This window comes from Cygnus olor, chromosome 1, assembly GCF_009769625.2.
Source record: "Cygnus olor isolate bCygOlo1 chromosome 1, bCygOlo1.pri.v2, whole genome shotgun sequence".
Taxonomy (NCBI): Eukaryota; Metazoa; Chordata; class Aves; order Anseriformes; family Anatidae; genus Cygnus; species Cygnus olor.
In genome coordinates, this window is record NC_049169.1 from 194,176,206 (window position 1) to 194,464,563 (window position 288,358).

The 288,358-nt window shown below is 37.0% G+C and overlaps 4 protein-coding genes across 12 annotated transcripts; 3 read left to right on the top strand and 1 right to left on the bottom strand.

Annotated features, from left to right (window-relative positions):
* Window positions 1–13,005: 13,005 nt before the first annotated feature.
* DYNC2H1 (dynein cytoplasmic 2 heavy chain 1) lies at window positions 13,006–179,002 on the bottom strand. Of its 9 annotated transcripts, none has more exons than XM_040544151.1 (89): window positions 178,683–179,002; window positions 175,681–175,851; window positions 174,510–174,645; window positions 173,968–174,086; window positions 173,253–173,397; window positions 172,218–172,450; window positions 171,764–171,898; window positions 171,550–171,663; window positions 171,246–171,357; window positions 170,949–171,073; window positions 169,293–169,468; window positions 167,776–167,971; window positions 166,969–167,064; window positions 166,011–166,163; window positions 165,802–165,900; window positions 163,610–163,749; window positions 163,293–163,521; window positions 162,705–162,832; window positions 161,318–161,433; window positions 160,015–160,142; window positions 157,539–157,688; window positions 156,598–156,803; window positions 155,669–155,824; window positions 155,465–155,579; window positions 154,960–155,130; window positions 154,360–154,742; window positions 153,476–153,608; window positions 153,270–153,387; window positions 152,988–153,100; window positions 152,781–152,900; window positions 151,647–151,797; window positions 150,736–150,938; window positions 150,041–150,223; window positions 149,677–149,859; window positions 149,291–149,514; window positions 148,347–148,462; window positions 145,207–145,406; window positions 144,284–144,548; window positions 143,726–143,933; window positions 143,212–143,341; window positions 141,658–141,813; window positions 140,349–140,608; window positions 139,438–139,684; window positions 138,390–138,541; window positions 137,386–137,530; window positions 136,024–136,126; window positions 134,354–134,500; window positions 134,093–134,217; window positions 132,686–132,934; window positions 131,371–131,479; window positions 130,493–130,606; window positions 129,552–129,694; window positions 129,059–129,140; window positions 126,701–126,855; window positions 124,725–124,862; window positions 122,994–123,107; window positions 120,744–120,904; window positions 120,456–120,579; window positions 119,807–119,928; window positions 119,080–119,166; window positions 117,412–117,538; window positions 115,954–116,095; window positions 115,312–115,421; window positions 113,932–114,030; window positions 112,553–112,676; window positions 109,948–110,111; window positions 109,428–109,547; window positions 107,824–107,958; window positions 106,850–106,993; window positions 105,500–105,589; window positions 101,444–101,509; window positions 99,258–99,308; window positions 97,624–97,701; window positions 96,341–96,472; window positions 94,205–94,277; window positions 92,631–92,791; window positions 89,315–89,440; window positions 85,944–86,054; window positions 85,148–85,303; window positions 83,117–83,192; window positions 81,345–81,553; window positions 80,359–80,463; window positions 62,289–62,405; window positions 50,759–50,968; window positions 46,845–46,934; window positions 28,649–28,758; window positions 28,225–28,306; window positions 17,968–18,084; window positions 13,006–13,669 (listed from the first exon to the last, which is right to left on the bottom strand). In XM_040544151.1, exons 1-89 carry the CDS (start codon window positions 178,869–178,871, stop codon window positions 13,511–13,513), a joined length of 12,885 nt encoding a protein of 4,294 aa, XP_040400085.1. In that variant the 5' UTR covers window positions 178,872–179,002; the 3' UTR covers window positions 13,006–13,510. The 9 variants fall into 9 exon arrangements, 6 of the variants coding, with proteins under 6 accessions (XP_040400085.1, XP_040400084.1, XP_040400087.1 ...); XM_040544150.1 differs by having other exon boundaries at window positions 134,354–134,521; XR_005816072.1 differs by lacking the exons at window positions 13,006–13,669; window positions 17,968–18,084; window positions 28,225–28,306 and adding an exon at window positions 40,202–40,296 and having other exon boundaries at window positions 134,354–134,521.
* A 154-nt stretch (window positions 179,003–179,156) lies between these two features.
* On the top strand, window positions 179,157–192,702 carry DCUN1D5 (defective in cullin neddylation 1 domain containing 5). The gene is made up of 8 exons (XM_040544156.1): window positions 179,157–179,459; window positions 181,938–182,029; window positions 184,382–184,452; window positions 184,841–184,932; window positions 190,368–190,476; window positions 190,570–190,674; window positions 191,502–191,604; window positions 192,388–192,702. The coding sequence occupies exons 1-8, from the start codon at window positions 179,368–179,370 to the stop codon at window positions 192,441–192,443; spliced, it is 720 nt and encodes a 239-aa protein (XP_040400090.1). The 5' UTR covers window positions 179,157–179,367; the 3' UTR covers window positions 192,444–192,702.
* A 47,455-nt stretch (window positions 192,703–240,157) lies between these two features.
* LOC121063585 (collagenase 3-like) lies at window positions 240,158–248,997 on the top strand. The gene is made up of 10 exons (XM_040544157.1): window positions 240,158–240,416; window positions 240,513–240,754; window positions 241,808–241,956; window positions 242,055–242,180; window positions 243,056–243,217; window positions 243,850–243,967; window positions 244,513–244,646; window positions 245,005–245,164; window positions 245,937–246,040; window positions 246,715–248,997. Exons 1-10 carry the CDS (start codon window positions 240,294–240,296, stop codon window positions 246,813–246,815), a joined length of 1,419 nt encoding a protein of 472 aa, XP_040400091.1. The 5' UTR covers window positions 240,158–240,293; the 3' UTR covers window positions 246,816–248,997.
* Window positions 248,998–280,340: 31,343 nt separating this feature from the next.
* LOC121063586 (stromelysin-1-like) lies at window positions 280,341–287,005 on the top strand. Its single transcript, XM_040544158.1, has 10 exons — window positions 280,341–280,495; window positions 280,633–280,877; window positions 281,346–281,494; window positions 281,598–281,729; window positions 282,607–282,768; window positions 283,314–283,524; window positions 284,673–284,806; window positions 285,354–285,513; window positions 286,382–286,485; window positions 286,673–287,005. Exons 1-10 carry the CDS (start codon window positions 280,391–280,393, stop codon window positions 286,780–286,782), a joined length of 1,512 nt encoding a protein of 503 aa, XP_040400092.1. The 5' UTR covers window positions 280,341–280,390; the 3' UTR covers window positions 286,783–287,005.
* The last annotated feature ends 1,353 nt before the right edge of the window (window positions 287,006–288,358 follow it).

Sequence of the window (288,358 nt, forward strand, 5' to 3'; positions counted from 1 at the left end):
TTTTTTTGAAGGGTGCAACCATCTTGTACTTTACATGGGTTTCCAGTTTCACCATTTTGGACCTTTCAATTTCCATCCAATGTATCAGAATGCATTCAATGACTAGTAGAATAAAATAAATTTAAGCTTCTAGTTTAAGCTATTTAAAAATGAGCTTTACTGGGATTAATTACATTAGCATCACAGACACATGGCAGGGTAATTCTGCCTTGCCTGTGGCAATACAAATTTCACATCTCATCAGTTCACTCCCAAAAGCAGCTTTGTGCTAGGAAGTGACCAGCTTGAAACCTTCAGGTCTGTTTCTTGTTACTTCAGGAGTCCATCAGGAAGATCAGCCAGGGTACTTTTGTTCATATTAATTCCAATAATTACTTTGTTTCTGCTGCTCCAAGCAATCCCTAGAAGTGGGTGTGATCCAGCCTATTGTTTTTATACAAGCTGAATCACAGCTGCCATGATAAAAGATCCTTCATTCTCTCCTAATACTTATTTTGGGTAACTTTTCCCTCATTTTCACTTACCTTACTGGACAACCAATAATGGACAGCTTAGTGGAATGAATGAATGAACAAACACATGAATCTCCCTTCATACTGTTAACATGTCTTTGCACCAATTATTTGACAAAGCAGCAGCATCTGCAACACAGAAATTGGTTGTTTACCTCTTTGCCACCTTTCAGGATGATTAATTATACAATGTTTGAGGGAGAGGCACAGAGGGTACTTGGGTTAAAAGATAACCTACCCTTGGGGATGGTGTGGCTGAACATAGCAAAAGCAGTAAAATTAATGCAGACTTCTCCTTGAGAAGTATGCTGTTGTACTGAGGAGGGACATTAAATATTGTGGCCTGGGATTCCTGCTTTGGCAAAGAACAAGTAAGAAATTGAGATCCGCAGCTGGTGGAAAATGTCACACCACCACTTTCTCCCTCCCCACCCCACCTCTGCCCCCTTCTTCTTGTTATGCAGCTTAGTTATTTTTTTCCAACATCTCCTACATTTCACAATTCCCTGTACACGCTATAAAATTATTTTCCTGGTTCCATCAAAGAAGCTTAAAGCTTTTTTTTTCAAAACTTAGCAAACAGTTCATCTAAGTATGGCCTTAAAATCCACGTTGACCTTTCTTCATTTTAAAATCATTGAGTATGCAGTTTAATTGTTATACAGCTTCAATACATTTTGCAAACATAGAAATATGTTTTTATAGAGGACCACTAAAGAAAGTGAATCTTTCATTCCTCTAGATCCATAGCCCACATAAATGATGGGTAAGATGCCATGTTGAGTAGTGAGGTAACAGTATGCGTAAGTTCCTTGAGTTCCTTCAGGACTCTTGGATGAGGAGCATCTGGTGCTAACAAATTGTTACTTACTAATCATTTTCTCAGTTTCATTTAGAATTTCTTCTAAATTGACAGGTCAATTTCACAGAATCACAGAACTGTTGAGGTAGGAAGGGACCTCTGGGTCCATCTGGTCCCACCCCTGCCCAAGCAGGGACACCCGGAGCAGGCTGCCCAGGACCACGTCCAGGAGGCTTTTGGAGATCCCCAAGGAGGAGACCCCACAGCCTCTCTGGGCAGCCTGTGCCAGGGCTCCGTCACCCGCCCAGCACAGAAGTGCTGCCTGGTGCTCAGAGGGAGCCTCCTGGGTGCCCGGCTGTGCCCATGGCCTCCTGTCCTGGCACTGGGCACCACTGAGCAGAGCCTGGCTCTGTCCTCTCTGCACCCTCCCTTCAGGTATTTGCAGACACTGATGAGATCCCCCTGAGCCTCTTCTTCTCAAGGCAGAACAGCCCCAGCTCTCTCAGCCTCTCCTCATAGGAGAGGTGCTCCAGTCCCTTCATCAGCTTGGTGGCCCTCCACTGGACTTTTCCCAGTATGTCCATGTCTCTCGAACATTTGAGTTGTATGTAATCCCCTGTAAGAAAATAAAATAAAAAATCAGTGTGAGAGCCTCCCTCGTCTTTTCTGGAATAAATACTGATTTAAAGAATTTCGTTTTGTATTGTGGTATCCTCTCCAGTACCACTTTTACACCTCAGTACTCTAATAACCCAATACTCTTCTTGGCAGACATCCTGCTTCTGAAGTGTTCAGAACATTTATTTTTTTATTACTTTTTATTATTATTATTATTTTTATGCCTTAAGTGAGTAGTTCCTCTAAATTGCTTTTGGCCTGCCCTGTTATGGTTTTACATTTCATTCATCCATTTATTCTGTGAACTGCTCTGTTTTCCATTGACTTACCCCTGAACTTTTTGATAGCTTATGAAGCAGCAGTAAAACTGAAGGACTTGTAGGTCATTTCTATATGGAGCACAAGGTGGAAAGAACAGAGTGGCGTTACGTTCTGTGATTTATATACTTTGCTTGGAATGATGAACATGTAACTAACCCACCACTCTTTTATTCAGAGATAGGAGCACACTATAATTTAGGTCGGAGGGCACCTTGGGAGATCAGCTCTGAGCTCAAACCAGGTTGCTCAGCTTTTTATCCAGTCAGGTTTTCAAAATCTTTAAAGGAGGTGACTGCGCAGCTTCTCTAGACAACCTGTGCCACTGCCTGCCTGTCCTCATGGTGAAAATATTTTTCCCTATATAGTCGTAACAACCCCTGTCCTCCTGCCATGGATCAGTGAGAAGACCCTGGCTGCATTGTCTTAATAACATCCTTGTAAACAATGACAAGCTGCTAAAAAATCCTTCACCACAAACCTCTCTCTTCTCAGGGCTGAACAAGACAGGTTCCTTAAGTGTCCTGGTGGCCTCCACTGAACTGCCTCAAGTATTTCATTGTCTACCTTGTATTGGAGGACTCAGAACAGTCCAGTCTTTCTTGGGCTAAGCATTCCTGTGTTGCCCCTGCAAACTGCTGGATTCCACCACTCTCTCTCAACAGTAAGCCATAATTTTTAGTGTCTGAATGCAGTTCTGTTTCTCCCATTGCAGCTTCTAGGTATCCCACAGTCTTAGCCAAAATTGGCCATGGGATCTGTGCCTAGGTCAGGGGAGCTAGGAGTGGGCCCTCATTACTGTGTCTATATTCCCATTCCCTAGCAGTGAGACTGGCCCTCTTGCATGCTGATTTCTAGCAAGGAACTTGGGTGTTGGGTTGCCATATGGTGTAGGGTGCAACCCATATGATGTGAAGGGAGAGGGGAATGTAATTCCCAATCCCTGTTTGCAGATGCTGAAAGTACAACTCCAAAAGGTCTAATAAATCAGTCAAAACAGGATGTTAGCTACTTATTAATATCCTTGTACTGCTTTGAGAGGCAGCCATGTCATTGTTTCCTGCTTTTATTTTAAAAAATTTAATCATGGGTACCTAATGTGTGACTACCAGAAATGAAGTACCTTCCCTTGACAATCCTACTGATGTGTTTGTGTTTCCCTTTTATTATCAAAGGCACGAAAACAATTATCACATTTACTTAGGGTCTCACTTGTTCCTGCTGATCATTCTTCATGGAACTCCGACAACAAAGGGAATTATCTGTGTGAGATGTTTCTTTAGCGCAAATGTCTTTTTCAACAACAAAGAACAAATTATGTCATTTAACCTCTGATGCCAAAAGGAAAAGTGTAATCTCTCTTCCTCAGGCAGAACCTGGGGAGGATGGTGCTTCAGGAAGCCCAGTGAAGTAAATCCTAGAGAAAGTCCTTGACGGAAAAGCTCCTTCATCCTCTACAAAGAGAAGAAAGAAAAAACAAGAAGCAAAAAGCTGGAAGAGAAGAGATGGTCTCATAAAGGTGACACTGGAACACAATTTGCCAGCATCTGTTTGCATTTAAACTCCACCGAGAAAGTAACAGATCACACACATCTTTATGATACGTGTGACTTTGACTCCTTCGTATCCCTCTGTGTCCCATCCTCTCTTTGTCTCTTCAGAAGAATATCTCCCAACATTGGTGTAACCATGGATGAAACTCTTCTTTCCGAGGACGTAGGCTAGATGTCCCAATGTGTTACACTGTGTTCAAGGTGATGAACAAAAAGTATTTCTGAATGGAGGAAAACCAGGTATGCTCTTACAAGGGACATTTCATGTTTTCCCAAGGTCTGACACAGTTGCCTCCAATGGAGAAAGTTCACAGTGAAAGACCTTCAACTACAAACATCTACTTTTGAGTACACCTTGAAGATGCTGAAATTGGAGTACATATAAGGTGGCTTTTGACTTCCAGTTTTCTGACATCTTCTTTTCATAGTCTTCTCATGATTTGCAGAAATTATTTTTATAAATGCTAATTATTAGTGAGTTATGCAAATTGTATATCTAATTAAAGTGCTGTCTTCACAGTATAAGTGAGGTATTTGCTATTTTGTTGGAAATGTACTGGATTCCAAGCATGCTTTTAATTTCCAGTTTACTAAGTTCTCTTATTTTTGATATGGAATTTTATGAGCAAAATCACAAAGAAAATCACAAAGAAAATATTTCAAAACCAACTGAGAAAGAAAAACATGGAGTGGGCAGGGTGGTAACAGTAGATGATATTGGGATTTTCATTCATTTCAAACTTAGTACCCAAAAGACAGAAGCATCACTTCAGAAACCTGCATACAAAAACTGGAGGGCTCAGTATTTCTGCACACTTGTGTCACTAAAATGGGTTTCCTGTTCTCAAGTCACAGTGTTCCTGATACCGGTAGCTTACATGCCTCCTCCCTGTTTCCAGCTATTGCACTAGAATTACAGAATCACAGAAGAGCTGAGGTTGGAAAGCACCTCACGACTCAAAGCAGGGACAGCCAGAGCAGGTTGCCAAGGACCAGCTCTAGGTGGCTTTTGAAGGTCTCCAAGGAGGGAGACTCTAGAACCCCATAACCTCTCTGGAAAACCTGTGCCAGTGGCTGTTCACCCTTAAGTGTAAAAAAATATATATAAATAAATAAAAGTTTTTTATTATGTTAAATTAATTTTCATGCATTTCATTTTGTGTCCATTGCCTCTTTTTCTTTCCCTGAGCACCAATGAGAAAAGCCTAGTTCCACCTGTCCCTCATCAGAAGCTGCTCAAGCCTTCTTTTCTCCAGCCTGAACAGTCCCAGCTCCTGAAGCCTTTCCTCATATGTCTAGTTCCTTAGTGACCTTTACAGCCCTTCTCTGGACTCACTTCAGTGTGTGTCCATGTCTCTTTCTTGTACTGGGGGGCCCAGCACTGGACTCAGCACTCCAGGTGTGTCTCACCAGGGCTGAGCAGAGGAGAAGGATCACCTCCCTTGACCTGCTGGCAACGCTCTGCCTCATGCAGATAAGGAGGCTGTTGGTCTTCCATGCTGCAAGGGCAAACATCTCCTCACTGTTCCTTCTTTCCATGTGGATGCTGAAGACCTGCAGAAGTAGCTGCAAACAGGCCAGAGTGGACAGTCAGTGCCTTATCCACTCCCACAACCAAGGTGTCTTTCAGTACTGAGAAATTCACTTAGTGAACCACTTCTTTTTTATTTCTACAAAGAACTACATCACAACTAACTATAAGTATTTTCTAAGACACAGCTGCTTATTCAGCAGTGCTGATAAGAAAATTTCCTTTGGAACAGGCTGTTGATGCAATGTTATGTATCCTATAAATTGTCTTTACCTTCCAAACCCCAACTTTTTTTGACTCTGTCTCTTACGAGGGTCTATGCCACAGTACCATCTAGTGGCAGGCGTTGATATGACCTTAACCATCACAAAAAAAATAAAAATAAAAATAAAAAAACCCTTAACTATTGACAATTCTTGGCAATCTCAGTAGAGAGATAATAGGAAACATCTTCTGCCTGAAAATAGCACCATGTGGGATAGTGAGAAAAGAACTCACCTTGTCAGTGAGTGAGATGAGTTAGAGAGCCATGACGATCAAATTACCTATCCGGTAGACTTCATAAGCACAATTACTAATAACTTTTCCTCAGGGTGACCTGTTAAGATTCTTCTTTGCTGATCTGAAAGATACCCCAAAATAAGTGAATCTAACACTAGACAAAGATATGAGGAACATCTCTGAGATCTCTTGTCACAGGACAACTTGGGGGTCTTGCTTTCTCCTGAGATGCAAAGCCAGTAATACTTCTGACATACTCATATTTAGAAACAGCTCTGTTAGAGAACTCATATATCTGATACCCATCTTAGGCATCTGGCTATTGCTGTTTAGGTAACTTCCTTTATAGGATTATCAACTTAGAATAAATGCTAGACAGTATGTTTACACAGTGCTCAAATTATATGTGCTTTCAGTTAACTTATGTATTGAATGAGAACACAGATGGTTTTGATAACCAAAAGTATAATAGCAATGTAATGTAACACCACTTGAGTACAAATTTCTTGTATTGACTAGACTCTTAAAATAGCATCTTCATACCTAGAGTGCCATTCTAGGATCAGACTGCAAAGCTTTCATGAAATTCTGCAGCAATTCCTTACATGTTATTAAGTGTTCAAATAAAATAATTTTAAAAGAAAAGAAAACAAAACAAGCAATTAATTGGTATTTAAATCTGTAACCTAAGAACTATTCCTCAGGGAAACTGCTGTCCATGCAAACAATAGTTATTGTAAGGCATTATTTGAGGAGTCTCCCTCCTTGGAGATCTTCAAAATCTGCCTGGACATGGTCCTGGGCAGCCTGCTCTGGGTGTCCCTGCTCGAGCAGGGGTGGGACCAGATGGACTCAGAGATCCCTTCCAGCTTCACCCATTCTGTGACTCAGTGATTGTCATGAAGCTGTTCAAATAAGTAACACAGATTTTATTCCTCCATTTTCTAAAACACATTAGTGAAAAGGCTTTCTGTATCAAACCTACTGAAAGTGAAAAATAAAAAGTTCTGTTGCTTTTTAAGCATCTTACATAAAGGTCATGAGAATTAGAAACAAAAAATTCAGACTTTCAAGAGAGGCATTCCGTGAAGTACATTTTGAGTTCTGCAATTGAGTTCTGCTATAAGCAATTTCAGTGGCTAAAATGAAACGGGGACACAGGAAGCAGCACTGAGCTATGAGGCCTCACACACAGTAGTCCATGAGCTGAGGTGAAGGAGGATAAAACTGGCTGAGTTTCCAAGAAAGTTATTTACACATGACGAAGTCAAGCACAGTCATGATGTTTTACACCTCAGAGGAGAATGTAGCTTAAGGACTCATAGAGGGTGAGCTTATTTTGTCAGCTGTGACTCAGACTTTGTTTTCAGACTCTTCTACACACCTGGTTTCTCATTCACAGCTTTTGTTTTCAAAGGATTAAAAAATGTAAAAATGAAAAGGATTTAAATATAGATGTAAAACTTCACATAAGGATTTCTAGCCCTAATTAAGCCTGCATATTTTTAGTATGGTAACCAGTATTATGTATATTTTATGTAAACCCACTTTTGTTGCTGAAAGATGCTACGTCAGTTTAAGAGGTTGTATAAAGATTCATAAGTGATCCTTTTGAGCATAGTTCATTTTTTTCCCTCCAGCTCTAACAATTATATAGCTGTTTTGGGAGAAATTGCTGCTCTTCTGAACACTGTTCTCTGAAAGCTGAAATAAAGAAATAGGAGGGAACGGCTGCTTTGCATGATCGGTTCTATTTGTACTTGGCATAACTTGCATAACTTCCCTTCCACAGCAGTTTTTAGATTTCAATGAAAATCTAAAAATATTCTGGAAAAAAATCTTAAATCAACCTTAGCACTACAGCAATTTGAGGTATTCTATCATAACCATAGGTCATTCACTTGATAAAATTAGCATGCACGCCATTAACCAAGAAATCCACTCATTTACTTTTCTGTTTCTGAAACCTTTGACTGGGAATTCAGTATCCAATGTTAAGACTTACAGGCTATGAAAAGAATGACAAGAAGTATTTTTCATCTTTTGTAAACTACAGAGAATCTGAGAACAACTAAAATGTGCTTCTTGTTTCTGAGAAGTAGTTTATCTCAAGTAACAACAACAAAAAAAGACTAGAGTTTGACTCTTCAACAAATGTGTCTTCTGTTTGGGAACATAGCGTGCCCTGTGACAGTAGACTTGTTGTTAACTTGCTAAGTGCACCAAACAGCTTGTCTTCTGACAGATGACAGCACCAATACTTGACAAACACTTGACTGCTATGAAGTGTAAAAGGAGGAAACTGTTTCCTTTTAAATACAAGAGAAATAAATTTGTAATATATATGTGTATTTTTTAAGCAATATTACAGCAGAATCTTCATTATTTTCAAAGATTTTGTATTTACTCGATGAAGGCTTCTTCACTTTGCATTTTGTAACTTTGATTCCTAATGGTAACAATTTGCATTTACTTAAGATATGCCTCTATTTCAAGTCTTCAAAAGAGGGTGTTTGCAGAGCGGTAATTTGTGTTTTCTGAGATCTCTCTATTTTAGGCTTACAAGTTCCTTTACTCTTGAAACTGAAAAGTAGAGGGCTAGTGGGAACACTAGTGAGACCATTAAGGCTTTTCTGATGTTTTTATTTCTTATGTTTCCTGACTCATATTTCTGACTGGCCTGTGTTTCTGATACAGGTGCACTTTGGCGCTCATAAATATTCCACAGTTCTGTCTTTTACTACCAAAAATATTATCCCTCTTACTTAGTAGCTGTAGCTACCTAAAGTATCTTTCATTTAGATTACAACATTGTGTAGAAAGAAAGCACATCATACAATGTTTACAGAAAATAAATATCAAAGAACACTTGATAAATAATCTCATTTTCCTCCTTAGGTCACCTGGGAGACTTCCCAAACATCAGGATTATGTCTAGAGTCCTGAGAATGAAATCAGTGAATCAGTCAAAATAGATATAAAACCTACTGCTCAATAAACTGTAACCATATGATCTGGAAAACACACAGGTCTAATTTTTTTCTGTGATGATAATATCATTAAAAATTTACTAGATTTCAAGCTGCCAGACTATCTTGAAATTTACTTCACTCAGCTTTTTGTCCTGTGCTAAAAAATGACAAATCTAAGAACGAAATTAAAAAGCATCTAAGAAGAGACAGATTTTTCTATTTGTAACATGAACCAGTCAAGATGAGGTCCCAAAGGACTTCTGTCCAGATAAAATTGTAATTCAGGGGTTTAGCCATAGCTAAGCATTAGAATCATAGAATGGTTTGGGTTGGAAGGGTTGGAAGGGGACTAACAAACTAGAGCAGTAAGAAACAAAAAACAAACAAACAAACAAAACTAGACACCTTCCTCCTCATCCACCCTCTTCCACCTCCTCCCCCTGAGCAGTGCAGGGGAACGGGGAATGGGGGCTGCGGTCAGTCCCTGACGCTTCGTCTCCGCCGCTCCTTCATGGTCCCTCTCTGCCTCTGCTCCCTGTGGGGTCCCTCCCACGGGATGCCGTCCTTCCTGAACTGAGCCTGTGGGGGCTGCCCACAGGCTGCAGCTCTTCCAGAACTGCTCCCACACGGCTCCGTACCACGGGGTCCATCCCCCAGGAGCAAACTGCTCCAGCACGGGTCCCCCACGGGCGGCAGCTCCCCCCAGACCCCCTGCTCCTTCGTGGGCTCCTCTCCACGGGCTGCAGCTCCGGCCCGGGGCCTGCTCCTGCGGGGGCTCTCCGTGGGCCGCAGCCTCCTCCAGGCCACATCCACCTGCTCCACCGGGGGCTCCTCCACGGGCTGCAGCGTGGAGATCTGCTCCATGTGGGACTCGTGGGCTGCAGGGGGACAGCCTGCTCCACCAGGGGCCTCTCCACGGGCCGCAGGGGAACTTGTGCTGCGTGCCTGGAGCACCTCCTGCCCTCCTGCTGCACTCACCTTGAGGGCTGCAGGGATGGTTCTCACTCCTCACTCTCCCAGCTGCATTCTTTTTTTCCCTTCCTTCAATCTGCTCTCCCAGAGGCACAAACAACATCACTTACTGGCTCGGCTCAGGCCAGCAGTGAGTCCCTTTGGGGCCGTCTGAAACTGGCCCTTATCTAACATTGGGCAGCTTTTGGATTCTTCTCACAGAGGCCACTCCTGCTGCCCTCCACTACCAAAACCTTGCCACATGACCCAATGCAACATCCACCAGCTTTTTTATGTTCTCTTCCCCTATCCACCAATGCTGTAACTGCATTGTAGAAGGCCACCAGATTTGTCAGGCACAATCTGCCTTTAGTGAAGCCATGTTGGCTGTCACCAGTCACTTATTTTCTATGTGCCTTAGCGTGGTTTCCAGGAGGATCTGCTCCATGGTTTTGCCAGGCACCGAGGTGAGACTGACTGGCCTGTAATTCCACGGGTTTTCCTTCTTTTCACCTTTTAAACCGTGGGGGTTATGTTTACACTTTTTTCCAGTCTGTTCAGAACTTCACCGGAGTGCCCCAACTTCTCGAATATGATGGACAATGGCTTAGCAGCAGGCAGCCCAGCACCACACAGCCACATTTCATCCCCCACCAGTGGGATGGGGGAGAGAATTGGGGGGGGGGGGGGGAAGAAAAAAAAAGTAAAACCTCATGGGCTGAGATAAAGACAGTTTAATAGGACAGAAAAAGAATTGGATGATGATGATGATGATGACAGTAGGATGTACAAAGCAAGGGATACACAATGCAAATGCTCACCACCTGCTGGCCGATGCCCATCCCATCCCGGAGCAGTGTTCCCCCCCACCCCTGCCAGCCACGCCATATTAATTGTTTAGCATGACACCACATGGTATGGGACATCCCTTTGGCCAGTTCAGATCAGCTCCTGGCTGTGTCCCCTCCCAGCTACCTGTTGCACCCCCAGGTACCTCGCTGGCAGGGCAGCACCAGGAGCTGAACAGTCCTTGGTCTGTGTGAGCCCTGCTCTGCAACAACTAAAATATCAGTGTCTTATCAATATTATTTTCATCCTAAATCCAAAACACAACACCATGGCAGCTACTAGGAGGAAAATTGACTCTATCCTAGCCAAAACCAAGTCACAACTTAATCCGCCAGTTCCCTCATGACCCTCGAACGCATCTCATCAGGTCCTGTGAACTTGTGCAACTTTAGGTGCCTTAGATAGTCTTGAACCTGATCTTCTCCTACACCATGCAGTTCTTCATTCTCCCAGTCCCTGCCTTTGCCTTCTGTGACTTGGGCAGTGTGGCTACATTAAGAATTTATCTCCTGTCACTCATGGAAAGACTCAGAATGAGCATAAGCAAGTTAACAGTTTAGGTAATATCAAAGAGCTCTAAGACAAGATGTGAAGCAATCAAAAGGAGATTTAATCAAGGTGACTAACAGTATTTCCTGTTCACAGAGAGAAGTCTCTGACAGAAGGGCATTGATGATTGTCTCTGAAAAGTCTTGGTGCGAGCTGAGAAACATTCTGTAGTTCTAAATCTTGGTGCTCATAGATACAACAGGTAACAAGCAGGCCAGTTCTAAGGAGCTAGGATACAGGTCAGTTATTGGCAAGAAAATCAATTAGTTTGTCATCACAAAATATAGGGTGGTATCTGTAGAAGAGCTTCTTTTCTATCTGCTTTATGTGACAGGATCAGTATCTGTATACTAATAGAAGTTTTCCTGACTAAATATATAAAACAAGGAGACTTGAAACAGGAGCGTCTAAATAACACTTATAGCTGCAAATAGGAATAAAATAATAATAGTAATAGTAATAGTAATATAACCTAAATCCCCAGAATATCCCACTGATGTCTTTCTTTCAGGGTTTCTACATCCCATCACAATATATTTTCTTTCCTATAACAAGCAAGAGCGGTTATCAAAATCACCTACTACATTTCTGATCTCCACTTCCTGTGCAAGGTAGGTTAAAACATTGACTTTTATTTTCCAGACATCTTTGCCCTATGTTAGGTAGTTATCTGAATAGCTGTATTTCTCCATCTGTCCAAAAAAAAAATAGAAACTAGAACTAGCAAGAGCCAATAGATCCTCAGCTTATGGAAATAAGAAACCTAAAATCCAGTCTGCTTTATGGAGACACGGTGGATCCAGAACAGAAGGTCACAACATGATCTTTACATGTATTTAAGGGAATTGAAAGCACGGTCTCCCTCACTAAAACTTATTTCCTCTCCCAGTGATGTTTTACCAAGAAAGTTTAGTATGACAGTATTTTTTTGGCAGGTACACGCATTGATAGAGTGATTTCTGATCTGTTGGAAACATCATCATTTTCTTCCAAAATTTTCTTAACAGACAAGTATTTTCTAAATTTGCCACATTTTATTCTTCATATTCAAATGTATAAAGGAAGAAATTATCTGAAAAGTTGCAAGGAAATCTATTCTGTTGTTAGATTGGATTAAATTTTAGAAATGTATGTGCACTTGTAACAAATTATTTTAGAACATCTTTTTATTTGGAGGAGAATTAAATGGGCAACAAATTAATTGATCTTCAATTAGGAGACAAAAGACGAAATTTAAGGGAAAAACAATAGAACAGACAGAGACTTTCTTTGGGAAGCTAACCTGGAGATGCAGCCAACTCTTTCACTGCCTTCCTTCTCCCTCCCTCAAACCACTAGTGAAAAATAGCATGCGAGTGAAATACAGTTTTAATTTAAATGCTACATAAAAAAAAAAAAAAGAATCAGAAGTGTCAGAGCCAAGACATATATTTTGTTTTCCAAGCAAAATAAAAAAGTGTTTTCATGTTATTGCCTTCCAAAAATATCTTCATGAGATCATTCGGTAGCTGCAGTTAAAAATTAGACACCTTCTATTCTTATGTTGAGACTTTCTTCAGGGGTCTTTCACATCACACACCAAGAGCATGATTATATCCCTCTGTTAATCACCTAACAACAGAGTGAAAACCTCTTTTGATCATCGAAGGAATTGTTTGTCTAAATTGCGCATTTATGTGCACATTCTTACTGGAACTTAGTATGGTTTCAAAAAATGCTTTTTTCAGTAACTCCTAGATAACACCCATGATGATAGTCTAACTGAGTCTGTAACTTCACACAAAGTTTATGAAGCTTCTATTATTTACTACCAACACAAAAAATAGGATTAGAAGTAAAACACCATTAAAACAGAATGAAATATTTATTCTCATTTTTATATTCAAGTAAAACATTCAATTTCAAGTAAGTTTTATCATATGCTTTTATTAAATGAGGTTTAAGAATTATTACAGGTAGGTAAGAATAATAACAGTTCAAAAAGTATTATGAAAAAATGATCAAAAAATACACTGGCTTCGCATTTACATACAATATTTATGGGACTGCACTGGGCAAAACAGTGCAGATTACAACAAATCTGAGAAAGAAATACATTGCATTACAGTCTAAAGAAATAACCCAAATTAACAGTTTGCTTACTAGTGCTGTTTTAACATTTACAATATCTCACAAAGGTACAATGAAGTTCCATTCAAGTAGAGTTAATTTTAGATAGTGTTTAAAAAAAAAATATTATAAACCATTGCTTTAAAAATCTATAAGCAATGAAACTGAAGGATTTTTTTAAACATGAATAACTGAAATGTTTAAACGATTCTTAACTTCAAGAGCTAATTTAATGCAGTCTCAGATTACTGATTTTTTAAGAATAGAGCAGCTCCACATTGAATCCACTGGTCTTGGTTTCCTCCACAAGGTACATCAATATTTGTCACCACACGGTCTCTCTCCATGCTAGTGTAGACTGGTAAAGTTATACATTCCTCTGGAGAATATGGACCGTATGCATCCTGTCAATAAACCAGTACTTAGTTATCACTTAGAGAACAAAATATGAGAAAAGAGTAATTTTCAGTGATGTGGTATCCAAAGCTGGATCCTAAGATAAAGTCTAGACAGCAGCCTTTGATACACAACTCTTGGTCCAGGCTACAAAGGAGAAGGATTACTAACAAAGCGGAGACTTTAGAAAATTCACTAGACTACTCCATATCTAAGCCCCTTAAGTTTTCTCTCCAGTTCATTAAACTGAAAACAGAATAATGTATCTAATAGGAGTGATCTTTTAAACTGCATATCAAAATCTTCATTCAGAAAACAAAACAAAACAAAACAAAACAAAACAAACAAACAAACAAACAAACAAAACACATGTCATTAGCTTCTGCAAACCAGGGACAAGGGAACAGTTTCCAGAGGGTAGAAGCCCCTCGGGAGCACCAGTGCTGTACTGCTCGGGCAGGCTGGAGTCCTGGGGCACCAGTGGTCTTGGCAAGCCCTGCTGCTCCTCCTGCAATGCAGCCCCAGGTGTGATCTGCACCTCAGCTACTTGCAAGTGGGATACTTCAGGAGCTGCACCAAAAAAATCTTAACCCAGTCTTCCCAAACTACCTTCTGTGTTTAACAATGATGTTTAAAAACAATTAATCCAAATAAATTATCGTCTGATACAGAGCTACTGTACCTTACCTCAGAGCCTCAGAGGGAAACTAAAAGTATTAACCACGATTCAGTCAGACAAGGACTTTAAATAAAAATAAAAAGCTCAAATTCCCCAATCCTTTCCATATACTTTTTGCTCTTCAAGACACAGATGCGTGTGTAAAAATTTCTCTCTTTTTTTTTTTTAATTCCTTTCATACCAACACTGATCACAGTTGCAGCTGGGGTTCTTTGGCACTTCTGGGAAACAGGTTGTTTCCATTAAGTGCCTAAGCAGGAAATTTTCAAGTTAAATTTAAGCATTCAGATTTGAACATTTTGGCTGAGTTCATTTATAATTTTGTATTCTCCTGTGCATGTACTTTACTACTGCACAGTATTAATAGTACTGCTGCTACAGAGACTACAACTATGCTGTAAACACTACGTTGGGAAGGACATCAGTTGGAGCCACAGCGTTACCTCTCAGCCTGTACCCTGATGCTGCACTCTTGAGAACAATTACAGTTCCTCTCCACTTTCTGTACTACAAAGTGTGTGCACTTTGGACGTAATTTCCTCCTCGGGCTTTGCATAGGTCATTGTACCTTTGCACGATTATAGAACGGAATTCAAAGACTGACTAGACTTCCTACAGCATGTAACTCAGGTTTCAACCCATCATGTACTTATTTTATATAAGTAATTGAGGGTTTCATTCAATTCATATATATTAAGCATGTTTTCCTCCACACGCAAGATTTCCCTTCTTGTCAACAGGAAAATGTCAAAATGTTTTCAAGAATCGAGCAATAAAGCAGCACATGTGTCAGAAAGGACTTTGAAATAAAAAAAGAGTTGCTTTTTTAATGCAAATTACATCAAATGCAAGTTAGTTAAGCACCATTATTAGAAAATAAGTAGAAACAGAAAAAAGAGACATGCAAACAACTGTTTCAAGCACTTTGCCCTGCATGTTAAGTGTTAAGCCATTTCTGAGGAGTTTTGTTGTTCCTTTTGAAAATCAAGTTCCCTTGTCTTTTGAACACTAGTGTTTAAAACCTTACCACATTTATCCCTTGGTTAACACTACAGAGGAAGAGAAAATACTGGGAAATTTGAGAGGAAAATGTCAGCCAGAGAATGGTCTTTAAGTACAGCCAAAGCTGGGAAGCCCAAAGTTGGCAAGTTTGCTTTCCAAGACTTCTTTTTAACACCCTTTTTGTGTTGAAATAGCTGTTCACATACTTTTCTCAATTCCACTGATGTTTTACAGAATCACATTATTTGAGGGTTAAAGCCATTCTGTGAAAGGCTTTATGAACCACAAATCCATATGTCCTTCCTTACATGCACTCCAAAAATTTTCTTTGTCTAGCCTGCTTCACACACAGTTTTATCCTACTTAGTCCATTACAACTTGGGATCTATCCATGAATTAAAACCAGAAAAGGCCTTCACAATTTAATAAGTACTATGTTATTGCTTAAAATACTCCATTTTTAACATTTTAGCATTTTGAGCCTTTTTATGGGGAGGTATCTCAGACAAATTCTGCAGACTGCTTTTTTTTTTCTTTTTTTTTTTCTTTTTTTTTTTTTTTTTTTCTGGACAGTTCACTTTATATTAGTTTGATGGAAAATGACCTGAAAGCATTGCTTTACAAATACATAGATTTTTGCTCACCAGATTTCATAAGAGATATTTCTGGGGAAAAACTCATAAGATAGCATGTTCTACTTCATACACTCTTCTCCTGTGGAGAGGATAATGAGATCAGGGGAAGTGCAGAATGACGTCCCAGTTCTACCTTTCTGTTTGAAAGCATGATGTTTGATCATGGTCAATTCCTACAGCGAAGCCTATAGCAAAACAACTAAAGGGCATAGAAAATCAGAAATACTTTCCTTAGAGATACATTATATTTAAAATCTGGGCAGTTGGCAAGTATTGGCTTGTGTTGTAAAACAAATACATTTTTTTTCCAACACAAAAACTTCAGCTGCTATTCTTTCAAGTATGAAGAACATTGGAAGCAGCTTCATTATCTGATTACTGATCTCACTTGTATGTCTTTACAGGCAGATCTCTGCTAATGTCACATAATACCTTTGAAGTCTAAAGAATATTGACTTTTATTCAGAAAAACACTTTAGGAATCTGTTTTATCTCTAACAGAAGCTAAACACTTTTCAAAAAAAAAAAGATAGGGTTACTTATAATCCTCATCTTCAGTAAGCATAAGATAAACATTTGCTGTTACCACTTAAAACAAAGTATATTGCCATCTTCTCCCTCCCATCACTGAGTCAGGTGGTTGGTTTTTGTGTGTATGTCTTTTTGTTTCTGTTTTTTTAAACATCCAGTATCTTCTTTGCCATCAAAGCTGGAAGCAGTAATGCAGACATTTGCTAGTATCTAGTTGTGTGTTCTCAGTCTAAATCTTGAGTGTTATACTTCTAATGTTGTGCTATAATGGAATGCCATGTTTACAGTGCTGGAAATAACAGTGAGAACAAAAAAAATTGTTGGGATAAAGCGGTGTGATAGCAATGGAGCTCCCTGCATATCTATCACAAGATACTATATATCTCATAATCACCATCATTTTTTTACAATTACTAAGCTAATTCTAACTGAAAAGTCAACTACTGGAGTCCAGTGAGCTTTTTTGTTTAACATTCTCCTAACCAAACCGAACCTTCTCATCCAATGAGATTCATACTTTATGATGGAATGAGCTTCCTGAGATGCCCATCTTTTTCTGAGACCAAACAAGGGCCTAAGGTAACTAAACCGTATGGGCAAGTAACTTTTAGATAGCTGTGTGGGTGAGGGAGCCGTGGCACAGGTTGCCCAGAGAGGCTGTGGGGTTTGGAAATCCTTGGAGATCTCCAAAAGCCACCTGGACGTGGTCCTGGGCAGCCTGCTCTGGGTGTCCCTGCTTGAGCAGGGGTGGGACCAGATGACCTCCAGAGGTCCCTTCCTACCTTAACCATTCTGTGATTCTGTAAATATAGATGCGACGAATTCTACAAGTTTTCTTTTAAGAATGTGAGTATATGAATTTGCAATGCTACATATCCTTGAAGAAGTTCTACATAACTTTTTCCTTTTTTTATTGAAGACTGCTATTTTAATTAGCGAGTAGAAGCAGTAACAATTTTTACTGTTTGGATTGCTTAATTTTCATCTTACATAGCCCTGCAAGTGTTTGCATTTTTTAAATCAGTGTAAATAGGGGAAAGGCTTTATTTGGTTACAGATCACATTATGTTCTCTGACTCTTTATTGCTGTTATGTTTTAGTACAATGTTTAAAATTTAAAGAAAATATACTCTACCAAGAAATACTCTCCCAAACTCATGTATACATTTAGTAAATACACTTTTGAAAATTGTAAAAAAATTTTAAAACGACAAGAAAAAATTATGACTGAAATAAAGCCTTTGTTTTAATCTGCACAATAAAAACTAAAAAATATTTACAAAGTGGTAATAAGTTCTTGTTTTATATAAAAGAAGTAACTTTTACTATTAAATATACAGATCTTTATTCTAAGATGAGGGAAAAAAAAACAGGTCAGCAATGTCATACTAAAAAGCTACTACACAGAGAAAAGCAAATTATGGGTCTTGAAAGTTTAGGGCTTTTAATAATTTAGTACCTGTGGAATCCAGGCCATGTAACAAGGGAGAACAGATGACACACTGGGAGAATCATGCAGATTTTCTGAAAGTCGATTTCCATCAAAACTGCAGCCTTCCATTTGTAAGCCACTGATCTGCCACGGAAATATGAAATATTGAAACATATATAAAAGACTTGAAACGTTAGTAATGATTACACCGTGCTTCAATAAACAACAATCCTTTTTACTGTGACCAAATTTTTAAATAACAGGAAGGCAATTATTGTAATGTCATGTGTGAGAATAGGAAACATGATTTAAAGGTTCAATCTGCATCATGCTTCGGCGTGAACTTCCTCTGATTTGGATTCACATTCTTTGAAATGCTAGAGAAAAATACCTGTAAATGTCATCACTTATGAAACTGCAGTTGCCTGGCAGTAGATTAATGGAAATATGATAGCAACAGCCAAGTCCACAATTATTACCATGTTAAGAATAAGAAAAGAACAATCACTGAAATAAGCATGACTTCCTGCTTGGAAGTCTGAGCATAGCTTTCAGAGAATGCAATGAACTATTACACAGTTTTGCAGAGGGAAATAAATAATTTTCAAATAATATGAGAGAAAATGTTATTTAATACAATTCAAGAGTTCTTACTTAAAGTATTAATTGGAAAAAAAGAAATAATTAAGAACCACATATTTATATAAGTAACTGTGCAATGCTTTAAATGTAACATGTTTTAAAGTGTTTACTTTTAATAAATGAGTACTTTCAGACTGAACTAATTCTCCTTTTTTTTTTTTTAACAAGTCTTGAATAAATTAATGACAATGATATCTATTTTGGATATCTTAAAAATAAAAAAATAAAAATAAATCATTATCTGTTCATCATTTTATTTTGCTAGTACAAATAATAATAGTTTGCCAGTATAAATAATAGTAATAATCGGTTTGGCCTGCTAAAGTGGTAACTTCAATTTTAGTAATAATAAAATTTAACTCAGTAATAACTTTTATGCAGCTTTTCAAAAGGCTAAATCTAAAACTGGAGCAGATGTCTAATGGAACCTACAATGTTGTTGTAATATCATATTAAGGTCCTGTATTAAATAAAAAAAAAAAAAGAAGCAGGCTTTCACGAAATACAAGGATCATGAAGTGGTGCTGGAACTAGGACATACAGTGCTGTTGGAAACTGGATGAGTCACTGTATAACCAAAACAACAGACAAGAAATGGAGAAAACTATCATTTTCTAATCCATTTTCCCCTGCTAGAAATTTTTAGAAGTGTACATGGCACAGATGTGTGATGTTACAATGAAAGTCAGTAGTAGACAAGATGCAATGGAAATACTTTACTTAGGTAACTACAGTATTCTAAAATTATTTATTAGACAAAAAAGTTGCAGTTAAACAGTAATACAATGAGGGTTAACTGTCATGCTTCAAAGGCACTGTCTTCCTCCCAAGTGATGGATGTTGTTTTTTGGTTTTATGTTAATACTCTACTAACTGTACAGTAACTAAGCATACATTCTGCATTTTTAATAAATAATTTCTCTCTTGATTGTAGATAGACTAATGCAGTCTTTACTTCAGAAACTTGCTTCTTTAAACTTGTGTTCTAGCTCTGGGCTGAGGGCTCTTCCTTACAATGTACAGGATATATATATATATACACATATTCTAACATTTGCAATTGCATTTAAAAAAGCAATAGGAAAAAAAGCTTTGTTTGGTCCTTGGACAAGATAGTGACTGCAGTAACGTCCTTTGAAATAACCTGTGCTACATACAGAATAAGACTCACAGTAAGCTTTCAAAACTGTGGCAAACCTGACTCATAAGAATCACAAGAGGTAAGCCCACAGCAGTATGACTTTTTCTCTATTTTCATTAACTTCTATGATTGTTATAACAAGGCCTCACTGAAATGAATTCAATTTTTCAGACATTCAGTTTGGAACTGCAAAAACATTTTTTCCTCCCTTCAACCTCTTGTCGAAAGCTTAAGATCTTTTCTTCGTCGTGAAAGCGTGACTCTCCTCTCCCTTCTCCTGCCAAGTTTCTTGTGACCTTTCCTTTGAATCTTCCCTAAGATTTTCAGGTCTGTCACTTTCAAGGTACAGTGTTAACATTTGGTATTTTGTACCATTTCCTTTCAAACTCAAAACCTCTCCACACAGAGAGGCTGGAAAAAGCTGCCTTTATCTAGTAAGAAAAAGCAGTTTGGGTGTCAATAGTCTTTAATGATAGCCTATGTACATTCCAGTACAACCTCTTCTGTGTTGCAAGGACAAAGAACATGAAGAAAAACATTATAAAGGCAGAAAAGGAACAATATTGTACTAACGATTATACTGAGATTTGCCACAGACTTCTTCCTACTGCTCCCTGTTGTTAACCTCGATACCTAAGGCCTCACTTTATCATATGCACAAGTCCTAGACTACACTTTATCTCACTACACTTCTGATTGACTGCTTTCAAAGCACTTATTTATCCCTATCATAAAAGTATGAGAAAGATTCATCTCTCATGTTTTTCTTTCTGCCCTTCACGCATTCTGCAGGAAGTTTGGCTATGGAGGTTAGTTTGATAAATATGTGTGTTTGGCAAACTTATTGAGGGAAGAATGGTCTGATGAAGAGGTTTTACAATTTATTGTTAGCGTGTTCAAAGGTCTGGCCATCCTGAACATCTCTAAAAGACATTTCTATAGAATTGGGTCGCCTATTGAAAAATCTCTTTCTACAGCACACGTTTCTTCTCTTGATATTGGCAGTTCCTTTGACATTGCAGTTATATAAAATAACATCGCTTGATCCCTGGAAAGTTTCAACCAATCATAGAAACTCCTTTGAAGTTGAAGACCAAAACTTTGACTTTGATTCAATATTAAAAGCTATCGGAAAGAAAAAATACTGGAACAATGCATTTTCAAATACTGGTTGGCTGAATACACCCACAGCCACGTTCCCTTTTCTACGATAAATGGTATAGAGAAACTACAACTACTAGTACATGGATTTCACAGTATCTACAATTAGCATGTGTAGTATTTTTGCAGTCCACTTTGGAGTAATGGCTAGAGTTGACCATGATTTTAAAAGTTTTAATTCTCAAAAAGATAACGTAATTGGCATTTTGCAACTATTAGTGCTAGTTTAGTTTTGAATCAAGCTGTTACACGATACAGATAATTCTTTAAAATACATTTGTAGAAAGTGTGCTGATATAAAGTTTCAAAAACTTCAAATTCCACACAATTATTTTTTTCCTTACTATTTAATGCCACAATTTCCCATGAAATTATACAGACTACTGCAGAGTTCAGGAAGTCATATTTTTACTCCATTACCTCTACAGGCTTCTATCATGAATTTCCTGATATTCCAGATGGAGGTATACTGTAAAAAAAGACCTCTCAGGATGCCCTTTAATAGTATTTCTGACAATTGCTAAGAGCACAGCTTTGATATTAATGCTGATGTTATGTATTTGAATATGATATTCTCAGAACACATTTTTGTTTTTCATTATTTATATTAATCCATATCCGAGCTCATAGCATTTACTACCCAGAAAGTCTCTTACCATGTTTCTTCTTTTCTTTCATTTTTTTTTCACAATGACATAAAATGAGATTCTAGTATCAAAAGGAATGAATACCTGCTTTTGTACGATAGAGCAATCAGTGCACACAGAAAATAAAAGAGGTATTTGCACATCAATTATACTGGAACAGATATACATTCTCAGTACCTTTTGTTAAAGTAACCCTAAGTGATGTTAAAGAAGGTGTAATTTTATGCAGATGATTCTAAATCAAATATTCAGCACATCCTACAAGGAGGGATCTACTTTGCATCATACCACTAAACTATCATCTGAATTAACACTGATACATTAAGATCATGTTTGATATGACAGTCTAGCAGACTACTAGAGCAGTTAGAAACTAAAAGCAACCTAAAAACACCTTCTCCCCATCTACCCTCAGGGAATGGGGAATGGGGGCTGTGGTCAGTCCCTGACGCTTCGTCTCCGCCGCTCCTTCATGGTCACTCTCTGCCCCTGCTCCACGGGATGCCATCCTTCCTGAACTGAGCCTGTGGGGGCTGCCCACAGGCTGCAGCTCTTCCAGAACTGCTCCCACACGGCTCCGTACCACGGGGTCCATCCCCCAGGAGCAAACTGCTCCAGCACGGGTCCCCCACGGGCGGCAGCTCCCCCCAGACCCCCTGCTCCTGCGTGGGCTCCTCTCCACGGGCTGCAGCTCCGGCCCGGGGCCTGCTCCTGTGGGGGCCCTCCATGGGCCGCAGCCTCCTCCAGGCCACATCCACCTGCTCCACCGGGGGCTCCTCCACGGGCTGCAGCGTGGAGATTTGCTCCATGTGGGACCTGTGGGCTGCAGGGGGACAGCCTGCTCCACCAGGGGCCTCTCCACGGGCCGCAGGGGAACTTGTGCTGCGTGCCTGGAGCACCTCCTGCCCTCCTGCTGCGCTCACCTTGGGGGCTGCAGGGCTGCTTCTCTCTCAGCTCTCACCCCTCTCTCCCAGCTGCTGTAGCACAGCAGATTTCCCCTTTCTTCAATCTGCTCTCCCAGAGGCCCAACCAGCGTCGCTCATGGCTCGGCTCTGGCCAGCAGTGGGTCCCTTTTGGAGCTGTCTGGAGCTGGCTCTGATCTGACCTGGGGCAGCTGCTGGGCTCTGCACACAGGCCACCCTTGAAGCCTCCCTGCTACCAAAACCTTGTCATGTAAGCCCAATACAACAGATCATTGTGAGATTTCCACCTTCTTTTCCTTATTAAGGCAAATTTCAGGCCACAAAAAAACTTTTATAATTGAAGACAAGAAAAGCCTGTAGTTCCCTGTGTCTTCCTTTTTTCTCTTTTTAAAAAGGGGGGGTTCCCCTCTTCCAGTCAGCAGGAATTTCACCAAACTGCCATGACTTCTCATATATCATGGATAGTGGCTTGGCAACTACACCCACCAGTTCCTTAAGGACCCACAGATGTATCTAATCAGGTCCCGTGGACTTGTGCACCTTCAGGTTCCTTAGCATGTTTTGAGCCCGACCTTCTCCCACTCTGGGCAGTTCATCATTCTTCCAGTCCCTGCCTTTGCCTTCCGGGGTCCAGGCCATGTGGCTGGAGCTCTAGCCAGTGAAGACTGAAGCAAAATAGTCATTAATTACCTCAGCCTTCTCTATGTCTCAGGTGACCAGGTCTCCTATTTCCTTCCAGACAGGGCCCACAATTTCCCCAGTTTTCCTTTTATCACCAATGTACCTATAGAGCCCTTTCTTATTGTCCTTGATGTTCCTGGCCAAATTTAACTCTAAACAGGCTTTGGCTTTCCTAACCTGATTCCTGGCTACTCGGGCATTGTCTCTGTATCCATCCCAGGCTATCTGTCCATGCTTCCACTGTTTATAGGCCTTCTTTTTCAGTCTAAGCTTGGACAGGAGCTCCTTGTTCATCCATGCAGGTCTCCTGGTATTTTTGCCCAACTTCCTCTTTGCTGGGACGCATCGCTCCTGAGTTTGGAGGAGGGGATCCCTGAATATTAACCAGCCTTCCTGGTTTATATTTTCATATAAGAGAATGGCTTAAGAAAGAGAAACAAATTCAAGTTCATGCTACTTCAATAGTATCGTCTGAACATCTGACAGGTACCAAGAGGAAGAAAAACAGCAGGATTGGGTATATCTGTGTTTATCTTACAGACAGGCAGCTATATAATCAGGCAGGTTCTGAACTGAAACGGTAAATCAGAATGAGAGGAAAATTTCCAAAGAGAACAAAAACCATTTTTTATGCAGACATGAAAGTATGTCTATGCCCATATACTATTAACTATTTACATTTGTAGACGCATACACTATAGGATGCCAGGAAACATTTTGCATTTATTTTTTTATATTCTGCACACAGCTGAAATGGAAACATCTTCTTTTGCTTATTAACTGAATTTTCTAAATGGGATAAAATTCTTAACAGTCTTGTCTGTGGTAAGCAGGCTATCAAATGAGGAAATAGCAGTAAAGTACATGGCTGAGATACACAATGTCAAATTTGTGGCCCACTTCACTGAGAATCACATGTATTTAACTAGACCATATGTAGCCTAAGCTAGCAAAAGTACATGTTATTTTTTGATAACAGTTTCCGCCTTGCTTTCACAGGACAAAACATCCTGTTGTGATTGCACCATGTTTTATTCTATTTGAGTCCTATGTAAATGTTTGCATTAGTGAATTATACTCTGTAAAAAGCTGTACATTTATTCTAGTTGGAATTTCCTGAAAAAGCATTCCTGCTATTTTGTTACACATTTTCTTTCTACATTAAAGACCAGTGTACTAGAAGAGATCATCTTAATCAGCACTGTTGCTTTTATACAGTGATATAATCTTTACTAAAGTAGCTAAATTGTGCTCCTAATAACAACAGTATATAAGATTATGTCTGGAAAATCTTAAAATACCTCTTTCCTAAACCCTATGTCTCCTTGATACATGTTTACTTAAACTTCCAAAATGTGGCAGGGATTTAAAAAAAAAGAAAAAAAATTTAACTTCAGGCAATTGGCCGAAATTACTATAGCAGGACCACTGCAATTGCATTCTTTCTCCTGTCAGAGGAGAAAGACGGTTATTTCCTGAAAGTGGTTTAGCTACTCTAAGACCTGAATTGGTAAACGTACTTTCCTTGACAAAATAGAGCTGATAAATTAAAATTTCTGATTTAAGCATCAAAATGGATGGGATATAATAGGGCCCCAGCTACCACACCACAGCATGTGTTCAAGGACTGATGTATTCTGCTTTCTGAATTGTATTTTTTGAGTCCATGTTCCAAAATACACTCCACAGAATGGGAAGCTCCCATTCTGTAAGATTAGCCTGAATTCTCGAAACTGTATAAACAACACTAATTTTAGAAGGATTAAAATTCATATTGCTTATGTGAACCAAGCTTAATGTGTAATTCAAAGGATCCTTATCAAAGGAGACACGTTTCAGAGGATGATTTTTCTGTATCACTGACATTCTTCTGCCTTCATTACAGCACATTTTAAATAAATAAGATGCTTAGAATTTAGCTTTACTAATGCAAAAGTTTGCTCCCAGTTTTTCATGTCCATGTGAGAAAAGATTCATGGAAAGGAATGTAAATGTTCAGCATGGCAAAGGGTTCCAACACCCTTTTGTACATCAAAGATTCAATGTAGCAGTGAAGATACTGGTGAATACATAATAATACAGATTCAATGAACATAGCTCTTACTGGGGAAAGGAAAATACTCAGAACAAGCGAGAAACACTGACAGGATTCTTACTTCACTAATATTTCTAAAAAATTGCCATATAAATTTACACATTAAAAAATGATAACCTTCAATACACCTAGATATGAGTGTTGTTATAAACATCTTTCCTCAAATTAACTTTTAATTCTTTAGTTTCCAAGCAGCCACTTCAATCTAGCAACTGTAAAATACTGTAATATTATTTAGTATACGGAAATTCTTTATCCATGCACTTGAGACATTTGACATTGACTTCTGACATTTGTCAAAGGTGGAAGGATGATTTTGAAAAACTCCAAGCTTCTGGGATCTGCAGTTGTAAGTTAACCTAGAATAAGTGGTCTGAAAAACAAAATTCAATTTTTGCTCACTTCTATCGACTTAGAAGTCTTGGGTGAATATGGAACCGCAAAACACGCGATTAGCAGGCTGTCAGACTTATAGGGAGATAGAGTACCCTAAAAGTCCCTTGGCTTATTTATCTACAGGTTGTAGGTGCCTGTTTGATTCTCATTAAATGAGGTAGACAACCATTACTCTTACTAAAAGATTGATTAATTTTCTAAGTGATATTTTCCAGTGCCACCAGGAAATAATTTGAAAATGTTCAAAAGACTGTACTGGATAAAGAACAGATTAGATAATTACAGTTATCTTTTCTGGACGTACGATCCCTTAATATTTTAGAAACATGAAATTCTCATGCATTTTGTATTAATAATTCTGTATAGTGTCAGAAGCTGACTGAGAACTCTGATATCTCCCACAGTCTTGCATCTGCCTGCATTATCAGACTAGACAAGAAGTCCTGCCACTTGCTTTCTCTCTCCTAATCCTACAGAACTCTGCTGTAGCAGTACATCAGTACATAGTCACAAGGTGAGAGTCCTGCATTATTCACTCATGTTTCTGAAAAGAACGCAGCTGTAGCTTTTGTGTTTTGTTTTGTTTTGTTTTTATTTTTGTTGTGCAGATTGTGTGGGGCAAATCTGGAGGACTTCTACAATGGGGTTACTGCATTCGTGGATAGGGGAAGAGCAATGGACATCATTTACCTGGACTTGTGCAAAGCATTGGACAGTGTCCCTCATTGTGGTCAATAGCTCAGTGTCCAAGTGAAGATCAGTGACAAGTGGTGTTTCTCACGGGTCAGTATTGTGACTGGTGCTGTTTAACATTTTTGTTGGTGACATGGACAGTGGGATCGAGTGCATCCTCAGCAAGTTTCCCGGTGACACCAATCTGTGTGGTGCTGTCGACATGCTGGAGAGAAGGGATGTCATCCAGATGGACCTGGACAGGCTTGAGAGGATTGAGTTCAACAAGGCCAAGTGCAAGATCCTGCATCTGGGCCAGGGCAATCCCAAGCACAAATACAGGCTGGGTGGAGAATGGATTGAGAGCATTTCTGAGGAGGAGGACCTGGGGGGGGGGTGGTTCATGAGAAGCACAATGTGAGCTGGCAATGTATAATAGCAGCCCAGAAAGCCAACTGTATCCTGGGCTGCATCAAAGGAAGCATGGCCAGCAGGTCAAGGGAGTTGATTCTCCCCCTCTACTCTGCTCTCGTGAGGCCCCACCTGGAGTACTGCATTCAGCTCCGGGACCCCCAGCAGAAGAAGGACATGGATGTATTAAAACAAATCCAGAGGAGGATCACGAAGATGGTCACGGGGCTAGAGAACGTCTCCTACGAAGACAGACTGAGGGAGTTGGGGTTGTTCAGTCTGGAGAAGAGAAGGCTCCGGGGAGACCTTACAGCGGCCTGCCAGTAGCTAAAGGGGGCTACAGGAAAGCTGGGGAGGGACTCTTTGTCAGGAAGCATAGTGATAGGACAAGGAGTGACGGTTTTAAACTAAAAGAGGGTAAATTTATATTAGATATAAGGAAGAAATTCTTGACTCGGAGGGTGTTGAGGCCCCGGCACAGGTTGCCCAGAGAAGCTGTGGATGCCCCACCCCTGGAGGTGTTCAAGGCCAGGCTGGATGGGGCTTTGGGCAACCTGGTCTGGTGGGAGGTGTCCCTGCCCACAGCAGGGGGGTGGAACTAGATGATCTTTAAGGTCTCTTCCAACCCAAATCATTCTGTGATTCTATGATTCTGTGCTGAACACATCTCTTTGAGCAGTATTATCATGGGCCCAACATATCCACTGGAATCAATACTCAAAATTCCCTACAAATTTAAGCATAAAACAGGTGCAAAGAGATTTGGATTTAGCCAAAATAACAGTGCCATCTGAAATGCTAAGAACCTAAACTAATCATTTGAGGATTCATCTGTACCTTGCTGTCTAAGCAATCAGTAGTGACTTTATAGCTGCTGGCTGTAGCCTTAAATGTCCATTAACAAATTGTTGGATCTTTGTCATATTTAAAGCTAGTCATATTATAACTCACTTTGTTCTGTTTACTTCCTGAAAAGTCTCATTTCAATGATTCAACAGTTACTAAGACATGGCCTTTCACTTACACTTCTATATGTATTTCCTCTTGCTATGTGTCACAAGTCTTTTAGCTACTTCCTGGACAACGGATATTAGCTAATGTAATATCAGCTTCAATTTTATATAAGAGGACGATGAAGATAATGGAGCAAGAATAATTTTAATTCTGAAATTTTAAATAAGCAATCTGACTAGGGAGGGATAAAAATATAACCCCCTTTCTTCCATGCAGAATTTACTACAGAATTTTTGCACTACCGTTATTGTAGCTGTCTACAATTAACAAGCCTTTGTATTCCTGATACACCAATATATTTATAGTTCACTCTTCCAAAAAGTTTGTAGACAGATGACTTGGACTACAACTACAACTACAACTTGGACTACTAATAAAACGTCTTATGAAAATACTACAATACCTCTAATAATCTTTTTTTTTTTTTTTTTTTTTTTTTTTATTTTGGGAAACATTTAGGAGCAAAAGAAAAACGAAGAGAAATACTGCTAAGCACAATACCTTAACTTGGAGTTTGCCTTCCTGTATTCGCCCTTTCCATGATGCTGTAAATTTCAGACTGTCCACTGAACAGCTCATTACTCTGCAAGGGAAACACATATACAGTAAATCTTAGAGACATATAACCACAGAAAATAAAATACAAAACAAAACCGATGTAATTTCAATGTGCACCATATCACAGTAAGTCTTACTCTGGAGAAAAATACATTATGAATTTTATTTATTTAAAAAAAAATAATCAGCATTTAAACAAGAAACTCTTAACTATTGTACTTCAGTGCAAGTGATAAAAATGAGATGACTAATGACAGTAATTGACATGATTTGTTGGGTCTGTGTCCTGAAAATAAGGTAACCATCCTCACGATGTGGAGTAATGGCACATTTGCACACATATGTAGGTAGATTATTTTTCCCTCACCTTGCAGTCTCCTGGCGTAAGGCATTGAGAAATGTGTCTGGATGAAATAGCTCTGAAAGGTCGAGGGTATCTGACAGTAGTTTCTGTTTCTCTGATTTTTCTACCCAGTTCTAAAAGAGAAAAAAAAATGAGGAAAAATGAATCCTGAAGTTATTGCCTGATTTTTCATCATTTTGAGTTGATGTGGATTTGTCAAATGGTATGATTAATGACAAATTATTATGTAAATATACTGTAATGTCAAAGATGAATATTGATTTCCATTACTTCAAACTGGCAAACAGAAAACTAACACCATTTAAAAGAAAGCTAGCAGTTGTGTAATGTGCAATGTGACTCACCTATTCGAAATAAATAAGCTTCTGTTCCATTCTTTGTACGCTGCAGCTTACTTTGTGTGATGAAACTTTTACCAAGTTCTTAATAATCTGTTGAAATCCTATTTCACCTTTACTAAAAAGCAAGTTCATGTTTTCCACAAAAATGGTTATCATTATCATCTTTGCTTTAATGAGTTCAGACAAATAATTGAATTCCTTTCAAGCATGCTTTAAGATTGTCCTTCTCTTTTGTGTAAACCGCATATTAAATTCAAGAAGCACTTAGTTTTCAGTCTGTAGCAAGAGTTTTTGTGAGTAATAGCCACCAATTTTTTTGGAAATCTCTCAGTATTGAGCTGACACTGTCGTTTTTAGTGGGTGAAGTTTCAAAGGATGTTTCAGATGTACTAGTTTAAGACATGAATTCACAGAATTTCTGATAAGATAAAAACTGACCTCTTTTACAACTGGTTGTAAATGAAAATAACAGGAGTGGAGGGAATAACTAGTCTCATTTATCCTTACCAAACATGTTGCCCCAACCTACTTTTTTACGCAGCTATGAAGCCTGTCACTATGAGCAGCAAGCCTGAAACTTCCCATCAACGCGATGCCTTTTGTGCCATTGAGAGAAAAATACACACGTTGTACTTTACTTTGCAATCCTGATAAACCATGTGTATTAATAAATGAAACCTCAAATGCTAACTCCCACATTTTCTATCGCTTTATCAAGGATGTACTCTGTTCCTGAAAGCCTTATTGCAATCCACTGTCTTCAAAACTGAAGAATCAAATGTTGCTAAACCCTATTTCGCAGCCTTCTTGTAGACTAGGTGAGACGTGGAAGATCTACTCCCATTTTAAACAGACTATATGAAATCCTTTCCCAAATCCAGAAAGCTAGGAGGAAGGGAAGGAACCTCAACAAAAAACCTCAAACAGCTCACTATACATAAACAGATAACTTTTCATCAGGGTGGACTATGTGCTTTATTGTCTTGTGAAGAAAATTCCAATGGTTGTCTGTGTTTGCATTAAGGACATGTTATTTTTCCACTCCTGTAAGTATGCAAACAGTAAGTGTCTCTAAAAAATTACCAATGCATGTAGTCAAATTATTACATTTCGTTTATTAATTTTCATTTATTTTAAAATATCTAGGTTTGGTCTTCAACTTGCAAAAAATTAGCACTACCTACCATTTTCTCATATTTGGCACTCCTATTCCCTCTCCCTCTCTCTCTCTCTCTTTTTTTTTTTTAACAGTTTAATCCTCTAAACACTAACGATCTCAGACTAAAGAATTTGTTCATACCAGTTATTTATGTACCCAAGCGGTTACATAACAGTATGCACTCAAAATCTGACGTTTTGAAAGTTTTGAGTCATATATTGCATATGCTCCGTAAATTTCTTTTCAGAGTATACAGCGGTACACTGTATACTCTGTATACTCTATACAGTATATAACTGTGGTACTGTAGTATAAACATTAAGTTACCTCCTTGAGTACCAGCAAGTCATATGCTTCTGCACAGGTTAATGCTTAATACTAAGACAAAAAAATACTCAGATACTAAGTTTCTACATGCTATCACTAAGCAGAGGAAGATAAAACACGCTCCTCTCTAAATTATCAGCTACTAGAAGATTATGAAACTACTCTAGTTACTGAATATTAGTGAGGCATATGTAAGAGGCTCTCTTACACAAAGCACCTACCAGGCATCCATGTCTCATTTGAAAATTACTTTACTGTATTCTTTGAACTGCTGATAACCTGCTAATTTCATAGAAGCATCTCAGACTGAAAAAATCATCCAAAATACAAGTGAATATCACGCAGGCATTGCATTGTAGGCTTTGTTGTTTTTGGAGGTGGTGGTGTTTTTCATTATTTTTTTCTGTCAGTATGTCAAACACATCTCCATAATTTTTCCACCATGCACAAAAACTTAATTGGTGACCTTTTTATCTATCACATCACAGCTTATGAGCCTTCAACCCAAACGATTATGAATCAGTTAGGAGATTCTTGCTTTCCATTTTCATTAGCTAAATGTACACAGTTAATGGTTCATCTGCCTGATTTTTCAATGACTTTTTATAATAACAGTCCCTTTTATTGTATAGCAGTAAATCTGCAATCAGGTTAGTGCAGATTTTGTAAATTGTTTTGTATAGTACAAGTAGACACAACTATTTCAACTTGTATTTAATATAATTATTCTACTGCTGTCATCAAATAAACTTTTAATGTAATTGCTAAAGAGAAACACCATCAGGAACATACGTGCCTATGTTCCATCCAATTAAAAGACCAGTATGGGATATATTAATTCTGAACTCATATAATTAAGTAGCACTAGGAAACTCACAATAGCAAAAACTCTCATTAGATCACAAAAGCAAAGTTTGTAATTGCTACTTGAACTGGTCTACATAAAGCAGAAGACATAACTCATTCATATTGTTTAATAAATATTTAAGATTTAAATGTGTTGTGGGCTAACCCCCATAGGCATCTCAGCACCACAAAGCCACTTTCTCCCTCCCCCCCAGTGGGATGAGGAAGAGAATGAGGATGGTATACGGGAAAAAAGTCATGAGTTGAGATAAAGGCACTTTTAATAAGTAGAGCAAAAGCTGCATGTGCAGACAGAGCAAGGTAACGAATTCATCCACTACTTCCCATCGGCAGGCAGTTGTTCAGCCATTTCCACGAAAGCAGGGCTCATCACACTTAATAGTTACTTGAGAATACAAACACGATAAATCTGAATGTCCCACCTTCCTCCTTCTTTCCTCCAGCTGTTACTGCTGAGCACAATGCCATATGGTATGGGACATCCATTTGGTCAGTATGGGTCTGCTATCCTGGCTGTGTCTCCTCCCATCTACTCACTTGCAGAGCAGCACAAGAAGCAAAAAAGTTCTTGACTCATGTAAGCACTGCTCAGCAATAACTAAACCATTGTTGTGTTGTCACCACTATTTTAATAGGAAATCTAAAACATAGCACCAAACTAGCTAATAGGAAGAATATAACTCTATACCAGTCAAAAAGAGTGTTAAATGCAATAAAAAAATGATAATTAAATGTATTTTACAACAAAAGTTTAAAAAATATTCTTATGCTTATTCTTCTTTCCATCTTATATCATTACATGGCATCATGTTAGAGAAGTGCCGTGGTCTCAACAGGTAACGACTCCCTACTAAATGGACCACGAATACATCCACCACCACTGCCTTGAAGAGGTCAGGTCTTGAAGGGGAGGAACCTTAGGCTGAGCTGTGGGAAGACTGAAGTAATGTTTCTTGAAAAGGAGAACTCCTTAACAGATTAGCTATGGTATCTTCATTTCCCTCTCCTACCCCCACTGCAACAAAAATACACATTGCCTTCATTTGTCAGAATGACTTCTTATTGATCTTGGATGGCCATGTACCATTTCAGTCTGAGGTGCCTTCTTCCATCACCACTTCAGTAGACAACTTTGCGTTTCCTGCCAGGTAGGCCAAAATAATGCATTTGTCACTTGCCAGCTGGATTACAATGAGAAGACTATCATCAGCACCAAGGTGGTGTAAAATCCAGCTAATCATCCCTTTGTGGTTCAGGCCATGCCCTCCCAACTGCCTCCTCCCTCCCACTGCCCATAATATGGTGTTTAGTGGGTTTGCTGCAACTCAGGATTTAGTTTTCATGTTCAGACCAGCTAATAGTCAAGATCTAAATTCATTGAACACGGTACTCAGAATATAACAATACAGCTTTTGTTCACTGCGTTATATCTGTCAGTTAATAAAGTCTGGGAAAATGCATATGAAAGCTGAAATCAAAGCACTTTTGATAAATAGCATTTAGCTATGAAACAAAATTAAATGAATCCTGACTCTGTCTTGGGAATGGCATATAAGTTATTTTTAAAAATAAATTCCCATTATATCAATAATTGGGTCTAGAAGTCTGAAGATCCTAACACCAAAAACATTTACATCACACACATATACAAAAAAATCTATAATATACTCTTCTTTTTAACTGTTAAATTAACACTATTTTAATATTTCCCAAATGTTTCTCAAAATGTTACTGTTACATTAAGCTAGAATTTAAGTTTGAGCTGTCCACGACAGATTAATATAGGATATGATGATTAGAAATATTGTATGAAAACTTAGCAGCAGTACCCAAAAAGCTTTGCAAAGCAATTCATATCAGAATGTTTCAATACTTCAGTTAAGGTGAGTTTCTGTTTTGTATAATAAAAGGAATTTATTTATTTATTTATTTAGCCACAATAAATCTGTATGCACAGTCTCAAGTGGTTCAAATACTATTTTTTTCACGTATCTTGACATCCAAGAAACATCTATTCCATTTTCAGGAAGAAGTCTTCCTTATCTTCTACAATCCCAAAGCAAACTGAGCACTTCTTACTGAACAGTCAGTGGAAGGAATAAAGAGGCTGCCGGATTTTCACACTATCATTTATGCAATTTTAGGCTCATCACAGTACTCCTCAACAATGAATCAAGTACTTCTCCTTCACCTGTTTTAATTCATTATGATTATATTCTCTTCTACAGTATTTTTCTCTTGCTGTGATCCCAGAAGAGATCTTTTTTTTGAAAGAGAAAATAATATAAATCACTACAGAAGTGATTTCATTTTTGTGCCTATGCAGAAAATTGTATTCAGTATTGGTCAGGAACTGTATGTAGTACAATTTTGTTTTTCCACGAGTTTTAGAGGGAAAAGTTTTAGATTCAAAGTTAATAGGGAAAAAATGCAAGACCATGGATTAGTCTGAGAGCAAACGATGTTGAGTAACTCTTGAGTAAATGGCATACAATTTGTTTCCTTGAGGTAATTTTTTCGTATGTGAAATCCCTGAGCTGTTGTAATTATTCTTTATTAATTGAGCACAGGAATACTGCAGCATTTCAGGTATAGGTTAAGGTGTTGGCACACACTACATTTTGAATGGTAAATCACAAAGGAATTTAGTTTGGTGTCTTAATTTATTTTTGGTTTTGGATTTCAATATGCTATTTTGGAGCATGCAGACCAAAAGTGCTGTTTTGCTTTAAATACTATTTCTTTATTTCAGTTCGACATGCCTCAGAAACTCCATGTTTGTTCAGGGAATCTGAATGCTAACACAACAGCACAGTGTAGAGCATAAAAATTCTGAGTCCATTACCATCAACATGCTAGCTAACAATGTGCCAGAAGCAGATGTGCACCAAGGCATGGCTGAGGGAAGCATTAGCAAAGGTGACTTCATTCTGGTTACTGTATTAATTAATTTTTATCAAAACTTTCCAGTGAGTTGCGGATTCCTACATTTAACAAGAATAACAAAACAATCACCCTGCATAAGGGCTGGGACATCATTCTAACAATTTGATGATCAACATATGCCCAAAATACCTACTGTCAGCTATGTCCTACGTGATCACTATACACAGACTATGGTCCTACTTCTTATCTCCACCGATAAGAAGTTGCAGGGCACAGGAGATGGTCACACATAACATTTATTTACAGATAACGGTCAAGACTGCATACCACAAGGTGAGTTTTAATTCCTTTGCAGAGCTCTGGAGTAGGGATGCTGAAGTGTATGCAGTTGTGATGATAACAGTATGGCTGAACAGGGGTACAGAATATTCTGTGTACTCGGCACTGTCAGTGATGGGATGCACAGCAGTAACTTGTTTTATAATACCACCTTGGAGGCTATGTTATGATAAAGAGTGCCAACAGAGAGCTGCTTCCTTTGCTCTAGTTCATTTCCTCTGGTGAATACCTCATGAGATACAGATTCTCCATTAAGCATGTCCCTTAGAGTCCTTGTTCCTCTTCAGAAATAATGACCCTGCAGTAATCATTTTCTTGGATTATTTTTTTTTCTGTGTGTTTACCAGAGTCATTTGTTTTCTGTTAACACCCTCTCTGGAGGCTGCCAAAATTCAAAGAAAATCTCTCAGCCATGCCTGTGTAACAGAACTCTTCTATATTAGTAGCTATCAAGCCTGACCATACTCTCATGTATGTACACAAGGATTATCAGACATACTAAAGCACTAATCAGAATACTAATCAGAAATTGTTTAACTGTGCGGGGTGCATATCCCAAAACACACAACAGTGTAAAAGCAAAGAAAGAAATCTATTTTTCTACAAGGAAAAGGAGATCACGGAACAGAAGCTGTGTCAGATGCAGCCCCAGTGTTAAGAAAGGAACTACATGGTAGCACATGGTTTCCATGTTGTGACACAGCCTCCTGCGATGCACCATGTCGGCTCGTGCTAATGCTGCTCACACTCCACTGAGCAGAACGCTGCAACCTGGGATTCCTGCTCAGACTATTAAGATGTTTGTTCAACCAAGAATAACTTCGTGTAAACACAGTGATTCAGATTTTAATATTTTTTTACAGTATCACAGAATCATGGAATCGTTAGAGTTGGAAGACCTCTGAAGATTTTCTGGTCCAACTGCCCACCCTCAAAGAAGGACTGGGCTGCTCACAGGCTTCTTCAGTGATATTTTAAATATCTCCAATGACAGAGACTCTGCAATCTTCTCTGGCTCACCTGTTCCAGTGTCTGACCACCCTCACCACAACTTCTTTCTTTCAAATGCCTAACCAGAGTTTCCCTTTTTTCAAATTATGTCTGTTTTATCTTGGCTGATCTTACTAAGTGCCACTATGTATGTCTAAGCAATACGTGAGAAATTTAAAATTTTCAGGGCATATAACTAGCTATACCACCGTTGAATATTTAACATTTATGAGACATACAATATTGAAGTGGTACAAATCAAGTGTATATTCCTTAGAACAGATTTGACGTTTGAAAAAAAAATATATACTTTTTTTTTTTAATTAAGAACTTAGCTGATTCATTAGAGAATCTTCTTTGAGGTTACCCTTTCAAAAACAGGTCATATCACAGTACTGCAAAAAAATAAGCAGCAACCTGTGCCAAAACAAACAAACAAACAAAAACAACAGCCAACCAACCAAAAAAAAAAAAAACAAATACCAGACAGTACCTTGTGCAAGAATTGTTGGTGTTGCAGTTAAAAATAAGTTTTTAAATTAAATGTGTAAAAAATCTCAGAAGACATAGTGGAGAGGTTCTAAATTTTAAAATTGCAAAGGAATTTAAGTTGGAAGGGGCCCCTGAAAGTCATCTGATCCAACCCCTGCTCAAAGTAGGGCCAACTTCAATGTCAGAGTAGGTTGCTCAGGGCAATGTCTACTCTAGTTCCATATATCTACAAGGATGAAAATTCTACAACCTCTCTGGGCAACCCAAGCAACATTTTTTTTTTTATACTGAACAGCCCAAAACTGGTCAAGCTCTTCAGATGTGGTTTTGAAAGTGTAGAATAGGAAAAAATAATAACTGTCCTTGACCTTTAACAGGTTCCTTAAGAATTTTGCATTTCTATGATACCATGATATCAAGGATGGTGCATATTTTTAATGAATGTATGGCTAATAAGCAACACATAATTCTATTTTTGTTATTCTAATATTTCTTACTTGGTAGATTCTTCTGTTAAATATATTCAAACCATCCATTTTTACTTTCTCAGCCTGATGAGAATGAAATACACAAATACACGTAACTGAATAAATCTTTTTTTTCTAGCTTGATAAGCTACATATCTAAATAATGAACAGTATTTGTTTTAATTCTGAATTATTTACTGCATTTTACCAATTATGTAGATAATTTCAGTTGATTAAATTTATCATACAGGATCATGAAATATTAGACATGCTGTTGAAAATGGTAATTACAGAGAGCTTGCAAGAAAATACATTATCCCTATAAGGAAAATCATATACAACACTACGACAGTACAGACCTGATGGGAATTTTGAAACTCAAGCCTAGATGTAGAAAACAGATTCCTCAGTGGATCATAACTCCTAGTTCAGAGGTGACTATGTGGAATTAAAAATACAAAAATATCACTGCCTGCAAATGTGCTCTTACTCATTCTCCTCCAGGAAGGGCAAACATTGTAAAATATTTGCTAATTATATTTTTCTGTTGAATAGACTGAATACTACACTCCCTACTAAAGACCATCAAGGGTCTTACCCTTCCTGCCTTGAAGCATCTCTTAATGACTAACATGGGGTTCTAACCTTCCCATCACACTTAAGAGCTCTTTTCCTTTGACTCAATGTTTTGTCTTTGTTTTTTTTCCTCAATTATGTACCTTGCTGAACATTCAGTAACATAGACCACACAAAGAAGAACACTACTAAGACCAAAAAAAAAATAAAAGACAGGAAAAAAAATGCAAAGGTACAAAGGAATGCCTCTGTGTTTATCCGTGTTTTAAAACATAAAGATGATAACGGTGTGGCTAAATGCACCTACAACTTGCACCGGTTGCTTCATTTGAAAATGAATTCTCGAGAGTAAAACTACTGCACGCACAACAGATAAACAATGATTTAGACAAGAATGACTCCCATGAAATTCTGCTTTTCTTTCAGCAACTGAATTCCAAATGGCAGCTCTGAAACTTTAAATCATTTTTTATATTTGTATAAGAGTACAGTATGAAACTCTGCTATCATTTCAAATTCACTTATATGGAAAATCCTTCAAAAAGAGAGAGATAGGTTAACATATAGATACACTTCTGCCTTCCTCCAAAGAAATGTCAAAAGACTGCTATTTAAGCATGATGTTTGCTTGTGGAATGGCAATGTTTGCATTAGAAAACTGGCTTACTTTAGATAAATATATATATACATATATAAATATATATCTGCAAATGCTATTTGAATAGTAGTTATATCATGTTACCAACGATCCTGACTGATCAAAATCTCAAATTAAGAAATGAAATCTTCTGTTTATTTCACCAAACCAGTTCCCACCAAAACATCTACTGTTTGTAAACAAACAAACAAACAAAACAAAAAACCCACCATGAACAAATCTAGCTACTTTTTAGTTTCAAAGCTGTCTTATTACTGTAAGAAAAATATTTCTGTGTATGTATGACTATGAAATCAAAATTATAAATTAAGCAACATAGGATTTTGAATAGATTGCTAATTACTAGTAGACCCGATATGTGTGGCAATAGGGTAGTAACCAGAAGAACAAGTTACTGCAACTGAATTGCCTAGAAGAAAGAAAAGCAGATTGAGGAAATGTACCTGCAAATTGATGTATTAGCATGTGTTGCAGGTTTCTCATTTACTAATGGCCAGAATTTAATATTATCAACGTTTTGACAGCATTGGAGAGAGAATCATTTTCACATGCAAATGATAATAACATCTTCTTCCACTTGTATTATGATTAACTTTTTTTTTTTGCTTGATCTTTTGTTAGACTAGTCTATCCATTTTATTCTCTTCTTTATATTTTGCAGCTCAGCTTTGTCCACGATGAAGGAAGCAGATATAATGAAAAACAAGTTATTCAAAATTGAACAATCTACGCTTTAATTTCTATCAATTTAAATGCATACAGTTTATTTATATTTATCGTTTTATATTTATCGTTGCATCTTAAAGAGAAAAATCAGCAAATGCTGTTTATTTTATTAGATTTAATAAAGTATACAAACTACATCTTTAAATCATATACATATATATGATCCAGTTTCTTGTAAATTATGGAGTATGTAAAGAGTAACTTGCACCCACAGGGTGGAAAAAAAAAAACAAACCACTAAATCTAGGGGGTTATTTAAACTGAGACATTTAAATAAAGAAAAAAAAATGTATTTTATTTAATTTCTTAGAATGTGCATAGAAACAATAACTTGCTTTCTTCTTTTTTATGCAACGCAGAAGTCTTTTTATGAGTGATCACCTCTTGCAATCGATTTTCTACAGTCAGAGAGCTGAACTACTGTTTAGAGGTATGATAAAGGATGCTGTTCAAACTTCTGCTTACAAGGTAGTATTTAATAATGAAAAAAGAATAGCCATTCTCATAAAGCGTGCTTAGAATTGAGAACTTAATCAACACGAGTTGAATTCTATTGAAACAGATTACATTTCAAAACATTTAAGGCTGAAGTTTAGAGAAAAGCTCATAACTTGTGAAAGTCTCACTTAACAGAGGGTCTACATTTCATTACAATTGAGCTTCAGTGACTCACAATGAAAGCAAACAGCATGCAAGTTGAGATATCTTTTACTTTCCAATGCTGCTTTTTAAAAACTGTTTTCTCCTGAATAAAACCAATATTTTTCCCTAACTTGGGATAATCCTTGCTCATTGACAAACAAACAAAAAATATTTCCATTTAAAACTGCATTGTTTGTAGATTTAGTGTCTACAGGAGCCTGCAGGAAAAGAATCATTTAATTACAAGAATCAGTGATTTCAGTACCTCTGGAAAGTAAAGCCTTCAACTGGTGCACAAAGCAAAATAAAAAACAAAACTTAAGGAACCCTTCCACCTCAGGCACCCATACATGATCCGTGAGTACATGAACTCTCTGAACATAAAAAATGCTTCAGCTTCCTTGGAAGCTGGACCTTATTCCAGTGGACAACTTCCTTTGACATATAATAGTTTGATACTTTCATCTTACATTATGTGGGGCAATTCACTGCAGCCTTCAGACCTCCCATTTGGACAAATCACTACTTCTCTATACAGGCCACTACTTAATTTATGCAATCTAACTGAACCAGTGATTGAAAAGGGATAGGACGACACAACAGTGGGATCTATCAGAGCTTCAAATTTGCCTACTCCATGAGAGAGAAAGAAAACATCTACATTTTTATCGTGGTGCTATTTCCAATCTTTACCAAGCAGATATAATTCAGAAAAAAAAGTTCTTTAAAGCTGAATCCTGTCTGATAAATTCTGAACAAAGTGAAATATACACAATACTGAAACATGATGAGAGCTGTGGGAACCAATTAAGGCTCAGTTTCTTAGCAGATAATGTTAGCCTGTGGTTGTGTTTTTGTTTTGATATTTGTGACAATTCAAAAGTCAAGAAAAAGAACAGGAAAATGTTAATTCTTCAGAATAAAGTGGACTCTTCGTAGCATTTTGAACTTTGATTTAAATAATGGAATGAGTACATTTAAAACAACATTTCTATGAGTTTTTGCATTTGAATACTAAATACTTGAATAGTTTGAATACTAAATAATTGAATACTAAATCTGAAGTATTCTGCACTGTACAGATACCTGGAAAACAGCTGTTCAAATAGTGAGAGTGTGACGAGAGGAACAATGATGAGGTGGGAAATACAGCCAACATAACCCATCTGAATCAGCTACTCCTAAGATCATAAAAGACAAACTATTAAGACATTAAGCTACTGTCCCTGCTGCAAAATCCACTAAAGCAATTTATCAGAAGAAACTCTGAAATGCTATGCAAACTAAGCAGGATACTTAAAGGGATATAAGACTTCTGGAGTGCCAGGGTAGGTGAATTTGGGGAACACAACAATTCTGATACTGTACAGGATTTATTACAAGATATTTAGGGGTAGGAGCAAAGATGGGGAAAGTGAGAGATCAGAGTGGATAAGGAATGAAAAGGAATGGGATCACCAGAGTCTGTCCTACCCTATCCTGTCTTAAGCTCTAAATAATTATTTTTTGTGCAAGTGTATTCTCCATTTGCAGAGAGGGAACCCACTAACAAACTTCAAGCCATAACAACCAGTAAATAGGATGAGAGGTCTGGGAGCACCTCCTGCCCTCCTGCTGCACTCACCTTGGGGGCTGCAGGGCTGCTTCTCTCTCAGCTCTCACCCCTCTCTCCCAGCTGCTGTAGCACAGCAGATTTTCCCTTCCTTCAATCTGCTCTCCCAGAGGCCCAACCAGTGTCGCTCATGGCTCAGCTGTGACCAGCAGTGGGTCCCTTTTGGAGCTGTCTGGAGCTGGCTCTGATCTGACCTGGGGCAGCTGCTGGGCTCTGCACACAGGCCACCCTTGAAGCCCCTGTGCTACAAAACCCTTGCCATGTAAACCCAACAGAACAGATGTTTAAAGGATTCTGCTCTTCCTTCAAATGTCCTGGACCACACACCAGGGCACCAGCTCAGCATCCTTTTCAAAGATACAGTCTCTCATAATGTAAAGTATTAACAGAGATGTTATTCATGTGCAGTGAGTTACTGTTCAGCCATAGAGTGTTTTTTGCTTTGAAGCGGCATTCCCTTGCTTTCCCTTCTCTTACATTTGCTTTGCTGTTATGGCAACAGCTGTTCAAACAGACCCAGATATATTTTTTCCTCCCTCATATCTTTTAGTAGGTCACAACACAGAAAACCAGGGCCTCTTGAACTAAAATGGAAGACTAGTATATAATGAACAAAAATATTAGCAGACCATCCCATGTATCACCATTGTGAACAGTGCAAAACTGTGCTATAGAAATTTCTAAGATGGCAAGTCACCACAAGAAAGACAGATAAGTGAAGTGTTGCAATAAAAAAAAAAGTTGTAAACCAAATAAATTCATTGCATAAATTGTAGCTTACAGCTGTAATATCTATTCAAACTGATAATTTGTAAGATACAGAATAATATATGTTTTAATCCTGATTTAGCTGTTTAGTAAGTACTAGATTCCTAGAATTTTTGTAAGATTGGAGAAAAATTTATGGATCCAACAGTAACAAATGCAGTGAATAATGATTTCAAAACACCTTCCCCTGGGAATTCCCATGTCAGTTTAGATTTACCTTGTGTCTCAAAAAAGCCTCTTTGATGCTCACTTTTATCTCACTTTTTTCTAACAAATTAAGCTTTTCCAGGAAGCTATCACTAGCAGCCTCTCCAAATACTGTCCCAAATTTTAAAACATCTCAAAGAAACCAAGAAATTTAACTAGATATAAAAGAAATCTATTTTTTCTCCCCATTCTATTCCTCAGAGTTTATGTGCATATCATCTACTACTGCATTAAGCCTGATTTATAGGCCGGTCCTGAGTTCTTTAACTCAGTGAAAATGGAAAGGACTTGACTTCTTCACCCTTCTAAGAACAGATTTTCTGCCTGTTATTGGTGAATGAAAATTGAACCTCTTTGCCTAGATGCCTTAGGTGTGAAAGAAGAATCCTGTGTCTCTTACCCCCAAAATGTTTTCTAGTAGCTTTACCATGTGATTTCCAAGGGTTCAAACCTCATATGCCTTGGGTATCCAACTTACCTTTGATTGTTCAAAACCTCAAAAGTATATTAAGAGTTTCAAAACACAATGCCATTCTACCTCAAATAGTAAAAGAGTAGCAAAATAGTAAAAATCTTACACTAAGGAGTCAAACTGGCATTGCAATTAAATATTAATACCATAGATTTCACTTGGAATGGGGGGGGCAATATTATATTATTACTATACAGATATATACTAGTACTAGATAGATACACACACATTTCCATCAAAACCTTTCATAACTTCAGAATTCATAAAAATTTCCTGGATTAAAACTCTACAAGTAATATTTATGATTCTTATGTGAAACAGTCTTGATTCTCTGTGTATGCTATAAGCCTTTTAGCAGGAATCCAACCAACCAGCCATCCAAAGTAGGAACTGTTTTACAGATGACTTAAAAAAAGCAGAGTCCAAAAGAATGAAATAGAATATTTCATTTTAAAAATAAAGCCTTGTTCAAAAAAGAGTTGTGGTGGCTTTTTTTTTTGGTTTTGTTTTTGTTTTGCTTTGTTTTGTTTTCAGAAGAAGTGAAATTAAGCTCTATATTTAGCTGTTTAAGAAACAAAAAGTATGTTTCAATTTGTTGACCTGAAACATTTTTTTAATGTTGACGTTCTTCTCCCATTTGCCTGGGACTGTGTTTTGCCTCACAGTATCTGTAGTTCTGAGTGTCTTCTCTCTTCTCTTCTGCTGATATCTATAGCCATGAGAAGATACTATCTGAAGACTGGGATAGACTTCATTTCCATTGTACCCTGATATATATTATTGCTGAGCTACAACCACGTACCATGAGAGAGGCAAACCACAGAACATATTAAAGATGCCACCATGAGGAAACTAGAACTATAGGGACCACAAATAAATCACTGTAGACAGACAAGCTGAAACAGAATTTTGTTCAATGTCAGCTTTGCTAGTTTTAATTATTCAGAACGCTTCATTTTACAAGAATATTCAATACACAGAATTTCCACTCTAATTTAGAGGAAAAGCTAACATCCAAATATCAGAACTTCCAAATGCTAAAAATCATCTATTTCCATCAGCTCTGTCACCAAAGCATAATACAATGCAAAGATGCCTATGTAGCATTTTTATATACCTATTTGTTCATTTGTTTATATAGGAAAATTTCCTTTTTTAAAAAAATAATAAAAAATTTGCTTTTACTGAGTGAATTCAGATCTGAGAAAATGAAACACCTGCTATTTTTCTGCCTGATGTTATATAATGCTCTCAGAACATCTCTACACTTCTATAAATTCTGCCATAACTATTCTACCATCTGCTCTATATTTTGGGTTCCTCCCCATCCCCGTTCAATTTCTGTAACAAAGCAGATGCTTTTATTTTCCACACTGGCAGCAAACGTCTTGACAAGGCAGCTTTTAACTAATGCCCTAAGTATAGACTTACTGCATCCTTAGTAGATGCAAATGTTCAGTACCGCTTTCATGTTTCCATGTCTCCTTTTACCTCTTGAAGTACTAAATCAAACTTTATCAAATGATGAAGGTAGAAGTCATTATCTTATAGTGAATAAAACAGAGCAAGGTATGAGTAACTATGAATAAACATGTAATGATGGAGTCGGTCATATAAAACTAAACCAATCCAAAAAATGGGGCCTTCATTGTAATATAAATCTGAAGATAATTTTCAGAATGATGAGAACATCTATTTCCCTTTATTAAATTCCTGAAAAACTAAAGTTATAGTTAAAAAATGATTAATTACATTTATGAAATTAATAATGAAAAGTCAGAAAAAAAAGGAAAGCTAATTAAAAAATGATTAAGGCTAATCAAAATCTTGGTGTAATACGCATAAAAATGAATTGGAATAACATTTAAGGAAAAAGATGATTCAACTTAAATGCTTAATTAGAAATAATCTACATTCTCTGGTAAAATTCAGCAAAAATAAAAACAGAAATTCAGATGAGATCTGACTAGAAGCTTGAGAAGCAGAAGCTTCAAATAAAACAGTAATATATTTGACATCATAAAATCGTATCAAAAAGATAATAGCCAGTATCCATTCATCTGCCACTATTTTCCGTTGTTGCTAAGAAAAAAATTAACATAATTTACTGCTTATGAATACAATTAAATATCTACTGTAAAAGTCTGCCTTAATAATCTGTCCCTCCCTTAACAGTAAATAGGTGTTTAAAAATTGTAAACAATTTAATCATAACAGCTTTACAGAAAAACAAGTAATTCAAATGCCCAATATTGTCAGCAGTTTGAACGATAAGAAAGAAATATTACTATCACAGTAATAAAATGCAGTACATTTGTTAATAGTTGGCCGGAGTAATATAGGGAAACTTTTTGAATATGCTTGCTTAAAAACCATCTATTGCTGTTGCTTAACAGCAATTTCATCCTGTTACACTCTGCTACATTATCTGCACTTTGTATGGAGAGGTGTACTCCACACAAAAGCTTGTGCTCTGATCTTAGGTTTCTATTTAAAGAAAACTCACAGAGGTAAAGAAAATCGCATGCTATTTGGTCACAACCAAATAGAGCTAGAAGTCATTAACTGCGAGGTTCTCTTGGAAGATTATGAGCATCAGTGACACAGAGTCAGAACCAGCAGCAAGTGATGCTTTTTTTTCTTTATAATAATGAATATAATAGTCAATCAAAAGACCTAGGGGACTAAACCCCAGTCTGAATATATGACCAAGTAACATCTGAACATGCATTATCACTTATTGCTATAAATTTTTACACTTTATTGTTTATAATTTGAGCTTTTTTGAGCCTGAGGAAAAGATTAAGAAAAAGTAAAGTATTAGCCAAATGAAATGGTTTGCATAACAAGAATCTTATGAATACTTTGGAAACTTCCAAATCAATAGTTTCTTTAGAAAAAAGTAAGGCCTAGAAAACATGTTCCCCTCTAATCTTCCTTCTAAATATGACAGTCAACATTAATGTTCACAGAAATATGTTTCACAGACAAGGCTGTATTACTAAAGGTCAAACAACTGCTTTCTATTTTTCACCTGGAGCTAATAGAAGACTTTTCACTCCTGAAGAAACTTTCCTCTATCTATATATCCACAATACTGAAATATGTTTCCTTTGACACCACCCCTCATGGCTTTCTTCTGGATAACTTGCCCAAGGTTCACCTTACAAATCTGGCTGGTAGACGATCACTATCGGTGCTCCCCAGGACTCAATTCTAGGCCCAGTCCTGTTCAACACTTTTATCAGTGATCTGGATGCAGGAGTGGAATTCATCCTCAGCAAGTCTGCTGATGATACTAAGCTGGGAGGTGCTGCTGACTCTGTGGCCTCACAGAGGCCTCACAGAAGGATCTAGATAGACTGGAGAATTGGACTATCTTCAATGGCATGAAGTGCAACAACAAAGGTAAATGCCGCGTTCTGCAGCTGGAACAGAGTGGTGCCAGACACAGATACGGACTGGGAGATGAGGATGGAGAGCAGCTCAGAAGAAAGGGATTGTAGTATGCCCTAGCAGCCAAGAGGACAAACTGCATTGTGGGATGCATTGAACACAGCATGGCCAGCCAGTCAGAAGAGGTGATTCTCACACCATATCTAGCATTGGTGCAGCCTCACCTTGAATATTGTGCACAGTTCTGGGCTCCACAATATAAAAAGGATGTTAAGGTGTTTGAAATCATCCAGAGGGCCACAAAGCTGGTCAAAGGGCAGGAAGACATGCCCTGCGAGGACAGGCCGAGGACCCTTGGGGTATCCAGTCTGGAGAAGAGGAGGCTGAGAGGCGGCCTCACTGCTCCTCAGAGCTCCCTGAGGAGGGGAAGCGCAGAGAGAGGTGCCGGTCTCTGCTCCCTGGGAACCGCTGACAGGACATGTGGGAATGGCACAAAGCTGTGCCAGGGGAGGTTCAGACTGGACATGAGGAAAAATTTCTTTACTGTGAGGTTGGTCAAACACTGGAACAGGCTTCCTAGTAAGGTGGTTGATTCAGTCAGTGCTCAAGAGGCATTCGGATAATACCCTCTTTATTATGCTTTAACTTTTGGTTAGCCCTGATGGAGTGGTCAGCCAGTTGGACTTGATGATCTCTGAAGACCTCTTCCATCTGAACTATTCTAAACTCTAAATTCTCAAAATCGTCTTCTTCATTGTCAGATTCTTGACTGATAAAGTTGTTGTCAGACTCTGCATTGTCTATTATATCCCCTTATAAAACTGGGGGATGCAGATGTTGTCTTTATTTGCTTTGAAAACTAGTTTTCTCTTAATTTCTACATTACCTCTGTTGGAATTGCTTCTTTTTATCTATACATGTTTCACCAGCAGACTGAAGAGTGTGTCTTTACTTAGATACACCCAAGTATCTTTTTGTCCCACAGTTCATCAGAAAGACTAATGACTAAAATCTGAAGTGCAAGCCTATTGTGAAGTAAACAACACCATTACTCTATCTGGTAAACTCTGTGTGTGTAAAGTTAATGACTTCAAATTGCTTTGTCTGGTGTCTTTACGTATCTCATCCATCTTCACATTTCGACATGCCTTTTCACACAACTTCTAAAACTCTTTTGGACTCAAGTTTGGAAAGGCCTACTGTAATGCAATGTCCATTATATACTGTGTCACTGAACAGCAGCATACAGAGGTAAAATGACTCTTTAAAATTACCTGTATAGCAAGTGCTCGAGCTACAAGACTTCTGAGATATTGTAAAGGATCTTCTGGACCTTCCCACTTGCTTTGCCATGCGAGGGGACACTGAAATAAAAAATATACTTACTGAAAGTACTTCCAAAATTATTTAATTTTAATCTAGCAATCTGAATGAAACCATATAATCTGGAAGCAAAAGATTTCTACAAAGAAAAAAAGCAATACAAGTAATATGATCAAAGCATATAACCAGTAAGAGGAAGGTCTTATTTTTGCAAATTCTTTATGTGGCCCACAAAGACACAGTGCTGATGGAGAACTTACAAGACACTCTACTATTCAAACAAGAAACATCAGTAGATTGTGCAAACACTTCAAAAAGGCCTAAGTTTATCATTTCTCTGAAGCCATAATATGATTTTTTCAACTGCAGCCACACATTCCCATTCTTTTGCTGCTGCCTCCTCATACAAGAACATGCAGGTGTGTGGCTCTGGTAAAGTGAATCATGGTACAATTCCTCTACATGATCACTTATTTATGATCTTAAAGAGCTTGTAGAAAATGACCCAAGAACAAAATCCTGGAAGATTTCAACACACAAATTTCTAATTTACTTAAAAAGAAAACCTTACAGGATTGTTCAGTTAGAATAAGAACAAAAACATTAATTATACCAACTCCACAGGAATCTGTAAAGCACACTGAAATTAACGCTGCAAGATTCTTCTACTTAAAAGAGAATTGGTGTAAATCATTACCTGGTGAATACTGCACAATACTCAAGATGTTGAACATCTCAGTTTATACTGATTAACATTTGCAGCTGCATTTTCAAGGAGGTTCCCAATCTAACTGCATATGTGCTGAACAGATTTTCAAAATCTGATCACAGAAGTTCATAAAAAATATATCTTCCAAACTATCTTTCACATCTATGAAAATGTCTATGAACAATAATATCTATGAACAATAATAATGAATTGAATAAACTAGAATACGTACAAAAAAGTAGATAAAGCAAAGTTAGCTGCAAGTTTTTTTGCAAAATTATGATTTTTCAGAATAGTAAGCACTATCTTTCCATTTTTGCAGACTCTTGCTAGATATTTACAGACAGCTCCTCTATCTGTCATTTAGAAGGCATTCAACTTATATTGCTAATATACCGCTCCAAGTCACTCTAAGTTTAAAAGAGCTTAGCTAATTATTAGTATGGAAGCATATTTGAGATATACACTAACATATCTGTCTTGCATAAATAAAGAACATTGTTGAAACCATTAGAAATCATACATTTATTGAGTTTCAAACTTCCATTCGTATTCTAGCAGCTTCTTCTGGTGCTATAATCTTAAAAGAACTGCAATCTTGGTTCTTTTAAATTTTTTTTTTTGTAAATAGTCCTTTATTAACCAATGCATGACCACATTAAATAAAACAAGAACGATGTATAAAAAATACATTAAACGAATCACTTCAAGATGATAAATATACTGACGTCTATGTGCCATGGTTATATGAAACTAAAATTAGTCTCTTTGGAGGGCTGCTGAAAAGGTCGCTTTACAGTCACAATCCAACAAAGTGATCTGTGTCAAGGTAAATGGGTAAGTATGCAGGTGAAACACTTTGTTCAATATATCAGGAAGCACTGAATTGATATTTGGGAGGGATAAAAACACACAGAATTTTAAAGTACATTTTTGTGATAGTGATTGGCTTCATGGTTCCTGCTGCTTCCAATTTAAGTGTGTAACTTAAGCACACAAGGAAGACATATTCTTGCTCTGTAACAAGAAATGTAACTGTAGATACTAAAAAACAGCCATTACATGTATCATTTGCATTCACTGTGACTTGAACTGTAGCACCAATTTCTACTACACAGTCAAAACGTGTTTAAAAAGGCAATGAGATTGCTAACATGAAAATGTTAATTTATTCAAATTGTACTGCAATTTTGCTCACAAATGCTATCTTGTTGATCTAAAAAGACAGAGAATTTAATTATTGTTTTAATTAGAAATTTGACAGATCAACAAATACATAACAATATTTGAAACAGTACTTGTTCCACACATGAAGATAAACAAAATATGTTAGTAGGGATTACTTTTCATTGTAGGGGCAGTCTCAATATCTATGCATTAGCATCAACACAACTGACAAACTGCTGCAGGTGAAAAAAAAAAAACAAAGTTTTACATCAATGTTTGTCTATCTTTGGATTCCAATTATTTTTCTATTAATGAAAGTGTGTGTAAATCTGCATTCACTAATTGTACTTGTTTATAAACGTAACCAGTTTGATACCAGAAAACATGGAGAAAACATGCAAATTTTGGCTACTTTTCTCATATATGAAGAATATAGGGTGATATGACATTTTGATATGATAGCTGCATCTTGTCTGGTGCGATATGGTAATAATCCATACTGAATAAATGCAGAGTGCAAATAGTGATTATGACTGCAGTACAACTTACATTTTAAGAAACTTTAAAAATGGAGAAAAGGGACAGATTGTTGTGGTTTAGCCCGGCTGGCAGTCAAACACCACACAGCCGTTCGCTCACCCTCCCCCCTCCCTCTCCGGGATGGGGGAGAGAAATGGGAAAGTGAAGCCTGTGAGTTGAGATAAAGACAGTTTATTAAGACAGGGAAAAGAATAACAACAATAATAATAATAATAGTATTAATAGTAATAATGTGTACGAAATAAGTGATGCACAATGCAATTGCTCACCACCCGTTGACCGATGCCCAGCCTATCCCCGAGCAGCCGGCCACCCCTCCACCCCGGCTAGCCACCCCTATATATTGTTCAGCATGACGTCAGATGGTATGGAATACCCCTTTGGCCAGTTTGGGTCAGCTGTCCTGGGTCTGTCCCCTCCCAGCTTCTGCTGCATCCCTAGCCTGCTCGCTAGCAGGACAGAGAGAGGCTGAAAAGTCCTTGGCTTGGTGTAAGCACTGCTCTACAACAATTAAAACATCAGCATGTTATCAGTGCTGTTCTCATCCTAATCCAAAACATAGCACCCTGCCAGCTACTAGGAGGCAAATTAACTCTGTCCTAACTGAAACCAGGACACAGATTTACATGTTTTACTGGATAATATTATTTGACTTATCTAGCACGATTTGGTATTTGAAATGGAAATACTATTTAGCAACTTCTTATCGGATTTGTTCTTAAGAGAAAGCTTGATGAAAGTATAATAGACTCAGAAGCTTCTGCAAATACTTGAAGCAACATTCTTCTGTGTTTAATTCAAAAAAATACGGTTCTGTTAGTAAGTACATTAAATATACTTATGTATAACTCTCACATACACACATATATAAGCAACCTTTATACATACAGTTAACTGAGGGCTTGTTTAATGGATAATCCTTTTTTTTAATATCAAAAAAGCATCCTGAAAACCCAATGTCATCCAGAAGGTTTCCAGATAATGAATTTACTTAGCTCCAAACAACATGTAGCTTATCTAGCAGCAACTTGTCAACCATAAAAGCTGCACAGCACATATGCCTAAACTCCAAATCTGTAAAACAGCTTTGTTTAAATATTCGAAGTTGCTTATGACTGCTTAATAATAGCTGTTTGTAATGTAGACAGCTCTTTGTTAAAGAAGACAGAAATAACCTGCTCTGTACAAAAACAGTTGAATATCTTCAGACTGTAATGATCCCTCAGGGTACATCTGAGAATGAGTTTTGAACTCTGAAGTATAATCACCACCTAAAAGATCCATAAAAGAATAGGAACCTCTGGAACTCACTAATTCATTTTACAGTGACTATCAATAAAATAATTTAGAGCAAATGGTGACATGAAAATATGTACCAGAATTTTGTTAAGTTTTCTTGTTTGTTATTTTTTCATTGCTTATAATATAACTTCATTAAAAATTACTTACCTTCTGATTTAGTAGAGCATTTGCTAGTGTTTGTACTTCAGGACTCAGTAATGAGGTACCTCTAATAACTTTACTTAAAGAAGCAAGTGACTGATGGACACTTTGCACAAGGCGAATGGCACTGAATTGTTCAAGAGTAATGAATGATAAGATTGGAGATCCTTGCTGCTCCACGGGAAGAGAAACCTTCTGATGAATCAGGTTAGAATTCTAAAAAAAAACACGTGATAGCCAGTTAATGAACTCAGAGAAACTATTATGTTATATGCCACATATTCTTTGTTAATTCATAATACTTCAAATGACCTTATGTTGTCTTCAAAGTAGTTCAGACATTCCTCTTTTTTTTGGATCAAAACTATAATAATGCTTTCAATACCGTCCCTGAGATGTTCAGTAAAGGAACCATGCTTCTCAGACAACTCTGTCTACCCTATTACTTTAAAAGTACTGGGATTCCTGAAAATTCTTCATTTAGCTGAATCACTGCTTTTAGTATGTGTGGTAATATGTCAATATAATTATCAGTAGTGTACTCAGCATAACATGACTGCACGGGTCCTATAAACCATGTTGCCAGATACAGCTCTCCCTTTGATAAGACTACACACTGATTGTATAAATTGTGACACATAAAGCAAAGAACTCACACACTTCCTTCCAAAACTGGTTAACTGGGTCATTGTATCTCTTAAACACAAGATATATACACAGCCATATAGTACTTTATTTTAGGTATATGCAGTCCTATATATTTCTTTTTCTTTTCGTGTTCATTTATTCTCGACATCTGACATTTGTTATCTAGATATAGAAGAAAATGTTTTACTTAGAAAATTACATACGGTAACAGGAAAATGGAAGCAATCTTTTTTATAATTAACATGTCTACATGAGAGAAATGGAAACTTCAGTTACGCTTCAAGACAAATCCCATCCCATGTGACAAAAACAGAACCACTGATAGCAACTGATCAGCAATTTTAACAAGTGCCGTCTAACAAGTTATTCATCAAACATTAACAGATAAGGAAAAAACAAAAACAAACCCACACACAAAACAACTGACGGACGGAAGCTATGCAGAGAGAGCTCAGTTCAATACAGCTTTTCCATGACTTGCAAAGTTGAACCTGTGCGGCTGATGGCTCTCCAGGGACTGCCTGGAGAGGGTGCCCCTTCTTCTCAGTCTTTAACCTGGGTTCCCACCTGCCACTGATCCCCTGTACTCCTCTGGACTTGTGACGTGCCTTTGACGGGCTGCTGTGTTGGGCCTGGGAATAGAAGGGTAGTACTAACAATACCGCTAATATGGCAGGGTAAAATTAGGGCTCCCCTACTTGCCACTGTCTCTCTGTGCTCCATTGTGGGCGAGTGGATGGGTTTTATCCTATAATTTAAGAATTATTTCTCCTTAATACTAAATTTTCTTAAACTTATAATTTAGCAAATTATTGTTAAGCAAACGTAGTGGCAGAAATTACTCTGCTACAGTTTTCTAAATGTCTTGTTGATGTTTTTTCTTTAATTGCGCAGTGAAAGCACAGCAAAAACAATACTAAAAAATAAGAATAGCAGTGTAGAAAGTGTATCAGTTGGAATGTATTGTCTTATCTGTAGTTACAGAGTAACAGCAGATATTTTAACGAGCTAATATAGTACGTAACAGATTTAGAACACACATCTATTTCACTAAAAAGAGAATATAGCAAGTTTTACTGATTCACCAAAATCAAATACCCACTATCTGAAAAAAGCACTTAAAAAAATAAAAACTGTACTGAGTGACTAAAGAACTTAATCAGCCTTGAAACAGTTAAACTTCCCTCAAGCACAACCAAACACAGCAGTAATAAGGACTTCAGTGGATAGAGTTTCATGGTTTACACTATGAAACAATGTACATAATCAGTCCATTGCATTATATTGAAATATTTTAAGTAAGTGTTTTATGGAACAAAACTTATGTAGTCAAATTTATTTAGCTTTTGTTTAGAAGACAAACATTTTATTTTCAAACCTAGCTTCCATATTACATACAAACCACAAATACTTCTGATATAGTATTATGTATAAAACCTGAGTAACCAAGTAACTAAGACTCTGAGAGGTACTGCTGCTCTCATTTTCACACTGCCATTTGTTATTACTTACTAATATTCCATTAGAGCCATTGAAAATCTAAATTTACTCATTAATTCAAAAGGATGATACCATTTTGCAAATGTTAATTCAAATGCAGATTACAAAAATATATTTTAGTATGTGTTCTGAAACTGCCAACTAGATGTGACAAGAGGCTGTGCTGAATTCCATAGAATTTAAATCTTTATTGAAATAGTCTACAAGTCACAAATGGAAAAAAAAATCTTAGCCTTGGGGAAAAGGTGTTTTGCCATTTCAATTTTTAGTAATAGTAATTTATATTATAGCAATATAATAGTAATTTATTAAAGATAAAATCAGACTTTACTTTCTGTGAAGTATCTCTCAAAAAAAATAGTGTTTTTCACTTTTATTCAGGTTAAATGAACTTCTGAATTGTAACTGAGCTTCTTGCTTTCCAGACCACACAGGATGTTTGCCTGCAACATCCCAGGCACTCTAAGTTTATCAGAACTTTCACGTGCTTTTCATTTCCAGCTCACACTCAACTACCAAGCAAAAAATGGAGAAAAGCTAAATGAAAGATTAATAAAGATACTTTCTGTTGTGACTGACAGAAAAGTGAAAAATAAAGTCTTCCTTCCTGCACTATGAAAAAGGTATACAACAAACTTACTTACTGTTCAAAGTGTAAAATACATACACCGTATTTATAAAAGTCATGTTTTGAATTTTATCTTTGTATGCATCCTGAAATCACAGTACCAATTTCACTTCAGTATTTTCTGAGACCACAGTTTGAGTATATAAAAATGTAATTAACTCATCTGGGATCCAGATCATATTTGATATCAATTGCTTCTTGGTTCTGTGGCACAATCTACTTGATCACTTCTTGTTGGAGTATTTAATTGCATAAAAAAGACAGAAAAAAAGACATTGCAACTTGCATGCTTTGCTCAGTCTTTCACATACACTGTCTTCATTCATGAAAAGCTTACTAAAGGAGGAGTCCTATAAGTTCCTCAACACTGCCCTTCACATAAGTCTCCTATGAACTGCATATTCATTTCATAACTCTTTTTAATGATTTCTCCTGGGAATTTGTTAAAACAACCAATCTGTCATTTTTATAGCAAAATTAAACATGAATACCAATATCAGCTTACACATTTAATATTCTATTACATTCCCTTAAAATCCATTATGTATATAACTCACATCAGCTTTAAAAATATTCTCATGACCTGCCTGAAAATTAAGATGAAGAACTTCTGAAGTAGACTGTTCTTCCTAATCATAAGAAACTTGAAGATAGGTTCTAATCTTTAACATTAAAAACTGTATTATGTTACCAATATTAAATTAGATGCATTTTGAGACTTTGATCATTTTCCCTTTTTGACTTCTGTACTAGTTACTATGTCTGTACAATTTTAGTTTTCATACAGTCTCACCTAAGCTGCTCTAAGCTTTTCTTCATTACCTTCATAAACTCAGTTGTTTCAAACTCCAGTATGTTCTGAAAACTGCCCCTCAGAAATGCAACAAATATAATGAAAATATATTTTCTGCATTTGATTAGTTCTGTGTTTGATTCTAAAATTCAGTTTTGTTGTTGTTTGTTTTTCGAATATGCCACTGGTCTTTTGATACACCTATTCTGCCTCTTCCTTCCTTTGCTGAAAATACCAAAAGAAAATGACCCTATATTCCCATTTTACTGATTTTCTTTGGTGAAAATTTTTTTTTTTGTTAAAGCTGAGGTTCTAATCTTTTAGGTAAAACAGCAGCAAGCCGTTGATCTTGCAAACTTCTTTTGCAATTGTCTTGCAGCATTATGCAACTTTATGAAAATAATTGATCAACCTTCAATTTACAAACACAACAAATGATAAGGCAGAACAGATGATGATTTTGGCAATCATGACTGCTTATGATCTTCTACTCAGCAAATATCATTTTGAAGCAGTTTCAAAATTTTTAGCATGAGTGGGCCTTTTAACTTTCATGAAGGCACAAAAAAATTTCCCTGAAACAAGGCAGAAAATGCATCCACCTTGCAAACAAATTACAGCCCTTTCTCCTGTCTCTCTCTGGTCGTGACAGACAGCCATTTGGACATGACGGAACACTTACACAGCCCCAGTTGCAGCCCAGAATGTTTGTGCTTCCCTGAAAACTAAAATATGATGCCTGCATTATGTTGGACAGTGATGCACATCCAGTTACGTGACAATTAAGTGCTTATACGGGGCCTGGTCTACACTGTCATGGCAGAAGGCTGTGTGGGAAGAGAACAGACACCAGAACACAGGGTGGTTGAACTACTCTGATGGCCGTGGGCTGGCCAACAGGCTGTAGTGGGGCATCGCCCTACCAGTTTTGGGACCAGTACTGTTCAATGTCTTTATCAGTGACATAGACAATGGGATCGAGGGCACCCTCAGCAAGTTTGCAGATGACACCAAGCAGTCTGCACTGAGTGGTGCAGTTGATACAACACAAGGCATCCAAAAGGGCCTGAACAAACTAGAAAAGTGGGCCCATATGAACCCAATGAGGGATGTTCAGCCTGGAAAAGAGAAGGCTCCGGGGAGAACTCACTACAGCTTTTCAGTACTTAAAGGGGGCTTATAATAAGGATGGAGAGTGACTTTTTGGTCAGTCAGGTAATGATAGGACAAGGGTGAATGTTTTTAAACTAAAAGAGGGGAGATTTAGATTAGATGTTAGGAGGAAGTTCTTCACTTGGAGGATGGTGAGGCCCTGGCACAGGTTGCCCAGAGAAGCTGTGGATGCCCCATCCCTGGAGGTGTTCAAGGCCAGGCTGGATGGGGTTTCGGGCAACTTGATCTCTGGGACATGTCCTGTCCATGGCAGGGGGATTGGAACTGGATGATCTGTAAGGTGTCTTCCAACCCAAACCATTCTATGATTCTATGATCCTTCAACATCAAGGAAGATTTGTTTTAAATTTTGTGTAACAACTGTTTGACAAGTTATTTAGTGATGCCTTCATTTTCTTAAGTAAATAATCTTGAATGCAAGCTTATACTGAGCATCTGAGTATTTTGTGGGTTTTTCTTGTTTGTTTTTGTTTGTTTGTTTGTTTTTAACTTAATGGCAGGTTCATGAAAATATAATTAATTTGATTAGTGTTAAACTGTTATTAAATCATGCTGAAAGGCACCGCAGAAGCAGTTTTAGGACTGTATTTATTACCAGGGTATTCTCCAAAAGCAAGAATAAAAAAGTGTATTTTCAAATGAAGCTAACATAAATGAAAATGTCAAGAGATTCTGCATTAGTCCCAAACAGCTAAACAGAAAGGGAAAGTTAACTTGTGTAACTTTGAACACATCAATGTATTGATTTGAACACAATTAGAAGAATCTATTTAATTTGAAGTAAAAATCAATGAAAAATTAATTCCAGAGTCTTCATCCTGGATAGATTAATAAACCATTATGAAAGAGAGGCAACTTCAATGATTCTGTTGCTATGGATGGACTAAAAATAATAAACTCCCCATCTCAGCAGTTGCAGACTGTCTGAATAATTGGCAGCTACATTTAACAGGTCTTTGTGAAATGCATGGCACTAACAGGAAAAACAGCCTTTCAAATTTCCAGAAATATTTTTGAAAAAGTTAAAGCATTTAAGATCTCATTGCTGTATTAATATATAAAAATGATTTCCTATTCCAAAATATCTAAAATTTTCAAAGCATATTTGCCATTTTTGCTCAGTTTGTGTGAGATAGCTCTGAAAACTGAGCAGGAAGGATTGCTATTCACAGAATCACAAAATATTTGAGGTTGAAGAAACCTCTGGAGATTATCTAGTCCAACCCCCTGCTCAAAGCAGGGTCAGCTACAGCAGGCTGCCCAAAACCATGTCCAGTCAGGTTTTGAGTATCTCCAAGAATGGAGACTCCACAGCCTCTCTGGGAAGCTTGTTCCAGTGTTTGATCATCCTCACAGTACGAAAGTTTTGTCTTGTTTAAATGGCACTTCCTCCATTTCAGTTTGTTCCTATTGCCTCTTGCTGTCAGTGGGCATCACTCAGAAGAGTCTGGCTCTGTCCTCTTTGCTCCCTCCCAATAGCAGATACACAAACTGATAAGATCTCCCTAAACCTTTTCATCCCCAAGGCTGAACAGTCCAGGTTCTCATCTGCTCCTCCTATCACAGATCCTTAATCACCTTCATGGCCCCAGGAAACCCTTGGAAATGGTTTCCAGGGTTATTTGCTCAAACACCTTCCTAGGATCAAGGTAAGACTAACTGGCCTATTGTTCTCCAGATTCTCCTTTCTGCCCATTCCTTCACAGGAGTAAAATTTGCTTTCTTTCAGTCTTCAGAAACCTCAGATAATCAGCCTGATCTTTCAAAGAAAACCAAGAGTGGTCTCACAGTGGAGGCAGCCAGCTCCCTCAGCACTCACGGGTGCATCTCATCAGGGTCTGTGGACTTGTTTAAATGCAGTTGGTCTGAACATTCTCTAACCCAACCCTCCTCCACAAAGGGTAAGGCCTCCTTGCTCTGTACTTTCCCGTCACTTTTGGGCACCTGGGATTGCTGAAGGCTGAACTTACCAGTAAACAGAGGCAAAGAAGACACACAGTACTTCAGCCTTTTCCTTGTCCTTTGTGGCCAGACCCTCATTCCCACTCAAGTAGTGGGCCGATACTTTCCCTAATCTTCATTTTATTGCTAATATACCTGTAAAACTTTTCTTGTTGGTCTTGTGGTGGGTTGACAGCACCATAACTGCTGCTAAGTTACAGGCTGTAAAGTTAACTTAAAGTTAAGCCATACCTAGTACAGCTCTTTATATCCCTCAACAGATTCAACTCAGGATATGCTTTGGTTTCCCTAGCCTCATCCCTGCATGTTCAGACAGCATCTCTATGTCAGCTATTCCTCTCATGCCAATTGTACCACCACACCCTGCTTCCACCTCTTCTACACTTTTATTAATGCTTGAGTTTTGCCAAGAATTCCTTGCTCATCCATGGAAGCCTCCTGCTGCCACTGCTTGATTTTCTGCTTGTTGAGATTGACCACTGAGCTTGGAGGAGGTGAACCTTGAAAAGCAATCAGCTTTGCAGGACTACTCTCCAGAACAGTGTCCCATGGGATTCTTCCAAGTAGATCACTGAACTGGCCAAAGTCTACTTTCCTGAAGCAGGGTTGTAATCCTGGGGGGAGCTGCTGCCCGTGGGGGACCCGTGCTGGAGCAGTTTGCTCCTGGGGGATGGACCCCGTGGTACGGAGCCATGTGGGAGCAGTTCTTGAAGAGCTGCAGGCTGTGGGCAGTCCCCACAGGCCCAGTTTGGGAAGGACGGCATCCCGTGGGAGGGACCCCACGGGGAGCAGGGGCAGAGAGTGACCATGAAGGAGCGGTGGAGACGAAGCGTCATGGACTGACCGCAGCCCCCATTCCCCGTTCCCCTATGCTTCTCAGGGGAAGCAGGTGGAAGAAGGTGGGTGAACGGGGGGGAAGATATTTTTAGTTTGCTTTTAGTTCTCGCTGCTATAGTCTGTTAGCAGTAAGCAATAAATTACACTAATCTCCCTTACATTGAGTCTGTTTTGTCCATGACAGCACTTGCTGAGTGATTTCCCTGTCCTTATCTCAACCCATGAGGGTTTATTTTTCAGTCATATTTTCTTCCCCTGGACTGTTCAGGAGGGGGAGTGAGAAAGCAGCATGGTGGAGCTTAGCTAGCCATCAGTGTAAAACCACTGCATTAGCCAGTATCAGGTATAATGCGTGTTTTATGATTGATTTCTCAAATTCACTGACTGCATAAATTCTATCATTCTGTCACAGGCATTCTTTCAATATGTCTTTCTTATATATTCTATGTCAATTTTTATAGGATGAAGCACTGATGTTCAGGTTAGAGAAATATGCAGTCAACTGCTGTTCATGGTACCACCTAAACTTGGCCATTGTGTCACAAAATACAGAAGTGATCACTATACGGTATTAAGAGTGGACAGACAAACATATGTCCACACTTGAAGACTATGATAAATTATTTCAGTATAAATTCTATAGGTCAAACCTATGTGATGGGGACATTTTTGTTATGCTTCAGAATCATCAGCACTTAAGTGCTGCATAACTATTTTCAAGGCATTTGTAAGAAAATCCTTTTTGAATTAATCCTTGATTTATATTCTCAGCTCTGGAATAAAAATGTTTAAAACATACTTAATCTTTGTCTACATATTAATTTTAACAAGCTTCTGTGGCTCTTTTGCCCTTTGGAATAAAAAGTGGCTGATTTTAAAAACAGCTTTGAATTTATAAATACATTAGCTAGAATCAATTCAGATCTATACTGGACACTTCCTGTGTTTCAAACAGTTTGAAACAGATAGTTAATCATTATTCCCAACTACCGCTGGTAATAATTACATTTGACAGGTAGAAGACTAACATTTGCTTTTTGTAAATGGAATAGAAGGTCTTTTCAGCATCTATCCCATCTGCTTCTACTTTAATATTATCTGTATCCAAGAGATAAAAGAAAAAGGATAATAGTCTGCAGCTACACATAAATGATATGCTTCCAGAATTGAGAATAAAAAAAATAAATTTATAGGTTTCAGGAATAAAAAGTTATTTGTGATTTTACTTCTTTGTAATTGGGAGATCATTTTAGCTCATATTCTGTACCTATTCATGCATAAATAAAGTAATGTGTGGATGTTAACTTGAGTAGCAATTCAACTATTTTATTTTAATTTCTAGGTCTTCATTTAAAAGTTCTGAAAAAAAAACCCATGATGCCTTCATTGAGCAATGAATAAAGAATTAGAATATAAATCTGTATGGAATATATGTAGAATTTTTATACATGTCCAGCCTTTTCAAAGCTTAAAGTAAACAGCCTATGAAAGCAACTTTTGATGAAGAGCATATTTATTTATATTTTTGAAATTTTGTCAGATGTTCTCTCCAGAAATCCTTCATCAGGTCAGAGGCCATCCTATTCTAAATGAGATCTACAAATGATAAAAAAAAAGAGAAACTGCTAACAGCATAAAAATGTTATAAAAAGAAAAAAGTTCCAGATAATACAGGAGTCTTTTTTTTTCCCCAAAATATTATGAACAGTAAAAATGTAGGTCAAATACAGATTCCTTTCCAGATGCATATGGTGATACTTCTTCTTCTATTTAAAATGACACAGAAGGACAGATAGGCACTACAGGCTTGATTCAGGCAGGCATCTAGTGACATCTGAGATGTCTCACTCTGCCTCTAGATGCTACTCCAGCAGATCACAGGTCTCCTGCAGCTTCTGTTTTATACCTGCCAGGCCATGAATATTTGATGGTTTCTGAAATAGTACTGGAAGCCTCATTTTTAGGTAGCTAAACTGAACCCTTATTACAGCACAGATCACAGAGAGCATTTTGCATCTCTTAAAAGTTCTCAGGTGCAGTGTGGCAAGAACAGAACATCAATAAACCCAAACGTCAGAAAGAAACTAGCTGCTCAGTTCTGTGAACTAGACAATCTATACGGTAACTCATATGGGAAAACTGAAGAATGGCAGGATGGTCAGTGATAAGAGATCATCCAGACTGTATAAATCAGTAAGGCTGAAGCTAATCTTTAGTGAACAGAATGGTTCTCTAGCTAAAGCAAAGGTTTCCTGCATCCATAGAGGTACTGCACACTAGGCACAAGGTTTAATCAATATTTAGCTTTTTTTCTGAACTCAGAATATAGTAAGATTGCAAACAATATATAACATTTTGTACCCTGTAGTCCTGCACAAATAAACTTGCTGTTGCTAGGAACAGGCCACACTAACTAGGCCTTATGTTAACTCTGTGAGGCCCCAGTACTGGCCTTCTAGGCTTGGTATCAACCTGTTAAGAGAGCTTGCTGTTTGACGTGGAATTCACTACCAGGTCTCCTGATATGATGTGAAGTTGAAGCATGGGATAACAGTAAAGGCTATGAAAGTATTGCACACAGGTTAAGAAGAGTGGTCTGAGACGTATGAACAAGTAGCTGATGGTTACCTACTAGTCACTGGGGAAGGGCAATGTTAAGATCTGACAAGACTGCTTTTGCTTTAAGACAAGAAGATGCAGTTAAGCAAGAAAGTTAAACATCTAAGTGATAAAGTAAGGTACCACCTACAGCTCATCACAGCACTGTGCAGTCTGTACTGTAGTCCAGGAACAAGGGTAAAAAGGCTAAGAGCTGTCCTGAGACTGAAAACTCTTACAAAAGGAGATTGCAGATTTGAGGCCAATGGGCAAGACGTGGTTCAAGTCCAGCTTCCCTTGTCAAGGAACACTAAGGCTCGATTACCCCCATGTGGGTGACTAAGACCATCAAGGACCATAGCAATCAGCACCAAATATGTGGCTTCAGCTTCCTGGTACTGTATGGTCACAGCTAATTTATGACACAAGTTTTAAAGTATAAGTGCTTTGAATATGTAGTGCTAATGGCTAGTAACACCAAGGAACTAATTGTTAGCAACGGATGCTGTTAATGAGTATTTATGTTGTACAGTTTAAAACTAGTCTCATTTATCAATCTTCCAAACACTACAATCAAAAATCTCTAATTTTCTGATTGTTTGTGTATACATATATGAAACTGTTTCATCAGAGCTCTTGTACAGAAGGATTGCAGAATTAAATGTGTAGTTACTAAGGTATAATGGAAAGTGTCACATTGAAATATATTCCTTTTCCTTATAGGATGACAGACCTGGTTAACAACAGCCCATTTCAGAGGCGGCAGATTCATCACGAAGGTATTTAGTAGCAAGAGATTATTTTAACAAAAAGTTGATTTATCATACACTTAGCATGTACTAAGGAAGGATGTAATGAGCAATTTCAAAATGTAATTGTGAATTTTAATGTGTAACTTTTTTGTGTCACTTTTTTGTATTCAGTTATTTAAGGAAGGGAAATGTTTTTTCTCATTCTAATGCTTTAGGTAAAAGATGTTTTTAGGTCATGATGTCTCTGGTCACAATGAATCATCGATCTAAAGCTAATGTACATATTTCAAAATCATAGAAGAAATACTTTAATGTTTAAAATCATTAAACATTGCTTTGTGAATATCAGAGAAATGAAAAGACTAAGTTCAAAGCTAATATATTACTGTTCTTTTTGTAAACACATACAAGATGCTAGTTATGTCTTGTGCATGTGGGTTCACTTCCATATGAAGGAGAAAGTGATAGGCCACATGTAGACTTTATAATTACACACACGTAACATTATACTTCCCATCTCAAATGCATTTCATTTACCTTTTAACTCCCTATGTTTCAATATTCGAGATAATTTCTTAAACCTTACTTTTAATGTAGTTGCTGGGGGAAAAAATAGTTGTCTTTTCAAATAAGCTACTTTCCTACCTGATTCAGTTTCTTCCATAGGTTGAGAACAGGGGAAAGTTCAGCTGACCATATTTCTCTGTCAAATTTGCAGCCAGCACTTACTGACCTGCTCAGGATCCGAAGCTGTGAAATGACCTGAGGGATGGGAATACAAAAGCAAATCTTGAAGAAGGATAAACAAAAATGTACACGAATGCAAACAGCAAATACTCTTAATTTATCTATGGACCACGCTTTTCTGCATACTTAATTACTAATCATGATTTATTTGAAACACAAGCAATACCCATATTCAAATACTTACTTGAGCCTCACTCATAGTAAGTCAAAAATCCAAAAGCCTTCCATACTTTTCTTACCATTTTCATTGTCTGTGTTCAACTATAATTTAAAAACTAATGAGGTGTATAATTCATTAAAACCGTCTTTTCCACAAAATCTAAATAAAAAATATTTTTTTAAAAAGTCAATAAAACAACAGCGTGTGTTACTAAACACACAGTACTTATCAGGCATCAAAACACCAAGAGAATTCTCCCATGGATCTCTTTTTTACTTAGCCCAAATTACTTATATGTATATTTATTCACTTAAAGAAAGAAGAAAGAAAGCAATTAAAAGAATAATTGCAAAACTCTCAGGAAGAAGAGAAGCACCCAGCTCATCAGATTCAACTGCCTTTTCTTGTTAGCAACCCTGGTAACTCCACACAAACTGATCATATACATATATATATATATATATATATATATATTATTTATTATATTTATAATATTTATAAAATTTATATTTATAAAATATATTTATTTTTATATTTAATATATTAAATTATATATTATATATTATATATGTTATCTATATTATATATATTATATATTTAATAATTTATATTTATATTTATAAAATTTATATTTATATAATATTTATAAAATTATATATATAATATTTATTATATATATTATATATATATATTTATGTAGAAATAATACTGCAGTAAAAATTCTACAATGATAATGCCCCTTAAGCAACATATAAAAATGGTATCTTAGCTATTTTAGATAAAATTTTAGTTAATTTTCACAGAACATTATTTGCAAGAAATTTTAGAGAAAGATTTATTAATTCAATTCTTTTTTGCTTTTTTGCTTTTTTCGCTTTTTTGCTTTTTTTTTGCTTCTTTTTTGCTTTTTTCTTTTTTGCTTAGCTTATAAAACTTGATAACAAAAAAATCATTAATCTTTCAGAAGAACTGTTAACCAGAATGAGGCATTTGACGTAAAGTTGTTTCTGCTAAGTTTGGACTTATTTTCTATCCTTGAAAGATATGCAAATGTTTGCTTTTGTTTTTTTCTGATAAATTGTTTTCATTTTCGTTAGCTGAAGCAAACAGCAGCTTTTTGTTTATCAGCCTTGATAGGGAGTATGAAGCACTACAAGATGACAGTAAACTGAACTGTTATTCTTTTATAACATTTACTATAATTGATTCTTATGTTAAATGTCTTACAAGACATAAAACAAAAGATATATATATATAAACTACAAATATACACAAATCTACCTGTAAAATATACAAACCAATTTTTACAATAAGTTTGAAAAAAAAAAAAAAAAGCTTTTAATTAAGCTACAAAACTCTAACTAATTTTTTTCCATTCCTTCCTATTTCTTCTCTCAAGTGTAACAGGTATGATGGTACCATAACTTACTGTTAAAGTTGCCATGATAGCTTACTGTTTTCAGTTGACTGTCATTTTTAAAAAATAATGGGCTGGGCTGCAACTTTGTGTGGGTGGCTCTTTCAGCCTGAATAATTTCTGAAAAATGTAGCTTAGAACAGTCTTTCACCTTCAAGAGGTAAAGGAAAATGTTTTATGGATGTCAAACTACTCAGGTTGACCTCATCATTGAAATGCTCCAACACTCCAAACTTTTGGTAAGGGACTAAATATGATGGACATTGTTTAGTGTGCCACTTTTTTGCATCCATGAAACCAAAGCCTCTGAAAAGGTTTCCTCAGTGCTTTCAAATCAGTCTCTTTCTGAATGTTATGCAAATGAAAAGAGAAATTGAGTTTTTATAGTGTCATAGAATAAATCAGTTTTTATAGTGTCATAGAATAAATCAGTTTGGAAAGGACTTCGAAAGGTCTATAGTCTAACCTCCTGCTTGAAGCAGGGTGAGCTCTGGGATCGGACCAGGATGCTCACTGCTTTATCCAGTCTGATATTGAAAAATACCCACTACAGAGACTGCACAATCTCTCTAGAAGACCTGTTCCACTGCTTTACTGTTCTAATGATAAAAAAAGTTTCCTCTAATATCCAAACTGGATCTTTCTCTTTTCAGTTTAGGTCCTATACAAACAAGAGGGTCAAATACTCAGATTGGTACAAACAACGTGTTAAGATTGGGAATGAACTGACAAAAACTAGGAGTGAAATCTAGTTCTGTATTAGTATTACAAGGTATACCACAAAAGCCTTCCAGGTTACATGGTATGTGTGCAGTCCCTCCACAGGAACTGTTTCCATCTCAAGGCAAAACAAGTAAGTTTTGTCTTTCATGTGGGAGTCATATGAAAAACAAAAATGGGTCTATGACGTGGCAGAATAGGAATGAGTGCACAAACTGGATGAGTATCTAGTGTGAGACCTTGACTCAGTTGAAAAAGGGAATGTGATTAGGAATCTGTACTTAAAGATAAGAAATAACTTTTAGGTTGTGAGAGGTCACTATGTATAGACATTTAAATTGAACTTAGAGCAGACAAGTGCAAATTCAAATTCACGCCGCCTACCTTTAGGAACTTACTAAAAGCATCTAAATTACAAAGATTACCACCTTTGTCTCCCTACATAATGAACAGAGAGATCTTAAGTGGGCTAAACTGTCCTTCAAAAGTCCTTCCTAGTGCATAGGAAGACTAAGTTCCTTACATAAGCACCTCAGATAGATGGGACTATGTGGTAGAAATTAGAATGAAGGTTTTTATTTCCTGGAAACCTAGCTTCAAACCTCAAGCAGAACTCAGCTCCTCTAACTGTATTATAATAAGTGAGGCAGTTATCTCAGCTCACTTTATAATCAACTTCAGATACCTACTCTACAACAAGATTAATCATACCTTAAAAATGATACTTCCATGACCACAAAGTGACCAGACCCAGATATAGACATCTAGGTCTGTTGATTCATATCCTTTGCACTCTATTTTGTAAAGGTACCAAGCAGTTACACGTGTACTTACAATACTAAGCAATCTGAAAATCTAATCATATTTGTATAAAACAGGGTACTCAAAATCACAATACTTTTACAACACCTTTCAATGCTTACCTTTGTTATCTCAACATATTCTTTTAATATATTGTGCATTAAAAGCTCTTGCATGTTGTTCTAGTGCAGTCCAAATACAATCTAAATGTTTTGAATAAATGATTAAGGGGGGAAAAAATCTACCATAAAGCAGGAGAGCAATACCATGACTGAAAATATGAGAGGGATGGAAATAAATACAACCAAAAAATAAATGCAATCACAAATAATGGTCTGCTTAAAGAAAGGTGAGAAGATTATTCAGAAAAATTAATCTTTGCAGAAACTGCCTGTTTTAAGTAAGGTAAACTAATCATAAAACAATTTATATTTAAAAATTCAATACAGTAATTTATTTGTGAACAGAGTATCTAATAACTATGGACAGTGCACAGAAACTATTACCTAATACTTTTGGCCTTCTTAGTGGAAAATTCATACACTGTATGCTTCCTTGCATTGTCAGCATGGGAAAATGTAAATTGCATATATTAGTAAAGGTGGGGTACTCAAGATTAAAATGTCAATATTTATTGACCCAGTTATTAAAACTAATTGACCAGCTCAGCTTTTACATCTATTTCACACTTTATGGGTTTCTCTGGATATAGGCTGTTCTAATATTGACCACTGCATTATAGTAAAAGAAAACACATTTAGAGAAATTAAGAGAGAGAATGAACAAAATGGAAAACAATAAAGATAATGAATGATCCCCATGTAGCTTCATATGAAATGACTAGAAAGTCATGTCAGAGTTGAAAACAAATAATAAAAATGTGACTGAAAAATAAAAATGAGGTGATGTCAAGATTTTAACATTTCCTTCTTTGAAGCTTGATAAAAATAGAATTCCAGGAAAACAGAATTCCTACAACACTAAATCTGTTTCGGTTCTATACTCATGCACGACATGAAGAAAAAGTCTTGGCTTCAGTAATTCACAGCTACTGCAAAAACTGCTACCACAAATTCAATAAATAATAAAAAACAGGCTTATATCTAAGTCTTGTATTTATTTCATAAGCAATTCACTCAAAAAATATACAACAAAGTCAAATTTTACATGTGGTTTTATAATTTGCAAAAGACAAATGAGTTAAAGCCTAAAACATATTAGAATGGAATCATAAAATGGCTCAAGTCAGAAGAGATCTTGAAGATCATCTAGTTCCAACCCCCCTGCCATGGGCAGGGAGTGTGAAATTCCATGTCAATAAATTAGAAAAAAAAAAAATTCTAGGATACATCATTTCTGAACTTAATACGTTAACAGCTCTAGCAGTACAAAGCAGAAAGGATTTGCCAGTCAGATATCTACTTGTTCTGTTTTTTTATTTTATTTTTTTCCAAGACTACGGAACAGATAAAAACAGTTTTATTCTTGAACAAAAAGCTAACAAACTCTCCGTAAATCTATAGAAAATATCAAAATAGATACTCTACTGCCATCTACCAGTTTTAAAAGGATGTAGTCTTAGCAAAGAAACCACTTCTACATTTAATTTATCTGAATAAAACCTGTTCAAACCTGAATAAGACCTGTTCACTGACATATTTAGATTTTTATAAGACTTTACGGCTTAAATTAAAATAGGAAGTTATAACAGTCACCTTGATAAATACTGGCAAAGTAATAACTCAGGACAATGTGACTATTTCTTCACTGACCATAGTGTATCAAGGCAGGAACAGACTCCAGTTTGATATGCCTTCTGATAAAACTATATGCTTCCATATTGTTCCTTGTAATCTGACTGGGGTTTGAAGTTGTAGAGGCCCCCAGGATACGTTATTACCTGGAGAATATAAATAACTAAAAGGAAGGCTAGAAGAGGTGAATGACCTCAGCTCATTACATATCCTGAAAAAAAATAAGAAATCTGGAAAACTGCAGCCTGTTCTTAGAAAAGAACAAACTTTTCATATACAGAGTACAAATATATTCTCATATACACAGTGCCAATGCTATGGGAATTAATAAGGTTAACTGAAGTACTGCACTATTACACTGCAATGACAAAGGGCTGTGTTTTCCACTGGAGCACAGCACTGTGGGTTCCATTCCATTATTTGGCACAGCACATCTTTTATGCAGCACCATTGGTATATGTAAAATACTTCCCATATTTTAAAAATTCTAGTTAAGTACTCAAATTGCTCAATTACAGGGTAATAATAAATACAGTTTGGAATTACTCATCAATTTCTGCTAGAGCCTATTAGTCATATATTTGTGATGTGGGATGCATTTAATAAATGTCAATAATTATATGCTCTGCACAGTTGATACAAAAATTATATAACGCAAAATTATTTTAAGAAAACAGCTTTATGTTCATCCTGACATCAACAGCAATAACATAATAAGTTCAGAATAATTTCAATTACATGCTTTGCAGTAATTACACCCATACTACTCTATGTACCATGATTAGAATTATGGGGATGAAGTAGATAAAAAGTTAAGTACTAATGCTCTCAATCCCTTTAAAGATCTAGAGTTTGAAAAGGAAAATGTAGTCTGCTGATGAACGGACAAGAAGCTACAGCTATCGTTATATTACAGCTGCACCTTGAAAAATAACCACAACCCACAGCCCCACTATTCTATATACAGTAAAAACACTGCAGTTGTATGTATAACTTAGTACTGGGTAGGTGTATTCACCTTACCAGGTGTATAAGCTCGAGCATGACCTAGCAGTCTCAGAGTTCCAGGTGGCCTTGTACGCCCTCCACTAACCATGTCGTCTCTGCTGCTGTCATTCGTAAGGTAAAAACGAGCACTGAATCTGTGCTACCATCATGAAACTGACTGCAATATTAGGAAGATATCAAGAAGTTACAATGTAAGCCACAAGGTTTATAAGCAATGGTGGGACGAGGTATAGGTTCAGCCAGTGACTTGCTGAAAATATGAGCAGGTCAGAAACAAAGCTGAAAAAAAACAAGAACTAAAGGATAAAATGCTGTTTTCCTGAAGTCAGTGAGATTACTGCAATTACATTTAATGAGACAAGATACACTTCATGTTTCCTGACCCTGGTTCATACTTGCTTGTCTTACTAGATTGCTTTTGCACTGTTTTCCGTTATTAGTTTACCATTAATTTTAACTCCACAAGTATTCTCCATAAAATAAAAAAAAGCTATAACAAAAGGTTATAGAGTTTTTCAACAAAACTTCTAATTTTCAAGCACAGGCGGAATAGCAACAGTAATTATTTTAAATGAGTATTATATTTTGCAGTTATCCTAAGCTGCTATTTGTTTTGGGTTTACATGGTAAGATTTTGGCAAGGGGCTGCAAGGGTGGCCTCTGTGAGTAGAGCCCAGCAGCTGCCCCAGGTCAGATCAGAGCCAGCTCCAGACAGCTCCAAAATGGACCCACTGCTGGCCAGAGCCGAGCCACGAGCGACGTTGGTTGGGCCTCTGGGAGAGCAGATTGAAGAAAGGGGAAATCTGCTGTGCTACAGCAGCTGGGAGAGAGGGGTGAGAGCTGAGAGAGAAGCAGCCCTGCAGCCCCCAAGGTGAGTGCAGCAGGAGGGCAGGAGGTGCTCCAGGCACGCAGCACAAGTTCCCCTGCGGCCCGTGGAGAGGCCCCTGGTGGAGCAGGCTGTCCCCCTGCAGCTCACGGGTCCCACATGGAGCAGATCTCCACGCTGCAGCCCGTGGAGGAGCCCCCGGTGGAGCAGGTGGATGTGGCCTAGAGGAGGCTGCGGCCCATGGAGAGCCCCCGCAGGAGCAGGCCCCGGGCCGGAGCTGCAGCCCGTGAAGAGGAGCCAACGCAGGAGCAGGGGGTCTGGGGGAAGCTGCCGCCCGTGGGGGACCCATGCTGGAGCAGTTTGCTCCTGGGGGATGGACCCCGTGGTACGGAGCCGTGTGGGAGCAGTTCTGGAAGAGCTGCAGCCTGTGGGCAGCCCCCACAGGCTCAGTTCGGGAAGGACGGCATCCCGTGGGAGGGACCCCACAGGGAGCAGGGGCAGAGAGTGACCGTGAAGGAGCGGCGGAGACGAAGCGTCAGGGACTGACCGCAGCCCCCATTCCCCGTTCCCCTGCACTGCTCAGGGGGAGGAGGCAAGGGACAGTGGATGGGGGGAAGGTGTTTTTAGTTTGTTTTCAGTTCTCACTGGTCTGGTCTGATAGCAGTAAGCAGTAAATTACATTAATCTCCCTTACACTGAGTCTGTGTTGTCTGTGACAGTATTTGGTGAGTGAGCAGTCTCTTCTCCCAAGCACCAAGTGATAAGACAAGGGGAAATGGCCTCAATTTGCACCAGTGGAGGTTTCGGTTGGATACTGGGAGAAGTTTCTTTACTGAAAGGGTTGTGTGGCATTGGAATAGGCTGCCAGGGAAGTAAGTGGTTGTGTCACTATCCCTGGACTTGTCTGTACTAGGTTAAAGGTTGGGCTAGATGATCTTAGAGGTCTTTTCAAACCTGAATGATTCTGTGAATCTGTGAAGATGTCCCTGTCCTTATCTCAGTCTACAACTTTTTTTGGTCATATTTTTTCCCCTTGTTCTTTCAAGAAACGGGAGTGAAAGAGTGGTGCTGAGCTACCTACCCCTGGTAAACCACCTGAGTACTCCTTTAGACTTCTAATGGATCTTGTTAAATTGTTTCTTTTTAAGCAATCTCTTCTACAATGCATTCAGTGTGAGGTCTCTATGATTGTATAAATTCTCTGGAGTATACAGTTAGGCAAGAGGCTTTTTCGCCAGAATTTGTGAATCTGACTTTGTTCAGATACCATAATTTACTTATCTCATTCTGATATAATACATGAATGCTATTTCAGTATGTTGAGTTTCTTCTAGAACAAGCTCTGAAGTTTTCAAGTGATTCAGCTACCACTCATGGTAAGCATGAAATGTCATGGTATGAATATATGAAAATAAGTGTGAAACAGAGGTAGGTCATTTCTACACACTTTTAAATACTCCTTATAACAATGTGCGTTCTACTACAGTACAAATCTAAATTGATATTTATGGCAGTGATCTGCAAGATGAGATTTTTACTGAGTATGAGAAATAAAACACAAGCTTTATATTATGTCAAAGAACCGCATCAACAGTTCTTTTATGGGAAACATATCTTAAAAGCTTGAATAAAATTCACAGGAGACCTGCTATCATATTCAATTTTAATTTGAATTAAGAGTTACCTTTCAGTCAGAGAAGCCCTTTTAATACCATCATTTGTAAATGTGTATCTTTACATTTCAAAGTGAAAAAGCTGCTTTTTGTACTATATTCATTATGACACCATTAAAGGAAATTTCTAAAGCCCTAGTTAACAGACAACTTTGCAAATGCGGACATGAATTATTTACTTTTTTATATATGTTAACGATAGGCATAAGGTAAACTGCAGAGTTAAGATTTTGGACTTTAAGAAAGCTGACACCAGTCTATTCAAGAAACTGCTACCAAGATCACCTGGGAAGTAAACATAAGGGAGAAGTAAAATCAGAGACAGTCTAGTGGACAACACATGACTTTCAGCTGATTAAAAAGGAGGAAAATGCAGGTTTTTCTGAGCAAGCCTCAGAACAAACCATCTCAATGTGCAGAAAGACCTGGATTTTTAGAAGTCTTAATGGATTCTTGGGAGCATCTCACTGGAATAAAATACTAAAAAGGGAATAGACAAGAACCAAAATCAAGGACAGACAAAGCAGGAAGATAAAAGTACTGCTAGGGCACTTTAGGATGAAATAAGAAAAAAAACAAAGCCTGTCTGTGACTAGCAAGTAACTTTAATGGTAAGGTGTGTTTCAACACATATGCAAAAATTCAAAGAAAACATTGTTTTTTTCTTGAACGGAAGAGACCATAAGTGAGGGAGAGTACATAAAAGCCTAAAGTATTCAATGGCCTCCTTGCATGGAAAGAAATGGGTAGCAAATACTGGAAGAGAAACAATACTTAGGAATCATGAATACATTCAAATGGATGGAATTTAGATGAGATTTGTCTATGGCTGCTAGCCAAAGTGATGGAAAGGCTGCTCTGTACTGCACATGAAAAATCATGGCGATCAGGGAAAATCCTTACTCATGGTAAGATGGGTAACATGCCCAACTCAAGAAATTAGAAGGAGGATTCATGGAACAACAGCTTATTTCACCTCATCTCTGCCCCTTGGGAGATCAAGGAGCACATCAATGTGGAATCCACTTTTGTGATGAAGTGACTGACTACGTGAATGAGGGAAGAGTGAGAGATAACACTAATAAAGCTGCTGACATCCTCTCCTACCTCATTACTATTTGGAAGCTGAGGAAGCACAGGCTTGAAGCATGATCTCAAACAATGGACTGGGTTGAAAACTGGCTGGAATGCTGGAATCAAGGGTTGGCATCTGGCTTGCAGCTTGTGAGAAGGAAATGTGCAGGCTGATATTTGAGACCACATTGTTCAATTTCTCCATGAACAACCTGGATGATGGCATACAGTGCATATTCAACAAGTCAGTGGATTACACTAAATTAGCAGGAGTGCATAATACAATAAACGGAGAGTTTTCAAATCCGGGGGTGCCAATCTTTTGATGCTATCCTTCATAAAATGGAAGGCTGGATAAGCAAAAACCTTGTCTAGTTCAACAGGCAGTATTTTGTACCTACAGTGTAACAATGCTATCCACCAGTACAGACGGTGAAGTGATTGGCAAAGTAGGAACCCTCCTGAAAAAGACTTGGTAGTTGTGCTGACACAAGGTAGAGCGTATTCTCTTCATACAGGTAACACAAACTGCATATTGGGTTGCAATAGGAGGTGTGTGATCAAGGGAGGATATTATCCATTTCTACTTATACAGGCAACATCAGAAAACCATTGTTCACTTTTGGGATCCCTCATTCAAGGGGTATGTTAAAAATCTGGAAATAGCCTATAGCAGAACTACCAAAATAGTCAAGATCCTACTACATGTGAACCTGGAGAAGATGAGGGGCCTGTTTATTCTGGCAAAGAGGATGCTAATTTATAACACGATAGTTGCCTAAAACTATTTGCAGGGAAACTGCAAAGCCTGTGGAGAAAATCTCTTCTTACTAGTTTCAGACTACATAAAAAAGGACAACGGCTATAAGCTGCGGCTTGGGAGGTTCGAACAGGACATGAAGAAGTGTTCACAATCTGTGAAGTATAGCACTGGCACAGGCTGCCCAGAAAGGTCGTGGAAGCTCCTTCCTCAGAGGTCCTCCGAGATGTGGCTAGATAAAGCCATGGTCAGTGTTGGCAACAGGTCCACCAAGAGAAGGAGATTGGACTACATAAACTCCAGAGGTCCCTTCTAACCAAATTTCTATGATTACATGATCTAAAAAACTTTCTATCCCAGACTCCAACCTTTCATGCCATCTGATATTGGCATGCATGGCTTTCCCTGTTTCTCATGCATTAATTTCAAATTAAAGTGCCATTTACATTTTGAAATAAAGTTTTGGAAAAAATGTGTCAATCTCAAACTTCATTCTAGAAAAGTTCCTGACAGTGGACAAGTATTAGGTCAGTCTTAGAGGCACGTTCTCTTTCAACAATGCGAATGATGGCCTTGCCTAAGGATGCCACAATTAGTTGGGTGAACCAGTCACTTGCTTTGTCCTGGTCTCGGCTGGGATAGAGTTAGTTTTCCTCCTAGTTGCTGGTACGGTGCTGTATGGTGCTGGATTTAGGACAAAAATAATGCTTACAACACACCAATGTTTTATTTGTCACAGAGCAGTGCTCACACAGAGTGTGACTTTTCTGCTTCTTGTGCTGCCCTGCCAGCAAGGAGGCTGGAAGTGCACAAGATGCTGGGAGGGGACACAGCTAGGACAGCTGACCCAACCTGGCCAAAGGGATATTAATATCAGGAGTGGATGCATCCCATGGGTCACAATACCTGGTTGCACAGCTGGGATGTTGTCAGCAGGCTTGCTAACCTAGCAATTAACTAGTTTGTCAGGCAGCAACAACCAAAGTCCAAAGAGAAGTGGATGTGCAGAAAGTCAGAAGAAAGCACTTAGAGAATAACATGATGGGAGAAGCATTCCTGTAGATACGTCAAATGTAAATTTGTCTCTTTTGTTAACAATACACAAAAGCACATTAAAATCACAGGAATTGGTCAACTCAACTCTTTTTAATGGTGTCTTCATGAATACCAAACAGATTCATGAGGACATTCTGAGGTTATTTAGATGGGACATTAAGGCAGAGTCAATAATTACCAAAGGAGCTGAGTTAAGTATCTCTGATTAAAAGAAAAAGGAGTATCTCAAGGAACCATCCTTCTGCAAACACTTTCAGATAATAAAAATAATGGAGTAGCTAACTGGGAGCAGTGAGAGTGATTCCCATCACTCACTCTGGAACAAAATGGGTAAGACAAATATACAGCTGGGCTTGAGAGAAATGCATCTGGGGAAATTAAATTATCTTATATTCTCTACCTTACCACAGAAAATACTAGTCAGATTTGGACGCTATGTAACACTACAATATTTTTCTGAAACTGGTTGTTGAAGCAAGTAGCTATTGCAAAATCATTGGCTAGGTTCAAAGCCCATAAAATGAAGAAGGACAAAAATAGCAGGTGAAAGACTTCCAGCAATGTCAGTTTAAGTAAATCAGAACCCAATTATTTGAAGTTTTAAGTATTCACAGCTCAACATTTTTAATTGGTATATAAAGTATCAAATTAAATAATTTTATAGTATTTCATTGCAAGGTTGGCAAGAAACTACAGTCTCTGGACTCTTCAACAATTTGAAGCTCAAAAGATTGTTTAATTTTCTAAAGACCTTAAGCACTTTGAAGAACTTTAAGAAGTCAATTATGCATGTACAGCCCTCCCACCCCCGCCCAACAAAGATCCTAAAAATTGAACTGCAAAGCCACTGACTTGTCCTCCACTTGCCATTTCTGAGATGGTGAACACAGAAGATTCAAGATGCTGGACTAGTATATGGAGAGACTGTAATTATTCTTTTTCCTTGTATGACATATGTAAGAAAAGTGTACTCATTTGTCCATGAAAGTATGTTCTTCAACCTCACTGAGACCTATCTCATGAAATATGGTGGATATGAAATATTGGTGGATGAAAAAACAAACATGAGCCAGAAGGCTGCAGCTGCAGCCCAGAAAGCCAACCATGTCTTGGGCTACACCAAAAGAAGCGTGGCCAGCAGGTCGAGGGAGGGGATTCTCCCCCTCTACTCCACTACCATGAGACATCACCTAGAGTACTGCGTCCAGCTCCGGGGCCCCCAACATACGAACAGCATGGTCCTGTTGGCGAGAGTCCGGAGGAGGGCCACAAGGACAATCAGAGGGCTAGAACACCTCCTCCTATGAAGAAAGGCTGAGAGAGTTGGAGTTATTTAACCTAGAGAAGACTCTGAGGAGACCTTATAGCAGTCTTCCAGTACTTAAAAGGAGGGACTCTTTATCAGGGTTTGTAGTGACGGGACAAGGGGTAGCGGCTTTAAAGTAAAAGAGGGTAGGTTTAGATTAGACATGAGGAAGAAATTCTTCACTATGAGGGTGTTGAGGCACTGGCACAGGTTGCCCAGAGAAGCTGTGGATGCCCCATCCCTGGAGGTGTTCAAGGCCAGGTTGGATGGGGCTTTGAGCAACCTGGTCTGTCTGGTGGGAGGTGTTCCTGCCCATGGCAGGGGGCTGGAATTAGATCATCTGTAAGGTCCCTTCATATCCAAAGCATTCTACGGTTCTATGATAAAGCCTAACTTCTTTCTGTGAAGCATTATGAATCTACACACGTAAAAGAATGGTGAACTCCTGATACAGAAATATTATTATAATTATTATATGCAGTATTCTATGAAAAAATTAATAGTAAGTAAACTAAATGCTAGCTGTGTTGATTATTATTGGCAGCCATATCTGAGGAGTCTTGGATAACCTGTTGGCTACTGAACGTGCCTTTTTGGCAAAATGATTTACTATATTATTGAAGAGTATTTCGATTAACCGTTCAGTTGACCATATATAGCTACTATATAGGCTATATTCATTTGCAGCCATTTGACAGGATTTGATGGACTCATGCAACACTAACAGAAGACTTTCTCCTAAGAGTGCCTGTAATGAGTAAAGTCTGCTGTGCAAAGAACGGAAGGAGACAGAACAACGTTTTTGCATTTTCATTTCATCCGCCTACAGTGTTTAGTGGCGATAATTCACACTACTTTGCCAGTTATGCTAAGTCCTGCACTGAACAAGGTAGCTCTTAATTGCTTTTCCAAGGTGTAAAAATACACACAGAGGCCTGTACATTTCAGTCTGGAGAAATTCTATTTATCTCATACAGTAAGTGGTGTTTTGTTGAATGCACTTCATTATTATTCTATTACAATTACAATCAAGGATGAAATAGGTTGATAGGGATTCATAAAAAGGAGAAATGTAGTCCCAAAATAAGAGACTACAATGGAGTCAAGAGTCAGCTATGTAAGAAGGTGACTAAAGAAAGATCCAAATTATAAGCCCTTCTCATCCACAGGAAACTAAGCAAACCTTCACATAGTCTAATAGACTGCTGTAATCATTAGTTACAGGTTAGACTGGGAGATTAAACCATCTGAATACAGGCCAATACAAAGGCAAAAATACAGTGTTTATCAGATCACAAGAAAGGAGCGTGACAGTAACCTAGTGGTAACTACTCTTTGTGAGCGTGAGGGAACTGGAGTTGCAGCTGTGCCTAAAGTCTCTGCCTAGTACAAAACAGACAGGATGAGCTACGATGACTCTTGTAGCTGCATTGTCAGTTGAGCTGTTTTCTATTTTGACTGCACTGTTCTGCAGGGAAAACATCGCAAGAGACGTGAGATTACTCACGGTCATATCCAACCTATGGGATGCTGGGTCTTGTAACAGTATGTAAGGCAGAACCAAAGAGACACAGTGAACTCTAGAAATCCAGCCACTAAAAATTAACCTAGCTCTACCTACAGAAAGCAATTAAGCACAAAATCTAGTAAAACATTTTAAGTCATGTTGCTGAAAAGATCATATATATACTTAAGTCAAATATTTTCTAAAAAGAAAATGGCTCTTACCAGAATGCATGCAGTATTAATATGCTCTGAATTGCACTACAGAACATTGTAAGACATAATTTATAATAATTCAATTAGTAATGAGTAATATTAAAATAATACAGCTAGTGTTATTCTGGTCTTAAGTTAGAATTGAAGTTTCTTGTTGGAAAAAAAAGAAACAAAAGCTATGAATATATTCAATAATTGCGTTAATAATTGTGTTTTACATTGCTGAAAAAAGTTCATTTCTTTTTAGTGCTATGCTTTAGGCTTACCCAAACTCTAGCAGTGCAGTAGAAGGATATGGAAGATCTCTGCATAACTGCAAAATGCTGCACTGTGCTGCAGCAAATTTTTGCTACAGCAGAAAAATGCGATGCTGTAGCAATACAAGCTATCATTCATATGCACGAAAAATAAATAATATTCATAGAAAGTCTATGGCAAATGTACATTTCTATTATCTAAGTTCTCTGTCTTGTGTAGTGAAAAAATGATAAAAAGAAATTAGATTTCTTATCAAAGAATTGCATTAATACAACTTCACAGTTAGTAACATATATCAATATTACGTATTTTACTACTTCTTTTGAAAGATTTTGAAACAATAAAAGACTGCTAAATGCAATTGACTTTAAATCAGTGTATATCTGAATAGTCTCAGAGGTTTAAAGTAATCACTCAGATGAGGGAAGTCACAATTGCTGTCAGTTGGTTTAAACAAATGAGTTCAAAGTATGTATGTTTAAAGAAAACTACTTTCTACAATCCCCAGCTCAGTGGGATAGACAGTACAACTCCGTGCATCTCCACATAAGGAAGAAGATGTTAGTAAAAATATAGACTGAGATAGGATAATGTCTTGTAGATGAGAACCTATATGGGACAGTAGATATAAATTATAAGAGAATACACCACATATTTAGCACGGATTCCGTGAAGCACTGGACACAGAAGGTATTAAATTCGGTCCTTCTGGTGTTAGTGACATGGTGACTGAGCTGATGCCAATTTATTTCTCACTTCTGTATTCATTCAGCTCTTCTCTGCTTTGGCTTGCTGACCAAAAAGAAACCAACCACCAACCAACCAGCTTTTAGAAGGCAATCATCCAATTTTAGATTGTGTGCCGTGGAATCATCTATGGACTCAGGACTACCAAACTGCCAGAAATGGAATGGGGGTACAATGATAGTTTTATAGAAACTCAGTTTATTAAAAATATCTCCCAGTTTTGTTATTTAAATTGCATAAGGCTTAAAGAAATACAACAAACTATTATTGGAAGGATGAGAAAATCTCTCATTTTATCTACATCACTTAACTACATCAACAGTCTCATATTTTCAAGATTACAATCCAGATTTTATAAATTATAATCCATGCTACAACAGAATAGTTCAGTAGAGTGCAAATTTGGATGTAAGGGAGAACTTTGCCTTCTATTTCGCTTCACACAGTAACTCTGAATCTATTCTGATTTTGTGGAGGTTTACTAAGGATTTATTTTCAAATAGTAGCATTTTTAACAACTGAGAATTTTAACAAGTTATGTAAGCATAGCTGCAATGTATAAAAAAATCAACAGTCTATAGCGTATCTGACAGTATTCAAAGTTGATGTTTATGTAAATGATTTTAAGAAGCTTTTAAAACAAAATCTATTCACTGTTAAATATAAAAGAAGAAATATTTAGAACATTTAGTCAGTTTTTCAATTTGACAATATTTTTGCTACCACATTGTCTTCTGTAGTGAAGATTACCAACTACCCCATTTTCAAGACATTGCATTAGAATCTAGGAGAGCAGCTACATCAAGAAACTTTCTTGATGCTCTGAGTAAATATTTAATATTTGACCACTTTGTACTGATGTAGCAAAAAAAATAGATACTGTAACTGGTTTTGTGTGTGAAAGAGCCTTTCAACTCACTCTTGTCAAGGGCTTGTCAATAGCATCAGTTCTTGGATTCAGTGTGTTTAGAAGGAAGGGGTAAAAAAAACTGTTCTTAATTTAATAAGCAATTGAATAACCCGTACATTTTCTCACTTTTTTTTTTTTTTAAGAGAGGCAAATGTTTTAAATTCCATAAATTCAGTGCTTCCACTACATAGCATAGGCACCCTGAAATTGCATCTAAAGGCTTAGGATGCAAAGGTATCAAGAGAAATACTCAAAGGCTTTGTTATTATAAAAGTGATATTGAATAAGCCTCTCAGAATCGACACAACGCTAGCATAGGTATAGAATAATCCAGGATATAAAGAAAATATTTTCACGTGTTTTCAAATCGCATTAAAAACCACTGTGTTTTGTGGTCTGTGTTCCATCTGGTACGAATGCATTTTTCTAACTGAGCAAATGTTAAATATGGTTTGAAAGAACACAGATATTTGAAATGGGTATTATACAAGATAGTATTTTGAAGTCATAGCCTTTTCTATCAGATAAAGACAAAGCACAGAGGTACATTGAGACTCTGTGCAAGTTTTGGCTTTGTTAACAGAGGAGGAGTCCTTGAGCTCAACGTATTATCCTACGCACCCTGATTGTACTGATATATCTTTGTGCAGCTTTATAGTATCATGTCCTAATAATAAAACAAAACATTTGAAAACACAGCTTTCCATGAACACATTTAAACAAATTTACCAGTGATATATTTGGTATTCCAGAAATGCAATACTCAAAAGCAAGATTTATTTACTTATTTTACAGTTCAAAGGTCTCATACCAATTTTAAGCAAATGCGAGCAAACATTTTTTTATATATAACAAAGTAACTTTAAATCTTTAAATAATAGGGGATGCATTGTACTTCCAATTAATTTAATCTTTTTTATTTCCCTATAACTTTTCCCTATAAAAGACAACATGCTAGGGCTATGCAGAAAATTAAAATGAGTCTTGATATACAGATTAGGTCACTTCACAGCTCTGATAATAAGATTCACAATTCAATCAATTTTCAGTGTTACCTGACATAATTAATTTACCAGTCAAATAAAACACTCTAATCACTACAGATTTGTACTGTTTAACTGCACTTATGCAATAATTGTGTGCTCTCATCCAGATTTTCTTTAACAGAAAAGCAATGAAAACAAAAATTATAGAATAAAAAAATAAAGCTTTGTCTCAAAGTACAAAACTTTTTCCATATTGGAGCTGAATATTACTGGAATTTCCAGCATACCTGAATAAGCAAAGGATGGACAACATTAATTTGATCTGCCTATAAGTATTGCCTAACTTCAACTCAGACTGAGGTACAGCCACTTCTTAGTCAAACTCCTCCCAAGACTAAAGGCCTTAGTGGCTCAATCCAGCTGTTACACATACTACCATTTCAGTCTCTGTATGTTGTCCAAAAAAATGGTATGGATAGGCAGATAAAACATAGGACCTGCAAAAGATCCATGCTCTGCTGCATTATGGTACCCTAGTAGTGGGAATCAGATGCTTGAACACTAGCTATTACTGCCGTTTTGGCCTTGACTTCCCACTGCTGGTACAAGAAAATGTATTCCCTTGGGTCCTGTGTCATATCTGGGAGTTCCTAGCGGATGTCTTGAATACATAATCCCTCCATTTAGTCTTTCTTATGGAAATCCACGTTTATGAACAGGTGATTGGATTCTCTAGCTTACATTAGAGGCAGAAAAAAAAAAAATCAGAGGTAGATGAAAAACGTAATTTTACCTGGGAACTGATCATACGCTGTGATGAACGTGCAATATTAGCAGGCAGGCCAAAAAAATCTGGTTTATCGTCTTCTGGAAGGCTTTCAATAATATTACGATAATCCTACATTTGAAAAAACAGAATAAACATAACTGAGGGTACTGTTTTTTTCATTTAATGAAATTAACAGTGTATGCTAACAAGGATTTTGTTAAGTGCTGCATGACACAAAGATTAAAATGTATGTAACACAGGTATCTTGGATTTTTTTTTCATTTATTAAAAAACGCAGTTTTTTAACAGTGTTTCTTTTTCTAAAAGAGCAACAAGAATTTAAGCAATTAAAAAGCAATTAAGAGCAAGATTAATGACAATATAAAACAGAAAAAAAAAGATTTCAGCATTTGGAATTTGAATAGCCTATAAAAATATTTATATAATGAAGAACACACTTCTATTTAAATCTATGTGAAGATATTATCATTCATATAAAGTGAAATAATTTGACCTCCAGAATACTGCACAAGAATTTATTTTTATCTCCAAATAAAATGTCATACATTCTCCACGGCATGCCAACAAATTATGTCAGAATGTTGATATATTTTGTAAATAAGGAGATATATTAATATATTTCCTGTTTCACCCATAAGTTGTAAGAATGTCTAGCAGTCTGTACAAGTTATATAAAAAGTTATATAGATTTATATAATAAATTTACTGAGGTCCTTCTTTGTCATAAGATGACCCCGTTTCTTTTATTTAGTTCTTCATAGCTATGCTGCTTTGCACCATAGTCCAATCAGGTATCATAAAAAAAGTCTGATTGAGCAGACTAGCAGAATAGTTCTGACAACTTAGGAACTACTGCTCTGCGCAAAAGAATTCTCAAATAAGTGGAGATATTCTTTATATCATATCTCTGGCGTTCTTTGCGAATACAATGGTTCTTGAAAACAACTTACTTCAATGTATATATAAGATAACAGAAGATGTATACATACCAAAATACTGCAGGAATTTGGTAAAGAGATTGAATGTGGGAAACTAATCTTCTTGCCTCTAGCATTTAAACTGCCAATGACTCTTGAATTGAAAAGCTGCTCCAAGTAGGACCGAAGAACCCTCATATCGAAGTAATTGTCTACACGGCCTCCATAAATTGCATTTTCAAACAAACCGTGCACAAATTCCCACTGAAAATCTTTGGAACCTATAAATATATCAATAATAGTTTTGTATCAATTAGCATTGCCTTATAAACACTTCTTCCTGTCATTGTAGTTATTCAGTGAAAAAAAAAGTACATAAACATGTAACAATTCATTTCTAATTGTTCTTCATCTCTATTGCCAAATAATAAAAGTTGTAGAAGCTTCAATGAGTTCGTAAATATTTGTCATTGACAGAACACTTGCTATGTTTCAAAACATATTAGAAATATTACATAAGTCTTGCACTGTTTTTTTCTTATAATGCGCAACACAAATGATAAACAATACTCAATAAAGAAATTGGATATATTCATTTGAGATGATGCTATTAATAGTTTTAATTATGTGCACCTTTGTTGTAAATAAGAATAATATATTTTCTTCAAAATTTTCTACGTTATCTTGTATCATAGTCCTATTTGATCTCATAAAATAAACTCATTGAACCAAACCCAGATCATGTGCTAAATAGATAGCATTGCTGGAGATGTCATCTTTCAAACAAAAAAGGTTCAGATTAGGTACTTTTTATATCATTATAAATCATACCACATAGTACATAAAACTAACCAGGTTCTAATTAATTTGCTGGTCAAACTTCTGTTGCAATTACATTTTTCAGGCATAGCCAATTTCAGAATAACTTATTTTGGACAACTGTGATAGAAAGGAGGAAAAATAACTACATCTATACCCTAAAGCTTTCTAATGTGAAAGCTTGATCAGAAAGGTACTTCTTAAAGTCTCCAGAAAAAAAGGAAATATTAATTATTTTAAGTGTTTTTTGGTGTCGTGTTTTTGTTGTTCTTGTTGTGGTGGTGACTGGTGTACTACTACAAGCACTTTGATCATTCCTTCATAGGAAACAATATCTTCTCAGCAGTAGCTAATTATTAGATTAATGATCATCATTGATAGTTAATGATTCAAGCTCTTTATATCATTGTATGTTTCAAGCCTGTGTAACAAAGGTCCAATTCCAGAAGTACTAATCATCCATAAATCTCATTTAAGTCAAAGATCGTAAACTGTCTCTAAATATCAGTTCCTAACTTTTTTATTGAAATTATATAAAAATTAAATATTAATCATTAACTATAATGAAGAATTACTAAGCTACTTAACAGATCAATGACTTGGGTTCCATTAAACAATGAATTTCAGTACGAAGGAGCTCATACTCACTCAATTCACACTCATTCAATGTATGGAGGAGCTCATACTGGGAAGGGATGGAGACAGATGACTTAATCTAGGCATTTCAGTATTTTCTACTTATTCCTCTATACTTGGAAAATTAAGTGAATAGTTCTGGGTGTCACGTGTTTATATTTTTGAAATGGTCCACACGTGTTCCAGTGAAGATTCAAATGCAAAATTTAGATACTTTCAAAGTAGCCTTTAAGCAGAACACCACCACTCCAAACAAAACAATCACGCGAAGAAGCCTATTTATAAAAATTACTGTGAAAATTTTTCTATTACAAAAAAATTCTAAATGAGAGACATTCCGAAAGGTTAGGCTAGAAAGGTGAGAAAACTTTCCTTAGTAAGTGACTCACCCTCAAAGAGTCCATCAATAATGTCAAAACCAGCACGGAGATCAGATAAAGAAAATTCATAAAACTTGGTCCAACCCTGCCATTTAAAAAGAAATATTAAGAATTCAGTTAGTCACACAATGATGATCATAAAGTAAAATGCAAATATTATGTGGTTTCTTAATATTTTATAATGCTTAGTGCTAAGTGAAAAAAGAGAGAGCCTAAGTCTTATAAAGTGCATCTTTAGAAACATTAAGATATTAAAAAAAAAAAAAAAAAAAGAGTAAGATAATGCTACCAGTTCATTTAATTTTACATAGTTACCCAAACTAGAATCCATGGAGAATAAGGAAGGTAAACTTAGGATTCTTTTCTTTCCTAACAGTACTTAATGCAGTTCAAACCTGCTGACAGCTTTATCTAGATCACTCACTGAATTATGGCTTTGTTTTATTTCTGAAGAGTTCTTTTTATTTCAGTTTCATTTAGATTTTAATGAAGAGGTCTAATTCCTCAAATGCAGTCTACATTATACTTTAATCATCTTACTCCATATTTCACATCACTTCTCTACTGACAGAAAAAATCGTAAGGAGAAAAACAATTACTGCGACTATTACAGCCAGAATGCTGACCGCTGAATGCACATTTTGTTCACTGTCAGTTCATACTTCTCTCGGTTCTTGGTGGCATTATTCTTTATATAGCATTAACGTGTACAAAGTAATTCTCATTGGTATATAACAAAGAACTTAGGAAGTCCAGATCTCAAAGGCATCTCCTGTTGCTGTACCTTCTTATGGCTGTACTTCTGCATATAGATAATATCTTAGGAATGGGTGTGTATGACTTACGATGAGAAAGGTTCTAATGCATCAGGTAACACGCACATATGCAGTGAGATGAATACAGTCTCAGGTCAAGACTGCAGCTGCACCACACATCACAATTTAGCTATCAGCCAGTCACCCTGAAGGTCATAAACTGGCAAGATACTGCAGTCTCTCAATATTTTTAATGTATTTGATTTGACAGATCTGTATATGGACCCAAAACAACCTGGAAGTCATTAGAAAATAGAAGAGCATCTTGGCTGGGATTAATTGCAGTCCTGCTATGTTAAAAACTGGTAATCTTAAGAAAAAAAATGAATGATAAAATCATCACCAAGTCTGAATGAAGCAAACATAGTTATACATTACGGAAAAAGAACTAACCCTATCTTGTGTCAGTTGGAAAGCTCGTGGTAAATTAACATTAATTTGAACAAAGCAAACAAGATATCATATAACAGATCACTACTTTAAGTATTTTCATCTATTCTTCTTGAAACACTATGTTCAAAGCCTGTTCCTGCAAGAGGCAGACAACTCTATAATTCATAAAGTTAAAACTAACCAAAAAAACCCCAAACTCTTACACATTCCAGGCTCTGTCAGATTGAATCTTTTGGATGACAGGTTACTTTCATCACTAGTCTCAATAAAATAAACAAGACATAGAATAGTTTGGTAGGTTTATTTATTTTTTCTTTTTTTTTTTTTTCCTGTTTAGCTTGTGTCCAGAACCAGCAAAAAAATGTTTGCTTTAAAAAAAAGTATCTAAGCAAATTCCCTTGTTCTTCCTTTGCTCTGAATAGGATTTGTGTGCATAAAGAGTACAAAATATTGCATCCTCCTTTCCACTGAAGTGTCTCTTTTCTTACGACTTTCATTCATTTGTTTATGTTTCCAAATATTTTTTCTATTCAAAACAAAAAAAAAATTCACAGGATATTTCCCACGGGACCTCACTCCTCAGCATCCATTAGAACACAAATCACACAATAGTTCCATGCAGGCAGTGGCAATTTTCAGAGGGACAGGAATTTAGGCTACTAAGATGTTATTCTGAAATTAATTCAAAGATAATAATAAAAGCAGGCACCAGAAATATCCAAGTTTTTCTCATCTCTGAGCATGATCCAACATAAACAAGATGAAAAACACTTCTCGATATAAAAGGTAGTAAATGGGGTAAATTTTTAAAAAGCCATCAAAAAAGTATTACCTGAGGAATATAATTTCTTCTTTCTTGGCACACAGCATGAAACCATGCTAAACAAAAGAGAGAATGGGCTCGAGACAAATTTCCCTTTCTATTAATTTGCTCTGGTGTCCAAGATTCATATGTTCGCAAGAGGTTCTTTTTAAGGCCTGGAGGTGCCTGCCAAGGAGATAAAAATACTGTGTTCTAGTAAAAAAATTTATGCTTTTATGTTTTATTTTCTTAAATTCCAAGTTATAAATTATAACTTAATGATATGACAAGTAGTACTTAATCAAACAAAATTTAAGAAAAACAACTGCCTATAATAAATCACCTAACAACAGAATCTTATATTGAAAATAATGTAAGCATACTCAACTAAATTATAACCAGAACCAATTGTTAGGAGGACTGAACTACAGTAAAACAACTTAGTGAAAAGAATAGTAATGTATCAAAATATGTAAATTTAAAAATTAATTGTTTTTTTTCCATGAACAGGAATCCTTCTGTTTTACAGACTCAACTACCAATTACTATTTTTGTGACCAGAGCCAACTGGCCTTATGCCAGCATAGCTCTCTGCTCGCTAGCATATGGTAGATAAATATGATAAAATGTTGGTCTTCTGATTTAATATTAGGTAGTGTTTTTAGAGATTTAAATCACATTTTCTTGTTTATACGGATGTTTTTTCTTATTGGTTTGTAAATAGACCACATTATCCAAACTTCAGTCTATCTGAATATATAGCTTACTATGCATTAAAATTTATTCTTTTTAAACATTCAATACAAGCTTTCCAAACAGATCTTACTTCATAAGTTATTTTCAGACTTGATTGAAGCAAAACTGGAGTAAATTCTGGATGAACTTCAGTAGTAAGCCAAAGGCGAAAGTTTGGTTGAGGCTGTAACGTATTCAGTTCCTGTCAAAGATATGTTATATATTGAGGTAGGTTTTGTACTTTGTTTTTCTTTTAATACACAGAACAGTATTTACAAAATGATATTTTGAATTAAAAAGTTATGCTTGTCTAAAAATTACTTATTTGTTTTTTATAAGTAAGGTTACTTAAAAGACTACAGTTCAAGGTGTGTTGTCTCCACGCATTTTGTGTGCTTGCTATGCTCGAGTTCAAAGTTCATCCTAGCTGTGTCAAAATATTTGCAACTCCTTCCCAGATTCTAAATTCAGAGCCTAAAAATATATAGCAGTTCTTTACTTCTCTTAAGTAAAGAACACCAAAAGCCTAGGTCTCAAAAGAAGGCTTGGACTGTGGGTTGCATATCAACCACAGATCTCAATGTATTTCAATAACTGTGCATCTATATTATTTTATTTTTTTTTAAGTGTTTATGTTATATGCATACTTCATGTATTACGATTCACAGAAAACTACAGATAGGAAAATGAGTTCTAAGAAAAATATTGTTAAACTCCATTTCAAATACAAAGGTTTCACAAAACATCATGTAATTACTGATGTACAAAAGCATATATTTTCACAGATGCTTTATGTATAAAGCCAGCAAAGTTGCTTGACAAGTGCCTTGAGAACAAAGGCAACAGTTTTGTGCGTGTGCCTATTCATACCTCAATAAACCCTAGCAGATTTGCTTAAAATCCCTCCATTTTGGTAACCTCTAAGACATAACTGTTTTGTTTTCAGTAGTTTTAGCAAAAAATATTCTCTTAACCCATGAATCATTCTTCTCTTTAGGCAAAACAACAACTCTATCTGGTACACTGAATGTTGAAAGGAACCTCTGGAGATTGTCTAGCCCAAACCCTGCTCAAAGCAGGGTCACTTACAACAGGTTGCCCAGAACTGTGTCCAGTCATGTTTCCAATATCTCCAAAGACACCTCTACAACTCTGGGTGACCTGTTTCAGTGTTTGACTATCCTCACAGTAAAAAAAATAAAAATAAAATAAAAATTAAAAAAATGGTTTATCTCATGTCTCTCTGTATTTCAGTTTGTGCCCATTGCCTCTTGTCCTGTCATGGAACACCTGTAAGAAGTCTGTCTGTCTCCTTCAATGCCTCTCATCAGCTGATACACACACTGATAAGATTCCCCCGAACCTTTCTTCTCCTGCCTAAACGGTCCCATGTCTTGTAACCTCTCCTCAGATGACACGTTTATAACACAATGAATCATAGAATCATCTAGGTTGGAGAAGACCTTCAAGATCATCAAAGGCCAACCATCAACCTGAACTACTTAGTCCCATCACTAAATCATGTCCTCTTAGTGCTGCATCCACATAGCTCTTAAAATACCTCCAGGTACACTCTCATCCCTTCATTGCCTTCAGGACCCTTTGCAAGACTCACTCCGTATGTCCATTGTTTCTGTTGTGCTAGGCAGCACAGGAGGCTGTTGGCCTTCTTTGCTACAATTGCAACTGTTGGCTTATAGTCAGCTTCCTACCTGCCAGGACTCCCCCTTCCAGCTGTCCAGGTGGTTTAGGATTATTATGCCCCAGTAGAAGTACTTGACTCACTTCTCTTTGCTAAACTTCATGAGGTTCCTGTCAGCCTACTTCTCCAAGGACCTTATCAAGGTCCTTCTCAATCCCTCCTCCCAGTTTTGTATTATCTGTGCTTGCTGAGGATGCTTTCTGTCCCATTATTCATGTCATTAATGAAGATGTTAAACAATGTTAGCCACACTATCAACCTCAGTAGGGCACCAGTGGTGACTGGCCTCCAGCTGAACTTTGTGCTGCTGACAGAAAGCCCTTTGAGCCTCATAGTTCAGCTAATTTTCAATCTACCTTGCTGTGGTACAACTGAGCCTGTATTTTCATCATCTTGACTATGAGGATGTTATGGGAGACAAACTAAGATGTGAAAATGATCCATAGCCTTGGAAGCAGGAGATTTAAGAAAAAGAAAAGAAAAAAAAAAAGCAGATTTATATGCTGGTTTAAGCGAAATTGTCAGCTGCATGTATCCTCTGGTATACTGTGTTTAGGTAGAAGACAGCTGAGGGCAGTCAGTTGTAAGCAGTGAGGCTTTAACCTTCATATTGATAAAGCTCACATTGACCAGTGTGTTAGAAGATGTATTTCATCTGCCCAAAGGGAAAGGCTGTGAGAACTAAATTTAAGTATTTGGATGGAACTGAACTACAAATAGGCAGATCTCTCTTACGATGTTCAAACATATGAACATGATAGCCTCACTTGTTAACGGTACACAGAACAGACAAGAGGGTGTGCTGAGTCAAACCTCAATGAATCTCAGTCTATATTAAGTTCAGCAGGAAGTTTAACACCTTCAGAATTATGTTCTTGCAGAAGGAATAAGAAAATTTTGATATATATATCCATATGTACTTACCAGATTTAAAATTTTACTCTTATAATTAGTAAGAGGCTTACAAACACTTCCATGCAATTCATTACCATATTCAAATTAGATTAACACACATCAGTATTATCTTGCTTTGCCTGTCCATTTTTTCATAATAGATTAAAGGTACTTGCACACTACATGGCTCTTGTTAGACACAAATACACTCCTAGCTCATGTGTATGGAGTACACTTTATGAACAACTGTTAGAAATAGGACAACTAAGATTGTAGTAATTGTTGATAAGAAACCTCTTTCTTTTTTCTAGTTAGTTTGCTTTTTGGATTTTACAGTGACATATAGGTAAAGCTAGCAAGTCAATGCACTTTAGATGCAATAAGTGTGTTTCTATAAAAAATTACACATTTTAATTTCAAATTACCAAACACCGCTTAGTGACTGAGAAACAAGCTATATTTAAAAATAGCAAGAAAAGAACTAATAAGATAGCTCTAGAACTGAAGTGTAAAAATATGTATAAACATAAATTTTACTATATAAAGAAAAAAAAATCAAGTATACTTGGATTCATTGTTCAGCGAACAGAGGCAGTATCTCATAAAGTATCAGAAAGCCTAACAGAAGCATTTGTACACTCCCTGTGGAAGAAATACTCTATTTAGTCTGAAGATTAAAGCAATCATACAAAAAAAGCAGTTGCTTAGATCTGAAGCATTTCACCTTATTCATGACTGAGAAACCTGCAAAGGTTTATTTTTCAGTTGTTGGAATTCTAAACATCACTATGGAAATGCATGATTGTTTCAAAATTGCCTCCTAATTTTGTCTAGTTTCCAAAACATTCTTGTCTAGCCACAATTACCTTTTCCAATACAGGAAGCCAAGGTATAACAAGATGCAGGTTCTTTAAACACAGCCATTCTCCATTGCGTGCACATTCTTTTAAAGTTTGAATAGCTAGATCAGCTTGACCTTGGCCCATTGCAATCTGAAATGGGGAAAGAAAAAAAAATATTGTATCAGGAATTTATCATGCCTCATTTAACAGCTAAATACAAAACAGTTTTTCCAAGTATGTGTATGTATACATATTGTATATGTAAAAAAAAAAACAAGATGACTTAACCATAACCAACATTTTCTCTAATGTGATAGGGTACTAAAGTAGAGAAAAAAATTGATGAAAGTATAGTTTTTTCTTTGCAGCATATCTAACCAGAGCTTCTTAAGAAACAAAATTACCTAATCGTTTTACGGAAAAATACATACATCACTCGGTGACAGTGATGGCGTTCCCTGGGAACTCAGAAGTAATTTAAATATCAGTGACTGAACTATATTACTGTAGAACTGCTGATATGATAAAAATGAAAGATAAATGGGAACAAATTTCCTTTTGACTTTAAGTTAGGAGTACTTCCTTTGAAGAGAAACTATCAATTTCATATTGACATGAGTGAAAAACTAAGGTTTTTCTCTTTCCAGCTGGGAGATATGAATAACTTAGCAAGAAGTCTTTTCATATTTTTTTATAGTACCATATTGCTGGTAAAACACATTTGGAAATCAAATGTAAAGACAAAGATTCAAAACTGAATTTTCAGAGAAATCAGTGAAAACTGAAAATAATATAAAGATTTGTTTTGCAGCACAATTACTGCAACAATTAATGTTGGACTAACAGTATGTTCACCTTAGTTCTCCCCTAGAATCTAATTGGAAGCTGTACATAACAAAAAACCCTGCATGAAACAGGCTGAAAAGAAAGTGGCTTTAAATGATATGAAAAGTCTTGAATTGGCATTACTGCTGTAACAAAATAGAACCATTATGATTAATATAACTTTCCCAAATATCCCTTAACAGGAAATCCATCACATCTTTTTACCCAAAAACTCCACTGAATGAAAGAAGTTTGTGGCCTTAGCTTTATATGTTGATACAGGGTGTACTCTGCCTACACAAAACTGAGTATAGTATCTTGAAGTAACTTTAAATAGACAAAAGAAGATAACTGAAAGAGAATAAAGTCAGCAGACAATATGGTAGTGTACCACACAAATTTAGGTGTCTGTTCTTTATGCCATAAGAGGAATGATTTCAGAGAGAAGAAAAGTCCGATCTTCTACATTCTATTCAAAATGCATGAGAAAGTACTGGAAAAAAAATACCACCACCAAAATATTCTCATTAATAGGAAAACTTTCAGATGAATTACTTTTGAGTACCCCTCCTTAATCAAATACTGTGCCATGTTACATTTTACATGTCGAATATGTAAAGGACATTTAGAGATAAACACAAAAAGCTGTGTGGCAGAGTAAGAAACATGCATTCTTAAACACTCACACAGCTAGACATGATGGCAGTAAGATCTAAATCTTTACTATTTGATGGGAAAAATGTATTTTTCATTAGTGCATGTTCCAGGAAAAGAACAATTGCAAGTATCTAAAAGCAACATTAAACTTTCTATTTCTATACTAACCAGTGATCAGCTAGGTAACTCCCCTCCCCCGAGTATTTCAAATGAAAGAAAGAAAGAATGTTTTACTGAAAGGTATAAAGTGCAACAGTAGAGTGTATTAGGAGTATTAGGAAATCACTTGTACGGTAGAGTAATTCAAGTTGGAATGGATCTTGGAAGGTCCAACCTCCTGCTCAAAGAAGGATCAGCAATGAGTGATAAAACCTGAGGGCTTTGTCCAATGGACTCTTGGAAACTTCCAAGGGCTGCACAAGACAATCTGACCATTCTTTTTTCCTGACTGAAAAAATTTCTCCTTATATGCAGAACCTGTAGTTACAATTTATGCTCATTGCTTCTTGCCTGACCATCATGCCTTACTGCAGAAACTCTGAATCCATTTTCTCAGTGACCTCCTTTGCAAGTACTGAAAGACAGTAATTAGGTCACCACAAAGATTTTTCTGCTGCCAGGGCACAGTGCTGGCTCATGTCCAGCCCCCTGCCTACAAAAACCCTCCAGATCTTTTTAGTAGAGCTGCTCTCCAACCATTCAGGTCACTGCCAATATCACTGCAAGGGGTTCTTCCTGTCCAGGCCAGGACTTTGCTCGTCCTTCTTGTTGAGTTTTGTACATTTCCTTTTAGCCAAGGAAAGCTAAGGAGCACTGTGAGCCCATCACTCAGCAGGGCAGGGCACTTAGTGACAAGGCACACGGAAAAGGCTGAGATACTCAATGATTTTTTTAGCCTGAGTTTTCACAGGTAAGGCCTGTTCTCAGGCCTCTTGGGTTTCCCAAGCCTACTAGCAGGAGTGAAGCACTGCCCACGGTAGAGACAGAGATTTAGGAATCACTCAACACGCTTAAAAATATGTAAGTCCATAGGAAAAGATGAGATGCATCAAAAAGTGCTGGGGGGGCAGCTAACGTCATTGCAAGACTACTTGGTATCAACTTCTAAAGGTCATGTTGATTTGGGGTGTTTCCTGATGAAAAAGGCAAATGTCACATCTGTCTTCATGAAGAATAAGGTCGAGGAAGATCTATTAAATGCAGGCCAGTCAGCCTCAACTCAGTCTGTAGGAAAATTATTGTGCAAGTCCTCTTAGAAACTGTTTCCTGGATGGTCAACCTTAAACATTTTTTTCAACAGACATGAAATGTAAGAGTTCTATTCAGAACTCCCATCAACAATTTAACTGGTTAACATTTACTTCTAAAGTTCCTCAAAATATTTTTCAGAATTTCACAAAAATACCAAAGTATTTACAAATACTGGATGTCTGATTTATGTTTCCTGTTGGAGAAAAATACATAGGTTCTATAAGGAGAGGAGAGTCTAGTTTTCAGTGGGTTTTGTTTCATGGTTCGATTATTCCACACTAAAAATGGTACATGCCTAAATATATATAATTCTTAGTCTCTTTTGTTCTCTTCCATCTATCTTCTCACGTTTCCCTTCTCCAAGCCAGAGAAATGCCTCTAATGTGGATCCTATTTCTGTGAGTATCACTGATGGCATTTTTCTCCACCCCATTTGGCCAATGGATTCAGAAGGCAGAAATAACAAACACACAGACACCAAACTATGATTTTACATAATAAATTCCAGGGGGAAAAAAAAGTAAAACAGATATTGCTACTGTAAAATTTTACATTACACATCGTGTTTTTTAATCATTACTCTCATTTACTCTCATCGAAGACTGACCTGATGGTAGCATTCAGTCTCTCTTTCAACACTGGCAAGTTCTTGCAGCTCTTGAGAAGGATCAGCACCAGGAGAAATAATTATCAATATGGGCTCAATTTCTAGAGTCTCTTTATACAGACGTTTCAGATTCAGAGGTGATGGAGATAATTCTTTTATTCCTGTAATCAGAAATATTATGAAAATAAAGTGACTACACAGGATGGAGTGCTCTTCAAAAGACTTTTCCTATTATTCAAACAAAATCAGCCAGAAAATTAATGGAATTAAGTCAGATCTCTTCAAAGCTTAAAGACTGATACTGTTTCTGCTTTTTTATTTGGTTTACAATTCATAAAAAAAGCCCTTTTCGGTATACAAATGAGAATATTAAATGACTATAAAAAAATTAAACTGCAGTATGACACATAAGTAGACATTATTATAGATCCTGGCATGCCACGAATCCACAGGCCAAAATTTTGGTTCTAAAATTCCATTAATAACCTATTACTTTAGTATGGTTAAACAGTAATATACATCTGTACATACTCAAATAATTCAATTATCAGGATCTGAGTGAGGAAAATCTGAAACCTTCAAAATACAAGCACACATACAAGCTTTAAATTGAGGAATTATATTACTTGCAAGGGAAAAAAAAATCACTCCAAAACATCCTGATGTTGCTGAAGTCGTTCTTTAAGAGTTTAGAAATATGGATGTATTTTCAGAAAACAATGGTCACTGCAAAAGGTTTCACTACAGGTGTGTGATGTTCTTATACTCTTTCCTTGGCATTTAGCTTTTGTTATTGCCAAAGATGGTAACACGCTAGACCAACCGCTCTTCTTCACTTGTTCAATCATCAAGTTCTTATTCCTAAAACTGCTTAGCTTCTATAAACAGATGCACAAAATATTATACAGCCAAAATAAACAAGAGGTTGATGGCAGTGCTACTGTTTTTAGCAGTGCAAGTAGATGCACCCAGATTCCTGAAAAGCTTCATTGATTAGTTTTGATATCTTACATAATTTTATGTTAACTGGAGACTAAAACTTAGCCTTGCATTAACTGAGGAATAGCATAAAAAGCCATGATTGGGCAATGGACTGGAATCTGTGCACACCTGCAACTTATGTTATTGTAGTAACACATTTATGGAAATGATGATAATTTAAAAGAGGTGCCTTGTAAATGAGTAACTGCTTAGCCAAATATGTTGTAGCACTTTTGAGATACGCCACATATGAAAATAAATAGTCTAAGTATTCCTCCATAAAAAAGTTTGGGTTTTAGAAAGTTGGACATAAATAAAGATAAAAAAAAAAAAAGATAAAAAAAAGATAAAGCTTAGTGTTCAAAAATAAATTAATCTGACAGATTCTTAAAATCACAATGCAGCAAAAACAAACAATTTTAGAAGTACTTTGCAACAACACTTTACAAAAAAAAAAAAAAAACAGGAATTCCATTTACAACCTATTTTTAAATTATAAAACTTCTGTAAGAACCATAAAATAAAATGTATGACCAAAAAAACCACAAGATTTAATTGCTGTGTGGAGGCACCCTGGTGGAAAATGAACTTACCTAGGGCTTTACATGCAAAAAGAGCCATAGCACTCTGTAGTCTGTCTGGTCTAACAGCCTGGACCACAAGTACCTTAAAATAAAATATATTCAGGTGAAATTCATTTATAAAAATACACTGTAACAACTAAAAAAGCAAGACTCTTCAAAGAAAACTTTTTTTTTAACTTCATTCTAGAACTAAGTTATTTTCTCTAAATATATATAGCTATCCAATCATTCCTTTCCAATATAACCTAATACAATCATCCTTTGTAAGCAGTTTGTCTTCTGAATAGAACTGGAGGATAGTTCTACATAAAATGCCTATTTGTAAGCTGGAACTTTTTATATCATGTTTCAGAATAAAGGTATACATCATGTGGGTAGCAGGAACAACAAAAAGCAAACTTTACTTTATACAGCTCTTCTAAACTATAATTTTATACATATATTTAGATTGTAAATCCTTAAATGGAACATCAGTGTTTCTGATTTTAGTGCTGTAATACAGTAAAATAATCAATTTTGAAATACGTTCTTTTGTTTAAGAGCAACTTTAGAGCTTTACATTTCTTTTAACTTACTGAGATACTCAGACTTGCAAACCTCCTAGTTTTGCAGATGCTTATCACAGAATCACAGAATTGTAGGGGTTGGAAGGGACCTCAAGGGACCTCGGGCCCAACCGCCTGCCAAAGGGAAGGTTCAAAGTTCTTCAAAAGAACACTGGGTTCAAAAAGAACAAAAGGGCTCAATGTTTTTCTTATGTTCTTCAAAAGGCTACAAAACATGAACAGCTAAACAATTTGGATAAAATTAAATTAGCAGTTTCCCCACTAGCAACTTCCATCAAATGTTCAGTACAGGCAACTGCAGGCAGCTAATCCTACCTACTTCAGTGGAAATGATTTGTTAAAATCACCACCCCTTCTCCCACCCCTTCACTTATCCACAGACCTGTACACAAAACCACAATTCTGAATCTGCCATCATATTCCAGTTTCAAAATTTGGAATATCTCTTGTTGGTTTTGAAGGAAAACATAAATTTTGTTAAATTTTTAGGAAAGCACTACTTTTTAAGCTTGAAACTATGCTAAGTGTTCAATATACAGTTTGAAAGAAAATAACTTATGAGTTGCACATAAATCTGTACTAGGTAGTTTCAGTAGACTTCATCATGACAAACATTCTTAATGCATCCTATGCAAGGAACTAGATATATAATACGTTGATCATTCCAGATTTATTTTCCTGTATGTAGAAATTCAATGACAGTACATTGCACACGCAAGAATAACTGTTCTGCACTTCATCAAATCAAACATAGCTCAGACAAACTCCTTTGCAAAATGATTCTTCCTACATTCTGTGTACAGTATTTTAGACATTCTCTCTTTTCCTCCACAAAAATGACCAAATAGAGAGCTTTCAATAGCTAGCCGACATGAAAATGCATTGTCTTAAACACCCATCCCTTCTTTGGATCAAAAAGGGCAATCATTCTATATGGAGTTTCTTCAATTGAAAAATGACTGTAAGAAAATTACTTTCTTTTGAAAATAAGTAGCAACACCCTCTCTTTCATAAACACAAGAGGGATGACATTTTTCTCTTCCTGGGAAGAAGGATCCTACAGGGGAGTAAGGAACCTGCCTCTCCAACATTCTTGGTGAGTTTTTTAATCAAGGAAGAGTAGTATTTCAAGACTACTTTTCTAATAAGCAGTGGCTGCTACAGAATTTTATGATTTTCAGTCAGGTGTCTGAGTTTAATTTAGATAATTGTTAAATGCAATGATGCTCAACAAGCTGAGAAATTTTGCAGTAACAAAGCAACCATGAAATAATTTCAATACCTATTCATAAAATCAATTCTGTATTAACAGAGACCTTGTTACCCTGCAGAGTATGCTCAGTTGCAGCCAATAGACTAACACAAAAAAGACTTAGATATGAGAGAATTTAGCATATATTATAGGAAAAAAAAAAAAAAAAAAACTTAGATTAAATAAACTAGTTGAGCTATAAAACAGCATAGATATTGTCAGTGCTTATAATTCAACCAGGTCTGAAGCCTAAATTTCTAAGATGGAAAACTTACTTTCAGTGCTGAAATCACAATTAATTTTAAATAATTTAATATGGAATATTACCTGCTGAAATAAAGAAATTCTTTTTACAATAGTAGATGGAAATTCTTGCTCGCAAACAGAGCTCTGAGAAAAAGTATGCCATAGACCTTCATCTTCAAGGCAAAGTGTCTGATAGAGACCTGGGAGAGATATCTACAAAATAAATAATGCATATTTAACAATAAAGAATAGTCATTTAGACATCGTATATTTTAAGTCACTCACAAATACCACTATGATCCTAAACCTGTAAATAATTGTGCGTATCATGTAACTCCATTCAATTTTAATCTTGGAGTTCAAAAACAACAGGTTACAACATAAAATTAACCATTTGTTTACCTAGTTTCTGCAAATGTTAAGTCTGTATTTGCTCTGTATTTTAGTTTTTAAACTTCTAGGCTCAATTTCAAACTTTGGGCCCTACCTAATTTTTATTCCTTCCTTTCATCATGACAAGGATCTTTTTCTATTCGTGCATGCTATTGATTGACCTAGTTAGGGTTTAAAAAAAACAGTGAGCACCAATCATGCTTGCCACACCATTATTGTAATTGTTTTTATGTCCGGTGAACAGAACTGAAAAATAATCATCTGTGGATTTAGCACCAAAAGTCCTTGCCAAAGACTGCTCAGGTTTGCCTTGCTGCTGAGCTACACGGAGGAAGAGAATAAGCTAGGACAGAATTTCAGGGACTAATATTTTCATATAGTTGTCCTTAGATGAAAGGGTTTCAACATTGACCATTGCAGGATGAATCAAAGCCAAGAAAGTCTTGTGTTGTTTTAATATGAAATTACTTGATCTGAGCAATTACAAACTCTGAAATACCTTTAAGTGTTTGCACGAAAATTTGGTAAATAGAAAACTAGTTTCCCAATTAAAGACCTATGGATTTTAATACAATATAAAGTGGTTTCTGAAAAGACATTATACAAGAGTAACCTGTAATTTAAGTATTTGCAATTTTCCTTTGTATATTTTTCAATTTATACAAATTGTAATATTTTGGGTAGGCTTAAAATATTTTCTAATCTAAGATGATATTTTCACTCACATGCACATCATTGTTAAATTGGGTAGAGACACACACAAAAGATTTCAGAACAGATGAAATAACAAATCAACTTAGATTTTTTTTAAAAGGGGTATATACTATATCACAGTTTCTGTAAGATGTAACAATTTAATATAACAAAATGCTTCCATTTGACAAATACATATGTGAGTACTCAAGTTCAAATTACATTTGCTAAAACCAAAGACATTTTAAGGTAAATTCAAACTGCCATGTGATGTATACCTTCAAAGATGCTACTGCCCAGGCTCGTTCCTGTTCTATCCAAGAAGGAATCTGGTCACGAGCACTTCTTTGTGAATCCTTATTGAGACAAGTTACATTGGACATATAAGTTACACATTTTTTTTGTGAAACACTATATTCAGTAGAAAGACTGCAAAACCCACACTTTTAATAAAAAAATATTGCTCATAACAGGAATCCTTCTGTGGACTGTTGCTAAAATCATAAATGGCATAAGGAAACAAAAGCTACCAATTTAGAGATACACTGTTCACATCAAGTTTTGCTTAACTGCTTGAGCCTGAAAATGTCATTATTTAGTGTATCTGTAAGTCCTGCTCAAGTCTAAGTAGTTTTCTTTTGTATAAAGACAAGTGACCCAAATGACTGACTATTTGCATATGCACTCCAATCAACTGACTTCAAAAAATAACTCAATTACATTTATTCACAGTCATGAAGAGGATGGCTCTCCACATAAAGGGCAATTCTAGGGTAATTCAACAGGCAAAGTATCATTCTGGACAACTCTGCACTAGTAAAGTTTGGCCACAGCTTTATGTTTCTATTTCTTAGTTGTTGGGGATGGAGGAAATTATAAGGATGAACAACAATATAGTCTAAGCTGCAGCGGAATCTCTCTCATCACAAAGCTCTGCATTCACTAAAGGACAATGCCACCATATGAGTCACAATTGTACCCTGTCATCTGATCCCACAGATCTCCAAAAGTATACATCAGAACCAGAAAAGATGCATAAAAGCTGACAAGGATGATGAAAGCTATGGAACAACTCATATTAAGAACTGGCTGCATTGTCCTGATATAGATATGTAAATAAGATTAAAGGTTAAAAGTAATTGGGAGTAATGAAAACTGCAGCCAACACTGATGGAAATAACCTACCCTGACCCTGACCAAAAGAAAAGAGATTAGCAACAGAAAAGGCAGAGACAAAACTCAGGTTTCTTAACACCCCTTTCAAAACTGCCAGAATATCTGGTTCAAAGAACGTCTATAATGGCTAAGACTAGGAAATGCTTAGCTTTTTCTTTTCTCTACCCTTTTCTACTGGAGGGTTATTTTGAAAATATACAGCTTCTGTAGAATTGAAGGACACTTAGTAACTGTAGCATAATTAATCAGGCAAGCAACTGATGCTTCTAGCTTATGTGAACTAGGTGTAGGTAAGTACATCTCCAGATGTGGAACTGAGGCTCTGGAAAAAAGCTAATCAAATGTAGTAAAGTGTGTGGACAATTGCATCAACCCATGCAAAGACTACAACTCATGTATGACACTGTAGAAAAGAGGGATTAAGAAACACTTATTTTAGTTACAGAAAAGGGTTTAAAACCTTTTTAAATATACCGTTGAATTTTAATGAATAGCAATCGTGCTAACAGTAATAAAAAGAAAAAAGGCAGCAAAGACAAAAAAGATATGCATAGAAAACAAGTTGCCATATTCAAAAATGTTAATAATATATCTGTTCCTTTATATCTGTTCCTATATCCGTCCCTTTCAAGTATTAATCCAATTAATAAAACAATGTAGAAAGCACATAATCTTAACTTCTCAGGATTTAATTAGATGTTACTTTTTCCAGAATACACAAATAAAAGTAGCTTACTGATTTTCTTACGGTATCTCCAACAATCACACCTGTAAAAGTCTCCCATTCCTAGGGGGAATAAATGAACAACTCAGATAAATGACCAGACATCTTTAAGAATAAAAAAAATAATGCGTAGTGGCATGTAGGCAAAACAGAAATAATTCAGAGGATAAACAATTAAAACCTAGATTCTGAAAGTGTTATACAACATTTTTTAAACTCCACATAATACTAACACTATGTCCCTTTTGTAGTATCCAAACTATGGGATTGCAGTGCTTTACAAGCAAATAAACCAAAGGAGAAACCTTATTGTTTCCAAGACCCACAGCTTCCACCCAGATCTTCCATGTACAGACTCCCAAGGAGTAACATACCTGGCTGACAAGGACACACATACTGCCTGACCAGTTATCAGTAGGCCCATAGAATATGGACCTCATTTTTCAGTGTTGTTTCATGTTATAGCAATCAAACGATGCAGTTACTAGAACAAAAGGAGTACTTAGTAAAACAGGTTGGTATTATGAACCCTTTAGTTGCATTAAGAAAGGGGTGATGTCAGGTGAGGCAATATAATGATTAAATCTTTTAGACTTAGTATTTGTATCCAGGAAGAGAGCTTTTAATCATTTTTAAACAGATTAGATAAGTATTTAAAAACATACTACAGATTATATAACCCTATATTTGGAGGTGGTACTAATAAACCTCCAGAGTATAGAAAATTTCTATTATTAGTATCTATAAATCTGTGATAAAAGAAAACTTTATTTTTTATTGTTAAAGAACATTGAAACATTCCAAATAAAAAATCCAATCAACTAAAACTACTCTGATATAAGCTTTTGGCACCCATAGATCTAGCTGAGTCTTGAATTAATTCTCTTTCAATTTTAAGTGATGATCCTCTCCCATTAATAAACACTCATGTACAGAAAAATTCATGAAGCTTTCCTTGTTTTAAAACCAGAAATTGTGTAATATCTTTATATAGAAAAGCAGAAACAGTATATGTGCAGCCATGTAGAACTACCTCAGAAAAATCTATACACATTAATTCAGAAAGACAGTGTCTTAACATTAGAATGCTTTATCTCTTACTAAACATTGTGCTAGAAAAATTTTCATCACTACCGAAAAATTCATAAGCACAATAGGTCAAATTCTTCTGGGAGAGGGACTTGGAATACTGAATTCTCTAGCAGCACAGTTAAGTGACTTCTATTCTCACCACATTAAAAGCTTTCAAATAAATATCTTGGAATAATAACCACTTCACCTTAATTGTCCTCAATAAATATTTTGCACAAGCACTCTTTTCTTAGTAATTTTAACGAAAATAATTTCTACCTTTCAGTGAAGTAAGAGGATTATTGATATTATTTGCCTGTTTTGACTTTTGAGTACTGAGATACTTGGATACTTGAGTACTCAGGAATATGCATTACATGTAACCTATATCAAGTGGGTTAAGAACTCCAACAGCTGATGGAAACACATGCTCAACAACAGCAATCAACAAAGAAATCAGTACCTACAGCACTTAAGAAGCCTAGGCAGTCAAGCTTTAGTTTAGTCAGAAAACTATTTGCAAATTGTTGCCTTCATGAGTTTATAAAGTCAAGGATTAGGAAGATAAACAGTATTTTCAGAAGCTGAAGACAAGTAATGTATATGAATTAGGAAAGTCCTAATAATAAAGACTAACCACAACTACCACCAACATGACAAATTCAAGTTAATTTTATCAGGCAGCTTCACTGAGGAAACGAATCCTACAGACTATGGGATTTCACTTAGTCAATCCATACATCTGCAATAAAACTATAGTGCATTCATAACATCAAAAAGTTTCAACCTTGTTCATTAAATCCACATCCTTCATATAATGAAGTTCGGTTACTTGCTTCAAATGTATTATCTGGTGTTTACATTCTTCCCCTTACTGACTTGACTCTCTAGCAAGTTGGTATTTACTGACGTTTTGTATTCCTTCTGACCTTCAGCTTCTACTACTATAGAAAGCCATGGATGTCCTGCAGGCTCTGTATCTCCTTTCCATGTAGGTATTTTGGATGATTAAATGTTGACTTGTACTAATCAGCCATCAGCATTAATCTAAGACCCAAGGAGAGGAACATGAAGGTCTTATGAGGAGCGGCTGAAGGAACTGGGTAATTTTCTTCTCTAGCACTTACGTTCTCTTGAAATAATTCAGGGTGCATTCCTCGTACAAAATGCAGAGCAAACATTAGCTGATCAGCCTGAAACAAAAGCAGAAAAAACTGAACATACAAATGCATCAGACATCACCTTTATGCTTTCTTATGCATAAAGTAAGAAAATGTTATTAATAAAACAGTTTGAATTCTATAGCAGAGACTTAATGACACATCTTAATTCCAAATTGCTAATTACTTCTGCAACTTTGAGAGAAACACTGACCTGAAACCTGTATCTAACTACACCTAAAATTCAAGGGAAGAAGAAAAAACAGGTATTTTTAAAAAAGCAATCATACTAAACAGAATCCATTATTTTTGAAACTATAGACAGGAAATGCTTCAAAACTGCCAGAGAAGACAGAAATTTGGAAAAAAAATCCTAGGTCTGTTGCACCACTCAAATTTCAGCCAGTTTTTGAGCACTGGAGCAATAAACCAGGAACAAGGATTCATTGGAACTATTGAATACACCACACGAACACTTAGAACAATATTTATGAAAAGAATATTGGCTTATTAAAACTGGGATTCTTATGTCCATAGACAGAAACATTCACAAACAGATGTATTTTTCCAAAGCTGTACTGTTAAGCACAGATTACCACATAGTAAAGTTGATGTGAAACACTGAACTTAAATACTCTTTAAAATCAGGAGCACACAGACACCTAGATCGAGGCCTCAAATTTCTAAGGACTGTCCTGTAACCTGGAAGATGTATTTTACCAGATAGTAGAAGATAAACACATTTTATTTCATTAGAATGTAAGTTAGCATAAGGCATATTGAAGCTGATACCTCTTTTCATTTTAATAAGGTGAAATGTAATTAAAAATACAACACAGAGGTGACAGGGAAGAACAAGAGAAGGAAACAGAAAACAATACATAGCATTGTATTAAAGCTGCAGAACTTAGCAGTCTCAGCTGATAAACACAACACCCCTGCACTCCTGTAGAAATTAATTCTGTTCTTGACTTCTAAACAACGCTGTTTGAATTTTCCACAGTGTGGTTTCCCACATACCATGCCTTATGTGTACCTCAAAATGACAGCTTGATTGTCCTTAGCTCAAGGGCATCTACATGAGAATCCTCTTACTTTCTCCATGTAATCCTTAAAACAAAATGGCAATAGTGTATACTCAACAACTCCAGAGTCTTTTGCTGTTAAGGGCTGTAAAACCAAATCTCACAGATTCCTGAACAAGAATGGACATCCACATGTTGTGATGGCTCTGCCACCTGGTGGGCACCTGAACTCAGATCCCACAAGGGATATAGGCACACTAGAAACACTGCTATCCTGGACCCAGAGGTGCACACTAGTCATGTTTTGTCTGCATATCAGAGAGCGCCTCAAACATTTACCAGTCCTGCACACTGGTTTTGAAAAAAAAGATGCCTGAATTCATGAATTAAACAGAAAATCCACTACGATACCTCCCCACAACTGAAGAAACCAGTCTGTAAGGATAAGCCGTGTTACATTCCAGTATGTAAGTTTAGATGAAGGATCAGACCGCTTCGTCATATTATATTCGGGGAAGAAATAATAACATGTATTTCAGATGACAGAAATTATGATACTGATGTCAGCAAATGAACCAGTCTCTGCAATCTGTAACATCTCACCACACGTTTGTAAATGACATCAAACTGGGGGGACCAGGGAGTATACATTTAAGGCAGGGCTGCCATTCAAAGAGACCTGGACAGGTTGGAGGAAGTGGCTGACAGGAACTTTGCAAAATTGGTGTAACACAAGTGTAAAACAAGTGTAAAGTCCTGTCCCTGAGAAGGAAGAATCCCTTGTAATGATACAGACAGTGGATTGCAAAGGACTCAGGAGGGTCTTGGGAGACAGGAAGCTGGATATCAGCCAACACTGTACTTTAGCATCAAAGATAATCAACAGAACCCTGGTTCTTTTAACGAGGGCATAGTTGGCAGAGTAATGGAATTGATTATCCACCCTTCACTCAGCAGTTGTTAGACCTCCTCTGTAGAATACTGCATTCAGTTTTAGTCCCCCAGTACAAGAAAGATGTTGATAAACTGAAGAGTTGGGCTGACGGTCACCACGATTATCGGGGGATCCATCCCAAGGAGTCTCCTTCCTTGGAGATCATAAAAAGTCACCTGGACATGGTCCTGGGCAACCTGCTCTGCTTGAGTAGGGGGTTCTTGCAGGGTTCTTGCAAGCTAAACCATTCTGTGATTCTGAGAACTGCATTCTTTTTTTGTGTATCTTATTGTGTATATTATCTATGAATACACTGATGAATGTAAAATTATTTATTTAAATAATTGAACAAAGTTAAGCTGAAACTTTAAGACAAAAATCTAAAATGATTTCTTATTTAAATATCATAAAATAGTTTAATGATGATGAGACTTACATCTCCGAAGAATATTAGGTTCCCAAGACTACTACTGAAAAATGAATTGCATAAGACATCAGAAGAGACAGGACCAAATTTGAGAAAGCATAATCTAGGAAATATTACGTACATGTTATGAGGTATAAGATGAACTACTTGACTGATATTGTCTTCCTCATTTTGATGTCTGTTACATTTTTAGGTTCAAAATTACACAAGAGGGCCAAACTATTTTTGTTTTCTTTTTATTATTACTGTTTTCTCATCCAGATTCCTTTTTACAAGTCTGATACATCACCTCAGACACAGATGTAAAAATTTTATCAGCTATACAATATATGAAGACTCTAGTACAGCCTCAGTGCCACAGTAGTCTTTAAAAATGTGAATAAAAGGCTGAACTAGTAGTAGATTGCTGATGGCATGAGGAGCTTATTAGTTCTCTAAATCCAGTATCAGAGCAGGATACTAAGCAGGATGCATCATTAGTCTGAAGCTGCATTGTAACTCTTACACTTCCAGTATCTTCTAAACCTTGGCCTGATCATTCATGGTGAAAATCTTTCCTACTAGAAATCTCCTATCTGCACCTTGTTTTTGAAATCTTTCATCTTTTCTGACATATAAAAATAGCTTGCCTTCCAACATTCAAAAGATGTGATGACTTACTGGAAGACTTCACAGAGTCACCACTTCAAACATGGACATTAAATTATTATGAGAATATTACATAAGAGTCCAGCTGAACTTTGATAAATCAAAATCCTTAGAAACGTTGCTACTTCTGCATCCTCAGTGTACTGTTGCTAGATTTGGAGGGGGTAAAATCTTCCAAGATCTATCCATTTTCACTTCAGACTTGCATCATTTCTACTACTGCTCAAATGGTCTATGCAGACCTACTGTGTCATCTTCACCCTAGTACTATGAGACCTCCTGTTATGATTGCTCCAGGTGAAAGTGAAAATGAAACGTGGAAGTGAAGGGCGTATCTATCCTAGGTTTTCACCAAGAAAGCAATAAGACAAAAGCCATCTGACAGAGATGCAGAACAAACAAGAAATACATTAAGAACATTGTATGGAGGAACAGGAGAAAAATAGAGAAACAAAGAAGCTATACAGTAGAGATTTTGGGCAGGAGGTGAAAAGAGGAAAGAAAATATTATAATGATTTGGATTTGTTGTTTTTTTTTGTTGTTTCCTTTTAAAAAAAAAGCAGTAATGATCATACACTACCTTACCACGACGGCTAAGTCAAACACTTATACTTTGGAAATGCTAGACATAAGACCGAACAGAATGAAGAGTACTCTAAATACTGAGCAGCCTGGAACTGGCTATGTAGACAGAATGATTGAGAGATGAGAAACCGGAGGTAAAGCAGAAATATGACTACACTGAGAATAGCCTCACCCATTAGAACACTGCTCTGTGGAAAAAATGTGCATAAGCAATCTTAATCTTGTCATAGTCTAAATTTCTGTCCTCAATTTTTTATGCTAAATATTACAAGTGTAAGTTTTTTACATGTATTGCATATGTACTGACACAATACTGCTTATCTGAACTAGATCAGTGTTGGTTGCTGAAAGAATACTTCCAAACCCAGTGCACTATATAAAAGCCAGAAAAGTACAATCTTACCTTAAACAAACAACGACAAACATATTCATACACTGTATGTTTCAATGCATCAATAAGCAGCTTGATTCTTTCTTCAGTATTACTTGAATCCTAAAAATAAAGTTTGGATTTCTAAAATTCATGTGGAAGTAAAAAATCTTTTATTACCGAGTGAATTTCACCAGGGGAAATAGAGGGGGGAGGGGGGAGAGGAGGAACAGAAACAGGAGGGAATAAAAAGGGGTGAAGATATAAAAGGAGGTTTACAAGTGGGTTTACAGGTACTGTGAGGTTTATCTGAAACAAATTCTTTTCTACCTTTCTGGAGATTATAAAGGAGGGTAATGTGGATTCACAAGCTGATTTCATTAACCCCTTCCCTAAGTCTAAAAGTGTAGGAAAAATGTAGAAGGGGATAGAGGAGGAATAAAAAGAAAGAAAGTAAAGGAGGACATGAATGGCAAAGACAGAAGTTCAGTTTTAAATAGGTTATCATAATAGGAAGGAAGGAAGAAATTATGAAAGGTTGTGAAACTACGAACAAGAAGTTAGAAATTTCATGTTGTGGAAAAGAAGGAATAGGTAAAAAAACCTTAAAGAAGGCAAGTTTGCTTAGTTGGAAGGACGTTTCTGCTAATGATTGGAGCTGAAGGAATGTTGTAAGCATGGACATGAGAATAAAGGGCAATCCAAAGTGACATGATAAAAGGCATGTGAATTCATTTTTGAAGTGGAAACAAACAGGAAAAAAAAAAGATGAATTTTGGAGATGCTCAATAAAAAGAAAGCACATCATTAGTCAGTGTGGGTTTTTTACATCTAAAGAGTGAGGTGACAAAGGATAAATCCATAATTCTGCACTTCAGTAAGAAAAATGTAATGGCCATGAGAATACAGAAAAGTAAAAGTGACATTTTCCTAAGACATGCATGCTTACAGACTGTATAAAAACAGTTTTTTGATCTTCCTTCCAATACTGAACCATGTAGAAACATAGGTCTTTTCTTATTCTAACCCTTGTTGGTAGAAATAATTGGAGATTGTTTAAATAAAGCCTGCAGTAATGAGCTGAAGTTATAGTCAAACTTGCTTTTCCTAATTCATTCACCTTAGACAAGGCGCAAGCCTGAAATAACAAATAAGAGCAACTTTGGTTTTAGATGGCTTAGCAATTTTACAATTTATATGTAATGTAAATGGCAAAAAAAAAATCCATGTGTATATATTCTGAATATGTAAAGCACAACAGTTCAGCATCACTACTTATTATACGTTATTCCCTAAAAACGTTCAGAGCAACTAAAAAATTCTAAGGATCAAAACAGAGTGATTCATCTGCAGCACTCACAGCTTTAGAAGAAGAGAAAATACCTGCTCGCTTTGCAGGGCCCTTTGGAAAAGCCGTAGGAAGGCCGCCAAACTAAAATGGTACATATTATTAATTTTGGACAAGTCAGAAATAATAAAATACATCTTGCTAGCACTCTCAGCTAAAGGGAGATAGGCGTCTCTCTCCTGTGGATAAAAAAAAAAAAAAAAGCATATATATATATATATATGGTGTATATATATATACAAATGAAAACAGTACATTGCTGCCATCTACTGGATATTATATAAACATCTATTCAACCCTGTTGAAAAATTCAGATGACTCCCACTACTGGTGTGAGAAAACAGAATCCCTTCCGACTTTTCAAACTGAGGGCCATGTACTCAAGACTTCAATACTATCTTTAGGTTTTAAACTTGACAGAAAACACTTGGGTAAAAAGTTTTTTAAGTTATGAAGAACACCTTGGAAATTAATTCTCAGGGCACTGAGGTCTCCTCCCACCACAAAGCACTTCCCAAAACTCAGCAGCAAATTCAAAATATAACAAATAGGACACAGGAGAAAAAATTGTGATATGTTACAAAACCCAGCTATGCCAGATGAATAACACCACCAATTAATTAATTTTTTGCAATAGCAAGGGATTTATTAAACAAGAATGTCCATTTGAGCCTTGAAAGCCAGTCATATTGTTTGCAATAGCTGATGGTAAAAGTAAAAAAACAAAGTCAAAACCTAATACCCGCCGATAGATCCTTGGGAAAAAAAATGAATTCAAACTGGCAGGCTTTAAATTGTGTAACATTCGTCAAGTGCAAATTAAAGACATTTAAGTACTGAAAATGCTTTCTGTACTTGCATCATGCAAGTATCTCTTACTTCAAAAGATGAATTCTGTATGTTACTGATCTTACTCTCCTGCAGATGTACATATACTCTATTTACACACACAAGATAACTATTCTCAGCAGGAAAAAAGCAGCAATAAAAGATCTTTTTTTTTGTCTACCTGATCAAGGGAACTCTGAAGTCTGTGAGATTCAGCAAGTGATTCTTGGATGAGGGCACTACTTGCTTTAGTCTGATTCAAAGATTCAATCAGATCTTTATTTTCTAGTATGTTGCCTTGCGATGTTGCAAGTGTCTGTAAAAAAAAAAAAGTCACTTATGTTACATTAAAAAAAAACTGCAAAGTAAGCATTTTAGAAGCTGACGTGCATATTTCTGAATCACTGAATGCACCGAGAGTACTAGAAAGTTTACTCCAAAAACTCAGATGATGTATTAATGAAGGCTGGAAAATAAAACTCAGGACCAAACTCTCAAAATCCAGATTGCCGAATTCTGAAACAAGCTGTCATTAAGCTTTTCAGAATGATTTGTATGATCAGTTTCTTATACACTAACATCCCAACAGCAAATACGAATCATTTTTTTTTCATATTTCACTAGCAATTTAGCCTGAAATTGGCTACTTGCAGTAACTTGCTGTACCTGATCAATCATAAATTTGTTTTCCCTCAAAACAGTACAGTCCAACATCCCAATACAATTTTGTCCTCATTTCCAACTGAGACATAAATATTCATGATTACAACATTCCCAGTTTTGTAATGAGATCCCTTCAAAATGCTTTTGATTGCCCCACCTCTCTCCCGAGTTCTCCTGTACAAACGCTTCCACTTTTAATAAGAAGAGGGAAAATGAGTGATTCCCTGGCATTTAAGGTCTGCTTTTTTTTTTTCTAGCTCTCGGTAAACACACTTCAATACAATTTTGTGGTCACACAACACAAAATTGGCTTCTTGTTGGTTAATTTTTACTCTCAGGCTTCATCTGAAAGTGAAAACTAAATGGGTTTTATACACAGTAGACAGTTAATTTAAAGTTTTATCTTAAAAAAAATAAATAAAATTACCTAACAAATATACCTGCAACTATATTAACTCACTAGGCCATGAAAACTTCTTAATATGCAAGATTTGTAAAGACAGCCAAGGGAAAAAAAAAAGAGCCATGAGCTTTCCTCACCTTAATACAACACACACCTAATATTTTAAAATTAAAATAGTTACTATATAATAATAAAAAAAAAAATGATCAGAAAGCAATGCACTTTAGACACTGCATCAAAGGTTCAGATCTGCTTAACTGACTGCAAACTGTATTCCGTATTTCCATATTTTAAGTAAAAAACATTATTGAGCAAGATGTGATGAATTGTTTTGTGCAACTGGTTTACAGGTTGTATATCCTGGCATGTTTTGAGAAGTCAAACCAATACTTCCTAGGATAGCACATCAGGATATCTGGATGCAGAGTTAGAATAGAAGAATGCACTAGGTTATCTAGTTGATAAGAGTAGGACAAGATCATCTTGGTACAGGTACTAATGGAGCCACCTAGGAAAGGTGACTGATGTACATATTTATATTTCTTTCTTACCAACATGCCCAAGTATATAATGCTTTTATCTTCTCAAATCAAAAATTCTGAGGGGTCATTATTCCAGTACTTTCTTTTTAAATTAAATAATCTTAAATAAAAGAAGCACATAAAAATATTAAATTTATCTTATTGGCCTAACGGATACAGCAGGTAAATTTATTTTACCTCCAAAAGAGATTCCTCAAGCTTAGCTAGTTGTATCTTCTTATCTTCTTCCTGTTGCAACAGCTTTGTCTTCTGCTCTTCCAAATCGGGCTTTTCATGCTGAATTGTTAAAGCCAAAAGCTAAAAAGAAAGGAGATTATTTAATGTGGTAGAAGATACTTTAATATTTCATAATATACAATAATAAATCATATAGCATTAATTGTATACCAGTTTATAGTCTACTTTTAAAGTAGACTTCTGAGGGTTTGAACAGAAAACAGGAGCTTCGCAATTAATCTCATGTAGCTCAAGTCAATGAGATAATTTCCATTTTGATTATTAGACTTGCTACTTGGCTTCAAAGTGCATAAAAACAATCTTCTAAAATTTTAATTTAGTATCAGCATTGATTTTTCTGTTTATAGGTGTGTCCTACAAAATATCTCAGTGACCATTAACACAAACTGCACCATGGGGCTTCTACCAAAGGCTGGATGTATCTATAAATACCTACATTATTTTTATTTTAAATGCCTACCTGACCTCTTAAGCCACTTCCTGTTGTGGTAAAATTTACTTCTGTAACAATAGAAGAAGCATCAGGTGGAATGAAGGGATTTGGGTTCCTTGTTGATAGAAAAAGACGGAACTCTTCATTATAATCTATAATTTTTTCACCTATTTGTATAACATAGCGGGGTCCTGCAGATAAAAAATATATTATAGTCACTCTGATTCTAGATTCTAGTCATCCTACAATTATCTAAAAATAATGGTATTTTTGTTATACTTTATGACCAACAGATTAAAAGATACTTTACGAATAATTTATAAATGAATTTTATAAAGAATAATAAATAAAAACTTAAGAAACATAAGCTATTCTGCATTGCTAGACAGAAAAATGCAATAGTGTAGCAATGGTGTGTGAAAGCTATATGGTGAAAATATTTAATTGATGAGGTTCATTTAATTATCACTCCCAATAAAAAAGATCAAATGGCAGAAAATGCACTTGATGTAAAAGTGATATGAATGAATATTTGAAATCTTCTAACAATGACAGGAGACAAAACAGCAGAGAAGACACACTAGATAATTCTGCTTTTGTCTAAGAATCCTGTCATTATTTAAACATATTCGTTTAATTTGCCACATAGGTATACCACTCTATAAAATCACCTTTGCCACAAATACATATTAGCTAACTAAGATGGTGCAATATTTTCTGAATGTGACACCAAAACATCAGTCTTTATCTCTGAATCTGTTACATTTACTTGCAGAAGTTTGATGCTGCTATACTATCACAATTCCATTAAATATTGTTTTCGGTGATATTGTTATGGAGAAAGACAGACTATAAAACTGAAGATGTTGGAATATCTAGTTATTAGATTAAAAGAAAACTATTTCATTAAGAAATATCCTGTAAATTTGTAAATTACTGTAAATACACTTAATTTAATCACAGTGGAAAAGAATGAATTTATTCATTTTTGTTGTCATATATTCAATCTATTTTTATACTAATGAGATTCTGACATTTCTCAATATGCTTCTCACAAAATTAAACCATATATATGGCTTCTCACCACTCCCCTTCCACCACAGAAAATTTTCATTATAGCTGTGTCAGAAACAAATAAACTTTAACAGTCACGACTAGAATAAGATTTTTGCCTCCTGATACTAAAAAGAGGGAAGAACAGAATTAGAACATTAAAAGTTTCAAAGTGAAAATTTCTCTTCCAGAGAAATTTCTGAGGTGGCAGTTAGGTACTCCTCTATTATTAGCACTAGGAGCAGAAGATCAGAAATGCTCCAAGTATAAATCTCTTGCTAAAACACTGCTACAGATGAAAATCACATACCAATTTTGCTTCTGTGCCAAGGATCAGAATAAATTTTAGGCTTATGTTGTAAAAATGTCAAACAGAAAATGGAAGCTGTACAAGGACAAAGTAACTGCAGTATATAAATTCACATTTTTTTCTTAACTTCATTTCATTCCAAGTAGTGAAAAGATGCCCAGTCATCACAAGCAAAATAATGCAGAGAGGCCTCCACTACCACTTCCACATTTTGACAAACAGAAGGTGTGCGCTTCATAGCCAAGTGACTGAGATGACTCAAAGAATGACCAGCTCTCCCTTTTTAAAACACAGCTCCCTAGTTTGGACTTGCACAGATCTAGAGTTAACAGAGTTCATATGGAAGAGGCTGCCTGAGGTGTTATGAGCAATTTCCCTGAATAAACTTGTATTTTTGATTTAATCTGCTTTCTCTACAGTTCTGCAAACACATTCATCTCTTAATTTGATTCCTTTTGAGATGTATCTCTGATAACACTGTATCTCTGCTTTCCAAAATTCAGCAGAAGCTAGTGAAATAAAACAGTTGTCAAGATTTTCTATCTAGCCTCCTACAGAACCTTGAAGTCACCACTCAGGTAGTGCTCTCAGCTCCTACTGATGAGAAAAAAAAAAAAAAGTAAGCACATCTGTAATGTAAGAATGATCTGAACTAACAACTTCTTGTTATTTTACAGACCTGTCCCCATATAGGGGATAACTACATCTAAGAACTCCACAAATGTTTTTATACTGTTTCACTGCACCAGTAAAGGGGACTCATTTCACTGAATTCTACGACCCCTCACACTCCCATTCCAAAGTCACGTCAGGGATAGATCTGAGCATCTTCTTTAGTCTTTAGACAAATGAAAGACAGAAAGCAACATCAACATTCTAAAATTCTGATTTCTAACTGCATAATCAATTGTGTAATTTCTGGTCGATTCATTGCCCAAAATTCCTAAGAAAGACCATGTGTTTGAAATTGCCACTAGAAATTAAGTTAAAATTTAAACTTTGCAAGAATTCATAAAAACACTTTATTCTAACTCCAGTCAAAAAAAAATCTTTAAATACTTCTCAGTATTTTTCAGCTTGGCAAACAAGAGCATAACTCCAACATAACTAATGCACTGAAGTGTTAGCAGCATGTATAGTAGCAGCATATTAAAGAGGAAAAAACAATGTAATACTCATAGTTTCAGAAAAATCAGGTTTTATATGATGTATATGGATCTAACCTTCGAAAGGTTTGAACAAGCATTTTTAAAGATTTTGGTCATTTACCTTGGACTACAAGATCTTTTCTTAGCAACGGATAAAGTACAGGTTCCACTCCATCCATTTCCTGTATAATAAGTGTTTTCCCAAACCTCACTGCCAGCTCAAGAGCTGTTAGGAAGTTGGTGTCCTGGGCAAATGAAAACAAATTCCTTTGATTCATGTTATTTTGAAATATCAACACTTTGACATCAGTGTAAAAGAGTGAAAACTCTATAGACACTTTTAAATCATTTTAGGAATACACAGGAAGTCATTATACCAGGAATCTGAATCTAAGTATCAGTAAGATAACCAAACAATTCTACTACATGCATCATATGGTAGCCACAAGTATTTAATTTAAATACATTTGATACAACTAAAGGGTTGCTTCAGCTACTGACATACAAGCAGCCAATTTAACATGCCTAGCTCTCCTTGTGCTGCATCAGAAGAAAGCAGGTCTGCAATAGATCTTGTGTCATGTCTGCCAGGTGCATCTGGCTAGTTAGTACAGCTCAAATATTATTGGTTAGCTGTGCCTCAAAAAGGAATCAAGACCTAAAGCCAGGATTCACACTGATACTAAGATACCTAAATACAGGCTTTTGCCTGTAGGTATCTAAACACACACTTGGTTTTTAAGATTCCATTAAAGTCAGTGGTGATCCTGGATAATGCAGTCAACAAGCCCAAAAGTTAATCAAGCCAATCTGCTAGCAGGTTAAGTATTCAACTCTTAATTAGTACTTTCTGTGAGTATCCAAAATGCCTACATATGGCTGGCACGGATCTCTAGAAGACCCACACTCTGCTGAAGCAATACCCTGAGGCCAGGTGGGATCCAATAAGGGACTTTAGAATGGCACCACAAGTTCGTCTATGTTTGTGCAAATGAAACAAGCCTAGCCATGTAAACTGACATCGTGTCTTAATCCTGAACTGAAACTTAGGCAAGTACTTCCAATGTAGATAATAAAACACAAAAATCACAAGGAAGAAGCATATACATACTCCTGAAATCCTATGAACTGCAACAAATACTAAATAAATAAATAAATAAATAAATAATCTATTTTTAGAAATATTTTACTATCTCTCTCCCAGCAGGGAATACTGATACTCTTGAAAAGGACAGCACAAAGAGACAAGCTTGTAGAAATAAAACTACAATAATGTTGACCCTCAACTTTAAATACTCTGATTTCCCTCTTGAGTAAACAGATTATCAGTAGCATCTGATAGAATCACCATAAACTAAAACTCTGTGAGAAATTAAATGCTTCATGAAATATGACCTCATATTTGGTGATAGGTATCACAACTAATAAACTGCTCTCTAAAGTCTGGAACTGAGGATATCAAGCAGAACAAAATTGTAAGACGAAGAGTAAATACTGGACCTGCTGGTTAACAACTTCCAAACGTGATTCCTTCAAATGTGTCTTCAACCATTCTGTAGCCCGGAAAGAAGGGTCTATCAGAAATGGGCAAACTTTACTCTAAGAAAAAAATCAGAAAATCACAGAAATCTATTTTAAGAATTAAATTGAATGGGTAAAACAAATGAATACTGTACAATGAATTAAGTCATCTTTTATTTCCCCAAACTGATGTTATATGTGTTTTAATATTTTTTCATTAACAAACTGTTTAAAGAAACACTAATGACCTAATAACAAAATGACAACAAACAACAACAGTATAAGAACAGTATAAGAACATTATTTTCTTGTCTTTTTTTTTTTTTTTTTGTAAAATATCATGTTTAAGTCCAGTTTAAAAGATGCTGAACAAAATACATGCACAAGCAAAAGGATTTGAGCTGAGGAAGGGCTTGAAAAAGTTCTAAATGTACAATGAGATTTTTAGGAGCTCAATCTATTTAACTAAGAAAAAGATGAAAATAAGATTTGATTACAGCATGTAAGTACCTTTGAGAGTACAAAATCATATTTGTTGAAGAGCTTTTCAATCAGTGAGAAAGTAATAGCTAGATCTAATATCAAGATGATAAAGCAAGACTTATTTAAATTGGAAAAAAGCTGTAACTGGTTTGTGAGAATCATTAATCATCCAAGCAAACAACGTGTGGCAAATGTAAATTCTCCCCTCCTAAATGGTATTATATTTTTACTTTCTATCAGATCGAAGAAATAACTACATTATAACTACAGTATTATGTTATATAAATGTGCAATTGCGTAATATGTACATTTATTGGCATATATCTATATGCTATTATGTGATAATACTGAATCATGGTTATAAGCACAGTATTATAATTTATTAAAATTATTTTCTCTGGTATTAGCTACTGGCCTTAAGTGAATGGCATTTTATGTCCTATATCACAGAGATAAGCTAATGATTAGCTTTAAGGATTTCAGATCTAGATATTTTGAAAGGCATCTGCATACAGCTTTTTACTTTTTCAAGACCAAAAAAGTGAGAAATGATATGTCAAGTGCACATTTATAGAATATAATCTTCCACTTCTTGTATTAGTGTTTATGATTAGTAATAGACTAATAGCAGATCTCATCTGTTCAACATCTGGAAGAAAACCAAAAAAGCAGAAAAATAAAAAGGATGTTCTTTAACTATTTATTTTCCTTTTGGTACGGAGTACCCAGAGTTAGATAAATATATGTTTCTCTGTGCATGTTTTATGGTGCTAATAAAACACTGAAAATGAAATTGTTCAAAATTCCAGAAGGATATGTTACTGAAACTTGTAGAAATTGAAATACTTCTAAGATAAGATACAAACACAAGTTTACCTGCAAGATAACAAGAGCATTTTCTATTGAAAGGTCATCTGAAGGTAAGCCTTCGCTTTTCCAAACTAACTCCTCACTTTCTGTGCACAGGAACCGCCGTAAATCAAACTCTGATAAATGAAAGATCATAAGTTTGTGCTAATATTTATAGCTTACACATTTTAAGCCTTCGCCACTTTATATACAGCAGAGATTCTGTCTTAAAGGAGTGCAAGTCTGTTAATTGCCCTTATATTATTTCTTGAACGTACTGCTATTTTCTAGCTGATGTTACCAAAAAAAAAATGGCGCTGTTAACACAGACAGATAAAGATGATTACTGAAAAACAAGAAGCATTCAGAGCCCATAGGCAAATTTTCAACAGTTAACATGAATGCATTCATTCATGCAAACTTTGCTTTTTGAGCACGGGCTATGGAACAAAATCTTAAAAAAATATAAGTAGTTATAATCTTAAGAATTAACAGAATAATCCTAAGAAATAGTTCTATCTGTATGTACAACTACTTATTGAATAAGAATTAATGTTGTCATTTTTCATAAGGGGACACCAAGACAAAGGAGTTTGTTCTTTAGAACTCACTGGCATTTCTCATTTTCCCAGTCAAGCTGACTTACACACCCACACCCACACCAATTACTTTCAAGGCCTGCTGATTTGGTCCATTCATCCAATCTGGTTTTCCTCTGATCCTCAGGAGCAGCAGAAAGATAGGTAATAAATGCAGCTGCTAACTGAGCTCTCTTAGGCAATGTAGACAGTTCATGTGTTATCTCTGACACCTTCAAATAAAAAAGAAAAATTACAGAATGTATATTATAAATAAAAACTATGTTAATATTTCTCATAATTCATTTAAAAGTCAGAATTAAATTTACCTTCCATTAAGAATACAATTGAGACAGTTTCTCTCCTTGAATTTCAAGTACCTGTATTTAGCTAACTCACTCCAAAATATAAGTGAAAATATGAGAAAAGTTCTTTTTAGCTCTCAGCTACAATGTGGACAGATATTTCTGAGAATTTAGCTCCTAACTATGGATTTGATGAACACTTCAGGTTGTCACTTGTGAGCAACTGGATAAATCATATTATAAGAAAAATAAGAAATATGTGATCTCATAGTATCAGCTAGTGAACGCTACTCATAACACGTATGTAGATACCAAATACCGTGTGTTACCTATTATACTCAGAAATTTGATTCACTGAAGACTCACAAGATAAAATACATTTATCATGTATCTTTGAATAAGCTACCTGCACTTCACCACCTATGCTTTGAACTCTTCTAGTATTTTGGAAAAAAATACAGCAGAGCAAAACAACAAAGAATACTGCCATAATTGGCTTGAAAAAGTAATGTCACCTTTGCATTTAATCAAACTGACATAAAAAAAAAAAAAGCTGACACACACACACAGGAAACTTGTTACTACTACCTCCTTACTTTAAAGGGAGATGAACACAGCATTTTCAGCACTAAATTAAGCACCATCTTCAATATAGGATGAGTACCTGACTAATACATCCGTTATTCTGCTAGGTACGCTAATATATCACACCATACCATTAACAGAGCAGGGTAATCTTCTAAAGAGAAGGATAATGTACCAGGGTGAAAAACTGAGTCATTTTTAGAAGTGTTTAAACTCAGATTCAAATATGCCCAGACCTTACTGCAGCAGATGGAGTATCTAAAAGACTACTTGCAAAGGAAAATCTTCCCTTTCTTTCCATTCTGCTGTTCATCCTGTGAGAGTATTCATCCAACACTAACTCTAGTTCTTCAAAATGAAGGCATTTAACCTAAGCTGATTGTTTAGGCTTTTTCTACTGTCAATGAAGAGACAGGCAACTGTCTCTCAGCAGGGATATTTATCCCATCCTTAAGTACCAAAGAAAGCTAGGTATCACTTTCTGGAGGTGGCAGCTATTTTCAGCTTATAAATATCTTGGAGTTTTCCTTTCCTGCTTCTGACTGAAGAGTTGTGTCCAAAGGGTTGCCAATTTCTCCCAAATATAACAAGATTTCACTTAAAAATGGACTTACCAAAATATCAGCTATAAGAAGTACGTTATGAAAATTTTCACTAACCTGGGTGCTCCATCTTTTGTGTTCCCTATCAAGTTGATTTATCAGTACCTCTGCAGCTTTCAATATTTTCTGAGCTTTACTTAGTTCTGCTTCAAGTTTTGCTGCTTCAGTTGTTCTACACTGGAACCTGTAAAACAATTACTGTTTAAAATTGCTATCACAAACTACTAAATTTATGGACAGTTACTTCAAAGGCAGCTTAACTTACTGAACTTGTCATGAATCCCTCCCTTATGGTTCACGAAGAATACAACAACAGTTGTCTTTTATACCATCTTCTGCTCTTTAGTAAATGAGCTTGTTAGACTTACCACAAACAAAATTTAGATTCACAGGTGAGATGTAAAAACATTTCCAATATAGACTATAATGTCTGAAAATCATTCCTTCTTCTACTTAAACAGTATGACTTGATTTTAGTGGTTGATGTTTTGTTCTGCACATAGTTGGGACAATAGCAGATGCAACACCATGCTACAAATTTGTAACTCTTCAGTAAATATTATCCATAAATATGGTGGGGAGTCTCTCCCCACCTTTCTTGTTAGGTCCCCTTTAGGTACCGGAAGGCCACTGTAAGGTCTCCCCAGAGCCTTCTGGAGACAGACAAGTCTAGTCCTAAAAAGACACTGAAGTCATCTCAGATTTAAAAGGTGAGACACACATCACTCTATTTTTGACACCTGCTGTGTCTACACTGGAGGCTTCTGACTCAGTAGTGAGAAACAAGTACTTTGAAAGAGCATTCCATCTTATCAATGAGATGAACTGCTACAGGTAGCCTAAGTATGGCTTCTTCTGATGTACACATCTCACAGTGCAGAGAGTTACGTTTCATAGAACCATAGAATCATAGACTGTTTTAGGTTGGAAGGGACCTCTGGAGGCCATCTGGTTCAACCCTGTTCAAGCAGGGACACCCAGAGCTAATATCTCAGGACCCTGTCCAGGTGGCTTTTGAAGATCTCGAAGGAGGATACTCCACAGCCTCCTGTGCCAGGGCTCCATCACCTGCACAGCACAGAAGTGCTTCCCGGTGTTCAGACAGAACCTCGTGTTCCAGTTTGTGCCTGTTGCCTCTCGTCCTAGCACTGGGCACCACTGACAAGAGCCTGTCTCAGTCTTCTTTGCACCCTCCCTTCAGGTATTTATTGACATTGACAAGATGCTTCACACAGCCTCCTCTTGTCCAGGCTGAGCAGTCCCAGCTCTCTCTCCCTTCCCTCATAGCAGTGGTGCTTCACTCCCTTCATCATCTCGGTGGCCCTCTGCTGGACTCTTTCCAGTATGTCTATGTCTTTCCTGTAACGGGGGCCAGAACTGGACACAGGGTGGCCTCACCAGTGCTGAGCAGAGGGGAAGTATCACCCTTGTCCATCTGCTGGCAACACTTTGTCTAATGCAGCCAAGAATACTATCAGCCTGCTTATCAGCAAGGGCATGTTGCTGACTCATGTTCAACTTAGTGTCCAACAGGACTCCCAGGTCCTTTTCTACACAGCTGTTTTCCTGCTGAGTGGCCCCCTGCATGTACTGGTGCCTGGGGTGGTTTCTCCTCAGATGCAGTACTCTGCACTTCTCCCATTTATTTATAATAAATATCATTATTCATACTGTAAATTCATCAATGTTTTTATTTATATCTTGAAATAAACAAACCCAACATACTTATCTTTCAGTTCTGATACTTTTTGACCAACAGAGTTCAGAAGATCTTCCAACTTCTGTTTTCTGCCTTCAGTTTTCTTGAGATTACTGAAAGATATAACACTTATTTTACGAATATACATCTCAAAAACAAACGAAAAGAAGTGGTGGGGACAGTAGCAGAAAAATTGTTTATATACAGATAATCCAGAGATAACTCTTGTTATTTGTATTAATAAAAATCTGTTTTCTTGTTTAAAAGTTTTGACTAATTCTTATCACATATCTTTAGAAATACAAACCAACTACATGCAAGTGTATTCTTATAGATCACATCAAATTCTTCCAACATATTATTTTAAGACAATCAGTATATATTTCTCAAATTACGGATGGTCGTAAGAATATTTTATATCTTTGTGATTACACGGAGAAACCAACAATGATTAGTAATGTTTGAGGAAAAAAAAAAAAGAGGAACCACACTTATAGCATAGCTTTCACTGACAGTACATTTTAAGCATATCTGCAATGTTCACTTCTCATAGACATATTTCAGCATAGACTGGTAACTAGTGATTGGCAAAAAATATATATATGTTACACACTTTTTTCTGTCTCAGCATGAATATTTTAATACATGTTACTGAGCTACAGTTTCTTATTTTTAACTAACTTCAAGTCCTCTTAGTCTCTCCTGCCAACACTGGAATTAAGAACATTTATCCTGAAATAGTGTCTAACTCACGCTTCCAAGACAGCCTTTTCTTTTTCCAAAGGTTGAATTCGTTCCAAGACATGGGAATACTGGACATTGGCATTTACCCAAGCTGCCAATGGAGCAGCTGCAGCACTGGCACGTTTAGCGTTCTGAAAAAAATCAGTAACAGTAACAAGCAAGTCCTTTAAGTATGATGTACATGAGAAATACAAGATAAATAATTGCAACAGATTTACCACTTATCAAGTTTAATATGCCAATTAGCCAACTCCTCTCTTAAACTTATCTTTTATATTGTTACTAAGAGATTATATTGTAGGCCATCAATCCGTGTAAAGAAAATAAAGTGTATCTTTACAACTGTGAAGCTCCACAGGAGTTATGAAGTTCTAAATGAGTGCAAACTTTATCATTGTGTTCCTTCCCAGGGAACAACTGTCCTCTTAAAAGTGAGAAACTAGTATTTAAGAATTCTACTAGCTACTGAATTCCATATAGCTACTCCCAAATTTGGTCTCAAAGATCACCAATATACTAATTGTCATTAGTTCACCTTTTTTTTTTTTTAACTGCATGTAATGTTAAGACTCTTAAGAGGTTTTTTGCTGATGGTGGTTGTTTTTGTTGTATTTGTTTGTTTGTTTATTTCATTTTATGTAATGCAATAAAGAATTACCTTAGGATCAAAAGATGTTCTGTTTTTGTAAAGAAGTTCTTCAACACTCTCTCGGATTTCTTTTGGAATGTTACGGGCATCAAAGGTTGCTATGTCCTCCCTCACTCCTCTTTTGGCCAAGAAACTGTAAAAGTATTAAATAATTAAGTAAAGAAAATACAAATGTTCAAGAGATTCTTTCCATATGAAACAAAAAGAATTCTGCACACACATCATTCCCAAATATTACAGAAAGTATTTCATATTGCAAATTACTGTCTAAGGTTGAAGCTTAAATAAAATCCTCACCTCTTCATGCTCACCCATGATGTATCAAAAATCCCCATCAGCCGTAAAACTCCTTCTAGGATGTCTCTGATTATGTCAGGGGGCATCCGTAATGACCGAATTTCTGACAAAGACTCTGGCTTTATATTTCCAACTGCTAACTTAGCTTCATTAACCAGTGGCTTAAAACATAAAAACATATCAAAAAAGGTATGAGGATACAAGAAGCTGAAAGTTTGCCATTTTGGCTTTCATACATTTTCTTCTTCATTTTAGCATTAAATATTTCATTACCTAACCAAATACTGTTGATATGTATTCATGTACACAAGTTACTACACAAAAATGCCACCTGTGATAAGTATGGTTCCATATAAAACACATTTCAATCCTGACATTCTCTAATTTTACATTCAGCACTGTATTTCATAAATATTATGTATATAATACCATTAATTATATTTTTTCTTCCACTGCTTAAAAGTTCATTGTGATGTGGGTATGGTTTAATAATGATGTCAATTACTGTTTGCAAGAGCACCTAAGAATATCTATGTACAAGAAGTACAGTCACAAAAGCTTGCTCTTTTCAGTAGCTAAACAAAACCAGGCACCTTTTGCCCTTACCAACAAAGCCAAAAAATAATGAGGAAACAGAAGATAAGGAATTATTAAAGACTGTGCACACCTCACACATCTTGTATATTTATCAAAGTCCAGAAAAAGGGTTTTAACCGAAGCCTTTAGTTCTATGTTACTTTAATAGAATCATAGGATCACAGAATGGGTTGGGTTGGAAAGAATCTTAAAAATCATCTAGTTCCAACCCCTCTTCTCAGGCACAGAGGAGGGGTTCATTGGCCTGTAGCTCCCCGGGTCCTCCTGTCTACCCTTTATAAAAAGGGGAGTGATGTTTCCATTTTTCTAGTCACCAGGAACTTCAACTGCCACAACTTTTCAAATATGGTGGAGAGAGGCTTAGCAACTACATCAGATAGTTCCCTCAGGACCTAGGATGCGTGGCATCGGGCTCCACAGACTTGTACCTTCACTGCAAAGATATGATTCTTTGGTACCTATGACATTCAAAAGTAAAGAAAAATAATTTGCTGTACTTCTTTCTTATCCTTTAGTACAATTTTAAAATGGATGGGATGGAAAACAGAGACTAAAATCAATGGCTTGAGTCACATACCTCTACCTGATGCGTAAAGGCTGTAAAGTCTCTTGAAGAACAGCGTGCAATAGAATCACAGAATGGTTTGGGTTGGAAGGGACCTTCAAGATCATCTAGTTCCAATACCCCTGCCATGGGTAGGGATGCCACCCACTAGATCCCACTAGAGGTTGCTCAAAGCCTCACCTAACCTGGTCTTGAACACCTCCAGGGATGGGGCATCCACAGCTTCTCTGGGCAAACTGTGCCAGGGCCTTACCACTCTCTGAGAACAAAATTTCTTCCTAATAACTAATCTACATATACCCTCTTTTAGTTTAAAGTCATTACTCCTTGTCCTATCACTGCACTACCTGATAAAGAGTCCCTCCCAAGCTTTCCTGCAGGCCCCCTTTAGGTACTGGAAGGCCGCTGTAAGGTCTCCCCAGGGCCTTGTCTTCTCCAGGCTGAACAACCCCAGCTCCCTCAGCCTGCCTACATAGAAGAGGTGCTCCAGCCCCTTGGCCATCTTCATGGCCCTCCTCTGAACTCATTCTAATATGTCCATGTCCTTCTTGTGCTGGGGGTCCCAGAGCTGAATGCAGTATTCCAGGTAAAGGAGATAAAGGATTTTTTTTATATATATAGTACATATAATTGTCAGAATTAAGTAGTAACTGGAAACTCTCTCTCATTAAACCATTTCCCTTCAGCTGATCATAGTGCAAGCTTTATGATATTACCAGCTTCATCAAGGAGAAGAAATACAGTAGGTCTATAGAACAGATTAGTAATTCAAAAATATTCCATTAAGTCTGCAGAGCTCAGCTGCAGTACACAATGGCACCACAGAAATAGCAACTGAAGTTTTGACCTGAAAAGTCTTTCTGCAATTAAGATCAAATACACCAATTTGAATGCCCAAGTGACAATCTGCATTCTGACAAAAAGAATTAACTGTTTTCTAATACCAGAAGGTTTTTATATTTAAATTATTTAAAGCAAAATTTAAGAAATACTAGGATAAATTGTACAGAATCCTTTTCCATGGCAGAACTTGAATAAGCCAAATAAAATCTCACCACAAAATATTACTTTTCTGTATTAGTTCTTACCTGAACCTCCTTTAGTTCATCTTCAATTTTTCTTTTTCTTTCTTCTATTTCTGCAGCCTCTTCTGCTATCCTTTGTTTTATTTTTTCCATTTCTGTTTTTTGCTCACTAGCACTCTGTAAAAAAGAATATCTTTAATTTTCAAATTTACACAGATTTTATTCTACTTTTTGTTCTCCTTTCTTTTAGTCTTCATTATAATATAATACCATAATACCAGTCACAAAAAGTATCTGAAACTATTTGATAAGAGAGAGGTTGTTTCAAAAACATACATAAGCATTGGTATTAAGCTTATATTCATGTAACTAAATTATACGGAATAAGCACCTTTTGCTTTTACTGCATCTCCTTTACTGTACCACAGACAAGATCTGTACCTGTTTTCGATGCTTATTATAACCTTTTTCCCCTTGCCTATGATTCTTCATTCCATATGAAGATGTCAGACCTTCTCTAAAAGGTTAAGACTGGCAGCCTCTAACATACTTAACACATTTGAAAGTAGTATCATCCTGCCTTTATTTTTGTAGTTGCTCACATTTCTATTTCTTTCATGACACCGCTGAAACTCTCCTTTTCTGTGACATTCATAAAACTACAAACTACAAACTGTGTTCAAACTACAGCCTGTTAGCTTAAAAATACTATTACAAGACTTACTTGTAAAGTTGCATTTATTTGTTCATAAGGATATTTGCCTGACACCCTACATATATATTAAAAGCTGTTTGAGCTGTTTGGGTTTACATTATTTTTTTTTTCTGAATTTGTATTGTGCCTACCACAGAGGGATAGCAACCATTAGCCATCTCCGGAACTGCTAAGCAACAATAAATACCCAATACATAAACTAAAAAAAAAAACTTATAGCCTGAAGTTAACATAAAAGCAGGAACTACCAAAACCAGTCACAAAACAAATAATGGAGGATAAATGCATAAAATAATAGAAGTGTAATATTCTAGGCTTAGTTCAACTAAAAGATACAAGACATCAAAGCCTATGGTTTATATTTTTATATATTCTCCTGTATGCAATATATTATTTTAACCAGCAATTGTTGAGCTGCGTTGAACTTGTAGCATAAAGTAATAAATGTATAAAAGCAGAGAAAACACTGAGATTAATAATAATCTTTCTGAGTGCTTAACCTAAGCTATAGACAGTATGTCACTGAAATCCATAAAAGTATGTCATTCTTATCCAGAGAACATTAACTACATAAAACTAGCTTAGATATTTCATGCAAATGTACATGTACTGGTAGCTCTGAGTAAGAAAACCTTAAAATTCAGCTGTAGGTCAAAAGCCTTGCTCTGAAAGAAGATAAAAAGTGCCAATGTATTAAAGACCTCTCTCTTACATAAATTGGAACATTTGAAGTGACATTAATACGTCAGAGGGCACCTGTACTTTATGCTAATCTGAACCACAATTCTATCATAATTTTTCTGATATCCATAGGCCCATCACCCATCATGTTTCACTGCTTTTGGCTTAATCTTCGCTTTTGTTCTACAACATAATAGATGCTGCATGGGCAGCAGATTCCTCTACTGAACAAAAGCAGATACAGATTTAAAAGAGAAGTCATGGGAAATGGCACAAAAATGGCACAAAAGCATCAGGTTTAGCACTCCTTGAAAAGAACACCAAGCACAGGCAGCTATGGAGATGGAAAACAGAAAAGCATTTCTTTTTTTCACTTTTGATATGATTGTATACAGCACCTGCATAGATACTGTAATTTCCTGAAGGGCAGCATCAGCCTCATCCTGCTTCGTTTTGAGTAGAATGCTTTGTTCTCCGGCTTTTCTGTTCAGTTCATCTACGAGAGCTTTAGCTTCATTCAGCTTTGAAACACCTGCCTATAAAAGTTTATAAAAAGAAATTGCTTAGCAAGGAATTTTAAGTGGATTTAAACAAAAGTTGGTTAGAAATAGTACATACAGGCTAAAAGTGATGTAGATTAACATAGTTCATTTTTAATTTCTTTATAAAAAATGCACTTAGCTCTCACCTGTAAACTTTGAGTCACAAATATCCCATTGTCTCTCATGTTCTCAAACAACATGATTTACTTTTTAAATATGTCAATGAAAATTTCAACAGATTTTAGGTTCATTTGTCATGTTCAACTTTTCATAAAATTTATGTTCCACATTTTCTCACTGTTGTTTACATTTTCTTAGTATTAATTAAATCAAAAAGGAGAGTTGACAGTCCTAGATGAGTTGGTGTAAGATCTTTTACTACATCCAAAAGTTGAAAATGAAATCCTCAAAATAACAAAGTTTTAAAGGAACAGCAACTTGTACAGAATCTTTTTCTTATTTAATTCAATAACATTTCAGTTAACTTATATTAACTCCACACAATTCTATTACCTATAATAGCAAAACTACAAAAATTGAACAAAATGAAACAAAATATATTATCCTATTTCTACGTATTTTTACACTCTCTAAAGAACTTAGATGAACATAAAACAAAGCCTCAACCAATTATGTTTATTTTCTTTATCCACACTTTCTAAATTATGTACTTTAAGAAAACAGAATTATTTCAACACATCTGAAAAAATACTAAAGATAAAATAAATGTTTGATGTAGCATAGACATCTCCCATTTTCCTGTAAATGATTACTTTTCTCCACCCAAAGAATTCAACTAGTCAATAAAAAAAAAAAACCACTTCCTATCTTCTTATAAATAGAAAAAAACTATTTCTATCACTACAAACTTAAATTCTTTGTAAATTGCTTACTGTGCAATTAGTAAGCTATGGAAAAAAATACTAGCAGGCAGAATAGAAAGAACATAGAATTCAATGCAAGAAGTTGCAAGTGTGATTTCAGAATAGTACCAGGGATCACTGGGAAAAGGAGCTGAAAGTGAAGGGGAAAGGGAAAAGACAAAAGCATTATAAAAGCATTATCTCCTAAAGGATTGGAAATATGAGGGAAAAAGAAAAGAGAAAAACAAACAAACAAACAAAGAAGTATTAATGGAAAGAGAGCAAATAAATTTCAAAAAATAAGCATGTTACACATACAGAACAGGAATAAAGCGACATCTTTGGGATGAACTACATTTGGTCTAGGGTTGCATAAAAGTTTTGATGTGTGGAAAAGTTCAAAATCAATTCCAAAACACTAAATAAGGGAAAAACATAAAAAAGGGAGCTTTGGCCAACGCTACAGAAGTAACCATGAGATTACAGAGTTTACAGCTTATTAAGCTAGGAGGATGCAAGAATCACACAAACTAAGTTGCTGTAGAGATATAAAGAAAGGGATGGAGTAGGTAGCTACAGGGAAGGAAAAGTATACAAGCAGAGGCATAACTTAAATTGATAAAAAGATGGATGTGTTGTTTGCAACACAATTCTATTACATGCGGGTGAATAAAATTTAAAGTGCTTGTAAGTACTTTTTACTTTTACAAGAAAACAAATCCATTCTGATGCATGCTTGAGGTAAAATATTAATGAAAACAAGTAACAAGCCTAAACCCTAGAACTTTTGAACAGAGATGTCCATTAAGATTCATTCTATTCCTCTTTTAGAATCACAGCATGAGTATAGGCAGACAGGGGTCACCCCACACAACTGTGTTAGTAGCTACAGCTCATAATACACGAGGTATTTCCAAACGCGAGAGTGTTTTTGAAAGGCTGCATGCTAAAAATGTTTTAAATACATACCTGCAAGTGGTTCTGTCTTTTTATTAGCTCTCTTCTTTTACTGTTATTGATTGAACTGTATATATGAAGGAATGTCATATACCTGCTAGGTGTTGCTCCATACATTTTACATGATTTGTGGATTGCCAGAAATGACTTAAAAAAATCTGAATCACCTGTACAAGAGAAAGTGTCATACAGATAATATAATCATTCTTACCTCACATTACAGTAAGGATGAGTAACAGAAGGGTTTTGAGATATGAATTAACAACATTCCAAATATGACAAAGAGTCTTTCCACAAAAGCAGTTTGCAGCAGCCAGAATAAGCTTCCAGATGAAAAAGATACAGAACAATTCTTACAGAATCACAGAAAGGGAAGATGGTGGTGAACTAAGCATTCCTAAGCATTGTCATAGTCAAAGGAAAACAGCCTCTCTAATGGGAAGAGTCAGTACTATACAGATCCCTTTAGGGCTCAAATCTTAGATCTGTAACAATGTCTCCTCCAGAGGAAAAAGACTGGGCTTTTTCCACATGATCTGATCTTCAGAAGTAAAAAGACTAATTCCAGAGAATACACTGACACCACAGCTTGGACAGTACCATAGGCTACAGTGAGCAGTGAAATCTATACAAATAAAAGTAATATCTGCCATAAAAGAAATGAAAGGTTGCTTTCAAATGAATTATGAAGAAATTACTGACTCTCAGAGGAAGAAAGAAAAACAGTAGTTAGCTGGGTAGTCAGAAGGTTGATAAAGTAGCACCTCAACTCACCAGAAAACTGGAAACAATTAAAATGGTATTACATGTGGTCTGCCTTATAAATTCAAATTCTAAGCATAAAGGTGGGTGGAAACCAAAAAATCAAAAATCAAAAATCCCACTCTTGATGGATAAGGAGCTTATTTTCACGCCGTCTGAATGGAGACTACATGGTGACTAATGTCCAAAGATACTAGTTTAAATCTTTATCTGAAGTTCTAATTATTTGCTATACTCCACTTGGTGTGGAGTACAGGTGAGATTTCTTTTACTTCATCTTCTGTCACTGTGCATAAAGGCAGTTTCCAGATTTATTCACCTCAAGCCTATAAAAATGCAACTTCCAATCATACATAGTGAAAATTAAAAACATACCTCTTCACACAAGTTGCTGCTTGATGGAAAAGTTTAATGTTTCTCACCTTTTGATAAATGATTCTGGACATTCTACTATATTCATGAATTCAGTACACAAAAACTGTTTCCTTCTCTCTTCCTATGTATTTTTCCCTTCTTACATTCTGCAAAGACATCTACAACACCATGACTTTTCTTCTTCTAACTCATTCCCATTTACTGTCAGCAACCAGATTTGCACAGACATTCCTATTCCTTCAACATGTTTAAAATCGGAACACTTCTCTCTAAATTCCAATCCTAAAATAGTACTTCACCAACTTTTTAATCGTTTGTTATTCTACCTTATCTCCATTTACAGTGTGTCTGAAATGGGTTTGGTAAATTGCTTTTGTCTTTTATGTATGACCACAGTAACATGGTTCTAAACATTGCAACCTTCCTTATATTCTTTTTTGTCTTCTGTTTTGTTTTTTTTTTTCCTATGTATTAGTAACTTCTTCCCATCACCAAGGGAAACACTTATCCTATCTGAATTGTTCTCTGAGGAACCACTTAATTCTCCTTTCTAACACCAATATTAGCATTATCATTAACTTTTCTTTCCCTAGTTTTGCTACCAAAGTGTAACCTTTGGTTCTGTTCCTGAAATTCACTATGCACAAACCTGTGCATTTCTCCACTATTCCCAAGGCTCACAAGAAAGCCATTAAAATAAACAGAACAGTAGAGTTTAAAACTTGACTTGTTTAGCCCAGAATCATGAAGATTGAGAGGACAATATCTTTTCTTCTCTATAAACCTCTCCATTGCTAAGTATTCTGAAAGGAAAAAAAATATTAAAATAAAATGAACATGTCTAGAAACATGTCTATGCTAATGAAAGAATGAAAACATATAGACCAGAAAGTATAACAGTTTTCAAAATGTCTCAAAATTTGAGGCTCTGAAATAACATCCACATAGAAAGAAGATGCAAAACATTGCAAGATATAGTTTAATCAGTTTATAAAATTGAGTATACAGAGTGGTTACTTGCGACAGAAGAGACTACATTTGGTGACTCAGAATGCACTTTCCAGGTTAATATTCCCATGTGAAAAATGCCTCCCATGTGGACAATACTGAAGTTTATGAATATGCTGGCAAAATACTACTCAAAGTACCTATGCTATCGTCTATGCCCAACAGAGACCTGAGTAAGTGCTTAATAAAAAGTTGTAACAAATAGCTGGTCTACCAAAATACTACCTGAATGTTTTTTCTTAAGTTCCTTATGTGCTTTTCCAGTCTTCTCTTGTTCATCTGAATCATACAAAAGCATTTCAGGTATCTAAGAAAATCAAAATGATTTTTTGTATGAAGTTACATAAAATTAAAATTTGAATTAAAAAAAAACAACTTCAATTTAGTTGCTAATCTGAAAAGATTGAAAATTAAAACTTTATTTATAATAAGGGATTTATAGAATATTTAGAGCCTTCAGGAGATCAATTCTACGATTGCCTGTAATAGATGACTTCCTGTTAGGTCTGGCAGAAGAACTTTGTTTGCTGTAAGAAAGAACAACTAATTCTCAGAGGACACCTACAATAACACAAATTTCAAAGCTACACAACAGAAATTAGAGAGTATCTTAAGAACAACTGTTGTGGATTAAAGGTGTCCAGAATTAAACAATTACTCAGAATTAAACAATGCCTAAGTCTAAGTCTTTAAAGACATTACACTTTTAAATCTTTACCTGTTTCATACTGTTTTCGGACCAGGTTTCCATCCACAAAACATGACATTTCTTGTACAGTGCTGGATTACTTTCACAATTTATTGTAAAATTTAAATTGGTAGAATCCATGATCAGGACAACATGCAGATTCTGTTGGATCCCTAAGGAAATGCAATATATATCTTAACTAACAATTTGACTACATGATAGACTTACTGCCAATACAACTGTCCTTCAAATACTTACCAGAAAACAATTTCTGAAAAAAAATACTATTGCACTACAACACAGTAGGGCAGGAATTATTACAAATGGAACTTAAGTAACTTAATATAGCATTATATATTCTCACTATGGATATTACAGTGTATTTTTTAATTTAGAAGAGCTGACAGTATTTAAATGGATACCACCAGGTTTACATTCCAATCAGTAGAAAAACAACTAGAACTAGTTCCAAGGCCCTTTAGTATGACTGCCAATTTCTGTATTCTTTCAGTCACACTAATTTATTTATTTGTAAACTCTTTTATCTTCTTGTTGGTCCAAGAAGAAATACAAATTATTTAAAAACCTATCTATAAACTTGCTTGTAAGTACTCAGAATCCAAAGAGAGTTGTAGGTAAAACTGACAAATAGAAGAGAACTCTGTTATGATACACATAACCTAATCAAACCAGAAAACAATGGAGACAAAAGCTGTCCTCCTTTTAATTATTTTCAACAGCAGAATTTATAATACCTTTGTAGAACATTCATGGATACAAAATTTCAGATAGAGGTATAAATTTTAAGCTAAGAGTTCTGTGCCCTAACATATCACACTCTAATCATTATTCCTGCCTGGTTTTTAATAATTACTTGACTGTTCAAAATACACACAAAAAAGATTTAGTAATTATTTGTCCATCATATCACTTTTGTAAACTTGTAATAAATTATAATTCTGTTCTCTTACGATATGTGAAATAGTTGAAAATCGGTCCTGTAAATCCATCTTGTGAAGCTTGATCCTTTAGAGGAGATAGCAATGGTTCTAATTCTTCTATTTTATACAGTCCAGGAACTTCTCCTATTTAAAGAATGAATTTAAAATGTCAGATCAAACACACTAGAATTATTCAAATTCATTTAAACAGCCTGGATACAGAATTTGAGTATGGCAGTATTTACCACCATATTTTCATGATTTTCATCACATGAATTCCATCCTTCTTTTCATATCATGAAAATGACCAATTAAATGATAGTAATTCCATTTAAATTAAACAGCCTACTTTTATTACTGAAATATACTTCTACAACTCATTCAAACCTACCCAAAGACAGTGATTCAATACTACATATAAATCAAAGTGTTCCTCTGATCAAGAAACAAAGCTAGATAACAAAGTAAAGCCACTTTTGTTATTTGTTATTATTTATCATATTGTTACTTTTAGAAAAGGGGCTTTGCTGATGTTAGTTTAAGTAAATTACTCTGTAAAATCTAGCAAAACATTAGGACACCTCTCAACTTTGAATTTGATTAGAAAAAGGGAAACTGTAGAGCTGAATACGTTATCATTTTGTTATTACATTATCCAAAAAAATGCTAAATTACTTAATTTTCAAGGCTGAGAATTCGAAAGCACTCATATTGCAGGATATGTTAGAGGACAGCAAAGTGAACTTCAAATCCATTGCCTCATGTACAATCACTCTAGCCAAGACTGTACTGAAAGTTAATTAGCTATCTGGTATGCAAATAAAGTTGGAAAACATCATCTAATTCTGCCTCATTGAACCAGCTCTGTGTGTTAAAAGCAGAACCAAATTTTTTTGGATTCATCTCACCTGAAGACAGTAAACTGTTGATCATCTCAAGGAATGTAGAATGAACAAACTGATAGTCTTCGAGGAGCAAAACCACTTGCTGTGCTTCGATGCCAGCAAGCTCCATCACCTACAAGCAGGGAAGGTATTTTAATCTCAGTATACAGAGTATGTCTTGTTCACAACAGAATGATAATCTTCCTATGGCTATAAATCACATATTTTTTTTCCACAGCATCTAAACTGTGATACATTTACAAAAGATTACTAAAAGATTACTGCGTGGTTCAGTTATATGAGATCAAATATAAAGAACAGTCTACCTAGGTGCACAACTTAGTAATAAGAAAACAATTAAAACAGATTATTTTGTAGAGTATATTTATGCCCTAGATGTGACTCAATTCTGGAGTTGCATCACTTTTTGTGTGGGCTTATCTGTAAAATTTTCTTCAGCAGCTCTGAACGTATTGGGAGCTCCTTATTCAAGGTTTGCATTTATTTTTTAAAAGTGTGTATTCTTTCATCAGTCACTAAAATTTTACTTGATTCAGCTACTATCCTATGAACAAGCAGACCCTAGCAGAGACAGAATATGAAAACACACTCTCCTATGAAGACAGGCTGAGGGAACTGGGGTTGTTCAGCCTGGAGAAGAGAAGGGTCCGGGGAGACCTTACAGTGGCCCTTCCAGTACCTAAAAGGGGCCTACAGGAAAGCTGGCGAGGGACTCTTTGTCAAGGGGTGTCAAAGGGGTGTCAAGGGGTGTCAAATAAGACAAAGGGGAATGGCTTTAAATAAAAGAGGGGAGATTTAGATGAGATGTAAGGAGGAAATTCTGTTCTCAGAGAGTGGTGAGGCACTGGCACAGGTTGCCCAGAGAAGCTGTGGATGCCCCATCCCTGGAGGTGTTCAAGGCCAGGTTGGATGGGGCTTTGAGCAACCTGGTCTGGTAGAAGGTGTCCCTACCCATGGCAGGGGGGTTGGAATTAGGTGTTCTTTAAGGTCCCTTCCAACCCAAACCATTCTGTGATTCTATGATACATGAAGAAAAAAAAAAAAATCCAACATTCACATAAGCTTAGAATTATAATGTTCAGAACACTCAGAAAAACAGCTGTAGTATTCACAAAAGTAGAGTTTCAGGCAAGTGCTATGAAGAACAGCATGTGTTCTAAATACTAAGAGCTTCTAAAAATCTTTCAGTTAGACTGTTTACATTATGCTTTTCCTAAAATCTCTCTCACACAACACTTCTATATCCTTCAAAAATCCCTTATTCTTTTCTAAATACACAACTACGAAACTTCAAATTGTAAGACATTGAGTGACTTACATATTTAAGATCATTTTTGAACTGCTTCAGCTCATAGCCTCTGGAAATTTTGGGAGTAATTAGAACAGCTCCGTGCATATGACTAACTAAAGAGGTAACTGTTCGACGACCTACACCACTCCGTCCTGCCAAAAGAAGCGATCCTCCAGGAAAACTTAGCACTCTGTCCACTCTAGACATATAGTTGAGGACTTCTTGGAACAGTAAAACCTCTATCTCTTTTTTGTCTCGCCCATAATGAATAACACCCTATTGAGAAAATAAAAAAAAAGGAAGAAATAAAAGAAAGAAATGCATTAATTGATACTAAATACAACCAGTAAGATATGAAAGCATCCAATATTTAAAAGTTTAGAGAAGAAGGCCTAAGAGGCCACACTGGTATTCATTACAAATAAATTATTTATACGATAGAATTTATATACCTTGTTTACCCTTTTCCAGCAATGAATAGATCACATTACCTTAGCAAACGTATCATGCAACACCCCCAGCAATGGTATCTCCTAGTATTCTTTCATATATTGGAACAGAAGTCTACCACTGAATTCATTAGAATTAAATAATGGGCCAGAACAAAGTCTGATCTGTGTCTCTGACTACAGATTAATATTAGCAAAACACGGAACGGCGTTTTAGGCAGCTAATTGCTGTGTAATTGCAGATTATGAAATTTTCTACTCAAATACATGTAATAATGGATCCTAAGATTAAATTCAGGCCTCATTATACTCAGCAAAACCTCATCTTTGAAGTTCAATATACTTGTGGAATCAGATTTAAAAAAAACACACACACAAAAAAACCCTCTGATTACTAAGGCTACTGAACTTCATCATTTCCCATATAGTCTATTGGTCACAAGTTGGCAATTAAGGAGTGGGAACAGCTTCCCATCTAGAAGACCAGTCCATCAAACACTACTAATAAGGGGCAGATGACCTCAAGGCTCTTATGAAAAATCAATCAGCCTAGCAGAAGTAACATGTTTGCATTTCCTGTTTTATTTTTTATACTTTACTGTTTAAAAGCATGTGAAATCTCCAAACAATGTATTTGTATTTCTTCAAATAGAAATTATGTTTGCAAATTACAAACTCAGAAAGAAAATGTTTAATAAAACACTTTGGTACTCAAATAACAAACATAAGTGTACATCAGTGTTTCTGAAAATGTTGTCCATTAGGCTGTTGTAAATCTTAAACAACCTTGCTACAAGGTACTTCTGCTGCCTCCCAGACAGCATCACAGTCTTTCCCACACTTGACCAAATATCAGAAATAATTCCTTAACCAAGCAGCAGACTCCACCCTAAACTTGGTGCTTTTATGTCACTTCCTGCAAAAAAAAAATCTTGGTATCATTGCTATGAATCCTTGCTGTGTATATTCTTTAATCTGGTCTCACTTTTTTAATAGCATCTTTCAGGTCTGTTGAGTTTAGTCTGCCAAGCGGTCTCCCATGTGGTGGTAGTGCTTGTCCTGGAGTAGTGAATGCCTCTTGACAAGCTCCCCAAGTTACATAAAAGATATCTGTGAAAATAAAATGAAACACATTTAAAAGTTCAGGTCCTCAGCTGATGTACTATCTGACTTGATTAAACTAATTTTATTAGGCAATTTCTAATCGAATATTTCAAATTTATGTAGTATACCTCAAATGCTTTACCTGCCATATTGTCCAGAACATCTGAGCCCCAGTCACTTTGAAACACTTTCATCAAAATGTTATCAAATACATGGAGATCTTTCATGCCAACAAGCTTGTCACGGAACAAACGACATGCCTCGTAAGCAACAATTTCCAATACATAATCTGCAGTTTGTGTAGATGGTCCTAGAAAATTTATATAAGGAGAGATTTGATTTTATATTTTTAAAAGTAATTTTATATTTCTCAAATTCTCGTTTCAAAATATGAGATTGAAAATGAGTAAGTAAAATTACATACCAGCAGGAGAGCATCAGTAAGGAAGAAATAAGAGAAAAAGTAAACACGTTATAAAGTGCTTTTTAATAAAATTTGTGTGTGTCATTACAAGATAAAATGAAAATATTCTATTAGAGAAAGTTCTCCAGTTTAGTGCCAGCATTCTAATGAAAATAAACAATGTGTTGCACACAAAGTAAAAATAAAAAGTCAAAATTCCGGGTAATTAAGAAAAAAACAAAAACATAAAAAACAAAACAAAAAAAAGGAGACTTTTAAAGAGAAAGACTGATAATACACACTAAAATAAAAATAAATCCCCCGAACTGTTTGTATTATAAAATGCCACTGGAGAATACAAAGATATTCACAGAAGAAGGAAGGTGAGATGAGTTTTAAGGTGTAGTAAATTACATGCCACATTGTTCATCACTGAAAAAGCATCAGCATGTCACCTTCAGATAAAACAGTGGAGTTCTTAACAGGCTGAGATTACCCATTCCTTGATTGCCAGTATAGCTTTTCTGACCTAATTCAAGCTCCATTTACACCATTTGATGATCAAATAAAGTAAACAGAACACAAGCATAACATTCTTAGCTCTTTTATATTCTTTAAGCAAGCCCTTTATGTAAATCTTTACTATAATTAATGTAAGAGCTAAAATACAATAAGGAGTAACTGCTCATAACCTGGTAATAATGGTTATTTCAAAGGAAAGACAAAAATGAGACTGGAAAGAAGTTCACGCTGGCTATTTGGAAAAGGACAAAAATTGAATACCTTTCCAAATTTCATATTTTCCAATTTAAAAAAAAAAAAAAAAAGAACTGAGACTGGACTGTAATTATCAAGCATTCCTAAACTGTGAGAATATTTAGGCTTTTATATTGATATTTGTAAGCTTTTATATAAATGATACAGTTTTAGGTATGTTTAAGGGTGGTTCTATTCACTTATTAAGTAGGTCACAGATGGTGTGTAGAAGTTGTAGTTCCAGTCACATCACTAGTTCTACACAATCAGCTATGAAAAGAAAAGCAGGAGAGGCAAGCCTATGGGAATTCAGAAGACAAGACATTCTCAAAAAAAAAAAAAAAAAGTAGGGAATAGGAGGGACACTACAAAATCCTTCAGCAGAAAATACAACCCCATACTACTTACTTCCCTTAATCTACAAATAGATGCCACATGTATTTTAAAACATTTTTTTTTTTAATGTGTGTACTATATGTTACAGAATGAACTGTTAGACATTTTTCTTCTCTACTGAATAACAGAGTTTACAGTTTAGAAAAAGTACCACAGGTTTACATGTTGCAAATGAAGTCAATAGTAAGACTAACATCAGTAATATTTTAGGCCATTTTAGAACTTCTTTATCAATGAAAATCAAGTAAATGACTTACCATCTGTTAAATTGTATCTGAATAAACCAAGAACCCACTGAGTAAGAATACATGGTGTAAAAAGGTAATGACTGTGATCGTCAACCGTGAATTTTGCTCGTACCTTAAAAAAAAGGCAGTCAGTCAAAAAATAAAAGTGGTATTTTAAAATGTAAAGCACTTGGAAACCTACTTTTCATTTTTCCTAAAATACCAGGGAAATTAGTCTATTATGGCTACATATTCAGATATCTTATTTATGCACTCTGTCGTTGTTTCGAAAAATGCGGAGATTGTCTTTTCTGACCACCGAAGATTTTCTCATAATTAGAACTTTTCTTCTCTACCATCTTTGAAGAAAACAACAATTGCATGTCACCTAAAACTATTAGTGCACTTTTACTAGACATAGCATAGAATTTTTTTTTACCAAATATGAAATACAAAGGGAAATATTCAAGTGTAACACTAGACTACCTAAATGAATAACACTTAGAACTAGAAATGAAGTCTTACAGAAATACTGTCTCTTCACCCAAAAAGGATACTTACGTTTACAACTGTATCTTTAATGCAAAGAATAACTGCGATCCTCAGTTATTTGGATGAAATTTAGACTTAAGATTTCTTAGAATACATCAATAATATTATATGAAATTCACGCTAACTTGTGCATGGTAGCCAGTGACTATACCTACATTCCAGTCATAAAGATAGGTTTTGTTTCATGGTTCTGTCTAGATGAGGGCATGCATACATTCTTGGAACATACAGTGAGTGAACATACATTTACATTCCTCCCCTATCTTCCCCAGTAAGGCCACGTACATGATTAAGAAAAGGAATTACTTAAATGTTTTCCTAGGCAGAAGTTCCTAAATTTTAAGTGGGGGGACAGAACAAGCTTGTGTGCCTAAACAACATTTTATACAAAATAGATACAACATTTTATATAAAAATAGATAATAAATATACACTAGATCTGTGTAAGGGACTCCAACTCCACACTCATCTCTCTCTTCTATTAACATTCTTAAAGCTTGTAATGAGCTTGGATGTTAAAGTACACTATCTCCTGCTCCAGTAAGTAGGAAAATACTACTAACCACATTTTATAAATCAGGAACTGGAAGTATAGATAGGTTAATATACTTACCAAAGTCATACAAAGCAAGAGCTCTTACCACTTACTCAGTTTGCCTCTAGTACCTAGAAATCTCTTCCAAATAGTAGCTCTAAAATTGATATCTCATGAAAAAGATACATATTTAGATTTTAATACTGATCAATCTTTTTATTCTCTTGTTAATATAAAAAGCTAATTATTAAAAATATATTTCTGAATCATCCGTCTCCATGAAAAACAAATTTAAATTTCCATACCTGTTCATATACTTGAACCATGGATCCTGCTAGCTGATGTACTTTTGGTACAGAACCCCAAACAGGGTGATTCTTTAGGTTTTTCTGTAGTACAGGCTCCAAGTAGCCACTATAAATAGTTTGCAGTTGGTCTCTTTCTGGATAGCTACACAGGAAAAAAAAAAAAAGAAAAAGAAAAAATTACTATGGACGATCATTCTTATTTTATTAAAAAGATTCAAAATTATACCCACAACTATGGATAAATTTCAACAAATAAGCTCTCCATCTAGCAGCTAAGTAACATTACTGTTACCCTTAGAAATTTTATAAACACATCTATAAATGTGTTCAGACAAAAAAGAAATTCAATTTCTGTAATTCTGTGGCTAAAAAGCACTTTGATATAAGTGGGTTGGAAAGGATCTTACAGATCATCTAATTTCAACCCCACTGACATGGGCAGGGACACCTCCCACCAGACCAGGTTGCGCAAAGCCCGATCCAGCCTAGCCTTGAACACTTCCAGAAATGGGGCACCCACAACTCTGTGCAATCTGTTCCAGGGCCTCACCACCCTCTGACTAATGAATTTCCTCCCTATATCTAGTCTACATCTACTCCTTTTTAGTCTAGGCCCTCTTTAAATATCAGAAGGCTGCTATAAGGTTTCCCTGGAGCTTTCTTTCCTCTAAGCTAAATAACCCCAACTCTCAGCCTGTCTTTGCAGGAGAGGTACTCCACCCCTCCGATCATCTCTGTGGCCCTCCTCTGGACCTGTTCTAACAGGTCCATGTCTTTCTTATATTGGGAACCCCAGAGCTGAATGCAGTGCTCCAGGTGGAGTCTCATGACAGCAGAGTAGATGGGGAGAGCCACCTTCTTCAAAATGTGAAGAACCCAAACTGTTAAAAAAGATAAAAGACTAGAACAGCCACATCTTCATAAAGAGTAAATTCAGCAAGGCCCCATGAACAGAGGTTGTATCTAAGTTCTGAGAGTCAAACCTACTTTCACATACTTACTCAACTGCACAAAGACGAACAATAGAAGTAAATCTGGAGGTAAGTTTATTTCTTCCTAATGTCCCTCCAGCTGTCATGGAAGCCACAATCTGGATGTTTTCTAAACCAACCCATTCCAGATTTTCATCGTAGAATCCTTGATATGTCAGAACCTTTTATAATTACATAAACATTTTATTAAAATAAAGTCAACAGCATGTCTTACAAAAAGTAATTAGTGACAAGCATGCCATTGTTATTACATTCATAACTGTCAGCGGTATGTTCAGTACTGGTGTCTTTTTCCATAATAGAGTCTGAGATGTAAATTCTTAACCAATTATAAAATCCTGTAGAGAAAAATTAGTCACATGCTGTGAGGTCAAGGGAAAAGCCAGTATTGGCTAGAATTGCCCGTAATTACTTGGTAACTCTCCACAGAGAAACGCATTGAACATAAGGTACAAATATTGGTTTTCTGCCTTTAATAGGAGATTAGAAAGTTCATCGGTGGTAAGAAGGCACTAAGTGAAATCTTACTCTGGCCAGATCTTCAGTATTGGAAGCTTTTATGTCTAAAAGCATACTAAAGAGAAACGAATCCAGAAAGGAAATGGATGACACACATGGGTTATTCCACACTAGGCATTCAAAGAAACGTGGAGAAAAAGAAAGGGAATGTGATAAGCAGGAAAAGATATAAAAATCCAGATAAAATTGTTTTCAAATGCTTCATTTTAACTTCCACTCTATTCTGACGGAAGTTATTATGTCACATAATAAACTTACATTGTTGAGCATTGCTTACATTATAACTCACTGAGGCAAGCACTGTCTTTATTGCTTACCCATAAGCCCAACATAAACGTTATTTTATTTCCAGCTGAAATCTACATATTCTATCCATGTACAAACAAAAATAATGTCAATACAGATGCAGGATGCTAACTCTGAAAATAAATACAGATGCAGGATGCTAACTCTGAAAATAATCAATGTAGGTACCTACACTAAACTAGTTACAGTATACTTAAGTCTCTTAATAAATAACAAAGACCAAAGTGTTTACCTGCTGCAGAAAAGCCACGAGAGTGATTGTTCCCCATTTATCAGGTTTGGGTAGATTGATATCCTTTAAATACAAAACAAGCCTCTCACAGTCCTTTGGTCTGAATACTCGACCAGTGTTTGTACTGATTACAATGCAAGTTTGACTGAGTTTTTGTATAAGATGTTGAGAGGTAGTTTGTGCACTGCAGTGAATGGTAGCAATCTGAGTGGATCGGAGTTGAGAAAATGCATAACGAAGCAGCATCCTAAAATAGCAAATAATTACATACATGTAAGCATAAATAATACATAAATGCATTAAAATACTGGGTATCCAAAATATTCTACAGCTTTTGAATTAAAATGAATATACTGCATAATATACTAATATAAGAGGTGCTGCATGAGGTTTGCTGAATTACATATTCTTGCCTTTTAAATGGTATCATTTTCCATTCGAGAAAATTAAAGCAGAGTATACAGCTACACAAAATAAATATCTAGTCTAAATACCTTGTATATATTGATCCAACCCAGCTAAATAAGGAACCTAAAATAGGCAACAAATGAGTTTAATTCAGTTGCCTGCACCCAGGCACCTAGGACGACCTCTTGAGATGAGACCAGGTATCTCATGTGCCTTTCAGCTGTTGCCCCGTAATAGTACAGGTTTTTCAAAAGTTCCTGTTTCACATCTAAAAGCCTCATGCAGATGTCTTAGCTACATAGTGGTAGCTTGAGCTTTCCCAGAATTTATCGATTTGCCACGATAGAAAGTTTCATTTCATTAATATATAAATGATAAATAAATGATATTCTGTAACTAAAAATTAGAAGTTCACATGATAAAACCATTAATACAACATATTACAAACTTTTTCAAACAGCTAGAAGTATATTTTGCTTAAAATAGCAATTTATTTTTTTTACCCCTTTCCACATCCTTCAGGACCCACAAGAAGAAATGGCTCCTTATTGTTCAAGTCTAGCCAGGGTCTAAAGTAATCTAACCCCCTCTGCATGTCAGGGGTTTGGATGACAGGAAGTGTTTGAAGATTACTGAAATGGTCAGCTGTTAAATTTTCATTTTTCTTCAGCTGATATAGCATTAGTTGTCCAGTGTCGGTGTCATAATACGTGTCCAGGGGCTTCCTTGGATTTGGTGGAGATTCTTGTGCCCAAGTGAAGATCTTTAAATAAAATAAAATAAAGTAAAATAAGGTTTCTGTTAATTCCATATTCCAAATGACAAGAGCAACAATTTGAAATTCATATAAAGAATGTTTGAATAATAATTTTATAAAAACAAGCATTTCATTAATCCATTTTATAATTTTAAGGCTATTTTTGAAATTGAATTCAATCATATTATGCATGTTTTACAATGAAAACCTTAATGAAACAGTAAGATATTCTCTTCCACATATTTCTTTTTTTGGAAATATAAACAATCATCAACTCATTGAAATCAAAGAATACAAAATAAAGTGTATTTAGCAAACCTTTACATAAACTTTTTATTATTATTATTAGGCAACATTCATAATAATAAGACAAAAAACAAGATAATTCATTGCCATGCATGAACAGCTAATTCCAGAAGCTGAGTCCACCCTTAACCATCTGCCCTGCATGTAAGTTACAGGCTGTCTTTTGGAAAGAAGTATTTTGTTCTTTCTAACACAAAATCCAAGTGTGGTTGTGGATATAACTCTCTCCAGAGACAGCCTTATGTCAGCATTATGTACCAATATGACATAGTTTTCCAGCACTAGTGCCCTCAAGTATACAAAGACAGAACCATACCCAAGTGCATACAATATATAACCTCAAAATAATGCTGTAAGAGCACATCCCTGGTGAGGTGCAAAGTCTCCATGTTATTATTTCAAATATCCTGAACAAAACAAAACAAAACAACAACAAAAAAAGTGTTAGAGATGCAGTAAACACATAATGTGGACTCTAGATGGTTCTTGCATAAGACAGTACGGACAGAGACTATTCTGTATGACTCGGTGCTACACCAAAGGATGGCTGTCTGGGCTGGGTGCACTTAGCAGGGACATATGAAACATTTCTTTACTTCTGAGCTACTTCCCTGTAAACAACACAGACTGCAAAGAAATTAGAGCACAGATATTCTATTACTACAAATTTTCATTGTCAGAAGACAGAAAATCGCTATTCCTTTTAAATGTTCTGAGAATTTTTTGATAAACTTGCTGAAAAAGATTACCTCTTTTGCAAATTCTTGCCGTGACCTCATGTTGAGATTGCCACCAAGACCCCGTAACAAGTTAATGATAAACTGTCCACGATCAGTACACCCATGAAGATGAGAGAGTCCATTCATCACAGTTCCAACTAAACTTGTTTCTACCACAAAGTCATTCTGTAAATAGCAAGTTGTAGCGGATTTAAGCATGCTCCTAATAATAAATGTGATGTATTGTTATCAAACTACTCTTCATTGCCCAATGACCCTTCCAGAAATTATCCCAACCCCACTGTTCTAGAAAATTCACCTGATGTGAAATTATTTTAAACATTGATTTGCAAGTATTAATCCTGTATTTAATTCCATATTTAATTATGTATTGATGTAATATACTAATCAGAATTTTTCTTATGGATTTTGAGACTCCATAAGAAACCAATATAATCTCTCTCTCAAATACATTTTTTATGGATTTCGCTATTTAGCACCAAAGGATTTGCAGCCTCAAGACTAATATGATGGCTTTCCTTGGTATCCAGATGAAGATACTTTTAAAGCAGAAAAACATCCGTGGGTGAAAGAACATCGAGGGAAAGTAGTATTTAAAAAACAACAGGACCATCTATGTTCCCTAAGACGACATAATGCAGGTGTCCCAAATACCAGTTTATTGGCCACAACAGTGAGGATTTCTCCTAAATAATATTGCGTGCAACATACAACATTTGATCAATACAAATACAACTCCTTCATAAGAAGGTGAGGCAGGGAAGGATCTAGACTCTTTAGAAAAAATATAGAACATGCAGAACAATTATCCTGGTGCATGTCTTAACATCAGAATCCAGATAATGTACAAGGTTTTGGACAAAATCAAATTAAATATACCCTTAAGGAAAATTCTTTTTTACACTGTAATTGAAAATTACCTTTTGCCTATTAAAACCTCTTTCAGTGAAAGTTTTGAGTAGAATTTTAAAGAGCTAAAGTCATATACTTAAATCCAGGACAGGTTATTGGGAGCTGTGAAAATTTAGCATTCTGAACAATCAGACTTTTTTAGATATCCCTCTATCAATCTCTTTAGGTGTCTAGCTTTATATTGTTCCCTAACCCATTATAAGATCTGGTCTATGCTATGCAATGTTTTAACTTTTAGGGTTTTTGTTGTTGTTATTTGTTGCAGACAAGTTTAGAAAAACTTTTTTTAAAAAACATTTTTTCATTTTTAGCTTAGACATTCATATCTTTCAAATCTTTGAAAACATACAAATAAATGTCCAATGTAGAAATTTGAAGATGGATATTTAGTTTCACAGGAATACATGAATTTAACCAGTTAAAATTTATTAAATGTTTCAAAAATTTACATAAGGCAAGCGGGTTTTATAAACTCACAGGGACTAGAATGGTTCCAGTACTAATCTTATTAAGAAAATAGCCAGCAAAAAAGCACTGTTTGTTTGTTTGTTTTTTTAACTTAAAGAATATGAATGATCTTGTCAGTATTAAACTAGATAAATGTATCACTTTAACAGAAGCTGAAAAATTATCAAGTCTTCAGTTACTAACCTGCTTCACAACCCAGTTTAAAGCCTTTTCAAAATAGTCCCCAATCCAGTTTTCAAGATTGTATCTGTATTCTTCAGGCTGACTTCTTAGCCAAGACTTTATGAGAGAATTAAGATCTATATCTTCGTCACTAAATCAAAGCAAAAAAAAACAAGATTCAAACAAACATAAAATTTCCACATCTTCACATAGACAGGTTCAAATGGGACAAAAACATTCCAGGAAAAGTTCAGGGAAAGACTGTAACGTAAGAACTTTCAACCAATTATTTTGGATCTCCAAGGGTCACACACAAACAATCAATCCAGCATTTCTCATTCAACAAGTATGATTAGCCAAAAAGGTTTTAATAGCACAGCTTAAAAGGGATGTGCAACCTAAAGCAAATTCTCTCAGTGATTTGCTTCTTAAGTGTACAGAAGTAATTCAATCACTCCATACAGTTTAGAATATCCTTCTAGAAAAGTTAAGAATACTTACTTACTTTAAGAGTATGCAATACCCTGTGACTTACCTCAGAAAGATCATTCCCATTCGAGATATTGTAGCAGGAGAAGCACAACTAAGATCATGAGTCTCAAATATAAAGTTGACATTTGAGCCAAACTGAATTCTTTCCCCACTAGGCATAGTCAACAATTTGTTGTCATCCAAAACAGAATTCAAGGATTCAATCCATTCAGGATCAATATCACCATCACAAATTATCCATGAAGTAGTATCTATTTCCAGACACAAAAATAAAATATCAAACCCAAGAAAAATACTTAGGGAATACTGCCCCTGGCTATTTTAAAACTATTTCTTACTCTTCCTTCATTATAACTTTAATACATAGGCTCTTTAAAGATATTCCTCACATTACCTTCTGATGTCTAATTTTGCTTTCTTGTCATAAAAGCTAGAAAGTGCATACCAGTGTCTATTCTCCAGTACGACAATCACCAAAAGTTTTACTTAACTTACAATATCCACAAATTATTAATAACGTATTGTAAAAATGTAATTGAAAATAAACAAACAATTTCAGTAAATTAAGCACAATGATCCACATACTCTCTCATAAACATACCTCGTGATTCTCGTACCACTTGCCGAGCACTATTTGTTAGCACACCATCAGACCACTCCCTGGTATCCACATCAATATGGCCTAACAACTGATGACGAGGCATCGCTTTCGGATTCATGGTATACTGTTTCACTACTTTGCCGGTTTTACCAAGTGCTGTCTTCAACATCCGCCAAAGTGTCGATTTACCTGCACCACTTGGACCTACAATAACTACACCCATTCTTTGACATAGTTGTTCATATAATTCCAAAGCCTTCTTGATCTAGATAAAAAAAGAAATAAAGGTTATGTAAAGTAGTATAACTAAAGCAATCACGTACTTTTTTCATATTTTTCCAATATATTTTGCAGTCACTTTGTTTCTATAATTTCAAAATAATAGGTATTCATAGGAGTAGTTCAAATTCTGATACTAAAGAGCAGCAAGAAACTTACTTTGCACATTAGAAACATTTCACTGAATTACTAATATGAAAATATCAGCCCTCTTTGGATACTATTTTTTCCTGAAAAAAAAAAAAACTTTCACAAAACTTTAGCTAGCTCTAAATAAATAAATAAATAAATATAGCTGAGATAAAGAAATGATTGATATAAACAAGTGTTCACATATTTAATTCTTTCATTGTCCAAAACATCCATAGGAATTCCTGCGTGACTTGAACAAAACTGTGTATCACATGTTCACATCTTTAAGCTTTCTTGAACTGTTTTTCATTCAGTTACACAACTGATCTCCCATGCTTTGGCCATACAGATCTGATTTGTACAGATAAAAACAATCTAACTTTCAGTTATTCTTTCCTTTTTTTTTAATACAAGATTTCATTCAAAAGTAGAAGGAAATGAAACAAATGTAATATTCATTAGTCCTAACTCTGAATAACTAGTTTTGTTTTGCTCTTGTGGTTGATGTTTACCTGAGTGTTTATAATTTCCAGGTGTGCTTCTTCAAAGACTTGTTTCAAAGCTGTAGTTAACTTGACATACTCCACATCTTTGAAGTCAATGCCAGGGAAGACATCTTTAACCAGTGCATCAAATCGTGCACAGTCTGCAAACGTAAGCTTTGACATGGTATTAAGCCGCAAAGCTTGAACCACCATGTGACTTTCATTAACTGGAAATAAAAAGAAAGAAGCCAGATTATTTTTTTGTTTGTTTGTTTGCTTGCCTTTTTTTTTTTTTTTTGCTCGCAATGTATCAGTGCTTGAACCCACACTGCTAAAACACTGAAGGTAGAATCACAGTGGAGACTACAATCCAGTTTTTGTAACACCCTACCTGGAAGTTAAATGAGTGCCTCACTGTAAGCATCCTAAGTATCATATGCTGACAAGTGCATTCTATGCAGACAGGAGATGCTTATGATACTGCCTAGATATTACATAATAGCATAATAATTAAAGCAGCACTAAGAACAGCAGTGCACAATAGCCTACTTTTTAAAGGATTCATGTAAGAAATGAAGGACCTGGATTTTAGATCTTCCTCTGCCAGAGGCAGTTTGAAGTCACATCTCTCAAGTGCATCCTAATTAACTACAAATACTCCAGAACTGAACACTCTCCACAACTCCTCTCAAATCTGAAGTACCACTGACATGTAAATGTTTTGGGACTAGAAGAACAGCCACAAGAAAGCTTTATTCTGCCAGAAAAATAATGATTTCATAACGGGAAAGGCACGGGGCTCTGACCTCTGTTTTTTGCTTTTCTAATGATATTACTTTCTCATGTAAAATCTCTCTTTGTAGAGAGTGGGATTAGGAAATACAGGTGAAAGTCATCCTTTGTTTCTGCCCTCCTTCTGAAAGCATGATTGCCCTAAAAAGAGAATGCACTATAACCTAAATTCAACCCAAGGGGCAGAAAGCATCTGTTCCTTAATCTCCCCTTCCTCTGTGTCTTTCCCCGAAATGTTCCAGAATCTGAGAACTAGTATACCCTTCCAGGATTTGGATAAAGTTCAAGCTTCTTCATTCTGGACAACATTTTAATTGCAAATATTTCTATAGGCAAATTTTCTAAATACCGTGATAAAGAGAAAAAATCTTGACATTAAGGAATTTGTTTTAGACAACAAAGCAAGCAGTACAAAATTTAAGCAATGCTTAAGGGCATGGACAAGATTCTGACATGTCAAATTATTCTGGCTGAACAACAGAAGTAAACAAAGAAACAGGAAACTCCATTTGACAGAAATACTTTAAGTTTCTAAAGCAAAGACTTGAAACGAAAAATTTCTGGGTCTATATCATAAACAAGACCTATCCAATTTGCCTCTCACGGGGATTACTGAAAATTATAATTTAAACTAAACAAATTTCAGGAAATTCCACATTTCTAAACATGAAGGTAAAAAAAAAAAGTCATAGCAAGGAACATTGATAGAAACGTATCCTAAAACACATCATTGGTAATCCTTTAGCAGACCCAAACTGAAGTCAATTACAAATTGTTTACCGCTCACTGTCAGACCGTTTGTCATGGCAAGATTTGTAAACCAAAGCTGTCTCTAAAAAACTACGAGTATAGTCTGGACAAACATCTTCAGTAAGCTTGCAGACGACACCAAGTTAGGTGCATGTGTTGATCTGCTCAAGGGTAGGAAGGCTCTGCCGGAGGATCTGGATAGGCTGGACCGATGGGCTGAGGCCAACTGTATGAGGTTCAACAAGGCAAGTGCCGGGTCCTGCACCTGGGGCGTAACAACCCCAAGCAGCGCTACAGGCTGGGAGATGAGTGGTTGGAAAGCTGCCTGGCAGAGAAGGACCTGGGAGTATTGGCTGATAGTCAGCTGAATATGAGCCAGCAGTGTGCTCAGGTGGCCAAGAAGGCCAACAGCATCCTGGCTTGTATAAGAAACAGTGTGGCCAGCAGGTCTAGGGAAGTGGTTGTCCCCCTGTACTCAGCTCTGGTGAGGCTGCACCTCGAGTACTGTGTTCAGTTTTGGGCCCCTCGCTACAAGAAGGACAGGGAGGTGCTCGAGAGAGTCCAGAGAAGGGCGACGAGGCTGGTGAGGGGTCTGGAGAACAAGTCTTATGAGGAGCGGCTGAGGGAGCTGGGATTGTTTAGCCTGGAGAAGAGGAGGCTCAGGGGCGACCTTATTGCACTCCACAGGTACCTTAAAGGAGGCTGTAGAGAGGTGGGGGTTGGTCTATTCTCCCACGTGCCTGGTGACAGGACGAGGGGGAATGGGCTCAAGTTGTGCCAGCGGAGGTTTAGGTTGGATATTAGGAAGAACTTCTTTACTGAAAGGGTTGTTAGGCACTGGAATGGGCTGCCCAGGGAAGTGGTTGAGTCGCCATCCCTGGAGGTCTTTAAAAGACATTTAGATGTAGAGCTTAGTGATATGGTTTAGTGGAGGACTTGTTAGTGTTAGGTTCAGAGGTTGGACTAGGTGATCTTGGAGGTCTCTTCCAACCTAGATGATTCTGTGATTCTGTGAAACATATGCTGTTTAGGTGAACAAGAAGCACTAGTTGTTGTCCAAAAGACATAAAATGCTCATCCACCTTCCATACTTAATTACCACACAATTAACACCCAAACAACAATAAAAAATAAAAATTATCTAAAAAATATACAACCCAATAATCCAGTACTTTCTACTATTTCTATCTGTCCTTGTATCTACTACTGTCTACCAATCTGCATCCAAGTAATATGATCCTTATTTTTTGCCATGTGACAATTACAGCAAACCTCAAATAAAATCAGAATGGTCTGATGACTGATGAATAATGACAGCATCAGAGGATCAACACTCCTGACCTAAGCAAAGTGAAAATAACAGTTTCTGAGAATCATTTAGAATCATCCCAGAAAAAAAATCTCTGACTCTATCCTTATCACATAAAAACTCAGTCTAGAATATGACATCAGTCTTTTGTAATCTCATGACAAAGAAGGACTTTCACAGGTGTTTTTTCTTCCTTGCTAAATAGTTTCTAGATCCAAGCCATGGCTTCTCAAAACTTCAGTGATCAATAAAGATACAGAGAGTAGTATCTGTACAATACCCCAAATAATCAAAAGTTTGACATGGTCAATCTTACTTTCTTGCTTTACTTCACTTTTCTTCAGCTGACGAAGAAGACTGCCACAGCCTCTCAGAACAGTCTTCAGTGCTCGTAAACCCCAATCATAGTGCTGCTGTGGTGTCAGAAGTTCCCTAAATTTAAAAACAGCAATGTTGTAACAATCATTAGGCAATAGCACTGGAATATTTTTTTTTTTTTGGCCAATGACTATGCTCACAAGATGGTTTTGGGCAAAAGAAAAATAAATGAATATCCGTAGCACTATCTGTAATGCAATATCTGTAATGTTACCCTAAAATCTTCAGGGAGAGAATATTTAGCAGCTAATGTATTATTATCTCTAGCAGCATTAAGTAAAATCTCCAGTAGTTTATAAATTTGTTCTCTCTAATGTGAATACTTATAACCAAATAGTCACTTGCATTTAAACTACTTCAAGAATCAAAATACACAACACTTAATCATGCAGTCATATGCTTATATTCATCCTTAATGAGGGGAATAGGGAAGCAGTACTTCGCCACCTTGAGATTTTTAATGAATTGAGATTTTAATGCTATTTAAAATGCTATTTAAAATGTTATTTTCATACCTGAACTCCCAATATATTGCAATATTTTTATTCTAAAAATCTTTAAAAGTAGTAGCTACAGAGATTTGGACGGAACACCATTCAGATTTAAGGGCTGTATTGAAAGTAAAAGTTCAGATGACTCCAAACCTGCACTCTTATGGCTAGATTTGTTTCTGACACATAGCTTTCCACAATATCCAAGTCATAAAATATTACAGAAAATTAACAGAAATTATGTGTAGATTGTATCCCTACAGTCATGATTTGGCATATGCTAGACAGAGAAGAAACAGCATTGCAGGAAAATAACCACAACGATCGATGCAAAAATAAAAGCAGTAGGGAACAGAACTACAAACATACTAAGAAAAAAAAATATGCTTACCTTGCTAGATTAAAAATAGCCACTAATTTTCTACCTAGTGTTCTGGCATCCTTAAAGCCCTCTGAATACAAAATCACTTCTGCAATGAGTTCATTGTCTGGATGAGTCATAGCTACTGGCCTAAAAAGTTGTTTGAGGTTATCAGGCAGTTTTTGTCTTCCTCCATAACCTTTTCCAGCAGGATTCATAGTGATAAAAATTCCAGAATTATGATCCATTTCAACCTGGCATTAGACGTGCAAATGTAATAGTATATTGTCACAAGAAAGCATTGAGAAATGTTGGATATACTGTGTTTAGTTACGGTAGCTGTCTTTTAAGTTAGTAGAGACCCAGTTCCTTAAAGACTATTTTTACAAGAAAACAATAAGTAAGTTTTGATGTACCTTTTTGCCAAGCAATTCACATGAAGGACTATGTTTCTTCAAGGCATGTTGAATTGTCTGAATCTGCATGGATACTGCAGATAGTACAGCTTCTTCAAGTCTATTGAATTCATCAAAACAGCCCCAGGCTCCACACTTCACTAAACCCACAAATATGCGCCCCATTGACTTCACATCAATGCCCTTAAAATTAAAAAGAATACTATTAAAATTCAAATAACAAAAAGTAATAGAAGACTGTTCTCCCAACTATTAAAAAAATGTCAAAAGGAACCTGACAAATCATTATTTTTAGAATGTAATATTGTTCTATGAAGTACGTGAATAGATATCCATTTACTAAATTATACAGGACTATATTCACCTCATCACAATTAAAGACTAATACTTGTCTTCCAAGAAGTCCACCCAAGGCCTTTACTGATTCTGTTTTTCCAGTTCCAGCTGGACCATAAGGGTTGCCTCCAAGGCCCATCTTCATGGCCTGAGTAAGAGTTAGGTAACATTTATCTGTCAAAGGTGTATAAACAAGTTTGGGGGAATTACCCTGCAGAAACAAAACAAATTATATAGATTGGTGCACAGAATTTAGTTAAGATGTAATTTCATTAATTACATTCATAAAAAAAATAATTTGAAAACAGGTAAACAGATAACACAATTGCCAAGATTATATCTAAGTATGTGCATTTGTTCACAATTATGAAGTTCTCCTGACTTTATATAAAATGTCAAAGCTTTTTTTTTTTTTTATAATTACAGAAAATGTATTTAAAAGGGAATGAAAAAGGGGTCAAATCAAATGTATATATGTATCTGCACTTTAATCAAAGTAGCAAGCATATTAGAAAGTATTTACATGATACTGTATTGGAAAGGCTTTCCATACAACCATTGCATTTACCCCATCAATATCAAGAGCGAAAAATGGACACTATGGACACAACAATGTTGAAACAAATATGGCAACAGATGGAAGGCAACTAGCAGCATGTGTGAAATGAGAAAGTGTTTGATACATATTTAAAAGCCACCAAACAAAAATTAAGAATACCACACCTGATATTCATAAGTATATTGGAGTTCAGCATCTACCATCTGTACGTAACATTTTTGGTCTTTCATATAAAATCTCAGCTGTTTTTTCCAAGCCCAGTCTTCAGCACTGTGAACCTGAGCTTGATTTAGCTGCTTCACCAAATCAATGTTATGAATAATATCAAGAATCAAAGCTTTAAGCTTGAGCTCAAGGATCCCTGATTCTGCAAACAACCACAAAAAAAAAAGGAAAAAAAATTAGAATACTGAGGAAGATACATTAGCCATTCTCAAGTGCATTGGGCTGCTTTCTATTATCAACTGATTTTATTCAGATCTTGTTTTAATTATACGTAGGAAGATTATTAATCAGCATAAAATGAGATCCTGACAGAGGAAGAGAATCATCATATGACTTCACTTGATAGACAGGTGACTATCCTAATCCACATGATTTTTGTCTGCCTCTATGCTCAACAGAGATAGAGGCTTTTCCAGAAAGCAGTTTATTCCAGAAGTGTTTTCAGCTATGTCCTCTTTAGCAACCAGTGAGGCACAATCTGTTAAGTGATATGCTGAAGCTCTGAAAACTGATGCATCTGGAGCTTTTACCTCAGAAGAGTGGGAGTGCAGGAAGGATCTCGAGAGGGAACGCTCTCTATATATACAGCTATATTAATTTTTATATTTAGCTATTATATATATAATTATATTCATTTTTATTATATAAATTACCTATGTTAGCAAATATGAAAAAGCTCCAAGATAGTTTTTCATCTAAATGAAAATCTATTGTTCACTGAAATATTAAATACATTAATCTTGGCAAAAATAGGTAAGTTGTAATTTCCTGTTTAAATAAACAGAATGCCAAATGCTAATGAACTATAAAGCCATTGTCAGGCATTATATATTAGAGATCATTTTTGTACCTGTATTGCCACTATCTTCCATACTAGTATCAATGCTAGTATAATGTTCCAGTTTAGCCATGAGTTCTAATTCTAATTGTTGCAGATTGTGGTCTTTGATAGCACTTTCAACATCTTCAGTGAACTGAATTTGTTCTGCCAAGGAAAGAATCTTTGGAAGAAAAAGTTCAAATTATAGTTTATAATACGGAAGACAAAAAGGAAAAAAGTTTTTCAACTCATTTATTATTGCTTATTATGAAAATATTATCAATGTTTGAAGTATTTTATCACATTTTTAAATGAAGCGATACATTTGCTATGTTCTTAAGAACAAATACAGCCACCTTTAAAAGCCTGACAAAATTTAGCAAAACCTTGCAATGTAATCTAATATAGCAAGTTCCTTAGCTGTTCTACAACACATAGCACCAAAATTGTCAAAAGCATTGATTCCCCATAACTGATGTGTAATACAGAAACTAACACTTTTTAGGCACACTGAAGCCACAGTCAACAGGCTCAGGAGCACCTCTGACTTTCTGTATTACTGACCAACTAACACAATATTTTGTCTTCTGGTTTCTACACACCACTTATGTTTCAAGTACTTTAAGTTCACTGGAAAAACACTGTGAGAGCTACAAAGATTCAGTCAAACTTGGAACTGGAAAGAACTGTATCACAAAATTCCACCAATTATATCAGTCCGAAGATTTGTAACAGTAACTAAGTTGTGTGTGCTGCCGGTCCAAATTGCATAAAACAAGTCCATTTTCATGACTACTTTTGTTTATAGGGGTAATGTTTAGAAATTGTACTGTAATCACACTCAAAGTGGTTTCTTTTTAACATTACAACATCTTAGTAGCTCCACATCTAACAATTACTACTAACTATGATCAAGATTTACATCAAATTTAATAAATTGGATGTTAAATCAGGTGCCATGTAAAAGACTTCAGAATTTCAAATGTTTGCAGAAGAATGGTAAGAAAGAACATTTTAAAGAATTTCTCTATATGAATTAATAGAATTTGGGATTTGTTTTGAGTTTTCCTCCAAATCTATATGTATACTTCCTTATAAGCCTTCAAAAATAACTTTTTTGTTATATCTAAGACTACACAATGGTGCTATTGGATCATCTGCTACCTGGGAAGGGAAGAGCGATGGATCAATTGAACGTTGTGATTTTTTTCCAGCATCAACACAGTCAATTAACATTTTTTTTAGGGTCTCCTTCATCTCCAAAGCCAAACCATTTAGCCACACCTGACAAAAAGATAAAAAAGCTCTAGTTACATAACAAATTAACTTCTCAAAGATTCCTGGAAATATACCTGGATCAAATTTTCTTACCTCCACATCACTTGACAGAAGAACTTTATTTCTAAGTGGCACAGTTTCTCCTTCTACTGACTTCATGGCAACTATGTATTTAAATTCTTCATCAAAGCTCACACTATTAATGCCTATTAATTAGAAAATGGCAATGAAGTCATATATCATTAAGGTCTTAAACATTAAATCCTTAAGGTCTCGTAGCAGAAAGGGAGAAAAAAGTCTGCAAGAGATTATTTAGTTTTGAAGAAACTTATTTCTAAATAAGTGCATTTCACAAATGAAGAGTAATTGCATTACCAGCAAAAAGTTTCTTGAGATGGGACTGGATAACCGAAGGATTCATGGATTGTCCTAAAATTTCTAATAAATCATCATCTCCAATAAAGTAGAATCTTGGAAATGCTGAGCGCTTTTCCTGTATAAAAACAGAAGATTTGTTGTTGTTGTTGATCTAAATTCAAACTTACTTTCTTTACAGAAAACTTAACTAATGTCAGCTGTACCTCCAAAAACTCATTCAAAGATCTCTGACACCTCTGAAGTTGGTCAAGCAGGGTGATTAAGGTATTTCTTAATCCTGTCCGGGCATTCAGTGATATTATTCTATTATCCCTTTTGATATCTGACATAACAGATCTTGAGAGAAAAAAAAAAAAAGATTAATTCATAAAACTACCAGTTTTACATTCAGTTTTAATCTGAATGGAGTATGCACACAATTATTTAATAAAAATTAAGGCAAAGGTAAGCTGTATAAATATCTGACATATAACTTTCAGTTTTCAGTATCTATGATGAAACAGTTCAGAATTTACATCAATGTAATTTAATAACTGTTTTTTGTTAAAGTATCTCCATCCAAAAGCAAGAAAATTAATTTTTTGACTTTTATCTCCTTTTATGAAGTCACTTTAACTCAAATCAGAACAGGTAATGGTACATGTCTTTCTACATTGCTGAAATCTCTTCCCTACTTATCTCCACAACTTGTTTGGAACAGGTAAGCCTTCTGCTTGACCTTTTTCACCCATCTGTGTACTTTCATAGCAAAGAAAGTACTTCTCTTCAGCAAGAAATGATTCTTGAAGAACAATTCCGGTTCATTTCACATGACTAATCTTGTGTTTGCATGCCTTGTTCAAGATCATTGATGTTTCATGCAATTCCGTTATATGTGAAACATATACTCCACTAAACAAAATCTATGTCTTACCCATTCTGTTTAGACTTACACACAGCCATGCATCTATACCTCCTGAATTTCTGTTCCTGAATTTCTTCGCCATATATATTACAGATGTTCCTTATATTCTCACCATGAAGAACACTGTAGCCTACATATTGCAAAAGATACTATAGAAAATAAGCTTCATTGTATATCACTAACCTAAAGTCTTCATCAACTCTGCTAAAACGAGCCTGTTCTTTGGGCAGAGCTCCACGACCGAATATGGGTTCTAAATACACCCATTTCCTCTGAATTAGGTTTAAATTCTGCAAAAACTCATCCAAATCAGCCAATTTTTTCTCCCAGATGGACACTTTATCTTCAAAACCTTTGTAATATGGAGAATCCTTGAGGGACTGTAAAAGACAGCGATGATCTCCAACTTGGTTGACTATGTCTTTCCAGTCTTTAATAAGCCTGATAGTCTTGCCTTGGCTATCTTCATAATCTGTTAATGTAAAGACAGCTCCAACTCCCCAGAGTTCAAGTTCACGTAATGCTTCTCTGATTGTAACTTCTCCTTGGGCCCGACAATTCAAATCCTATTTATAAGCACAAATACATTTAATTTCAAACTGCAGAGCTTGCAATAAACTTGTCATTCAAAAATAAAAGATAAATTCTATTTCTACAATAAGACAAAAATATAATTATGCATACAGAACAAGATATTCTATGGAAAGACGCTGTTGCATTTACAAAAGAATACTAGATAAAATATAAAATAAAAATAGTGCCTTTACATGTCATTATTCCTACCTTAAGTTCCATCGCTTTTTCTATAATGGCATCAGTCACTTTAAGCAGATCTCCAAACAGCAACCCCTCAAGCGTAGTGCCTCGTGGAAGACCCAAAAGGCGAAAGAGATCCAGCCAATGGTCTGGAGAAAGATGTTCTCCTCTAATATATTTTAGGATTGGGATTATCATCTATGGAAAAAATTCATATGTGAATCTATCTTGTACTTATGCAAATTAATAAATTAATTGTTAATTTTCTTCTCACGGTAACCATTCTTCAACTAAATCACATTTTTTTTTCCCCTTCCAATTCCTAGGCTTAATTTTTATGAATTTGCTCAGGAAAACTCATTGTAAAGTGTGTGCTCATGTAAATTGTAATCCTTGTACTAAAGAATTTTTTGTTATCTAATCCAAACCTGTTTTAGTTTAAAGCTTTTAATGAGCAACATGATGAAGTATGCTACCCAGTAATACCAGAACACTTTTGATTTTAGATACTTTTTTATAGTCAGCATTTTACCTTATATTTGTCCACTTCTTTTTGCAGCTTTACTGTCATTACAGTATGTTCTTCCATCTTCCTAATTTTTTCATTCCAGTTAAACAAAAATTCTTCAAAAAGGTATGTTTTACTCCTGCATTAAAATTAAATACAGAAATGGTCATAACATAGTATTATAACCACACATAAGTGTCCATGAAAAATAAAGTAACAAAATCATACCTAAAAGTAATCCAGTCTTCTTTGGCTTTCTCCTGCAAACCTTGATAAAACTCTTCATACAAAGCCCAGACTCCTGCACAACTCTTAATATCCTGACATACAACTTTTGACAATGAGAAGTCAGGCTCTTCCAATTTAAAATGATGGCATTCTTCACTGAATAAAAACATCATTGCAACATACACTATGTTATTCCATTATACATTTTTATAAAGTAATAATAGGGATAACCTTCTTACACAGCAATCTTTTCCATATTCACAATTATTTTCCATAAACTTTCATTTCTTTATTTATGAAATGAATTATTTTGTGTCCCCCCAAAAAAGGTTAAAAAATAAGTTTGAATGGATTGTTTCTTCCTTTTAGGAAGAAAGTACATGCTAATTTTATTTTCTGCATATTTAAATGCCAAGCTAAGCATTGAAATAGAAAACTTTGTCCACTCAGGATATCCAATGATGAACTTACTGAAAACTAGGCACTCAGAGGAAAAAAAAAATCTCTCCTTTTGCACAACAGACTAGTGGTTAAGACACTTGCTCAAGAAATGAGAGAGGTGAGCTTTAGCCCACTTAAGTTGTAAGAGGACTGAAGCAATAACTCCCCTTTCTTGGGCCAATATGGCAAACCTCTTCGTGAGAAGTTCAAAAGTCAGAATCAAGCCTTTACTTTACACATTCCTTTACTTGGAAGCCTAAGACACTTCTTGAACTTTTCATTTCAAAAAAAAACTTCAGCTCAAGAAATTTGTTACATAATGAACAAAAAGAACCTTGAAAAAAAATGAACAAAAAACATGTAATAAGAAGAAAATGCAATTACCTATATCATTTGTTGTGATAAAATTTAGTTAATATTTTCTGAGATACAATTACTGCAAGAGATCCACACATTAATAAGTAGCATATACAGAGAAATAAACATACATGAGTTTTTCCTTCGTGGTTTCAAGTTCATCAAATTCTTTCTTTTTTTCCTTTATGATCTGAGCACTTTTCTCAAGCATATTGTGATCACCTGTTTCTATGACATCATCACTTGGCTTTAGCTGATCCCAACGAGCTTTAAATTTTTCCAGATCTTGGAGATATGTATTAATATGTGACATCACATTTTCCTTCATAATTTCAATCTGTAAAGCAAGTGTTAACATGGAATTCCTTCAATGGGTCTGAACTACATTAAGTATCCAATCAAAATCAAAGTAACTGCATTGTTTCAACTTCTTATGTAATACCCTAAGAAAGAATTCAGTTTTATTCTTCTGGTTTTGTTTCAAAAAAGGGGTACTAACTTTTTATGCTGGTATTTAAGAACTATTTATTTGGCCTATTCTGTCTCTTTAGCCTGGACACAGAAAAATCGCTGTATTTCTATCACGTTGGTATCTTCAGTAATACAACAAATGAGTTCAGTGGTATGCCAATGGACTGGCACTTACAGGGTTGCACATAGTTTAGCCGAATTGTGGGGGAAAAAAACAACAAACAAACAAACAAAAAAAACCAACAAACATCAGTACTAAAAGCATGATAAAATAATATATGTTATTTTTTAACTGTTACTCTGTTTTCTTCAGCTACCCTTTGCATTCACTAAGCCATCTCTGTCTTCAGGTAGCTCTTTGAGACAGAAGGACAGAGTAACATTCATTTCCACATCGGTTCTATAGAAATTTCACGTAGCTATTGTTTAAACAGTCTAAGTATTCTTCCCATAAAGGCTGACACTCAAGTCATTAATGTTGGTGTAAACACTGAACTGAGAATATTTATGGATTTTATATAATTCAAGAAAAAGTATTTCTCCAGACTTATTCACTCTCAGTTCAGCATTTTTACATAAAATACTAAACTTTCATTGTTACCTGCTCTGTTATCATAAGCTGGTGGCTTTCCATCATTAATTCAAATTTATCCCATGTAGCTCTCAGGTTACTGATAGTGTCCAAACCTGCACCAGCCACAGTTCGCAAAAGTTTGTTTTTATCTTCAGCTTCTTGAAACAGGAGAAAAATCTAAATTCAAATGGATTAAAAATACATATGTGTACACATAAAAAAATCAATAAATGCTGCTTATCCAGACAATGAATAAAAACATAAGAATCATCAATTGTGTACGCCCAGATTATTTGTCTAAATGCAGCTGATTTTTAATACTGTTTATATAATAACAGTAAAGCACTAGGAAAATAGTATCCAATGTATTTAAAGAACATCTTGATGTGATGTGATCATGTGACACACAGAAGCAAATGCTTACCATAAAACAGATAAATGCTGTTTATTTTTTGCAGATATCCAATCAATCAGATTCAAGAACAGTATCAGAGCAACAAAAATTCAGTAAATATATACACGTACTGGGAATGGCTGAGAAGGAGTTAATTTTTGCCACAGCAGCTGTATGGTGCTATGTTTTAGATTTGTGAGCAAAACAACGCACTAAACACTCTAATGTTTCATCTATCGCTGAACAGTGTTTGAACAGCATCAAGACATTTTCTGTTTCTAACTCTGCCTCCCCAGTGAATGTATTTGGGATGTACAAGAGGTTGAGAAGGTACAGAAGCAGGCAGATGACGCAAACTAAACAGATGATATTCCATACCATATAACATCCTGCTCAGCAATAAGAGGGCAGCTGGGGAGTTAGGGAGGTTAGTTATCTTTTGTATGGGAACTGGTTGGGCACGGCTCTACCCAAGAGAGGTGGTGAGTGATTGCCTTTGCATCACTTCTTTCTTTCTGCTTCCACTTTTCCTTTATTAACTGTTTTGATTTCAATCCACGTGTTTTCTTGCTTTTACTTCCCCTTTCCTCTTCCCTCATCACAGTGGGTCAGGGGGAAAGTAAGCAATGAGTGGGATGCGTGTTGTTTAGCTGCCTACCAAGGTTAACCTACAACAATATGGAAGAACAAAAAGGTAGAAAGGAGACACTTTGAAACAGATACTATCTTCATATAAAAGAGTGAGATTTTTTTTCTCTGATAGTAGAAAATAAAAAATCAATTCTTTTTCCACATGATAAGGGTATGGATAAAGGAGATTAAAATCATATATTTCAGTTGGGTTTCCAAAAATCTGGTAACACAATCCCTCTCCAAAGGCATTTAAGGAAACACAGTAACCTCAACATAAGAGGAAAGGTCCACCCACAGGTAACTGGTTAGGTAAAAGATAGAAAGCAGAGGTGGGAGGGTATGGGTAGTTCCTGTGATTGAAAGAGATTGCCCAGTGTTGGACTGCTCACAGTGTTTATAAGCGAGTTGAAAAAAGACACATTAGTAAAACGATAATGTTTATTGATGATAACTGTGTTATTCAAGGCATTAAACCAGTTCACGTGAAGAACGGGAAAATGATCTTAGAAGAAACAGTGACTGACAGTACCAGTGACAATGTCATGATGTGATACATATATGAAAAAGTAATCCTAATTTCACATAGACAAGTTGTGTTCTGAGCTAACGACTGTGCAGGATTGATATCTTGGGGCTATGACAGGCAGTTTTAAAAAAACACCAGCTTACTCTGATCGGTAGGAAGTAAATCAAATTTTAGGAGTCAGTAATGAACAAAAAGAGAATAAAAGATATAATATTGTTATATCATTATACAAATCTATGGATGTCTGCATCTTACCAGCTGTGCAAAACTCTTCTGGTGCCACACAAAAATATTATTGCAAAACTGGGAAAGGCATACCAAACTGTAACAGGGATGATCAAAGCAATGGATATGCTTATGTATAAGATGAGATAAACTAAAATTCTTCCATCTAGATAACAGATGGCTAATACAGAATCCAACAAAGAACAATACAATTGTATGTCATGAAAAGTAAGATCATGGAATGATTGCTCCTTATCTCTTCTAATATAGGACATGAATGGTATGAAGTTAACAGATGGCAGGTGAAAAAGAAAATAATAAAAGGAGGTGTTGTGTATTTGGGTGACCAACCTATACTTTTTCAGGGGATATTTTGGATGTGAAGGGTGTGTTTGCTATCAAGAGAAGACTAGGCAAGGCTGTGGAAGAGAAATCGTGAGTGTTAGTATACAGAGAGGAACCACATAAAGCTCTAAACCGTTCTGGTTAAGGGCTAGAAGTCTGGGAATGCATCAAATACGCTGTCCTGGTTTTGTATTTTTTCCCTACATAGTCACTTTATTCTACTGCCCCAGACAAAATACTGTGCTATATGGGCAACTGCCCTGACCCTATAATGCCACTGTATGTTCTAAACTAGTTACATTAAATATAAGTTTCCAGACTGGAAAGCAATTACATTTTTTGGTAGTTTTTGTATTGGCTATGACAAAATAGTATCTTACCCCTCCTTTTTGTTCATGTAGCTTTAAATATTTTAAGTTGTCTTCTGATATTTCTTCTACAGTCTGGGGCCTAACCACTAGTGTTTCCATGGCATCAGTAAGAAATGAAGAAACATCATGTAGGTGAGCTATATAAAGAAAGGCGGAACATGAAGTTATTATGGAAAAAATATTTGTAGTAATAAATATTGGTCAGACAAATGTACTGTGATACAATACTATCATAATTTATGATACTGCACAGAAGGTTTTAATTTTAAAAATTGCTGACCCCAATATTACATGTTGCTTCAACAAAGATTGCATGTTTGTGCTTACACACAGATTTTTAAATTTAATCCACTACTTTCAGAGTATGATTTATAATGTAAGCATCAGTCTCTTCTGAGAATTAAACAGACCTAGTGCATTTATTTGTACACTTTCAAAATCTGCATGTCTTTTAATGGCAAAAAGAGAAAAACACATAAAAATTGTTGTGTTTTTTTTTTTTATTTGGGAGTTTTGTTTTGTTTCAAAAGAAACTAACTAAATAAAGCACCTTGCATTAAACAGTGAAAAGATTCACAAACAAAAGCCTGACTGAGCTATAACATCGCATTTTCCTAACAGTAAAGGCACAGCACCTAGCAAGGAAATATACAATTGCAGGAAATAATGCATCTTCCAGGAAACAATTCGACTTCCAGCCTATGGAACTAATTCACTCTTTGCATGACCCCTGTTCTACATTTCCTGCGCTGATTGTTACATTTAAAGCATAAAACACTGGTATTGCTCATCATCTGTACCCAGAACACAAAAAAATTGGGAAATATTTTGCACTCTTCAATACTCTGCATTTTGACAATCTGACAAGGAATTCTATGGAATAAGCCTAGGTTATTTAAGACTCCTGGTGAAGTATTTAAATTTTTAAAAGAAAAATCAAATGCTATTTTTGAATGCAACATTTTGTGATGCTTCCTTCAATTAACTTCAAACAACTAAGAAATTATTCTCCACATAAAAGTAACAATCAAAAGAATATCCATATGTATCCTGTTTATCCTGTTAACATCTGGAACAGATATGGTCAAAACAAGTGAATGGAACAGATGCATACGGATATCAAAGGGTTTCAGATCAGGCATGTAGTGAAAAATTATTGAGAGATTATTTTTGTTCCACTTTGATTTCTGCCATTCACTATGTCCAAGAGTAAAATATTTCTGAAGTAAAAAGAGTATTTAACCAATACAGTAACACTAATGCCCACATGTACAACAGAAATAAAAAGCTACTATTCATCAAAGGTATTTACCTTGTATAGATTTTCTCAAAGAAAGGACAAGAACATCGTAGAACTTCTGGATAAAATCATCAATTGCAGTTTTCACAGGGTTGCAATTAACAGTTAAACAATCTATCCTGATGATGCTTTAAGACAAAAGATTTAAAAAATAGCAAATATTCAGAAGTGTAGATATGTCTTAATAGCTCTAAGATCAATGCATGTCTACAGTTTACCCTGATTTTATAGCCTAATAAGAAAAAATACCATAATTCTACATAAGCCAAAATACATAATTCTACAAGTAAAAGTTGCAGCTTAATGGACAAATAATCGCATTACTCGTAATACTGAAAGGCATATTAACCGTTAGGCATATATACCCAATTTTACAGAGACTAAGGTCTAATGCTTCAGTCTTCCAAATAGTTAGAAAATCACTTGATTTTATATAATTAATGTCACTAAATTCAAAAGGGCTATTTTTATACTCAAAAACAAAAAGAATAATTATTTGTGCAGTCATGTCCTTAAACCTCTAATTTCCATGAGAATTTACTAACCCAGCCTTTAATAGTCCTATGCACATAAAAAAGCCATAGCGAGCCATATTAAGGCCCTGTATCTTATCTCCGACAGTGACCATTAGCAGAACACCATCAAAAGTGTAAGTGTACCTTACCTGATACTTTCCTGAGTATCCTGCCTCAACACCAATTATTTTCGCCTCGTGCCACTTTGTAACCATGTGTGTTTTCTGGCTATTAGATCCATCACCTGATTTCTCTTCTACTCACCCTGTCTATCCTCAAATACATGAAAATGTTTACTACTGAGAATATCATTTAGCCAGTAAGTTCCACCAGAACATCCTCCTGCATGAAACGTGACCTCTTTCTACTTGCTCTGAACATGCTTCCCCCCAGTATCATTTGATAACACTAACTATGCAATACACAGAATCCTGTGTGAACTCATGTAAGCATAAAAGCCTAAACTAGCCTACCTTACTTACAGGATTTAATCAAGTGCTTAAATACATTAATTATTTAATGTATAAACATCTGCTAAGTCTGTTTCCAATGGCCACATATACTGCAGGTGTACATGACGCAGCTGAAAGAATTGTTAAAATATCACCGTGTTTTGTAGTATCTCAGAACCAGCCCTGAATTTTGAGGGAGGTTCCTGTCATATCAAAAAGCTTTTTGAGAGGGCTCCATAGATAAAAGGGAGTAAGGGTCTAAAAATAAAACCAAAGAACAAAAATCTAAACCTTTAAAAAGTACAACAGTACTTCAAAAACACTTGAAATTCTATCTGTATCTCCACATAAAAAGAGTACTTCTATTTTATTATTACCTTTATTATCTGATGGAATTCGTTATTCAAACAAAGGAACACAGTTGCACTATACCTTGGAAGACGTTCTGCTTCTTTGCCTCTCACTTTTAATGCCTTGAAGTTTTTTTCCCAGTCTTGTTTGCTAGAAAGATGCGTTGTCACCAGAGTTTCCATATCTACTTGCCCAATTACAATCCATTCCTTTTCAACGTTGTTTTTTATTTCATGCAAAAGAAATATTTATTAGACTAATAAACTCTGTTTCTCAATAATATTAAAATACTTTAATCATGTTTTCAAGCTGCATTTTCTTTAACCATTATGCTCCTTCAATTACCTACAAATTCACTTAATACAAAAATCAGGAGGTACAGAATGGTTTGATGTATCCACTCATTTAAGGAAGATCAAAACACATTTTGAGCAAGGGTAAAAAGACTGCTGTAATACAGAGATTTCAATGGGAACTGTATGTATGCTTCAAGCTAGGCATGTGCTTGAGTAGTTGGCTTAACATGGATAGAATTAATAAACTTTTGCTTACATGCCTTGCAGAAAAGGACAATAATGCACAGGTTTCATTGCTCAGTTACTTCTACAATGTCTGAAGCCTAAAAAGATAAATCTACAAGAAAAAGTATGAGTCCAATACTGAAAATACCTTGAACTGATTAGAAACTTCTGCCAGCTTTCTGAACAAATCCTCTGCTTTACTGAAAGCAGTCAGAAATCCATTTGCATTTCTTTCAGTCATAACTGTGAAGATAGACTCTTCCTCTGTTTCACTTACTCCCCTAAACTGATTTGGAATGGAGATGAATCTCTTCATTTCTCTGTAATATCTAGCTCGTACTTCTTCAAAAGGAGGTCTGAATTGCAACTGGCCTTGCCTGAAAAGTGGAACAAATAATACAAATAATAAATACTTGAATACAATTTGAGCCAGAATATTTTATTTTTAGGGAAAAAAAATCTTACTTGAATATTAGATCTATATTTATTTCTGGTAAATTCTCATTAAGTGCTTCTAAGCCCATCTGATACTGATGCTCCAGAGCTTTGTACAGTTGATGATTCCAGTGTTGTCTCCAAGCTTTCATATCACATGATTTGAAACCCTAAAATATAACATTTACTGTAATTAAGTGAAACTGAGAATGAAGATAGTGTTGTTAGTAAAATTCAACGCAATATTGTGTTTGACTATTAAGAAGATATAGAATGTCTTTCAGAGGAACATAGGAATAAAAAATGAAGGCCTTATCAAACAGTCTCTACTGTACTTCAGGATAAGAACTTCACCAACTGTATTAATCTATGACAAGATTCTTCAAGGTTACCCTAAAATAAATGGAATTCTGCTAGAAATAAGATACAAGGATGGCTGAATGAGAGATCTAAATATGTATCACACCTTTTACTTCCCTGTGATATATAAGCTAGCTTCTAACCTTTATTTCAGAAAATTCTTGTGTGTTTCCACAGATAAGTATTAACTAATAAGTCAATACAAGACTTTTATCTTAAATCAAAATTTCCTTGGAATGTGCTACGTTGCACATTCCATAAGAATGTTCAAAGCAGTATCATACACTTAAGTCTGTAAATGGGCACTGGTAAGGCACCCAAGCATTTTCAAAGTGGCAATACAAGCCAAAAAAGAAACTGGAAACATTTTTCAGCTTAACAGTTTCTCTTATTTATTTCGACAGTAATTTTCAGTCAGGGCTTTGGAGTCAGACCAAGGCTGCTAAGGAAGCCATACATTTAAGGTCTGTCCAACAATTTGAGACTGCCCAGTGGAACTCTTCCAACAGAAATGTTTCAGACACAAGTGAAATTTGAAATTGTCTCAATTAAATCTTAAGACAATTATAAATATAGGTTTTAAATAAAAGTGTAAAATTCTTACAAATTGACACCTGTATGACAACAAGGACAATGTAAGGAAGAAACCTACAGAAATAGTAATGTTCCATCATGGACAACTATAATTCAATTAGTTACTTCTAGCTCCTTTCTTCCAAATGATGTGTCTAAAGTGTTAATACAAACCAGTTTATAATTTTTACACAGATAAACCCAGGCACTTATTTTCCCTATGCTACTATACATTCTGTAGATAGAGCCCTGAAAACTTTGTCAGATAATGCAGAATTTTAACAACTTGATGGCAACAATGAAGTGTATTAGCAAGGTACAGCCAGACGATAAAATATTGTAATTTTGGATGGTGAAAGCAGGATACACTTGGTTCAGTTTTATCAGTTCTAGTCAAGGATTAAAAAAAAAAAAAAAAAAAAAAGTGATTTAACACAGTTTACTTCCATTTTTCATATACCATATGAAAATGCCATACCATATTCTGTAATACTGAAAATATTTTCAAACTGATTTTAAGAGCAAATAATGTATTAATTTCTTAAAAAATAAATTGAATTCGAGATAAAAATTTGCAAATTACATTTCAATACAAATTACCAACCAAAAACTAAAGGAAAATACACATACAGCTAAATATCCATTTACTTATATTATCTGAGAAATTGAAAATTTTATTAAAAAAAAAAATACAGTGAAACTACTGCATTTATTTGACTAGCAAATACCAATTAAAATGATTCAGATCTCTATTAGTGAGGCCAAGGATACCACAAACACCTAAGATTACAGACCCATTACTGTTGAAGGGAACAGGAAAATTTAAATTGACTAATAATATATCAAAATAACTTAGGTGATACTAATATCATTCCGAGTTACTTTGATAATATGATAATCTTAATCAAAAATTGGCAGTTAATGGATGAACAAGTAATCTTCATTATTTCAGTCAGAAATGCATTTTAATTCGAAATTTTATACATTTATCTTATTCTGCCTGGAGATAGCTGCACCCATTTCTGCATTTCAGCACATGTTGATGGCTCAGACACAACTGTTGTACAAGACTTAAGGTTCTCCCATTTATTCACCTAAGCCCTGGTACCTGACTAAGTGTTTTTCTTCTCCCATTACTAGCATGACACAAAAAAAAATATTATCCTGATTAATGAGCTATTAAATCATTAATCAAAATTAATTAAATCATAGTATGTTTGAGTCTTAAATCTTGATAAGTATTGAAAAATCAGATGTTTGCTGCTTGCAATATGACAATGAAACCCTGCCTGTGACTCGAGGCTTGCAAAACCAGTTCTGAGTTCCTGGAGTCCATCTTTCCAACGCTGCTGCTGCCGGAGTAGATCAATATTCATAAGAGATATAACCTGTTAAAAGAATTTGAAAGGATAATACATATGCTCATAACCACATAAATGGAAGAAAGAGTAAAGTAAGCTCTAAAAAACACAATTTTGATTTTACCTGGAAAACATACCTTTTCAATGAAGTTTGTGTGCCACTTTCTCAGTTTCCTGTTTTCAGTGGAAAGTCGCTCAGCAGCAGCTTGGAGTTTTTGGATATAAGCTTCCAATTCCCTGGGATTATCCCATGTTATTTGAGCTTTTCCTCCAGGACCAGACCTTGAATGCTTGAAAAACACGTTTATCAGTAAAAATAATATTTCCACAGTAAAATTCCACTGACTCATAAGCAAAAATTACAACTTTGGGGAGCTCCTTTTCATTTGTTTTTTTTTAATCAATATTCTTGGTGTTTGTTTGTTTCGGTTTTTTTAAACATATTTTGCAGTTTACAGTAGAAAATAGTAACACAAAAGCATTTAAAGTTCCACAGCTGGACCCATTCCTAAAAGATACAGCACACAAATCGTGCCAGGCAGAAGAATACGTTGTGGCTCAGAACACTTCTGCACAATCACCAGCTTATGGTCTGCACACTAATAACATATTGTGGCACAATCAGCAGCCCAACCAAGGAAAAAGTTTGGGAAACTTTTCCAGAACGCTTTTGAACCCACAGTTTGGTCTACACCATTTTGTGTGAAATAACCCCAAACCCAAACTTCTCTTCTACCTTCAGCCCCACTATTATATTCTGTTTTGCAAAATGGTTCTCAGGAGCATGTTTCCAACAGTTTTTGCAACGCTTTCTCTGGAGGCATTTTCTGGCCCAATACAGAATTTATGGGGATGTTATAATTCTCCAACCATTTTCACATTGCAGAGTGTTGAAAGAGGGTAGAGTGCTTGAAACTGAAATTCATGATTTCAAAAAGAAAGGCCCACTGATTTCAACAAATGCTAACGAAACGGATGGTGTTGCTTGTATTGGAACACTGCACTTAAGAAGTCCAGTAAAACATAGAAAAAGCATGATATGGTGGTATGCAGATACCACTGATATTCCAAATACAAGGAGGGGAATTCTTTCACCTTAATTATCTGTTCAAATGCTAGGGCAGACTGTAACATCATTGGCTTCTGACTCTCAATCATTTGTTGATCAATAGAATTATAAAAATGTGCCACCTGTAAAAATGAACAGATTAAACTTATAAATAATGTTATTTGTTTAATTGTATATAAGTACATTTAACATTCACAGAATATTTCTGAACATAATGTGAAATCAACGCTACTAAGAAATTAGAATTAACTATAATAGTAAAATGTTTACAAGAATAAAGTACATACTCAGTGGTAATGTGATCATATCTTCTAGTGATGAACTCTAACAGCTAAAAAACCCTGCTACTTACATGTCTGTGATTATACTTCACCTTAAGTGCAATGGCTTCAGTCTCTAGTTTATTGCAAGTGGAACAATTCCACTGTTTTATGCAAACATAGGCATCTAGTACCATTTCAGATGCCTTCAAGTATCCATGACATCCTCCATGGACACAATACAAGATCTAAAACCAATTTATTTCCTTATAAATTGGCAGCTGGACTAACAGGGATATCCTACAACTTGCTTTAGCTGCTGACACATAGATAGCTAATACTGCTTAAGATGGCTAAGGTTTCCACCTGAACACCTGTCAACAATCCAGATGCATGGGTATCTTGTAGGTGCTGTGTCACCTCTGCCCTAGCTGTGCAAATATCTCAGATATCAATGGCATTTATTTGGTTTTATTAAAAATAAAATGGTTTTATTTTAAAAATAAAATGGTTTTATTTTAAAAATAAAACACAGTATCAATGAATTACCTGTTACTACATTTAATGTTATACCTGTTTGAGGATGACTGCCTGCTTACAGAACTTCTGTGCAGTGTTTGCAGCTTGCTGTATTTTTGCTGGTATAGCAAAACCGAGTGCCGACAGCTGACGTACTTCTCTTAGGAGAGTCACCAAACGGTCTGAATAGAGTATGTTTAATGTTCCAAAGACATGATCCAACTCCATTACTGGACTATTAGCTTGGATGCTAAGCCAAAATCAAATTAAGCATATTGATGAACACAATTTGATATTTGTCTTTTCTTAGGTGCACTGTATAATAAACTAATAAATAATTCTAACAAAAACAGTAAACTATCATTAGATTTTACTCCAATTATTTTTTCTACTATAGTAATGCTTCTACCATCATCCTCCTAGGCTTCTTTCATAAACACTTCAGGTTTACTCATTTTTTTCAGTTTTTTTTCTCACCTTATTCTAGTTCACATATCCACCGCATCCTCCTTTACAGTGAGCTACCTCCTTTCTTCCTTTTAATTAATCTCTTTGCAGAAAGCTAAAAAAAAAACTTTTTAAAAAACTCTCACAAAAACAAATTTATATGGTACTAATCAATAATATCATTTCTACGTATTGCAGTTCTGAATCTGCTAATTTGTTACATAAGTGTGTTTTTCATAAAATAAAAGTTGGCACAGGAGTAGCAACACTTGTGTCCAGTGGAACTGTGGACAAACCCTCACTTTATTCAAAAGAAGTTTCACAGAATCACAGAATCATCTAAGTTGGAAGAGTCCTCCAAGATCACCTAGTCCAGCCTCTGACCTAACACTAACAAGCCCTCCACTAAACCTTATCACTAAGCTCTATATCTAAATGTCTTTTAAAGACCTCCAGGGATGGTGACTCAACCACTTCCCTGGGCAGCCCATTCCAATGCCTAACAACCCTTTCAGTAAAGAAGTTTTTCCTAATATCCAACTTAAACCTCCCCTAGTGAACACTTTGCAACACTTGGATGCAGACAGAAGCTATGTGCCCAATTAAAAAGCAAACAAACAACAAATAACAACAACAACAAAAAAAACAGTAAATTTAAATATATATAGATATATATTCGAATTTCATTATTTTGGTGAATACAACTTATGAGATGTAAATTGGTATTCTTACCCTTCTTTCACCTGCTCAATTTAGACCACAGAATTTCTTATGAATAGCAATTTATTTGTAACTCTACATGTGTGATCTGTATATCAACAGTTATATTCCTGTCTCATCTGGTTTCTAGACATTATCACACTATGGATAATACAACAACAAGCGAAACAAACATATTTCATTCCAGGTGTCAATAGAAACCGCAAGATTAGCCATTAGCATTGTCCTGTGTGCTTCATCTTAACAACCAACTCTGGCAGAATGATGAAATGATCATGAACTCTTTCACTTTATTTCTGCATTCATTCAGTAAAATCCGTATTTCTTTAATCAGGTCCTATCAAATTACCCTACGGTACAGATTTCAGCATTAACATTATTCAAATGAAAATTTAAATACTTACCAAAGTCCTGACTTGGGATTTGATAATTCTGACTGTATATTCCTAGACCAGTCATCAAATTGCTCTTGTTCATATACTTTTAACAGTTCCAGAAAAGAATCTGCACTTTGATGAAAACTTTGAAATCCAGACAAGTCAGAGAGGAGAGACTCTGAAAGCTTGATAGTATCATCCACCTTGAATACAATCACAAAGAAAGGAAGCTTAAATTCCTGCTATTAAATTAGAAAAGAAGAATCACCACAATACAAATCAGTACTATAAAACATTCCAGTGGGATTCAAAAACAGATTAGAAAAAATAAGTAAATACCGAATTGTGTCCTATGTATTAGAATTCCAGTTACAGTAAATTGAAATAGTTTGCTTGAGTAAGTTGTCCACCACAAGTGTCTACCACTATTAAGATATCCTGGGGTATCCCACATGGTCTTTCATTCATTTTCCATAAAGTTACAGGTCTCCCATCACATGCCAACACATTGTGTGCTGTATCTATAAGGTTCATGTCAATGCTCAAGGGCATTTCAGATAGGATTTCACACCTATGTGTGGACAAATGAATCAAGACCCTAGTCAATGCAATCAGTGAAGACATGAGAGGAATTCAAAAATTCAGCTCAGCTTAAGGTAGACACACAACTCACACACATCAGTTGAGTTCCCCTCTGAGATGCTTCAGCAGACCAAGCAGAAGAAATCATGTTGAAACCTGATCTGCTGCTTTTCCCTTTGGAGGATGCACACACACACACGCACACACACACAAAAAAAAAAGATATTTAAGACCTCCACCTTCTGTCACATTCAGCTGAAATGGGCCCTTGAGTTTCTGCAAATTACAGGTGATCCAAAAAAAAATGTACTAATCGTTATTTGGGGATGGATAACAGCTATTCTCATTCAAATACTTAGTTATTGTCAATGGCACTTAAGTTTACAGGAAACATTTTGCTTTTAACTAGTCCATACTTTTCCAAAACAAAGTTCCAGAGTTTCCAACCGAAGTTTTACTACAGATCAATAAAAATAACAGAAGCTAAAACAGAATCAGGTACGTCTTAAACTCATTCTGTGGTAAGAGAACACAGAATTACTTGCCATTTACCTCCACTACACAGAAATAAACTGCACTCCTTAATTTAGCAATGTAAATTCCCTGTCAGACACTGACTCAAAACAGTATTACCAAGAAATCCCTTTGGTTTCAAGGGGACACTGCAGAGGCTAATAACAGATGAGAATTACGATGTCAGAATCTAGCAATATGTAAATCTTAAATAGAATTTTAAAACGCAAACTGGAGGATAAAATTTTAAAAAGTCATCTCCACTCAGAATTTTTTTTCTTTTTTATTTTTGTTGTTGTTGTTTTGTTTTTTTGTTTTGCCAGAAAATAGTAAGTCACAAAAAGAGGCTGTTCAGTTCATTATGAAACGATTGTTTATTGTGTCAGTTAATAAAATTCAGCTTAGCACATGGTGCCACAGATATGGAATCCTGATTCTATAACTCTTGGAAGTCCACAATTTTTTTAATGCTATTTTCTCCACAGTCTCTTACACCTTTTATCTCCACAATCTCGTGTATGATTTATGTTCGTATAATAACACTGTATCTAACTAGCAATGAAATCTGTTTGTAATGGAATCTGTTACCTTCAGCTCCAGCTGCCGCACCCATACGATATTATTGACAACTTCAGAAAGGTTTTTGCCTGACAGCGGTCCAGAAACATCACCAGGAACACCATGGCATCGAGTTTCAAAGTCTGTCTGATAGTCTAACACAAGAAAAAGATTCATGTTAGACCAGAAACCTAACAGAACAAGCTTAAATGTATTATTATAGTTATAAAAATATAGTAGGTATAATGACATAATTCTATAGTAAATAAACAATTATATTATTTGCAAAAATACTAATGTCGTCGAACACGGTTAGATAATTTTTACCTTTGACATAATCTTGAAGCCTTGCTAGCAATGTTTCCCTTTCTAAAAGTAATTCTTTGCTTATATTTGGACGCTTTATTAGTTCCTTGTGTTTCTGAAATGTCTGAAGAAGCTAGAATATGAAATTAAAACAAGTTATCTCTTTCTCCTGAAAAAAATTAAACATATTCTGATAGCACTCTTTATGGCTGTTCATAAATAGTCTTTGCCTATAAGTATTTACCCCTTTGCTCAAAACTGACTACTTAAGAACTCTGTAACTTTTTCCCATCCAGAAGTTTTCAGACTGCAAAAATGCCTGTACCTGTTGAGGGCTGTCTTGAATTTCTGAAATAAATTTCTTCAGTTTGCTTGCTACTTTTTGTTCTGCTGGTGCAATAGTTCTTTCAAACTGAGAGACTGCAGCTTTCCATAATGGCTAGAAGACAATCAGTACATACATGTTACTTTAGGACTGCTCATCTAAATACTAAAAAGTCACACAGGGAGTATCGATAAATTAAAAATAAGCATTATACCTCTGTGTAAGGATTACAGTGTACAGGATTTAGGCCAGCAAAGGGCTCAAACACCTGGGCAACATGTAAAGCATTTTGTTCTCCAGATGGCAAAAAGAATATAAGTTTTTCATGCAGTGTTCTAACAGTTAAGACCTATAAAAGAAAATATGATATATCAACATGCTTTTACATAAAACTTACGTTTAAAAGCAAAAAGCACAAGCACTACATGACACCCTTCTACTTTTTACAGAAAGTTTTTGAAAGTCTCAGGCAAGCATATGAATTACAGAATGCTCACTCTAAAAAGGCTACAAAAAGTGTTTTTACTTTCCTTTTATGACTTTATTTTTATTTCCTATTAAATAATGGTGTTTAATGAAATAGATAAAAATAAATAACAATAAATAGTAATTATTATTCAATGATAGTAATACGTGATAAATAAATAATGAATAAATGTGGATAATACCTCATCAAGACGTTTGCTGAATTTGACTAAAGATTCAGGAAAATACTTTTCATTTTTCCACTGATGCAGAGTATAACGCTGCCACAGTTGTCCAGTTAAGTATTCACAAGCTGATGCCCATTGCTCACAAATCAAGATGCCAGCCTTTAGATTTTCTTTAACAGTGTGAAAAGCATCCTCCCACAGGTTCAAAGATGCTAATTTTCTCTGAACAAATCTACCTAGACAGCTTCCTAGAACAGAAAAAAAGTATATGAAAACAGTATACAGTTTGTTCAAAATAACTTTTTTAAACTCCACATCAAGTCCCAACAATATTTTTGAAAAACTATTATAAGGTTATTATTTAAAACCACACAAATTTGTCAGTAACTGTTCACATTGTTTCAGCTTCAATAAATCGCTTAAACATCTCCATGTTAGTCCAACTGGAGGTTGGCCCAATATCAGAAACTGATGGATTTCGATTCTGGAATTCATGCACAAGCATCATCTGTATCAGCAGTGATGGCAGCTGTCTGCCCCCAGCCATCCTGATACAAACAGCCGTCCTCCTCATGCACACAAAAGTTTGACAGCAGCAGGAAAGCTCGCTGTCCTATGTCTGTCCCAGAACACGGGACTACTGTCATGAGAATGAGGGAAGCAGTCTCTCTGTATGTCCTGCTCCCACTTCCATGCAAACTGAATTAACTTTCAAATGAGGGTTTTATGCAAATAAACATTCTCCTCTGGGAAAAAGACAAGAAGCCAAACAGAAGTGAAACGAATCTAATCCACAGGTTCAAAAGGTATCAAACTCCATGTTGGTATTATCTATCGTCCTCCCAGGCATGCCTGAAGGCATCAACCCGAACTGGCTGAATTGCTGGACACCGCAAGGCAAGCAGCATTAATGGATCATAACTACAACAAGCAAGTACCTTAATGCTGGAGGGTATCAATGGGGTCTTTAAGAGGAGGAAGGTCTCTGCTCCAGGATTCATTTCACTTTTTCTCAAATGTTTATTTAATAAAGACTGCATAAAGGTTTACCTATTACATCCAAGAGATTATGCATGCGTGGCTGTGGATAAGGATCATGTTCCGTTTGTCTCCACACACTATCAAGGGTATCCCTGGTAGTCTCCACTAAATCCACAACTTCAAATAAAGAGAGACTATCCAAGTTATAATAATCCTAGGGAAAAAAATTAATACAATCATTTTGCAACTAGTATTGTAGAAACAACTATACTTTACTGAAGCTAGTAATTGCTATAGTTTTCTTGTTTTATTGCTTAAAAGAATATGGAGGGATCCTCTCAAAAAATGTTAAATATTTAAGTTTATTTGTGTTAGGAATGATTCATATCTGTAGTGCTACTTGAGCAAGTGCTGTCCATGTGCCTGAAATTTTGTATAAAGTTTGATTGTTGTCCTCTGCATTTTCAATTTCTCTTTTAATAAATTCATGACTAGCATGAACAAATTGTAGCATACCATTACATTTCCACAGCAGATCTCAGGATTTAATGGTCAAATCTGCTCCCCATTTACTTCTGGCATTCCCCTTTATCATTGTCACTAGGAACTACAATAAATGTCATTTAAAGTAAAATCTTGCCTAAGAAAAATTAACTAAATAGCTATATATTCATGTATTTAAAAAGAGCGTACATATACAGACATATTTCACAAGGAGAGAGGGTTTGGGGCTTTTGTAAGTCTACAAATATAGAATACACTTATTATACAAAAGAAAACATACTTTAGCAATGTCCTCAAATAGGTCTTTAAAATGAGAAGCTCTCTCTTTACTATACAATTTCGTTCCATGACGAGCACATTCTATCCAGAATTGAAATTCATCTGTTGGTGTAAGTATAGCTGCAAATAAGAACAGAAAATGTTGAAATACGAAACACATGAATGGTAACAAAAGACTTACAGGTGGAACATACTTTCTAAAGCAAATTTTTGCCTTACAGTTATGTGATTGCCCTTTGACTTCTGACTCAAACTAAATGTAGTATCAAGTTCATACCAAGAGACCAGAGTCGACCATCACCAAGCCCAGTCTACTCAGCACAAGCTGTTATATTTCACACTCTGCTGGCACTGCAGGCACTTCAGTCTTTCCATGAAGACTGGAAATTCAACTTATCAAACACTGATTTACTCCTAATTTAAAATTAATTGACTATAGCAATATAATTTATTACACTTTGTTGATGATTGTTATACTATGTGTTTTTAATCTTTATATTGATAGTATGATAATTAATTATAAAAAACAACTGCCAAACAAACCTTGCACATCATCTTCACTGAACTTTTCTCCCATGCAATTAGGATCTGATCTTCTGAGAACAGCACTCAAACCAGTTTCAAGCTCACTTAGAAGCTTCTGGAGTTTGGGATCAAATGTTTTACTCCATGTCTCATCCTGCAATGAAAATTTCACAAAATGTGACTCATACAACCGAACCATTACTATTTTCCTTCCATTTATCTAAATACACACACACACACACACACAGGGACAGATTAGTGACAGTTACCCACATGATGAGATGCCATAATATTTTTCTTAACACCAAGGAAAAACATTTTCTGCTTTTTACTTCTCAAATCAGAGTAATACAGTGCAATTTTTTTTAATCGCAAATTCATAAGTCAATTGTTGGATTTATAAAAGGACTTTGCGAGTGTTCAGAATTCTTTAAGTAATTCTCTGTTAAGAAAAATGAATTCTGAATCTAATTCTAGACTAGAATCTGCAAATTGCTATAATCAAACATTGAAAGTTGTGTTTTCCTAAAATTATTTTATTAATGTTGTAATGTGCAAGAAATTAAAAACGTGCAACTGCTGAAATTCTGCTTGTAAAGATAATGAAATATAGACATGATTATTGTTTTTGACAAAAAAAATCCACAAAAGAAACATGTTCTTTAATGAAAATGAAGCGAAAGCCTAAGAACATTTTAAAATATCAGATCTATGAAAACTGCAGTTGTACAAACTAATCCAGAGGCCAGAACACCTATCTGACTTTCTGTAGAAATCATACTTTGCGTGATACTGACATATGCATTTTGGATAAAACATAAAACATCTAAAACAGGAAAAATACACAAGATCAGAATTACTGGTGGAAAGGGAGGTAAGGAGCCATTGCCTCCAATAACCACAGCACCATGTATTCCATGTTTCTAGTCAGGCACACACATATCCAGAACCCTCCTAAGACGATATGAGACAAAATGATAAAGTGTCTTCTTTAACTCAGAAATGAGAAATATGGATTTAGATAGATATTTTAGGTATTAGATATTTAGATATTAGAAATATCTATTTAAGCTCTTAAAATACTTTATTTTTATAATATAAAATATTTTGTCAGAATAATTAAGATAGACAGTGGAATTCTAATTTTTCAATTAAATCTATAGACTATTTAAATCAGCGTATTGCTCACCTTCAGTAATACTGGTGCAAAAACTTGTCGAACAGCTTGATAAAGGGTGTTAATTGGTGAATCTAGCATAGATGACACAAGGATATTACTATGAAGATTATCTTCGGTAATTACATCAGGTCGCAGCTTAAAGAATACCAACACATTATTCTTTGAATCAGTAGCTTCAATCTGTAATAATAAAATAAAAAAAAGAAAGAAAGTTTTTCAGAAAACTGTGATTGACTATGTATTATACTAAATTACCATTTACACAAATGATTTACATCAAGAAAAAAATGATAAATTACCACATTATTCCATATGTGTTCTGATAGCATTCTGGTAGTACCTGACTTGCAAAGAAAACCAAAACTTTTATTATACTCATCCTTGAGCTGATAGGAACCTGAAATGTAATTTCCAACATCGAAAACATAATGCCTTTTTCATCATAAACCATCCACAAACACCATAGTTACTTACTCTATTTTGAAATGTTTGCTTGCTGCTTTTTAAGGACAAAATAGAAACTCACTTGCATGCCTTGAGAAGAATAAATGTGAAGAATTTAAACTTCCTTATTGCATTTTTACGCAGCATTACTTTGGAAATACTTTTCTCAATATTCTATATTGTCTTTCTAAGTCTGCAGATACAGAGCTCTACAGTAATTCATTGACTGTTCAGGGAAAGAGAAAGGCATCCTCATTCACCAGTAAAATCTCAATATGTCAGCCAACTCTTTTTACTTTCACAGTCCCACTTGTGGACAAAATTCTAAATGTCACGTTAAAATCAAGCGTTGAAATTCTCTGGGGCAAAGAAGAATCCATAAAACAAAAGAACATTATTAACGTTATTAACATTATTAATCCCAAATTCTGTGCAATTGTAAACACCTGTGAACTTTTTTTTATTTTTTTCTTTTAAAAGAAATGGAACGCTAGTAAGAACAGCTTTCAGCTTTAGTGGACAGTGCCAGGCTTACTTTCTTATCAGGTCCTTAAGCCCAACACCATGACTTTTCCCCATACTCTACAAACATCATTTCAGTGGGACAACAGGAGAACACTGTGGCCCCTGTACACACCTGACGTTGTACCTTCCACAGCTGCTGACAGTGGCTTTGCATATCACACAGTGGCTAAATAGCACACCCCAAAAACGTACACGTTCCCTGCATGAATGTTATGTGCACTAGACCTGAAAGTCTGAAGAGGTGCTGACACCAGACATGTGTAAGCCACTGGTCCGCAGAGCAGTTCACACGTTAACAGCTCCCTACACCACCTGCCACTACACGAGGAACCGTCCCTGAGGCACCAGCCACCGTGCCCATTCTGCTCTCCATTCAGCCACCATTCTGCTCTCACAGCAGAAAGACGGGACACAAAGCTCCTCCGGTGCCCAGCACAGGTCACTCCACACAGCAGAGCTCAGGTCTGCCCCAGCAGCCTGTGGATGCAGGATTTGGTGAAACCTGCTCCTTGGGACTTGTCAGATACGAGACAACATGCCGCATTTTGGGCTACGTGTCCTGCGTGGTCACTGGAATTGTGACCATTCCTGTGCCACCTCCTGTCACCTGCCTGCAGGGTCGCCTGGGAACGAGCTGTGCATCAGGCTCCCCCTGGCACTTGTGAGACAAGCCATCCCACAGGCCGCCATACGCAGCACCCTAAAACTACGTATCACCCTACAACTGCACATCATGCTGAAACTATGCAGCGCCCTAAACCTACACAGCACCCTAAAACTGCACATCAGCCTACAACTGCACATCACCCTAAAACTGCGCAGCACCTTACAAGTGAGGATCGTCCTACAACTTCGCATTGCCCTACAACCATGCATTGCCCTGCAACTATGCAGCACCCTAAAACTATGCAGCACCCTAAAACTGCTCGTCACCTTAAAACTGCACACCGTCCTACAACTGTGCATCACCCTACCAGTGAGCATTGCCCTACAACTGTGCAGCGCCCTACAACTATGCAGCACCCTACAACTGCTCATCACCTTAAAATTGCGCATCGCCCTACAACTGTGCATCACCCTACAAACACTCAGCACCCTAAAACTGTGCGTCACCCTACTAGCAAGCATTGCACTACAACTGCGCAGCACCCTACCACTGTGCGTCACCCTACAACTGAGTATTACCCTGAAACTACACATCAGTATTACCCTAACCAGTATTATTACCCTAAACATATACAGTATTACCTTAAAACTACGCCTCACCCTAAAACTATGCAGCACCCTAAAACTGCGCAGACCCTACAACTGCGCATCACCCTAAAACTGCACAGCACCCTACTAGTGAGCATCGCCCTACAACTGTGCATTGCCCTACAACTGAGTATTACCCTAAAACTATGCAGCACCCTAAAACTATGCAGCACCCTACAGCTGCGCATTGCCCTACAACTGTGCAGCGCCCTACAACTGTGCAGCACTCTAAAACCGCTCGTCACCTTGAAACTGCACATCGTCCTACAACTGCACAGCGCCCCAAAACTGTGCATCGCCCTACAGCTGTGCATCGCCCTACAACTACCCAGCACACTAAAACTGTGGATCAACCTACCAGTGAGCATTGCCCTACAACTGTGCATCACCCTACAACTATTACCCTAAAACTACACAGCACCCTAACGTTATGCAGCACTCTAAAACTGCTCATCACCTTAAAACTGTGCATCGCCCTACAACTGTGCATCACTCTAAAACTACCCAGCACCCTAAAACTGTGTTTCACCCTACTAGTGAGCATTGCATTACAACTGCGCAGCACCCTACCACTGTGCATCACCCTACAACTGAATATTACCCTAAAACTACACATCAGTATTACCCTAAACAGTATGATTACCCTAAACATATACAGTATTACCCTAAAACTCCGCATCACCCTAAAACCATGCAGCACCCCAAAACTGCTCCTCGCCCCACAGCTGCGCAGCACCACCCCACATCACACAGACGCCGCGCGGCGCTTGGCTCGGGGCCACCGTTACCTTGGTGGCCGCGCTGAGGCGGCCGCCGGAGCGGCGCAGGGCCAGCAGCGCCTGGCTGCCGTCGTCGAGGAAGCCGGCCACCTCCGGGCGGCCGCGGAGGGCGGCGGCGGCGGCGGCGGGCTCGAGGCCGAAGAAGTTGGCGGCGGTGGCGGCGAGGAAGCGCTGCCGGGGGTCGCCCGGCGCCGCCATGTTGCAGGCCGCGGCCCCAGGCCTGGCGGCGCTTCCCCGTTGCCAGGCCCCGTTTCTATGGTGACGGCAAATGGCGGCCCCAGGCTCCCCGATGCTCCGCCCCACTGTGGGCGTGGTCTGTATTAGGCCCCGCCCCCTTGGTGCAGGGCCGAGGGGAGGCTGTGCGCGCTGTGGGCGGGAGGGAAGGGGATGCCCCGCCCGTTTGTGGGCGGGGTCAGTGAGGGGGGGCGTGGTCTTGAGGCAGCCCCGCCCCGGCGGTGCCGTCACTTCCTGCCCAGCGGCGGCCGTGTCCGGGCCGCCCGCCGTTCCCTCAGCGGCCGCCGCTCGGTTCCTCGCTCCCGGCCCGTGGGGCCTGCGCGGCCCGGGGAGCAGCAGCGGGGCGGCGCGGGGCTCCCCGGGGCTCCTCTTTCCGCGCGCGGCCGCCGCAGCGCTGAGCCCGGCGGGGCCCCGGCCGCGGCCCCCGGCAGCGGGGCGGCCCCCGCCCCGAGGCAGGACGATGCCGGTGAAGAAGAAGAGGAAAGCCGCGGCGGGGGCGGCGGCGGCGGCGGCGCAGGACGAGGCCGGCCTCAAGAAGTGTAAACTCGGCAGGTACCGGCGGGGCGGGGCGGGCCAAGGCGGCCGCTTGTGGCCCTCAGCACGCCTCAAAACAAAGTCAAGACATTCTTCGTTAATAAATTCCAGAGCCTGAAGGATCTCGAAGCATTTTGTTGATCAAAATGCGTAGAAAGGCCATTAATATCTGCAGCGTTTTTATTAATACCGTGGTACCTACCGCACTTTATAGATACCTTAAAGGAGGCTGTAGCAAGGTGGGGGTTGGTCTGTTCTCCCACGTGCCTGGTGACAGGACGAGGAGGAATGGGCTCAAGTTGCGCCGGGGAGGTTTAGGTTGGATATTAGGAAAAACTTCTTTACTGAAAGGGTTGTTAGGCACTGGAATGGGCTGCCCAGGGAAGTGGTTGAGTCGCCATCCCTGGAGGTCTTTAAGAGACGTTTAGATGTAGAGCTTAGTGATATGGTTTAGTGGAGGACTTGTTAGTGTTAGGTCAGAGGCTGGACTAGATGATCTTGGAGGTCTCTTCCAACCTAGACGATTCTGTGATTCTGTACCTGAAATGGCCATTAGCATGATAAAGCATTGGCATGGTGTAGCAGGAGCTTCCAGCACAGCTTTCCTCAGGAGCTGTATGCCTCCTTAACCTATTAGACCTTTACAAGTATGTCAGTAAAATAGTGGTTACGACAAACATCCTGAGGACATAAGAATACAAAAGACTTACGAAATCAATGCTATGGGAATGGCTATTGCAAGAAACTGTGGCGTATGCCCTTCCTCATAGGTTGACCTTAGAGGTTGAGGTTAGAAGTCACTAGGCTTTTATCTTGTTATGACTGATCACTTTGGATAGCTGTTCTGGAGCTCACTTTTTGCACTTGTTAATGAGCTTTTAGTTTCAGTCTAAGTTTATTCACAGCCAGTGCTCGATAACCTTTCTTGTGTCAACATTATCATAGAATCATAGAGTATCCCAAGTTGGAAGGGATCCACAAGGATCACTGAGTCATCCTTTATCTAAAGCTTCTTCCTCATGGTTCTGCCTCCAAGTGCATTTGGAGTGAGTGCTTGTGTTTTCTTGTGCTTTTTTTAAATTAAACAAGCCAAATTTTTCTGGTTTGTAAGAGATTTTCAGTTTTCTTGCCCATCCTAGCCCTTCTCTGCAGCTGTTCCAGTTTCAGTTCATCTTTCTTGAGTGTTGCTGACCAGAACTTTATTCTAACTTCTTTTGACTCGACAAAATCCTTTGGAAGCTTTATTTTAAATAAAAAGCTTTGCATGAAAGTCGTTGGTTGGACAAAAACTATGAAGAAAATGAAACTCACTGTTAGCTGGTAACAAAATGGTAAAGAGACGAGTATTTTTAATATAACATTTTTATATAGCTATATAATGCTAATATTTTTTTAATAAAAACTCATCACAAATGGATATGTGGTTGTATATACTGGGTGAAAGCATCAAGCAAAAGTATGGCTCTCTTTCTAGTGACTTGTGTTTGTAATGGCGGTTTAATGGATGGTTGTCTGTGGTACATCTTTAATTGCAGCTTTCAGCACATATGGCCTCATCTTAGAAAGCGCTGCTTTTCCTCCTAGTGAAGCTTAAAGCAATACATGGGAGGTGTTAATTTGCACCTCATTCTTAGAAATTTTAGCATGTTGTAAAAGTATGTAATTTGTATTGAGAGGAGAGTGCGTTGTAAAGGTGCTATAACTCCTTACTGAGCAAAGATGCTTTCATGAGTCAGTGTTTTTACTGAAAGAAATCAGTTCTTTTCTGTATTCTTTCAAAGAATAACAAATTTAAAAAAAAAAAAAATCGCTTCCTAGGCAAATGAGATTGTATGCCACATAAGGAAAATAATGTGGGGGGTGGGAGCTGCCTTTGTGGAGCAGTTTTGGTCCTTCCATAGATTGCATATTGCTATTCTGGTGTGTGTACTAAACAGCTATAGAATTTAGAGATTTAGTTACATGTTTAATGTAAACAAACTGACTGAATTTTCTTTCCAAATTTGGATGCCTAAATATAAATAGCCTGACTTTTATGTATGTCAAACTCTGCAGCTCCTGTTGACCTAAATTGGATCTGTGCATATTCAGCACCCTTGAAGATCATGCTGCTTATTAGAGACCTGACTTTAAACGCCTATATATATAAATATAAGCAGATAATGGAGCATTTGAATTACTGAGCAGTGGTGTTTTAAATATCTGCATGTGGGGGTTTTGGCTTAATGTCTACAAGGTGACAATATTCTGGCAGTTCAGAAGAAGTAATATTTGCAGTAAGTTGGACTATGAGAAGGTTGCATTTCAAGGTAACTTTCTGTTCCAACAAATGTTGAAATAGGATGACTGACAGTTGTCTCTTAACAGATTCAGCTTTTTTATGTATATTGACTTTGTGAAACAGTTTACCTAGTTTGAACTAATAATAAACACTTAGAATGTAATTTGATTTCCCATTTCTCAAAATAACACTTATTATTCTTGTGTTTCTCTAAGCTATTGCAGATCACAAGCCTCTGGTAAAGTAATAAGTGGAGAGGAACACTTTTCGAGCAAGAAGTGCCTAGCTTGGTTTTATGAATATGCAGGTAATAATGTAGTGTATTGATAATTAAAATTATATGGCTTTTTTTAAAACAAACTAACACATCATATTATTTGCACTTTGGTCTTTGTGCTCATGTAGACATAAAAGGTATGTCCATATTCACTTCCTTATAAAACGCACTTAAATTGTTAGTAAAAGCTATAGTAATTCTCAGTATTTGTTTTTCTATATTTTTCTCTTCTTTCCTCTGTGCTTTATAATTTACTATGATGTTCTTCAAAATGAAATAACTGGTACTGCACTTGAACTGAATGATTCTGCTTCTGATTTTAAAAGGACAGTGAGAGAGTTTGGACAGAAGTTGCCTTCAGTAAATATCCAGTGTATACTGCAGCTTATTTACTAAACTGTTACTCCATTTAACTGTATGCTTAGAAATTCTGGATCTGTGAACTGTTACTAGTTTCTTGTCTAGTCACTAGTTGAAGTGACTAAATAATTGGAGACTAAAACTCGTTATTGGCCAGTTCTCCATATGAAGTGATTTATCTGCCAGGAATTGGTTTGGGCATGTGAATCAGAACTGATATGTTGCTGGCAGTCTTTCCAGAGTAACAAACTACTCTTGGTTCTAGTAATCTACTTTCTAATTTGCATTTGAGGCATGCTCTTTTGGAATCAGTCTTTCCTGGGAAAATTTTCCTTTCAGTTTTGTTGATTTTCTTCATATAAAGTTTGTAGGCATTGAGTTACCTGCACATAATTTTATCTTTTAATGCCTATAAATGTTCTTGTTGAATCAAGAACTGGCTGTACAAAATTATACATGTGACATATTTAGATTATCGGTTAACTAACATTTTTTTAGCATAAAATAGGTTTCCAGTGAAATTAGACACAGTTAAATATATATATTCACATATACTCAGCAAGTAGAGAAATGAAACCTTTGTACTAAGAGTGTACCTCTGTGTACATACAGTACATAATGTCTGAATTGTATACATGATTTCTGCGCCAGAAAACTGATTCATATTTTGACGTCATTACCAGAGAACTGCTCTGCATGTGTAATAATTCATAATTACTTCATACCTTAAACTTGCAGGCTGTTTAACATGTTCTATATAAGGGCTTTGTTTTGCCTTGTTTAGCTAGGTTAAAAAAAATAATAATTGTGCAACGTTTTTAAAGAGGTAAGCATTCATGATCTTAAATGCCAGTTGTTTTATTTTCCTGTAATACTAGTCATTCTCAATACCTTTTTATTTAGCATGTTCTTATCTCACAGTGAATGATTATTTTAAGTATGTTATCCAAACTCCTGAAAAGAGTTCTGCTTAGAGTAACAGCAGATGTAGATGAAGGGGAGACGGATATCGTCAAGATTTTTTTTAAAAAAAGAGGGCTTTCTGTCTAACTAGCAACATTTGCTGAAAATATCACAGGATGGTATTTTGGTGTGGAACATATAGCCTTTAACTTTTACATAGGTTCATACTCACTAAAACGATGTTAACAAAATGATCCAAAATACATCAAAATAGAATGTCAGCAAGCCTTTTGATAATACTTGGATGCTGAGCAGGAGTCATTTTTGTAACAGGCTCAACAGAAATAACGGAAACCAGAGGGATTCAGAGATACAACTGATTGCACAATGTGTCCGTATGTGCTCTTTAAATATGCTGTATTGCTGCTTTTTGGAAGTATTCTTTGTATTAAAAGGGAAAAGTGACAGCATAAAACTAACTGTTGTGGCCCCAGTCAAGGTAATTTCAATATAGTCAAGATTTTTTCTGCTTTATACGTGGTTAACATGCGTAGCATTTTTCTGACTTACCACTCTCCCCATATTATTTAGCATCATAAAGAATTCAACATAATTATTATTAGATTCCTCCTCTGCTGTGTTAGTGTAAACCTGTAATGCTAACATGGTTGAAAGAGTAATATCCATAACAGTAACTCAGACAGAAATAGAGGTTTTTGTTGTTGTTAGAATAACTATTTGAAGAATGTTATTTTTAGAGTAGAGGTACTCATGGATTTTTGCTGTGTCAATGTGAAGCTCACCGGAGGCTTATGAAAACTCACATAAGCAAAATAAAATGTTTGCTGTTCTAGGGAGGTAGTTCACAACAGTTCTGTTTTAGTTTTGCTTATAGTCCATACTATTTTTTTTAGGTAATGCACTCACCTCCAAGTTGCAACTGATGTAATGGTTCTAACACAATAGTTACTTCATAGAATAATTAATTGTTTTTAAAGATAGCTTATATGAAATGTAGTCTAATTCTTGTGTGTAACCCTTGCAATGATGCAATTCAAATGTTACTTACATTTCATCGGATGTTACTTATATTTCAGTCTGGTTCTTTTTGTTTTGAAGGTCCTGATGAAGTTGTGGGGCCCGAAGGAATGGAAAAGTTCTGTGAAGACATCGGTGTCGAGCCTGAAAATGTAGGTTTCTACAATACTAGAAACCCTTTAAAAGGAGTTACTGGATTAGTAGATTTAGTTCTGTATACAAATCTTAACTTCAGTAAGCAAAGTGCTGTGTATCTTGCTACGTTTAGGAGTTGTTCTAAGATTGTCTCAATACATCAATTATGTGCAGCTGTTGTTTGGGGTTTTGTTTGTTTTATTGTAGTAGTACTTTCATCTTCAGAAATTTAAATTTAAGGGCATGATTGCACGTGGCTGAATTATTAGTTTATTACTAGCAAGTAAAGTGCAAGCATGTACGATTGCTGGAATGTTTAAATGCTTGGAATTTTCTTCACTGGCATCTAGAAATCAGTCTTACATATTAACTCCTTTTTCTCCCCTTGTTTGTTTTCCCCTCCAGATTATTATGTTAGTTTTAGCCTGGAAGCTAGAGGCTGAAAGCATGGGGTTCTTTACCAAGGAAGAATGGTTAAAGGGGATGACTTCGTTACAGTAAGTGGTTTTTTTTTTTGCACATATAATAGACTGTTCAATTTTTCTTTGTACCAGTAGCTTAATGATTCTTGCCCTCAGTTTTGTGTACATTGGCAGTAAGACACAGAACCTCTTGGTTTGGGGTTCGGTCTCAGTCACCAACTGGAAATAACTGGTGTGTTTCATCAGATTGTGAATCCAATGCATTCACTCAAAGTTTTGTCTAACGTTAATTAAATCAGGCTTTGGTGGCTTCTTATTATTAGAAAAAGGTACGTTACAATACCAAACTAGCTATCATACACATGTAAGCAGATCTGGAGATCTCCGTGAACATCTCAGCATTGGTATTCTGAGAAGTTTGTTGCTGATTTCCAAGCTGTGTAGATAAGGACTGTTGATGATAATCTTCATTCATTACTGTTATTTATTGGATACAGGTCAGAAGCAATGCTTAATGCACAGGTAAAATAACACTTTTTTTGATTTATAAATGCACTTCTCACATCATTCAGTGAGCAGGAATTTTTGGTGAGATTATATTCTGGCTAAAGAGCGTGATTCATAAAACTAATCTGCTTTGGTGAGGCTTGGTTCAGCCATTGTGTTTTGTTTGTTCTTCATGAAACATGATACATGAGTGTTTTTAAGGGTGACTTCTTATGATACTGCATTCAATTAAATTTGGATGCATGAATTTTAAGATGCAGTGTGTAAATGGGTATAACTGAGTCACTTCTCTGAAGTACTTAATTTTTACGCCCAATTGGAAGGCTTCAAAAGTCAGCCAGGCTAGTGAGAAGGTAAGCACAAAAATGCGTGAAGTCTGGCAGCTCCTCAGAGCCAATACTGTAGATTGAATTTCTATCTAATAATCTGCTGTAGTTAGGAATATTCATTTCAAGGCTAGAGCTCGTTATGCTTCAGATTTAATGTGTTTGAGAAAATACGGTACTGATGTGCACTTTTTATATAAACAAACATGTAATCAGAGCAACTGCTAAGCCTAAACAGTTACTCAGGGGAAGCAAAACAATACAGGTTGTGCTAGTCATAGGCTTGTAGACTAAGCATCTGGATAAAGCTATGACCTTCATATGAAGGAACTGAAGACTGAATACCTTAAAAAGAGCGTAAGTCTGTAGGCTTGAATTGTTGAATATTCAGGGGAGGGAGGGGAAATCTATTTTCCTGTGATAAATTTGACAAATCTTTTCAGAGAGAAGGATTTACACTTAAAGCAATAGAGTATTATTACATTCTTGCACAGCATTGTTTCAATTTTGCATGAAGAAATGACATTAGAATGCATTAAAAGCCCCATGTGTGTTCTAAGTCTGATTTATATTACAGAATCCTTATTCCAAAATATGTGGAATTCCACATAATGTAAGTGCATGAGCAGTGCTGGATGGAATTCAGCTCCAGATTAACAAGTGTGGTTTGTGTGCAGGAGCTGGATTTCTTAAGCTCTTTTTGCAAACTTTGGAGATCCAGCCAGTGGAGCCTAGGGAGGTATTCAGTATATGCTGAAGCCTTGTGACTGGTCACCCAAATTGCTTTTAAGGGTTTCTTCACTAGAGCTCTGTGAATGGCAACACCTAAAGCTCAAGACACCGAAATCTGAAGTCTTACCTACATTTAGATGCCAACAGTGGGTGCTTGAATCTTAGTGACCACCAAAATTTGTGTTTTTTAACCTGTAGTTTTCTGATATGCTGATGAGATTTCCTCTTCAGAGAGGAGGAAAAATAAGTATGTGATACACCATCAAAAATGAAGGTGGCTCAAGCACTAAATGGCAGCTTATCAGACTTCAGTACAAAAGAGAGATTCCAGTATGTTGTGTTGGTAGCGTGAATCCTGTCCTGTATGTGTGTGTGTGTGTATATATATATATATATATATATATATATATATATGAAAACTGGTTGTCTGAAACTCTTCTTGTAGTTGGCAGAGTACCTCAGGTGGGCAGTTTGTTTCACCTTAGGATGAAATGAATAGCCCTCAGCAAGGGGCTGTTTATCTACACTTGCATTGGAGGCTGAATAACTTGAACTTGAGCATTTAACCCTTGGTATCTGACAAATAGGTGAGAGGTGTGCTCATGTATTTGTCAGATGTGGGCTGTATAGGCCTACGAAGAAAAACACCTAGGTATAAAATGAAGGTCAAGAAAAAAGGATTAAAAATCATGATTTTATTAAATTCCCCATTGTTCGAATTAGCTAAATGCAAACAAACAATTCCTTGTGTAAGGAAGTGAGGCTTTAGCAGATGCTTTCTCTGAGTACTTCTCTTTGGCTATTGTCTGAACCTTAGATTTTTAGCAAAATCTTACATTAAACATCTTTGGAAAACAAGTGGCCAGGTAAAGGGGAGAGAGACAAAATATATCCCAACTGTGGGAAAGATCTCTCTATGTTTTTAGGTACAAGAGAAGTCAAAGGGGAGCGGGAGGAGGGTGTACAGGGTAGGAAAGCCAGGTTTGTAATTTGTCTGTTTGCAATTATTAGTAGAAACTTATATGGGTTGTTTTTTCTTGAAAACCTAATACCAGCTCATTTTCCACTTTTGAATTTTTGTAGCTATTGCCTTTCTTTTTCTTTGTTGCTGGGCTAACGCAAAGTATTGTGTAAATACTTAGTGTATGCTTTAGTCTGATTTCTGGTCTCCAGACCTGTAGATCAGTTGATGTAACAAAATCTTTGCATTGTCAGGACATGGGGGGAAAAAATGCACCTTTGCTCTTTAAGCTGATACTTCCTTGGGCCTCTCCATGCTCCAGTTACTACATAAAACCTAAATTTCAGAGGATCCTGTCTCAGAACATGAAGAAGGCAAGATAATTTATTTCCTTTCCTCCCTTAGGAGGGCTGAATGATCCTCAGGGAGAGGGGGGGAATGGCTTGTAGATTCAAAGACCATTCAAACTACTTATACATTACCATTACTAGATGCTTTTAGTTTAATGTTTGTATTCCTCTTAATTTTTCTTCCTAATTGAAGAAAAGACAAGCACATGTGAATAAACATGGGAATATTTGAGTAGGAGATTCTCTATCTTTACTCTGCCCATGTCACCTATGCCTCAAACGAGCTCTATATCTCAATAGAAACGAAAATAGGACTGCTTTGTGATGCTAATTTAAGTTCTGTGTTATAAATATATATAGGGATATGAAGAGAATACAGTAAGCTAATGTCATTTTGTTGTTCTTGAGGTAGCTTTTAATACTGTTTTCCATCAAAGCCAGTTTGAGAATTCGTATCTTTTTTTCTTGTCTCTGTACAGCAGTTTGCTGTCACTTTACTTGTGCTAGTTAAAAGGCTGTTGTGGCTTTTTTTTTTAGTTAGGAAAATGATTCTGGGTGATCTCAGTCATCTTGTTGATGGTGCAGCCACCCAAATGGCTGTATTAAAAAAAAAAAAGTTTGACTACTCCTTAGTGCACTGGTGTGAAGAAAATCACTGCCTGGGTGTGGGAGTGCCTTAAATGGCTTGAAGAGATTTGTCCCTGCAAATCCTGAGAGTAGCGCATGTCTGAATGTGATCCCGTTTAACTGCTCAGCTTTAAATAGGCTGACAATAGCTCAAGAGTCTTGAGACTTGATAATTAGCACAGTTTCACACTAATTATATCAAGAAAATCACTTGTTACAATACCTATTACCAATAGTACAGTAGACAGTAAGTTTTAATTTGTATTTTAAATCTATGAATATTTGAGGAACTTTAACAGAATATTTTGTAGGAAGTGTAGATATACTGAAACTTGTGTGGATCCATATTAGTAAGTTAAATAACCTCAGTCAGGTTACCTTTCACAAAATGCTTGCTAAGCCTACTGTAAGTAACTTGCCTATTTTGCTAGTACACAAGCTGCATAATCACCTGGATATGTGTTAAGTAGTAGACTTCTACTCAAACGTAGACAGGTACTGCAGTATGAAGGTCTGAATGCAGAAAGAAGAGATGTTACGCTACAAGGTCATCTCATTTTATACTCATGATAATGTTTTAAGGGTTTAAGGATACAACACTGAGACCAATCACATAGTTGAAGACAGGGAAAATATCTTCAATTTTACCTAACTTTTTTTGAACAATGGTTCTTTTCAACTTGATATGTTTTTCCTTATTGTAAAATGTTAGCTCTTGTCATTTAACTATGCAGCCTGATTAGCTAATAGCTTTATTTATTTAACACTGACCTTAGTTTGGACTTGGGGCTGCTGGAGTCTGTAACAAAAAGGCTCCACCAGCTCAGATTGCTACATCTCTCTCCTTGCAGCTCTTCTGATAGAGACAGCCATAGGTGCATGCGCAGGCTAGCAGAACTGAGGATTAGGAAGCACAGCAGCAGTGCAACATCTTAGCAATGTGCTGCAGTACTCCTGAAGTGCCCTTGGCTGTGGGCCTGTGTTGGAAGTCCAGAAGGAGCTGTGAAAGATGCAGTGTTCTCAGAGAGGCAGGCTGCCAGCAGAGGGACAGGTGCACCAAAGGAAATACTTATGCACATTGCATCTTCCCTGTGTTAATGAAATTATAGTTTGTCACACAAGACAAGGTGGAAGTTGTTTTTTTACTCAAAGCAGCCATTATCTTATAAAAATAAAATATGATTGTAGTGTAACACCTATTCTCCTGAGTGAGCCTTTCCTGGAGGATTTACAGGTGTAAGTTACGTTCTCCAGTGCCAGTGTTGGCGAAGCTAACAGATTTTTTTTTTATTTGGAAGCAGAAGTCCTTGCTAAATAAAAATACATGAAGACCTTTATGTCTGGGATTTGAAATAATTTCTGGGCCTAAAAATTTTTTTTTTCTGGCGAAGGGTTTTCATGCCAACTAGCAGACCTGTAAATTGTAGTACAACCTTGTGTTTTCTGTTGAATAGCTACTGACTAGTCCAGGTGATAGGCTTATCAGAGCTTGCATTTATCAGCCATAAACCACTCTCAGGCCTCTGTAAGCTTTGCAAAGTGCCTCCTCAATCCTGCCAGTCATAAACATGTACAGTCTTGAAGTGTTTTTTACTGTTTTTTTCAGAGGTACATGGCAGAGAATCCAGCTGTAAATAAGGATTTTGCGTATCAACTTAAAGTACACTGAATACTCTTGTCTCCAAACTTTCAGAATGATTGGAAGATAAAATAGTTATGGATATTAATATAAACTGCAGAGTATGGCACAGAAAGACTATTTGAGAAGTAAAGCTGAGACTGTAATATGTTGCTGCTAAATTATTTTTTTAAACTTGCTTATAGTATAGAACCACAGCATTCATCGTGTCAGTAAAATATTGAACGTGTTCAGTGTTCAAGTCACTTTCATAGTATTATTACTGTAAGCCTGACAATTGCATTTTGGTGATTTTAATTGTTTTACATTTCCTGGAATGGTTCAAATGTTTTGTTTTGAAATTCTAACATATTTTCCTTTATTTTAAGGTGTGACTGTACAGAAAAGTTACAGAGTAAATTTGATTTCTTGCGGTCACAATTGAATGACATTTCATCGTTTAAGAATATCTACAGATATGCCTTTGATTTTGCAAGGGTAAGACTACTGGAGTGTTAAAGAACTTATAGTTTCACTTATTTAAAGAATTTGTACTCGAGTGTTTTTTGTGCTTTCTTTATTTGACCTTAGGACAAAGACCAGCGAAGTCTTGATATCGATACTGCAAAATCCATGTTAGCTCTTTTGCTTGGAAGAACTTGGCCACTGTTTTCAGTATTTTATCAATACCTGGAGGTACGCGTTTCCTTGACTTCTTGGTTGATGGCATACTTGTTGGGCTGTTCTGTGAAAAGATTTCAGGATTTGTGTTTGGATCAAGAATGTATCTGTATTTCTTCTTTTCCCTTGCTCAGGCTGCTTATGAAGTTGTGCTGTGCTTGTATGCGTCACTGTGCCCCACTCCCCTTCTCTCAAAAAAGACAGCTAAAATTCTATATTAATTAGGCTATAAAGGTAAAATTAATAGCATCTTGCTCTCTCCAGCTTACACCTGTGCTGAACTTCAAGTTTGCTTTGTGTAGGTGTGATATGTCAGTAACTAAAGCTGTGGCTGGCTCTGGAAGATTTTGCTCAGCTATAAGCAACTTGGTAGTGTGGATGTGCGTACATTGAGGAGCATGCTTGGCTTAATACTGATTTGAAGCCAGGGAATAGTATCAACATCGGAAAGCGCATGTCCTTACGATCATGCTATATGTACTCTGGAGAAAAGATTTCTGTAGTTGCTCATTCTAGAAACATCTTAACTAAGCACGCCCCGCTTCAGGGCAAAATGAAAATTTGCCCATTTTTAAAGCATCAGAGCAGTGAATTGATTCCTTGGTATTTCAATCTTGCTCTGATCTTCTTTCAAGAAGCTATTTTATGTTGTTCTAGAACTACCAAAATGTACTGTGTAGTAAAAAAGTTGGAAAAACAAGGGAATAGTAGCCATTGTTATCCGTTGAATTGTTTATTAGGAACTGACAGAAGATAAAATGAGAGAAACTAGAAATAATATGCAGCATTGTCAGATGTCATTTGACATTTCCAGTGTTTTAAAATTAAATTGTTTTCCCTAGCAATCGAAGTATAGAGTTATGAACAAGGATCAGTGGTACAACGTGCTAGAGTTCAGCAGAACTGTCCATGCAGATCTTAGCAACTATGATGAAGATGGTGCATGTAAGTATTCATAACTTTGTTCATTCTACTATTATTTTTAGTATTTTCAGTTGGCATATAACATTAGTACATTCAATTCCTGTAACAGAAACGATACTGTAAGGTATAAAATAATTCTTCAACAATACATAGAAAAACTGTCCTGATAGTCACACTTTCAAACTGCAGATACTAATTTTGCTAATATAGCAGAAGCATGCTGGCGTACTTGAGTGAACTTGTATCCAGTTTAAGGATCCGGTATAGAGACTTGCTAGATGAAACTGTAGACTTGGAAACAAAACTATAAACAGCAAACTTGTATTTTGCTATATATATAATAAATTCTTGTTAAATTAGAAAGTCGTCTAACTACTAATATGTGATAAATGGCTTATGAGGATGAATCTCCACTTAGCTGATAGTCAGTCCTACTGTGGCTGAATTGCTTTAGGCATCGCATCGCGTTCTTTGTTTTTTAATTATGTGCAATTCTGAAAGGCCTAACAAGAAGGAATTGTCCTGTTTTAGAATATAACCTTATTTTTTGTGCTTTCCATTCAGTTCAGTGCACCTGTCAAGTGTCAGGAACGTTTTTTTCATAGTTCTGTGCATAGCATTACTCATGCACCTCTTGCCACCTTTGGACTAAAGTGATCGTAGGCATATTTGGATGTTCATCACTATTTGGCTATAGTGGTTGACATAGATGTTGCCTAGACTAACGGTTTTAATCATCATACGTTAAGAGGAAATGTTTGAAAGACACTGGTAAATATAACACCAAGTTTTGTCCATTTGCAGGGCCTGTACTTCTGGATGAATTTGTTGAATGGCAAAAAGTTCGTCAAGCGTCATAGCAAGAATTTAAAAGAAAATGCAAGTTTTTTGGTGCCCGCCTGTACACAAACTAATAAGAAAAACAAAGGATTGCATTTTCATTCTTATGAAAGACTTTACAGTAATTTTTTTCCTTTTTTAAGGAAGTTTTCTTGTTACATGTGATATGGGCATTGAACCACACCTCTTCTGAGACTGAAAGTTGGAGTTCTTGTTTTGAGTCTTATGTTTATAGCATTTATTTCAGAACAATAAAGATTCAGATTTGTGACAAAGGCCTAAAAGTGAAGAATGTCCCTTGAATGTGAGTGTGGTGTCTATTTTTAAAACCAAATCTTTAAGATTATCTTTCTCGGAAGTGCCCTTTGCTATGAGTTGTTGAGACCTTAAAAATGCTTAACTGGCACTGTCGCTTGCTGATTGGTATGATAGTCTTGTGCAACAAATGTTAGAAAGAATGACTAATTATTTGAGCCCTGGGTGGGGGTGTGCTGTATATTAAGTATCGGTCATGGGTTGTACCACAACTTTCAGCTCCTTGTGGAGATAAAGGCCTTAAACTCTTCTGTTTTGTTCAGTACCCACCCAGTGGCACGGCATTTAATGGCAGACACTTTTTAAGCAGAAAGGTGTAGGGCATATGGCTCTACAAGCAGAACAGCTGAAAACAAGTTGCCTGTACTTCAGATGACAAAGAGATACTCTGTGGTGCAGAAAAGCAGCTTCAAATTTTTACTGCAGTTTAGACTTTGGATTGCTTTGTGTAAGAAGTGCAATTTATATTTTAAAAGGGAAATCTGGAAAGACTTGGCTTCAAGCTTTGCTTCTTTTGCGTTTTGGACCGGAAGCATTCACAGCATGACTTTTATCTCCCTGGAAGTTTTTCCGTGATTTGAGAGACTATTAAATCATCCAGTTTTGACCTGTATATAACAGGCTAATAACTTTTACCCTGTTATTCATGTATTGAGTCCAATAACTATTGTGATTGCCCCTTTTAGGCACTCAGTATTTGTGGCAACCTTTAAATACAGTAGAAGTTTGTCACTTTACCTTTCTGCACAGGAAGCTGAATGCCATCCTTGAGAAGGAAAGGGATTTTAATAAGTAAATGTGAGAAACCAAAATAGAAGGAGAGAATGAAGCATTTGTAACTTCTACTTTACTGTATAATTATATTATTTAGACTGTGATAATGCCATGAGACTCCAGTCAGTGATCAAGGCCTCATTGTGCCAAATACTTTAGCAGCTTGAAATAAGAATAGACAATGTAAGATAGGCATGACTTGAAGATCTTTGCCTCAGGGAAATGACTTCTGTTTTGCACATCCCTTATTCAGACTAACAAGCATGAGTTTTCCTATCAGTAGGGAAAGCTTTATTCCCAAGATGATGGATTTTTTTTTTACAGTGGGACCTGGGGGGGAAGGGTAATGAGAAGGCAAGAAATAGCAGAAAGAAGTGGGACAAAGTAATTGTGTGCCCACGCTCTCATTCTACTAGGGGATCACCTTTGCTACTTACTCTCCAAAGCTGCTTGCTATCGGGGCTGCAGGTGGTAGTGCTGGTCAGTGGTGTTCCCTGAGCCATTCTGCAAAGTCACCTGATGTTGCAGTTGAACCTTAGAAGTTTTTGGTTCTGCCCAATCCAAAAGAGCTTTGGGAAGACAAAGGGGTGGGGAAGGGAGGGAGGAACAGTTGAGATGCTGGCAGATCACTGTGCTTGTACAGTGGCTAGTGTCTGTGTGCATGCAGACACATGCGCTATAGCCGTTCTAAATATCTTTCCACCTTTTTTAAGGAAAGTACTTAATTTTAAACCTCATGTAGACTACAACAGTTCTCTTAAGTATGTTACAAGTTGTCCATTTGCATTGCTGATAATTCTGATTTCACCCATAACAGAGTGCCTTTCATTTGGAAATTGCCCTAATCTACAGTAACTCAGTGCCAGAATGAGAGTAACTTCAAGAATCCCAAGATCAACTGATAGGGTAAAATCCTAAGATGCACAGGATAAAGATATGCCAATTGACTTATTTCTAGGGAAGTCCTGCTATATATTAAATCTCTGCAAGGACACTGTTTCTGAAATGACTTTCTAAAATTCACTTCAATGACTTTCCTTGCTTAGTATGTTCCTGTCATAACTGGGAGATTCTCTTTCCCAGTGTTGAAATAAAGGTTAGAAAGTGAACATTTTATAGTGTGATGGGGGGGGTGGGGAGAAATAATCCTTTTTTTTTAGGTAATTGCGAACTGTTGTGAATTCAATTTAAACCAGTTGGTTCTAGAGGATGGTATTAGTGTCTAACAGTAGGAGTGATGCATCTACCAATCCAACATAGTCAAGTACTTACCATTAAGGTGTAAGACACTATGTGATGTATCATTTGTATCTCTGTTAAGGTTTTATCAGTATTCCTATAATAAATCCATGTTTCAGGGATTTATAACTTGGTTGTGTGTGTGATTGAAAATCATCAGTTACTGTAAAACTTTGACTGGGAATGAATGTATTTAAACTACTTAAAATCAATATAGTTTTTCAAATTTGAATAAAATAGGATTTTAAGTTATGTTCTTGTGCTCTAAACTGCAATCAGATCTATTGTTTAAATGTGAACTAATGGCTTGTACAGTTTCATTGTGAGCTGGTCACTTTTATTAGCTATCTTTTATTAAATCACCTTACAGCTTAATGTGGATATGTGCCAAAAACTGTCATTTTTTTGTTTTCATGCACATCCACAAGCCAAAACTGGCTTCAGTTAAATGCTTTCTTTAGCCTTTAAATTTTAATTTTCCTTTGCTCAGGTGCATTTTAGTCTATCGAAAAAGTAACACCTTATTTTCAACTTCTTATGATGAAAGTTCACAGGTGAAAGATGCTGCCATAGCTAAGACAAATAATAAAAGCGAAGGTGAAATGTCTTCCAAAAGTAAATCATAGTGGTGTCTACCTTGATGTTAACAACTTCGCTTTAATCTCACTTTTGTTTCTTGGTACTAATTCTCCCTAACATACTAAATTTTTCTAAGTTCTTAGACAACTTAGTTTTGTTTTTTTAATCTGAAAACACCCACCTGTTCATGGAAAAAGCCATACTGGTAGATCAGAATGTAATATTTCTTCTATGTAAAAATGTGATTTTGAATTAAACAGTCATGTATGTTTACCTGTGTCTTTAACTGTAACTGTAGTTTTGATCCAGTTTATCTTTACTGTTTAAACATCTAATTCTTTACTAATGGCTGTAATTTCACATTTCTATATAGTGGAATTAGGATTTTGCATTTGAGATGTAGATACAAACTTGGTACCAATCACAGATCCCCCCAGAAGGGGACCCTGTAGTCTTATGTTAAGTTTTTTCATATCTTTCTAAGCTTTGAGCAGATATATTGATATTGACTGAAAAAAGTTGCAAAAGGGACCATAAGACTAATGTTTCTGATGTTCTGATTTTTTTTAAGCTGGTGAACAGTTCTTTCAATGCAATGTGTACAAACTTGTACAGGTTTAGTTTTGTTAAGTATGATGAATAAAGGTGTTATGTAATAGGGCAGAAAACTTATTTTTGTCATGCTGCCTCTATTTTTTTCTGTTGTGTATGTATAAGAGTTCTTAATCATTGAGAGACTTAATTCCAGCAAAATGGATCAGTCTAATTTCTAGACTGAACCTGAATGCTTTCTTTGCTGCTCTGTGCACCTGCAGATACTAGAACCTGAACTATCACTGAATTGGGAACAACAACACACACCATCCTTGGTTATATCCATGTTAGTAACTATTGATAGAAGGTGAGAGTCTTGATAATTAACTGTCATGAATTTTGCATTGGATCAGCTCTGTTCCAACAACCTGTTGCAATGCATGTGAATGAAGAGGATGAAGTTCTTTCACTCCCCCCTTGTCTTAGATCATTGATCTGTTTGTTTTGTGCCGGGACAATGGGCACAACTTTGTGTCTGGGTATTGGGCACAAGCTAGAACACAGGAGGTTCCTTCTAAACATCAGGAAATTTATTATCTTTTTTTTTATTGTGCAGGTGGCAAAGCACTGGCACAGGCTGCCAGGAGAGGCTGTGGAGTCTCCTTGGAGGTCTTCAAAAGCTGCCCGGATGTGGTCCTGGGCAGCCTGTTCTGGGTGTCCCTGCTTGAGCAGGGGTTGGGCCAGATGGCCTCCAGAGTCCCTTACAACCTCAACCGTTCTGTGATGTATCTGGGTGTTTTCTGGTGTACTGTTCCATAGTGTCTTTCAGAGCCCATTACCGAAAGGATGAAAGCCAGCATCCTGTCATGTGTTTGAGTTAGTGCCACTGCTTCCATACGGATGCTGCTGGTTCCATTACTTGTCACTTTCTCATTGTTGAGGTCCAGTGCCATACCTGCCTCAGGACGCCCTTCCCTCCATAAGGACCATAAGTCTTTCTCAGACCTAAGGCAAGGCCAGTTTGACTCCGCAGTTCTTTCATCCTTTTTTGATGGTGAAGTGCTTGATGCCTCCCTGAGTCAGAAAGGTGTTTAGGTGCACACAGTCCAGGCATCGCATCTGTAGCTACAAAACATGGCAACTGTTCCATTGCTTCTCTTTACCCTTGTCTTCTGCATTATCCTTTCTGACTCTCTAGGAAAGGACAATTTTGTGTTAAGCATGTTAAAGACTGAATATGTACTGCAAGATGATGTTGGCTAGTGCTACCTTTTTTTTTTAAACCACTTAGAAAAATGAAGTTAGTTTTACAAATTTGTGTACCGCTTCATCTAGACTGCAAAATTTAATCTTGTTCATGTTTTTAGCCTAATTAATCAGAGTATGGCATTCCCTATAGGTTAGGGTCTCCCTCTTAGTTTTTCTTGTCCGGACGAAAATTACTCTTGAATAGTAACTCACCATCATAACAGTAGCAGGAGGTGTAAGTTCAGGAATGTTTTACAGGACTAAGTAGTGGACAGAATTTTATCTCGATGATTTGAGTACAATTTCTTCATCCAAGTTGGTTCCAAACATGTTTCTGTTGAATGACATACTACCTTGTGTTGTTAAAATATTGGGGTTCTGTCCTCTTCTTCTACAAAATATGCTTATTCATAAAGATGGTTTAAACAAGTATTTTTCATCTTAAAGTTCTGCCCTAATTTAAAAAAAAAATTGCTACGCATCTTTTGTTGTTCTTGTTGATATGTAATTTTTATCAGCTTGGTAGTGAATTAGTGCTGATAAAAACATTTTAAAGGTATTTCTGGGTGATTTAAATTTTAAGTAATACAGAACTTAATTATTTCCATATGCTTTTCAGAGTTATATAAGTTTTATTTGCACTGTGCATCTTGTCATAACAAATTTAAGGGCTACAAAACAGTATTTCCAGCTAGTTTAAGTGAATGGTATACAAGTCAGGTGATTTAGATGATTGTTTTTTTTTTAATCTTAGAACATTTCAGAAATGTTTGCTGTTGCAGTAATTTGAATTGCCTTAGAATGCAATGGTTGGTGTGACTTGTGGCCTGCTAACTGTTATGAGCTTAATGTGAAGTTACATTTTGCGTTCAAAATCTGTTATCTCCAAATCCTTTTTTGAAAGCTGAAATATTACCCTATGATGCAATGCCTCTGAATAATCACTTTTAAAAGAAATGATAAAACTTTAACAGCTAATATTATGTCCTCATCTATCCAGCCAAAATACTTTGAGCATGTGAAATTGTTGGTCAAGACACCTGCATAATTCAGAACACACCTGAAATAAATTATCTTTAATCCATGAGGAATGTAATCACTTGAACGTGTATTTTACAGCAACAATAGAAAGAGTAACAAGTACGTAAGGAATAGGTCCTCTGTGTATCTGGCACTTGCTTCTGAGTTCCTCTTTTGTGTGATTTGAGGTACTGGTCCTACCTGCATGGATCTACAAAATGCAGCATATTTCCTCACATGCATTTGGTTTTTGCATAAGGGCTGGAGCAGTTATATGAAACATAGCAGTGCTGGAGTGCCAAGGGCTGGGCATGAGTCATGACACTGATCTTTGATGTAAGATATAAATCTCCCTGTCACACAAGGGAAAGAATAGGAAATACTTGAAAATAAAATATGGTCACATTCTACCACTTTTCCAATCATTTCCATTGCTATTTGTTTGACTGGGGGAATGCTTTGTTCCTGTTTCAGAGTTCTAGTCTGTTTGTATACACAAGATTTTATATGTAAAAATGTGTTCCATCTGGTGTTTGACCTAGGGAAAGGAGAAATAGAAAAGAGGTTTCATTCTCCTCATGTTTTCCTATAGCGCATGTATATTTGGGGGCTGCTGGATACGGCTGGTCACCTTTCTAACCTATGCAAATCCCAAATCTCTTCTGAGGGGTCTGACCTCAGAGTTAGTTTAAAGTTTTGAGAGTGAAATGCTGCACCCTTCCTGAATCTTCCAATAGGCTTGTTCAAAACCCATTTACTTTCATTATACCTTTTTTCTTTTCTATTCTTTTTTCCCCTTCCCTGTGGGATGGTGATTACTGGTGTAAGGAATGAACAGCCTGCTGTGGAAAAATGCCCTCATAGAAATGGAGATGCCAAACATAACAGTGTTTTGTGGAAGACAGTAATTGTTGCTGACACTTGAGTGAACCACCAGGATACTTACGTGCCAAGACCTACCCTTAGCCTGTTTCTGTTTTAGGTTGTTTATGGAACTGTGATTTTGGGTCAGGTATTAAATTTTGCAAGGGTATTATCGTACCTATGCTGTACAACTGAGTATACGCTGCACTGAAGTTCATTAGTGTACAATTTGAAATGCTTATAGGTTTAAAGATACAGGGTTAGTTTATTATGGTTTACATACTTTTGATACGTATGGAATATGATGCATAGCTCAATGAATCACTGGTTTCTGAAATCACAGGAAAGCATCTTAAGGGTCAGTAGCTATTAGTGAACTGATTAAGCTTCAAACTGTGGCTACCTTATATAACTACTACAAAAGGAATAAATACTAATTTTGTAAACTTCTACTTTGGAACGCCAGGTGGAAGACAGGGAGTGTTCACATTCAGGTTGAATTGCTGACCAGGTTTATATGTGTATCACTTTGGGCTACAATTTGAAATGGGCGTGGAATTGGTTGTATCTGTTGTGCTTTTATATATATATAAATATATATATATATATATATAAAAATATTGCAGAAACAAAGATTGCCATGCTACATTTTTCAGCCTCTTAGATTTAGAAATGATGGGGCATAGAGAAATAGAAGGAAGTGTACAAAAGTGTCAGGCAGTGTATGAGATGCTTAACCTTTGGCTGGTATAGTGCATTATACAAACAAAATCATCTGGTATGAATCTTTAGATTTTGGATGTTTCCTAATACAGATGCCTAAAATGCTACACAGAGGGCCTGTTCTTAAGGTCTGGGTGTCAAAAATCATGGCACTTTTCCTTTGCACTCATGTAGCCCCTTAATAGCATTCTGGTGACTACAAGGAAAAGGAAACCGTTTAATTGCTCAAAGTTTCCCAAATATGACAGAGCACATGAGGGAACATAAGACCATTGGAATCCCGTTCCTCTCCACTTGCACACTTGTTAGAAATGTCATGCCAGCCATTTGGGGTAGATGCACTTTGGCTGTCCCCAGCCACGTGTGACCCAGAGACAGTGAGCTTCTGACAGATCTGATCTAGAGAAAGGAGTCGGTGAGTGATGCACCCAACAAAAGTTTCCTGAAATGTCTGTGTGTTATGGAAATGTGACATGCCAACGCTTTGTAGCTAATCTAAAAGCAAGAATGTTCAAATACCCATTTCAAATCTAAATGAAGCAGAACTAGATTTAATCAGCAATAATAGATTTTAGTTTGTGTGTGGACTGAAGTTGCATTTTTGCATTTCAGAAAGTTCCAAATTTTTTCAGAGTTAGCTCTGTGGGTTTTCAGCTGGAAATATTTCCATCCAATATGCAACAGATTTTGTAAACAAGGAATTGATCACGGTTTTCCATCATGATGCAGTGTCAGTAAAATATAGCTGAAGAATAGGTAGACGTGGTTATATGTCCAGAACTTCTTTTGTCGTCAGAGGGCGGCTTACATGGTTGCTTTATTGAATGTTGCTAATCTGTTTTTAGAAGTCCTTTTTACATCACTCCATTAAATTCAGTTTTTGCTCATCAACACAAACCAGAGTTGCATAGGTGGGTCCCATGAAATCAATGAGTCAACGTTTTATGTTCCACCAACACACAGAAGGGGAACAACTGATGTTAGCTGAAATGTTAGAAGTTTGTACGCAGACACAGAAATTCCCATGTAACTGTTTTTTCTCCTGGTTTGCCATTGTTAATGGTAAAGTCGGCTGTATTATTGGCTCATGGAAACAGTGCCAGGAGTGCAGCAGTGGAGAGCTTGCTGCAGGCTAAGCAACCGAGTCGTTCTAGCAACTTGCGCAGGCTTTGTGGTATGCAGAGATGCAGGCAATCGGCGCCAGACAGCTAAAGGTCTCTGAGCCCTTTCGTGGAACGTAATTTGAGTTTGTCTACACTATGCTGTGGTCACAGTCACTGCAGCCCAGAGATGCCTCAGTAGTTTCCATTTCAATTACTTCCTGATAAAACACGGATAGCTTTATCTAACTCTTTTGTTCTTATTCCAAAGATATTAAATAGATGACTTTCAAATGTTAGCATAAAAACTAAGCACATCAATACCAGAAAATACTCAGTTTGAAAGCCTTGCACTAAACAAACTTCTTAAATGTAGCCAAAAGTTCTATACAACTACTACGTGCAATGAGGTAAGATGTGTTTCATCACCTAAATGCATGTATTTTCTGCTTATATAAGATACAATTTTATATGCACAGAAGAAAATAAAACAGATTTCTGCTAAAGGCTACTATATTTTGGAAATATATGAGCACTTAGAGAATGCCTGTCGTGTACTGATCTGAAAGCACTTTAGAGTCATTAATGAGTGAAACTTTGCACAGTATTGTAGCTACAAAATTATTTGGCATTTAATAGACTGTGCTGTGCCAGAGGTCCCAGGGCAAGTCACTGGCATATCAGGAGTCTGTAGTTCACACCTGTTTTACTAACCTTTACAATCCTGTCAAAGTTTCATTGGCTTTATGCTTGCAGGAAAGTGAAATTGAGGGACTTTGATACAGCTGTACAGGTGGAATTCATTCTGCATGCAAACATCTACTAATTCTATAACTTTCAGCACCTCTTCACATAAATGTGCCTAGGGAAATAAAATAGAGAAGCAATTTTGGTTAGGAATTTGTTTATTTGCTTGCCCTCTCAATAAGCAGAGGAGGGCTTTAAATCTAAAGATTTGGGGCAAAATATACTGTATGTATGTGCTTACAGTTGTTACTAAATGTTCCTTATTGGTATAAACATTGCCATTGCTTGCTGTTTATAGCCAAACCATAGTGAATTAGCAATATGTTAAAAAAAAAAAAAATACTATTTTATATTACTATTTGAAACACGAACTTACATGTAGACAACAAGAAATCCTCTGTTCTTTTTTCCTTTCCTTTCTTGTTCTTCACCCCCACAGTCGTGCATCTTTCTGGTAAATAGCTGCTGTAGAATGGAAAAATCCTGAAGAAAATGTTCAGAAGGCTGAAATAAAGACAAAAGTAACTATGACTAGAGAGTTTTATTTTATTCATCATTTTACTGAATACTTTGCTTGGAAAATTAGATGTTTGGAAGCTAAGCTTCAGAAGCAAAGTGTAATGAACTACATCTACGATATTGCAATACATAGCATTGCTGGGTGTTGTAAACATCTGGGAGAAGTTACTCTTGTACAGTTAGAATGGTTTGGGTTGGAAGGAACACCCCTGCCATGGGCAGGGACATCTTCCACTAGATTAGGTTGCTCACAGTTAATATTAAAATCTTATTTTGCTTCCCAGTGTTAGTAACAGATATTAGTGGATCTCTCATCTTTCAAGGACTTTTTTTTTAATTTTACTGTTATCAAAGCAAAAAATTATTTTTGTTTCATCAGAATTGCACCTTGGATCTGGTCTTTCCCAATTTTTCCTTGCATGAGCAATCTGAGGAAAGTATGTTGTAAAAACAAGAAAGTAATGGTTTCTCACCTAAGCAGTATGATTAAATTTAAATGTGAAAATCTGATAGACGCAATTCAAGTAAAGCGATCTGACGCAGGAGTCAGAGAGCAGGGATGGTATTACTACCGATTAATACCATTGGATGAATTGGATTGGATACCACTGGATTAATACGTTTTGGAGGAGTATTGAAATAGCTTTTTTAGCTAAAGCAAATAAAAAAAAAATCCCACTTTTTTTTCTTTACTAATACTCTATGCTATAAATGTTTTACAGTACTTCAGACTTCCACCAGTGGCATCAATTTGACTTTGGACAAACATTTCACATTTATTTTTTAAAAATGAAATAAGAGATGTTAAAACAAGGACATTTTTGTTCTGAAATAATTTTCCTTCTTTTAAAACCATAAATTCAAAATTTGTCCAATTAACTTTTTTTTAATCTCAGTGTATTAAAAGAGAGAATAATTAGGTCTAATGCAACTATCTTGCCTTCTACAATGGGCTTTATTATTTCTGCCATCAAGGCAAGCTATTATTGTGACTAAATTAGAAATTGTCATCTCCATTCTATGTCCCATTTATGTCTTCAAAGGGAAATGTGTGAAATTCTTTGGAATAGTGAAACATAACAGGTTCTTTTCAGTTTTAACAAAGAGGGAGGATGTGGAACTATAAATGATACAACTTAGCAAATCAAATTTTAGATAGATCTAACCAGAGAAGTAGTAGTGAACAATCATCTGCTGATTAAATAATATGCATTAAACAAACATCTTGCACTTGCTGCAGTACATTTGCCTGTCTGCATTTTTTAAACTATGACTACTTTCATTAACAATCAGATTATTTTTAATAATAACAACCTAACCTAAAGTCTCATCCATGTAATCTGTTAATGGGACAAGAGCCTTCACGATTGTTTTGTAAAAAAAAAAATCCTAGAAAAAATGAGGACTGACAGAGTCCTGCTATAAGCTCAAAGGAGCCAAAGTTACAGACTTACCAGCAATGCTAAGAATTTAAATATCATTTTCCAAAGAGATCTGGGAATGTTATCTTTATGCTGTCATAGACAAGCAGGAATTCCTAAAGTGACAAAAACAGGAATACACATAGGGCAATATTCTCCAAGTCCACTTCTAAATCTGTTAATACCACAGACGCACTAAGCACGTTTAACTCTTCAATTAACCTAGGAAAATATAGAGGCTGAGAAAGGCTCTGCAGAGAACGAGTTTACTATTGAGAAAGAGTAGCTTTGCATAAACATTGGGCTGTACCCACATTGAAATTTTTTAAAAGATAAAAATAACTACTACCTCAGAGTATTTACAACCATGGGATTTTAATACCTCTTTCTAGCTCTTTTACAAGCTCTCTTCTAGCTCTTTAACACAGCTCGGTAATAAGAGTGTTGCTTTAAGGAAACCAATTTAAGCATGCTAAATTACTATAGGGAAAAAGGCCATAATTTGTTATTCAGCATTATCCTTTGTCAGATTTTAAACAATGTTGTTGTTTGAAGAGTAGTGCTAAAGAATATAGTTGCAAAACGTAAGCAAATATAGAACTATTGTATATCTATTTGGTGGTTTTGTTTCAAAGTAAAAAGTTGGTGTATGGTACTCTGTACCAAAAAAATGTGACCTACCAAAATCTACCCTGACATATTTTTCCAAGTGTCTGTGCCTCCTTCCTAAAATCCCTTGCTGGCTGCTTTCATCTGTCTAAAATTCTAAAATCTCCATTTGAATCAAGACTTTGAGTCCTGCAATGGACACCCAGGAAAGTTCCTCTATCAGTGATGCCCGTTTCCTTTGTTTAAACCCTGTATGAAATTCCTCCATTGATCTCAAAAATCCAGACTGCTGTACTGAGTTGGTAACCTCGTATACATTCAGAAATTTGTTTAACCATAGAAATATCCATATTTTGTCTATGATGCTGGGAAACAGTGAAACTACACTGCCCTTTGCTAAATATTGTCTGCCTGAAGCCTATGTACTCTGTTTTTGTGTGTGTGTGTGTGTTTTTGTTTGTTTGTTTTTTCAGTTGTACATGTAATTTGTTTCTGTGAGTGAGTCAAATACGTTGTATGGACAGAAGGAAACAAAATGACTACCTAGTTTTATCCTCTCGATGACACTGGCAGCATGGTAGTAGAGTTTTACCTAATGATTCTTGCTATGGATGTAAATAGTATTTTACCTAGTTCTTCAAGAGTAGTATCTGATGTTAAATTTTTGATATTGGAGCAGTGTTGAAGTTCTGTGAATATTTTCAATAAATTTATTTTTTTCATTGTAATAACAATAACATTGTAATATTAGTGGAAAATTCATGCCCTGTGAAAGAAACTAAAACAGCCTAATTCCTCCCCAAACTAACAAGTAGCAGTGTGCAAGGAGCCCAGACATGATAATTTACATTTTAACAAAGTTGCTACCACTAGGGGTCTCCTGGACTTCAGAGTTCAGACTCAGCCCTATAGAGCAGCCCAAATTTGACTACCATGTAATTCAGCTCAAACTGAACTCTCTCAGTGCCTGGAGATGGCGTCAATGAGCCCAAGTAACCTTATTATCATTTTTTTTGCAAGTCGCCATTTTTTCCCCTTTTAATTCTAGTCTAAACAGGAAATAAGCATAGCAAGAGTACAAGTCTAGCTATTTCTGTCTATATTTGTTGGGTTATTTATTTCACAAGGACAAAATGAATAAAAACAGACTTTTAAATAACGTTTATCTGTAGGACAAACATCCCTACAAACACTTCAGTGAGTTACTTGATTAAGTCTCATTTTGAAATGTGATCTAGACACATGGAATTCTGAAACATATGAAAGTATCTGATTCTGATAGCTCTCACTAGATAAACCAGCTTTATGGCTCTTCCGAGTTACTCAAGGATATGGATAAGGTATCATTTTTGCTATTTCGAGTGCATAGCAGCCTCATCTGGATGACTGAAGATTACTTTCTGTTGACTTTCAAAGTATTTAGAGCAACACAACACAAAAGTGGATGTTTCTCAAAGCATCTTGGTATCTAACTTCTTAAAACATTTGCAAATCTTGCCCTAGAACAAAACGAACAAAGAAATTAACAAAAGAGTTGAAATAAGGCTTAGGGTGGAAGTTAATACCAATTTTTACCTATAACTTAATGATAACAATGTAAGAAGGAATAAAAATGATATTTTTTGGTGTTTTGTGTTTGTTGTTTTTGATTTGATTTTTGGTGGAGACAAAAGAACTGTGTTATTGCAAGGCATAATAGTGAAAATGTTCCGGATGTGAGATTTATTTTACTGGGGAACAATCTTCCAAAGGGAGTGGTAGAAGCAACTTTGCAACATTTAAAAATAGCATGGATAAAGTATAATAGAAAATTTCAGTAAGAAAGAAATCCCAATGACCTAACAATAATAGGGACTAGAAATTTAATAATGTGTTTTAAAGCCTGATTTCTGTGATTACCATTCTTGCTGTATTCTATCTACCTTTATAGAAAGTTATTAAGTCAGGCAACAATCATGCCTATTTATTGATTTGGTCTCACACCCCTGTAATACTTATTCTCCTCAAAAACAAATTCTCCAGAACTGTCATAATGTTCTCTGTTATTATCATAACAATATGACAATATCATGTAGGAGACTTATTCTTACAAAACTAGAGAACTAAGTATAAAGACCATGGAATGTTACAAGCTAGCATAGCCAGGCACTCCTGGACTAATTGGGTATTCAGGGAGCAACAAAGGCATAATGCAGAGCCTGTTCCTGCTGAAGTCAATAGCAGCTAGAACAGCCTTCAAGATGTAAAAAGAAATATAAGTGCAGACTTTAAAAGCCACTGTATTGTCATACAGACATTCTAGCAAGAAATACCAGTTTTTCCTGGAAGTTCCAATTCAGTATTTGTCTTAAGTTGGTAATTGAGTTGTTGACCATGTCTTGTGAAAAATATGCCAGTGCTTACCTTGCAACTTGGTGTTAAATACATAGAGAACCTGAATACCCAGCACCCCTTGCTGACTCCCTATTTCTGAAAATCTAGTTAGATGGATGTCTGAATTGCTAGGTATGTTTGCCGAGGTGACTAACTCTCCTCTAACTGGGAAAAAAAAAAAAAAAAAAAAGAAAAAAAAAAAAGAAGGAAATTGAGCCTTGTTGATTAAGCCCAATGCTTTCCAATGAACAAAAGTTCTTAACACAAATGTCAGTGCTTATTCTTATCCTTATCAGCTCAGTATCTTGGGGCCTGGAGCATCCAACCAAGAGTACAAGTCTTGGTGAGAGCTGGCTAATCAGTTCTTGAGTTTATTTTCATACCATTGAGAAGACTGAGGATATTTGGACATTTTACAAGCAATCGCCCTAGGATGAATTGACAGTGACATGACAAAGTTGAAAACTTAAGCTAAAAGGTAAATAAATATGACTTTTTCCAGAGAAAAGTCTACAAACCTGAGCTCAGGCTTCCTAAAAGTTACTTGGCACAAAATTCTAGTTTTGGCGCAGTAGGTAACAATCCTGTGGTGGCAGGAAGTACGATCAGACGACTTGTTGACAATAGGCCTCCACATTTCTTGTTTCTATGATTTTCATTATGATTCTGGCAGAGAGCTGCTTTTTGTTGGCAGAGAAGAGCAGAATATTGGATCCAAGTTCCTGTATCTTCCTGTACCTCTAGGTACTCTATGAACAGAATGGTTTAGCATAAGCAAGGTGAAGGAAAACCAAAACCACTCACCCCCTTGTGGCAGGCAGCAGGGCTGGGCTCTGGTTTACAGCCTGGGAGCTTGTCTAGCCCCTCCTTTACTGTTCACACACTCCACCAAGAGCTTTCCTAATTTGCAACCACTGTATCTCCTGTTTTTTTTTTCTGCTTTTAGAACTGGTGGTGATCTGGAGCACTGAACAGAGCAATGAACAGACAAAATTAGCTCTGTACTGTAAAAAGACAGTCAGGACTACAGTCAGATTATTCTATTTCTGTGTTGAGTAATAGGGCCTAATCAGTGATTCAGGTTAAAACAATTCCTGCTTTGTATTGTTCAGTTTGGCACAAGTTCATGTGATAACCCTCCAGTTTGAATGTCAGTTGTTGCTGTGCAACTCATTTCCAAATGTTTATAGCAGTTCTAAATAACAGCTTTGGCTGTCCTTCTGTAACTGGAAAAATACTTTTCTTCTGAATTCCAAGGAGTTGCAAAGTCACAGCTCTCTGTTTAGGGAAAAACAGTCAGAATTCAAGACTTATTGCTCATTTTACTCCTCATTCCCTTTTTTTTTCTCGGATGTAGCATGATTTTTCTTATTACTTGAATTGAACGTATGAAATAAATAAATTACTTCTACCATCACTTTCACTACTTTGTATTGTATCCTGTCTCTTCATCCTTTGCTTGTTTGTCCTCTCCAGACCTGGAACTGCAAATCATACCAGCGTGGATCCTCCAAGTACTGTGAATGACAGGATCAGACTTTGAATTTGTGAAGCTCAGGGAAAAAGGTCACACCCTTTTGCAGGACCATGTAGCTGTGATGACACAAATCTCTCCTGGAAATACATTAATAATATTTACTGTTTTTCAGAGGCTGGCATTGCGTCAAGCACTACCAACCTGATCCGAAGTAGGTTAACTCTGAGAAGAGCTGAGACCAAAATTATTTTCATTTCTATCTAGAAGCATGACAGCAAATCCTTCAGGGCTTCCCAAAGCACAGCAGAGTTACCAAATAGCAGCACCACTGGGCAGCTCTGAAGACATTAATAAACACACATTTTAATACTTTTATAGTTATTCTAAAATCAGAATTTAATAAATGTTTGTTTTGTAATACAAACCCTGAACTTGCTTCAAATGTATGCACTGAGAAAAGATTCCAGAGAAAGAGTAGAACAACAGAAGCTTTCAGCAGAGATAGGCTAGAACTAAGGTTTACAGTACCCACTGCTAAATCTGAAGTGTTCAGAATGAGTCTTTTATTGAAGAGTGCTATAGGTGAATAACCAAGCAGAAAAACACCCCCTCTTGCAGTTCTGTCTTTGGTATTCATTACTTTGAATCACAGTGCATTTAAAAACGTGAATTAAGGATTGACTTTTGGATCCATGTTATATCATGTATGCAGCATTCATCATAAAATACACTATAAATAGCACTGAATATGATCTGAAATTCTAGAAAGACTCGGTCAGCATTTGTGTGTGTGTGATATATTTTTTAGCCGAAAACATGGACAAGATCAGAGTATTAGTGTTTCTAGTCAGACTTATATAAATATTTGCATTTTCTGTTCCATCTGGGCAAAGAAATTTATCCTCAAAGGAAGTTGCACTATTTTTTGCTTGTATATTAGCTATAATGTGGTATCTACATAAATAAAAAAGAAAATTGAGCACCAGCAACTTCCATAGCACAATGAGAGAATGCTGAAATCATCACATAATAGAGCTGACTTGCAAATGCTACTCAGCATGCCAGAAAACAGAATCCAATAGCTATTTTTAAAAATACAAATATCCTGGATCCAAAATGTCTTCATTTCACCATGAATGGGAGTTTATGAGAGCAATCATTTCATGTTGTCATTAGTTTATTCTGGCACAATAAGTAACCACATATTCCCGGGTGAAGTGAGAGTTTACGATCTTAAAGAACATGGGCAGCAGTCTGGACTGGTGAAGACATAAGAAATCCAAGAAATCAAAGTATTTGCACATTATTTCAAAAGACACCCCCCCCAAAAAAAAAAAAAATCACTTTTGGAATATTCATAAATTGCAAAATAAGGGAATTTTCATCATCTTTAATATACTAAAATATTCAGTAATATACTTTGGCTTCAGACCTGTGGTGGGAACAGTGGACAGGGCACGCCCTCCTGCCTATGGCCACCCTTCAATATTTCAATATTGTCATTAGCAGGGGTGACCTACTACAGAACTGCTTTCAGTTCAGCTGCTCTATACTATGTATCTGGCCCATTATTCTCAACTGAATGCAAATATTTTTGAGCCTGACTGGGATTAACTGGTGTTGGAAGCATACTGTCACTTGTAAAATTAAAATTTGTTTGTTGATTGCTTCTCTCATTAGGTATGTGATGACATTTATTGATCATGCAGTACCTTGCTCATGTTTACATTCATGTTAATTAAAATTGCACCAAATATGCTTTAGGGTCCATCTTAGAAAAACAGAAAGCATATTCTAGGAGTATTTGTAACATCATTGATGCTTCTATAGCCTGCTCATCTTTACTTGATGATTGTATGTTACCAAATGTAGAAGCTTAGGCACACATTTGCTCATCAATTTGCCAAATCCTGCAGCACCTCATTTTTAGTATGTTGTCTTCTGCACCTTTAAGAGCAAATAAATACATCTTTAAAAATAAAATTAAAAAAAAGAAAAAGAAAAAGAAAAAAAAATGTTTAAGTTCTTTGATAGACAAAGCCATCCAAGACATGTATAAATACTCTATGGTCTACAATTATTTGCCCTTCGTGTCCCTCAAAAATCAAGTGATTTCATGTCTTAATCTTTCTTGTTCTGTGTCCACATAATACTGCTGTTACTTTACATGCATACTTGATAGTATTTCCACTTTATATTCAATTCCTTCATATTTTCAGGTATCCTAAAGTACAGTGGTATCTTCTTTTGACCCTTCTCTTGTTCAAGAGGTTGCTTTACAGAATTTATGTACCATGTTTGCTTCTCTTAGAGGTTACTCTGTCCTACACTCTTTGATTATTTTCTTAGATTTAGATTATTTTCTCAAAAGTAATAATCTATCACTTGCCTTATTTTGTTGTAGTCTGCTTTCCTGAAACCAGTGATTCTTATTCCAACTGCTCTCATCTATTCTTTCTTTTCAAAAGCAAACTTCATTTATATAGCAAAATGGAAAGAAAGCTGTGGCAAACAATACAAGTTGCTACAGTTGCTAGGTAATGACCTAGATGGGTAATCAGATCTGTGAGTAATATTCTAGCTTTATTTTAATCTGAAGGTTTTATTTCATATTCATTTTCAGGTATGCATAAGTGGATGAAACAATGTATTATCATTAATTTATCTTGATGTTTATAATCATGGTGTTTTATTTTTGCTTCCAAGGATCTTCATTGGAACAGGTTGCACAGGGAAGTGGTGGAGTCACCATCCCTGGAGGCTTAAGGAAAGGGTAGATGCGGTACTTTGGGACATGGTTTAGTGTGCGATATTGGTGGTAGGTGGACTGTTGGACTAAATAATCTTAGAGTCCTTTCCAACCATAACAATTCTATGATTCTATGATCTCTAAAACATTTAAAGATAGACAGAAGAACCTTGTCAAATGTAGTGGGGATGAGAAACCATGAAATTAATAAATCTGAGATATAGATAAATACTTATTTATCTAAATCTGAATGAAAAGCAACAGAGGGATACTTTCTAGCTCATTTGAAAAACAACTAGGGATTTATATTAAATAATTGAACTCCTTTTACAGAATGCTAGTGCTTCTACCGACTGCTAAACAGCAGATTCAAAGTGTTAAAGGGATGAAATCAGTGCACAAAGAAATTCTTGGAATGTAGAGGTCAGACGAGGTACCTGAGTGATACACACTAAAAGCAATGAAATAAATATTTTGGGCAAGAAAACCAAAAGTAACCTGTATTTTCATGAAGGCTCTCACAGGATCTTTAAGTATCAGAGGCAAATCCAGTTCTGAAGATCTCAACTAAATCAAAAAGAAAAGAAGAAAGAAAGTGCAGGAGCTGCAACTTACACGTCATGGAAAGCTGAAGGATTAAAATGAGCTTTGCTGATTTAGTAATACAATGTAGTTGCATCCTTCAGCTTTATTACAATAGATAAAGAAACAAATTACAGTTGACCTGAAATGAGTCTCACCAGCATTGTCAGAGAGTTTTTTCAAGCACATGGCTCGATGCACATGCACATGCAGCAATGAATACTGTGATCCCACACCTAGCATCTGTATGCACTGGCACCCTTCAAGCTCTGCTGCTCAGCACCATGGCAGGACTGAACCCACAATGAAGCATTTGTACAAACCTGCTTTCTCCCCAGTAGTATTGAATATCTTAAACAGAACAGAATATGACACAAATTTAGTGACATGTTTAGAAGCATATGCTGATTTCTCCTGCTTTTGTGTGCTGGCATGCTTTTTCTTTCCCACAAAGCTGGTTTCTTTGTTATTAGTTCAGATTACTGTCAGTAACTACTGTCAATTCTGCTGCTTATAATGTCTGTGATGCTAAAACTGGGAAAACTTTGTTGAGGAGGGTGGTATTTTTCAGTTAAACCTTAGTGTATAACAACAAAGGAAGGCCAAGAAATGTTGTCCTCCAGGGCATTCTGCAATCCTTCCTGGCAGCAGTAAAACCACTGCTAGTGTCATGTTCCTTGTGGTGGATGCTTCCCACGCTAGCTCATATGGCCGGTCACCTCCCCACTAAGGTAACCTGGGGCCTCAAGTGTCTTTTCTTCTCTACTCTGACAAGAAAGAGACTTGCTGTCTGTCCCCTACAAGTTTGTGATGTAAACAGCAATTTTGTGGTTACCCTTCTTGGCAAAAGCAGTGCTTCTAGGAACAAAAACTCTGCTTGGAAAATAGGAAAGCGCAGTGATAGCCACTCAGAAGTTTGTATTACAGCACCCATAATGCATAGATTTTAAACCAATGAAGAAATACTGCCACTCAAAAATCTGCTGATGCACTACACAGTTCCTAAGAATACAAACAAAATTTATGGGGCCTAATGTCAGAGAAAAAACATTTACGAGGCCTAGTGCTGCATCCCCATATCTGCCAGCTCAGCATAAAAAATGAGTTTTTAGCTACCCTGTACAGAGTTGGAATTGATCTTGCAGCAAGCTACAGTACTAACTTCAGAGTGTGGAATGAGATTTTGTGATGTCAGTCAGCAGTGAGACAGGAAAGAGCATGGGATGCAACTCTCAAATTATTTCCTGGAGAGGTATGGCCCAAGCTCAGGGCAGGCAGATGAGTTAGAACAGGATGTGAAATTACAGTGAGACAGCAGATTATGAAAGACTTCGGTTAACTGGCATTAAGCCAGAGCATGCTGCCACTGCATTTCCTTCCATCCCATGCTCTCTTCTTCAAGCCAGCCTTCTCAAACCTGCAACCATTACTGTTTTCTCTACCTCTCCCATTCTTTTTTGATGAACCCCAGCAAGTGATGGAATCATTTAGGTTGGAAAAAAATCTAAGGTCATTAAGTCCAACCATCAACCTGACCTACCTAGTCCCATCACTAAACCATGTGCCTCAGTGCCATGTTCATATGTCTCAAATGCTTCTGCGGATGGGGACTTCACCACTTCCCTGGGTAGCTGTTCCAATGCTTGAACGCCCTCTCCATGAAGAAATTCTTCCTAATATTCAACTTATAGAATCATAGAATATCCCTAGTTGGAAGGGACCCATAGGGATCATCAAGTCCAACTCCTGGCACCACACAGGTCTACCCAAAAGTTTAGACCATGTGACTAAGTGCACAGTCCAATCGCTTCTTAAATTCAGACAGGCTTGGTGCAGTGACTACTTCACTGGGGAGCCTGTTCCAGTGTGCGACCACCCTCTCGGTGAAGAACCTCTTCCTGATGTCCAGCCTAAACCTCCCCTGCCTCAGCTTGACACCATTCCTGCGGGTCCTATCACTGGTGATTAAGGAGAATAGGCCCCTCCACTCCCCCTCGCGAGGAAGCTGTAGACTGCGATGAGGTCTCCCCTCAGCCTCCTCTTCTCCAGGCTGAACAGGCCCAGTGACCTCAGCCGCTCCTCATATGTCTTGCCCTCTACGCCCTTCACCATCTTCGTCACCCTCCTCTGGACGCTCTCCAACAGTTTTACATCTTTTTTGTACTGTGGTGCCCAGAACTGCACACAGTACTCGAGGTGAGGCAGCACCAGTGCAGAGTAGACCTAAACCTCCCCTTGCACAACTTGAGACTCCAGAATATGTGCTTCCAGACAATACTTCTGCTATTTGTCTACTGTGCACTCTAATATACAAGCAGACTACTCCCAAAGGGCACAGAAAATGCAGGAGAGCCATACTTCTCCATTAACACAGCTCATAATGGCATGTCTGCTCCCCTCCTACTGAGCAGCACACAACACAGGTGTGCCCATGCAGTAGCATGGCTTCACCAGTCCTTTCCCTCATGTGCTCCAGTGTGTTCACTTCATGAGGTTCAGTGCCAAATGATTATGTTTATGCCTTCGCTAAGTGTTATTCCACATCATGCAGGACCTAACTGTAATTGTGATTTTGGAGCTGAGAGGAACCTTGAGGCACTTTTTATGATTGTTTTATTCTCTTATGTCAATTGTCTGGTAAAATGCTTAATCAGAAGTTGGCTTGAGTTGGGACTGCAGGCTGCTATTGAGAGCCAAATTAGGCTTGGAAGCCACAAAACGGAGTAGAGACCTCAGCAAAAATGATACCTTCAGAGAAGACCGGAGAAAGCAGCCGATGTTCACCAGTAGAGGGTAATTAAAAAAAAAAGAAAAAAAAAAGAAAAAAAAAAACTACAGGGAAAATAAAAAAGAACATACAAAGACTTCATGGGAAATATACTTTTCTTGTTTACTACATTTTCCCTGGTTCTTTACAAGAAAAACTAGCACTCACAGTTTCATGTTTTTATTTTGCATGGCTTTCACTACAGGTAGTAGGGTTCCTGTTTTGTTATACTGGGTGCTCAGGTCTGCAGACAATAATGCTTCATTTCAAGATTTACCTGTAAGTAATCCAGTAATTCTACTACAAAAAATGGAACAATTAACTATTGTTACAGAAGTCTGTATTTGCTGATTTTTATTCTCAGACAACATCCTAGTAACAAAACACTGGTAAGCCTCCTTTGTGCTGCCCCTGTTGAGCTCTGCCTCAGGAGCACCTCGGTGGCTGTGGTGGAGGAGCCTGAGACAAAGGATTTTGCTACAGCCCTGGCACTAACCCGTGCCTTCACCCCTGGGTTTCTCTCTCAGTTGCAGGCTGTTCAGGAGAAGAAGGTGTCTCTCACTCCTGTGTGTACAAGAAGAAAAATGCTGAGGCCTCCCATAAAGAAATCCTGTTGGATCCTGCTGTGGGGAGCTGGGCTGGGGGGAAAGTGCTGCTGCGGGAAATGTATGAATATAAATATTGAAGTGCATTTGGGTGAGTGATAAACACAGCTAGGAGTGAAATATATTCGTCCCACCTCTAATTGTGAGAAAGCTCACTTGTCTACTTATATTGTGTTTGAGATGGAGATCAGCCAGGCTGGGGAGGAATGGTGCTGGGAAGGAGAGTCGCTTCAGACTGGTCCTCAGCCTGAACAGCATGAGACAGGAAAGAAAAGGGAAAATCAAGAAAAAAGAGTTGTAAACCATGGTTCCTCAGAATAAATCAGGTAGAGAGGTACATTTATGTGCTGTGGTGTTGTAAGAAGTAGGTTCACAAATTTCCAAACAGGCTAGCCGGGAAACACTTGTGGTTTGACTCGGGTTTGGCTGCAGCACTTTCTAGAAGCTTCTGCAAGCCCATGCAGGGCCTGCCAGGGGCTGAGCCACCTCAACCATCCTCACTGTGAGGCTGAGCCACCTCGACCCTCCTCATTACTGGCCCATGCCACCCTGAGGTTCCCTGCTGTGGGCTCTGAGCCACCCTGACCTCCCTTGCTGAGGGCCCTGAGGCCAGCACAGCCCATCCTTGCAGGAAGCCATGAGGCCCCTGCAGCTCCTACCACCGTGCAGGCTCCATCTCCATTCCCAACATCTATGGGTGACAGCAAAGCCTGTCTTTTGTTTACTCATGCAAAAATGCTCATATACTGCATTATTTGCCCTTCGAAGAGCAGTTGGTGCTAAAAATCATTGGTCTCAATCAAGTGTCTGTCCCTGCCCTGCTGAAAATGCTTCCCCCTGATCTCAGGCCATTATCTCTCTTTACTGTTAATATTTTTAAAATACAGTTGACAAGACTGAGAGTGTGATCCAGATGTAATCCTTTTGTATGCACAGACCTGAGTTTTCCTACAATTGGCCATAACTTTAGCCTCATTTTCTGCCAAGATTACATAGCTGCTGAATTGTCTCCTTCCTGTCAGAAGGTATTTTTTATTTAACTGTCTGAATTATATCAAGGCAAATATTTTATTTACAACTGCCTCAGTAAAACTTCTGTTATTTCCACATCCCAAGGACAATGTGGGGAAAAGTCCAGGATGCTCAGTGGCAATGACTTTCTTGATCATTTCTGTTAATCCTGGATAGCTTTGCCCAAACTAATGTAGCAATTCAGTAGAAAAAAAGTTGAGGTGGATTAAAGAAAGGATTTACCTAAATATCTACCGATACGCTTCCTAGGCCCTGCCAAGAAACAGTATAAATGAAGTTTGCTCATTCCTCCCTTCCCAAAATGATGCCTGAATTAATGGGAAAGCCAGAAATCTGCTTCCCATTCTCACCACACTCCACAACCACACACAGTAAACCCAACAGTCACAAGGAAACACAGTGGTGCCACCGAGTAGCAAGCCATGGCATTACACTGGGAGTGAATGAGCCTTAAAAATCTTATGATTAAAATCTTATGATTTCTTTGTTCAGGGTTTACAATCGTGGTCTTTCCTTTTATTCTTGAAAAAAAAAAATCCCTAGTATGTGTTGGGAAAGATATTCTCCTGATATGATTATAAAGTAGTTATTACAAATAAATTAATAAAATTACAAGCTGACTGATGGAATTACTCCATTTTGTTTCAGCAGACTACAAAAACAAGTTTGTAAATTGTCTGTTTTTCATCTTATATCTTTTTTCCAATCTAAAAATGTAGTTCTCAATCCCATTTTAGATATTATATTTGCAAATGGGAGCTGAAAGAGAAAAAGACTGATAAACCCTGTTAGTCAAGAAAGATTATATATCTCTAATAACTATGTGGATTCTTTATAGTAGTGAACTGTGATAGGACAGAAATTTACAATTATTTATGTACAAAATATATTTTTATTGATGTTCAACTGATAAAATACTGATCTAAAGAGAAAGTGTTTAGTATTCAATAAAGGCCCTCTTGCACAGCTGTTGACCCTAATTCTCTGTAGAATTTCACCCCTCTGAAAAATCTTCCTCCTATTTCAAACTATTTTTTTTTCCGTTTTCAAGTTTTCATGTTACCTATTGAAATCATACAGGACCTTGCCCTGTAACTCAGATGTATAAGGGCATTAGTGTTATCACTAATGTGATTAGTAAACGCTAATGTGTTTAATTCTTTATGGCCTTCTGTTTTGTTCGTGACTGATTTAGAACAGCACAAATATCAGTAATTTTATGTTCATGTATTATCTTTTGCTGAAAAGAGATATCACCTCTGGTACATATAATAATTAAATGTCATCTATAACCCTCAGTAATTATAGTCCAGGGACTCAAAATATAGTTATAATGTAGTTTTTAAACCATCAGGTAATGAAATAGGGGAAAAAAATCTTTGAAATCTCTGCTCTTGCTAGTATCATCAGTCCTAAAACTTTGCAATAGTTATTAATATTTAATACAGTCTTTCAACTCCATCACACTTTGGATTCTGTTACAGAACAGAAGTTTGAGTCATTGTATATCTGAATTGGTGAATGGCCATGAGAATCTATCCTGGAACATTTGTAACCTCAGAAAAAACTTTTGACTTATCTAAAATGTCTAGTTCTGTTAGCCAAAGTGTCTGTGGGATGATTAACCTGTATTTGTGGCCCAATTACTCCAGGCTGAGGACAGCATACCACCCTGAGTCAGTAGTTTTATATTCCCTGTGGCTGCAGAAGCTCATCCTTGCGGTCAGTATTTACGCTGCTCAAATCCCTATATTTATAAGTAAATTGTTTTCAATGGGCATTCAATTTTGCATACTTGGATTTTAATTGTGGACTCTGTGTACTGGACCTGAATCCCTGCTTCTGATGGTTTTCAAGCTCCTTCATAAGCTATAGACTTGAAGAGAGCACTGGTTGGACTTACAATGGATCATGTACTGTGCTGAGGTGAGTAGCTAGCTTGACAATGTAGGAACTGCTGAGTAGAGTTTAACAGCTGCTTCACTGCTTTAAAACTGTCTGTTCCTTTCTTTATCATTAATTTCTGATGACTAGTGACGCATGTGAGATATGGGGTTTTCATATCCGTTTTTTTTTTTTTTTTTTAATGTTCTTGTTTTCTAATAGACCATAAATATTTCCTCCTTGGAATGCAAAAAATAATTCCAGTGGAGGACAAAACAAAGAAAGTTCAAGGTACCTCAGAAAACAGGGTCTGATATTTCATCAGTTATTTTTGTTTATTTTATTTATTTATAGGTATTTTGAGTTCAGTACCAGGATATGAATCACGTGTTGTGTTTACCAGACTTTTTATTTCATTTTGTGACACAATGCCGACCATAATCCAGGACATCTGAGATTACAGATATTTCACCTTTCCAAATCTGGGGTTGTAGTCTCCTCTGCATCACTATGCTTCCTCTTTAATTTTAATGGCTTCACACTATTAATCTTTGTTTATTTGTTGTTCTTGATGGAGGCTTCAGATAGGAAGCACAATTACACTGTATTTTGTTCTGATTGTTTTATTTATATCTATTAAGGAGTTATTTTATGCCAATAATTAATTATGAAGCTACCCCAATATATCTAAGAAAAATTTATTGAGACAAATCTTTCTCAGAAAAACCTCTCACTTTTAACATGTTCTTCTGCTGTGAATTACAACTAGAGCATGCACAATTTCATATAACTAGAACCAGTTCTTCAAGAGAAATGCGGAGAGGAAAACATGAACATGTGGGGAAAAGATTTCAAGCCATAAATCAACCTTCCTTCTTTGTCTCCGTGTTGTGAGAAAAATAAATACATAAATAAATCAACTAGCAAGACTGCTGCTTGATTAACTCTGCTGAAGTCTAGGACTATACTCGGGACAACCTGTAGCATCTTTCACCTGAACATGAAGAAGTTTTTCCATCACATCTTTCTCTCTCAGTCTCATGACAATCATCATCCCAAATTAATTAATCTAGTCCCTTTATGAATAGAGTACACTGTTATCCTGTCTGTTTTGCAATGCTTCATCTTCTGATTGCCCTATGTTCTGAATGCCCAAATCATTGTGTATCGTATAGTTTGAAAACATAGTCTCTCTTGTACATTTTCAGATCCCAGGCCTGTCTAGCAACCCAATTAATGTAAAATGTAGTCTTGAAAACTTTGTTCTGCATTATAAGATTTTATATATTTGATATGTATATATTTTGTATATTTATGTATTTATAAGTATGGTGTGGGAGGCAGATGAATGTACGTTAGAAAGTTCCTTGTCCACTCAGCTAACCATATAATCAGACCTTACGGTCTAAGGACTTTTTTCCATAAACATTTGCATTCTGAATTATTTTATTTAATGAGTGGTTCTGTCTCTTGTTTTAGTGGTTACCTATTCAAAGGCTGAATTTAATTGTGTTTCGTTATCTCATACTGCTATTTCATGTTTTTGTTGTTGTTGTTTTGTTTTGTTTTGTTTTCTGGGTAGGAAAAGCAGTTTCTCCCTGCCCTGTTTCTGTTAACCTATCTCCTCTGTATTTGTGCACTGTATTTGGACTTATATGATTTTTTTTTTTTTTTTTTTTTGTAGAAAGTCTAGAGATGGCTTGAATTAAAAATATCAGAACCTTGCATGAAAGTATTAGCTTGATCTTGCTATACATTTAGACTCAGAAAGCTCTCATCATTAACGTCTCTTTTAGGACAACTCCTGTGTACTCATGTCATCAGAAAGATTAACATGAGCCCTTCGATTCCTTCATGAGGCTCCTCTCTTCGGTGCACAGATCTATGTGCAGAAAATCCATTCAAAAGTATAAACAAATTGGCAGAACACACACATCGAGATGAAGATAAAATCTGGCTCCTGATCATTCTAAGGTCTGATCACAGTGTATGGCTATTGTAAGGGTGTTGCCTTCACTGGATATGAGGAACTGAGTTAAGTGCCAGATCTGGCTGCCTAATCCATGCTGATGCCAGGTCTGCTCTAACCTAATGATAAGAAAGGAAAAATAGATATCCAACCTGTCATTAAAGCAGATACGAAATTTTGCAGAGGTCCTTATACTGACAGCAGCAGAAATAAATTTAGGATACAGTGATTTGTTTTTGTTGTCATTCTGGTGGTGCAATGCATACTGACTGACTGGGAAAAAAGAGAGAAAAAAAATTTAAAAAAGAGCCTTCTTTCTCAGCCTGTACATAGTAAACTGATAACGAATTTGAGTCTTGGAAATCTGTCAAGTCATTCAGATCTCAGTGACGAGAGGGAGACGTGGTAATGAGGTAGATGTGGTGATGAGGGAGATCACACTCTGATTTCTGAGAGAGAGGCTCCAGAAGTTCAATGCCCTTTGAGAGGGTTTTGCAGATTGCTGACACAAACAGGCCACAGCTGAGTCAGATCCCATAGAATCAATAAAATCAATGCACAGAATCACAAGGTTTATGCTGTAATGCTGAGATATTAAAATGGGACATTGTAATGTGTCTTCCGATTTTTCATTTTTAATCTTTCAGTTCTTGGTTTCTGTATTCAGCATACAGATGAAAAGAATGCAGGGTCAGTTAGTTTAGTTTAATACCAAAGATTTCCTAGCAGTGACTCTTTAGGTGGATTTGGGAAAATTGTGATGACCTATTTTCTGAATATACTGAAGATTCTCAGAGCAAAGAACCTCTAGTCAGACTATTGGGAACACTTCTGCATGACCTAGTGTGTTGTTTATGCTTCAGTTCTAATACTTTCCATGTTCCCTAATTTTGCTGAGTTTTAGAGATATAATGGAATAAAATAGCAGTGGAGATGGAATAAAAACTATGTTCAATACCTCTTTTTCAATTGTATACACAAAGTTTTCTACAAAACAATACGTAGACATTGGAAACATGGAACAAGAAGTGAATTTGTCCCCAAAGGCCTTACCATATAAGAATAAAGACAACAGTGGACATGTAATCATGTGTAATCAAGTAAGAAAGTGCCAGTCCTGATGAGCATCGCTTTTAACAGGTAGATTAATGGCCTAATGGTTTTTGTTGGTACAATAGCAAAGGAAACCGTGAAGATAAACACTGAGGCAACTTTGATATGTATAGGAAAATTTTAGTAGTCATAAGCATTGGCTTAGAGAAGGCATGAAAGTTCTCAAGGTGATCTAGCATGTGGTAAGTGGAGTACTGACAGCATAATAGGCTGGTTCGAAGTAGGGGAAGATTTGATTTAGGAGCTGATTTAAGATAACAGATAGGGAGGGCAGGAAGTGCTTTGGCAGTAGAAATACATCATTCTTATTAGGAGTCCTGAAGCGCAGGTGGTTTACAGGAAGGATGAAGTGGTCTTTCTGCAATGAGTACAAAAGAGAGGTATTAAGGGGGACACTCCAACAAATTTATTTATTTTGCAGTCCAAGTTTAGCACCCAGGTTTAGATAGCATCTGTTGGGCTAATGGCTTTTCTCAATAAGGAAGCAGTATTGACCTCCTTCTATGGATACCTCTGTTGAAAATTTAATGAACTCACGTTGAGTTGGAAAAAATAATTTCAGGGTATATTATGTATTCTTCTTTGTCTAACTGTAGGTGGATTTGTTTTAGCATCTCAAGTTTAGGATATAACCTAGATCTGTACAGGTTCATCATTTTGATACTGGAAGACTGGCCCTTGTTAATCAAGATATGGGTCATCACACTGGAACTTAACAGCCTGCTCTATAAATCTGACTGACAAGTAAAGTTACCACTTCTGAGGACTTTGCTTTTGTCTGGATTGGTTTGGTTTCAGTCTGAGTCAGACAATACTCAAACTTTTTTAACAAATTGCTCCTGATACTTGGCAGCTACTCAGAGAAATCAACGTCTCTGTAACTTCACTGGTATCAGCAAAGAATGTTAATTCTGTTGTCTCAACTGTGAATTAGATTGTCTGGATAAAAGTAATCTGCTGATTCACCAAATTCCACTACGAGTATGTTGTAGAAACAGAAAATGTTTTCCATAAACAGAATGTTCCAAAAGGGAAAAAAAAAGAGAGAGAGAGATAGAAAGAGAGGGAGAGAAAGAGTATTTTGTGATAACTGAGCAGGATTTTCCCTATGACACATTTTCAATGTCTGTATGGACTGGTTCAGAGAACCAGTATCAATGAAAGAGGTATCCAACATTCTTAACAAGATAGTTCTGAATCTAATCATATTGGTAATGCTGTCTGTATAGGACTGTATTTGAAAATACACCTTTTATTTAATCGCAAAATTATTTGAGTTAGCAAAGTCCTGGCACTCAGTGGCAATTGTGGTAAACAGCGGGAAAGTTGGTTGCATTTTATTGGAAATAAATGTCCAATATAGGTTGTTTGAAAATACTAATATGAATAAATTAACTATATATTTCAGATACATTTTTTAAAACTGTTTATTGACTCTTTGCAAGAGATTTAGAAGTTGTTTAGAGCACCGCCTATCTACAGGCAATGACTTGATAAAGTGGACTGTAGCATAAAGTAACATCATGTCAAATGGATCACTTGGCTAAAGGATTTGAGGTGAGAAAATGCAAACACACTGTTGTATTTGGGCAAAGTTTAGCTCTGTATTGCTTCAGAAAGACTGAACTTTGAAGAGTTTAATTTGAGCCTTCTTTGGTATGTAGCTCATTTAAGAGTTCTGCAGTTTGCTATCATGCTTCTAGTAATTATTTATTAACAGTTGTGGAAAATCCACTCATGACTCACGGAGAAGACCTCTGCTTTCAAAAGTCTGCAAAATACCTTACTCTTCATTGCTTAGGTAAACAAGACAGGGGAGTTCCCTGTCTCAATTGTCTCACAATTTTTTAATAATCTAAAAATACTGTCTGACTTTCAGCCTCAGGCTTGAGTCATAGACTTAAGTCAATAACCATCAATTGAGTCTTATCAAATCACAGGAGATTAGTTTCAGTTCTCTTAGGTTAAAGTGGGCATGGTATAAATTATTCCTGCACAGTTTGTTATTAGGTTTGGCAATGTAACAATTCATTTTATTTTTCCAGACATCTCTCATAAATATGGTGCTCACTCGCTCACTCTATGAATCAATAGAGTGTCTGGCATAGAATTTAAACAGAGAAGCCTACCAATGGTATATATATTTTGGGTGGTCAACTTGTTATTTGGTTGGAGCTGAGATACCAATACACTGTGATTATATAGAGATTGGATTGGGAAACAATTAGCAGTGGATACTATTTTTTCAGATTGTTGTCTGAAGAATTAATTTGCAAACATCAGTTAAGCAAAGTGCATGAGAAATATTGAAAAATAATTTGGTCTTTCAAATCTGTGACTATATTTAATATGTTTGCTGATATTACTGATCTGTAAATTAATATTGATTGATGATTTCACTAATATTTTTATGTTCCTCCTTTATGCAGTTACCTTTCAATTTTCACTGGCATGGATTCGAGAACTAAAATGAGGTGCTTAACAATCTACTAGGAATAAGTTTACTGAAATTAACAGATGACTTTTAAATTTGAGACCAATCTTTCTCAATGTTACTATATACACTGCAAGAAAAACTGCTTAGTTAGGTAACATATTTTATGTATATATGAGTATTAATTAATTAATGCTTGTGAAGCACTTTGAATCTAGAAGACATGTTCACAATTTTTTTCTTGTTCATTACTGTGAAATCTGAGAAAACTCAGAGATGAACGAATTTTTAGACAAATATTTTGTTCACTGAAAAATACAGTTCCAGTGCACCTGAAAATGTTCATGAACCAGAAGTGAACAGAAGAAACATAATTCAGATTAGGACCACAAAAATCAGCAAAGGAAGAGCAGTGCACCGCATTCTCGCCACCTCAGATCTTAAAATACTTAGATTCCTTCTGAAAGACCGTCCAATGACCTACTAGATTGGTAACATCCATCTTACCAATAATCACAGAAACATAGCTTAATTTAGGTTACAAGGGACCTCCAGAGGTCAATGTGTAACCTGTAATTCAAAACAAGTTTAATTAGTCTATGCTGCTAGGGACTTGACCCCATTCAAATATTGAACATCTCCCAGGATGAAGATTTGAAACCTCTCTGGGCAGCCTGTTCAAATACTTGACTTCACTCAAGACAAAGAAAATGTTTCTAATATCTAACTAGAATTTCCCATGTTCTAATTTGTGCTCATTGCCTCTTATCTCTGTGCATCTCAAAGAAGATTCTGTCTCCATATTCTTTGCATTTTCTTGTCAGGTAGCTGTAGATAGCATTAAGGTCTCCCCTTCACCTTCTTTTCTCCAGGGTGAGGAATCATACAATCATCAAATGAGTTTGAGTAGGAAAGGACCTTAAAGATCACATATTTCCAACACCCCTGAAATGGGCAGGGACACCTCTCACTAGACCAAGATCTTAAAGCCCTATCCAACCTGATCTTGAAGACCTCCAGGGATGGGACATCCACAGCTTCTCTGGGCAACTTGTGCCAGGGCCTCACCATCCTCATAATTAAGAATTTCTTCCTAATGTCTAGACTAAATCTACCCTCTTTTAGTTTAAGACTGTTACTCCCAGTCCTATCCCTACACTCTCTGGTAAAGTCTCTCCCCATCTTTCCTGTAGGCCCACTTTAAGGTCTCCCTTGAGCCACCTCTTCCCCAGGCTGAACAACCTCTCAAACTGTCTTCATAGGAGAGGTGCTCCAGCCCTCTGAGCATCCTCGTGCCCTCCTCATTCCAATAGGTCTTTCTTATGTTGAGTGCCCCAGAGCTGAACACAGCATTCCAGGTAGGGTCTCACGAGGGCAGAGCAGAGGGGGGAAAATCACCTCCCTCATCCTGCTGTCCACGCTGCTTTTGATGCAGCCCATAATGCGGTTGACTTTCTGGGCTGCAAGCTAACCTTGTTGGCTCGTGTTGAGCTTCTTTTCAAACAACACCTCCAAGTTCTTCTCCTCAGTGCTGCTCTCAAACCATTCTCTATCAAGCCTGTATTTGCTCTTGGGATAGCCCCGACCCAGGACCTTGTATTTGGCCTTGTTGAACCTCATGAAGTTTGCACATGCCCACCTCTCAGGCCTGTCCAGGTCCCTCTGGATGGCATCTCTTCCTTCCTGCATGTTGACTGCACCACACAGCTTGGTGTCATCTACAAACTTGCCGAGAGTGCACTCAATTTCACTGTCCCTGACACCGACAAAGATGTTAAATATTGCTGCTCCCAACTCTGACCCCTGAGGAACACCACTTTTTACTGATCTCCACCTGGACATTGAGCCATTGACCACAACTCTTTGAGTGCCACCATCCAGCCAATTCCTTACCCACCGAGTGGTCCATTCATCACATCCATGTCTCTCTAATTTAGATACAAGAATACTGGGGGAGATCGTGTTAAATGCTTTGCACAAGTCCAGGTAGAAGACATCAGTTTCTCTTTCCCCATCCACCAATGCTGTAAGAAACCCAGCTATAAAACAAACAAACAAACAAACACACAAAAAAAACCCAGCTTTCTCAGCCTCTCTTTGCATGTCCTGTGCTCCAACCCCTGACCCTCTTCATACTCTCTTCTGTATACTAGGGAGGCCCAAACTGGACACAGTACTTCAGATATGCTCTCAGTAGAGCCAAATAGAATAGGAGGGGATCAATTCCTTGCATCTGATGGCTATGCTTGCTAATGCAAACAATATGTTTTAAACTGGTTTTGTTTAGACCTTAGCTCTCATTAAAAATACCTGAAAGGTGTTATGTTCTTTTTTCACTGACAAGAAAGACAAACACAAAAACTTTCAAATCAAATCATTCCTTTTTTTTTTTTTTTTTTTTTTTTTTTTTTTCCTGACTGAACACAGAAATCAGTTATTCACACAGCTTTAGGGGAAAAAAAAAATGTATCTGGTGCACAGCACATCATATATCCTATAATTTAACTTACAGTTTACTTAGCCACATTTTTTTTTGTCATGTCAGCTTTGAATGGGAAATTGATCTTCCTGTTATTTATTCTTTTCCGGTAAAAGATAATGAAGCAGTGCAACTAAAATTGCACAATAAGGTAAAACAATCCTTGTGTTTTGATAATGTTAGGGGACAGTATGCACTTCTAGAGTTGGTGGTTTTTTGCTTTTTTTTTTTTTTTTTGGTAACACTAAGACAATGGTAGCAAAAATCTACAATCATGTCAGATTTATTTCTGTAAGAAACATTCTTTCTGCCTTTTGGATTTGAAAGATAAACAGCAGCAGTATAAGAGCAAAAGTGAACTCTACAGGAATAAATCAGAAATCATGTTGACTGGGTCAACATGCTCTGGCAGTCAAAAGAAGTCAACAAATCTCTGGACATCATCAGGATAAGTGCTGAGAACACAATGGAGGGCGTAATTTTGCCACTACATAAAACATTCTTGTGTCCAGTTCTTGAGTACTTAATGCAGCTTTATTCTCCATATGTATGACAATGTAATGACATTGAGGAAAGTAACCAGATAGGCAATTAAAATGATTAAGTGGATGGACCAGCTACCAAATGAGGAATTTGGAGAATATGAGATTGAGAACTTGGTGTAATTAAGATCTGCAAAATCTTGAAGGTGAATCATAAGCTGAATGCAAAGCTGTTGTGTTCTAAACCGTAGAGTATTCTAACTATGGGGCATTCAGTCAGGCTTGTAGGAGTCTAGTTTAAGACACAGAAATGACAATATCTCTTGCAGAGTGGTAAGTGAACATCTGGTCTGGAGCTTGCTATCATAATATTGTTAAAGCAGACAGCATCAGTCAAAAACTCATCAGACTCATATTCTCCCTAGATGTAATCTCCTGTTACCATTGCTAAGAGACAGAATACTGAGCTAGATTGATCAGTTATGCATTTCTATGTTAAATGGAGAAATTGAAGCAATTCATCAAAACTAAATGAAAGTATCTGTACTTAATTGTACAATCAGAGTTTTGTGCTTTGGGAATTAGGTGCTCCAGGAGGTAGAGTCAAAAACTGGATTAATTTATTCTCACACAAACAAAGGCAGGAGGAACAGATTCATCCCTTTGGTACATCCCTTTGCTAACCTGATCTCCTTCTATGATCAGATGACTCACTTAGTGGACAAGGGAAAGGACTTATTTACTTGGACTTTAGCAAAGCATTTGATGCTGTTTCTCACAGCGTTCTCCTGGAGAAACTGGCTACTCATTGCTTGGATCGATTATTGTTCACTGGGTAAAAAACTGGATGGATGGCCAGGCCCAAAGGCTCACTGTGAATGGAGTTAAACCTGGCTGGCAGCTGGTCACAAGTGGTGCTTCCCAGAGTACAGTATTGGGGCCAGTTTTGTTTAATATTTTCATCAGTGGTCTTGATGAGGGGATCAAGTGCATCTTCAGTAAGTTTGAAGATGATACCAAGTTGGGCAGGAGTGTTGATCTGCTTGTGGTTAGGAAGGTTTTGCAGAGGGATCTGGATAGGCTGGATCAATGGTCCATGTCCAATTGTAAGGCATTCAGCAAGAGTAAGTGCCAGGTGCTGCACTTGGGGCACAACTCTATGCAGCGATACAGGCTTGAGGAAGAGTGGCTGGAAAGCAGCCCAGCAGAAAAGTACCTGGGAGTGCTGGTCAACAGCTGGCTGAAGACGAGCCAGCAGTGTGCCCAGGTGGCTAAGAAAGCTGATAACACCCTGTCTTACATCAGAAATAGTCTGGCCAGCAGCACAAGGGAAGTGATTGTCCCTCTGTACTTGGCACTGGTGTGACTGCATTTCAAGTACTGTGTTCAGTTTTGGGCCCCTCACTACAAGAAAGATACTGAGTTGCTGGAATGCATTCAGAGAAGGGAAACGAAGCTGGTGGAGGGACTAGAAAACAAGACAGATGAGAAACGGCTGAGGGAACTGGGGTTGTTTAATCTTGAGAAAAGGAGGCTGAAGGGAGACATTGCTTCCTACAACTGCCTGAAAGGAGGTTGTAGTGAGGTGGGTGTCAGTCTCGTTTCTCAGGTGGCAAGTGATAGAACAGGAGGAAATGGGCCTCAAGTTGCACCAAGGCAGGTTTAGATTGGATATCAGGTAGAATTTCTTCATGGAAAGAATGGTTAGGCACTGGAACAGGGTTCTCAGGGAAGTGGTGGAGTCACCATTCCTGAAAGCATTTAAGCAATGTGTGAGTATGGCACTTAGGGAGACGGTTTAGTGGTGGACTTGGTAGTGTTAGGATGATGGTTGGACTTGATGATCTTAAGGGTCTTTTCCAACCTAAATGATTCTATGATTCTACAGCAACATGGGTATTCTGGGGTCTGGGAGAACCCAGGCTCAAATTCCTACTTTGCTAACTACATGGATTTGAAATTATGTTTCCTATTCAAATTCTCTAATAACCAAAAGTTATTCACTTTAAACAAGATCAGTCATGTTGCAAAGTCCTCTTCAGCTGGAAGACTTTCAGTTCCTGAGAATCAACTGGATTAATACCACACAGAAACAACACTTACTCTTTCTGTCCAGGAGCAAGTCAGAAGTTAAAATATGACACTTCCTAAACACAAGTAGAAAAATGTTTAATGTAGAGTTAGTTGAATAGCTTCAAATAAGTCTTTACAGAAAAGCAATCTTTGGAGAAAATATTGATGTTTCTTAATATTTTGCTGTTTTTAAAACAAACCTGAAAGATAGTACCCCACTGTAACTCTTTCCTGATCCAGGACTAAAGGAAAATAAAAATATGCAAACCTTATTTGTAACCATTTATCTAAGCCTGGAATTTAAACAGTCTTTTTATTTGATAATAGTAGAAATACTTTGTATAGTTAGAATTTTCCATGTCAGTTTGGAACATGTTTTATAAAATATTTTTCACTGAAAATAAATAAAGCAATAACAAAACATAATTCATAAGCTCTATGAAACTTCCAGTGAACATTTGTCATAGTTTGCTTTCATTTAGGAATTTCCAGTTTATATGCCAGGGGAACCAAAAGACATATAGCTCCAGGTTTTTTATTAACTTGAAATATTCTGACACAACTCCAGACAGATATTTTCTAACCTGTTTATATAATAAATTACACTTCAGAACTGCCTAACAAAAAGTGACTAAACAAACTAGACAGTACTGAAACTTGAGAATGATATGACTTGAAATCTTCCTAAAACCTTTTCCTGACTGTCTTGTGGTCTTTCTGGTATCATGATCAATTTCAACAGAAAAACTGGTTAAGAGAAGGTGCTCTAACCATTTTAAGGAGTCTACAAACTTGCTACTCTGAATCTATTCTGACTTAAGCCTTGTGTCATTTTAGTAAACTTTTTTATGTTTATGAATCTGCAAGTATGAACCATCATACAGGAAGTCTCATTTATGAGATTGCTTGCATTTTGTCTGTATTCTTCTCTTACACATGGAACATTTAATTATTTTTCTAAGTCTTCCAGTAAACTGAACCATGCTTCACCTGGAGGAAATATGTGCTGATGACTTCCAGTAGCCCCTAGTCTCCCGCTAGTGTGTCCTCAAGTGCTGGGAAAGACAGTAGGAAATTTACGGTGATTGAACAGCTCTGAGCCTTAACTGGGAGGTTAATTGCTGGTAAAAGTCATTGAGTGGTAAGCACCTCTCAGGATGTATATGTAGTTATCATAGTGGTAGTGATTAGAAGCAGCTGTTTAATACGCCTACTGTTTGTGAAATGCCTGAACGTAGTTAACTACAGAGATGCGCAAAAAGTAGACATCTGTACTGGATCTTAGATAAAGCCTTCTGACTGATTTAGCACAGTCCTTAGGTAATAAATATACTGCCTTCATATTTAATATTCATTAAGACAATGAAATAAACTCAATAAGCCACTGTATGCAATCTTCAGACAGACAAAGTTTACATGGAAGTCAACTGTAATGGACTGCAGGAAATTAAAAAACATGAATCTAATGTCTGTAACAATCTAGTTTTTGTTGCTGTGATGTTTTAAATACTCTAGCAAGAGCAGTTACTTCTGAGCTGTATTTTCCTTATGTGTTTTACAGGCGTAAACTTTTGTAAGATTCCTTACACAGGTATTGACTTACAACTAGAAATGTTTTCAGCAAGGGAAAAATACTAGTCTAATTTTTGTTTTTTTCTGGTGCTTTATAGGAAGAGAAGTACTTGCTTATCTTATTGGGCATATGAAAAGTCCAAAGAATTTAATGGTTACTTTACATCTTGGGAAATTGCAGATTACAACATGCATCTAGCTGAAAACTAACTCTGGATTAATATATAATGTTTCAGCATGTATTGACAATAAAAAAGAAACATTTTTATTCATACATTTGGCAAAAGTTCTAAAAACAAACAAACAAACAAACAAACAAAAAGGTGTCAGAGAGCAAGAGGGAATGAAGTAAAAAATTTATATAACTTTTTTAGAAGTACTTGAACACTGTGAAATAGAAGGCTCCATAATGAGGTTATTCAACACTGATGAGGCCACACCTGGAGTACTGTCTGGTTCTGGGCTCCCAAGTACAAGAGGGACATGGACATGCTGGAGAGAGTCCAACAAACGGCAACAGAAACTATGAAGGAACTGGAACATTTCTCCTGTGAGGGAAGGCTGAGAGATTTGGGACTGACTCTTCACCTTCCAGAAGGCTGAGAGGGGTCTTATCAATGTATGTAAATATCCAAAGGGAGGGCACAATATGGACAGAGCCAGGCTCTTCTCAGTGGTGCCCAGTGCTTGGACAAGAGGCAATAGGCACAAAATGGAACACTTGAGGTTCTGTCTGAATATCAGAAAACACTTCTTTTGCTGTGCAGATGACAGAGCACTGGCACAGGTTGCCTGGAGGGGTTGTGGAGTCTCCTACTTGGAGATCTTCAAAAAACCTCTGGGCATGGTGGTGGACAAGCTGCCCTAGGTGTCGCTGCTTGAACAGGGGGTTGGACCAGATGAATTCCAGAGGTCTTTTCCAGCCTCAGCCATTCTGTCATTCTGTGAGATGAAGGAAGGAAGAATCTCATAAATTTACCTCTGTCTTATGTGGTGTCCTCTGAGGCAATCAGATGAGAAGTCCTTATGCCCAAGGATTGCTTACTGTCCTTCAGGTAAGCTAAGTTCCACTTATGGGTGAGAGCTTGATAGGGAAAGATTTAAATCCTAGCTTTCAGTCTGCAGCCTGTCTGATCCCAGAGAATTTGAAGGGAAATTTTGCAGAGCAATATAACATCAGATCCCCTCTACCACAAAGGCTTGTGCAGATGGCCTATCTGACCTAGATTTAAAAAGAAATCAGTGCAAAATTGTGTGTATAGCTGAGAAGTACTGAATTCATCCAATAGAAAACAGTGACATGTATGTAAGATGTGTTTAACTGTCTTTCTACAGCAATGCTAAAGTAAGGCTTGAAACAATTAAGTATATTGCCTTTCATAAAACTGTACACTAGGGACTGGTCTGAGAAACATGTTTGTGACTCCGATTGCCAGAGAAATCTCAATGGTTTCTGCCAAATTCTGCCAAATTATTTAATTTTTCCTTAATAATAATTTTACCTTAATAATTATTTTCCCGTTATCCTTATCTCAACACATGAGTTGTTTTTTTTCTTTTCTTCTTCCCCTCCTCTTCTGAGGAGGAAGAGTGAGAAAGCGGTTGTGGTGGAGTTCAGCTGCCTAGCAAGGTAAAACCGCCACAGGAAGACATAAAAAAGAAACACTGCAATTGTTCCATTATACGTGACACAACACAGGTGTCTACACACACACAAGTGAGAAGCCTGGTGAGATCCTTTTCAGTACCAGAATGGTCTTTATGCCTGCCAAGAGAAATATTTTAGAGGATGGTTGTACTTTAACGTGAGTGCAGATGTGCTTTGAGAGAAGGATTGGGGCCCGGACCCAGAGCAATGGCAGAGGGTGGGAATACACCCACCCTGAGCATTTTGCAGCTGCTGCTGATCCTGCTGCTGGCCAGGAATAAGTAAGCCTGGAGGAGCAGTGAAAAGGAGGTATCTTAAGGAAAGGGAGATGGGAGTGCCAGATTAGGATGCTGAAAGCTCCTTCGTTGTCTACTCACAAATGTAAGCTGTGCTACTTTCCCTAATTCATTTGCTTTTACAGTTTTGCAGCTTCCATTTGATTGCTCTTATAAATTTGGCTCTGCATTGAGCCTCCGTGTAACCTCCACGTAGTGTAACACTGACATGGTCTCTCTGATAATGACATTGTGGTATTTCAGCATCAATATGAATAAACATTTATGATAAATGTCACAGCCTTGGCAAGTCTTCTGTTAACTGATGTATTTCTAATTTTACTTTTCTATAACCCCTTAACCTCAGTAACTAGTGTGAATTAATGGCAGATGCTCTTTATCACTGCAGTGAATAAGAGCGTGCTGCCTACTGAGGAGAGAAGAACAAGTGAAAGATGCCACTTTTTGGTATTTGCTGGTACAGGAAAGAAAACGTTGAAGTCCAGAGCTAGGAAAAACATGACTGGAACTTTTCAGCAGGTATAAGAACAGAGACACATGGCAAAAAATAATTTCTAAGGCCTTATAAAAAATGCTGTAGAAATTCATCTCTTTCATCCTCATTTCTTCCCACAGCTACCTTGTTCAAAGTGTTTAGTGTTTAAAGCTGCATGACTTTGATCAGGAAGACTGAGAACATTTTACCAGAGACTCTGTGGGAGAAAACTTCATCATCTTTTCCCCATCCCATGTATTTGCAGTTGAATGCTGGTCGTCATGTCTTTGTATTACAGTATCTGTAGGTCTTGTGAAAAAGAGGAATGGAAGCTGTTATCTTTTTGTGAAAGTGAATACAGGAGGACATCTATACAGCAGAGGCTGGGGAAAGAGGGCAGAATGACAGAGAATGCCAGAAGAAGGAATGAGGAGATCTGTAGTAATTGCTGAAAGTGCTGGTAACATTATTTATATAGAGCACTGTAGTATGCAAGGTATGTTATGACAGTGAATAGGCTAATAAAGTATGTTTGAATTATTAAATTTACTTATCTAGAGAAGTTAAGTCTGAATCACATTAAATTTCATTTGCATTTGAAAACCATGTTGGTTGGTTACTTTTTTCTATATCAGGTTCTGACCAGTATTTCACAGTTACAGGAGATCCACTAATATCATGAAAATATGCATCAATAAATTTGAACATGATTGAAAAAAACAATGTAAACTACAGGAGAGTCCACTAAAAATAGATTTTGAATGCCAGCCAACATTTGGGAACCTTTTTTTTTTTTTTTCCAAACCCATCTTTTTCTGACTTCAGATACAGCAAAACACCAAGACTAATTCATACTCAAAATTCTGTGATGTATGGAACTTGAATATGCCTCCCACCATCTTGGTGGCCTACCCTAAACTCAGTCCGTATGGAGGGGATGAATTTTTAATTACATGTACCAAAACCTTTACATTGTGTTTCTTTGTAGTAGAAAAATTAGATGTTTATTTCTGTGCTACTCACCATTATAGCGGAAAACTGCACTTTGTTAGGCAGCACTAAGAATTTCCTTAAATCCCCTTTTAGTAATTTTACTAGTAATTCAAAACATAATTTTGACCTCACCACTTGCCAGTAGCACTTCCTATAAAACTGTATGCATCAGACATCTAGTTTTCCTCCCTTCTTCTCAAGAGCTTTTGCAATAGAGTTGAGAAAGTGCTTTTTAACAAGCCCAGCTGTATAAACATGAGTGTGGTTGGCAAGCAAAAGCCAAGGCTGTAAAAATCATACTTCCTTTTGTAAGTGTTTTTAAAATGTATGGTTTGCTCCTAAAACTGCTTACAAATCAAAAATGTACAGTAAGCTTCGCTTAAAGAGGGTCTTCTATGCACTTCTGTGGAGGACAAGCAACAGTCCTTAGCATTTGTAATGCTATCTCTTTTTCTTATTTTCAATTTATTTTTTTCCCATTCACTTCACATTATATTGAATTATTTGCTTATATATATGGGAGGCTTTGATCCTGAACAGAAATCTGAGATAGATGTTCAGGTGGAAATTGGGTATTGACTTGGAAAAAGAACAGGCATCAAGAATATGGTTCAACTAGGCTGTACTTTTAATGACTGATGCATCTGAAAAGAGTTTTGTAATACCTCAATCAGCATATATTATCATTTTGTGAACAGCAGCCACAATTTTCATATTTTTAACTGGCACTAAAGAGAGGGTTTCTCTCCTCTCCTCAAAATCCACATCATTATCTGCCCTCTTCCTCTGTGACATTTCTTACAGTACCTAGGATGACAAGTTGTCCACAGGGTTAAGTGCAAGAGGCAGCACTGGTTTGAAATACCGGTATCTATTCAGCAATGCTTGTACTTGTTCTGGTTTGTTATTACGTGGGAAGTACAGAAGGTACAGTGCTCTTCTTAATTACCAATCAGTAGAAAGCTGAGTCAGAAGTCATGGGAAGTCCTCATTACTGATAGTAAATGTGTTAACATATCAGAGAAAAGACCTTGTGGAGACAGAGGGATGTGTGTGGTTCTGCTAGGCTGCTATCTCCAATTTTACAAAAAAGTTGCCTGAACCAAAACATTTCAGAGTATATTACATTTGTAATTTCACATTTCTAAAAGAGCCATCTGTCCTTCCTGAAGGTGTAGAATTCATAAAATTGAAGTTCAAACTCCACTTGGACATCAATAATGTGAAATTTCTGTTTGATTTGAACAATTTATTTAAACCCTGGATTGTCCAAACTTTTAGAAGTAACTGTTGAAACACTGTATAAATAAATCATCAATCCATTTGTTTTTTCCTACTGCTGATTTATACTACACCTACAACTATGTATTTCTATGAACAATAGTTATCCATACATAGTGGATTTTTTAAGGTTTGAGAATAAAGTTGCATGTTACTAAAACTGTTTACAGACAGGCAAAATATTTTGCCACGATGGAAGAACTAAAATTAAAATGTTTTTATTATATATTATATGTATTTCTTCGTTGACACAAGGAATAAAATACATCAAACTTAACCAAGATCTAATTATGAATGTCAGAGACCCACAGTGCTATAGAGGTAGTCTTTAAATAGATTTTGTGTTTGCAAATGTAAACAGTAGGATTTTAAAAATAGAAATATAGGGCGTTGGATGTCTCAAAAAGACAAATATAGAAAATTAAGATTTTACTTTTGAACTGGATTACTGGGTTTTTATTTTCCATTATTTGTACTGTTAGCCAGTTCCTTCCCATTAGGAGCAAAATTATATTGGCTAGAGAAAAAATTATTGCTTCCCTACAGTTTACTAGCAATAGAAATAACAGGATATTTTGTACTTGCATATTGGTGTGACCAGTCAATGAACGAATGGAAGAAGGCTCTGAGGAGATGGGGAAAGGTGATGTGCTCATGAAGGTCAGGGAAGAATGCAGAGCACAACTAATGGTGGGTGTTGCAAAGAAATCTGACCTTTTCTCAATGCAAATGGGACTGGAGGTTACATCTGCTGAGCAGATCAGCCAGCTAACTCAGTGGATCAACCAGCTTTGTAAATGTTTGTCTCTGAATTAATCAGAAGAGTGCAAAAGGTATTCCTGAGTTAGCCAGACCAACATGGGGAATGTATATGTGGCTCAACACCACGCCGAGTATAAAAAAATAAAAAACTCTGAAGAGAGCAAAGGGTGAGCTGATTTCAACCCATGTACTACTTTATGGGAACGATGGACACCCAGTGGCATTACAGTGAGCATATAACTGAGACTGGTAATAAGGATCACATTTGTATTGTGATTCAGCTGAATGTTGCAATTGTACTCTGTAACTGTAATTTGTAATTGCACTTTGTAACTATAATTTATTGTGATTCGAGTGTATTGCTACATCACTGTGCTAAATCGAAATTCCATGTAACTTTAAAAAAAAAATCAAGTAAGTAAACTTTGTATTAAACATTAAACCCTACTTGTGGAATATCCAAAAGAGACCAGTCAGAGTTTATTGGACTTGGACAATTGGGTACCACATTTTACAAAGTAATAAAGTAACCTTAATGAAAGAATAAAATATTTCTACAAGCTTAGCACACAATGACTGATGTCATTCTTCAAATAATTATCTCTTTTTTTTTTTTTCAAGTTCCATCTATTTCTTTCACAACTCAATACAATTCAATTACAGCAACTGCTATAAATGTCTTCCTCAAACTGTTAGTGCAGCTTGGATACAGGAGCACTATCCTGACTGCAGTGAGAAGCACAACAAATGAACCAGTTCTCGAGCAGGTCAGTACCTAGTGAGATACCACTACATATGTACGAAAATTGACATTCCAGCAGAACTGGAAGGCAGCTGTGGTCCTGGTGAGTGCTCAGAGTGGTAAGGAGGAACAGAGCATGGTCTGACCTCTGTGGGAATTTGCAGCTACTGCCTTGCATGGAGTAGCTGACTGGGATGCCTGCACTTCTCTGGGGCCCATTTCCCATATCTGTTGAGTTTCTGCCAGGCCAGGAGTTGTTTGTACAGAATAGGTCACCTGCAATGTGTATCTCTGTGTGCGTTGGGTGGTAGGGCTCCTCTACAGATGGTGGCTATCAGGTCATTACAATCAGCAGTACCCAGCTGTGAGGGGTCAGCACATCACCTTGAAGAGAGGCATCCAGTGGCATATGAGATGCAGGAGGGAACCCAAGACATTTGCATGAGACTGTCAGATATGATGAAGGAATGATTAGACCTGTTTGCCCTTCAAACAATATTGGATGTCTGTGTCAACAACTATAAGCCCTAGGTGCCTACCTCAGAGTAAGCTGAAATGCTCTCTAGAGTTTAGCGAGTGTATTGACCAACTTTTCATCATTTATAATGAAAGTTTAGACACACAGCACCCAGGAAGATACCCAAATTTAGTTGTTTTTTTTTTTTTTCTTTTTAGTTCTTTTAAATTTTAGTTCTTTTTTCTTCTGCAGCTGTGTCTTTCCCTGGAGCTTAATGAATACAGAAGGTGCTGCTGATCAGCAGCTCCCAGTATGGCAGCAGCACCCAGGTCCTGCCAAGCTCGAGCAGGTGCTGTGCTGCAAGTTGCTTTGCTATGTAGGCAAGCAGAAAGGCAGTCCATCCAAATAATTTGCCTCTGTAGGACAAAGTGGTCCACGGGGTCTGCAGGGACTCATTTGATCAAGAGCCATTGCCTTTTCAAAAATGTATATATGTTTTTTGCCTCTGGCACTAGCCCCTGCTGAACACATCCAAGCATCCCAATTGCATCTTTTGGCCAGTAAATGGCACAGGGATGCTGCGGTTTGATTTAAAAAGGAGTCAGGCGTGTGCAATATCCTTGGCCATTCCAGCTGAAGACCTGCCAGTGGGAGCCATTCCCATGTCATTGGCCCCCTCTTGTAACAGATCCTGCAGACGGAGTCAAACCTGCAGAGGCAGAGCTGGGGCATGTGTTTTTAACCGCTTCGGGACTTAATTTGTCCAGCTGCACAATGGCTCTCAGAATACCTTCCTTCTTCTCAGAGGAAGCTGATTTAAACATGATGGTGTAACCCTAGGCACTGGAGACGTTCCAACTTGGAATACAACTTGTGGTAAGAAACATTAACAAATTGACCCATTGACTTTATTTGTCTTAGTTTATTTGTCTTGAGTGAAGTGCCTGCTGTTTCAGAGTTAGAAAGCATTCACCACATTCACTCCCCAGTGCTATTTTGAGCACCAAACACAGGGGGTAAATCAAAACATGACACCTTTCAATTATCTGCGGTCACAAAATGCATGTTGAAGCTATATGGTTGGCACAATTTTTGTTTTCAAATACTTAGTACTTTAATGCTGGTTTGAGGTACTTCATTTCTTCTTACCACTTCTCCCATTCCTCTTTATTCATTTTTTTTTCTTTGGGGGAAAAAACAGCGTGCTTATTCCAGTCTCTGCTGTGCCTGTGAAAATTACCATCAGCCCAGCCAACTTTACCCACACCCACAAGATGCCAGGACTGCAGAAATTTTGCAGTGCTTATTGAAATCATAGTATTCAGCAGTTTTGTGGGTTTCAGTGTTTGCAAAATGTAACTTTTTTGTGCTTGCTTGTTTGCAGTGGGGTCAGCACAATGTCTATGAACTACTGCTGACTGCTTTTATCTCTATTTACATCTCTCTTCACAGTTTTTAGCTCCATTTTTTATTATTTTTTTATTTTTAAACTCAGACAGTGGCATCACTTGAGCCTGAGCAATAACTTGAATATCTTACATTGCCCAAGACTGGCAGGCTTTGAAGTTGCCATATGTCCTTGCCAACTTTAAAATCTCCACTTCCTAGAAAAAGCTTTAGGGTCAATGCACTAAGGTAACAGAGAGCAAATTCAGGGTTCTGTACTTAGTTCTCAGCTCTGTCAAAGTTTTTTTTGTCTACCCTTAAAGAAAAAAAAAATCACACACTACGTCTGTGATGTTTTTTTCTGAAAAGGGGGAACACTGCTGATTTTCACTGCCACTTCATTATACGTGTTTGCACAGTGCTTTGTCAGTGTCTCTTCATTTTGTGTACAGGGAACAAACAAAATCTGTGCCTCTATATGGGCCTCTTGCCACTAGTGTACTATAAATAGCAATAGAAATAAAATGTGCAAGAAAACATATTGGATCATGTATATTTGCATGGTGAAGGCTCCCAAGGGAATCAACCAAATGTGCAGAAAACACAATTCAGCAACAGTCCATGCACAGAAGACTCATTACACTTTCTTTCAGAAACCAATTTCTGTCTTACAATTTTTGTTTACTCTGCGCAACAAAATAATTATAGACTCCTCACATTTTTCACTTTGAATGTTATCTAATCACATGCAGAATCTGTTCAAAACAGTGGGCTGTGATTTTGCTTTTTTCATTGTTTTATAATAGCTAAAGGCCCAGCTTTATGCATCTCTTCTTACACAAATCTAAAAAGAAATTGTTTTCAGAAATGTTTCCTTTTTTTTTCCAGTTAGCTAACCTATATTTATTAACATAATCCTGAAAACACTTAGGAATAATTTGGGATTATTCTGTCATAAAGAACGATGGACTGATCACATTTTTACAGTAGCAATTAGCTTCTAAATTAAATTCTCTTATTTCAGAAGCAAAGGTCCCAATGTCACAACTGACAAAGAGAAGTTGGATAAAGGTAAAACACTTTTTGTTAAACTTGGCAAAGTGCAATGATATACAAATGCTGGTATACAATTATTCTCCCTTAGGTGCAAGAAAGCTCATTTCAGGGAATTTGGAAATCACAAGAATTTTAACTGTGCAGTTTAAAGTTTTTCATTTTATTTACAGATTTCTGAGATATGTTTGGTACTGTTCTGCAGAACAGTGATGCTCACAACTTCACAAAGTCTCAGGAAATAGTTCCTAATACTGTTTGAGTAACAGATTGAGCTTTTTCACAGTCAGCTACACTGATTTTTATTTGTTTCCTGTTTTGTCAACAAGGCAACATCAATTGCAGGTTAGTGTGTACCAGAAAGTGTTTACCAATGTCTACCGGAAAGCTGCTTGAGGATTTCCATGCCAGAATAACCTCCACAAAAGAGGAGAGTGAATTCAGATGAAACAGGACCTCCACTTGGCATCCACGCTCATGGGCACGTGTTGTGATACAATTCTTAGTAGCAGCTAAGGTTGGAGTGACCCTGGGGAGACAGTAGTCATCAATGAACCTTCAACATAGTAATGCCCATGTATGTCATAATGCCAGATTTATACTATTTTCCACCTCGTAACTCAAAATCACATATTTCTGTCATTCTAGACACATAGATTCATTGCCTGCCTATAGCTGTTAGATTGCCTCTCTCAGAGAAGTAGCTTTCTCATTGTTCTACAGCTGTAGAATGTAGAATTTACTTCTCATGAAGTAAATTAAATTCATGTTTTTAAGGAAGACAGATTGTATGAACTAATCACTTTACATGACCTGCTTTACTACTAATCAAAAACACTTTTAAATATTCAAAGCTTTTTCCTGATATTTAACATTTCTGATTTTTTTTTCCTCAAGCTGTAAATTAGTTTGAAAGATAGACAGGAAGTCACTTTAAGGATCCCTGAAGTATAATTAGTATTAATGCTTTAGAATTATATTTCCTTGCAGAAACAAGGAAATGTGGTGTCATATTATAAACTCCATGATGTTATTTCTCATCAGCCAAAGCAGCATTTATTTAAAATATAACTGCCTCTGTATAACTACTGAAAAGTTGCAGAATTTGCTTAAAAATTTGTAAAACTCTTCTATTTTTTATCAAATAGTAGAATAGTAGCAATCACTCCAGCAGAGAGGAGAAATAAGCCAGTGTAAGTTATTGCAAAATAATCAAAAAGTGCTGTTTTCTTCTGCCCATTTATTCCCACAACCCATGTAGATATTCTGAGACTGTGTTTATATGAAGATACTGTTTCAGAGACCTCAGTGGGACAACAGATGCCTAAACCACAGCATTGGGGAGGAAAGAAAAAGTAGTTGTCTAAGCATGTTTACTTTCAGTGACAAGGAAGTTCTAACTTGTCCCTAAGTGGTGACTCACTGGGGTAGGACTATAAAAGTAAAGGTAACTGCTCTCTAAAACATCAGGGCTTCAGACTTCACAAATCCAACATGATGCAGTCAAGGCTTTCAGCTGTCTTCTTTTTCTTGTTGGGTTTGTCATTTTGTCTGACAATCCCTATTCCTCTTGAAGATAGCCATGAATTCACAGAGGAAGACCTTCAGTTTGCAGAGGTACAGTATAAAATAATTAATTTGCATTTTTTATAAATACTTTTGTAGTTACAGCTGTTTGGAAATCAGGCTTATTACTTATTTTTACGTTCTTAGCGCTACCTCAGGACTCACTATGATCTCCGTCTGAATCCCACTGGCATAATGAAGAAGAGTGCCAACACAGTGGCATCTAAACTTCGAGAAATGCAGGCTTTTTTTGGCTTGGAGGTGACAGGAAAATTAGATGAAGAAACATATGAGCTTATGCGGAAACCAAGATGTGGTGTCCCAGATGTGGGAGAATATAACTTTTTCCCTAGAAAACTCAAGTGGTCAAAAACAAATTTGACATACAGGTAAATGCATGGCATTTTGAATGTTATTACTGTTCCTTCTTTCCATGTAGCTTGTTCCATAGGTTGCTCAGTACATGAAGTTGATGGGAGAACAGTGTGTTCAAGTCTGACAAAATTTAAGTTGCAGTTTATAATCTTTACAGCCCTACTTTTGGAAAGGTCCCCTAGAACCACCATACGGTCTGAGGAAGTAAATACATTTTTTTTTTTTTATTGGACTTTTTCATGTAGGAAAGCCAATGTGGTGTAAGCCATTCACTCTTGAGCTGGCCTCCATATAAACACTCTGGGCACATCCATGGTTCCAAATGAAAGAGGGGTAGGGACTGAGCTTGCGGAACTTATCATTAGGTTGGCTCTGTTTTGGACCAGGCTTGTTGTCTGCTCCACCTAGGTCTGTCCTGGACAAATCTGCTCAAGAGGGGTTATCCCAAAGCAGTGTGCATGCAAAACAGTCTGTGTAATGTGGCTGTGAGACATGGGACTGATCCTTGTCCCTCTTCCATTTCACAGCCCAGTTGTAGATATCTTTGCTTGGTTAGATGAGTCCCTCACTACACCATGTCCTCAGGCAGTTGGCCCTGGGTAGCAGATTCCAAATATAAAATCACTGAACTCTTTCAGAAATACCAGTCCAGTATCTGGTAATAATTACTTTAATACTGGTGATTCAAGACTACAGAAAGTTCTTTAGTTTATGTTTGTTCCTCCAGGAAGTGAGAGTCCTGAGATATTTTGTATGGCATTAAAATAGTTTTAAGTTAGTGATATGGTTTGACTTGATGCCAATCTGTCATTTTCTAAATCCTCTGGTGCATATAAAATTTATTATAGAAAGCTGTTGGATCATTTCACATGTCTCTGAATAACTGCAATGGAAATGTTTTTTTTTATTTCTTGGAGTATTATATGCTGCTGGCTCTTTGGTTTTAGATAAGAACAAAGGGCAGAAACAAGCAAAACTTTTTAATAAGGTGTACAGTCAGATAAAAATGTATTACACAGTTGATTCAATCTACACAATTTAACTGGAGATATTAATCTTCTTGATAGAATTATGAATTACACATCAGATCTGAGACGTGCGGAAGTAGACAGAGCTTTCAAAAAAGCTTTCAAAGTTTGGTCTGATGTGACACCACTTAACTTCACCAGAATACGAAGTGGCATAGCTGATATCATGATCTCCTTTGGTACTAAAGGTAACACAGAACAAATTCTTTTTCATTATAGTTATATTGCTGCCAATTTGATAAGATACAATATAATTGATTTCATTGGTTTGAATGTTGTTTTATAGAACACGGCGACTTTTACCCCTTTGATGGACCCTCTGGATTACTGGCTCATGCCTTCCCCCCTGGTCCAGACTATGGAGGAGATGCCCATTTTGATGATGATGAAACTTGGTCAGATGATTCTAGAGGTAACAGAGGTTCCTGAGATTATTTCTGACAGTGATAGATGGATAATTTCTACCTTTTGATGTTTGTAAATGGTTTGTTTTGTCTGTTTTCCTTTTTTTTTTAATCAGTATGTTCACTGTCTATTCATAGGAAGCTGGGTTTAATCCCCAGTCATAAATGGGAGTATAACATATGCCTACAATAAGTTTTAAGATGTACAAATTGTAAGTGGAGTGGTTTAAAAAACAAACAAACAAACAACAAAAAAAAACATGTACAAGCTATTCTGTCAGCTAGACATTTCACTCTGCTCAAAGGCAGCTAGCTGGGAATGATCTTCCTAAAACTTGCAAAAAAGCATATACTTAGCTCAGCTGCAAGTCAGCTACTTATATCTAATTTGAAAATTCTTCATCTTGCCTATTCAGAAGAGAGCTTTGAGCTTTAATAGAACAAAACATTTTTTTTTCCATAGTGTTATTTCACCTTCCTGGCATCAAAGCTAATTGATGCAGTACCAAAACCAACACAGGCTCTCCATTGGAGGTGAATTCCCAACAAATATTTTCTTGATTTTAGTGGGACTAAGACTTCACTGTAGATCTTCCCAGTGTTGCTAAGAAATTTCAAGGAACCTAAAGCTGCCTACAGAACACCGTTGTCAAATAAGATTTAGCTTGAAGAACAGCTATGAGATAGTCAACTGATTGAGCCCTTATTAAAACAAAACTTATAGTCACTGGAAAAAGACAATAAGTTATACATCACTTTTCCATTTCTCCAATTATCTCCTTCATTATCCCACGTTAAAGCTCAGTGTTAATGTTAATTGAGTAGTTAAGTCCACTTTGGTTATCCAGGGTTATAAATTTTCTTTCATTGGGGTTTGTTGTAGGGTATAATTTGTTTCTTGTTGCTGCCCATGAATTTGGTCATTCACTGGGACTTGAACACTCCAGAGACCCTGGAGCTCTGATGTTTCCAATTTACACATATACTGGAAAAACTGGTTTTGTGCTTCCTGATGATGATGTGCAAGGGATCCAAGAGCTCTATGGTAAGTCTGTATAATATATATATTTCTGGTGTCATTATAACCTGTTACAGATGCACTGCACTGTTTCTAAAGAGCTGCAGATGCTCACTAGCGACAGTCATGACTGATTAAGTCCTAATCACTGAATTCTTGGCAACCAATCTTTAGGAACAGAATTCTTTAGGAGCAGACGATGCTCAGATTTAATAGTTCAGCAGAAAAAGAAATAACATTGAAGTAACTTTTCAGTGGACTGCTGCTAGCTTTTTCATGTGGTGAGGGACTCGTAGATTCTTTTGACCTTTTTACCACATAAGAGAAGGTGAAATGAGGAGAAGTAGAAGGGAGAAACAAATATTCATTTTTCAGTGTTCCATCATGGAAAGAATAAAACTTTTAGGGGACCTTCAAAACTTAGGATAAAGAAGGAAGCAAGTCCATTTAATATCTTTGCAACACAGCTGAACTACAAAGTCCATTAACATATTTGGCTAAAGGAGAGAAGGAGAAAACTGTTTTCCCCAATATAAATGGTTTGCCCATTATGCTTGTATTCATCACAATTTTGGGGAACTTTTCCATGTCCTATTTAATATTGTGATCCAGGAAAAGGGAAAGAAAGTTTTTAAACCTATCATACTACATGATTCCAGGTGCTGGAGACAGAGATCCGAACCCAAAACATCCTAAAACACCGGAGAAATGTGATCCAGAATTATCACTTGATGCAATAACAGAACTTCGTGGAGAAATGCTGGTCTTCAAGGACAGGTAACAAGATTGCTATATGATGGATTGTTGGTACTTGATAAAATTTGAGCAAGAGAAAGAGATGTTTCAGTTTTTCACTAAAGATTTGAATAAACATAAATTTAAAAAAGAAAACCCCAAATCTACATAGATGCCTATAAGAAGTTACATAATATGTTTTTAGGCAGGATTTATAATGCAGTTACAGACTTGACTGCCCAATGATGTGAAGTGAAGCTGATGCAGCTGAAGGCTGACCCCATTTTTACAGAGTTTTCATTTCACAGGGCTTTCTTCAATATGCAAAAATTTACTAACATTTATCTGAATGAAGTTGTACGTTGAAGATTCACCTTTGTCTTTTGAAATGATAACAGTACATGAATGACAGAATTGGTCTGCAGTCTGATGACTAAGGAAAGTCTTACCACGGCCTCTATGTATTGAAAATTGTATGTTGTGAAAAATGTCATTCTCCATTAATTCATTTTTAGTATAGAACATCGAGGATACTGCTATTTTGTAGTCTGACACTAAAAATTCAATATTTTCTTTTTCTGAGCTAGGTTTTTCTGGCGGCTGCACCCTCAGATGGTTGATGCAGAGCTGGTTTTAATTAAATCATTTTGGCCAGAGCTTCCAAACAAAATAGATGCAGCTTATGAAAACCCCATTAAAGATCTTGTCTTCATGTTTAAAGGTGAGTTTTTTATTTTACTGTATGTAGAAAATATATATATATCTAGTCAAGTTCAGTAAGTGATCAAGAGGTAATCGATGGAAGAACATAACATTCTATCCTCCTTGTTCAAAAGACAACCTATGAATGCTGGCTTCACCCCATGCAAACTTACACAACCTTCAGTAAGTTAGCACATGTACACAAGATCAGATGCCTAGGATTAAATTTAGCATAAATAGTTTAATACACACAGAGTACATGGCCTAAGAATTTGTTAGTTTTATGAAAATAAGGACCCTGGCATCCTCATTTTATCCTTCTCTCAAAGCTGAGCCTTTTTACAGAAGACTAATACATAGTTTGTTCTTATTTTCAGGAAAGAAAGTCTGGGCTATGAATGGCTATGACATAGTTGAAGGCTTTCCTAAAAAGATATATGAAATGGGATTCCCAAAAGAAATGAAAAGAATAGATGCAGTTGTCCATATTAAAGACACTGGCAAGACTCTCTTTTTTACTGGAAATAAGTACTGGAGGTAAGCTGCAGACAGAGTGGTGCTTTTTTTCAGCATCCTTAGTCATAACCTGTCCAGAATATTCAAAAAATCAGTTGGGGGGGGTTCAAACCAGGCACTTCATTGTGGCTCAGATGTTGCCAGTGTGTGGTTTTCATGGGTGCAACAGCTGTGTAGAATAGAAGTCTTGCATGCACATTCATGATAAAAATATGCAGTCACAGCCTGTAAAAGCTAGAAAAGTAAAAGAAAGGAGAGAAGAACAAATTGCCCTGATGCAGGAGAGTCTGTATGTCTCCTAGATAAAATTCCTATCTTGCTTCCTAGAGTCACTTGTGTGGCACAAGCTGGATATTAGTGCTGGTCTGTGAGAGCAAGAAATCTGTCTTACCCTAGGATGGCCATTTTTTCCTGGCCAGAAATGGGGTTGACAGCCAGGTCATTTGTATAATCAAGAAAGATGTCACCATCCCTTCCCAGAACCTGTGTGTCAAGCAGCCTTAGGGTAGGCTTGCAGCGCTGATATGTCCAAGTACCATCACCTCCCTATAGTATGTATCTTATATACTTCTGAAAAAGTAACTTTACTGGTTTTGTGATTATTGGGATTGTACTTCTGGTGTAAGGGTGCCCTGGTTATTACACTGAGTTTCATTAGTGCACTAGACATAAGGTACCCAATGGCTGCTGGCTACTCTTGATGTGGATAAATTCAATGCATACAAAGGACACACACCAAATCTAAGGCTGTCTAAATCCTCTGATTTTTTATTTTCTTTTATGTTTAATGTAGTTATGATGAAGAGACAGAGGTGATGGAAGCAGGCTACCCAAGACTGATAGAGGAAGAATTTGCAGGAATTGGTGATCGAGTGGATGCAGTCTATCACAGAAATGGTATATAGCTCGATTAACAAAGCTTTATTACAATTAGTTGTGACTGAAACCTGAGATTAACAACCTGTGGGAAATTCTGTCATTTGTAATTTAAATTTATTTATTTATTTATTTATTTTGACATCAGCACTTCTGTTCTTGCCTGAATCAATTTTCTGATCTCAATTGCACTCTGGCAAAGATGCTCTTATAAACTGTGGAGATATGTATTTGAGAATCCAAAGGAGACCTTGCTGAGGGAACCTAAGCGATATGCATAATACAAATGCATCATAATGTTTCTATTTCTTCAAATCCAGATCATTCATAGCCAATTTTTCCAGGAGTGTTTCCAAGTCAGAGACTTAAAACCAGGGTTTTCCTGTTAATGTTTTCCTAAGAAAATGTTGTATAATAATAAAATGCAGAACTTGACACTAGGTTAAGATATTATTTATTTTAAAAAACTGATCCAGATCATACAAATGGAATGAAGACTCTCAAAAATTTAGCTCAACATTTTAAATACTAAATACTTTTAAAATACTTTTTACTTTAAATACTAAATACTTTTTTACTAAAATGTTGCAAGAGTTATTAAACATTAAGACAAAACAGGTAATTTTATTTTGAAGGAAAATTTTAATATAACAGATTTTTCAGGGTTAATTTATTTTAATTTTCTTTTTTCTTAGGTTACCTCTACCTCTTCAATGGATCTTTGCAATTTGAATACAGCATCTGGAGCAAAAGAATTGTCCGTGTCCTGCACACTAACTCCATATTTTGGTGCTGATTACAGTTGAATGACATGTTACAGGCTGCAGAGCAGCTTGTAGTACATGGAAGTAATAATATGGGCATATAGGTTTATTAGAGGAAAGCAAGTTTCTGTGAATATGCACTGGATACCTAGAAACAAATGTGTACTGTATATATGGAACTCTATAGCTGTATGTCAGTCTGGAACTGAATTAACTTAATAGGAAAGAAGAAGAAATGATAAGAATTTCAAGGGGCATTACACCATTTAAAGTTTGTCTCTCATTAAAGTGAGATGCTGGATACATCCTCCATGATCATAAGCACTACTAATTTCCAGTAATCTATGCATGTCTAACATCTTCTCAGAATCTTCTAGCATTTCCGAAGACATCGAGTTGATAATCCCTGGAGTGTGTCTTTTTAAAACTAACCCTCCTGCTCTTTGTAAAATTATTTTTCAAGTACTGGGGATTCAGACATGTAATGAATGAGTCAGGACTGCATGGTAATGCCATGAGCAGCATAACATTAGGTTGCAACACTAAAGTTAGAAAATTCAAAGGTATTTGAATGGGAACATCCCCCTAGAAATAGATGCCCATATGATATTTGGAAGAAGCTGCAGGTATAGAAATATTGAGGTGTCATCTCAAAGCAGACTGAAGAGCAGGAAAAGGGAACAGTATTCCCTACAGAAATCATCAGTTAGTATGGCACTGGGGAAAATAGAAAGTAGTGATACCAAGAGAATCGCACAGGTTGAAACCTTTCATGAATCTACATCTGGCAACAAAGCCCATGTTTTCAGCTGGTGTAAACTGAAGTAGTTCAAATGATAATTATAGAAGTTATGCCTATCTGTGCCAGCAGAGAACCTGAACATTCAAGTTAAAATATTCAAAATAATACTGAAAGGGTGTTAAACATGAAAAATGTTTATAATGTTAAAAATGAATATATCAATTGTTTCAGTACCATGTAAGGTTTGGGGGGGGGGGGGGTGTTTTGTTTTTTTTTTTAAATGCAAATGATGTGGGACTGTGGTTATTTCTTAGTTTAAAAAGTAGTATTAAAGAAACAGGAGGAATAAAATGAAATTGTGAAAGGATTTCAGTTAAGATATCCTACACTGTATGTTATAAAGCAAGACAGTGTTATTGGATAAAAGAAATCAGGAAGCTTAACCTGTGCATTTTATTCATTAAAATTTTTGCTTCTACTTAAAACTCTGTTGTTTTTTATCTGTGATTTTTTTTTAATTTTATAGAAAAGAGGAGCAGAGAAAAAGTCATAAAAAGAGAAACTACAAAAGAACCACTGAATTCACAGAATAAGAACTAAGTTGAAATTAGTCCTTATCAATAGAGAAAGTAGCACAAATGATAACAAAATACTATGAAAATCATTTCCACAGTAGCTTGAAGTCTAAACTTTAATAACTAATTCAATCTAACTACCTTGTCCTCTTCTTCCTCCTTAAAACCAACCCCCAAATCAGTCAGTCAGCCAGCCCACCAAGCAAAGCCCATCAATGCTGAATGTTTTTTAAATAGGCATAAATAGGTTTACCAAGCAACAGGCTAGGTGAGTTTAATTTTGTAATTTATGCCACATAAATCGTAAAATCAAAGAATGGCTTGGGTCAGAAAGAGCTTTAAAGATCATCTCATTCCAACACCCCTGCCATGGGCAGGGACACCTCCCACCAGATCAGCTTGCCCAAAGCCTCATCCACCCTGGTCTTGAACACCTCCACGGATGGGGCATCCACAACTTCTCTGGGCAACCTGTTTCAGTGTCTCGCCACCCTCACAGTATAGAATTTCCTCCTAACCTCTAACCTAAATCTCCCCTCTTTTAGTTTAAAACCATCCCCCCTTGCACTAACAGTGTTTGCCCAAGCAAAAATTGCTCCCCATCTATTTTATAAGCCCCCTTTAAGTATTGAAAAGATGCAATGAGGCCTTCTGTTCTTCAAGCTGAACATCCCCTGCTGTCTCAGTCTTTCTTCATAGGAGAGGTGCTCCATGGTCAGATGAGGGAGCTTAACAGATTTAGTGGTCTATTCTGACTGTAAAACTGGAATTAATCAATGTCAGACCTTAAAATATTTAAAGGAAATGTAAGTAAATAGAGATGAAGAAAAAGCTTTACAAATGGAAAAACTTAAACTAAAATCAAAGTCCTGTTATTTGACATAATGTTGATAAAGCTGCTAGAAAAAAAAAAAAGAAAAAAAAGAAAAATTCTCTGCATAATAAACAGAAAATCATTCATTTATATATCAAAAACATTTTTGATAGACATCAGATAGGCGTCATTTGACTGAATGATGTTTGACATTGGATTGCAGTTTAGTTTGAAGTTTCATTGCAGTCTGCAGTGAAATAAAGATCTGGAGGTGTAACTTTAGTCCTTGTTATTTTTGTTATAAAGACTTGGGGGAAAATTGTGTCAAAATAGTAAAGAGGGACCAGTTGATTCTGACTGCTCTGAGCTTCAGAAGTCTGACCTGAGCCTCACTTGAGCAGGGAATGCAAAATGCACAGGGAAGCAAGGAGACATTGATTACTATCAATCATATCTATGTAAATTTCTGAACATTTGGCAGCAGTAAAAGGTACTACTTAGGAAGCTGGACCTTCCAGAAACTTCAGCATGAACATATCCAGCTGCTCCCCAGCCCAAACAGTCAGATTCCTGTTTGCTGCTTGGCTGACTGGAAGCAGTCTTCGGCACCAGTCCAAACACGGCTCCAGCTCATGCATCTGCATCCCCAGTGAGAGACGCACAGCCCTGCGGTTAGCTCTACCTCAGATGAGAAAAATACCAGCCTGTCAGTTCCTGGCATTTTGTTAAGAAAAAAAAAAAAGGAAAACAAAAATGCTTGTGCTGTGGAAGTGGAAAGCTGAGGTCAGAGCCAGATGGGCCCTGACACTGCACAGTCAGCCAGAAAGGAAAACTCTGCATGGGACTTGGTGCCTTTGGACCTGCTGCCTTCTCATGAGAAAAACATTGCACAAGTCCATGGTGAGAGCACTGAATGCACACTGATGAGATGCTATGGTCTTAAGGGGTATTGACCAAGACCATCAGGTATTGAAAAGAATTGAGTCCCTTACTTGAGAACTTGACTGAACTCTCTGCCTTCCCTGAGCTGTCATGAGTGAGGAAAGGACCACAAGAGGCTGAGACAGCTGTGTTCTGGGCTGTAATACAAGCAGAATTAATAGCTTCCTGCCAGATTGCCAGTTTTGTGTGGAACTACGCAAATCCACCTAATAGCACAGGAAGAGTTGTTAATTAATATGTCTTTTATATTGGTCCCGTTTCCGCTAAGAATGATTATTTGGAGGGGAAGAAAGGGTAATGAAGAGAATGAAATCTGTCAGGTGCTCCTCAGGACCAGTTTCTGTGCTGGTTAAGTGATCCTGAAGAAGTAGGATGGAGAGGATGTCACTCAGAAAAGAGACAAAAGTGAGCAAATGTCATTTAGACTTTTCAAAGTGAGAAACTAGGCATCTGTCCACTAAGTTAAATAATACATTAGAAAGGCAACAAACACTCAGCTACTAGCTGAGGAACTGGAGAAGAAATTCAATTTTAGTGTGAAAATGTTTTATTTTTGGTATAATCTCCAGAAACCTGTTTCAAGGACACTAGGTGGCAGTGATAACTTTGCTCTCTAGAGGAACAGCACAGAAACCCTCAGCCACAGGGGCCAGACCAAAAATAATACTGTGGGCAAGGAAGCTGCAGCCAATTATGTAAAATTCTTACAGTAGATGAAGACACCAAACAAACATCACCAAAAAGTAGAATTAAATACTTATATTGTGTTGAAATGTGGATCTCTGAGGAATAAGTTAGGACACTAAAATATTTAGGAAACTTCTAGATATATAGACTGTAAAGACCACTAATTTTTTAATCTATTGATAATTCTCTTTCAACATCAATGCAAAACACTTAAAATAGTGTATTCCATGGATAGTCCTCAGAATAACACAATCCCTTAGTTCAACTTCATTAATTGGAAAAAACACACACGGACACAGATTTGTAATCCAACTCCTTGGGAACATGAGAACCTCTCAGCTACAACTTGGTTTCTGAAAAAAAATGGCACTGCTGAATATGGAAGCAAGGCAAAAGCAGAGGAAAACATCAGTTGCAAAGAACTCATGTAAAATAGTAAAAAAAAAAAAAAAAAAAAAAAAAAAAGGTCTGTTATATTAAGTATGTGATCACATCTGCTTGAAAGAACTAAGGACAATTGATAGACAGCTTTTCTCAGTCATTCTGAATTAGTATTTCCAGGCTTGTGAATATTTGACAGAGAATATGATCATGATCTCTGAATCCCTAATACTGCCAAGATCATTAAGAGTACTGAGCATTTAAAGCTAGACAGAAATTGATTTTTGTATCCTGAAAATATTTTTGAGACTTTCAGACACTTTGCTGTTTGCACTGGAAAGAAAAACAAGAAATTTTGAAACTTTTAATCAAAAACAAAATTAAACTAAACATAAAGAGATTCCAGTGTTTATTCTCTGGAATAATCTGTAGCCATATCATCAGTCAGAATGCTTATGGGGTTTGGATGGAACAATGTACTGTTTCAGTTTTTTTCTCAGCCTGATTTATAAGAAGGTCTGGACCTCAATCTTCAATCTTCTAAATGAAAAGAACTGCACATTCACTTACTTGTGGTTTCTTTCTGTCTGTCCTGATGGAGGTGTTTCCTTTTCACAAAGATACAATTAAACAGCACTCTCTGGAAAGACTGACTGCCCACTGATTAGAAAGCTCAAGGACCAAGCCCTCATGTCAATCATCATTCTTGGTTTTATACAAAGTAGTATGCCTACACGCACTGTGGGTCCACACCAATTCGGGGATTTGATGATTCTGCTGTTTCTGGGGGAAAACAGCATTTCCAGATAAGACCTCACCAGTTCTCTTCAACATAGTGTAGGGTGTTCAAAACTCACAGAGACTGCATTCTAGACTGGGATCTTCCCCATTCCCACCCAACACAGTTGTTCTGTGGTTGGCACATCCTTTTTACTCACAGACTTTCAATTACGTACTACAGTATGAATTTCCAGCCAATGCTGTTTCAGGAGTATCTCTCACACTGTCTGTGTGCTGCCTTTACAACATCCTTTGTCGCCTGTGCATTGTGCTATGGAGTGTGCTGTCTGCCCCTCTTTGTCTTCCTCATAATAAAACGATGAGGGAGCATTTTCCTCCAAGAAATATCTTTCCAGGCAGCAGAGAACCAGGTATTGCTTTCTTATTTACATGTTACATAATAAATATCCTACTGGCATAGTAACAAAATGTGGTGCAGTTCTGTGTGTATCTGAGCGAGCCCCACAAGTTATATCTTTACTTTTTGCATGGACTACACTGGGGTCCTACTGTGAAGTGATAGGATTGGCTTATGGAATAGTGTCCTCAGAATGGTCATGTCCACACTGTGTAGTCTCTGCTGGACCTCACGCGGTCCTGTTCTGCTCTTAAAAGAAGAAAATATCCTTTTTATATCTGCCTGAGTTGTGTCATCTGATCTATTCTAGAAGACTATATGTCTTCACAGGAAATAAAATGACCTTAAGAGTCTGCATTGCTCAGAGGAACCTGGGTAGTTTGTCAGGAACTGGCTGGGTCAGAAGGGTCTGGAGTTCACAGTGTCCTTCCTACACATCTAGCCAATAAGTACTTTCAAAGTTGGCTTAGGCTGTCACCAAAGTCATGTCCCCAACTATGCCCCAATCTGAGAAGGTAGTTTGGGAAATGTAAATGCCTGCTACACAAGAATGGCCCTGCACTAACCTAGCAAATACCAGGGACAGTGAATACATTTGGAAGGAGGGCTTTATTTTTGGGGGGTGCTTTGCACGTGCTGTTCATTGGTGTCCCCTGAGTGGCTCATGTTGACATCCCAGAGTTTCAGGCAGGAAGGACACAGGTGACTAGTTTTGGCAAGTGGATTCAGTTGAGTTGGTGGAGGAATCAAGATAATTTAGACAGGCCCCAGCAGTCAAGGCATACCATACATATACATTAAATGCACATTTCCACCCTGTCTCTTTCCAGACAGATCAGGAGATAAAATTCTTCTTGATCATGGTCCCTGCTGCTGGCAAGGACATGGAGGTGCAGGAAGAGCTCTTCATTAGGTGGCCAACTGAGGATTACTCATTACTCACAAAAAGAGCAGTAGTATTTTAATATTAGTGGTACAGTTTAGTTATTATCAGGGTTGAAATGAATATCATTTGATGCATGCTTCTTGCATTCTGACTACTGCTTCAGGAAAGGACTTGGTTCCAAAATGTTTCTCTCCTTCCACACCAGCCAGAGAATTGTCTTTCTGTAGACATTCACCACTGGCTGTGATTCTGTGAATTCTCAAGCCCAGTTGATTCTGTCCTGGACCTGCAGAGTACCTCAAATAAAAGAAGGTACACAGGCTTTGGAGCAGGTATCACAGAAATGTTGCAGAAGTCTTCAGACATGCTGTGAAGCTTTGGTCACACAGTACTGAGGAGGAGATATTGCCACTAACAGAGATCAAGCCTGAGAAATTTGAAACCAGATATCTAACCCTATGCAGGCCTGCAGGTTCTGATACAGCATGTCTTAGCCACAGAAAGCTGGTAATTCACAAATATCACCCCCAGTCAAAATCACCTGTTCTTTTGCTATAGTACATGGGTGGATGGTGGCCAATAAATCATGCAGAGCTGCATGATGGGGTCAAAGACATCAGTGGTGAAAAGAAACTGGGGTAAGACAAATGCCAAAAAGAATTTGGTCATGGCAAACTGAAAGGACCAACAGAATAGGATGTCATGTTTGAGGGCACCCTAAGAAGACCGCAATACTGTTACCCCTGGACAATCAGATGATTTCTGCAGTTCAACAGGGAACTGCCCAATGAAGTGACTCACCGGGGCGGTGAGGATGTGGCCAAGCAACTGGAATAACTAAGCTGTTTCCATGGTAAAATGTATGGTCCCCTTCCAGCTACATGCTTTGATCTAATTGTATCAGTCTATTACTTTAGACCCTGCAGTCGAAGTCATAAAGAAAATCTTTATTTTTATGGTTCTGACAGAGCCTAGACACAAGGTAGTGAATTAGTTTGTGCCCCAAAGAAGTCCATTGCAGAAACTTAGCTGATGGCTTGACAGGGTGCTAACACCTTCAGGCTTTAACTGGGCCATTGGTCACTTTAAGAAACTCAGCTGGATGCCCAGTTTCAGTCTGTCCATGGTTTTAGTACTGGGAGATTTAATCCACATCTCCCGGGATACCCATGACAAAGCAAGAAAATCAATGTGCATTTCTTGGCAATACGCTGGTGTCCTTTCATGGCAGTGCACTTTTCCTACTTCACTAAGTCAATAGTTTTCAGTTTTCAAATTCCAACCATAAATGAGTTCAGCTGCAGTTTCCTGGAATCCTCTGTGGAACTTTTCTCATGGAAAATTTGTGTGTCACACTAATCATTTTTGCAAAAAAATTTTATTTACATAATGCTTTGGGAATATTTTTGTAATTTCAGTGTGTAAGTTCTGCTCCAAAATCATAGAATCATAGAATCATTAGGGTTGGAAAAGACCTTCAAGATCATCTGGTCCAACTGTCACAATACTACCAATGGCACCCACTAAACCATGTCCCTAAGCACCATGTCCAACCTTTCCTTGAACACCCCCAGGGACAAAGGGAAAGCTTCAATGTGATCATCAATCAAAAAAATAGCTTATTTATGAGAATAGATTTCCAACTGAGGTCAATTCCAAATTAAGAGAAACAACATTAAATGAGGCTGTAATATGCAGCACAGAAGTGTCCTGTGTGAAGTTTTGTTGAAAATCCTGGTGCAAATTCACTTCATCCATGAGGAAAAGATGGAATCTCAGTATATTGGGTAAATCAAATGCAACCAGCTCTATCTACAGTGACACTAAAGAATGAAATGACAGGGTAATAATATAACAGGGAGAGGTGCAACTTCTGGAGGTATAACATCCAGAGGGACCTTGACAGGCTTGAGAGGTCGGCCCATGCAAAGTCCAAGAAGGTTAACAAGACCAAGTACAGAGTTCTGCACCTGGGCTGGGGCAATCCTAAATATGAATACAGGCTGGGTAGAGAATGGATTGAGAAAAGCCCTAAGGAGAAGGACCTGGGGGTGCTGGTGGATAGGAAGCTCATCATGAGCAGACAAGGTGCTCTTGCAGCCCAGAAAGCCAGCTATATCCTAGGCTGTAACAAAAGCAGCATGGCCAGCAAGGTGAGGGATGTGATTCTCCCCGTCTTCTCCCATGAGTACTGTATGAGTTCTAGGGCCCCTGACATAAGAAAGACATGGACCTGTTGGCACAAGTCTGGAGGAGGGCCAAAAAGATGATCAGAAGGCAGGAACACCTCTCCTATCAAGGCAGGCTAAGAGACCTGGGGCTGTTCAGCCAGGAGAAGAGAAGGCTCCAGGGAGACCTTATAGCAGCCTTCTGGTACCTAAAGGGGGCCTAGAGGAAAGATGGACAGGGACTCTTTATCATGAATTGTTGGTACAGGACAAAGAGTAATGTTTTTAAACTAAAAGAGGGTAGATTTAGACTAGATATAAGGAAGAAATTCTTTACTATGAGGGTGGTGAGGCCCTGAAACAGGTTGCCCAGAGAAGCTGTGGATGCCCCATCCCTGGAGGTGCTCAAGGCCAGGCTGGATGGGGCTTTGAGCTACCTGGTCTGGTGGGAGGTGTCCCTGCCCATGGCAGGGGGGTTGGAACCAGATAGTCTTCAAGGTCCCTTCCAACCCAAACTATTCTATGATCCTATCATTTTATGATTTTATGATTCTATGATTAACAGTACAATCACAATGTGGTGGGAAACACAAAGGAAGTGATAACACTAGTTTATGTATAGTTACTTAACTTCTAAAGCCGTTATGAGCATCTAAAGTGTGAGAATGAAGAAATAAAGAATTGCTAAAGAGACTTGCTAGGATTTGAATCAAAATTCTATTAAGTTAACAGAAATCTCATCATTGATTTCAGTTCACTTTGGTTCAGGAAGCAATTGCCCAGAAAACAGTTGCTTTGCAAGCTCTATTCTGGAGACTTATTCCTTCTGCACAAGCAGTTCTAAGAATAATAATTTAGGTAAAATATTAACATAAGTGAGTTTTGTTGGATGAGCACCTGGCTCTGGTGCCATTCAAATATTTCTACCAGATGAAAGCAGAAACCCTTTGGCAGCTTTCTACTGGGTGCCAAGCAGGAAGCACACAGCTCAGGGCTTCACATTCGGGAATTTTCCCAAATTATGTTCATGGGACTTAGAGTATGAGTTACACACTATGAAACTGAGTCACTTGATGTGCAAAGTAAATATCGGATGTGGGCTTACTGCCCCTGCGTGAGGCTGCACAAGCGTCAACTCCAGAGGGAAAATACTTGTAGAAAGCTCGGGCTCACATACACACATACTACTGTGCATGCAGCCTTAAATAAACACTGGAAATGTTATTTTTTATGGATCCTCTTGCTCCTTTCACAGCTCTCTGCATTGGATTTTTCGTGGCACTCCAAGGAATGACTTGCATAATGTTGCTGCGTGTTTAAAGTGTGAAGTTTCTACTTGGATCTAATGATTCCAGTTGCAGAACATCAGAATTACTCAGCCGTCCAAATCAGACGCCCTTTCAGATGACCCTATTTCTCTCTGTCCTTAATGGAAGTGAGGACTAAACAAAATGCCATCACGGACTATTTCAAGAGCTGTTGCTCAGAAGAAGAATGTCTGCTCAGATCCTGTTTGTTGATTTTTACATGACTTTTCTTTAGTTCTGTCTTGCATAGATACAGATGTTCTTAATATCTGCATTCTCAGTTGGATCTCAGATTTAAAATAATACAGTGAGACCCAGAGTTTTTGTTTGTTTGGTGTTGGGTTTTTTTTGTACTCTTTTTGAAAGACTACTTCCCCATTATCTAATTTTAAACTATTGTCCTATTTCACTGAACATGTCATCATTGTTATATTAAGAAAAAATGAATAAGAGCACCTTGTTGCTTCTCTATATGTCTTTGGCAGATCTCTTATTTGTTGTAATTGTAAAACTGATGTGACAATTTTCTGTCCTTTGATGTGAACATCTTTCTGAATTCTTCTGACAGTTTTGGCAGACTTATCCTTGCTATGTGCTTAGCAAGACTGTATGATCAGAGCTAGACACAATATTCAGGTCAAAGTGAATCGGGCCATTGTGTTTCTAGCATTATCTTCAATCTAATTGTTTAAACTTCATAGCCTTATTGTTTATATACAGGTGTGTATTTTAAGAGGTTTATTTAACTGCTGTTATCAGATAAACCATCTAGTAAGGGAAGACAAGCCAAGGGAACACAAACTTAAGAATTCATCCAAAATAACAGACAAATAAGCAGGAGCTAGGGACATCATCTGTGTTGCTTCAGTGATTAACTATCTGCAATTCACCATTTTCTGTGTGTTTATTAAAGATCAGAAATTTGTGTAAGCTACTCAAAAAGATAATAATTAAATGAAATAAACTGCAAATTCAGTATGATTCAACACTAAGTGCCAACAATGAATCACAAAAAAGTCCATCCATCCTGTTATAATGGAACTCAGGTTCCGCTACAGGACTACAGTAATAGATAGATATTAGCATTAGACAACATCAGGGACTTGTATGAAACCACAGGTTGTTTTACTTCCTCTGATGTAATACAAACTGCGGATTAACTCCTGACAGGGCACTTAGAGCTCAAATTATTGTGCCAATCTTATGATTGGTTTTAGGGAGTAAGTTCAAAAAAAAAAAAGAAATTCAGCCTGCAAATCCATTTTTCAGAGGTATAGGATTTGGGAAAACAGCTCTGCTTTATGTCAGGGTACGAGACTAACGATTGTGTGAAGTACAAACTTTGGGGTGCAAAACAGGAACAAACAGAGACCTCAGGAAAGGGGAAGGTTGTTATTACCAGTAAACTCCATCAGTGCTGCTGTCCTTAAAAGGGAGGATGCATAAAAGCAAGCCTTCCAGGAGCAAAAACTGTCAAGACAACTTTGATAAATGTGAGAGACAAACAGATATGACCGTATGCAGAAATACAGGGGCGGATTAAATCACCCGTCAGTGCAGATCTGTCTGCAAGGTTGTGGAGCCGTAATTCCACCCACTTTCCCCTTGATCTTACAACAACTATGGCTGTGTAGGTGTCACAGATGATTTTAGGCTCAGAATGGGTAGGCTAGGTTTTGGTATAACCAAAACAATTCTCAAGTATTTCCAATAATGTAACTTGTTACTGAAAATAGTGCACATGTAAATTATCTATTTTAAAAGCACTGCAATGACATAAGTGACCTCACTTCCTCTGCATTTGATGACTAAACAACAACATGCTGCATGTCTACCTAGTCAAGATAGAAACTGCAATCCTATATGATATGAGACTTACTGTATCACTAATTACTCACATTGAGAATGACAAAAAGGTATTCTCAATTCTTCTGAAATACTGGGAGAAACACAGAGGCAGGCTTTAAGGGGTCAAAAAAAGGGTCATGCTTTCTATTTTGGCACAGGCATGCTGTTGCTTGTGGACCAGATAAGAGCACTTTTTATAACGCCAGTCTGGGATAAGGAGCAATTCCTCCTCCAAAGAGTTTGTGCTCCATGTAGATACAATGCACAGTGGTACAACCGTGGTCATGTGTGAGAAGAATCCTACTGTGCAGGTGCCAGAGCCCTTCCATGGTTTGTTAATTTTCCCCATGTTTCGTGACATTTTGGTGGCTGGAGAAGCAGCTAGGCAGCATGACAAACAAAGAGAGAAGGACCGGCATAAAAGGAGCCTGAAAAGGAGCAAGGAAGGGAAGAAAGTGAGAGATGGGCAGAGGAGGCGCAAAGTATAGCTGCAGCAATTGTCACAAACTACTCCTGGACTGTGGAGCTGGTCTGTGCTGTAACTCAGAGGGGAAACACTGAAGGAGGTCCTTTGCCACTTCGTTTCCTTCTTTAGGAACTGAAGTGTGGGGGAGATAGTTTGTGCCTGACCTGATTCCCATAGGGAAATGAAATGGAGCCAGGGAGCACACTCGGGCCTGTGAGCTGGGAAGTGCTCCCAGATCCCATTGCCTAGCCCTAGGGAAGGTGTTTAAGCGCCCTGAATTTCTTGGAGGTGACATTAAATGGAATAGCTTAACATTGTAACCTCAAACTTTCATATTATCCATGCTTGGCATGCTTGGTAATGGAGTGATTGCTGGGTTTTGCGCTTCCTTTTTTATTTTTTTTTTTTTTTTTTTTTTAGATTTTGGTCTATATTGGGTATTTTTATAAGAAAATATCAGGCTTACACACCACTCCAGACAGATAGGAGACTTCCAAGCCTGCCTGTTTATTCACTCAGGACTGTTTCCATTTTTTCAGAATCAAGCTGAACTCTTCCTCTCTTCCAGGTTGAAGATTCAGAAGAAGAAGGATGGGTTGTTTTTATGTAAACAATAAACATTTTCCATGAGTTGTTTTACAAAATCCTGCATTCCTGTCTTAATAAAAGAAGAGATTTACTGGAATTTAGTGTTAAGTTTGAAGTGACGTATCTTTTAGCAAGGAATTTCTGTTGCTACTCAGCACAAGTAATATTAAGGGACCCTTCCACAAGATTGATAAAGAAGCAGCTTCGGGTTATCAAATTGTCTTCCTTCCTTCCCTTTACCATAATAAGACAGCAAAGAGAGAATACACATGTCAGTATCGGCGTGATAATACCACAGATGTGTGGTCACAGGCAGAGTCACTGCAGTTATTCCCACAGCTTTTAATGACACAAAAGCTCTGCATTTCTAAAGCATCCGGAACTATGTTTAAGAGGTAGCTAAGTGATTTTAAGTGGTCTAGCTACACATTTAAATGCCAGCTGCATTTGCAAAGCTCCCAGCTAACTCTGTAAATCCACAAGTCACCTGATATTTCTGATGCTGAGCATGGCCAGAACTGCATAAGAGGTCAGAGATGCAACCAGCTTACTGCATGTTAGGAAACAGCAGTTACACTACACGTTCCTCAAGCTAATTGTCTCAGTCACCCTATGTGGTAGTTGTGGTCTAAACAAGTCAGTCCCCAGAGAAAAATCCTTGAAGGCTGATGAAGAGACAAAAACATTTGTCTCTCCTGATTTATGTTAGATCACTTATGCAGAATAAAAAACATCCAGGTTCAAAATCCTTTTTTTTTTTTTTTTTTTTTTCTAAGAGATCTGAACACCTTCTACCTAATTCCTAGAATGATCTGTAATCAGATTTCTGACCAGAATCAGACCAGATTTCTAAATTTATCATAAATACATTTTCTTGGGACCTTCCACTGAAACTGTTCTTGTATAAAAAACTGTATTAAGCCAGCAAGAAGATAATGTTAGTCATAGCCTAGGTTTAGGGGGATCACCCGGCAGCAGGGGACTGTGGGCCCATTCTTAGTTGCACTGAACATATTCAAATTCAGAACATTTTTCTGGGGAGACCTGAGAAAGTGACTTTCCTCAGGTAAGATTTCCAGTTACTTCTGATACTGACGATCATCATAAGCCACAGGCTTTTGTTTTGTTTCATTTTGTTTTGTTTTTATTGGGAATATCCAGTGTTTAGTGTGTGGGTGTAGTATTTGTCTAGAATGATCCAGTTGACTAGTCTGCTTCCTCACTTTGAATCATTAGATATTTCCATCAAGCAGCTTGCACAGATTTAATTTTATTTTGTCTCTCAGGTCCCTGCCTCAGCCCACAACCTCTTCTCACTTGCTGTGTCAGGCATTCAGATGGTGTGGAATAAATAGCTGAGACCTGGAGGGCCTTTCCACACCCAGCAAAGAACAAACGTGCAGGGCTACAGTGTGCTATGTGACAGGAAATCGTGCTTGCTAGGACTTGCATGAAGATTAATATAGTTTGATTTAGTGTTGAAAGACCAACTCTAATCCTCAGCCCATTAGTGTATTTATGTGAGATTTCTGTAGCCATGTGTGGTGGTTTTACTCAGGTGGGCAGCTGAGATCCACCACAACTGCTTCCTCACTCCCCCTCATCAAAGGGAAAGGGAATAAAATACTATGGAAAGGGCTCAAAGGTTGAGATAAGGACAGGGAGATCTCTCAATGATTATCACGATGGGCAAAACAGACTCAGCGTAGGGAGATTAGTAAAATTTATTGCCTATTACTAACAAGCTAGAGAAGTGAGAAACAAAGGAAAGAAACCAAAAAAGCCTTCCCCCCATCCACCCTCTTCCATCTCCTCCCCCCTGAGCGGTGCAGGGGAACGGGGAATGGGGGCTGCGGTCAATCTATAGCGCTTCGTCTCCGCCGCTCCTTCACGGTCACTCTCTGCCCCTGCTCCACGTGGGATCCCTCCCACAGGATGCCGTCCTTCCCAAACTGATCCTGTGGGGGCTGCCCACAGGCTGCAGCTCTTCAGGAACTGCTCCCACATGGCTCCGTACCACGGGGTCCATCTGTCAGGAGCAAACTGCCCTAGCACACATTTAAGCATCACATTTTATACATATCTCCATACCTCACAGCCCCAGAGCCTTGAAATCTTTCATGTTCAATTTCAAAGTGTCTAGAATTCAAGTATTACCCAGTGTAAAACACCTTGCAGGCAAAGAGATACAAGTGTCCTGGGACTTCATCAAACATTTCTTGGATACAGTCTTGCCCCCAAAACACCTGACAGTGAACAGATTATAACATATGATGGCAGGAGATTGAACAGAAGAGACTCATTTCTTGGAACGAATGATTGCAAAACAGAATTTATTCAATGAAGGCAAACCTTCAAGGCTGTGAAAGCACAGACCCAGAAAACAACATGCACTTACATAAAAAATTGCTTCAGTAAACCAGATGAAATACTTTCATGGTGTTACAGAAAAAGAAATAAAATAATTAAGGTATATAACAGAAACAACAAATCTGTTTGTGCTGCAGAACTACAAGATAAATGGTAAAACTCTTTTTTACTTACTTAACTGCGGGACAGAAATGGCAGAGGCAGCACACCAGAGTAATTACTTTTTTATTAACAGTCAATAATTCTTCTGTCCCCATAATCAGTTCCAAATTAATGCATTTTCTCTTCTATGAATTCATTGAAACAGAGAGTTCACTTAAAGTCAAATAATGGAGACATCATGTACCTTGTTTTAATTTGAGCTTAAGGAAGAGGAGTTGATCAAAGCTACAATTACATCCAGATTAGAAATGGATACACAATCACATTTCCAGTGGATAAGATAGGTCTGATGATAAAGAATCTATGTGGATACTGGCTGGGTTGTACAGTTGCCAAGAGAATAGGCAGTATAGATACAGCATAAACTCTGTGTTAACCCACGTACGCTTTTGAATTAGTGGGAACTAGTGAAGACAGCTCCTATCATTTTATATCATACTGGCCCCGCAGCTTGTCTGAATGCAGCCTTTTTCACCTACAGCACAGAAAACAAAAATCATTTCATGGCCAAATGTGTAAAGAAAGTCAAAGTTTTGTTCATTACTAAAGGTGGATGGATGCTCCAAATAAGAATAACAAACTGAGGTACTTAAGTATTATCCAAAATGTAAGACGATTCCATTTCATAAACTAACTCTGACCTATGTTACTTAAGGACCTGTGGTTATTTTTCAGTCCTGGTCTCTTTCTACCTTATACTGGAGTGTCCCTGGGGTTCTGCAGTCTGTCCAGTTATCTCCACTGATCATCAGATTTCTTTATCTAGGCTTATTTTTCCATGTACCCCCTTCTGAGCAGGGTGAGGATCCAGCCATAACAGAGACACAGTGCAGAGGCTATCAGAGGCTATCATGATCTACTGATCTGGGCTCCCCGGTACAAAAAAGACAGGGATCTCCTGGAAAGAGTGCAGCGGAGGGCAACAAAGATGATATGGGGCCTGGAGCATCTCCCCTGTGAGGAAAGGCTGAGAGACCTGGTTGTGTTCAGCCTTGAGAAAAGAAGACTGAGAGGGGATCTTGTTAATGTTTATAAATACCTTAAGTGTGGGAGACAGAGGGATTTGACCAACCTCTTTTCAGTGGTTTGTGGGGACAGGACAAGGGGTAATGGCCACAGAATGGATCACAGGAAGTTCCACACCAACACGTGAAAGAACTTCTTCATAGTAAGGGTGACAGAGCACTGGAACAGGCTGCCCAGGGAGGTTGTGGAGTCTCCTTCTCTGGAGATATTCAAGGCCCATCTGAACGCCTACCTGGGCAGCCTGCTCTAGGGAACCTGCTTTGGCAGGGGGGTTGGACCTGATGACCTCTTGAGCCCCCTTCCAACCCCTACAATTCTGTGATTATGTGATTCTGTGAACAGTAAAGCACCTTCCTTTGCCACCAAATGCATTGCGTCATTTGTAACCAAAGGAAATTGTGGGATGAAATTGAGTGCAGAGATGACACAGGACTGAATAATTAGCATAGTGCAAGCAGTGGTGGCTGTGAACAGCAGTGGCTTGGGAAAACAGTAATGGTGAGCACATTTCATGTGTTTTGTATTAGCAGCGGTGACAGACTGCACTAATAAATCTCCACATTTTGCACTAGTAAATCTTAATCTAGATATAATAATAAGAACTAATAATTTTCATTTTATTGATGCTTATGGAGCCACTTTTTGTAATTGGATTTAATCAGGACTTCAGTTCTTGCTCTCTTGCCTGGGTAGAACACCATATAGATGTCTCTTTAAGAGATTTGTCAAGGCTGGTAACTCAGAGTCTTTTCAAATGCAGTTTTGGAAAGTTGAAAGAATAGTGGTTTTCTGCTGCTTATTTTGAAATTTTTAAAGTGACTTCATTGACAAAACTATTAAAGGAAAACACAAGTTAAAGAAATTGGTGTTTGTTTTTCACTTCCTTAATGAGATCAGTAACTTCAAGCTCCTATTACACCTGCAACAAGGTGACTCCTCACATCTTCATGTTCCTGCCTGTTAAAGGCATTACAGAGACTCTGAAGCAGGTTTCAGGCTATAGAATTTCAGCCTATAGGTTATCCCTGAATAGGATTTCAGCTTAGGGCCCTTCTTGTCAGCCCACCCAGGTGTCACCCTCCAGCTCTGTCTCTGCTCTGCACTGTGGGTGGGTCCCATCTTGCTAGAACTCCCACCTTTCTTCAAGGGCTCTGCTTTCCTTCCTTGTCCTCTGCCTCCTGTTATCTGCTGCAAGCCCTGGGTAAAGCTGTCCTCCCACCAGAATGCTAGCAGACATTTGCATAATTGCAAATTTCTCATAAGAAACTTCCCAAAGAAAGTGTCACTATGAGTTACAAACCGAGTCTTCTGCACAGCTGCAAAGCACAGTACAGGCTGACTTAGATCTATCGATTGTCTAGTTCTCTGCATTAGCATCTTCACAAAAACATAGGCTCATCTGTTAAAGGCAAGTCAGTCTGGCAGTATCAATAGCCAGTTTCCCACATAGCTCTTTAAATATATCTAGATTGCATATATGATAACATATGTATGTTAGGCTCTGTTAAGATTTGGCACCCAGGCAGGCACTCCAGACTGCATACAAGTAAATTCACACTTAAAGCCTGATTGTTGCAGCACTGCCAAATATTATTGTGTCGCTAACTTTTACAGAGTGACTAATTTAGCCTGTGGATGTTGATCGAATAGGGATTGGCAGTTGCAATGAAATCTACTCCTGCTATAATGCTTGTTCTCACCGAAAAAGCAAATGATAGGTATACCAGCACTTTGAGTGAAAATCAATATTTTTAAGGCATTTTTATTAAAACTAACAAAAATATCTAAAATTTTATGATAGTCATATCAGACTTTTTGTAACATGGCATAGTTAAAAAATGTACATAGTCGATGCATATAACTATGTTGAAGATATGTCAGAGGACTTTTTAAATTCTGTGCTTTATCTGTGACTTTGATACTACAATTGATTTTTGCATTTTTCTGCTTCGTAAAAAGCTGAAATAATGAGGAGTAATAAGTGGAATCAAAGCTAAATTCAATTGTTTTAGATATTTTTAGAGGCATATGCATAAATGAGTGAGAAGCTAGCCTGATCTGGAGAGGAGAAACTGAAGTAAGACCAAAGACTACCATTGGAAATAGCCCCAGAAATAACATACATTTTAGACAAATGCCTTAGGACCTTTAGGCTGGGACTAATTTGCACCTGACTTTAGTCATCCAAAGGTGAAATTGTCTGTGCCTTCTGCATAGTCAAGGGAGATAAATTTATGTATCCAGAAGTGCAAGTATATGTATTCAGCCCATCCAAACATAAGTAAATGGATGATAAAATTAGACGAACCTAATAAGCAAAATGAAAAATGAAGATATTCATTTCCTCATGCATAGCCCTAAGTTTTCTAATCTATACATAATAAAACTTACTGCTCATTTTTTAACATGCTGGTCTAGAAGATAGAGAACTTTCTGGGAATGAGAGCTACATCACAGACCGTACAATATTTTAGCCATCACTTCTAGTATGCACTATCTGACTGGATGCCTGTCAGGATACTGCATTCTCTGTTACTCAAAGGAAAAGATAATGACCCAAGGATTCAGAAGAGACTGTAAACAATAGATTCAAAATATCAGCTAGATAGGAGTGGTATGGCTTACTGCATCGCGTTTTTCATAAGTTTGTTAGCTGCAGTCTTTGCTTTTTTTCTTATCTTTAACACAAAGAATTCAACTCTCTGGTGTGTTTTCTAAGTGGAGTGACTTGTACACAAGCTCTGTTCTCACAAGCACAAAAGACAGACAAACATACTGTACAGGTGTCAAGTGGAAGATTTCTAGAACTCAAAAACATATTTTGTGTTGTTCCACATCTGTTACGTTGGAAAATCTCAATAATGACAGATAATGAAAGTATCTTTTTGTCAAGGTGTTGAAGCAGTATTAGAAGGATTATGACTGAGGAATCATATCAGTCTCCTGACAGTCTTTGATTTTGATTTTTGTAGTTTCCCTCTATTTTTTTTACACAAGTTCTCAAAGTCATCCTGAATCACCCTCTTTTCTATTGACTGTGTCCCCCAGCTCAGTGTTAGTTTTTTGTGTCCAAGACTTTAGTTAAATTGCTAAAGAAGAAAGGTCCCATGGCCCAGCTGGTCCCTGAAGCTCTTCATTTCCTCTCTTAGCATAACCAGTAGCTATCTTCTTTATAGTTAGCTCCTTGTTCTCCAGACAGATCTACTTCTAAATATCATGTTCTATGTTTTAATTAATTTTCCTTTGATATGGCTTCAAATACTTTACAGAAGTCCAAGAAAATGTGATCTACCACATATTCATTGCCTACTAAAGCATTTCCTTAGTCAAAGGAAGGTAGTAAGTTCATTTATCATATTATTTTATTCAGTTCCTGCCATAATTATCTCATATTTTGTTAGCTTCCAAAGCTAGTTTTCCTTACCTTCAAATTAATCTCATGTTTTGCATACTACTCTGATTGGATTAACAGGTTTGGTTTTTTTTTTTTTCTGTCTGGCTCATTGTTCCACCATTTCTAAATATCGGTCTTATATTACTTAATTCTATGTCATTCTTTTTCAAGAAACTACTTGCAAATGGCTTTTTCAGAGTCAGTTTACTGACTTTTTCAGAATTTTTAGTGCATATATTTTTTCTCTGAAATATGCTTCAGCTTAAAGGTGTTGCTTTGTACTCCATGTCCACATCCTCTTACTCATCTGGTGTTTGGTCATCTGTTTTGTACCAGTGTTCCTACTAAAAAGTGAGACAATAAATCTTGCTTTCAAGCTATACGTAGAATATCTTAAATCTTTACTCCTTTTTACATATAGTATCTTTGTTTCTTCTTGCTCTCTTTTACTTCTTTCATTCTCTGTGCAAGTGACAGCTGTCTTGCTATTAAATTTTCTTTTCAAGGTCTAATTTGGTTTGACAGCTTTCACTTTGTCCCTACATTTCCTAACCTCTAAATTAGAACCTTTTTTTGAATGCCTGCATTCTTCCACTTAGCTTCAGTCCTCTAAATGAAATGCTAAGCCAGATGTACAATTATTCTCTACTTCCCATATAGTCAATGGAGAGAGACAGACACTGCCAGAAAGTGATTCGACCACAAATATCTCAGCTTCTATCTAAAGACATCTGTTTCTCTCCATAGACCATAACAAAGAGGCTGGATGACTGTGCTCCTAACCTAGACAAACTATTGAAGCATCTACATTCATGACAGGTTTCTCTTAGATTTAACCTGTTTTCTATACCTTACATGTATAACCTCTGTTTTTTTTTTTTTTTTTTTTTTTTTTTTTTTTTTTTTTTTCTTGAATTAACTCAGTATTCTTATATGATGAAGAGGTTTTCTAGGATTCTGGTTTTTGTTTGGAGAAACCGTTTCTTTCCACCTTTGACCTGTAGAAAATTCAGATCTTCTCTTATTTAAGTACCTGCACTTGAACGAATCACATTCTCCGTATCGATATCCTCCAAAGAGAGACATCCAGCATTATAAGAAACGGATCTCACTCCTGAAGCTTTGTATAATGATGACTTTCATAGGTTTCATTTCTCTAAAAGCACTCCAGACAGTTTCTTCCAAATCTACCCAAGGATCTCAAACAATTATTCAACTGAATATGTTTTTGATTCTGATAAATTGTTTTTCATTTGAAGTGACTTGTTCTTTTTCACTAGGTCACATCATAATGCTTAAGGCTAATTGGCCTTCTTTTTCTTCCGTCTCTCACCCACAGCTCATGTGCTTGTTGCTCTGTCATGTTATTACTAACTGTCCTTGGATTCTTGTTCTGAGATACTATTTAATATATTTGGAAACTTTCAGCATTTAAATGTCTGGGGTCTCTGTTTGCAGTCAAAATTTAAAGATGAACTAAGTTACAAGATAAAATTCAAGAAAGTTCAGCAAAAGAAAAAAAAAAGAATAAGGGTTGGTGAGAAAGAATAAAATAAATAAAGTAAAATAACAACAAAAAAAGAAAAGCAATATGTTTGCTCGTAAGTAATTGTTATGAATAAGTGAATCTCCATTGTATATATGTTTTCAAACTGTATTTGAGCACATAAAAAAATTGATGATGCAGAAAGATTCAGGAAGCCTCTGTGGTCAATAATGCTCTTGGACAAATAATGTAAAAGTGTGGGAAACGACAGAAAAAAGACAAATCCTTGCTTGTTGTTGATATCAGGAAAGGTTAGAAGGAAAGACAGATCTCTGGAGAGGGATTTTTGGATTCCACCTCTGAGATTCCTTCCCAGTTTTCTTTTTCTCACATAGCTAATGCTATTACAAAGCAATGAAACAGCCCAGACAGATAGGTATTGTACAAGTACTAAATTCAGATTTACAGATAGGAAAGTGGCAGCTGTTATTTTGTGTTTGTTACATTAGTTGGCCTTAGGATTGGTACTTCTTCTGCAGAAGTATTTGTCAAATAAAAGGGTGCTCAAACCCACCGGTAAAATATTCTAAGCCAGGAAATGAGATATCAGCAAACTCCATGCTAACTTCTGGGCCTATGTCCTACGTTCAGAAAGGGCACGGGGAGAAGAGAGGGATGGTGCTGAGTGCTGTGGGACTAGTATGGACAGTCAGCTGCTGGGCAGGTGGGATTTGTTCCTGGGGTAGTTACTGATGTGCATGGCCTGCAGCATGGCACTGGTGGAAGGAGGGAAGGGGACTTATTCCAACTCACCTGTGTGGGGCACACCTTCATTTGGTCCCTGGCCCTGACAGGGCCCTATCATAGCTAGAGGAAACATTACCTGTCACAGTCAGCAGAGACTACACCCACACCACCAAACTGATAGGGACAGGGCTTCAGCAGCAGTGGATCATTGACTGTGTTCAGTTTTCCAACCGTGTGCCAGTTAGCGCCCTCCAAGCAGTGCCTCTGCATACATCCAGGCACCCCAGCAGACAGCATGAAGAAGAAATGCCTGTTTTGGGGAAGGGGCAACAAGATATCATGGCTGCAGGAGAGCAGGAGTCACACTATGCTCTCCAGGATCAGTCCTTGAACCTCTTTGTGTACTTGGGTAGGTGTTAAGAAGTTGTCGCCACTCTCTCCCTCTGGGTGCATAGGGTTTATCTAAATGACACACAAAGTAGATTTCTGCCAGTAAGGTTCTGTGCTGCCACACCTACAACGGTACTAGTTCATTATTTAAACATGAAGATGTGCTTTGAACTCAAGAGATCTCTCATCTGAATATATTCTTTCAAGGAAGTTCCTTGGAATAACTTGGATTTAGTTAATGCTCATGAAGGATCAATGCCTAGCTCTTCATTAAATACATGGGATTTTCAGAATATTCCGCCATCCTCAGTGTTTCCTCATTCTCATAGACCTACATCTTCTGGATGTTTGCTCAGAGCCCATCAGTATAGTTCTGCCAGTTATGGAAGTGGGTACGTGACTGTTGCAGTGAAATGCAAATACTTTCCCATACTCTTTGTTCAAGAACTGAGCCTCAAGCAGATGATAATAATTGAATCACTCTACTAAATAATCCATAAACAACTGAGTCACACATCATTTTAGCGCTCATAAGAAAGAGTTAGCTTCAAGAAATATGATATGGATTACTGAGTCAAACTCATTTTCCTGCAGTACAACTTAGGTTAAATTCTCCTTTGTTGAAATGCCTGCTAGGAGGAATTGTGATATTGGCACTCTCTGCTTAATTCCCGAACTGGAATTCGGATTACACTGGAGATTTCTATTTCTAGAAAATTTTCCAGATCAAGTTAACTAAAGGTATTTCTTTTATTGCTATGGGGAACAGATGCTATAGGATGATGAAAATCCTATTGCACTTTCTGAATTATTCTTTGTTGAACAGCACACATGATGTCTTTACCTTTTCTTTTCACTATCCATTTTGTACCAATAACAAATTATTAGCTTTTATTGACCAGATTGTGTGTCCTCTAAATTGCTTAAGAGCAGAACGTACTCCTGTCCATGTCTGCCATTTTCTGTGCTAATGATTCAGTATATAACATGACTGGCAGCTAGTTTTGGCACTTTTGCTAAAAGGAAAAACTCATAATTATTTATACAGCTGCACCAAAATGTTGACTCTTGTGGAAAATTTCTCTCACTGATATAAAATTCTCTCTATAGTCAATGGAGAAACAGAGGAAACTAAGAGTTAGTTTGCTCCGTCCTAAAGGAGTTATTTCAGACAGTTTGAATAAATTGCTTTCCCTAGACACCTCTTACACAGCCTTGACAGTAATGGGAGCTATTAACAAACCAGATCCCTGAATTTACACAGACAAAAGCTTTTAGTTAACCTGATCCTTAATATGCTGGGGTTTTAGAAATAATGGAGGGCACAGCTGCAGTGTTTTGTTTTGTTTTGTTTGTTTGTTTGTTTTTCTAGTCCTCTAAAGAAGTTTGTGTGCATAAAGATATCCCTTGATGTTATTCAAGACCATCCTTCAGGCTCAGCTAGTGCACTGGAGGAATCTCCTCCCTCTGATCCCTTCACCTGGAAATTATCTCCTCTGTGAACCATCCTGTGATTCTGTGAAAGCTTCTTAGTAGGAAGACAAAAGGTGCCACTGTGAGTAAGAGCAAGACCTAGCTTACCTCATGCTTTGTCTCCAGACTGTGTCGTGGTAGACTTTGCTGGAGAGCAGTATAAGAAACAGGGTACATGCAGTGAGCTTCTTCTGTCAGGGTGCTCTCCCATCATTTGAAGCTCTGATTAAGAAAAAACAAAAATCAAAACTTGTCAAGTTCAGGAGAAAAACTGTTTCAAATGTTTCAATGTTCTTGGCACTCGGCATCTTCTGATTATCAAATAGCTTAAAAATTTGATGCAAATAAATTCTCTTCTTCCCCCCCCCCCCCCCCCCTTTTTTTTTCTTGGTCAACTCTGGGCAGGAAATTTTTTTCTAACTACATGAAGTAATAGATGGTGTAGAAGATTGGAATGGCTAAAATATAATCTGGGAAATTTTGAGCATACTTGACCAGTGTATTTCCTAAAGGAAAGAGAAACTTTGTTGGTGGAGAAAAGAAAAATAGAGTTGCTGGGCACATCATATTTAAGAAGTAATAGAAAACTATTAACAATTTAGCGGTCTTGTATGATTACTTTTAACACATTCAGTGACTGATTCATATTACATAAAATTTCTCAAGTAGTTAGCAATTTCTTTTATTATCTATCTTATATTTCTTTTATTATCAATATTGAAATTGAATCATGTCTGAGCTATTATTAGAACAATAAAACTTAGGGGATTTCTTCCTCTCTTCCACCTTTGAAACTCCTATTGATGCCAAAAGGAATTCAGACCGGATTCTCACTCACTTTACATCAAATGATCAATCTTTAGTTTCAATTAAACTTTTCTTAGTTTTGCCCCACAATAACATGTTAATCATAGAATCATAGAATCATTAAGGTTGGAAAAGACCTTCCAGGTCATCTGGCCCAACCATCCCCCTACCACTAATATCACCCACTAAAACCATGTCCCTAAGCACCACGTCCACAAATAATTGACCTTACTCTATTTTTCTTCCATACAATTGGAATACAGTAATTATAGCTCTCTGTATTTTATTGCATTTTTTATTGATTCACAAGTTTTAATTCTATTGTCATGTAAAATTAGAAGTGAATGTATGGCATAGACATAGAGGAATTAACCAATGGTCAATTTTACACAAAATCCTGACTCTAATGGAAGAAAATTTGAATACAGCAAAAACATAAATTCCTTGCAGTACAGGTGCTTTAAGAATTCCAGTGCCTGGAAAGGATATTCTCGTATCACCTGAGATAGTTATAATCCAATATTTTGAAGTACAAATCCAAAGATCAATGGCTACTTGGAGAAACATTAACAATGTTAAAAAATATGCAGAATATATATGTAAAGAAAGATCACAGCCTATTCTCTGTGGACATTTGATATTTTTAGTACTAATTAAACTGAATCTAATTACTATTTTTTTATGTTGCAGGTATCCATCTACTAAATACTATAGATAAAAAAGGTCTGTTATTAGATAGATAAACTTTCAAGATTTTTTTCGTTGTGATAACGCAGATGGCTTCAGAATCAAATACAAGATGAAATTGTTTAATCAGAGTTTAACTATGAGTGTATCAAGTAATCATCTCTATAGTAAAATAAAGTTGGTATGTGTGGGGCTCAGAATCTATTATTAAGAGACAGGTAAAGCTAACCAAAATTTCTGTGGGGAGATAAGTTTTCTCTAGTTATATCTAGAGAAAACGGAGAGATAAATTTTAACCTGTGCACAATAGCTAGATTAGTGGCTGGGGTCATAATATGACATAATAGTGTGTGTTTATGCTGTGGTTTTTGGTACCCAGTGCAGCCATGTGACTGAGTTTCCAGCTCATCTTTGAAAGGCTTAGTTCACTACATACATACTGAGAGAGTCCATGGTGCACTGGGTGTCTTCCATTACAAGAAGCAGATGTACAATCTGGAGATTAGAATGGTTTTATTTTGAGGTGTTTATAGTAAAGACAGAGGAGATGTATTGACAAGCTTTGTGTTTTGTAAAAGCATGAGCTAGGGAAAAAAATCAATTATTATGAACTACACGGCTGCCTGTTGCTTCATTCCTCAAACTCCATGACTACCCACAGCACTTCTTCCTGTTCATGTTCACCTGAACTACTTCTCATAGCTCTGGGATCAGATTATTTGGTCTTTAATATGTGAAGCATTATACCAAAAGATTTTGGAGAGAAAATACCGTGATCAAATCTTACAAAACTATAGTGAAGCAACATCCTGATGAGCTTGCTTCATACTTTTTTCATTTAGCTGGAGGCCCCTGTACATAAATGAAGCTTGGGATAATCCCTTCCAACCAAGTCATGAGTCCAATTCCTTTAGAACATAGTCAGCATGAAAAAATAATTTCATTTAACATCTGAAAACTAATTGGCCATTATTGCACATACAAGGTCAGCTCTTGCGCCATCCTCAGTAGTGCCATCTAGAGAAACTGCTGCTCACCAGTCCCTCTGCTGTATAGCAGAGTTAATTCCTCCCTAGCATACTTCACTCAAATCACTTGAATTTGATTAAGCAATTAAAATTATAAAGACCTAATAATCCACCTTATTTGGAGTGAGATAATGTGAATTCATCTGAATATCTCAGCTATGTGTTCTGAGGGCTACATATTCTGTGAGGGCAGTAACCACTGTTCAGGCAGCTGGTGGTGATGGAGGATGCCACTTCTAGAAAACAATGTGACAAAAGATACGGAAAGGAGTGGTTGTTGCACACGTACCAGTAACTTCCAAGCCCAAAATGTCTCTAAACCATCCAGTGGCTTCCCATTTATGTTTTGTTTTGTTTTGTTTTTACAAAGGGAGAGTTAGAGCACTATACATTCTCTAACAAATACCTTAATGTAAAGAAATGATTAATTGTACAAATTGTGATGATCCCCAGCTAAAAATTATAAGAACTTAAGGTAAAATTAATGTTTGGTGCTCATGGTCTACTGGCAGCTATTTAATTGTACAATCATAGAGTAGTTTGGGCTGGAAGACACCTAAAAGAACATCAAATTCCAACTCCCTTACCATAGTCAGGGACACCAACCACTAAACCAGGTTGCTCAAAGCCCCATCCAGCCTGGCCTTGAACACTTCCAGGGATGGGGCATCCACAGCTTCTCTGGGTAACCTGTTCCTCACCACCCTCATAGAATATAATTTCTTCCTTATATCTAATCTAAACCTACCCTCTTTTATTTTAAAGCCATTACCCCTTGTCCTATCACTACACTCCCTGACAAAGAGTGCCTCTCCAGCTTTTCTGTAGGCCCCCTTTAGGTACTGGAAGGCCCCTATAAGGTCTCCCCTGAGCCTTCTCTTCTCCAAGATGAACAACTCCAGCTCCCCCAGCCTGTCTTCATAGGAGAGGTGCTCCAGCCCTCTGTTCATTCTCGTGGCCCTCCTCTTGACTTGCTCCAACAGGTCCATGTCCTTCTTGTGCTGGGGACCCCAGAGCTGAATGCAGGGTTCCAGGTGGGGTCTCACAAGAGCAGAACAGAGGGGGAAGATCCCCTCCCTCCACCTCCTGGCCATACTTCTTTTGATGCAGCACAGTATACAGTTGGCTTTCTGGGCTGCAAATACACTTTGCCAGCCCATGTTCACCTTTTCATCCACCAACACACCCATGTTCTTCTCCTCAGACCTGCTCTCAATCCACTCTTTGTCCATCCTGCATTCATGCTTGGCATTGCCCCAACCCAGGTGCAGGACCTTGCACTTGAACTTATTGAACCTCATGGGTCCACCTCTCCAGCCTGTCCAGGTTCCTCTGGATGGCATCCCTTCCCTCCAGTGTGTTGTCTGCACCGCACAGCTTGGTGTCATTCACAAACTTGCTGAGGGTGCACTCAATCCCACTGCCAATGTCATCAACAAAGATGTTAAACAGTCCCAGTCCCCATATGGAACACCACTCACCACTGTTTTCCACCTGGACTTCAAGCTGTTAACCACAGCTCTATGAGTGCAACCATCCAGACAATTCCTTATCCACCAAGTGGTCCATCCATCACATCCATGTCTCTCTAATTTAGATACAACAGTGCTGTGTCAAATGCTCTGTACCAGCTCAGGTAGCTGACATCAGTTGCTCTTCCCCTATCCACCAATGGTGTAACCCCATCTTATAAGGCCACCAGATTTGTCAAGCACAATCTGCCCTTAGTGATGTCATGTTGGCTGGTGAAGAACCATTGTAGATCACTACACAAAGTGAAGATCATATCCGTATCAAAAAAGGGGCAAGGAAATATGAAGCAGCCGAAGAATTCCAAGTGTACTAAACATCAAATGTTCTGCTACAAAAAATGGACTCCTAGCACCACAGCCACATATAACTGAAGACTGCACCAATCACTGGCCAAGCGCATTAGTCAGTATTTAAAATGATTGTTCTAGTTTCTGCACCTGAATAAATAAATATGTTGCACCTTTTATAAGTCATCTGTATCCAGAAGACTTTCTGCTTAAGAAGCATAGATTCAGAGACCATGGTTCACACATGAAAGATAGCAGATATTGTATGAGATACCAATATTCATATATGCAACGTGAACTGAAGACCAAGATTGCCAGTAGTTGATTGCCTAAATTATCAAATGATGACCATTACATATAACAGGGGAATGACAGGTGGCTTCCTGGAATACTTTCCTGCTTTTTCTGCTCATAGCCATAAGAATCAGAGGGCAGAGCTAAGGCTTCTAAAGGAGGCTTCTTGAGCTTCATATAGGGCTATAGCATCTTGGCTGAATATCTAAGTCAGGGTTTCCATGACAAATTATCAAGGCTGTAAGCTTTTTCCAGTCCACACCAGATGGAATGCCAGAAAAAGTCAGAGATTCTTTAAAGGATCAAGTTCCCTGTCTCTTTCTAATACTACGTCTACTGTAATAATGTTCATTACAATGAATGAAATAACTGCATAATATTAACTATATGATTTTTGGAACTACCTAACTACATGAGTCAAATGCTTAAACTGTTGTTAAGAGATAGGATGATCAACAGTACGTGGGAAAGCATTTTCCATGGACTTGTTTTCTGTCTTACAAAGCCAAGAAGCTACAGTGTATCTTCTTGAGGCTAAATGACCATCACGTTATCTACCAGCCCGAAGATGTGGATGTTTGTTGATACGTTTTATAATAGAATAAGAATCACACAGGTTTAGGTCCTTGTCCATGAAAGTGAGTGTGTGTGAGAGGAAAGGGGCGGCAACATTCTACTGAGCCTTCTCCTTTAGCAGGAAAGGTTGGATCATGTCCAATTTCTTTGGTGGCTTGCCTTGTTGGGACAGTGGCATAGTCTGAAGCTAGTAGGTGCCAGGATGGTAAAGAGGAAACTGAATTAATTGTGTCTCACAGCTACAGTGCTTCCTGCCTCACCCATTGCTCAAGGCCATGTCTAAATTCAGATTATAGCCCTGATAAATTGCCTATTATGAAATAGGAGGTCAGATGTAGGATGCCAAAATTTCAAAATTTTGTATTGCTCTTTCATTACTGAAAACTTCAAAATTCTGGGGCATTGTGTTCTGGCCTGCTTCTTGTTCAATAACTGATGATATAGCATCAATGAACTGCAATCACTTTGAGAACATCTTCATCAGAAACTATTAAGCCAGACTCTGGTGAGAGGAAATGACATGCAGATTATGAAACTTGTTTATACAAATAAAGAAAAAGTACTTAAAGAAAAGTATGTAAATGATTTCGGCTTTGTTATTGTTGATAATACTCAAGGAGAGTATACAGAATTGAAAAAATATCTGAATTCCTAGTTAATTAAAATCAGCCATTGAGGCTATCTCTACATGCCATCTCTCGGTTTGCAATGAAACCTGGACAAAATGCCCAGATGAAGTAGAAAATGCCTGACATAGTTATTAGTAGCAGCTGTATATTATAAAACTAGGATGAAAAATCTCCACTGATGAATGGAGCTATACGGATATACAAACAAAACTGTGCAATTCAAATCAGCACTTACTTCAGGCTAATTTCAATAGTCTCAAAATACTATCTTGCAGAGATAGATAGAAAGTGTTTCATTTTCAGTAAATATTCTTAGATTTCTCTCTCTTAATAGCAGACCTATTTTTGTTTCCATGTGGCAAAGGTAGAAACCCCATTCATTCCTAAAACCTATTTCCCTAATTTTTTTTGAAAAGTAAAAGAACACACATCCAATAAGTTAGAAAAGCCAAAAAGTGCAGCACAATACCCCAGCATTATTCAGAATATATTGGTTCTGTAAAACCAATTTACTGCATTTCATTCATAACACAATAAATTATCATTTGGGAATATCCAGATGAACATATAAAGCTCTGCTAAATTTTCTGCTTCTGTACCTCTCCCAACCACTTCTTTTCTGTAATCTGGCTGTTTTCTAGCTAAGACACTGATTCGTCTAATGATGTAAAGTGACATTGTTTGATGTGAAGTCGTTGCACCTCAGGCCTTGGAGCAGGCTACTGTGAATTTATCTTGCAGTCCTGTTTAAGTAGAGAAAATCAGCAGCTTCTTTCATGCCTGGGTATGTCCAAGCTCTTCATACTCCCTCCTGCTTCTTTGGCACAGACAAGTTAGAGCTGGGGAGAGTTTAGAAACAGTATGGGGAAGAGGAGGTGGGAGAATTTATAGTTCCTTCTATGAATTTAGGATGTGAAATCATAGTGTGTATACCTCTATTTTTTTTCAAGCTTCCTTTGACCTAATTTGCAGTTGTTTATACAGTTAATGATAATTGTTTATGTAACTATGTTAAGTATGCTTCCACTTCTTTCCACAAGTCAAAACTGCCAAATAAAACTGGCATGACATTTCTAGATGGAATTTCAAGCATATAAAAATAAGAAATGGCAAAATTCCCAGCTAAAATTTTGACAAATCTTCTGAAAAGCCTGGCACTTGAGCTAGACTTTATAGGATAATATGAAATATGCTGTCAGAGAACAAGCAGTTCTGTGGTGGAGGAGCATTAGCCTGCACATTGGCAGGCTTTCAGCTAAAGGCTCAGTCCAACTTCAGGGGTCTTCCTGGGAAAGTACCCATGTTTGTCCCTTAATGTGGTGATTAAGGCACTCACTGGAGATATGGGATGTATGAGTCTCAGTGCAGATGAGATGAGGGAAGAAATGAGCAGTGTTCCTGAATCCATCCTGGCTGCTTTGCTGCTGCGTAAGCTGGCAAGAGTCACTGCTGCAGTCTATGCAGTCTCCGGGGCAGTCAGATGGCAACAGTGACTTTGGGGCTCATCAAGGGAAGCAGCCTCTTGGGGCAGATGATAAGATCAGCTTCTTGTTGGGGTTATCTGTAGGGCCAGGGCATGAAATAGGCACCGACCTGTTCAGCCTCGTCAAAAATAAAGTGCCTTTGGGCACCCCTGAAGCAGAACTCATGAACCAAGAGGACAGGCAAAAGTGCCATGAGAGGTCATTTCTTCAGCTCAGATCACCCCATTTAAAGCACAGCTATGTCTTTGCTGACAAATCTCCACTATGGCTACTGACAGTATTTTCAAGCACCTTAAACCTTACATTAAAGCCACAAAACAGTTCCTGCTCACATTCTGTGACACCTAAAGCCAGGACTGAACACCCACTAGTTTGAACCCTAAAAGTTGCTAAGGTCTTCAGGGTCAGCACAAGGAGGAAAATCCTGTCTTGGATCTCAAACAAGAAAAAAGAAAAGACTTGCTCACACACCTCAGAGTCATACAGGCTGCCTCACTGTGAATTTTCCCTACTTGTGCTGCCAAACGTACTGACAAGGCAACACAGCTCTCCCCCAGCACTCACCTGCCACTCTATAAATGTCATCTCGAGCACAGAGACAACTCAGCAGCTACAGAGGAGCTGTAACAAACCTATCGGCAGACGTACAAAAGTCAATGAGAAGCTGTAGTCTCCTAAACAATAAAAAGGGCTTGGTAAAGTGTTTGCCAAGTTGTTGTGCTGCATCTCATTGCTCTGACTGCTTCATTCCAGATCCGCCTGGACACAACAAGCAGGGTGTTAACAAAACATGCAGCTGAAAGCATAGAGGATAACTTCCATATGCTAACTGCTTCTGCTAGGTGCAAACAGATACAAACACAGTATTTAAAATTCAGCTTCACATCTGAATTCCTTCACAGGAATACATACACTGTATGCTACAAATGTAATTTGGGGTGCTGTCCCATGACTGAGACAATCTTTTACCTTGCTGATGCCAAAAGGAGAGGCCCCGGCATCCCAGCCTCACGCCTGGCTGCCTCCCTGCTTCCCCATCCCTATCTGTGCCGGCCCACCCCTCCTTCTCTTTTGAGCTTTTTTGCTCTTTTCACACCACAGAGAGCCAGTGCAGTTTGCTAACCTCAGAAGAAAACAGTCAGGGATTGTTTTTCTGGGATACATACTTTTCTGTAACTGCAGCCCTTTGATTCAGTTCCCTGAGGGTGCACTTGATATTGGAGAGCACAGGGAAGGAGCAGGAATGCTGGCCACGATGGAAGGGGCAGGAGCACTCCTTAAGAGCAGCGGTGAGCTATTGGCAGAGCCGTCCACATCCCACTGCAGTCTTAGACACAAACATCGGTGCCACCTGACTCAGCAGTTCAGGGACCTGGGCTGTGACCCGGGTCAGGCATGCAGTGTGACTTTCTCCAGTTGGGCAGTGCAGCTCCAGTTGCCTTTGGAAGGAGGCCATGCCCTTTCCCCAGGCCACCTCGCAGACTGCCGAGCTCAGCTGCTGTGGTGCCAGGGTTGTTTTTTGAAGCTTCCAATAAATTTGCTTTCACTGGCAAAGAGGTTTATTTTCCTTCTTTTTCTCATGTTCAAAAACAAGTAGACTATTTTTAGCTCATATTTTTTTTCCTTTTGTACTTACATTTGGATACAAAGTCAACACAGGAGAATTCTGCTTCAAAAGATGGATGTCTCAAAAATGACCAGCAAGAAAGACGGAACTGTGTGATGTTTTTTCTGCAGCATCTGCACAAAGTGTAATGCACCACATTCAGAAAAGGATTGGGAACTTAAAGTAGGACTTCTGGCAAATTTGAGAACTAGGAATCTACAAGCAAAAACCTTATCATCTTCCACCCAATTTTGGGGATGTATTAGAAAGGTTCTCTGAAAACTCCCTACCAGGCAGTCTCTAGGGCAATTTCCACCATATCTTTTTTAGCTGTGAAAATGCCCTTGGCTGATGTAGACCATGGTGTATGATCTGGGCTTCTCTACTGAAACCCTTGCACTGTGGTGTGTGGGTTGCCTGGGATGAGTATGGGAGAACAAGGGGACATGGCCACAAGTCTGTGATTACATGGGTCAGGCAGCAATATAGCTGTAGCTGTGCTGAGATGTTAGGGCTGTTCAAGAGGAGAAATAAATGGATCATTTGTATAATTGGTTATATCACTAACATTTTCAGGAAAAGATGGGCTAACGGAAGGGGATCATCCCTGACATGCTGAGGTCCTGCACAGGTGCCACGCTAAGAAAGGTGAGGCCAGTTTCTGGAAGTCTCCGTTCATATGCTACAATGAATTACAGACTGTTGTCCCTCGCAAAGAGCCAGGTCCCTTTAGCACCTCTAAAAAATGAGGTGATTTTTTCTAGGTGACCAATTATAAAGTTAGATACTCACAAGTTTGAAATATTGTTGGGTTTTAGGAGTGAAGGGAAAAAAGAATAATGTCCAGTAATATGATTGCAAAATCAGGGGTTTTCGGGGAAGGTAAACGGTCATGTGTTAGCCTGCTTCTAAAACTAAATCTGTTTTCCGTGTTTCTGTGGGAAATCAGAGGATGTTATTAACTGAGTCATGCAGCTGTTGACTTTAGCAAGCAGGCAACTGATATAAATAGAGAAACACTAGTGAGCTTTGGACAGAAGTGATTGAGAGGTCTTCTATAAGGGCTCATAGGACAGAGAGGCAAAGATGAAAATGAAGATCCTTGCTTTCCTTGGGTTACTGCATATTGCATGCTCTTATGCTTTCCCCGTGGCTCCAGAAAAGGAAAAAGAAGATATGCAGTTTGCTCAGGTAAAGACTATAGACAAAATATAGAGAACAATTTATTGAGAAAATTAATATAGTGGTGAAGAATATTTTACTAACAATGCTCTTGCTTTGAAAAGAAATATTTATGCTCTAAATTGTTGCTTTTCCTTCCCTATCAGAAATATCTGGAAAACTTTTATGATTTTAAAGAAGAGAAACACTCTCTCTTTAAATCAAAGAACCTCGATCACATGGCTGACAAAATCCGAGAAATGCAATCATTCTTTGGGCTGGAGGTGACCGGGGAGCTGAATCCCAAGACACTGGACATGATGAAGCAGCCCAGATGTGGGATACCAGACGTCCGTTCATACAGCACCTTCCCACGGAACCCTAGGTGGAAGAAAGAACATATAACATATCGGTAATACATATTAAAGCATGTTTCTCTGTACACCACTGGGAAGCTTTGTGGCTGCCAGGCAGAAGTGATGCCAGCAGGTTCTTTACTATTTGCTCCTGTATGTATCCTCACAAAAACCCCATTCAGGATGACAGGGCCAAGAGTGTGGTGAGCATTCAGACCTTTTGCTTTAGGTTTCCGAACAGTGATAAAAAAGACCAGAACAGCAGTCTACATCAGTTTGTTAAAAGCATACTAAATAACATAATCAGTGGATAGGAGGGTTACAACTGAGAATATCTATGTTAGGATTTCTGAAAAAGATGATACCTTCAAAAACTTCCTCTATTATGTAAGCAGATAACTAGAAAATAAGCAACCAGACCTATAAATAATAACAACCAGCGATTAAAACATTTGACCTCCATACTCTGTGCCTTAGCCACTTGTGATCTGCTTGTTCTTAGTTCCTTTTGTCTTGTTTTACAGGATATTGAACTACACTCCAGACATGCTGCAAGCTGATGTGGACGAAGCAATTGCAAAAGCCTTCGAGCTCTGGAGCAGTGTCACCCCTTTGAGATTCACCAGGACCTACAGTGGTGATGCAGACATAATGATCTCCTTTGCTGCTGGATGTAAGGGGACCTCCTGTCCTAGGAATAAGTATTTGTCACTTTTTCCTACAGAGCTGATGAAAAGTGTCTCTTGTTTTTTTTTTTTTTTTTTTTTTTTTTTTAGATCATGGTGATTTCTATTCCTTTGATGGTCCAGGAGGAACTCTGGCTCATGCCTATCCCCCCAGCAATGGGATAGGAGGAGATGCTCATTTTGATGAAGATGAAAACTGGACCAAATTTACCACCTATAATGGCAAGTAACCTTAAAAATTGTTTTGTCTTTTTTTTATTAGACAGCATTTGTCTTGAAGACACAGTGAAGTCACAGACACTATGTCAGTAATTCCAGTATTTGCTGAGGTGTAAAGTGTCAGCATAATTTAGTACAATGTACATAATTTAGTACAAAGTACAATGATTCTACGTATTCTGATCTGGGCTGCAGTCATGATAATCCCCTGAAGATAAGCCACAGACTGCAATTGCAGCTTTAATGAAGCAAATGAGTTTAGTATGAACCAGCTATTGGGTAATCATGACATTGTAAGGCAGGGAATTTGGGCCATCAGGTAATGACCCAAAAGTTGTAATAGTGAGCTCTTGCCCCTCCCCCTCCCCTTTTTTTAAATAAAATTATTTAAAATGATGGAAATCTTAAAATTCTGCAAAGGAAAAGAAAAAAGAAAAACAAAAAGGTCTTGAATTTGTTGATAATAGTGAGGTTTTCTGGTGTCCAGCAATGTCCGGGGATGATATCAGAGCTTACATGATAATGGTCTTTCTGAAGTAGTTATCAGATGAGTTCCATGTCATTTATGATATTTGAAACGTGACCAGATGATTAAAATGTCCTCATCCAATTTTCAGTCTATATTAACATTAAAGAATCTTTGATTCTTTGTTGGCAGGAAAATTTCTGCAGCATGAGCAGTGTTCCCAGATTGGTTCCCCTGGAAACTCATTTCTTTTCTAGGATGCCAGAGAACCTCTTACCCCAGACATAGTTAAATTTTGCTGTGTTGTTAACGCCATGAACGATATGTCATGAATGAGAAGATGAAAACTGTATCTCACTGCCATGCAAGAACACTTGTTTAGTGCTTGTTCTCTGTGCTGGAATTTTGTTTTAGGATACAACTTATTTCTTGTTGCTGCTCACGAATTGGGCCACTCACTGGGTCTTGGCCATTCCAATGTCTTCGGTGCCTTGATGTATCCTATATATATGGCCAAGGATACAAGAAACTTCAGACTTCCTCAGGATGATATTGATGGCATTCAGGCCCTCTATGGTAAGCAAAAAGTATCATTTTTATTGGGCAGTAGATAAGCATTTATAACAAATTTTATTCAACAGCTGAAAAGTACTAACCTTAGTACTATAGGAAGGATGCTGAGATTTAATTTCTTGATATTATTTTGGGTAAATCGCTCAGTTTCTTTGTGGCTAAAAGTCAACAGCTGCAAAATGGAATCTGTGGGCTGTGTCCGTGCCACTAAATCAAAAAGTCCAAGAGCTTTTCTCTAACGCTACTGGAGGAACAGCATGTAACTGTAGTATTAAACTATCTTACCTTCCACAAAAGGGCAAACGTGCACAACTGCCATTAGGAAATTGTGTTTGCTCTACATTAACTCCTGAGCACATACATTTTGAGAGAGCAACAGCTTGTCAAGGTAAAACCATATGAGAATATTTTAACAGGTTAATATTTTTAAGTCTAATATCTTTAACCTTAAAGAACCTATACATTTGGGTCAGTAGGATACATCCTGAAGCTCTGCAACATGAAACCCTAATTCACCTTTTAAATCCACGTTTATCTGTTTCCCAAAGGACCCCCCAGGGAGTCTCCTGCAATTCCAACAGAAGTGCTTCCCCCACAAGAACCAACTGAAATGACACCTACAGAAGTACCAACAGAAATGTCACCCCGGGAAGAACCAACAGAAATGACACCCTCAAAAAGACCAGCGGACTGTGACCCTCATTTAACTTTTGATGCTATCACTACTCTTCGTGGGGAAATACTGTTCTTCAAAGACAGGTAAGTGATTTCTTTTCTAGCAATACCTTCTTCCGAGACTCACAAAGGTAAAACATAAAGTTCAATTCAAGGAATTTATCTTCCCTTGGTTACAAAGGAAGATATTTCTTTCTGAAAGTACTAAGGCAACTTTGCAAATTTGTACTAGCCCAGCAAGAGCTGAGTAACATGGTTTACTGACAGGTGAGTAAAATGTTTTAAGCCATCATCCATCATCACCCAGGTCTGTTACAATTGCGCAAGACTGAATAATCCCAGCATCACTCCTCAGCCTGCAGCTGCTTCATATGCAGCCACAGCTTTATCACACCAACCCACATCTGGGTCATGGAGCTGTGGAAAGTGCTGCTGATGACTTTAGTGGTTTTCTGACCTAGGGGCCCACACTGAGCCAGTGCCTAGTACAGCCTGTAGATAAGCACTGCCATTAGAGGTGTTTTTTGGGTATGTTCTGACACTGAGTACTGTAACAAGGTGGTACATTCTCACCCTGGAGAAAGAGGACAGCATGTCAGGCCCAGCATTTCACCCACTTCTTGGGTGGGCAATTGTGTTTCGGTTGAACAAACTCCTTTTGATGAAGTGGGTCTGATTCCCCTCCTAAAGCATGTAATGAAGTATTGTACCTTAAAAACTTTTCAGGGAAGGGGAACAAGAAGCAATTCCTCCTTATTTTGGGTTTTGACATATTATTCAAGAATGTCTAGTGAGTATTTGTAAGCAAATTGAAGTTAAGAACAAAGCTGTGCTGGCCCATATGGGACATGGTGAAGACAAAGCTTCAATGGTCAGCACTACCACAGGCATCACACTTTGATGGGCAAGCCATCAAGGTGTCAGTGGAGCAGTCCACAGGGCAAGAGGCTCTAGGTGGTCCTGCTTGCACATGGGGTATTGGACAACGTGACCTCTGGAGGTCTCTTCCAACCTCAACCATTCTGTGACATCAGTGCAAGCAGAAGTAAGGGACAAATATCTATGTGAGAGCAGGGCAAAGTATAGCGCTGCATCCCAAAAGGGGTGATGGCTTTGCCCTATAGGGAGGACTGTCTTCAGCATCAGACATGGGATTTTTAAGTACATTTCTGTGCCACTGATCTCCTAGTGAAATCGGAACAATGAAACTTGGCTGTTTTCATTTCTATCAGCTACGTCTGGCGTAAAAGTCCCTACTTCTCAGAGATAGAGCATGACACCATCTCCACATTCTGGCCATCACTGGCAGCTGGCTTTGATGCTGCTTATGAGATTGACAAGAAGGATCGAGTGACTTTTTTTAAAGGTATTTCTCTTATATTTCCATCAGTCCTTTTCATGAATAAGTGAAGTAATGGTAGTACTGCTAGCTTGCCTATACTTGTGTATGTGATGTAATCATAATGGAAGTGATATAATAACAACATATATTCTTAATATTTAAACCCATTTTCACTTTCAAAATGCTCTTAATATCATTAGTTAATGTTGCTTCATGGCAGTCCTGCACAATATGATGTTACTCTTGTTAGTGAGAGAGATCAAAGCTGTCACAAAATTCATTGAATGCATTGCTATTCAGATGCATTTTAAAAGATGCCAAGCACACCTAAAAAACATGCTGACTTTTAGCTATTGCATTTTATAATACCATACTGAGCATTAAAAATGGAAAATCCGATATCCAGTCTCTGAAATATTCAAAATTGTGTGTGTCCTAAAAAGACATGTTCTCAGATGGACTTCTGTGCTACTTGGATGCATTTATTACACAGAAAACTCTGGGACTTTGATAAAAAAGGAGTTCAGCTTCTTTGGGAATCCCTGCTAATATTTTCTGTTTTTCTCAACAGACAACCAGTACTGGGCTGTCAGTGGCTACAATATAGAGGCAGGATTCCCCAAGCCTATTCAGAACCTAGGTTTTCCCAGAAGTGTCAGGAAAATAGATGCAGCTGTTCATGACCAAAATACCAAGAAGACCTATTTCTTTGTAGGCAACAAGTACTGGAGGTAAGGCCAATTTCTCTCTTGTGTAGCAGAGAATCAAAATAGCTTTTAAAAAGTGAAGTTATATTAGAATTTATACAGTAAATTTGTGGCCTCTTGTCAGCCTTCCTAGCCAATATAAATCTGAAACTCAGAGGCAATTACTCAACTCTTTTGTAGCAAAAAAAATTTGTAAAGAAAAAGATAGACATCCATTCGCTATTACCAGTTTGTGATTAAGAGACACAAGCAAATGAGCTTTGTGTAGTTGTCATAAAGCAGTATTACATGAAATTAGTACAAGAAATAGTACAAAAAACCAATGTGAGTAGACTTTGTCATCATATCATGCACCAATTCTGTAGTTGTTAAGGGGCAGGTCTCTGAAATGTTTAAGTGAAGAATCTATTAAGAAAGCTATGGAAAGAGATCAAAATATTGATTTCTTAAAGAAACAGTTCTGCTAAACAGTATTATCAACCCTAATAATTGAATTGTAATAATATTATCTTGTAACAGTGTTAATACACCAGAACTTTACATTCCACTCATGGAGTCACTTTTTAGGTTGAATACTGTCAAATTGAAATAATCAATTTGAAGAACTATTTACTCTATGCTTAAGTTTATTACTCAGTAAGAACCCTGCCCAGACCTATTATCAATCTCAGGGAACAGAGTTGAACTATTTAGTCTAATGTTCTGAAAACAGCCTTGCATAGGCCAGTAAAGATGTGAATATTCACACAGGCAGGATTTATAGAGTTCACTGAGTTCTCTATACAGCTCATAGTTACTGGGTTTTCAGTAGGCTTATTTAGTAAAATTTCCACCTGGTTTCAACATTGACATCACATGCTTGTTTCTTGTTTTCATTAATTTCTTTATTCAGTTTTGATGAAAATACCCAGTCAATGGAAATGGGATATCCAAGAAAAATAGCAGCTGACTTCCAAGGAATTGGCCACACTGTTGATGCTGCCCTTCAGAAAAATGGTAAATACATTTAAATGTAATTAAGAACAAAATAGAAGACCACCAGCTAATACAAACAAAAAGTATATGTTTCAAATATGTGTGTTGAAATGATTTTTTTAATCACCAAAGAAAATATCAAGTATATGTCAATATGTATGCTGAACTTAAATATTAATTTGCTATTGTTGTGTCCATCTAATTCTAGGACATTTCTACTTTTTCCATGGATCAAACCAGTATGAGCTTGACATCAAGACCAAGAAACTTGTCCGTGTAATGAAGAGCAACAGCTGGTTTGATTGCGAGAAGTATTAAATGATGGTACAGGGCTGCATTTGCACCAGAAATGTTTTTTCATGTTCCTTGACTATAGACAACATCATTCAGCTGTTACTGTGCGTCTGATTCTGAAATGACGGGCTTTGAAATACCTAATTTAAAATCCTAATAATGTAAAACTTAATGTACAGTTTTAATTTATTTTTTCCAACTATTTATTAATCAAATTGTTTTTGAGTAATAAAGGTATTTTGCTGGAGAATAGTGGCATTTGTGTATTTTGGTTTAGTCCTGTGGTGTCAAGGTACAAGGTAGAACTGCATGCAAGCCTCAGTAATGCCAGGACCCCTGCAATGTTTTTAGCAGTGCTGTGCAGGGAAGTTAAAGAGAATCAGAGGCAGTTGAGCAGTCTAGAGTGGCAATGAGAAAAGACCTGAGAAACAGAGGGGGAAAGAAAGACACTAAGGGAAGTTGTGGGAAAAAGTAGAAACAGATGCTACAGAAGGAGATCCCATATGGTAGCATTGGGAAGGTTTATGGTAGCTGTGTCCTCACCTGCCTTGACCCCATGGCATTGGGAAAGAGGATGTATCCCTGTTGGTAAAAGGGGAACATGGCAATGTCCAGAGAGGACACATGTTTTGGTGCCTCTGTGAGGTGGTTTTGGTGGGCAGAGTTAGGAGGTTGGTATGGCAGGACAAGAGCAACTGGAGAGAAGAGTCAGTTTGGGGATAGAGACAGCATGCAGGCAGAATGGGATGCAATGGAAGTACAGTCACAGGGTAATCACCAGGGAGTCAGGAGATCACCCACGCTGAATTGTGAACATGTGTCGTGGGAATGACATCAGGGCTGACTGTCCAGCTCACAATGCTGGACAGGAACCACTGACAAGTCCCACAGCAAACAAGTCAAAGTGATAAGAAAAAAACAGGATTTTCATGTAACCACTGGAGATGACTCCTCTAGAGGAAGAGTGGCAAGACACAAACAAAAGCACACACACTTCCTCTGTCCATCTTGTTTGGGTTGCAGTGTGAACCTCCTCATAATCTGCCCCACTACCTGGCCCATCATGTCATGACGTGCTCCCTTGGCAAAGCCATGCCACTAACCCACATGAACACGTACTGTGATCCCTTTGCAGTGTGTGTACATGCAAAGCAGTGAAAAGCCAGACTGCAGCTTTACTCACTTTTCCTCAGTCAGCAGAAAGACTCATGACCCTCCCTCCGCTAGTCCAAACTAGAGAGGTGCTGGGCTGTTCAATCCTCCAGCCAGAAGCCAGCACAGAGCTATGACATTGTCCCTTCTTGTCCCAAGGCTATGTGGGGTAAAGAGCCTTCAGATCAACCTGATTTCTCTGCACCAGTAGCTGAGGGTTGTGAAAATCCAGCTTGCTGAGGAAAGGCATCAATAAAAGTGCTATTCAGAGACCAGCTTGGTGAAGCATTGAGCTCTCTCAATTTACCGTCGTTGAGGATCTGAAAACTTGGGGCAGACCAATATCACCTGAAATTCAGGGCCAGGTTTCTGAAAATATCTTGAACTGCAGCAAGATGCTCAGCACTGCCTTTGTGTGAGGGATTCCCCTGCTCCTGAGATCACCACG

What these genes read in the sequence shown, in the direction of transcription:
- DYNC2H1 (XM_040544150.1), bottom strand. Translation starts at nt 178,871, where the DNA reads ATGGCGGCGCCGGGCGACCCCCGGCAGCGCTTCCTCGCCGCCACCGCC. An exon ending in ACCACGAAGGAAAAACTCAT is followed by an intron (nt 155,825 to 156,597) that starts GTATGTTTATTT and finishes GTTTTTATTCAG; the next exon opens with TGAAGAATGCCATCATTTTA. An exon ending in ATGCTCTTGTTATCTTGCAG is followed by an intron (nt 114,031 to 115,311) that starts GTAAACTTGTGT and finishes TTTTTTTCTTAG; the next exon opens with AGTAAAGTTTGCCCATTTCT.
- DCUN1D5 (XM_040544156.1), top strand. Translation starts at nt 179,368, where the DNA reads ATGCCGGTGAAGAAGAAGAGGAAAGCCGCGGCGGGGGCGGCGGCGGCG. An exon ending in AAGGGGATGACTTCGTTACA is followed by an intron (nt 184,933 to 190,367) that starts GTAAGTGGTTTT and finishes CTTTATTTTAAG; the next exon opens with GTGTGACTGTACAGAAAAGT. An exon ending in CTATGATGAAGATGGTGCAT is followed by an intron (nt 191,605 to 192,387) that starts GTAAGTATTCAT and finishes GTCCATTTGCAG; the next exon opens with GGCCTGTACTTCTGGATGAA.
- LOC121063585 (XM_040544157.1), top strand. Translation starts at nt 240,294, where the DNA reads ATGATGCAGTCAAGGCTTTCAGCTGTCTTCTTTTTCTTGTTGGGTTTG. An exon ending in GATCTCCTTTGGTACTAAAG is followed by an intron (nt 241,957 to 242,054) that starts GTAACACAGAAC and finishes GTTGTTTTATAG; the next exon opens with AACACGGCGACTTTTACCCC. An exon ending in ATGCTGGTCTTCAAGGACAG is followed by an intron (nt 243,968 to 244,512) that starts GTAACAAGATTG and finishes TTTCTGAGCTAG; the next exon opens with GTTTTTCTGGCGGCTGCACC.
- LOC121063586 (XM_040544158.1), top strand. Translation starts at nt 280,391, where the DNA reads ATGAAAATGAAGATCCTTGCTTTCCTTGGGTTACTGCATATTGCATGC. An exon ending in TGGCATTCAGGCCCTCTATG is followed by an intron (nt 282,769 to 283,313) that starts GTAAGCAAAAAG and finishes TGTTTCCCAAAG; the next exon opens with GACCCCCCAGGGAGTCTCCT. An exon ending in ATACTGTTCTTCAAAGACAG is followed by an intron (nt 283,525 to 284,672) that starts GTAAGTGATTTC and finishes CATTTCTATCAG; the next exon opens with CTACGTCTGGCGTAAAAGTC.